The following is a 288,358-nucleotide window of genomic DNA, read 5'->3' as shown; positions in this document are numbered from 1 at the left end:
AACAGTCATGTGACATCAACCGCCATTGAACTAGTCTCCACACCCTTGTGTGATGTCAGGGTGATGTGTTTAAATCTTTATTTGTGTGTGATGTAAGCGTTTCTAACCCTTTTTCCTCAAGGCATGCCCTTAGGTTAGAGCAACTCATCAGCACTGCTACTTAATGGCATTTGTTATTCCTCAGTCATAGTGGCATAAGACAAGACATGCACAGGAGGAGAGCCCGAGGTATGTCCTCATCTCAGCCATAGCAATGTTTGTATCATTAGATGGTGGTGAATACTTCAAGTCTTCTCTCACATTGCTCTCATTCCTCAGTAAACTCGCAGTTCCCAGAATATGGACCAAAGGTCATAGCCTGATGATTAGGTCAGAAGACACAAGTGTGAATGCAGAACTCTGCGAGTGATTGGACATCCCCTGAGATGAAAGGGAATGGCATTGGTGGCTAGGAGAGATGTGGTGAAATGACCTCACTCAACTTTACTCTTCCTGGAACTTGTCAGCAATTAAAGTATCATGGGCATCTTTTCCTCTCATCACACTCATCCTGACCGTCAACAGCCTCCTGAGTTTCCTGAGGCTCTGAATCTTCACCCTCCATCCTCCTTCCAGGGTGACCTCTTTGCATTGCCAGATTGTGCAGAGTGCAACACACTGAGATAATGTGGGAAACCCTATCGGGAATGTGTTGTAGTGAGACACATGAGCAGTCCAAGCATCTGAACTGCATTTTCAGCATCCCTATGGTCTCCTCTGTACGAGAGATTGTAGTGCTGTAAGCAGCATTGTACTTCTCCTCGAAAGGACTCCTCGGATGAAGAGTTATCAGCCAGTGTTTCAGCGGGTACCCCTTATCCCCAAGCAGCCATTCCTGAAGGCATACTGGCCCCTCTAAGGAGTGAGAGGGACCAGAGGGCCCACTCCCTCTGGTAGTGAATTAGGATGCAGGAGTCAAAGCAAACTGCAGACTATCATGCACAAAAAATGTGATATGTGCTTTAATGATCACAAACTAGTTGCATGATGATGGAATAGTCACCCTTATAGCTTATGAACATTATGGGGCTGCTGCCATGGACCACATGTAGCCACAGCAGTCTATTACAGCCTGTATTCTTGGGAAGCTCCTGAGATGGCGGAAAAATCTGGCTACCTTGATCCAGAAAAGACCCGACAGAACGAAAACCAGAAAGGGCACCTGTGGCCTCCTTTAAGCACTGTGAAACAATCACTTATTCTCAACTAATGTAACCATTCCAGGATTCTATTCCATAATTACGATCAAAATCATCCTGCCTTCCACAATCAATATCTTGACATCACCTGACCATTACGTAAGAACATAAGAAATAGGAGCAGGAGTAGGCCATCTAGCCCTTCGAGCCTGCCCCGCCATTCAATAAGATCATGGCTGATCTGTCTTGGCTCAGTTCCACATTCCCGCCCTCTCCCCATAACCCTTAATCCCCTCTCTTATCAAAAACCCATCAACCCGCGTCTTAAAAATATTTAGCGAGGTAGCCTCCACCACTTCAACGGGCAGAGAATTCCAGAGATTCACCACCCTTTGAGTGAAGAAGTTCCTCCTCAACTCCGTTCTAAACCACCCCCTCTTTATCTTGAGGCTGTGCCCCCTAGTCCTACTATCCTTTCTGAGCGGGAAGAGTCTCTCCACCTCTATCCTATCCATCCCATTCATCATCTTATATGTCTCAATGAGATCTCCCCTCATTCTTCTAAACTCTAACAAGTACAAGCCTAGTTTATTCAGCCTCTCCTCATAGCTCAACCCCCTCAACTCCGGTATCAGCCTAGTAAACCTCCTCTGCACTCCCTCCAAGGCCAAAATATCCTTGCATAAGTACAGCGCCCAAAACTGCACACAGTACTCCAGCTGCGGCCTCACCAATGCCCTATACAGCCGCAGCAAGACCTCCCTACTTTTATATTCAATCCCCCTCGCTATGAAGGCCAGCATCCCATTCGCCTTCCTGACCACCTGCTGCACCTGCAAGCTGGGTTTTTGCGACTCATGCACAAGGACCCCAAGGTCCCTCTGCACCGTCGCCTGCTGCAGTTTTTCGCCATGTAAGTAATAATCCTTCCTACCATTATTCCTACCAAAGTGGACCACCTCACACTTGCCAACATTAAATTCCATTTGCCATTTCCTGGCCATTCACCCAGCCTATCTAGATTCTTCTGCAGACTCTCCACACCCTCCGCACAATTTGCCGTTCCACCAATCTTGGTGTCATCAGCAAATTTCGACACCCTACGCTCGGTTCCCTCCTCCAGATCATCCATATAGTACATATGGACTTGCTTCAGTTTTTCTCTGACATTTTTGAATTGCATTAGTTTACGACATAAAGGAGCTTAAATCTTCACTTAGGATTCTCTCACTCAATGTGCAGTAAAAGCACACGTTTTTTTCCTAGTACAGTGAGGGATCCTATGTTTGCTTAGCTTTGTTTGCTTCAGTCCGTGCAAAGACTTAATTTATGCAAAGACTTAATTTTAAGATATTTCTGCCTATGCAATAACTCAGCTAAGCTGAAAAAAAAGACTACATTTTAAAACTCAGAAAGCATGCTGGGTTAGCTGAAAATTGACCATATTACTGAAAAGTACACAGCCAGCAAAACAAGTTTCGAGAACAACAGCTGAAAAACCTGTTTTCTCTAGAGAAAGACAGACTGCAAGGACACACAATAACAAGGTAAGAATTAAAATATAGTTTGGAACTGTATGTTCAGCTTGCTGTTTGTTTTTGAGTTCTGTGTGATCAGTACAGGGGCTGACAGGGACTGACAGAAAAAGCGTATCTCTCCATGTCCCAAGTTTGCTTTACTTTTACTTTTTCTGTTTCTGGAATAACTTAATTTGCTTAAAATTCTGTTTGATAAAAGCAATTCATCATACCAGTGCTGTCTGAGGAATGAATGCACCCTACACAGTCCATCTAGATCAAACCCGCTGTAACTTTCTTCAACATGTTCTTTTGTGATTGTTAAACATTATATTCAACTGCTCTATTCATATTACTATGAGCAGCACTATACCCAGTGAGCATTGAGAAAAGTAATAGTAAATAAAAACATCATGAAAATAATAAGTAGCCACATGATATCCCCCTATTGCCAGTCTTTCCCTGAGTTATGCACTCCATTACTACAATGTGACAATTCTGCTGATGTTCTACAGATGGATGTCATGCTGTGTAGAATGCCACAGGCAGCAAAGAGTTGTTGACCATTGTTAGCACAAATCTGTGATCATTCTCCGATGACACCTAAGCAATGAAAATGTATATTTAATGTGCTAAAAATGAACTTTATTATTGCTCAAATAGCTTGGTGAACATTGTGAACTTGAGGGGAATTAAGTAAGGAACTAGAGCTAAGGCTAGGGCAGGGGTTTTCTGAAAGGAAGTTTGGTCCAGAAGGCTACTAGAAGGGAGAGAAGTAGCTTCAGCAGCTGCTGAATGGATAGTCTCAGCCCCAGTGACAAAGAGGTTCGAGAACAAATTCAGCACGTGTGAAGTCAGTGGTGGTAAAACATTGGATAAGCCAGTAACCTCACAAAAATGATCTGATTTTAAATACGCAATGCAAAATACTCAAACCTGTATCAGATACCAAACTGTGCAGAACGGTAGGTTGAGGAGGTAGGGTGGGGTGGGTGGGATAGGGGGTGGGGGTTTGGTGGGGGGGGTCACTCAGAAATTACACATTGCATTGAATGTAAATGGCCTGATCAATGGCAGAATGTGAAGTCCTACACATTGGAAGAAAAGAATAAATGATACACGTGCTCCATCTAAACATCAATCCAAGGGTATTCCTGAAGAGTTGTTTTTCTCACCTGTGACTATCTTGTGAACTCTTTTTTACTTTGAGTCAGGCTGCAGAGTAAGCCAAAAACACAAATAGTCAGTACTCTAAGAATCTGGGGGATTAAAGTTATCCATGATTATTGTAGTACCATTCTTATACGTCCCATGCATTCCTTCCTGTAACTCTGTCCTACAATGTAACAACTGTTAAGAAGTCTATAAACTATACCTGCCAGTGAACTCTTAACTTTCCTATTTTTTAACTTTACTCAAACTAATTCGACATCTTGCTTTTTCAAGCTAAGGTCATCCATCACTATTGCACTGATCTCATCTTTCATTGACAAAGCTACCAACTTTTCTGAGCCACTTGCCATTCCAAAATGTCGAATATCTTTCAATATTCATGTCCCAACCTTGATTACCTTGCAATCGAGTCTCTGTAACGACGATCACATCCTAGATTTATTTCTATCCATGCTAACAATTCATCAGTTTTGTTATGAATGTTGTATGCATTTAGATATGGACACTTTATCTTTGTCTTTTTACCATTTTTGCAATTTCTGGCCTTTTATGCTGGTGGGTTCTTAAATTTCTACACTCTGTCCCTGCCTGTCATGCTTTGGTAATCATTACAGAAATTGCTACCCTATTCTATTTGTTCCTCCCTTTAATTATCACCTCCCATGATCCACACCACCACCATTTAGATTCAAGCCCCCTCTATTGCCCTGGTTATATTATTTTCCAGGACACTGATCCTGGCAAAGTTCAGGTAAAGATAATCATAATGGCACTGCTATTACTTTATCCAGTATTGGTACTATTGTTCCATGATTTAAAACCCATTTCTTCCATACCAGTCTTTAAGTCAGATTCATCTCTCTAATATTATTTAAACTATGCCAGTTTACTTGTAGCTCTGATAATAATTCAGAGATTATTATGTTTAAGGCTCTTCTTTCTAATTTACATAAGAACATAAGAACATAAGAAATAGGAGCAGGAGTAGGCTATCTGGCCCCTCGAGCCTGCCCCGCCATTCAATAAGATCATGGCTGATCTGTCGTGGCTCAGTTCCACATTCCCGCCCTCTCCCCATAACCCTTAATCCTCTCTCTTATCAAAAACCCATCAACCCGCGTCTTAAAAATATTTAGCGAGGTAGCCTCCACCACTTCAACAGGCAGAGAATTCCAGAGATTCACCACCCTTTGAGTGAAGAAGTTCTTCCTCAACTCTGTTCTAAACCGCCCCCCCTTTATCTTGAGGCTGTGCCCCCTAGTCCTACTGTCCTTTCTGAGTGGGAAGAGTCTCTCCACCTCTATCCTATCCATCCCATTCAGCATCTTATACGTCTCAATGAGATCTCCCCTCATTCTTCTAAACTCTAACGAGTACAAGCCTAGTTTATTCAGCCTCTCCTCATAGCTCAACCCCCTCAACTCCGGCATCAGCCTAGTAAACCTCCTCTGCACTCCCTCCAAGGCCAAAATATCCTTGCGTAAGTACGGCGCCCAAAACTGCACACAGTACTCCAGCTGCGGCCTCACCAATGCCCTATATAGCCGCAGGAAGACTTCCCTACTTTAATATTCAATCCCCCTCGCTATGAAGGCCAGCATCCCATTCGCCTTCCTGACCACCTGCTGCACCTGCAAACTGGGTTTTTGCGACTCATGCACAAGGACCCCGAGGTCCCTCTGCACTGTCGCCTGCTGCAGTTTTTCTCCACGTAAGTAATAATCCTTCCTACCAATGTGGACCACCTCGCACTTGCCAACATTAAATTCCATTTGCCAGTTCCTGGCCCATTCGCCCAGCCTATCTAGATCCTTCTGCAGGCTCTCCACACCCTCCGCACAATTTGCCGTTCCACCAATCTTGGTGTCATCAGCAAATTTTGACACCATACACTCGGTTCCGTCCTCCAGATCATCTATATAAATGGTAAATAGCTGAGGCCCCAGCACCGACCCCTGCGGCACTCCACTAGTCACCAACCACCAATCCGAATAGCACCCATTGACCCCCACTCTCTGCCTCCTATTTGACAACCAGTCCTCTATCCACACTAACACCCTATCCCCAACTCCATGTCCCCTGACCTTCTGCAATAACCTCTTGTGAGGTACCTTGTCAAACGCCTTCTGAAAATCAAGAAAGACCACATCCACCGGCTCTCCTCTATCCACCGCCCTAGACACATCCTCATAGAACTCCAGTAAATTTGTCAGATACGACTTCCCCTTAACGAAACCGTGCTGCGTCTGCTCTATCAAGCAATTCCCTTCAAGATGCCTCGCTATTTCCTCCTTGATGACGGATTCTAACATTTTACCTACAACAGACGTTAAACTAACCGGCCTATAATTCCCCGCCTTTTGCCTGGCACCCTTCTTAAACAATGGCGTAACATTAGCTGCTTTCCAATCTTCCGGCACTTCCCCGGAATCCAGCGACGTCTGGAAAATAACCACCAAGGCATCCACTATCACCTCCGCCATTTCTTTCAGAACCCTCGGATGCATTCCATCCGGTCCTGGGGACTTGTCCACAATCAGCCCCTCCAGTCTGTCGAGCACCACCTCTCTAGTAACAATAATGTCATTGAGACCCTCCAGTCCTACCACCTTTCCATAATTTAGCCCCTCAGCAGCTCATATTCCTGAAGCAAAACATCTTTCCTAGTCCTATCAATGTTGTTGATACCAACATGGAGCATAAATCTCTTCATATGGTTATTTGAATGTGTTGCACATATATGCATCTGAATGGTCCCTTATTATGAGGGTGACCCAAGCTCTAACTCCATGATCCCTTTGTGACCCTCACATTCATATGGACTCTGGCTGATTCATTTTTGTTACTCACCTCTTGTCTAATGTTAGGGAAATATGTCAAACTCTTTATTGAACTTAACTGCAAGTTGCAAGAGGCAGTGATATTAATTAAATGACACCATGGAGTTATACATGCTAGATTACATTGCAAGGTTACCACCAATGTTGTCTCATCATCTAATAGCTATCTTCATTGTTTGTGTCAAAACACAAGACCTGCAAACACAATGGTCTCCCCAGCTGTGTCCCCATCGCTGTGACAGCACGTATCACATTCAGGAGGCCACAACTGCTTCAAGGCTACTGTAGAGATAGCTGAAAGCCCCAGAAATCTCGCAGCCTGGCTAGCTTCATCCAATGTGAATTTACTGTAGATACCATCCATCACCTCCTTGACACATTCATATATTGAAGATTGAGAGATTCCATGTAGGTCCCCTGTGGATCCTTGGAATGCCCTGTAATCAAAAATATTGAGTGTGGTGATAGCCTTCAGAGGCACAGGCGAGGGATTTTATCCCAGTCCATTTTCATTATTCCTGTAGAATGTGACAATCATAGACATAAATGGCAATGTTTCTCACTCATCTGCATGTTGGAAATGCCATTTTTAGTAGACACTTGATTGTGCGAGTTGCTTCTGTGGTGTGGATCTGACTTCCTCAACCTTTGGGTCTTGCTGGGGTCCCCTTGACAGCAGTCCTCAGGCCAGATGTCTCTATGAAGCTGTGATAGGCAGAATTGGACTCTTCTTCCTCAATCAGATTGAGAGCAAGCTCCATTATTCAATCGTCCTTCTCAATGTAGACAGCTATATCCAACGGACTAAAATATAATAGGTCACGATAGTAGAACTCCCAATTATTACCAGGAAGCCAGTACCATGTCCTCAAGCTGCGCCTGCACCAATGGTCTTTCCCTGATCCAGCATTCCAGCTGAGGCACTACCTCACAGATCTGGGTGTCAAAGATGACATCCAAGCTACTCAAAATTTTCTTACCAGAGAGGTTGGAAGAGACTTGGTTGCATCCAGGATATTTTCAACCTTACCTAATGCACTCCTGTTATGTTTGATCTGGTATACCATTTAAGCCTAGCCTGTTCTTTTGGAATGACTGGAAGCCCTTTGGCCCATTAGCCAATGGGCCCATTAGCACTTTAGAGGCTTTCATTGATCATCTTACAGATATCCAGCAGCTGCACTGTTTGGCTGTATCTCCATTCTCACATTGCTCCCTGTTAATGTGCAAATTGATCAATTTCATTGTGTGCCCTATAACACCTACAGTCTCACTTTAAAACAATACAAATGCCAATGGCTCCAATTGCACCTTGTCAATAAACTTCCTGGGTTCTGTCAGCTCAGACTTCATTTCCATGTTGTTGCTTTAAGCAGTGTGAGGGTGCCCCCGTCAGGGCCATTGAGTCCTCAGCCCTCTCCCACACAGATTCCTTTCCAATTTCGATTTTAAACCGTGTCATAACTTTGGATTTTCAAGATGGTGGTGCTGCATTTTTACTTTGAAACCTTTTTGTAAAGAATTACGATATACCCTCAACTACTGTATTCACTTGTATTCTATTCCAGCATTTAATATCTTGACATATTTGATAGCGCATTTGCCTCTTAGTCAGGTGGTTATAAGCTTTAACCCTATTCCAGGATTTAAGCATATCGACCCTTCAACCCAGTCCTATTCCTTGCATTGGTCGTGGAGCTGTCTCTTCAGTTGGGGCCTGAAAGCCAGGCCGTTTCTAAGTTACTGTGAACTGTTCTATAACACATCCTGAAAATCAGCAGTGAGTTTTCCTGGCTTCCCAGGCAAAATTCCTCTGAAAACTAGTATCATTTTCAAAAGAAAAATACTATGGATGCTGTAAATCTCAAATAAGTATAGAAAATGTTGAAAGTATTCAGCAGGTACAAAGAATAAATAACAAAGAATAAAGGAAATTACAGCACAGGAACAGACCCTTCAGCCCTCCAAGCCTGCACCGACCATGCTGCCTGACTGAATTAAAACCTCCTACCTTTCCGGGGACCATATCCCTCTATGCCCATTCAATTCATGTACTTGTCCCGACACCCCTTAAAAATTACTATCATATCTGCTTCCACTATCTCCCCCAGCAGTGAGGTAAAGCAGCATCTGTGAAGATAGATGACCTTTTATCACTTGGTCATTCATTCCTCTGTTGTTTGCAGGACCTGGCTGTGTACAAGTTAGCTCATGTATTTATCTGAATAACAACAGTGACTGTTGAAGGGCATATGACACATTGTAAGGAACTGACACAGTGCCGTAGATAATTCACACCTTCCAATCATCACAAATAACGTCCTACCCACAGAGATTTTCTGGTCCTTACAGCCTGTGGGATTATCCAGTCACGCTGAAGTTGACCCCTGTGGCAAGATGGGTTAACATACAAAATACCATAGATCTCTGCAGAACCTTTGGCCAATGGTGAGCCACCTCCATCACCAGAAAACACACCATGGTGGGGTCTGGAAAATCCTGGCCAGTGCAGTCTTGAATTGCCTGCCACATGTCTGCAGTGCAGTACATTTGGCAGGGATGATAGGCTGAATTTTGTGTTCTAATCATTATATGATTCTATATCTGCTATTTATTCAGACCATTCGCTAAACAGATCTCTAATCAGCCTGAAATCTATTCACTTCCCCCTGTTGCCAACCTTTGTGCACATTTTCTATCACTTGCAAATTTAATAATAGAAATTTTAGTGCCCTCCACAGGTCTATTAATAAAAATAATGAGCAGCAAAGGTCCTAGTACAGAGCACCTGGGGAACTCTATTTAATCCTGTTATAATTATCTCAGTTTCTAACTCCCAATAGTTTCCTGTTTTATGAATCATGCCAAAACTTCTGCGAGATGAGTGCGATGATTAACATTTATCACTTAATCATAATTCTTTCATAGAACCTCAGATTGATAGCAGCACAGAAGGTGGCCATTTGGCCCATCATTGTCTGTGCTGGCTTTCTGAAGGAGCAATTTATCTAGTGCCACTCCTCATCCCTTTGCCCATGACACTGCACATTATTCCTTTACAGATAACAATCCAATTCCCTCCTAATTGCCACAATTGAACTCTGTCTCAGACAGGCCACTCTATGTCCTTACCATTCCTTTTAGTTCATGAGTTATCACTTTATGCACTGCCTGCCGGCTGATTGAGAGGTACCTCGGATCAGTCCCTCATTCTGTTTGTACCACTTGACTATTTATCTTTTTATTATTCATTCATGGGCATGTTACTGGCCAAGCCAGCATTTATTACCCATCTCTAACTGCGCCTGAGATGGGTGGTGAGCTGCCTTTTTGAATCGCTGCAGTCTACATGGTGTAGGTACACCCGCATTGCTGTTGAGTGCATATACACCATATACACAACACAACCGGAATTAAAAGTCTACTGATGACCATTGCTGATTGTCGTAAAAACCCATCTTGTTCACTAATATCTTTTAGGGAAGGACATCTGCTATTCTTACCCTATGTGTGGCCTACACGTCACTCCAGAACCATAGCCATGTGGTTGACTCTTAAATGTGCTCAGAGATGGGCAATAAATGCTGGCCTAGCCAGCGAGGCCCACACTACATGAACAAATAATTTTTAAAAATTAACCGCATTGTGCTCAGCAACCTTCTCTGTTGCCTCATCAAAAATCTCCAGCAAGTTAGTTAAACATGATTTTCCCTTAACAAATCCATGCTGACTCTCCCTAATTAATCCACATTTACCCATGTGACTATTAATGTTGCCCTGAATTGTTTCTAGAAGCTTTCCACCATTGAAGTCCAACTGACTGCTCTTTAGTTGCTGGGCTTATCTTTACACCTTTTTTGAACATTCGCAGTAACATTTGCAGCAATGTTCTGCCAATCTATGAGCAATCATCTGAAAGTAAAATTGACTGAAAGGGTAGAGTTAAAGCTCTCCCCTATGATTGCAGTCCTGACTGTAAGATTAAGCTTTGAAGATAAAAACAATTTTGCTCATTTAACTGGTGTGTTCTAGGGCTGCACATGAATATGTAAATGGAATAGGCCAATATTTGCATGTTTTAGCACATAGCCAAGCCATTCTCATTCCAATTAGTTTGGGATTAAATACTACTCATTACAAACTTTTTCAACATAAAGGGCGGGATTTTACAGCCTCCCTGGTTCCGAAACCATAAAATCCTGCCCGAGGTCAACAGACCTTCCCATGCTCAGCCCTTGTCCAATCTGATTCCTGTGGCGGGCTAATTCTGGCTAATGCTTCTGAAAGCTGCTCTGGTGCCTATAAATGATTACAAGATTACAACTAACAATATCAGGGATCACTTGAAGAGGTTGTTTTTTTTTCTCCAAAATCTCATCTCAGTACTTAGTTCTAGACTTACCTTAATGACATTATTGATCTAGATCCAAAGAAAATGTAATTTTCTTTCTGTTCCAGTGTCATTGTCATTGATCTTTGTTCACAGGCTGGCCTCTTGCCCTCTGCAACTCTAATCTAATTTCCCCTACTTGCTGCTTCCAATAACAGTGAGCAAATTGATACAGTTTAGGAAAATGATAAGTTTTAAAATGGAATATTGTTAGGGTCTTCAGGCAGTTTTATATTAACATCTATGTGTTAAAATTACGTTCCTCTTAAAATTCTGTAATTACTTTTTTTTTGTAAACATTATCTGCATTTCATTAAATTAATTTCCTTGCTGCTTGTTTTCTCCTGAAAATTTATGAGGTAATTTTGAATGACTTTGAGTTTGGTCGAAAATGAATACAACTGCAGGCAGTCCTGTTTTATTGTACACGATATGTTTACCTGCAAAGATAATTTGAATGCCAGACCTTTTTTTGAAATAATGAGTAACACAGGGAAAGCTCGACCTAATGAGGTGCGCTGAAAATGCTGATCTGTGTAAAAAAGAGCAATGCCATGAAGAAAAGAGCAGAACAGATATTCTAATCCAATACAAGAACATATTGTAAAGATATATATCTGATATTAATTTCACACTGTCATGGCTAAGTACAATAGTTGATGCTTGCAGCCTTAAGAGACAATTACATTCATGGGATTTGTAAATCCAGTCTGTAAAATCCAGATAACAAAAGCTACGTTGAGATGAGGACTTCTCATCAAATTTGGATCAAATTGTTTTATGTTGCCTCACTCCCTATGTTGTGAAAAAATGATTGAATGAATTCCATCAGTAGCTACGTACGTAATGATACATTATTAAAAAAAGAAATGCACACTTCACATGGAATTATAAGCTTCATTTTTTCATTTTCATAAGATCAGTAAATAAATATATTTTAAAGATGGAAATTGAATTGCAAAATCTGAAAATAAAATTGATATGAGAATCATTCTTTCGTGTGAGCAGGCCCATGGGTAATAACAAAACTTTTGTTCTTTTAAAAAAAAGACTGCAAACATCTGCTAACAGGTACCATTATAGATTGATAAGTGTGATATCAGGATCATGCAATTGGCATGATTCTTTGCATGAATGGAAAATTATTTATGGTTAGAAACAAGTTGGTTTATGACCTATAACATCAAATCATACTGTGGTAGTGCAAGATTTCACTAAGCAATGAAATAGAAACATGTGAGTTCCCATTCTCCAACTTCATGATCTCTGGTCAGTCACAAGGAAAAGGCAATTGGCAGAAGTTGGTCACATCCTCGCAGAAGAAGGAGAAACTGAAGATGATAAAAATAAGCCATTCTAAAACAACTTGTATATTATAGAGTGCCAGAGGACTGGAGTCAGTTTATCTGTCCATTATTTAATGCAGGATGGGTTAAATAGGAAAGTGGATAAAAAGCTGATGTGTTAGAATTAAGCTGCCTGGTTTCATTTTTTTGGAATGCATTTTATAGACGCTGTGCATTAGCAATGGACCTTGATCACATATGTGTTTGTAACATAGAAACTTGAAGCAGGAGGAGGCCATTTGGCCCTTTGAGCCTACTCTGCCATTCATTTAGATCAGAGTTGGATTGTCTAGTCTCTTACCTTGAAATCTGACCATTCCTTTCTCACCCAAGCTTCTGACTCAGGCTGCTGAGAACTGTGCAGGGCAGTTGGTTCCTAGGGCCTGGTATTGGGAGCCGGAGAACTAGATGTAAGGAAGCCACTCCCCCTTTATTAAGGCACTAACTCCTGTAAAGCAAATAAATTTAAAGGGCCAACCACTTTGAGAAGACAGGCAGAAGGTAGGCTTTAAAGGTGGTCACTTGGGGGGGAAAGGTGTCAGTAGTATTGTTACCAGGGATTAGAAGTGGTTTAATTCACCTAACCTTTCCTGGGTAACTATTACTGTAAGATAGTTGGAACCACCCAAAGTTAGCAATCTAAATTGCATTTCTGGTTGGTTCCCATTGCAGGGTAGTTATCCAATGGGAGCCCTACTGGTTTGATATTATTGATTTGGACTTGAGGATACAGGGCAGAATTTCAAAGAATTGCAGATGACATAAAACTTTGAGTCATAGTAAACAGCAACACAGATAGTAACAGACGTCAAAAAAAAATCAACAGGTTGGAGGAGTGGGAGGACACATGACTGAAGTAATTCAATGCAAAAAGTGTGAGGTAATACATTTTGGTATGAAGAATGAGGCGAGACAGTACAAGAGAAATGGTATAACTTTAAAAGAGGGTGTAAGAATGGAGAGACCTGGAGGTGTTTGTTCATAGATCTTTGCAGGTGGCAGCACAGGCTAACAAACAATAAGGGCTCCTGGGTTATATAAAAATGGACTTTGAGCCTTCAGATGCTAAACCTATATGGCCCCAATTGGTGTATCATGTCCTGTTCTTGGTATCTCACTTTAGGAAGGATGTTAAGACTGTGCAGAGAGGAAGTAGAGACTTACCAGAGATGAGGGATCACAGCTATGTGGATAGACTGGGGAAGCTAGGAGAATTAGAAGGGAACATGTTACAATAAGATATGTTAGAGATATTTAAAATCATGAAGAGTTTAAAGAAAGTAGGCAAAGGTAAGCTGAGGCGTTGATTAGTAGGAGTTATTGATGTAAAGTGATTGATAAAATATCATTTTAAATTAATAACCACTACTAATCAAGCCTTCAGCTTATCTTTGTCTATTTTCTTTAAACTCTTCATGATTTTAAATATCTCTAACATTTCTCTTTGTAACATGAGGGAAGGCCCTTTTTTATGCAGTGAGTGGTACGATTTGTAATGCGGTACCTGACAAGAGTGTGGAAACAGATTTAATAGCAGCCTTCAAAAGGAAGCTGGGTGACTACATGAAGGAGAAAAAAATTGCTGACGTATGGGGAACCAGCCAGGGTGGGACTATAAATGAATTGTTCTTTGAAAATCTGAACCAATTAGCCCACTTATAAGAACTTTCAATGATTTCATGACATACAGACCATTAGAATGATTATTGCATCTTATGTAGCATTTATCTAATGGAGATGATTTGAAGGAACAGATTTTAAGATGTTTAATTACATTGTTTCCTCCTGACTGACTCAGAGACAAACTATGATTGGTTGTCATAACATTGTACTTCATTCCCCTTTCAAAATGCTTCTTGTAGCTGGTCATTACCTCTCACTTTGCAGCATTTCCATGTTGATTGTAAATAATAGAGCGCAATAACCCACAAAACCAAAGAACATAAGAACATAAGAAATAGAAGCAGGAGTAGGCCATCTAGCCCTTCGAGCCTGCCCCGCCATTCAATAAGATCATGGCTGATCTGTTGTGTCTCAGTTCCACATTCCCGCCCTCTCCCCATAACCCTTAATCCCCTCGCTTATCAAAAACCCATCAACCCGCGTCTTAAAATTATTTAGCGAGGCAGCCTCCACCACCTCAACGGGCAGAGAATTCCAGAGATTCACCACCCTTTGAGTGAAGAAGTTCCTCCTCAACTCCGTTCTAAACCGCCTCCCCTTTATCTACTGTCCTTTCTGAGCAGCAAGAGTCCCTCCACCTCTATCCTATCCATCCCATTCAGCATCTTATACGTCTCAATGAGATCTCCCCTCATTCTTCTAAACTCTAACGAGTACAAGCCTAGTTTATTCAGCCTCTCCTCATAGCTCAACCCCCTCAACTCCGGTATCAGCCTAGTAAACCTCCTCTGCACTCCCTCCAAGGCCAAAATATCTTTGCTCAGGTGCGGCGCCCAAAACTGCACACAGTACTCCAGCTGCGGCCTCACCAATGCCCTATACAGCCGCAGCAAGACCTCCCTACTTTTATATTCAATCCCCCTCGCTATGAAGGCCAGCATCCCATTCGCCTTCCTGACCACCTGCTACACATGCAGGCTGGGTTTTTGCAACTCATGCACAAGGACCCCGAGGTCCCTCTGCACCGTCGCCTGCTGCAGTTTTTCGCCACGTAAGTAATAGTCCTTCCTACCATTATTCCTACCAAAGTGGACCACCTCGCACTTGCCAGCATTAAATTCCATTTGCCATTTCCTGGCCCATTCGCCCAGCCTATCTAGATCCTTCTGCAGACTCTCCACACCCTCCGCGCAATTTGCCGTTCCACCAATCTTGGTGTCATCAGCAAATTTCGACACCATTCACTCGGTTCCCTCCTCCAGATCATCTATATAAATGGTAAATAGCTGAGGCCCCAGCACCGACCCCTGGGGCACTTCACTAGTCACCAACTGCCAATCCGAATAGCACCCATTAACCCCCACTCTCTGCCCCCTATTTGACAACCAATCTTCTATCCATGCTAACACCCTACCCCCAACTCCATGCCCCCTTACCTTCTGCAATAACCTCTTGTGAGGTACCTTGTCAAACGCCTTCTGAAAATCAAGAAAGACCACATCCACCGGCTCTCCTCTATCCACCGCCCTAGACACATCCTCATAGAACTCCAATAAATTTGTCAGACACGACTTCCCCTTAACGAAACCATGCTGCGTCTGCTCTAACAAGCAATTCCCCTCAAGATGCCTCGCTATTTCCTCCTTGATGACGGATTCTAACATTTTACCTACAACAGACGTTAAACTAACTGGCCTATAATTCCCTGCCTTTTGCCTGGCACCCTTCTTAAACAACGGCATAACATTAGCCGCTTTCCAATCTTCCGGCACTTCCCCGGAATCTAGCGACGTTTGGAAAATAACCACCAAGGCATCCACTATCACCTCCGCCATTTCTTTCAGAACCCTCGGATGCATTCCATCCGGTCCTGGGGACTTGTCCACAATCAGTCCCTCCAGTCTGTCGAGCACCGCCTCTCTAGTAACAATAATGTCACTGAGACCCTCCAGTCCTACCACCTTTCCATCGCTAACACCCAGCAAATTATTCATGTCCTCCTCCGTGAAGACAGAAACAAAAAAGTTATTCAATACCTCAGCCATTTCCCCATCCCCTACCACTAAGTCCCCCCTCTCATCCTCTAAGGGTCCAACGTTCACCCTAGCCAGCCTCTTCCTTTTTATATATTTATAAAAACTCTTGCTATCCTTTTTTATATTAAGCGCTAGCCCAGCTTCATAGTTTCTCCTACCCTTCTTTATCAACTCCTTTGTCAATCTTTGTTGACATTTAAACCTCTCCCAATCCTCTTCTCACCCACTACTTTTAGCAACTCTAAACGCCTCCGCTTTTAATTTAACATTTTCCTTCACCTCCTTCGTTATCCACAGCTTATTACCTCTCCTCCTACAGTCCTTTATAACCATCGGAATAAATTTCTGCTGAGCACCAAGAAAGATCTCCTTAAAGATCCTCCACTGCTCCTCAGCAGACCTACCTTCCAACGCGCTCCCCCAGTCAACATTCGAACGAAAGACAATTTCCTCATATCATGCTGCCACTTCCTTTTAACATAATTCCTCTTATATTGATGCCTTGATATAATGACAAACACAATGGATTGTGTACCCCAATGCCACTCCATCCATTGACTCTGTCTACACTTCCCACTGCTTTGGAAAAGCAGCCAGCATAATGAAGGTCACACCCGGGACATACTCTCTTCTACCTTCTTCCATTGGGAAAAAGATGAACATGTCTGAGGTCACGTATCAACCGACTCAAGAATAGCTTCTTCCCTGCTGCCAACAGACTTTTGAATGGACCAACCTTGCATTAAGTTGATCTTTCTCTGCACCCTAGCTATGACTGTAACACTACATTTTGTATTGAACAAAAAACAAAGAGCAAAAAAAATACAGTACAGGAACAGGCCCTTCAGCCCTCCAAGCCTGCGCCGCTCATAAGCCCAACTAGACATTCGTTTGTATCCTTCTATTCCCAGTCTGTTCATGTGGCTATCTAGATAAGTCTTAAACAATCCCAGCGTGTCCGCCTCAACCACCCCGCTTGGCAGCGCATTCCAGGCCCCCACCACCCTCTGCGTAAAATATGTTCCCCTGACATCTGTGTTGAACCTTACCCCCCTCACCTTAAAACTGGTGACCCCTTGTGTTCATCACCTCTGACCTGGGGAAAAAGCTTCCCACTGTTCACCCTATCCATGCCCGTCATAATCTTATACACCTCTATAAGGTCGCTCCTCATCCTCCTCCTTTCTAGGGAGAAAAACCACAGTTTACCCAATCTCTCCTCATAGCTAAGACTATCCATACCAGGCAACATCCTGGTAAACCTTTTCTGTACTCTCTCCAAAGCCTCCACGTCCTTCTGGTAGTGTGGCAAAGCCTCCACGTCCATTGTCTTGTTTTCTTCTCTATGAACGGTTTGTTTTGTCCGTACAGTGTGCAAGAAACAATACTTTTCACCGTATAATACACGTGACAATAATAAATCAAATCAAAGTTAAATTCCGGCTTTGAATGTCTGTCTGTGTAGAGTTTGCACACACTCCTGTATCTGCAAGGATTTCCTCTGGGTGCTGTGGTTTTCTCCGACAGTCCGAAGATGTGCAGGTTTGGTGGACTGTCCATGCTAAATTGCCTCTTAGTGTCCCAAGATGTATTGGTTAGATGGATTAGCCATGGTGAATGTCGCAGGGCTATGGGGATATGATGGGGAGAGAGAACCTGGGTAAGACACTGTCACAGAGTAGATGCAGACTCGATGGGCCAAATGGCCTCCTTCTGCACTGTAGGGATTATATGATCTGTTATACCCCAGAGATTATTTGAATGATGAATTTCAATACAAAGTAAGTTAATGGTCCCTTCCAATGGAACTATGTCAGAAATCCAAATCCAAACCAAGAGGCAAGGTAGTGCTGAGCTTGTGAGTTGAATTACACAGTTTGGTAACTATCCAGTCATTTCAGAAGTATGGCCATTTTGTGCTTTCCCTACGGTTTTTTAAAGCTGATGAATGGGACGTAAGCATCGCTGGCTGGGCCAGTGTTTATTGCCCATCACTAATTGTCCTTGAACTTGTGGCTTGCTAGGTCGCTTCAGAGGACATTTTAGAGACAACCACAGTATGTGGATCTGGCGTTACATAGTAGGCTAGATAGGGTAATGATAGCAGATTTCCTTCTTGCAGTGTAGAAAGATAAGGCTCAAACTCAGATCAGTGAACTAACACAGGTTTATGAGCTGAATGATGATCCTCAGCCCCTCAGTTCCAAGGAGAACAAATCCAGCCTATCCAATCTCTCCCATAGGTCCAATTTTCCAGACCTGGCAACATCCTCGTAAATCTCCTTGTAGCCTCTCTACTGCAATTATATCCTTTCTGTAATGAGGTGACCAGAACTTCACACCGTGTTCACATTGTGGGCCTAATTAATGTTTTATATGGTTTCATCATATCCTCCCTGTTTTTAATATTCATTATCTCAGCTAATAAATGAAAAAATCCCATATGCCTTCGTAACCAATTTATTATCTTCAGGGATTGTGGACATTCAGTCCAAGTCACTTCTTCTACACCTCTTATTATATTCCTGCTTATTGTTTATTCCCTTGCCTTGTTTGATTTCCCAAATGCATTATCTCACAATTCTCTGGATTGAATTTCATTTGCTACTTTTCTGTCCATCTGACCAATCCATTGATATCTTCCTGCAATCCACAACTATTCTCCTCAGTATCAGCCACACAGGCAAACATCTTGATCCTTCCCTCTTTATTTACAAACAAATCATTAATATATACCACAAGAAGTATGGGAACTAGTACTGAACCTTAAAGAATCCCATAGGAAACAGCCTTCCATTCACAAAAACACCCATCATAAATGACCTTTTATTTCTTGCCACTAAACTAATATTCAGCTTGTTACTTTCCCCTGAGTCCCACAGGCTTTTATTATTTTTAACCAGTCTGCCATGTCGGACTTTGTCAAAAGCTTGCTATACCATCAACTGTACTACCTTCCTTAACTTCCTAAATAAAAATCTGTCAAGTTAGTCAGGCATGGATTTCCCTTAACAATTCCACGCTGATTAATCCATGCCTTTTAAAATGATAGTTTACCCTGTTCCTCATAACTAATTCCAATAATTTGCCCACCACTGTGGTCAAACTGATTGGCCTGTCTGACTGACAATTATTTGGTTGGATGCACATGTTACCCGACCTCCAATTCTCCAGCACCATATCTGAATCTAGTGAAGCTTGGAAAATGATGGTCAATCCCTCTTCTATTTCCCTGGCTTCTTCTAACAGCCTGGGGTACATTTTATCCAACCCTGGTGATTTATCCACTTTCAAGGATGCTAACCCCATTAATACTTCCTTGGTCCCTATGTTAATGCATCCAATATTTCACACTCCTCCTCCTTAACTAAAATGTTTGTATTATTGTCCCGTCTTTTCTGAAGACCAATGCACAGCATTCATTCAGAACCATACCCACATACTCCACCTCCATACACAGGTTACCTTTTTGATCTTTCATGACCCTACTCTTTCCATAGTTATCTTTTTACTCTTATTTCATTGGTAAAACACTTTTGAGTCCTCCTTGATTTTGATTGTCCATATTCTTAAATATCCTCTCTTGCTTTCCTAATTTTCTATTTGATTTCACTCTTCCACTTTCTATACACCTCTCAGCTTTCTATAATATTGAGTTCTTGCTGTCTGACATCAGACTTCCTTTTATGCCTTATCTCACCCTGAAAGCTCCTTGACAATCGAGGCTCTAGATTTGGCCACCCTGCCCCACCCCATTTCTTTGCGGAAATATATTTACTCTGAATCTCCCTTTTAATTGTCTTTGCTTGACACTAATTTACCATCAAGTAGCTGCTTCCAGTCCACTTTTGCTAAATCACTCCTCAGCTTGGTAGAATTGGCCTTGTCACAGATTTAGAACTTTTAATTCTATACTGTACTGCACCATATTCTGGACACTAGACTTTAGGATGGGTGTCAAGGCCATGGAAATGGTGCAGGGGGGATTCACTATAAAATGCTACCAAGAATGAACGACTGCAGTTGTAAAGGGAAACTAGAAAAACTGGGGTGTTCTCTTTCGTGTAAGTAATGTTTACAGGAGATTTATTAGAGGTGGTCTGATAAAGTAAATATGGAGCAACTACTTCCAATGGTGGTAGGGTCAGTAACCAAACCAGGTGGCATGGTGGCACAGTGGTTAGCACTATAGCCTCACAGCACAGGGACCCAGGTTCGATTCTCAGCTTGGGCCACTGCCTGACGTTCTTCCCATGTCTGTGTGGGTTCTGCCCACAGTCTGAAAGAGATGTTGGGAAGGTTCATTAGCCAGGCTAAATTCTCCTTCAGTGTACCTGAACCGGTGCCAGGATGTGGCAACTAGGGGATTTTCACAGTAACTTAATTGTGGTGTTAATGTAAGCCTACTTGTGACTAATAAATAAACTTTACTTTACAGAAGTGATTGGCAAAAGAACCAGAGGTGAAATGTGGAAACATTTTTTATACAACAGATTGCAGTGATATGAAGTGCACAGTGGTTGTGGAAGAAGATTCAATAGTAACATTCTGAGGAGAATTGGATAACTTGTTGAAAGGAAAACAAATGAAAAGCTATGAGGAAAGAGCAAGAGGGAGTATTGAATTGCTCTTTCAAGGAATCAATGATTATCACAGAACCCTTACAGTGCAGAAAAGGCCATTCAGCCCATCGAGTCTATACTGACTCTCTGACGAAGTAGCTAAGCTGAACCCGCTACCTCTCCCTATCCCTGTAGCCCCACGCATTTACCATGGCTAATTCATCTAACCTACACATCTTGGGACACTAAGGGGCAATTTATCATGGCCAATCCACCCAACCTACACATTGTTGGACTATGGGAAGAAACCAGAATACTTGAAGAGAACACACACAGACATGGGGAGAATGTGCAAACTTCATTCTAGGCTGGAATTGAATCCAGGTTCCTGGCGCTGTAAAACAGCATTGTTAACCATTGCGCCATCTTGTCACCCTCAATTACCTTGATCAGATCAACCTGAGCATTGATGCTAGCTGGGGACACCAGCCTGCAATTGCAGATTTGAATGAGGCACAAATTCTAACATCAGGGGTGCATTGGTCCTGGTTAATTTGGGTTCAAACCAATTTCTAGGCCTATGTCCTCACGTCCTGAATGGAGCTCGGCCTAACATCTTCTGTCTTGGAAACAAAAGAGAGCCAAGGTTGACACCTTTCTTGAGATAGAACAAAATATATTGTTAATATTATCAATTAGAAACCAGGAAACTGATTCATAAAATCCTTGTCAATTATTTGATTAGACTGTCAACAGCAATAAGCAACACACTTATGATTTACAGTATGATAACTTACAAATGTGGGTGCAGTTCATCTTTGACAAGTACATTGTTTAATGAGATACTCAATACAATGTCACATGATAAATTTATATGGACAGCACTTCCCAAGGGCAGCTTTAACAGCATGCTTCTCACCTGCATCAGACCAAAAGATTTTAAAATCAGTCCGCTGTGACTATACTGATGTGTATAATTTATCTTTTGCAGAAGTTACAGGAAAAGAATCAAAATTCTGTTCGCAGTTACAAGACTAACAGTCAATTCCTACAAATATCAGTTTTCTTCTTTGACCGTGTAAGTAGCTGGAAGATCCAGAGCTCTGTGACAACCTAGATCCATCATGCAAAGTCATTTATAAATTGAACTGCAGTGATTGTAACGGCCTAACCTGTGGATCAGTTTGTTGCATTCGGAAATATAACAAAGCTATTAGGTTGGGCATTAATCACAATATCCAAGATTAAAGAAAGCAAATATCTGACCCTGCACTGCAGCATTACCCTTTTTTCTAAATTAATTCGTTGTTCATTAAACCACATTTTTTTTTAAGAAAATGCTCCATGAAGCAGGTCTGGTGGGAAGTCTGCAATCACTGGTTTGCTTGATTAAAGGAATTTCTCCAGGCCAGCAGTCGCTAAGATAAAGATTACTTTTTTCAAGCACAGATTAAAATGAATGTAAAAATCAACAATCAGACCAAATGGAAATCGAAAGAGCATGTCAGTCAACGCAATAGATTAAATAACACCATCCCCCATCCCCATATCTGCAACAACACAAAAGCACACAATTTCATTGTGCACATGTCCTCACTTTATGGACGTACATACATGTTATTGCACTTGTTATTCCATTTATGTTACAGTATTGCTGCTGATGACAGTCTAGCCTTTAGCAGCAGCAATGGAACAACAATATCTTTGGTAGCACATAGTAATCCCTCAAGAGGAGTGTTTTCCCCAACTTTTGGAGATGCAATGCCACCATTTGCAATTTAAATGGCTAAAACAGCATTGCAGGTCTCAATTTCTCTGGCCACTGATACCCTGAGTACCCAGTCTACACAAAAAGGCCAACAAGTTGATTTTCATATTGGTAGCCATCAGAGGTACATAAGAACACGAGAAGGCCATTCAGCCCCTTAAACCTGTTCTTCCATTCAGTGAGGTCATGGCAGATCTGAGCAGGGGCCACAACTTTTATAAATGACTGGGATGAAATGACAAGAAATATGGTTGCTAAATTTGTTGATGACATAAAACTGACACAGAGGAAAGTAAGTTGTGAAGAGTATGTTAGAGGGTTGGAGGAGATGTATAGGTACATTAAGTGAGTGGGCGATCTGGCAAATGGAGTATAATGTGGGAAAATGTGATATTGTCCATTTTGACAGGAAAAATAAAAAAGTAGCTCCTTATCTAAATCGTGAGAGATTGCGGAGCTCTGAGATGCAGAGGGATCTGGGTGTACTAGAACATGAATTGCAAAGCCATGATGGGGGGATGCTGGCGTTGGACTGGGGTGGGCTTAGTAAGAAGTCTCACAACACCAGGTTGAAGTCCAACAGGTTTATTTGGTAGCATGAGCTTTCGGAGCACTGCCTCTTCATCAGGTGAATGGAGAGTTGGGTTTACAAACAGGACAAATATAGACACAGGCTCAATTGCAAAATAATGGTTGGAATGCAAGCCTTTATAAGTAATCAAGTTTTTACAGGTGTAGACAATGTGAGTGGAGAGAGGGATAATCACAGGTTAAAGAGATGTGAATTGTCTCAAGCCAAGACAGTTGGTAGGATTTTGCAATCTCAGGCCAAATGGTGGGGACTATATGTAGGGCCTGCAATTCAGATCCGACCTGGAAACCTGCTTTCAGGTGCCCCCATACACACTCAGCCTGAAAAAAAAATTGTGGGTCTGAATCGCGCTGTAGGTGGGGCTTAGCACACCTGAAACAATTGGAGCTTTGAATTGACCATACTCAGTGAGGAAAAAAATTTGAAAATCACGCTGCTATCACATTGCTCCTGGCCCAGAAAAAGCAGGAGCGATGGTCTCCACAGACACCATCACTAGCCCTACAACATAACTCTCCCCCTTATCCACTCACCCCCCCATTACCCAGACTGACTGCAACCCTCTGCCCCCTTTGCCCCTCACCGATCGCCCGCAGAGTGGCAGCGGACACCTGTCTGCCCCTGCCCCACCACACCCACCTCCCAACCAGGCATCGATCTGGCCTCCCCCTCCCCACCAGAGGTACATCTGACCCACCTCCTCCCCTCCCCCACCCCCGCTTCCCTCCCCCCGCCCCCTCATCAGAGAATGATCTGGCCTGCCTCCCCCCACCCCCTCATCAGAGAATGATCTGGCCTGCCTCCCTCCACCCCCACTGCTCCCCCATCCAGAGAATGATCTGGCCCGCATCTCCACCCCCCTCCCTCCCATCCACCCCCAATTTAGAGAGCAGCTGGAGTGCTCGAAAAAGACTTTTGCTGAGCATGTTTGTTTCACTCCGAATGCATTTAAATCACTGTTAACAAAGAACAAAGAACAACAGGGAAACAGGCCTTACGGCCCAACGAGCCCGTGCCGCCATTTTAACATTGTGAGTGCCCTCCTCTACCTATGACCTTTGTCTACGCCTATTGGGGAAGATTGAGGGAAGACTAATTTAGGGATAATTTGTTACACCAATCAGCCTAAGAGCACGATTTTGGGGTGTGGGAGGAAACCGGAGCACCCAGAGAAAACCCACGCAAGCACGGGGAGAATGTGCAAACTCCCACAGACACTGGCCCAAATCCTTGTATCTGCACAGCAAACAGTGATAGTCACTGAGCTGTCATGTTTTCCGTCAGCTGGTCCAGTTTAAGCGTACACTAATGACATGAAGCACTAGGTAACTCTCGAAGCAACATCCAAGAGCAGGCCTCGTGCGACCCACCGCGTGTATGCCCCTTGTTGGACAACAAGGTGGACCGAATCACCGGTGGATTAAAAGAAAAGACATCAATAAACATGCAAATCTTTGACAGACATTTACAGAATCCCCAGAAGCTCAGAAGTAAGACGAGTGAGCCATACAATATGTTGGAAGGTCCATAGGAATCAATTGATTCCCAGGAACATCCCAAGGCTCTTGATCCTTATTTAGAAAAGTCTCCTATATCCCTCCATCTCTAGTCCGCTCATGTGCCTATCTAAGTAAACCTTAAACAACTCTAGCGTGCCTGCCTCCACCACCATACTTGGCAGTGCATTCCAGGCGCCCCAACCCTCAGTGTGAAAAACCTCCCTCTAACATCAGAATTATACCTCGCCCCCCTCATCCTAAGCCCCTGGCCCCTCGTAATTTTTGTATCCAACCTAGGAAAAAGCTTACCACTGTTCACTCTATCCATACCCTTCATAATCTTATACACCTCTATTAGATCTCCCCTCATTCTCTGTCTTTCTAAGGAGAACAGCCCCAATTTGCCCAGTCTCTCCTCAGAGCTCAGTCCTTCCATACCAGGCAGCATCCTGGTAAACTTCCTCTGCACCCTCTCCAGGATCTCCACGTCCTTCCAGTAGTAAGGTGACCAGAACTAGACACAGTACTCCAAATGCAGGCGAACCAACGTTCTATATAACTGCAACATTAGACGCCAGCTTTTATATTCTATACCCCTCCCTATAAAGGCAAGCATACCATAAGCCTTCTTCGCCACCTTCTCCACCTGTACTGCCACCTTCAAGGACTTGTGTACTTGCACCCCTAGGTCCCTCTGCATTTCTATACTCTTAATAGGCCTACCATTTATCGTGTAACCCTCCCCTACATTATTTCTTCCAAAATACATCACCTCACATTTATCTGGATTAAATTGCATCTGCCATTTCTCTGCCCAATATACCAGCCTATCTATGTCCTGCTGTATTGCTTGACACTGTTCCTCACTATTAGCAAATCCAGCCATCTTCATGTCATCTGCAAACTTGCCGATCACGCCACGTACTCCCTCTTCCAAGTCATTTATGTATATTACAAATAGCAAAGGTCCCACTACTGAGCCCTGCGGCACACCACTAGTTACAGACCTCCAGCTAGAAAAGGACCCCTCTACTACTACTGTCTGTCTCCTGTTACCAAGCCAGTTCTCAATCCATCTAGACACCTGTTCTTGTATCCCATGAGTCTTAACCTTTTCCACCAACCTACCATGAGGGACTTAGTCAAACGCTTTACTGAAATCCATGTAGACATTCACAGCTCATCCTTCGTCAACCGTTTTTGTCACCTCCTCAAAAAATTCTATCAGATTCGTAAGGCATGACCTCCCCTTAACAAAGCCATGTTGCCTATCACTAATAAAATTGCCACACTCTAAATGTGTATACATCCTATCTCTAAGAATCCTTTCCAACAACTTTCCTACCACTGACGTCAAACTCACCAGCCTATAATTACCCGGGTTATCTCTCCTACCCTTTTTAAATAACGGTACCAAGTTCGCTATCCTCCAGTCCTCTGGGGCCTCACCTGTGTCCAAAGAAGAGACAAAGATTTGCGTCAGAGGTCCAGCAATTTCATCTCTCGTCTCCCTAAGCAGCCTAGGATAAATGCCATCAGGCCCCAGAGATTTATCAGTTTTAATATTACCTAACAACCCTAACACTTCCTCCCTCGTAATAGATATTTCCTCCAACAGGTCTACAACTCCCTCCAAGACAGTACCGGACAACATCCCTCTCCTTCATGAATACTGACGCAAAGTATTCATTCAGGATCTCCCCCATTCCCTCAGACTCTAAGCATAGTTCCCCTCCTCTGTCCCTAAGAGGACCAATTTTCCCTCTAATCACCCTTTTGTTCCCAACATAGGAGTAAAACGCCTTTGGATTTTCCTTAATCCTGTCTGCCAAGACCATTTCATGCCCCCTTTTCGCCCTTCTAATTCCCCGTTTGAGATCCCTCCTACTCTCTCTGTATTCCTCCAATGCTCTCTCCATTCCCAGTTGCTTAGACCTAACATACGCCTCTCTTTTCCTCCTGACCAAGTCCTCTATCTCCCTAATTATCCACGGCTCTCTAATCCTACCTTTCCCATCCTTCCTCTTAACCGGCACATGTCTTTCCTGCAAACTTTTCAGTTTTCCCTTGAAAGGCTCCCACATGCCAAACATGAACTTACCCTCAAACAACCTCTCCCAATCAGTATCTATAAGTTCCTGCCCAATCCGGCTGTATCTAGCCTTCCCCCAGTTTAGCACCCTCCCCTTCGGACAGCACTCATCTTTTTCCATTAGTATCCTGAAGTAGACAGAATTGTGGTCACTGTTTGTCACATGTTCACCTACTGCAACCTCAGCCACCTGACCAGGCTCATTTCCCAGAACTAAATCCCGAATAGCCCCCTCTCTAGTTGGGCTAGCTACATACTGCTCCAAAGAGCCTTCCAGTACACACTTCACAAATTCCTCCCCGTCTGGACCCCCAGCCCTAGGCACCTTCCAATCCACCTCAGGGAGATTAAAGTCTCCCACTACAACAACCCTATTTTTTCTACACCTATCCAGGATTTCCTTACATATATTTTCTTCTACTTCCCGCGGGCTATTGGATGGCCTATAGTATATCCCTAGCATAGTGATTGCTCCCTTCCTATTCCTGAACTCCACCCACAGCAACTCAATTCCCGGCTCCTCTAAATTATCCTCCCTCTGCACCGCTGTAACGCGCTTCCTAACTAACAACACCACTCCCCCTCCTCTTTTTGACCCTCCTGTGTCATGCCTGAAACACTTATACCCAGGAATATTTAGCTGTCAGTCCTGGCCTTCTTTTAACCACGTCTCAGTCACTGCAACCACATCTAAATTTCTTGCAAACATTAAGGCCTTAAGTTCATCCGTTTTACCCGTTACGCTCCTCGCGTTAAAACAGACGCACTCCAGACCTCCAGGCCCTCTCGGGTCCACCTTCTCCCAGATGATTTTCCTTTCATCTAATCCTACCCTGTCACCCAACTCGCTCCCAATCCCAGTGCCTACTGAGCTATCGGTTTCATCCCCACCTCCCCCCCACCCCTTCACATTAGTTTAAACCCTGTTTCGGGCGCAAATCAGATAATTTCGAGCCTTGGTAGAGTGGGCATCTGCATGGATGCGGGCGCGGATCACGTTAATGGCCTCACATCTGACTTTACCACATTTTTGCACCCAAAAACGGGTGCAGCGCAATGGTAAAATTGGGCCGGTAGTGTGACATGAACCCAAGATCCCAGTTGAGGCCGTCCTCACGTATGCGGAACTTGGCTATCGGTCTCTGCTCAGCGACTCTGCGCTGTCGTGTGCCTTGAAGGTTGCCTTGGTGAATGCTTACCCAAAGATCAGAGGTTGAATGCCTTTGATTGCTGAAGTGTTTCCCAACAGGAAGGGAGCAGTCTTGCCTGGTGATGGTCGAGCGATGTTCATTCATCCGTTGTCATAGGGTCTGCATAGTCTCGCCGATGTACCATGCCTCGGGACATCCTTTCCTGCAGCGCATCAGGTAGACAATATTGGTTGGGTCACATGAGTATGTACTGTATACCTGGTAGATGATGTTCTCACATGTGATGATGTCATCCGTGTCAATGGTCCGGCATGTCTTGGAGAGGTTGCTGTGGCAGGGTTGTGTGGTGTTGTGGTCACTGCTGTCCTGAAGGCTAGGTAGTTTACTGCGAACAATGGTCTGTTTGAGGTTGTGCGGTTGTCATAGAGTCATAGAAACCCTACAGTGCAGAAAGAGGCCATTTGGCCCATCAAGTCTGCACCAACCACAAACCCACCCAGGCCCTACCCCCTTATCCCTACATATTTACCCACTAATCCCTCTAACCTACGCATCTCAGGACACTAAGGGGCAACTTTAGCATGGCCAATCAACCTGACTCACACATCTTTGAACTGTGGGGGGAAACCAGAGCACCTGGAGGAAACCCACGTAGACACGGGGAGAACGTGCAAACTCCACACAGACAGTGACTCAAGCCTGGAATCAAACCCCGGTCCCTGGAGCTGTGAAGCAGCAGTGCTAAGCACTGTGCTACCATGCTGCTCACACCATTGTGCTACCATGCTGCTCAGATGTTTGAAGGTAAATAGTGGGGGTGTGGGGATGGCCTAGGCGGGACGTTCGTCCTCATCGATGACATGTTGAAGACTCCGAAGAAGTTGTCATAGCTTCTCTGCTCTGGGGAAGTACTGGACAACGAAGGGTACTCTGTCCGCAGTCTCCCATGTTTGGTTTGTGAGGAGGTTGATGCGATTTTTCACTGTGGCGGTTTGGAACTGTGAATCGATGAGTTGATCCTGTTCGTACAAGGGCATCTTTCAGTGTCTGTAGGTATCTGTTGTATTCCTCCTCATCTGAGCAGATCCTGTGCCATACTACTCACAGCAACCTCTGCAAGATATACCGGACCCCCTCAACACGAATGCCATCATCACACATGAGAACCCCATCAATTAGGTACAAGGTACATCCTCATGTGACTTAGCCAAAGTTGTCTACCTGATACTCTGTAGGAAAAGATGTCCTGAGGTATGGTACATCAGCGAGACCATGCAGACGCTACGATAACAGATGAACAGACACAGCTCGACAATCACCAGGCAGGAGTATTCCCTTCCGGTCAGGGAACACTTCAGCTGTCAAGGGCATTCAGCCACCGATCTTTGGATAAGTGTGCTCCAAGGTGGTCTTCAAGACACACAACAACACAAAATTGCTGAGCAGAAACTGATAGCTAAGTTCCACATACATGAGGACAGCCTCAACCGGCATCTCGGGTTCATGTCACATTACCATTTGTCCTAGGCTTGCAAAATCCTAGGATCTGTCCTGACTTGAGACAAGCCACGCCTTTTTAACCTGTGATTATCCCTCTCTCTATTGTCTGTACCTGTAAAAACTTGATTACTGCAAAGATTTGCATTCCAACCATTATTGTGCAATTGAATCTGTGTCTATATATGCCCCTTTTTGTGAACACAACTCTCCAGTCACTTGATGAAGGAGCTCCAAATGCTCATGCTACCAAATAAACCTGTTGGACTTTAACCTGGTGTTGAGAGACTATTTACTCTGAATTGCCAAGGGTTATTATGCAGGTACAACAAGTAATTAGGAAAGTGAATAGAATGTTACTGTTTAACATGAGGGGAGTTGATAGGGCATATATACATATCAGGAACAGTATGTACAGTATTGGGTCTCTTTATTTAAAGTAGGATGTAAATATGTTGGAAGCAGTTCTAATATCTGGAATGGGCAGATTATTGATTGGTTGAACAGGCTAGGCTTGTATCCAGTGAAGTTTAGAAAAGAGATAGCTCGATTGAAATTCATAGAGCAGAATTGTGCCCCAAAAAAGTTGTGTCATAAGGCTAAGAAAACTAATTGGTGCAGTTTGGATCACAATCGTCCCACGCTTAGTATACTGAAAGAACATGCAAGTGAAACACGCCATTATGGCATCTCCAGGCATGTGACTCACCCAACCGGCTGCAGTTGTGTATCATTAATAAGGAGTTGTTTGTCCTCTCAGGGGAACAAGAATGGCCTCCTCTCCTCCATGATGTCCAGCAGGCATCCTAACTCTCCCTCTGTAAAACATGAGGCTGCTCTACATGGTGCCATCTTCCCTATGTGGCTGTAAGTGCCTCATTAGTGTTTAAATGGTGCTTCCCCTTCTTAATGGTGCACAGCTGTGGCCACTTGGAGTGAGTCATGTGCCTAGAGTCTCCATGAAGGCCTGTTCCACTTGGCTGTTCTTCTAATGCACTAAGGCTGGAATTTTACCAGTACGTCCACCCCAACTCCGGGGGTGGGTGAGGCTCAGAGAACGGCATTCTCCATTGGTCTCGGGGGATCATACGAACTTCATGCCGGTAAAATTTTGTCCTAAGTGTTGAAAGATCGCAATGCCCAGCACACTTGAAAAACTGACGGAGAACACTGCATCATTCTTGCAATTTTGACATTTAGGGTGGGATTTTATGGCCTCCCTCGAGCAAGACCGGAAATTCCGGCCTGAGGTCAATGGATAATTCTGTCGTCTGCTCCTCGCCCACTCTGATTCCGTGGCGCGAGAGGTGGTTGAATTCTGGCGTTCAAAATTTTTTGGAAAATTCCACCCTTAATAAAATCACCCCGAATTTTATATCTTCCAGAGAACACAAGCCCAGTGCATGTAATCTCTTTTCATCATTTAAATCTTTGAACCCTGATAATATTCTGGTGAATCTTCATTGAATGTTAGTGTCGTTTTCAGAATTGAAAATCCAGATCTGTGCTATATAGAGCTTTTATAGCTGTTGCAAAGCATCCTGTCTTTTATATTCTATATCCTTCTCATTTTCATTAACCTTTTTGAGTAACTTTCCCTCTAGCCAATACATTTTAGTGACTGTCCCAGTCAGCAGCAAACGTGTGTGATCCAAAGACTCAAGTTATCATTTTGTATTTCTCATGTACAATGTTGCTGCTAGTTTTCGATAATCCAACTCACATTTCCAGTGGATGCTTTTTAATTCATTCACAGGATGTGAATGTCTCTGGCAAGGCCAGCATTTATTGACCATCCCTAATTACCCTTGAAAAGGTGGCATGTTCGTTGAAATGCTGCAGTCATGTTGTGTTTGTAAAGCCACAGTTCTGTTCGGAGCTCTATATTTTTGCTCCAGCAACTGTGAAGAAACAGTGACATGGTTCCAAGTTGGAGTGATGTGTAGCTTGGAGGGGAACTTGCAAATTGATTGGAAAAGAACGCTGTTAAACACATTCTGGGGGAAGATTCTCCGGCTGCGCTCGTTCTCAAAACTGGAGAATCTTGCTCGAGTTCAGTGGGCCTTTGCATGCACCCATTCCCACCCGCTCCGATTCTCATGGTGGGGGAGAATGGGAAAACTCCCCCCCAGAACTTTCTTTTGCCAGCATATGAAATGGTCATGAAATGTGGAGCCTTGTCTTTGATCACTTAACAAAAGAAGGGATTAATCAACATTTGCTGGCTTTCAGTCTTTACTATATCATTCTGATCTCTTTTGTTCCCCCAAAAGTGCAAAAAAATTGAAACAGTAAATTTACAAAGACAGGCATTGGTGTAAAATCAACCCTGAGTAGATCACAATTACGTAACTTTGTACCAGAATTCAGGCTCATGTAGCACTCTGGCAAGAAATACATTCAGACTACTGAGCAATCCTTCTCCAGTCCTCCAATTTGTCACTCTGTTTTGCACGAACCTCCTGAAGATCATGATGACAAATGAAGCAAATAAATAATAGGTATTTAGAATTGGCCCTGTTCAGTGTTGCTCAGTATAGATACCAAATGCACTTCTGCCTTTCTTCATTTCAGATGATCATATCCTTGCTACATATCCACACAGGCATCATCTTCCAGCAAAATCTTTGGAGATTAATGGGCAGCAAAGACCCACTCCATTTTTTTGGTGGTTAGGAAAACTGTAGGGGTGGATAATCCAAGAGGTGTTGGCAAACAGTTTCTAAGCCAGCTGCATTTCCCATTAACACTGTCCCCACTCCTGCCAATGATATAATGAGGCTCCCACCATGAAAAATCAGATACCCACTTTGCCATACATTTAAATATCATTAGTGGGTGTCCCCATTGTATTATCCTCCATGTAAGGATTCCCTCCCATCCCCACTAACATGATCACAGGCAGGGATTGTGACAGACCTGCAAAGGGTGCAGTGCCAGAGTGCAGGACCAGGGGCAGTGTTGAGGGCAAGCCTTCCGCTGGGGAGGTTTGGGTTTAGTGGAGCGTTCCCAGGGGAGATTACCGTGTCCATTGGGCAGGTGGTTCCATTTCCATTTTGGTGAATCCTTTTCTAAACTTTCTCTTCGGTCTGGACAGGCTGAGGTTGCTCATTCAGAGCTTGACATCTTGGGTTCTGCCCCTTCCATTTCTTTTCCAAAATGCTTGAAAATTTGGTTGGAAAAGCCAGCGAGATAACTGGTGCACTGCTCTCCACTTTCCCCACCTGAGAGAGCACTTTAAGGAAAATAATAAAATTCCATCAACTGTCTAAATTCTTTACCTCTCCCAAGGATAATGCCCTACCTTAAAATAACTAATTAACTACAGTCCAGGAATCAAATCTTGAACATTTCTGATCTGTATCCATTAAATTATCGAATAAACAATGCTAATCACTGTACCACAGTGCCACCCACAACAGAGTCACATTACTCTCAGGACTCTATTTCATGAAGGTTTCAGGCTGCTTTTTAGAGGTAAAATGACCATCTTCCTACTAGGTTTTACAGGCTGATGACCTGACCATGCCAGGAAATTCTACAAACTCAGATTCCGTGAAGGAATAAAGACCTGCAAGATGTCTAGTGATGTTCAGTGTACAACAGTGTTGTTGTACATGGCGGCCTGGTGGAAGACTATCATTACATGAATGAAAAAAATAGTCCACCTCAGATCTTGTGAATGATTATAGAGGTACGCATGGTCAAGATATGGTCTGAATATTACAAAACTACAAGTCATTTTTATTGTTTTGGTGTGAAGTGTTAGCCTGGATTTCTGGCCCTCCCACCGTGGGTTTTTCAGCACCAGGGGCAGCTTGTCACTGGCCACCAGCTGGATCTTCCTGTCCCTCCATTTGTGTTGCTCAATGGCCATGTCATCAGGGTATCCGACATGGTGGGTTGCCTTTGGCAGGACTGGAGGATCCTCCCAGTGCGAAGGGCTGGAAAATCCCACCTTTACTGCTGTCTGAGAGGAAAGCTGCAATTGGTGTAGAATTAACCAATCAGCTGATTTTGCTGGTTGAGGGTGCGCATTGATTCCTCAATGCTTTAATTTAATATTAGAGAGTAAGGAAGTATAATTCATAAACCATTTCAATATTCTTTATCTTTGTTGGAAGGATTGCCTGGGTGGGTTTGGGCAGACTATTAATAATGATACTGACAAGCCTAACAGTTGTAAAGTCGTCAGTGAGAAATCACCATATCTATTTCCCATAAGAGAAGCCACAGGACTGAAAGAGGTAAACCTGGTTGCCGTAACCTCCCTTTTAGTACCATGCCAGGCTGTTCTGTTTCAATCTGATTAAAGGTTGATGTCAACTTCCAGTGTCATGTCAATCTACTAAAACAGGTCCATTATCACAGCAGTTAGAAGTACTTTACTATCAGGTAAATAGTCATTCAAAAGTACCTATGTACTCTGTGCTGCATGAAATTACCCAGTGCTGTCTTTGAGGAGAACATCATAAATGTGATATAGCATCTCAACTGTGCACTCTAGACAAACACTTTGATAAGTAAGTTAAGAAAATTGCACCACAATCTATCTTTTATATTTTGGTAACCCTTATCAATTTTATGAGGAAAAGCAGTGAGTTTTCTTTCAATGTTAAAATAGCACATTTCATTTTAATGTATTTGCAATCATTGCCTTTTTCCCTTATGAACGCATCCTGTTGACAATGGTCTGACCTTCATATGTGCACAGAAATAAAACTGCCCATCAAAATAAACTTGCTGAAACAGTTACGACAGTTACATCAGCCGTAATACTGAAAATAGAAGCTATAAAAACCATTCCCTACCATTCCAAGGAAATAAAGGTCACCAGAATGTCTGCCTTCATTTCAAGGATGAAATCCCTCTTTGGTTCAACACTAAAGTAGTTCAAGTTTTGCAACTTGATTCAATGAATTTTAAAGTGGTTTTTGTTTCGAGATGGGTGCAATTCTCATTCATTTCTACTACTTATCCAATTCACTGAAAAATGTATTCATTTTTTGTTGCTACAAATGTAATTGTGAATAGCTCTTGGGTAAGTTGTAGAAATTTCCCTGAAAGTACTGGACCCAGCAGCAGTGGCATGCTGGTTCACTCCTCTGTTATTGGGGTTACTGCGGTGCATGTAACAGGGAAACTGTCCATCATGTGTGTTGTTAGTAAATCCCAATGCTCCACAAATAAAATGCTTTCTGACTTCTCTTCTCCGTCTTTTCTTATTGTATTAAAATAGACCTTTCTAGAATACAATTCTCTGCTGCACCTCAAAACTGCAGAACCCTTCTTTATCCTCCCGCACCTACAGTTCTTTCATCATCCAACCACCGGTTACAAATGAATTCTGACTTCCATTTTAATTCTTTGAACTTTGGCATTGCCCTGTCCTTCACCCAGGTTTCTCAATATATAAAAAAACATTGCTGATATATGAAAGGAAACCCTGGAAACCTCAGATTCTGTGAAGGAATAAAACGTCTTGACTGATGTTCCATATGGATCAATGTTGTAGAGCGAGATAGAAATGTAATTACCATATGGGATGGATTGCTGCGTCACGAGAAAGCAGTGACTAAATGGAGAAAGGTCAACCGAAAGCCAGTGTCATTCATAATAAAATTACTGGGTAAAAACCTAACAGGATTCAATTATCAGGGTAACAAGGTGCTTTCTAATTGTCAGCCAGGTCAGATTTTCTTTTCAAACAGTATCCAGGGATTTGAGGAGCAATGTATTTTATATAGTATCAGTCTAATGAATACATGTCAATGGTATTAATTTAACAAGCACTTCCATGCGTTCCTTGACTATCTATTGTGTTCCCTGAATTATAGCAACAGTGGACCCCTAATTTAATAACATTGCCCAAAGCACTGAATATCCATACCATCACAAAGCAAAATAGTCTATTGTACTACATATTATCGAACATGGTTTAGATTCTGTTCCAATGCTCAAATTGGAGTTCACTAGCATGTCTGATGTAGTTTAAGCTCAGATAGAAGTATGCTTGAGGAATCAGATTCAGCTGCCACACACTTTGAAGAGAAATATCTTTGCAGTTTTTTGGACCTTCTGAGTGAATAATTTCCTTTACAATTAAATGAGAATCAAGAAGATAACAGGAAACACATGAACGGGCAATAATTTGAGAACAAATTTGTAAAAGATAACAAGAAAAATATCCAGGCCAAACTGATAGCCTTAAAGTACACAATTATATTCTCATGCTTTATTGCTTTACATATGTGAAATCCATTTTTGGCTTTTAATCGTAATATATAAACAGCCTTTCTGCAATATATTCATGGCTGTATAGATACATGTCACATTTTAATTGCTTATTGATTTTTACAAAATAGACATTAACAAAATAAGTTATAGTCCTCAACTTAATTAAAAATGTGAATATCTAGATATCTGCAATGTGAATAGACAGCTTTGTTAAACCCTCAAGTAAGAATGGAGAATTGATGCATACTTGACGAAAATTAATCATGGATAATTTATGGTAGGAGTAATACTTCCCATATTTTATATTAATTGCTTAAGTTACTTTGCAGTGATGGATGGCATTTTAAAATGCAGCTACCTCCCCACTTAGAAAGACTAAGTTAATGTCCTGTTGACTTTATAACTACATGAAGTGAACTGAGTGATGTAGATGGAATCTAGTCAATTCTAATATAACTTCACAGCTCATTCCACAGACCAGGTTGGATCTTTCAATATTCTAAGAGCAATAAAGAAGCTAGCACTCAAAAATTCTAACCCAAAACCTGAGAATGTTTGGAATATACTTTAAAATCTGGAGATTGTGTATTTGGCACAATGGGGAAATGATTATATGTAGCTTTATACGGTTGTCTCCTATGCAATTTACAAGCATATCACATTATGATAAGTACTCTAAGTATTAATACTCTAAAAATTATTCAAAGTCACCATTCTAACATTTGATGGCCAGTCTTCTGTAAGTGTCAGCTTCCTTCATTATACGTATTTCCAATATTGAAGCTTAAGTCCACTGCCAACAGATTACCGTTCTGCTAAACCATTTAGAAACCCTTGAGGTGGAGTTAGTCTGTATAGTTCTATGAATCATACTCAGAGCAAATCAACAGCCCATTTTAAGGAAGCATGGCCTAGACCAATTTCAACCCCTCACCACGCAACCAGTGTAGCTCCTCCTACAACCATACCCCCAAACTAGATTGTCAGGCAAAGTTAACACACAGCATAACAAATCTCTTACATATATGAAAATGCTTGAAAAATACTTACCTTGGTGTGGGATCCTCTGTATGGCTTGCCCCAGTTAAAGGGCTTCATTTTACTGTATTTCTGCCTAATGTAATTCATTGTGCTATGCTTTGAGGCTAACTTAAGCTAATTTGACCATTTCAGCTTGGAATTCTACGTTAGTTTAGAAACTTTGCTACATTTGAAAATGCAATGCTAAGCAGGAATGATAGGCTTTCTAATAAAGTAAACAAGCCTTCACGGTCACAGCTGTGAATTGCTTTTTGAAAGTTACAGACATTGGTTTGTACTGTTTGTACCTGGTAATTTCATAAGTTATAACGCTCTTCATAGCTATGTGTTTTCAGTTCAGTTGGTGTTAAGTTGCTTTTTGAATGCTGTACAAGCTTTTGAGTCAAGATCTCTCTCTCTTTTTCTTGCCAGCAAATTAATCTCTTTAGCTTTCTGTAAAATACTCATTCTAAAGGGTGCTTAATAAAGAAGCTTCTACTTCGAACCAGTTGCTTCTTTATTAAGCATCCTGAATTCAGGATATCAAACCTACATTGTGACCCAGAGGTAAGGACTCCTCTTGCTTAAAAGTCCTCGGCTGAACGTCTAAGTTGTCCTCCCCTTTATGCGGTCAATGATCCGGCGCACTGGTACCCGTGATGCCCCACCTAGAGATATCTCATTTTGGCAGTGCCTGTGACTCTGACCCAGCTAGAAAGCCCACGGTTCGAGACCTGATGTTAACCCCTTAATAGCCATCATCATGACAGAAATGAAAAGTCAGACCAAAACTCCACCGAAACAGTTACCAACCACAGTTAAAGGAGGACAGGCCCCACCTGATGTGTCAGAGATTGAGATTCTGCAGCAATTAAGAGAGTACATAGAACAGCATTTTGACTGGCCCAAAACCTGTACTGAGATTGAACTGAAGTATGTTCTCCAAAGGACAATGGTCCTTGGACGAGATAAAGAGGGTCTTGGGAAAAGCTACTCGCATGAAAAATAAGGAACATGTAGGATGGTCCTTGGCCTAGATCTGACAATGGAATTAAATCATTAAGAATTCTCAACATGACTGAGACCTGACCAATGTAAAGAACCAACTAAAAGCGGTATTCGAATTTGGAAAATAAAAAGCAACAGTTAGAAAAGTTACACGCAGAACTTAAGGGATTTAAGACTAAAAACAAAACCCTTAAGGCTGAGAACCAAGATTTAAAGAACCCATCTAATAGAGAACCAACCCCATCTAAAGGAGTATGTATGGGGTGCAGACCAGGTTACCTGAGGATACAGCAGAGGGGAAAAAAACAGCAAAATATACAGGGGCACAAACCTTCCTCAGAATCAGACTCAGGGTCCTCAAGCGACTCTAGTGAGGACAGCGACACTGCAGAAGGAACTTTTGATCTAAGACTTGCACCTTTAAGGAGAGGCTAGGTCAAGATCAAGTCTGAGACAGCTACAATGGCAAGTGGAAAAACCATTAAAGAGGGCCAGTACGTCTATCACCACTTACACAAGCCGGCAAACAGGGAGAAAATTGATAAGTGGTTTGAAGAATTGCCAAAACCTAAGAAAGGGGGCATGGAGACCTGAGATCAATTAATCCATCTCAAAGCTATCTACCAACTCGGGGTAAATTCAGATTATAACCATAATGGTGCCTGAACAAGTGGCAAGGAGTCTACAATGGGAGGAGGAAACAGCTCTAAGTGAAGACAAACAAAAACTAGATTCAGGATGGGCTGCCATCAAATGATATCTACAGATATTCGGCCCCTCCAAAACGGACTGGGGAAGAATAGTGGCCTGTCAACAGAGAGGTACCAAAGAGGTCTGGGAATATGACAAAGGGTTTAGGGCTGTGTGGAATATTCAGAAATAGACAACGATGGACCCGAACAAATAGATGGCAGTATTTTCGCAGCTATGAAAGCTGCATTTGTCGCTGGCCTAAAGTCAGACTTGGCGAAGATGGTAAGACTACACTTGCCAGAATGGGACAAAGTTGGAACAACTTGGGTCGAGATAACCAAATAGATCAGGACATGGGAGCTGAAGTCTGCACCCTGCAAGCAAGAGAGAGACCCGAGGATAGGTGCGGGCCCTGCAAAGGGAGGTTACCAGGAAAATGCCACCACTGTGGAAAAGAAGGTCGCTGGGCAAAAACATGCCATGCCAAGCAACGGGCTAAAGGACGTCAGGGACACCATCAGTCTCAGCCTTGATCTGAAGAAGTAGAACGTTTGGAGAAGTTTAGCCGTTCACCGCAGAGCAACAAGATGTGTTGCTAGCCACAGCAGCAGGTACACCAATCCATAACAGGGAGAAATCTGAGACTTATTGGAAGCCATACAGTTGCCCCGAGAGGTACCCATTTTGAAATTCAAGGCCCATACGAAGGAAGACATCAAGAAAGCAAATGGAAATGCCCTAGCCGGTCAAGGAAATCAGAGAGGCTGCCTCACAATCCACCTGATTGGATGAATCAATCCCGATGTATAAACTGAGAGCACTTAGTCTGACACAAGATCTGTAGAAGATGCAAGAAGAGTGTACATGACTGAACATGGATCGAGTTTGGAATGAAGTTATGGGAAGACAATATATGGAGGTAAAGAGACACCAAGAAGCCGGTCGCACCTCAGGCACTGATGCCCTTTCCAGCACAGCAGATACATTTGTAGGGACACCTGGCCCCACAACAGATGACAGCACGGTTCCAGAAAAGCTGGTGGGGACAAGGATTCAAGAAACACTCCCGGCTGGTAGCAGACCATTGTGTGGTCTGTCAGAAAAACAATCTGGAACCCAACACGGTAATGTCCCTGCTAAGGTACTCTGCACTGGTGGGACTATTCCCTGGATTCACAAATCGACTATATATCTCTCCCTTCATGTCAAGGATACAATGATGTATTGGTCATTGTGGACAGATTCTCTAGATGGATAGAGGCTGTCCCGGCAAGACGATCCACCGCCAAAGACACAGCTGAGGTTTTATGTTAGGCCTACTTCCAGATGGGAAGTCCCAAACAGTACTGAGTCCGATCAGGGAACCCACTTCACAAGTGTAGATGTTTAATCATCTACAGATCTCTATAAGGAGATCTGTAGATGATTAAACACCACTGGAATTTACACTGTCCTTCTCACCCACAATCACCTGGACAAATGGAATGAATGAACCGAACTCTGAAAGATCGGCTTGCTAAATACCACCAAGAAGGAATGCCATAGCCCCAGGCAATACCAATAATCCTATGCAGCATCAGAACAACCCCCTGTAGGCTCACAGCCTGAGTCCATTTGAAGTAATAAACTGGAAGACCAATATCCTTGCCTGGAACTATTGACTTGCAAGAAGCTGATTGCCATTTGATGAGTGACACTTTGTTGGACTATTGTAAAAACCTGACAAATGTTATCAGTTCTGTTCCCCAACAGGTGTCTGCAGCATAAGGTGACCCTCCTGAAGGCATTCTTAACATAGTCCCAGGAAATTGGGTCTATGTGAAGAAACTACAGTGGGAACCTCTGGGAGACAAGTGGGAGGGTCCATTTCCAGTGTTGCTGATGATTCCAGTGGCTGTGAAAGTCCAAGGGAAGAAGATCTGAATTCATACATCACATGTGAAGAGAGCTCCCAGTGGCTCCAAGTAAAAGACATTTGTTCTTTTTAATTGTTAAATGTTTAAACTCAGTATGATGTTGTTTTGTATGTTAAGCATTTATCTATTCCCAGCCTGCCAGTCCTTTGCACCTGAGGAACTAAAACAAGTGACCAAAGAGTTACAGGCAAACACTTTCGCGTACATGGCCTACACCTACGTCAAGAGAGTAAATGTTTCCAGCTGTTGGGTATGTGCGCATATAGAAAAGGGCAGTATTCCACTGAGATCTTTTCCCTTTAATGAGACTGAAACAGCAGAATGGCTAATCAGAAGTAAAAGGACTAATGCATCTTCCGTAGCAACCTTAGGTGGGGGAGCAGGGAGAAAAGCTTGAGATGGGGCAGGCTACATCCTGAATTCATTAGTTGGATGGTACCAGCCCAATTACAATACAACCTGTGAACTACCATCTGTAGTCCTCACCAATACCTCTGGAATAGGGAGGCCACAGGATCAGTCTATCTAGTTAGGAACCAAATTGGAGGACAAGGGTTGGGGTATAGTAATTTCAACAGTATCTGTAATCTGTCCATGGTAGCAACTCTCACATCCAGCCAGTAGGAGTGTGGAAATTGTCAGGCATTCTCAATAAAACCAGTGGGAGCCCTTGGCAACCTGAGAATGATTTGATCTTCACTCAGAAACTCAGGAACTTTACAGCCTATAACGTTACCCACTTTATTTGCGGCTACAAGGCCTATCCCTGGCTAAACAGATCCTGTAAGAAGTCTCATAACACCAGGTTAAAGTCCAACTGAATAAACCTGTTGGACTTTAACCCTGGTGTTGTGAGACTTCTTACTGTGTTTACCCCAGTCCAACACTGGCATCTCCACATCCCGATCCTGGACAGGTTCTTGTTATCTGGGGTACGTTCTACTCTATATTCGCTTCTGAGCAATTACAGAAATGGAGCGATTTCTTCGCTATCCTGTTTTCTTGATATGGAACTGCAAAACTGGCAAGGGAGTCCATCAATGTAGTATCTGTCCTGAAAAAGGTGACCAATGACAGTGCTAAAGCCCTAGGTGAAATGAATGCTGAAATTTGTACCATAGCCTTGCAAAACAGGGATGGCACTCAACTACGTCCTGGCTGAACAAGGAAGCACCTGTGCCTTAATTGGGATTGAGTGAGACAAATGCATAGCTGTCAGTTCAGAAAATATCACCAATTTGGCTGGACACATTAAAAACAAAGTCGAAGAACAGAAACAGCCCCCACCCTCCACCTTATGAAGCTGGGCGACTGGTTGACTTAATTCAATTGGAAACTCCATGGTGCAAGGACTTGTATTACTTTTTGTTATTCTTGTAATGATTTACCCCATGATCTTATTTCTTAAATGCACGTATAACCGTTTAATGACAATGGAGAAGGGTAAATCAGTGATGATGATGACTGTGAAGGGAATGGGTAGCAAACCATTCCCGCAGCTGAAGTAAGTTTCATATATTTGATTCAAAATGGTTACGTCGAATCAAAGGAGGAAATTGTAGGATCCTCTGTTTGGTTTGCCCCCATTAAAATACTTCATTTTACTGTATATCTGCCTAATATAACTCATTGTGCTATGTTTTGAAGCTAACTTAAGCTAATTTGGTTATATCAGCTTGGAATTCTGGGTTTAGCTTAGAAACTTGGCTACATTTGAAAATGCAATGTTAAGCAGGAATGATAGGCTTTCCAATGAGGTAAACAAGCAATATGGTCACAGCTGTGAATTGCTTTTTGAAAGTTACAGACATTGGTTTGTACTGTTTGTACCCAGTAATTTCATTAAATAACGTAAGAAGTTATAACGCTCTGTATAACTGTATGTTTTCAGTTCAGTTGCTGTTTGAATGCTGTACGAGCTTTTGAGTCAAGATCTCTCTCTCTTCGCTCTCTCTCTCTTCACTCTCTCTCTCTCTTACCAATAAATTAATCTCTTTTGCTTTCTGTAAAATGCTTATTCTAAAGATGCTTAACAAAGTTTCTACTTTGAACCAGTCATGCTCAAGTTTATTCTGAAGAAGAAAAGGTACCCTACATTTGGTAACAGCCAGGCCAGGACTTTCAGTCGTCCAGCTATCGACTGTCATGGAGGTCATAAATTCTGCAACAGACGTTAGATTTAGAATACTTTGTTCCTGTGTTTATGCTCATCATTTTTCAAAGGTCAAGAAACTGCACATTTTTGTAAATTAACTGAAACTGGTCCAAATCTGGCATTCTTCGTAATGGTTTATTTGAACTGATGTTGATTTTTCTCCTTACTCTCTCATTGCCTCTGAGAAATACAAATACCAAAGAGGCACGTAGTACAATGCTTTGGATCTCAAAAACTGCAGTGCTATCTAGCTAGAAGTTAGATAGTTCCTACGTTATACTGACACCTCCTCCATTCACATAATCTGCTGGGAAAGGTGAAAGAAACCCAAGGTCAATAGCGGAAAACAAACTCTGGGAGACACCTCTCTGTCTTCCTCAGGCGATTGTAGTCAGTCCAAACGTCAGCAGGGATTGGAGGCTGGGGTATGGGGGCAGGGGTTGGACCTTGTAGAGGTTTACTGGAGGGAGCTGGTGGGTCAGGAGAGCAGGGGTTGGGCCTATCGAGACGGTGGGATCTGATCAGATTTGCAGGGGGTAAAAGCAGTGGGGGGAGCCAGCATGCAAATGGGGAGTTCTGTCAGGTCAGGTCTGTGGGGGAGGGTTCGTGGAGTGTTAGTGGGGTGTGGGGAGGAGATGGGGAAACCATGGGGATGTGGTTAGTAGGGGTGGGGTAGTTGGGGGCTGGATGGAGCCCTTGGGGAGGGGTTTGGAGATGTGGGGATGTTGGTTGCGGGGGTGAAGTTCCATGGCTGGCAGAGGGACTGGGGTTCAATCTGTATCTTTACAATAGTTAGCCAGAAATTAAGAGAGGTTTTAATTCATCTAAGTTTTTCAGAGCAACTGTTGTTGTAACACAGTCGGAACCATCGAAGGTTTACGGTTTAAACCACTTTGCAGCACAATAGCCCAGAGGAAGCTTATGCTTCTGCGCAATTACCATGCAAACCCTTACCTGGAATATTCCAAGAGGGATTCCCCAGTGCATCTTGAGGTTCCCTTAATCCAAGGCTGGGGAGCTTAGAAGCTACAGCCCATTGTATCAGCTCTCTGCTCCAGTAATACTGCCCAGGAATTCCTGGAGTATGCACAGGCTCATTGAGACAGAAGATAGATTCCTTGTGTTCTGCTCCAGTTTCCTCATCATCTCAATATTAAGCACCTAAGCAGAGAAAATCTGAAAAGACTTAGTGTTAGGGCTTGACTCCCAGTCCTCCACAAAGTGCAGAATCTCCACAGATCTTAGAAACAACCTGAAGAGTCAGTGAGGTGGCTCGGCAAACAATGATGAGAGAACATTTCGGAAGTGGGAGATAACTATGGAAACGGATTACTTCAACAAATTCCATATAGCATAACATAACTGCTTCCAGTCTGGAATTTACACCATAACTCTAACTCAGCAATCTCTGTCTCCAGGCCTCTGAGCAGATTAGTCTTAGTAGATACTGTCTCAGCTAAAAGAAGATGACAAAAAATACTTTGAAGAAGACCCCAGTCTGGAAATCCAATTCAAGTGCTTCTGCTGAAGGCAGATTAGGTTGACTTTTAATTCTCTTAAACTCCAAGAGTTCCCTCCAGCATCTAAGCTTTCAGATGCTTCATTCAAAGGCTTGGTTTCAGACATGCATGAAGTCTGCAGACTCTGTCATTGATCTCTATTGGATCTGTCACATTGTCGCCTGCAGGAGTGTTAACAGCTGGAACTCGGCATGCACTTGCCACTGTACCTAATTGGTATGCGAGTAAACCACACATTTTGTCCTCGTGTTGATAATTGCATTGCTTCACCCAGAGGAGGGAAAATTCAACCTTCTGGAAGAGGCAGACATTAGCCTTTTCTCAGATGGCTTCTTAAAAAACTATCACGGGCAGGGAGGGAAGTTGAGACTTTTCCATCTGTTCTGCTTCTCAAGTTGGTGATAATACACTAACTGCTTTAATTTTTAATTCAAACCTAATTTGGTTTCAACTACAGCAACATACCAATCACAAAGCTAAATGTCGGCATAAATAAGTGAAACCACAGAAAGAAGCTTTCCTCCAGTCAAACTTTACATGCCATGCAGTTAGTAACATACTGAGAAATTGTTTGATGTGTAATGACAATCAATGAAAATAAAGGCAACTTAATTTTCTCTGAACCACTGGTACTTCTGCTCTTCCATAAGTAACTGTTACTGCATTAATTAAATTGTAAATCTAGTCAGTACATAGAATATAAAAGAGTTTACATTGATTCAAGGTCAAACCGACCTACATTGGTAATTAAGATGAAAATATTTATTTTAGTTTGAAATTATACACATATTTTTCATCAGATCAAATCGGTGACAATATTTTACTCTAAACATTGGGTGGTTACTCACTTTTAGATTTTTCAGTCACTGTTCTTCAATGAAAACTAAACCTCATATTCTATAGTATGGTAAAATAAACAGTTTGAAAAACCACTGATCTTAAAAAAAGACACAGGCAGGAGCCACAGAATCATATACAAGACATTGCCAAATCGGGGTCATATTTAGTCCTTCTAACCAGAGAAGGCATTTTACACTCATGATGTGTCAAAGACCTCATAAAACTACACTATTATGGATTAGTCTGGGTTAATGTTGCAATTACATTATAGAATCATAGAAGCCCTACAATAGAGCAGGAGGCCATTCAGCCTATCGAGCCTGTACCAACAACAATCCCACTAAGAACTTATCCCCATAAACCCATCTATTTACCCTGCTAATCATTCTGACACTACATTGGCCAACCCACCTACCCTACACATTTTTGTCTTATTATTATATATTAATAATTGGCTTGATAGAAATGTGATTGTTTGCCTGTGAATCATAATCTTGTGGATTGCGTGGTGCAGTGGATTAAACACTGGCCTTTTCGCCTCTGGGTTCTGGAATCAAGTTTAGCTCAGATTGATGAGATGACGTAATGGCCCAATGTGATACGAATTTATACAATTTCATTCTAGTTCTGAGGTGCAAGTCCAACTCCACTGGCTATTAGATTTCTGTAAATAAAGACCAAGATAGGAAAGAATAAAGGAATATAAAAGCAGACAATGCTGGAGCCAGAAAAGTTAATTGTTTCTCCCTCCTCAGGTGCCAGATCTTCTGAGTATTTCCAGTAGGTTGTATTTTCATTTCAGATTTCCATCATCTGTGTTATTTTACTTCTGAATAAAGAATAAATGTGGAGATGTAAAGAATAAAGACGGGGAGAAAGGAAGCAAAAGGAGAGAGTAACTGAGCAACTCAATGGACAGGATTTTACAGCCTCACTCGTCCTGAAACTGTAAAATCTTGCCTAAAGTCAATGGATCTTTCTACGGTCCATCCCTCACCAACTCCCATCGCGGGCAGGGCAGTAATACTCCGACCAGTGGCTGTAGAAACATCATGACAACAATAGAGGAAAGGCCCAGGTAATTGGGACGTTGAAAGAGTAATTGTAAGTTACTTGACCTTTTGCAGGGCAGATGTAAAAGAATGAGGTTGGAAGAGGGTAGGTGGAGAGAATTCAAGGCAGCACAATGGCAGTGGTTAGCACTGCTACCTCAGGTCACTGTCTGTGTAGAGTCTGTATGTTCTCTCTGTGTCTGCATGGGTTTCCTCTGGGTGCTCCGGTTTCCTCCCACAGTCTGAAAGACGTGTTGATTAGGTGCATTGGCCATGCTAAATTGTCCCTCAGGTGCTGGCGTGTGACAATTAGGGGATTTTGAAAGTAACTTCATTGCAATGTTAATGTAAGTCTACTTGTGACACTAATAACCTTAAATGAACAGAGATGGCCTTGTCATTGATTGAAACTATGTGAGCAGAGACTACAAGGCCAGCAATATGGGTAGAAAATGTTACATGAAGATAGGAAAGTAGCGAATTCAACAGAGAGCATTGAGATTGAGATTTAAGTCATAGGGAACAAGGAGTCACTCAGTGCTCAGATGAGAAAGGAGGGAAGATATCTCAGGGAAAAAAAATCATAGTGTAGTTTGAGGATGCAGATTGCAGGAAGTGTATCAGGTTCAAGGTGTTGACAGTCAGGAATTAAGTTTCAGTGAAAACTACATACAAATGCATTCATTTGCAACTGAACCTTATTTGTAAATGAATAGACAGTCTGGAGGAAAGTGTGGATAAATATATAGTGAATGAATAACTTTAAGATGTCCAATTCAATTAAAAATATATTCATAGTCTAATCTTATTTCTGTAACAAAACTCAATTCTTCTGACTTGGTAGTGAGTACTGACTTAACAACAAAATATATAGCAATCTCCTGATGCAGAAGCCAATTACAAGTGCAGTTAGAATCACAGAATTGTTACAATGCAGAAGGAGACCATTTCACTGGTTGAGTCCATATAAGTCTGCATTGATGTCTTTGACCAGAAATCTTCGTCCAAAGATGTTTGCGCTCCATGTTCTTACTACCCATTTCTGAGCTCAAGATGCTGGTCCACCTCATAAGCCATGGTCAGGTTGTGACAATGCAAAAGCCTCCCACACCGGTGAGTACTGGAGGGCTCCTCAAAAGCAGTTGAGACAGCAGAAGTGTTCAGCATCCCAATTTGTTCGATAGTAATCCTCATAGCAGCTGTCACCTGGGCAAGGTCCCCAATTTATTACCTTCTATCCTCTCTGTGAGAACTATCTCAGCAAGAACCACGGTGGCACAGTGGTTAGCATTGCTATCTCACAGCGCCAGGGCTCAATTCCCAGCTTGGATTACTGTCTGCAGACTCTGCATGTTCTCCCCGTGTCTGTGTAGTTTTCTCTGGGTGCTCCAGCTTCCTCCCACGGTCTGAAAATTGTGCTGGTTAGGTGCATTGGCCATGTTAAATTCTCCCTCAGTGTACCCAAACAGGTGTTGGAGTGTGGCAACTAGATTTTCACAGTAACTTCATTGCAATGTTAATGTAAGCCTATTCGTGACTTGTTGAATTCTGGAGTGGTAATCCCAAATTGTTATATCCCCTGGGTGATGAGGGATTAACTGGCTCCCTTTCCTTATTCAACCCCCGCACAAGATTAATTTAAAAAGGATTCCTCCTTTTGAGAGTACCTTTTCCCAGTCCCAATATATTTATATCTAAAAAGAATTAATTTAACCATGCTCCTTGAGTTGAAGAGTAAGCTGATGAGCTACTAAAATATGAATAAATAGTAAAATGCATGCACACATATTATATATATACACACAGATTAGCAATGAAAAGTGAGTCCAAATATAAGTTCACAAAAGAGTCTTTGGATGAGATTTTCCAGCCATGCTCGCCCCGAAACTGGAAAATCCCATCCAAGGTCAATGGGCCTTTCCATAGTCCGCCCCTCGCCCGCTCCGATTCCCACATTGAGCGGAACAGGAGAATTTAGCCCTCTGACTTGTCCATGAGGAGTAAATAGTGAAATGTTGTGGTTGTTTTGGTTCACGATTCCAGTAGCACTGGCTTCAACAGTTGAGTAGTTGGTTTGGAGATTCCAGCGTTCTGCATTTTAACTGAGGAGTTATCCTGCTTTTTTTTTTCTCAATTGTGGCTTTGCTGACTTGATCTGCTTCCAACAATCAGAGACAGCAAGAGTTTTATTTTACCAGTCAGAGCATGGGGGAGCTCTCGCTTTTTCATTTCTGTACCATACATTTTGACACACCAGCACCGGTCCCCTCAGATCAGGTTTTCAGTTGTCATTTTACCTCAGTCTTCAGTGTATTCCTGGAAAGGGAAGATCTCCAAACAAGTCTGGGTCATAACTTACAGGATATCATTCCTGTGGGGGTGATAAGCAGCTTCCATTATCTCCACAGGCTTCAAAAGAGCTACAACTATTTGTAAGTGTTCCAGCAGGAATACAAGACTTTCACTACTAAGGAGTATTGAGCAAAAAGGCAATGCTTGAAACCATAAGTGATGACAAAAAACAATGTTTAATGAAATAATTAATTTGAAGCTTTTTTTTTGGCAACGTTAAAGCTCGTTTTTAATAAAAGTAGAGCACAAAATGAACCAAGGAAAATACTAGTTAAAATACTCAATTCAAAAGCTTGAGGTGATTTACAGCTTATTAACAAAGAAAAATAAGCAGTAAAACATTCCTGAAATACGCATTTGCATAGGTCCTGCCTAACTTTGCATATCTTTTATTTAAACAACAAAATTTATTTTCTTCAATGTACAAGGCATTAATTAGTAATTGCACAGAATGATTGAAAAAAGAACAGACTGTTAGTTCATAAAAATATATTTATTTTCTTTTAAATTTACAAGAAATTCTGCAACTTTATTCCCTTTGATGAGCAACCTGATGATAAAAAATGTATTCTATATGAAATTAGTGCAGTTCCACTGGGCTACACTGAATGGAGGAACTGGTGCCCTGGTTCTTAGTCTTATGTTAAAAATTTATGGTAAAAGTGAGTTTTTTTTACATGTTCTCTAGAAGTTACAGAAAAGCAGAGGCAATTACTCCATTAACGGAAGAATTTTTGTGGCATGTAAGCAGCAAAAGAAATAGAATAATTCAGCACTACATTTAAAAAATAACGCAGGCAAATTTAAGTTTTACATGCAGATTAAATTTGGTTTTTGCCTGGTATGCATCAGGATGTTAAGAAGGATAGCTCTGAATGTAACATTACTGTTCGAACAATATATCATATAATTATTATGTAAATGCAGATGCTTGTACTTGTCCTCCTCACCTACAACTTTTAACCACGGCATTTTAAAGAATTCTTCTTGTGGTGCAAGGATCACTGGTAAGACCAAGCACTTTTTGCCCATCTCCAACTTTCCTACAACAGGAGGTGGTGAGCCACTCAAAATTGAATGGCCTGCTAGGTCTGGAGTCACAATGTGTGACTCCAGACAATGTGTAAACTGTGTGTGCTGTTATACGTTCTGTCTGAGGCCAGAACTCTCCATTCACCTGATGAAGGGGCAAACCCTGAAAGCTTGTGAGTTTACTATCAAATAAATTGGTTGGACTTTAACCTGGTGTTGTGAGACTTCTTTCTGGAGTCACACACAGGCTCATTAGTGAGCCTGGTGGGTTTTAATGACAACCCAATAGTTTCATGATCATTATTAACTGAACTAGCATTTTATTCCAGATTGAATTGAAATTAAATTCCCCCAGCTGCTGAGGTGGAATTTAAATTCATGTCTCTATAGCATTAGCCCAGGCTTCCAGATGAATAATCCAGTAACATTACCCCAGTACTACTATACACTACTTAATTCTTTTATAATATATTTTTCATAGTTATTACTTTTGACCTAGTTTTCTTGAAAGGGGGCTTAACTAACTAGAAAAGCTTTACAGTCAAGGAGCAACAGGACTCCAAGTAGCACAATGCCAGACTATGTACAGTTATCAAAAAAGTACCAGACAAGTAAAATCTTTCCCAGCAAGACAGATTTGCTACAGTGTTCAAAAACAGAACCAGACCTAATTAAGGAAACAACTAGAAGAATCCTCAAAACTTAGGGGCAGATTGAATATTTGCTTTGGGACCAAGGGCAACACAGAGCATTTCTACTTCTCATTGCTACAGTTAAAAAAAACACAATGCTGATTTTCATCCCATGATGCTAAATAAAAATGTAATACATTTATTTATGAGTGTATTGTGTATTTTGGAGTGCCTGCACTGAAACTACAGTAGGTAATCTCTCAATTATGGCTGGACCAGGCTCATGGTATTGAGGTAGCTGCTTAATTCCAGAATCCGTGCTAATTGCTTCTTCTCCCTTCTTCAAAAGCTTCAACATTTCCTGAACGCTAAGCTTGAAGACCAATCGTGGATCTACAGATGGTAAGGAAGGGCAACTACAATCTTCTCGTAGCTTGACAGCCTGAAAGAAAATCAGAAAGCAGAATATAATTTATACAATGTTTAAAGTTGGCCACTTAGATTCAGCATCCATGAATAGTTATATCCTGAGTACTGAAAGCAGTGTCTGTAAGGGTTTCTGCTTTGATGACAGAATTTTTCACTTTTTTTTATAATTTTCACACCCTTCTACCTTATTCGCCTTTTCTTTCCCAGCAGTGTTAAGTACATGTACATTTTAATAAGCACCCTAATTGGGCAACATCAAGTGATCAACTTTCACACAAAGTTGCTACTTTAAATTGCATGGAAATCATCAGAAAAACAAAAAGTAATCTATCACAAATAAACAAAGGTTGGAAATCAATTCTTTTAGAAGACAAATCGTCAGATGACTTTGATTTGTTTTGTCACGTATTAGTATACAGTGAAAACTATTGTTTCTTGCACTTATAGGGAAGGAAAGGGGAGAGTGCAGTATATAGTGTTACAGTCATAGTTGGGGTGTAGGGAAGAGCAACTTAATGCAAGGTAGGTCCATTCAAGTCTGATGACAGTAGGGAAAAAGCTGTTTTTGAGTTGGTACATGACCTCAAACTTTTGTAATTTTTCCCAATGGAAGAAGGTGGAAGAGAATATATCTGGGGTACCTGGGGTGCTTGATTATGCTGGCTGCTTTTCTGAAGCAGTGGGAAGTGTAGGAAGTGTCAATGGATGGGAGACTGGTTTGTGTAATGGACAGGGCTTTATTCACGACTCTTTGTAGTTTTTATGCGGTCTTGGACAGAGCAGGAACCATGCCAAGTTGTGAAACAAGTAAAAATAATGTTTTCTATGGTGCTTCTGAAGAAGTTGGTGAGAGTTATAATGGAGATGCCAAATTTCTTCAGTCTCCTGAGAAAGTCGAGGCTTTGGTGGGCTTTAACTATAGCATCCGCATGAAGGGACCAGTACAGGTTGTTGGTATCCGGACAAGTAAAAACCTGAAGCTCTAGACCACTTCTACTTCGCCCCTGATGTACATGGGGGTACGCTCTCCATTACGCTTTCTGAAGATGATGACTATCTCTTTTGTTTTGTTGCTATTGAAGGAGATTATATTGTTGTTGCATCAGTTCACCAGATTCTCAATCTCTATGGAGAATAGACGAGTAGACAAGTGCGATTGGCAAGACCAGAAGCGGACGTGACATTCGCTCCTGCCTAGGACTGACTTCTGACAGCAATTTCACACGCTGACTGGTCAATTAACTGATGGCCAGCACAAAATGTGCATTGAGAGAGGCTCAGCGCTGCTGGGGGGTGGTTCAGGAAGAAGATCGGCGCAGAACGAATGAGGGTGTGGGCAGGAGGTTTAAAATGAGCTCCCTGAAAGATGACAATTGTTGTGGAACTGCCTCAGGGAAGTGCTCTGATTTTTCAAGGGTCATATGACTTTTTGGATATATTGAGTGGAATTTTCCCATCCCACACACCATGGAACTTGTAACACGCAAGGGGAGGAACATGTAAAGGTCGTTGACCTCAGGTGGGATTTTCCGATCTTATGGCAAGTGCCGTCTGAAAAACCTGCCCATTGTGTCTGCAATACGTCACCCGCATCTGGAGCCACTGCCTGTGTGAGATGGGAATGGCTGGAGCCAGGCAGCACCTCCTGATTTTCTGACAATGCCAGTAGGTATTGCTAGAAGCAGTCAGTGCACAATGGGAGATATTGCTGTTTCGAGATAGCAAGCGGAGGACATCACACTTAACAAAGAAGGCATGGAACGGAAGTGGCAACTCTAGTCAGTGGATAAGATGTAGTGCAAAGGACCTGGATCCAGTGCAGGAAGAGGTTCTGTGCTTTGCCAGGGTGAATACTGATTACAGATGTAACCATGGAGAGATGTGTTTGTATGTGACATTTGTTGAGGCACGCATGTGTGAAATGCCCAGCTTAAATTGACACATATTCCTCTGCCATCAAAGATGATATGTGATCATACTGAGTGGTTGGAATGAATGTAAAAGTTATTTGTCACAATTTGATGGGCAACTGAACCTTCATCTTTGGTGGCGGGGAGGCTGGTATGTTCTGGTATGTAGATGGAGGCTCATGAGCACACTTACGTTGTGACAGAAGGAAAGGAGTCACAATGTAGGAAAGCAAGGATGAATGGGGAGATGTCATGTCCCCAGCCTGCTGATATCAAGTCAGGTGGAGGAACAGATCCTCAAAATGGCATGCAAACGTGGAATCAGGTCCACTGGTCACTAAGAAGAGGTCTTGGAGGAGGGTAGGAGTCCAGTGGATGCTGGTAAGATGTAAATGTAAATAGGAAGAAATTAGGAAATAGGAAGACAGTAAATGTGGTCCATTTGAGGTAGAGACAGGTGAAGGGTATGATTTATTTGAATCACTACGCTGCCAAATAATTTACCAATTCTTGTTCCATGCTATTATACAACCTCAAATCCCATGAGTCCCAATTTTATGTAATAACCTATTGTGTGGCATCTTATCAAATGCTTTGTGCAAATTCAAATACACTACACCTGCTGGCTTACATTTACTTGTGACAACTTCAAGCAAATTTCACTTTTATATATCTGCTTAGTCATATTATGACTTCCTAAGTGCGCTGTTATCATATCTAATAATGGATTCTAACATTTTTCTATCACCTATATTCAGCTAACTGACCTATTCTTGCCCATTTTCTCTCACCCTCCTTTCTTAAATAGTAGGGTTACATTTGCTATCCTCTAATCCTGGAAACTATTCTAGAATCTAAAGGAATTCTATAAAATCAAAGCCAATGTATCCACTATAACTGCAGCTACCTCTATAGATTGCCAGATGCAGGGAATTTATTACTGTTTAGTCCCATTAATTTCTCCAGTACTATTTATTTTCTTATACTAATTTATACTTGCTTGATCCTTGGTTTCCCCATTATTTGTTTTTTTTAATCTTTTACTCTGAAGACAGAATAAAAATATTTGTTTAATGACATTATTATTTCCTTATTACCTCATTATAATTTCACCTGTCTCTACCTCAAATGGACCACATTTACTTTCTTCCTATTTCCTAGTTTCTTCCTATTTACATTTACATAGAAATATACACAATCTCTTTTCTCCTTCCACATCAATTCTTTGCTCCTTCAATGAATTATAAAATCTTCCCAATTCTCAGGCTTATGACTCTTTTTGGCACTGTTATAAGCCTCTTCCTTTAATGCACAGTAAATCCCTGTTTGACATTTCCCTCTTTTGAGTCGTTCTGCTTTAAAGTCGCACAGTTTTTGGGGCTGGCATTTCCAATTTATGTCTTCACTTGTGATTTTACATTGTTTCACACCACGACAAGTGACCTAATCAGTGCCATTCTGAAGCAAGTGCGAGGAGAGGCGTTGGGACCGCACGTGAAGAAATTTGATTTGTTTTAAAACTTTGCAATAAACTTCTCCATGAAGAATATCCAAAGAGTTTTTTTTAACAAGGAAGAAGTTAAGCCTGGGTTGCTTGCTTCACTGCAGAAGAGATCAATATCTTGGCTCTGCAAACAGATTTTAATTTTGAAGCCCCATAAATGTCCCTGTGAAGATTTACATTGTTTAAAGTTTATTTATCAGTGTCACAAATAGGCTTACATTAACACTGCAATGAAGTTACTGTGAAAATCCCCCAGCCATCACACTCTGGTGCCTGTTCGTGTAAACTGAGGGAGAATTTAGCATGGCCAGTGCATCTAACCAGCATGTCTTTCAGACTGTGGGCGGAAACCACAGCACCTGGACGAAACCCAGGCAGACATGGGAAGAATGTGCAGACCCAACACAGACAGTGACCCAAGCCAGGAATCAAACCCAGGTCCTTAGCGCTGTGAGGCAGCAGTGCTAACTGCCGTGCTGTCCTAGTGGTGAGGCAGACCGGCCTGTTGAAAGTCTGTGAGAGAGAGATATTTTTATACAGGTAAAATTGCTTTCCGTGTCACACAGCTTGTTTGGATTGAAAAGGCAGGATGCAGTACTTACCCTTCAGGAACCTGACTGCAATGTTCCAATTAACTCTGGGACCCTGCATCTAGCTCTTGATAAACAAAAATCAGCTAGATAGGCATTAAGCTGAAAGTGCAGAAGGGAAACATTATAGGCTGAATTTTACACAGGACCTCCATCATCGCTGCCCGTAGGTAGCTTGCCCTCCCTTTCCCACCCACCCATGGACCTGTCACACATATTATGATGGTTGGGCAAGGCAGCAGGCAGCTTGCACGCTCCTGGGCTGATTGAGGTCCTTAAGCAGCCAAGTCGTGGTCACTTTGAGGCCTTGTTCTGCCTTGCCAATAATTTTATGAGGTGATGGGGAAGGCACAATGAATATTCTGGCAGTTGTCTGGGATGGGACTTCCTCCTGGAGTCAAAGGAAAAGACTTTCCCTGTTCACCATTAAAACCCGTAATTTATTTGAAGTAGAATGTTGTTGGGGTTTTTGTTCAGAGAAGAGGAATTCAAACTAACCTAATTTGATTGTCCTCTTGCCTAACAACTATTTATTTTCATCAAGACCAAACAAGTGGATTTTTCAGTGAAATCAGACAAACCATTAAATGTGCTGGCTACGAACCAACTAAACAAATGCAAATTAGATACACACCAAAAAAATCTTTTCTATGGGTGTCAATCAATCAACAAGATACCATATTATTATGGAAATCAGTAGAAATAATTGTGTTCTAATTATGCTGACAGTGATTTACGGTGCCTGGAACATGATTACAGCAGTGTGGTTAAATCATACTGTCAGCACACTTCGAACTTCCAAGAGTCTTTTTCTTGTTCAGTTCAGTGTAGAAAAGAAAGTGTCTAAACCGAAATGTTGCTGTTGTCAAATGCTATTTTTCACACGTTGGTAATGATGCCACTCAGACAGCAGGATGCTATAACTGGCTGTTAAGGCTCTCAAAAGTGCATGGTGCCTCTTCAGTTGTTGCCAGATAACCACATTAACTCTGCAGATCAAGAAGCACTGTTACATCTCTCCCTGCCTTATCATTTTTGTGGCAAGAATTTTGGAAAGATCTATATTTAAATAGATTTTGAAGAAGTCCAATATCTTGTTATTTTCCCCAAATCTCTCTCAAGTGAGAAATGAAACCCCGGCTAGTATTTAAGTAAATCTTTCAAAGGGTTGTTAGTTGTATGACCTCTGTTTGTAAGGATACTTAGCAACTTGTGCAGGCAAGCTAATATCGGCAGTAACTAATCTGCGAGGGTGGGGCAGGGGGTCATGCATTGTGGGAGAGCTATTTTGTTGCACAAACATTAAAAATGAATTAGAAAACTTGCCAGCCAATTTTAATTTGATCAACAGTTTCGACCAATTCTGAATGATATTTCTTGATCTTTGTGTCAGCTTAGTCAATCATGGGAAATGAAGAAGAAATACTGCAGGGTGGTAACGTTAACTTTCTAGTTCCTTTCTCACTGTACCATTACATGGGCAAAAGCTAACAGCATGATGTGGGATTCACTTTTTTCAGCTATGGTTTGTCATTGGTAAAACTTGAGCTTTGCTGTTAGGAAAAGAGGTGGCTGAAACATGATAAAAAAAATTAAACTGCTTCAAAATATAATCAAACCTAACCTGGAATATTATCTGCCAATGCAGCAAAAGAATGTGTGCATAGTTTAAACTAGTAATGGCTTCTTTTAGGGCTTAGGTTAGGAAATTCTTCATGCAAAGAGTGATAAATGTGTGAATTAAACTTAAAGTAATAGAGAAGGTACAAAATGAAAACAGAAATGTTGGAAATACTGAGGAGATCTGGCAGCCTCTGCAGACAGAAAAAGTCCATAACTGTACTGGCTGATCCTGATAATTGGAGCATTTCAGATCTCCAGCATCAGCGGTTTTCTGCTTTTCCAGGAGGTACAAATCCTTGAATCATTTAATGAACAACGGATACTGTAAGTGGATGAACCTTAGGGTCTCTCTTGACAGATGAATTAAAATGGGCCAAATGACCTTTTCAATCCATGATAATTTTGGGATTAGCAATGTGGAGTCTAAATTGTTTGAAGGAGTAGAGAGAACTCTGAAAAGCTTTCATAACTTTTATTGCTTTCAAAGAGAAACGAGTTAAATTAACTTATTTAATCTAACTAAACTCGTTTTTAATTTTGCTGCTTATTTATACAGTTTTCAACTGTCATTGTGATATTTACTATTAGTCAGAGAGACTATAATGTATATCTTAATGGTTAAAAAGATGAATTATTTACCTTGCAGCTTGTTTACGCAGGTTATTTTGCACATAAAGTTGAGGCTGGTTGGCAAGTTTGACAGTTTGTCGATAGAAATGAAATTTTGTGTTGAGCATGAGAAAACTTTTTAACTCTTTCACACGATGGGCCCGGTTTTACCATTTTGATTTTAAGTGCTGAATCTGGGCGCAATTCAGATCCGACTTGGAAATCTGCTTCCAGGCACCCCCATACGTACTCAGCCTAAAATAAAATTGCGGGTTTGAATTGCGCTCTGGACAGGGCTTAGTGTGCCTGAAACGATCGGAGCTCTGAACTGTGCATGCGCGGTTAGAAAAAAATTTCAAAATGGCACCGCTGTCACATTGCTCCTGGGCTGCAAAACACAGGTAAAACGGCTCTGAGGCGATGTCCCCACAAACAACACCCCCACCCCTACCCCTACAACATAACTTTCCCCCTTATCCACCACCCCCCACTACCCACAGACCGATCACAAACCCTTGCCCTCTTTCCCCCACCAATCGCCCACAGGGTGCCAACAGTACCCCTTCCCCTCCCCTCCCACCAGAGATCCATCTGGCCTCGCCCCCACCCCCAATACCCCAGAGAAAGTTCGGACCTTCCCCCGCCTCCTGTCACCAGACAACGATCGGGCCTCCCTCCTCCCTCCCCTCCACCGGAGATATAACTGACCTGCCTCCACCTCCCTTCCCCCCACCAGAGAATGTTCGGGCCTCCCTACTCCTGTCTCCCCCTCACCAGACAACAATCTGCTCTCCATACCCGTCGCCAGACAATGATCGGGTCTTCCTTTCACACCCTCCTCCCGAAACCCCAACCCCACGATATGAATCAGAGAGCATTTGGAAGCTCTGAACTTACCTCTTCAGCAGCTGAAGCACCCGCAACAGACCTGTGCCGAGCAGGGTCTGTTTTGCACCAAATTTGAACGCGCGATTGCAATGGTAAAGGGGGAAAAGCTGATAAAGTTGGGCAGGCAATTCATTAATTGTAAATGCATTTAAATCGCTGTTGCGCACGTTTTGGGTGCTAATCGGATCACAGCCATTTCCGGGCCTTGGTAAAGTGGGCATCTGCGCAGATGTGGATCGCGTTAATGGCCTCATGCCTGACTTTACTATGTTTTCGAGCCCATACAATGGTAAATTTGGGCCCGATGTGCATTTATTGCTCATCCCCAATTGCCCTCGAGAAGGTGGTGTTGAGCTGCCTTCTTGAATCACTGCAGCCCACAAAGTGTGGGTACACCAACAGTGCTGTTAGGAAAGGAATTCTAGGATTTTGACCAGGTGACTGTGAAGAAGTGATGATATAGTTCCAAGTCAGGATGATGCATGGCTTGGAGGGGAATTTGCAGGTATGCATATATTCTTCCTTTCTTTCTAGGTGGTAGAGGTCGTGGATTTGGAAGATGCTGTCAGGGGAGCTTTGGTGAGTTGCTGTAATGCAGCTTGTAAATAGCACACAGCTGTCACTGTGCATCGGTGATGGAGGGAGTGAATGTTTAATATGATGGATGGGGTGCCAATCAAACAGGCTGCTTTGTTCTGGATGGTGTCAATCTTCTTAAGTGCTGTTGGAGCTGCATTCATCCAGGCAAGTGGAAAGTGCTCCATCACACTCCTATCTTGTGCCTTGTAGATTGTGAACCAGCTTTGGGGAGTCTGGCTTGAGATATTTGCCACAAAGTTTAGACTTTGACCTGTTCTTGTACCCACAATATTTATATGGCTAGTCCAGTTGAGTTTCTGGTCAATGATAACTCTTGGGATGTTGATAGTGGTTGATTCAGTGACGGTAAAACTATTGAATGTCAAGGAGCAATGGTTAGATTCTCTCTTGTTGGAGATGGTCATTGCCTGGCACTTATGTGGTCTGATTGTTACTTGCCACTATTAGCCCAAATCTGAATATTTTCCAGGTCTTTCTGGACATGGGCATGAGCTGCTTCAGCATTTCAGTCGTCGCCAATGGTGAACATTCTTCATTAATCAGTAACCACCCACCTTTTGATCTTAAGATGGAGGAAAGATCATTGATAAAGCAGTTGAAGATGGTTGGGCCTTGGACACTACCCTGAGGAACGCCTGCATTGATGTTCTGAGATTGAGATGACTACCCTCCAAACACTACAACCATCCTCCTTTGTGTCAGGTATGACTCCAACCAGCTATTTCCATTGACTCGGGTTTTGCTAGGGCTCCTAGCAGTTGGTCAAATTCTGTCTTGATGTTAAGGGCAGTCACACTCAACTCACCACTTGAATTCAGCTCTTTGTCCATGTTTGGACGAAGGCTGCAATGAGGTTACAAGCTGAGTGGTTCTAGCAAAACCCAAACTGAGAATCTATGATGAGTGAATGCCAATTGTTAGCACTGTCAATGATACCTTCAAGAAAATGTATCTTGAACAAGTTTGAAAGCTATTTCCTAACATTGCTGGACTCTGTATCCAAACTCTGAAAATGAGAGTTGAAAACATTTCATGTCTACAATTGTAAAGATATGGGGCTGACCACTGCAATAAAATAAATTGAGGGATGTTTAATGTTAATTCATTGATTTCAATTAATCTCAAACTATAGAGCTGAACCAAGTGTCTCTCACAATGGTCTCTTGGTTTCTATCTTCTGTGGCCTTACCTGTGTATTTCTGTTCATCTTTTATTTCTGTTGCATATTCTTTCTTGGCATCAGTCGACCTGTGTTTGTCTCCAATTGTTGTATTACATATTTGTCCTTTAGTCTCTGCAGCATAGGAGGCCATTCTGACCATTGTACCTACTCTAGCTCAATGAGCCATTCACTTTAAAGAACAACTTTTGAGGTGAAAGGTTGCAATATAAATAAATGTGCCAGGCAACTGACATCTAACAAGACTCTACAAACAATAATACAATGATGACCAGATAATCCGTTTAACTTGAGGAACAAATGTTGGCCAGGGCACCAACTTCATTTTCCTAGTTTAAAATTGGAGTGCAGAGTCGACATTTTGCATCAGGATCTGCTAGCTCAAATTGCAACCAAGTGCAGCAGATGCCACATGGGTGCCTGTCCAAACAGTTGTTAGGCTCTGTAAATTTGTAAGTCTAACACTAGACCCAATCTGTCAGCTGGCTCAGCACAGCAGATGGCTCATTTTCAGGGCTCTCTGACTGGTGTGTTAAAGTGAACCATGTTTGGCACCAGCAGCTAATGATACTGAGGCCAACTTTGACTTTGGTTCAGTCTGGTCTAGATCAATGCAGGAGGAATGGTGTAACCAATTACATGCCCAAGTCAACTTCTGACACAAGAAGTAATTTTTCCCCTAATGTCTGCAATAAAGCAGACTGGCTGAAATCTTGCCCAGCTTGAGATTTTGTCCAGTCACTGAGATCTCGCCCATTGACTGAGGAAACCCCCATCAGTTCCTGGTGGAGACACAACAAAAATCAAGTGCTGTTTAGGCACTTAAGTGACCAAGTCAGACCTTGCCCATGATTGAGGTCCCTGGTGATTTAAATCCATTTGCTGAGAGCTGCCAGCTAATCAAAGGAAGACAGCTCATCATTGCTACTGACACCAGTCGGAATGGAAGCTTCTGGCAGCACCGCACTTATCAGAGCCCTGGGACAAAGGTGAGTGAGGGCTGGATTGCAGGTTTTGGGTGAGGAGGGAAAGAGTGGACTCGTTGGCAAGGGCATGCGGGTAGTTTTCAGCAGCCACCCGCCTGCCTGGTTCCTTATCGGGTACAGTGTAGATAACTAATAGGAACCTCCTGGGAGGCTGTTGGCAAACCCACCAGGGTGCTAGGCAGCCTTCCAAGGGTATGCGAAAAGCTGTGTAACCCCTGTTTAATCCCTGAGGCACCACTAAATTGCGGGGAGTTTAGGGATAATAAGTTCCAGTTGATTCATTGATAAGCCTAACTGACAACCTGCCACCAGCAGCGGGAAATCAAATGTCAGGCCTCCTATTTAATTGGGGAGGAACTGACGCTGCTGGGAGACTGATGTATCATAATTAAATGGGTCCAGCCTCCAAGTCTCCAGTCACGATGGATTGCATTAAATCCAACCCATTACTTCCTTTATTGGAAATAATCGTTTTCAGAATCAAAAGGTTTGTGTACCACTACTTTTGTACACATCTGCTATAGAGGCTTACTTATCTACATGTGGATGTGGAATAAGCATTTACTTTTTAACTTACAGAGGACATGTAATGTGCCACTTTTGTGTGTTATTTTTAGCTCTACTCCACTTTATCTTATATTTAACAACAGCCTCAAGAGTCTGATAATAAGGCCATTTAAATTTACCTCACTACACTTGAAGATTTATAATCATCACCTCTTCTTCATAACCTCTACAACATATTTTACTAAATTTTGGTCGGCCTTAGGTATTCATTTGGATTCAACAATACTGGTCACTTCACAAGCAATATTCACATCCTGTGTTCAGCATTGTGCTTGCATTGTCTGTTATCATATTATATATCATACCCTGAGGATATAACGATAAAAACCCTTGTAAACTGAGAAATGTACATAATGCTTTTCACATATTTCAGTCACAATTCTGTAGTCTTTTGGTGGGCGGTCTGATGACATGATTATTAAAATGAGAATCATTGAGCTGCTACAATTTTACAGAAAATAAGCAAATTAATATAATCAAATCTTACCATAATCCAACTATTTATATTACCCCCTCATGAATAAAAAATGTATCACACTATTAGTTTAGCAGGCTAGGTGAAAAAAAATCACTTATTTTTTGCTGAAACCTGATCTATAATCTAAACCAAAACAGGGTCTCTTCTTGAAAGAAGCATTTCTTGAATTTTCTGACCTCCTTTTCAGCAGTTCTCACCATCTGACCAATCTTAAACAGGTGTTTTTATATCTTTGTTCCTTCTCACTGCAAAAAGGAGAATTGGGGGATGTCTGTCAGAGCTGAAATTGTTTCAGCAATTCCATAGAATCATTATAAAATCCGTACAGTGCAGAAGGAAACCATTTGGCCCACTGAGTCTGCACCAACCACAATCCCACTCAGGCCATATCCCCTTAATCCCTCCTATTTATCCTGCTTGTCCCCCTGACACAAAGGGGCAATTTAGCTTGGCTAACCAACCTAACCCCCACATCTTTGGACTATGGAGGAAACCAGTGCACCTGAAGGAAACCCATGCAGACATGGGGAGAATGTGTAAGCTCCACATAGACAGTCACCCAAGGCCAGGACTGAACCCAGGTCCCTAGCACTGTGAGGCAGCAATGTGCCACCATGCCACCCCAAATTTCCTTCAACTACATACTGGGAAGACTGAATCTCTCTGATCCCCACCACAAATTCCATTGACTCCTTCTCTGGGAACTGTCTGATGCTGAACTAAATCGTTCACAATCTTGGCGTCATACTTAACCCAAACGTGAGCTTTAAATCACATAGCTATGCCATAACCTAGATCACTTATTTCCACATATGTAGCATCACCCATGTCTGTTCTTGCCTCAGCTCTTCTGCTGCTGAAACTCTTATCCATGCCTTTCTTACCTCCAGACTTAACTATTCTAACACACTCATAACTGGTCTCCACCTTTTAGCCTCTGTAAACTTGGAAGTTGTCCAAACTTCTGCTGCCCATCTGCTAACTCACACCGAATACTGTTTATTCATCACCCTTGAGCTTACTGATCATCTTGATTTTAAAATTCTCTCCATGGCCTGGGTTCACCCTCTCTCTGTAATCCCCTCCGTCCCTATAGCCAGCCAAGATAGCTGCTCTTTAAATCTGACCTCTTGAGCGTCCCCGACTTTATATAGAGTAGCATTTCGTCAGACTAAAGGTTAACTCTATTTTCTCTTGTCACAGCTACTGCCAGAACCTATGTTTTTCCAGCATTTCCTGTTTTTGTTTCATATTTCCAGCATCTGTAGAATTTTGCTTTTAGTTTAGAGTAGTGATTGAAATTACCCTGTGAAACTAAAAGCTTTATGTTTTGAGGTGATGTCATCTGAACTTCAACAACCTTAATAGCGAAATAAAGCAACTGCACAATATGGATATCCATCAAAACACTTCGTCAAGAGACATCACTGCTGCATCAATAAAATAAAAACTTCACATTTAAATATTTAACTATTCAGTTCTCTGGAATGCAGGTTCCTATTTACCTCAGGTATTAGTTTATCCAGGTGTTGAACACGACGATCATTTGAGGGATGTGTGGAAAACCATTCAGGGATTTGAAATGTTCCTGAAACAATCTTCATCAATTCCAGTTGTTGCCAATATACACTGCTTGCTCTCACATCCATGCATGCCTAGATTAATGAGAATGATTTGTGAAATGATGATGATTATCATTAATACATATCTTTGTTTAATCACAAAAGAAATTTGGCTTGTGAGCTTTATGATAAAAGGAAGCACATATTCTTTAGAAAATGAGAACTGGGTTGATTTGTAGTGTTTTATGGAGCAAAATTTAATGGCCACAATAGTGGTCATCGGCCAGAAAACCAGGGACAATCCCACTGCAGTCATTTCAAAAGACCTAAAGCAATTGTGTGCCCATCAGGCAGCTAACTACCTGGCATCTGGACTTCTGTCCATTAAAGACAAAGATTCCATCTCAGAAAGCTGTCACATGGCACACAGTCTTCCCCACCACTGGAAGAATATCAGTGGTGACAGAAAGAGACTCTTATGCAGCAATAAATTGGCCATTTACAAGCATCAATTTGCCTTTGCACATGCCATCCTCGACCTTCCTGTCCTTGACTGATTTGGACAGGGGCAGGAAAGTGAGGTGCTCTCCAACCCCACCTTCTCTCCCCAATCCACAATGCCCCCTGCTGCCCTGCCCACTCTTGACTGCAGAATTTAATTTGTGTTAATTTTACACAGATTGGGGGTTAATTGCAAATTCAGACAGTGGTACTAGTTGGGAACTCCCTTGTGGTCATAAATAAGGAAGCAGGCTGAAAGAAGGGCAGTTGGATGGAAGTGCATGAATACAATGTGGGCTTCTAAATAAAAGCAGGCTTCAGTTTTCTAGTTTTCATTGCAATCTCAGTCGTAACATTTGGTCCTTTTTGAATCAAACCTGAAAATGCATTGCCATTAGGTCATATGACATGAAGTGATAGTAGCTGCAACTTCTCCAGCATAAAGTAACATTTAGCAAAATGCTACAAGTAATAAAGAGTGGCAAAGAATGTTACAGCCCCTGAGCTGTAATGTGGACTTGTATCATGGTATAGATTTATATATTAAAAGAAAATGGAAATGATACTTGGTGCTAACAGTACATTTAAACCTTTGGTTTTGAACTTAATATAAATAGTCGAAATTAAAGCCTTACAAAGATCCTATTCTCAGTATTTCTAGAAAGAGAATATTATTTGCAATTAAAATATTTTATGCCCACGCAATGGCAAAGTTAGCAAAGGTAGTAAAAGATCTGAAGTTCAACCTGTACTAAATTAGCTGATCTCAGCAAGTTGGTAGCAAGTCAGCAATTGTAGGGGTAGGGTATAGTGTTGAAATCCATCACAGCTATTAATTCTGATTGTTATCCATTGACTGTGGCTGAAAATATCATCTGTCTGCTGGATGATGACAAGATCAGATTCAGGAGTATGAACTACCTGGTAATATTAGCCTGTTAAGGTCATCCATGAAGGATGGATAATTGGGTGAGGTACCAGTCTGACATGATGCATCTCTGCACTAGGCAGTGTCATTGGTGGTATTTTAAGATAAAGAATTTAATATATATGTATTAGTCAGCAGGCTCCTCATGCTTAATGGAACCATATTCCATACGAAATGTTAATCTATCTTTCTTACTTTATATATTTCTAACATTTGCTTTTTCATCTTTCATTCCTCTTATATCTATGAATTTGAACATGAATAAACATCATGAACATCAATAAAAAAAATGAAATTTATAGCCAAAGGCCAGGATTCTCTGCTCCTGTTCACGCTGAGTGGGTTCTGCAATGGGAGTGGAAAATATCGCGAGAAGGGAAAAGTCATATTTTACGCCAGCGTCAATGCACAATGCGTTTGTAAGATTAAGAAAATTCAGAACAGTATTTTTCGTTATGCAGTTAAAGTATATTTTTCACCAGTTTTTTTGTAAAGAATGATGAGCAAAATACTTGATGATTACCTATAATTAGTCACAAATGAAGCTTTGTATTGTTCAACACATGACTACAAACCAAAGATCAGAACTCTTTAGAAGGCACAAACTACCTTAGCAGCAAGGCGTAGTCCAACTTCATCAGCCTCAATCTCTAGTTTTCGGCTGTATGGTCTATCAAACATGTACTGTCGAAAATAAATTTATTACTGTTAATCGCAATTGCCAAACACTAACTGATTCTTCAAGTCTGATCTATGTTAACAATGTGGGTAAATCAATACAACGAATTATTTTGTCTCTCTTTGATCTCACTATGTTACAGTTTTAAAAGATACTTTCTGTTGTGTCAATGTTGTGATTTCAGAGCCGAGTTAATATTTCACAACTACATTAGCTAAAAATTGGAAATACCATTTGGAAAGGAACATGTGGTGTTCCAGATTTCATTTAAGGAGCTGCTTTGATTTTATAAGGAGTTCGGTGCATGTAAAATAAAAACATGTGGGCTCCACAGCAATGCAAGAAATAGGAATGTGCTACTTTTACACAACTCTTCATTCAATCGAAATTTGGTTTTGTTCATGTAACCAGTTATCACAGGTGGACAGACTGGTGAAGAAGGCATTTGGCATGTTTGGTTTCATCGATCAGAACATTGAATACAGGAGTTGGGACATCTTGTTGAAGTTGTACAAGACATTGGTAAGGCCACACTTGGAATACTGTGTGCAATTCTGGTCGCCCTATTACAGAGAGGATATTATTAAACTAGAAAGACTGCAGAAGAGATTTACTAGGATGCTATCGGGATTTGATGGATTGAGTTATAAGGAAAGGCTGAATAGACTGGGAATTTTTCTCTAGAGCATAGAAGGCTGAGGGGTGACCTTATAGAGGTCTATAAAATGATGAGGGGCACAGGCAAGGTAGATAGTCAATATCTTTTCCCAAAGGTAGGGGAGTCTAAAACTAGAGGGCGTAGATTTAAGGTGAGAGGGGAGAGATACAAAAGTGTCCAGGGGGCAATTTTTTCACAAAGGGTGGTGTCTGAAACAAGCTGCCAGAGGTAGTAGTAGAGGCGGGTACAATTTTATCTTTTAAAAAACATTTAGACAGTTACATAGGTACGATGGATATAAAGGGATATGGGGCAAATGCAGGCAATTGGGATTAGTTTAGGGGTTTAAAAAAAAGGATGGCATGGACAAGTTGGGCCGAAGGGCCTATTGACATGCTGGAAACCTTTATGATTCTATGATTCACTGCTGCTACCACTCTAATTTAGGGTCAAGTTCCAGATAAAACAGGGAGTAAAACATCACGTTGCAAAAATGTGATCCAGCATTTTAGGTAAAAATCAGGAATCACAATAACTGGTGCATTTGAATTTTCCACACCCCATCAAGGACTGACTCTGAGAACCAATGTACCAAGAAAATCACCACACAATGTGATAGCTAGTATAGAGCGGAGATCATTCAATCATCCATATCAAAGTTCTTTAAAATTTAACTGACTTTGTTTTCTACTGTTTGAACAGAATATCACAGTGTGGCAGATCACAAGAATCTTCACGTATCAGCAGTGCATTGCCTATGGGGCAGATCTCAATATATCAGATGGTGCCATGTCTCCTCTGTGTGTATAGTATTTGTCTGGATATTTCTTTTGTCTCCTTTTGGCTTCTGTTATAATATCACCTCCAGTCATGGAGGCACACAGCGCAGAAAAGGCCCTTTGGTCCACTGAGTTTGCACTGACAATATCTAGCACTAAAAGCATGCTAATCCCATTTTCCTGCACTTATCCCATATCCTTGAAGGTTATGATATTTCAAGTGTTCATCCAAGTAATTTTTAAAGGTTGTAAAGGTTTCCAGCCTCCACACCTTCCCTGGCAGTACACTCCAGATTCCACCAGCCTCCGAGTGAAAAAGCTTTTTTCTCAAATCCCCTTTGAATCTCCTGCCCTTTACTTAAAACTTTGCCCCCTCATGATTAACCTCCCAACCAAGGGGAACATCTGCTCCCAACTCCTGTGTTTCTTTTCTTTTTGGTTTCAGTCTCTGGATTGTTTAACTTCTTTTTCTATTTCTGTTGTTTCCACATTTCCTTTCAGGTGAGAAATGATTAGGCACATAGAAAGAGTCTCCAAGTTTCATTTTATAGTGGTAGTTTAGGAAAAATGCACTTTATAGTGCTGAGTGGCTAATTTTCTATCTGACCCCAAGTCATTGTGCCATTTTTCATTCACTTCTATGCCACTGTTACCATTGGTTCGGGTGCCACTTCACGCTTCCTAAGACAGTTCCTATCTCTACTGCATCTCCATCTGCTTTGCATTCATCCAATCAGTTTTCAGTCCCTACCAGCTAAGCAAAGGCATGAGTAACATTCTCTGAGACTGTGGCCATGGTGCGTCTCTCCTCATCTTCTCTGCAGTGTTTGGCATGGTTAATCACATTATCCCCATCCAGTGCCTCTCCTCCATTATTCTGCTTGTGTCTTAGTGGTGGCACTGCATGAAGCTGTCTCCTTTTGCGCTGTCAGAGCAGCCTCAATGCGCACATCATCCCTTTCTCTCTGAGTACAGGACTTTCCAACATGATCCTCTATTTAATACTGGCATGGAGAAATAATTAAAGTTACAGAGGCCATTTAAAATGTTGGTATTTCCAAACAAGTTCCATCTTGAATCTAAAAGTAGGAAGGACATTATAAGTAAAATTTACCTCAAAATAATTTAAAGTTTAAATGTTAGCACTTGGGCATGGAATTATTTTTAAAGGGCCAGAGGCAGAAGTAAGATGCAGGCTAGGTTGACCCAACAGGGCAGAAATGGAATTCATCCCCAACAATGAATGAGGTTGTGTTGAAGCGGCAGCAGGAGCAAGACAAGGCAGAGGTAGAACCAACAGGCACCATCAGAGAATGGTGTTAAGGATGCACGAAAATTACATTACTAAACTGTTAAGAGGTCATATTATGTTCCTTACCACACAAAAATTACAAAAACTTACATAATAGTGAAAAATATGCTCTTAAACAAGACAGTATGTCCTATCCTAAAAAACATTATAGTGTGTCTCTGAGTAATTTTATACTGGCACGTTAGTCAGAGGATATCAGCTGAAAGTTAATTTTATTAAGCCATTCAACCCTTAGTACTTTTTCGAAAGACACAATGTTCCCCGAACAACAGTGAGAAAATACAGAAGCCAGCAGACTCTTCAAGCATGTAGAACTGGAAGGGTCCAACTTGATTCCCCATTTTGTGCTGAATAAGCTTGTGTCAACCCATATAATAGCAGAGATATTACAATTGTACCCATGCACCAATAAAGAAGAAAGAAAGTCAGCAATGTTTCTGGTTATTAAAGCTCTGCTCATTCAACTTTTACATAAGGCAAATAGATGTTGGCAAACTATTGGAATCAGAGGCTTAAAGTCATGCTGGTCTGAATGCCTTGGAGAGACAGGGGAAGCAAAAAAAAAAGACATGCCAAGTTTTAATCAAACTATCATTTTCAACAGTACAATGTCATTGCTACTCTCTTGCAGATTACTACTGCTTACTACCATTTGCTGACTTCAAAACTGATCTAGAAAACTAAATTCACAAAAGACACGGAAATGTTCTCACCTGAATCAATTTGCCTTGGATCCACTGTCCCAGAGCAGCAAGACTATCCCGTGGGAATACAGCCCAGATCAGAGTCAAGAAAACAAGTGACACAAAATCTAGGAGCTGAATTATACTCGCATGTTCTGCCTGTAACTCAACAACATCACATGACCAGCATCTTGACAAGTTAGTGGTTATTCATTTCACTGAAAACAAATTGTACTCATATAAATATCATTATAACCGTCAGTTCTATGCATGTGTAATACCTCATTATCCACACTCCAATTATCCAGATTTTCCACTGCCTCATTATACTGTCTACTAACACCGACCTGCTCCTATCTGATGTAAATGAATCTCACTACTCATCAAAGATTAAATTAAATCTATTAATTGTATTATACTTGTGTTGATTCCAGGACCTAAAATAGTGCTGTAGCAAGGTCTTCCTGGTCATTAACTAAACCAAACCACAAAACCTTGAGTACACAACTGATATTGCAACCAACTTCTTCAAAAATAGTCTTTATACTTCAACATCTTACACAGTAAAATAGATTTCCCTTTTATTTCAGTAAATGAACTGAAATGTTACTCTTTTTAACATGACAGAAAAACAGGCAATAACATAGAGTGGTTTGAACTATTCTGAGATATACTGGAATAAAGGAATGCTTTTTTTAGAATGCAACCAAGACCAATATGGATTGTATGTTCCCACTGCACTGCAACAAGAAGCATTGCTCGAAGCACTACTGAGAAACTATATGAGAGTAGGAGGACAACTGCAAAACACTAACCAGAATATATTTAGATTCAATGCAAAGGTAGAATAAGGTAATAAACAGCCAAAGGCAAAAGTGGATTGAAACAAGATTTAGGAGGGGATGCAGTTTTTAAAATTAACATAGGCAGAAAAATTAGTAATTGTGACAAGAGTAATCAAAGACAGATCTTTAAAAATGGAAACAGTACACTAGAAAGGTGAAAGGGACATTTATCAAAACAGTGGCTTCTGTGGGTAGAAATTAGCAGTTAATTTGAAGCTAAAATAGAGATGGTTCCAATGTGCTTTATAGGCAACAAAGTATCTTTAAATTGTAAGTGGTGAACAAACTTGGCAGGTTTGGCAGCACCCGTGGACAGAGAAAAGGAGATAATGCTTTGTGTCAAATGTGAATCAAAATATGAACCAAGATGCTTGTGACTCAGGAACAAGGCTACCAGCTTAGCCTCAGATGACAATGTTACACAACATGACAGGTTCCACCTGAACTGCAGTGTGATCAGTGTCATTCCAAAAATGATAAATAGGGGAAATATTTTAAACTAGTAAGGAGAAGGAAGGGTCTTCAAGAAATGAAGCAAGCTTAAATATAAATGAAACAGAAAGGAGAGCATGGGACAGACTGCTAAAGGAGCACATAAATAGCCAAGGTATAAATTTTAATAAAACAGGAGTGTAAAAATATAATTAAAAGAAACAGAAAGGAATTAATACTAAAATGATTTAAACTGTATGCAAATCAACAGATGCAGTGTTTGTAACAAGCAGGCAAACTGGAGACAATAACTGGGAGGAACCAGGCAGAGTTGGGATTGCTGTGATAAGACTACAGAAAAAATGGGCCTTAGAATTAAACATTGCAGGCTATAACGTATTTAGAAAAGATAGAGAGGGGCAAAAGGTAAGCTGGATTAGTTGTATTTATTACAGATAAGATATTGGTTATGGAAAAAGTGACAGACATTAGTAAGACAGAAATCGAATCCATATGAAGAGAGATAAAAGATAAAAAAAATTAATCATACGATGGTAGTCTACAAAACAGCAAGTACTGAAAATAGAGGTGAACAAAGAAATAGGCAAACAAATGAAAAAGCATATAATAATATTGATAGAAAATTTCAACTACATTAAAATAAGTTGGCTAGAACATGTGCAATATGGGACTCCTTTCTAAGCTAGTCTGCAAAAAGTCTAACAGGACAGGATTCACTGCTGGATCTGGTAAAGGGGGATGAACTAGAACAGACCAGTAAAAGTAGAGAGCATCTACGCAATACTGACCATAATACATGGTTTAAAATAATAACTGAGAATTAACATGACAAACCTCAGGTTAATAGACTGCAGAAAGGTTGATTTTAAGGGGTTGAGATTAGAACTTGAAGAATTACAGTTTGAGTCTGTATCTATTGGAATTTAGAAAAATGAGATATTAAACCATGTAAGTTGCTGAGGGGAATTCATGAGGTGAATATTGAAAGGGAGTTTCTCCTTCTGAGAGTTTAAAATCTACGGAGTCTCCCATTTAAGACAAAGATGAAATTTTTTTTCTCTCAAAGGGTCACGAATCTGTAGATCACTTCCACAAAGAATGGTGGAGGCAGGATCATTGAATATTTTTGAGACTGAGTTAGATAGATTCCTAATTGACAAGGGAGTCAAAGGATGTATGAAGTAGGAAGGAGAGTGGAATTGAGGCCACAATCAGATGCATTTTCCCCATATTGTTTCTACTCAAATAATAATCTAAAGCCCTCGTTGAGTGCCTCAATCGAACCTGCCTCTACCACACTTCCAGGCAGTGCATTCCAGATTTGAACCACTCATTGTGTGAAAAGGTTTTTTTTCACATCACATTTGCTTCTTCTGCAAATCACTTTAAATCTTTGCCCTCTTGTTTTTGATGTAGAACAGCAATGGAAATATTATAAAGTGTTTAACAAAGCACAGGAGAATACATTCTGCTAAAAACAAAAACTTAAAAACCAATGAGACTCCAGGGATAAATAAAGAGATTTGGCAAAAACAGACAGTAAGCAAAGAGATATAAATTATATGCATGGACAGCAGGGGAAGAGCATGACAAGGAAGAATAGGAGGGGATGGAATGAAGTAAAAAATAAACTAGGAAGCAAAACAGGAATTATAAAACTAAATTAAAGAATATAAGACAAGATAGTAAAACATTCCAAAGGCACAAATAAAAATATGAAGATCGAGATGGAAATAGGACTGTGGGATAGTGAGTCAGGTGGGGAGCTAACATTATACTTTAATTTGAGAAGGGAGATAGAACTTGTCCAGCTAACTATGGACTAGTCACTTAACATTGCTAGTACGGAAAATAATAAAATTCCTGCAAAAGAAGAAAATAGAAGACCACTTAGAAACCATAGAACACTCAACATGGATATCAAAAGGGAAAACCATGCTTGACCAACCTCACTGATTTCTTTGTGGAGGTAACTGACTTACTGCAGCTGGTGTAATGTATCCAACTTTCCAAAAGGCCCTTAATAAGGTACCACATAATAGACTAACGAATAAGGTCAGAACATGCAGGGGGCAATTAACAGAATGGATAGCTGACTAGCTACAAGATAGAAAGCAAAGAAGGTAGGGGGTAAATGATAGCAATTAACAGCGCAAAGGTAGAAAGTGGGGTCTCTTTTGGATCAATAAGGGGACCATTATTGTTTACAAGTTATATCAATGGTTTAGAAATTGGAATCAAAAACACAATTTCTAAATTTATAGACAACACTAAATTGGGAGGGATAGTTGACACCAAGATGGGCCAAAATACATTACAAGATATTAATAAATAATACAAACATTAACAAAATGGGCATGTAATTGGAACGTTCTTTTCAATCTAACTAAGCATGAGATATTATATTTTATTAAGAAAAATAAGGATTACACATTACTTAGAAAATAGGAATCCAAACGCGATAGAGGAACAAATGGATCTGGAAGCGCAAATACACAAATCACTAAAAGCTGTGATGCAAGTCAATAAGGCCATAAAGAAAATGCAAACCAAACACTAGAGGAACTAGTGTTTGGTTTGGATTTTCTTTACGGCCTTATTGAGCCCTGGAAGGTAGAGAAATTATATTAAATTTGTATTGAACCTTAGTTTAACCTTGGAGTAGTGTGTGCAGTTTTGGTTGCAATATTATAAAAAGGATATAGTAATACTGGAAAGGGTGCAAAAAGACTTACAAGGATGAAACCTAACTGTAAGGTTATACTTACCAGGAAAGTTTGAGTAGACTGGGTACCTTCTTCTCTTGAAAAGAGAAGATGAAGTGGTGATCAGAGGTCTCTATAATTATGAAAGGTTTTCATAAAGTGGTCACAGAATATTTCCACTTGTGGGGAAGAACAAAACTAGGTAATCAATAAAAGTTGACTGGTATGCCATTAAAAAACCTCAACTGAAAGTCTGCAGGAGTCCAGTTTCTGGTTGTTATAAGAATTAGCCTTCACCAAAATTTTGATCAGTGTGGCAACTTTAATACACAGAATTTTGTGGAAGCTACAACAGGCAATGTAAATTTTAATAAATTTGCTTCATTTTTAAGCTTACCGCCTAACAAGTTGCATTTGTATAGTATAAAAATAGAAAATGCTTGTAATGCAGGTCAGGCAGTATCTGTAGGACAGAATTAATATTTCATGTGAATAAGCTTTCATCACAGCTGGGTAAAGTGAGAGTTATAAGAAGTTTTGAGCAAGGGGTGGATGGGACAAGGACACGGCAGGATGGAGGGCTGCACAGGTTTAATGATAGAAGTGATAGCCCTACGGGGCCAAACAGAATGGTAATCCGGCAAGATAAGAAACAAAAGATAATCCTGAAGCAGCTGTGATACTATCTGAAACAAAGAGGAGAAAAACTGAAACATGTGAAGAAACTGAAACAAAATGGGAGACAAGAGTTTACAGTCTGAAATTGATGAACTCAATGTTGAGTCCGGAAGGCCGCAAAGTGCGCAAACAAAAGGTGAGGTGCTTTTCCTGAAGTTTGCATCGAGCTTCATTGGAACACTGCAGCAGGCATTTATATAGGTCAGAATTTTCCAGCCATTCATGCCCCTCATCACTACCAGCAAGGACGGCGAATTTGGCACTCCATTCACTGAAGCAAGACCAGAGAATCCCGCAGGTGTGAACGGTCAGAAAATCTCACCCGTAGTGTCTTTAACATTGTAATATATCCCAAAGCCCTTCACAGGAACGTGAATCAAGCAAGACTTAACACCAAGCCAGAGTTGTGATATTTAGACAGGTAACTAAAAGCTTGGTTGAAGATGTAGGTTTAAAAGTTTCTTAAAGTAGAGGTAGAGGCAGAGAGTTTTAAGGAGGGTAGTTCAGAACTTAGGGCCAAAGCAGCTGATGATAAGGTGGTGAGGTGAAAATCAACTCGGACATCAGATCTCTGAGGGTTTGGGGATAGGGAGGGGTGAGTTTGAAAACAAGCATCAGCATTTTCAAATCGAGGCATTTGCAGGCCAGCAGCCAACGTAGATCAACCTGCTTGAGGGCTGGTAAATTGGTATGAATAAGGATACAGGCTGCAGAGTTTTAGATAAGCTCAAGTATACCGTGTATGCAAGGTGGGAAGCCAGCCAGGAGGGGAGCATTGGAATAGTCTAGTTTAGAGGCTGCAAATGTTTTGGCCGCAGAGAAACTGAGCTGAATAGCAGATTGATACAAATAGTATTAAAGAAGTGAAAGTAGATAGCCCTGGTGATGTAGAAATTATGGGATCAGAAATGCAGCTCAGGGTCAAATTGGACAGTTTGACAAAAAGCTGAAAATAGATGCTACTTATCACAATATGCAAGGCTATCTTTAGTTTGTTTAAAATTGATCAAGAACTACAGAAATACTTTCCTAGTTAGATTTTGTTCTTCTCTTATTATAAGTACCATTACTGAGGTGATACTGCTTGGTGCACCGTTATGTGTATAAGTAATGTAAACCAGTAACTCAAATGTTGATTATAATACTGCTGTGAGCCAAACCCTCTTACTACAGCAACGCCAAATGTTTTTCCAGATGCTACTAGATTTGAATATTGAATGAAGCCCAAATCATGTCTGACCAATAATTTTTCCAGGTGTTAAGTTTATTTCACTAGAATATATAAGATGCCCCATTCTAATGGTAAAATTGATGTTTCCTTTGGCTAAGGTCTTAGTTAATTTGTGAATACACTACGATTCAAACAATTGACAGCAGTAAGTTGCACTCACCCCATGTGCAAGGAGACAATGAGCCATCTCATGACCTAGAATGCATGCCAGTTGATTAGTGTCTGCTACTGCTTTGAACAGCCCAGTCAAAACAAATACCTGTCCATTCTATGAGAAAAGGAAAATAATTCAATTAGAAAGGCATACAACATCAATTAGTGATGGAAGGCACTAACAACTGACAATTTAAATTAATGTTAAATGAGCCTCTCAATATTTTAACTAACAATAATCCACTAAATTTTAGCTATGTTCAAGCTGTTTCGAAGATTAGAAGTTATATGGTGTATCATCATAATCTAGAGGGTTTGAAATTTCCTTGTTACTGGAGATGAAATAAACTAGCCATCAGTTTGGTTCAAATTCTTTCATGATAAATTGTTGCTCATCTCTGCACAATGCCCAGGACTGACTCATCTTATGGAACACAATCAGTGGTTGGGAGTGTGGGAAAGGAAATGGGGAAAATTAACCAGCCCACAAGGTAACAAATGGTGGAGTGAATTTCAAAAAAAAGGCACACTTTAAGGTACACAGTAGAAATTCTACAGTTGTGATATCATCCTAAAACCAAGGGGTGCAAAATTAATTTCCATAGCAACATCTGAAGTGGTAATTCAGAGTCCCAGTGCCACTTTGGTGTGGTGCATAGCACTGCTGGTCACTGCCAACTCAATTTCTTCAAAGCAAGACCCACATAGGCATCGTCAGCCTGTGAAGCAGCACTATCCTGATGTCACACATCAACCCGGCTACCTTATCTGGACCACTGCAAACAACAGGTTCAGAGATCCAAGGTGAGTCCAGTCCTAGCATTCCATAAAGGGCTAGTCACTCAAATTGCAGGCAAGGTACTTTTTCAGAATTTTGGTTATCGCAAGGTGTCCAAAAGTACTCGAGCGTTTTTGGTGGTGCTGTGGTGAGTTCCTGGATTTGCCAGATAATGTTACTGCATCCTGACAGGGAGGACAGTGGATGTGGTGATCTGTCCACATAAAAGCTGTATAAGTAAAGGGCAGTGGGTGCAGGGCAGCCGTGTCATTGGCTCTGGGTCTACAGGACAATGGGCAAGATGGAGCAGAGGCTGTGGAGGTGAAACCCTGGGACACACCCTCTGCCAACTTGGAGCTGCACTCCTACATGCTCTTTGATCATGACAGGATGCTTTTCAGCAGGCCAGCCAGTGCATCCATTCATGCTCTCCTGTATATCACCCTGATGAAGTCCTCAACTGAGTTCTTTGCAGCCTGCAAGCTTGCCCTTTAGGAAACTGGCAAATGAATCGTTCTTTACCCAAGGCCTGGTTGGTGTCCAGTCATGCCTGTATGACTCACCACATGCTGATGTCAACTCTACAGCAGCCACTAAAGTAAATGCAATGGCATTTTTGGAGCTGGTGGGCATGAGAGTAAGTTCAAGGATCAGGACCTCTTCATTGGTGTTCTTCCTCCATGGGTAGGCAGTGGTTCTTGGGGGTCTCAAATCAGAAGGGATGATTATTCTTAGGAAATGGGGTTGGGTGGGTGACACCACCTGCAGCTTGTTTGTCATGTCAATTAGCAGGATGAGATGTAATTGGAGGACAAATATAAGGCAGCAAATTGCAACCATTCTTCATGTTCACTGAGACATGGTGGACACAGGCTCTATCACCACTGGAACCACGACGGGAGACAATGGCCTAATGACATTATTGTGAGACTATTAATTCAGAAACTCAGCTAATGAACCCGGGTTCAAATCCTGCCATGGCAGATACTGGGATTTGAATTCAATAAAAAACATTTGGAATTAAGGATCTACTAACGATCATGAAACTATTGTTGATCGTCAGAAAAACCCATCTGGTTTATTAATGTCCCTTAGGGAAGGAAATCTGTTGTCCTTACCTAGTCTGGCCTAGATGTGGTTCCAGAGCCACTGCACTGCCCTTTGAAATGGCCTAGCATGCCACTCAGTTCAAGGACAACTATAGATGGGCAATAAATGCTGGCCAGCAAGTGATGCCCACTTCCCATGAATGAATGATTTTTTTTAAATGATGCTGAAAAATACTCCCTCCATAGAAGATGAAGGAGTACTCGTCTCCCCATCAATTCTACTCTGTTCCCTTTTATTATGTGTCTCCTTGTCCTTGGCAGAGATTGTGTGGCAATTCCCTGTATTTGGGTGATGTTCCTGCCTTAACTGAATGGCTGAAAGTAACTGCAGGAGGTGAGAGGTGCTAGTGAGTTCAGTAACATTGTTAGATGTCTGAGATGAGATGGAGTTTCTGGTTATTAGATATGTGCCCTTGTGCCAGGGCCTACTGGTGGACAAGTGAAGGTGATATGGTGTATTGAGCAGAGTGGGAAACTGGTGGGGTGGTGGGTAGGAGATGTTATGTGAAGCTGAATTAACTGACCTTGACCACCCATGCAATGCTGTAAGATCCTGGGGCACAGATGGTGGGAATTTATTTCCCTAACAACCACTCATCTTCTGAAAGTCATCTATGGGGCCTCCTGGTCCTCAACAGAACAAAGGTATCACTTCTCCTGCCCAGGTCACCACTAATGCTTCCAACCTTGCATCCATCACAATTGAGAACTCTCTGGTGTTGATAGTCAATTTTCCAGCATTCACATTCCACCATTATTATTCTGTACAGTTCTCTTTCAAAAGTGACAGCCTGCCTTTCAGAAGAAGAAATTGGCTGCTCTATGTGGCAGCTGCAAAATGCTGATTGGCCTCCTACTGAGCACAGAGATGGGGGGGTAGCATGGTGCCACAGTGGTTAGAACTGCTGCCTCACAGTGCCAGGGACCTGGAATTGATTCCCGACTTGGGTCACTGTCTGTGCGAAGTCTGCATGTTCTCCCTATGTCTGCATGGGTTTCCTCTGGGTGCTCCAGTTTCTTCCCACAGTCCAACAGATGGGCTGGTTAGGTGCATTGCTAAATTCTTGGACCCAATTGGTTACATGCTATAATCATGCAGATGAGGTGGGCACACCAAATTTGCATGCTGCCCACTTCAATCAAAATCAGCAATCACAGGTCAGAATGCCAACCTCACACCTAAGAACTGGGCCAAAGGTATGTTTCTGATTGGAGCACAGTCATGCGCTATGCAATATCACTTAAGAACATAAGAAATAGGAGCCCTTCGAGCCTGCCCCGCCATTCAATAAGATCATGGCTGATCTGTCGTGGCTCAGTTCCACATTCCCGCCCTCTCCCCATAACCCTTAATCCCCTCGCTTATCAAAAACCCATCAACCCGCGTCTTAAAAATATTTAGCGAGGCAGCCTCCACCACCTCAAAGGGCGGAGAATTCCAGAAATTCACCGCCCTTTGAGTGAAGAAGTTCCTCCTCAACTCCGTTCTAAACTGCCCCCCCTTTATCTTGAGGCCGTGCCCCCTAGTCCTACTGTCCTTTCTGAGCAGGAAGAGTCTCTCCACCTCTATCCTATCCATCCCATTCATCATCTTATACGTCTCAATGAGATCTCCCCCTATTCTTCTAAACTCTAACGAGTACAAGCCTAGTTTATTCAGCCTGTCCTCATAGCTCAACCCCTTCAACTCCAGTATCAGCCTAGTAAACCTCCTCTGCACTCCCTCCAAGGCCAAAATATCCTTGCGCAAGTACGGCGCCCAAAACTGCACACAGTACTCCAGCTGCGGCCTCACCAATGCCCTATACAGCTGCAGCAAGACCTCCCTACTTTTATATTCAATCCCCCTCGCTATGAAGGCCAGCATCCCATTAGCCTTCCTGATCACCTGCTGCACCTGCCGGCTGGGTTTTTACGACTCATGCACAAGGACCCCGAGGTCCATCTGCACCGTCGCCTGCTGCAGTTTTTCACCACGTAAGTAATAGTCCTTCCTACCATTATTCCTACCAAAGTGGACCACCTAGCACTTGCCAACATTAAATTCCATTTGCCAGTTCCTGGCCCATTCGCCCAGCCTATCTAGATCCTTCTGCAGACTCTCCACACCCTCCATGCAATTTGCCGTTCCACCAATCTTGGTGTCATCAGCAAATTTCGACACCATACACTCGGTTCCCTCCTCCAGATCATCTATATAAATGGTAAATAGCTGAGGCCCCAGCACCAACCCCTGGGGCACTCCACTAGTCACCAACCGCCAATCCGAATAGCACCCATTAACCCCCACTCTCTGCCTCCTATTTGACAACCAATCCTCTATCCACGCTAACACCCTACCCCCAACTCCATGCCCCCTTACCTTCTGCAATAACCTCTTGTGAGGTACCTTGTCAAACGCCTTCTGAAAATCCAGAAAGACCACATCCACCGGCTCTCCTCTATCCACCGCCCTAGACACATCCTCATAGAACTCCAATAAATTCGTCAGACACGACTTCCCCTTAACAAAACCGTGCTGCGTCTGCTCTATCAAGCAATTCCCCTCAAGGTGCCTTATATTTCATGACGTTATTTGGTAGGTTTGAAGGAAAGAAAGGATAGAAACTATTGGCCTGAATTTCCTAATGATGCACATCAACTGCAAAATAGGACCTCTGCTTGTCACAGAGATATCCTCCTGCTCAGTCTGAATTTAATTGGAAGTGATGATCTTCTAGCTTTATGCAAGGAAGTTGAGCTGCAGTGGGAGAAAAAAGACAGCTGCCAAATTTGCAGAAAAAATATTTTTTTGTAAAGTATTGTTCTTTGTGTTCATCAGACTTATGCACAACCATGTGCAATGAACACCTGCACAGGCTTCCTTCCTTCAATCCTCCTAGGATTCCTCTGCTGGCTGTACAAACTAGCATTTAAATTCTGTAAAATTAACATACATCAGGTGTATAGACAAGACATGTCAACTGAAGACCAGAAAACCTGTCCCAACCAGTTAACAATGCAACCACGTGCATCAGGTACAGATTAATTTATTTTTAATGGTGAATAATTTTCTTCATTTAATTTTTAAAATAATCTTTTTTCAGGATCAAAATATTTTTAGGGCAGTGAATTCTCAATTCCACCAATAGTGAGTCAGTTTGAAATCAGTGCGTGTCACACAGAATCTGTCCATCCCATCTAGTAAATGTGGTCAGGCTATGGTAGCAATCAATAGTCAAGAAACACAACCGTAAGCACAAAGAAAAACAGCCAAAGCAAGTGTTTTGCCACCGGCGCACATGACTGAAATGAAATGGTGCAGATCAATCCTTTTGAGTACTGAATGTCAATTGGAGCTTGCACAGTTGTTAAATGATTTTGGCAGCATAATCATTAGTTGTTCTATTTTTAGCTATCATATATATTAATTCCCAATTCTCCCAGCCAATCATGTCCTACAAACACAGGAAATGGGTCACTGACCTGTATCCAGTGAGCAATCAATTTCATATTTAGGTTAGTTTTACAGATTGGAAATATACTTCGGATGTTGAGGTTTATTTTCTTTGTGTAACAAGATTTTGATTGTTGTAATACTATAATTACATTTAACTTGAGATAGAACTTTGCAATCTTGTACATTTGATCCAAATAACATCCTGAATTCCTAAATTTTATATACTGTTTTCGAGAGTAAATTAGGTTCTAGTTCAAGGAAACTCTCTTTCCTTCACCTATGTTAATCTTCACCTATGTTAAGTGATGCACATGCTGCAAGAAAAGGCCCAACAAGCTGGGATTGGGAACATGCCAATACAGGAGAGACTGATAATGAAACTCTACCCCCTTCTTAATGATGTGGACCTGTCCACTGGGGCATTGTACTCCCTGCATTTATAGATAATTAATGGTAACTGTTAAAATTTACAATTACTGTCACCAGAAGGAGTTGATTAAATATATTTTTCAGCAATATTTTAGTACAAAATTCTAATTGGCACTTATTATTGTCTTGATTGAGTGTATAAATCAGCATAGAGCATAGCTTTGTAGGGATTCCAAATTAAGTGGAATATGGAACTGATTAAGTTGAACACTTAACAAAAGCTGAAATGTTGGAGACATTTCACTGATTAAACATTGTAATGACCTAATAACTGCAGAGTAATACTATCAAGTAAACCACAGGAGGATATAATAAGGAAATTATTTTTCAATTGTAATGCAGAATTCATAACTGAATTACATAATATAACTCTGATACAGTCAAAGTCCCCAGTAAAACTGCTAATGTGGTATATTAAATGTTTACATTTTTAGCCTGAAGCTTTTTCAGGATTTCTTTCTTACCGGCATGACAAAAGCATTTATCTCTGGATCTTCAACAACGTTAATACTCCACTTTGTTTCAGAAACTCCTGGGATATCTTTGTTTTTTTCAACCAGCTGATTGAAAACAAACTGAGTGGTCTCATACATTGGGTCAGTCACAGGCAGAAATTTATCCTTATAGTTCTCTAGCACCTAAACGCAGGGAGGAATGAATGAGAAACAAACACAATTTCAGTTCAATTCTTCAAGATAAAGTACACTCAACAATTCATTTAAAAGAGTTAGATAATAATTAAACAGTATCGTTAAGTGTTTTTCTCCCCGAATCCGTTTGATCACCATGCCTTGCTATGACTAAGCCTGCCTTCTGCCTAGACTTCAACAATAAGCCATCATAAGCCAGGTATTGGAAGATGTAAACAAATAGCGAAGGCATGCTTTCCTCTCTTATTTCCTTCCAAAGTGCCACAGTTAGTTCAGAAATTAAGTTCAGTGGAGATTATAAAAGCTGAAATATTCTATTCCAAAAATCTGGTGCTCCAGTAGGAAATCTAATCTCGGCAATACCATTCGTCAAATGACCACTCAAGCAATGGTAATCCTGCCCACAGTGACTGCCTCCATCAACATTTCTGACTTATCCTCCTTCCTTTCAAAAGCTCCTTCCCAACAACTGTGTGACTGACAGCCCCTTTTTTTTGCTTCCCCCACCTTTGAGCACTCCGAGACATCTCTAGGAACAGAATGAACACTGCAATCTTTAAGTTTTCCTGAAAAAATAATTAATTATGTGAAGTGCTTTGGAGGAGGTCTTGTGGCGCAATGGGTAGCATCCCTACCTCTGAGCCAGAAGCTCTGGGTTTGAGTCCTACGCCTGGATTTGATGGCCAGGGAAGGAGCGTTCATAATGCTGCCAAACAGGTTGAATATTAACCCGCAAAATCATTTCAACATGCCAACGGCAGATGGTAAGAGCAGGTGAGACTCCTGGTCAGCCACTCTTGATGTGGAGCGGTGCATCTCAAGCCATAAGACTCCAGCAGCAGACTAGCAACCTATTCCAGGAATAACTAGCTTTGGAAACAGATGAAAGTCTGCCTTAGTGCACCACTAGGTGTGGGAAGAGAATTGGATTGAAAGTGCTTTGGGACTCTCTGAGGCATTAAAAGCACTGCAGAATCCTTAAGTTCTGTCTTTCAGTATTGTTCTTAGTGCACTGCATGCAACAAAACACAGTGCAATGTTAAGATGACTCTTGCAAGACATATATCCAACTACACTCACTCACAGCAGACTATGATAAACCCTATACTGATAGATAGCGACTGTGCTACTGCCAATTGCAAGGTGGCTTTATGAAAAATGTCTAATCTATAATTTGTTGTTAAGTGAGTAATAATAAGTAGAGCCTGATACTTCAGAATTGACCTACATTTCTTCAAATTCTCATAATTAATAATTATAGTGGGTACATAGCTTTCTTTGTGAACACAGTTCGCAAAAAAATTACTTTGTGAAAGAAGAGTATTGACATCAGTTGGTTTAATTGTAACCAACCAAATCCCCCTATGTTAAAAATAATTACTTCACACTTTTCTTTTACCTTCATCATCTGTCCAACATCAATTACTATAACGAGAAAAGGAAATTTCCTAATTATTGGATGTTTCTAAGCATGTTTTGAAGATCATTCCAGTTATTAAATGGTTTTATTGTCACAGTTTCCTTTTTGTTAAATTTCTTTCAAATTTCTATTGAATGAACTTTTAAAAAAAATCAGCTGCTATACTTTAGTGGTACTTTGCACTGAGGTAAATGTATTTGTGTTCCAATCACTTGACAGTCTGACAAGCTATTATTTGGTGATCTTGGGGGTCTTCGCTCCATTATGTGGCAAATTATTTCTGATGTATAATATATAATCATAAGTGCATTGCTGCTAAGCGCCCTGGTTGTACCTACAGTATACAGGGAAGAAATTCTTGTATTCAAACAATGCCCTAAATAGAAATACCGTCTGAATTTATGGCTTTTCATTAAAGAAATGGATGATAGATTTAAAACTGTATTTAATCCTTTTACAGTTTTCAGAATTGCAAAGAATAATCACCGCCATTTGATGATCTTGAAAAAATTGATGCATTTTTGCTGACATTTATTTCCAAATGGAAAGGCCAGAGACAGTGCATCTGGCTGCTGTCTTCTCGATTTGTTCCAGGAGTTTGAAGACATACTCCATCCCAACAATAAAAAAATTTGAAAAATCCCTTTTAGAACCTTAACCCCATTTCCGTTGTCTGTATTATATAACTGGCTTACTTGAAACTGCACCTGACAACCATCCTTTATTCTAAATCCGTTTTTGCATAATTATTAGCTCGTTTCGTTCCAACAATGAAATGACAAATAACAACAATGTCGTATTGAAGGTATCCTTTATTTGCAATGCTGTGAATGATAAAGGTGCTAACCTTAACCTATTTCCATAGTGTCAAGTGCACAACTTGATCAATTTTTAATACCTCTAAAATATATGTTTTCAGTTTATTTGTTTCAGCAAATATCTATATTCCATACATATTTAGAAAACAAGTGACAGTGGCACACCACTAAATCATGGATTTGTCAATTCGCAAATATTTTTTCAAGAAGGGAGCAGGTGCAGCAGGTGGTCAGGAAGGCGAATGGATGCTGGCCTTCATAGCGAGGGGGATTGAATATAAAAGTAGGGAGGTCTTGCTGCAGCTGTATAGGGCCCTGGTGAGGCCGCAGCTGGAGTACTGTGTGCAGTTTTGGGCGCCGCACTTACGCAAGGATATTTTGGCCTTGGAGGGAGTGCAGAGGAGGTTTACTAGGCTAGAGTTGAAGGGGTTGAGCTATGAGGAGAGGCTGAAATAAACTAGGCTTGTACTCGTTAGAGTTTAGAAGAATGAGGGGAGATCTCATTGAGACGTATAAGATGTTGAATGGGATGGATAGGATAGAGGTGGAGAGACTCTTCCCGCTCAGAAAGGACAGTAGGACTAGGGGGCACAGCCTCAAGATAAAGGGGGGGCGGTTGTTGAGGAGGAACTTCTTCACTCAAAGGGTGGTGAATCTCCGGAATTCTCTGCCCGTTGAAGTGGTGGAGGCTGCCTCTCTCAATATTTTTAAGACGCGGGTTGATGGGTTTTTGATAGGCAAGGGGATTAAGGGTTATGGGGAGAGGGCGGGAATGTGGAACTGAGCCACGACAGATCAGCCATGATCTTATTGAATGGCGGGGCAGGCTCGAGGGGCTAGATGGCCTACTCCTGCTCCTATTTCTTATGTTCTTATGTTCTTATGTTCTTAAGTGACGTTGTATAATACATTGGATTATTGAATTACTAATCTCAGCCTTGTTGCCAACCAACATTCAGGTGACATAGAGAAAACAGTCAGCGAAAGGGGCATTGTCCCCACCCAGTCACAATGGAAGGAAGGCTAAAATCAAAGTAAAATATTGCCAAATCTGTGAGGCATTGAAATTTGATATTTCAATGCTTAGCTAATAATGAAATATCTTTAAAAATCAAGAGTTGGGTAATGCAAGCTGATTGTGCATCAGATTTTAGAAATATTAAAAGCAGAATACTGAGATTTCTAGAAATCTAAAATGAGGATAAACATGTTGGACTCATTGATAGTAAGGGAAAGAGAATAATGATTCAGTTTGACGACCTTTGTTTCTCCCTCCACAGATGCTGCCTGGCCTGCTGAGTAATTCCAACATTTTCTGTCATTAATATACAATTCTATAACTGATGTACGTATGCCTTTTTTTGACTATAATAATATCAAATGTCATTTAGTTAATTGAAAAGCAATTACGCTTTTCTTTGTCCCCATCACAAATTTTCCAGCCTTCTCTCTGTTACAATATGTTCCTTTATGGTTATTGCAGCCACTGAGATTCCTCCCTTCCATTTCTATTATTTGCATAATCTCCTACTTGAACTCATTCCTTTAATATAAGCTTAAAATTGCAAAACTCCTTACCTCCCTCAGTCTTCAAATTCTCCTATAGACTTTTAAAAGCCAAGTTTGGCAGCACCTAACCACTATTTCGTCATTTATACCATTTCTCCTTTAGCAACCTTGATGTTCTCCTTGGCTTTGAGCCTTGTATCTGCAGCATATCTAATTAAAATATAGATAAAATATACCCTGAAATGAAATATGGGAATAATTACTATATTAATGTTAATGCATGTTTTTTTTCTCTATTTGCTATCTTTGGTACGAAGTAGAATATTAGAAAAAGTGAAATGGTTTTAACAGAGTACTACAGTTCCTCTTTGTTGAGAGTGGTTGCAGAGGGGGCTTGATCCAGCAAACTTAATGGCGAATTGACTATTAATATTTAGGATCTCCACCTTCTAGGGGTCAGGAAGGCCTGCCTCAGATGCTGTCGATGGGGAGGGAAGTTGAGAATATCTCATTCCACTTTGGGGAACCCTCCTTTGAACACATTGGGTCCATGAAGGAGGCCCCCCCACCATCAACCGATGTATGGAAACCCGGAAAGCTTCTGGGCTGGTTGCTTGATGCAGGCCTCTCCCACCACCAGATAAAGCTCTGTGGCAATGGGAATTGCCCACTTAAGGGCCTCAAATGGTCAATGTCACCCTGCAAATGATACAATTGCAGTGAGAGCACAGATAGGCAGGCAGATAGTGGGCAGATCATCAGCTGGATTTAACGTGCCCCTTCTTGCCATTGGGGAACCATTAAATTCAGCTCGCTATTTATGATTGCATCTATTTTCTCAGTAAATTGAAACAGAGGAAACTACAGCCTTTTACTGTTGGATAACAAAAGAAAACCTTTCTAATAGTTTTAAAATGAATTTTAAAATACATTTTTAAAACAGCGCTCAAATAAGGAAGCATTTTTATGATTGCAGATTGTGCTGCAGGAATAGTAAAATAATCTGATTACGATTATGTTTAGTAGAATGCAAATTAAGAAGCAATTGATCCAACTGTAAAAACAGCACATAAATCAATTTGCTTATGTTTATTGGAAACCTGAATTTCTGGAGGGTGTAGCTCTTGTCAGTATTTGGTTATTTTTGATTTAATTATGACAGAAGGCAGCTTCAATTTTATGCATATACATGCACAAAGTTTTCTGAATACAAATGGTACAAGTGGTAATGTGGGATATGATATAATAGCATTAGCAGAGATGTGTTATAGTCTCGAACAGAACTGTGAGCTAAAAATTCCTCCATTTAAATATTAAGAAGGGCTAGTGTAGGGAAAAAAGGTGTAAAATAAGGATAATATAGAGTTGATGAAAAAGGTGAGACCATTTAAAGTTTTTGAATGGATGTCAAAATGAAGGGCAAGATTAATTAGGGATTAAGAAATCTTCTCAAAAAGTATGAAGAACTAGTGGACATACTAAATTAGTCAATTTCATAGAACAATTTCATAGTGACGATGGAATTGCAAAGGCACAACCGTTTTAGTCTTGGAAAGGGTCTAGAAGAGGTTCACAAGAATGATCCCTGGGATGAACAGCTTGTTGTATGAGGAACGGTTGACTCTGGGTTTGTACTCGTTGGAGTTTAGAAGGATGAGGGAGGGATCTTATTGAAACTTACAGGATACTGCGAGGCCTGGATAGAGTGAATGTGGAGAGGATATTTCTACTAGTAGGAAAAACTGGAACCAGAAGGCACAACCTCAGGGTAAAAGGGTGATCCTTTAAAACAGAGATGAGGAGGAATTTTTTCAGCCAGAGAGTGGTGCTTCTGTGGAACTCTTTGCTGCAGAAGGCTGTGCAGGCCAGGTCATTGTGTGTCTTTAAGACAGAGATAAATAGGCTCTTGATTAATAAGGGGATTACGGGTTCTGGGGAAAAAGCAGAAGAATGGGGATAAGAAAAATATCAGCCATGACTGAATGGCGGAGCAGACTCGATGGGCCAAGTAGCCTAATTCTGCTCCTATGTCTTGTGACCCAGATAGTGCATTTAGATAGGAGAAGAATACATAAAGAAGTTGTAGTACTAAAAGGTTGGTGGAGCTGAAAGTGGAAAGGCAACATGGCATGCGTCCTAGAATATTGAGGGAATTCAGAGAGGAAATAGCAGATGCTCTTACTTATAGTTTTCAAACATCATTAAATATGAGACTGAAAGAGGAAAGGAAAAAAGTAACAATTGACCAGTCATGCTAACATCAGTAGAAGCAAAGCAATGAATGGTCACAATACAGGGTAATGCTCAGTAAAACACAGTTTAATTTAAAGGAGCCAACACGGATTTGTGAAATGAATGCCATGTGCAGCAAATCTGAAAGAAATACTTGAGGAAAGAATGCAATAAATTGATAAAGGAAATACAACAAGTGATGCTTATGAATTTTCAAAGTCAGCTGATAAGGTGCAACACAGACAAATCAGAAAATAATGATCAATGAATGGATTTTGGACTTGAGGGAAATAAGTTGTGATGTTCAAGGGCAGTGTAGGATCATGACTGCTCGCAATAAGGTGAGATCTGGATAGAGATATTGGAAGCACAACATCAAATATTTGCACTTGATCCAAAATAGCAAGCATGCCTTACTGTGAAAAGATCAGGGATATATGGATGCATATGCCTAAAATTCAAGAAGACAAAAAAAAGTTTTCAAGGAAGATTTGACAGTGATTATGAGAATTGGCCGAACCATATCTTGCAAGATGTACTGATGAATAGTGCATTAGTTTATTCAGATAGATTGAGGTAATTTTTCACACAAAGTGATGTGGCAACCAGAAACACAAAGAATAGTTTATATCTGCACTGTAGAAGGAAAAAAATGATGGAGGTTGCCAAGCAGGAACCATTAGGAATCACCAAGGCTCCTTCAACAGCACCTTCCAAACTCCCAAAACTACCTAGAAAGGCAAAGGCAGGAAAAGCATGGGAACACCACTACATTCAAGTTACCCTACAAGTTGGACACCATCCTGACTTGGAACGTTTTTTTGCTATTGCGAGGTCAAAATCCTGTAATTCCCTCCCTAATAGCACTGTGCATGTATGCATGCCTAATGGACTGCAGCAGTTCAAGAAGGAGGCCCATCAATACCTTCTCAAGGGCAATTAGGGATGAGCAATAAATACTGACCTTGCCAGCTATACTACATCCCAAGTACTGATTTAAAAAAAATGGCAGCGGGGCCTGAAATGGCTCCAACAATTCTGTAACTCTCTGAACTCAAGGAAGATACAAATATAGCAGAATAACACACCATATAGCGGCTACCTGAAAACACTGGAAGAATCCTGTCGCATATACATTCAACCAAGTGTAAAACAGCCACAAGTATCCTAAGTTGTAGGATACAAAACAGCAGAGGATATGAAGGAGGCTAGATTTCTATCGGTCACAGGAAGCCAGGAACAGCAGAATTTGAAGAGGTGGAGAAAATATATTAAGGATGCAAAAAAATTAAGAGAGATCAAAATAATCAAGTAAAAAAGCTTAATGTTCAAATGAAAGGGAGCTAGAAATTAAATTGTGGAAAGGTTAGATCCCTTGCGCCATGCTGCTGCCAGCAATAGGTGCATTGATATTTCTATATTTACATTCAGTATTGGATTAACACTTTAAAATCCTATTAGGTTGCCATCTACTGACTCATAGAGAAATAGCAGGAGTAAAGCTGCCTTCTGAAAATTTTTACATTAGAATTTCAACAGAAGTGTTTATGCAGAATATTTCAATATATATATATTTTAGTTGGATCCAGTAGTGTTAGATCATAGAATTAACATAGGTTTGGAAAGTATCACAAAATATTAGTGTAATTTAAAGCTCTTTTTCAATGGAAAATACGTTTACAAGTCACTCCAACCTCAGATAAATCTATATTGTGAGCCACAAGGGCTAGGTTTATAACTTAGACATTGCATACCAAATTCATGCTTACCGATTGGTACTCAAATTCAACTAATTGAAGAAACTGTCGTTTGCTGAACATTAGTAGGCGAGTACGTCCTGTGATAGGACTCTTGTCCAAGTGGGTCCAGAAATATATTGCAATCAAACCTGACAGACTACATATGCCGAATAGAATTCTCCACCTGTTCCTTTTCACAGAGTCCTTAAGCAGCTCCTGTTTGTCGGGAGGAAGACCTTGCCACCATTTCCGTATACTCCTGAAAACACACAAAGTAAGTCCCCATTACAATGGAAGGAACATTATGGAACTTTCCACACAATGGATACTGTAGATTGTTTGAATTCTGAAGTTCTTTTCAGATTTATGCAGTCATCTCAAAATCTACTTTCTACTTGACCTTCCATTCACTTTTGTCTCTGCTCTGCAATTTTATCTTTAAACACATAGGACAAAGGTTTTCCACAACCCAGCAACAGCTGAAAACAAGAATATAAATAACTAACAAACTGACAATTGGCCATTCAATGCTCTGTAAAATACCAACGTAAAGCTAATTGGACTGGATGGGAGTTATATACTTCAATAATCAAAAGGTTAAAATTTAGAAAAATAAAAACAAAAACAATTAAAACATACCCAAGATTAGTAGTTATCAATACTTGTGCAAGTGTATACCAAGCATGCAAACAAAGTATCTCTTAAAAATTAAAACAAAAACATTGCTTAACTCTTGCCTAAATCACAATAAAATTACAACCTAAATTGCTAATGGTAAACCATTAAAATATGTAGTTTGTGTTTTTGCCCCTTTCAAGAAACTCCTAATATCTCAGCGTTTTATTTTATTACAAAAGTTCGAAATAGTGTTGTATCAAAGGAAGAGTGTGAGTTAGGAAGAGCGAAAGAGATCAATATGTAGTACTATCCACCAAGGTGACTTTTAAAAAGACATTCCTACTAATTGACTTCTTGTGGAAGCCTTCCATATTGTAAGACAATGATTTGTGCTGCAGTGGTCAACTCTTTGTTACACATCACCTGGTGTAGGTTAGAAGTCCCACTCTGACATGGCAGTCTCCACCACTTTTGCTGCAGAGAAAAGCAGTGGGTTGAGAAGGTGCACGATTCACTGGTCTGTTTTCACTGGGCTTTCTTCTCAGCCAGCTGAGCCGAGCTTTTCATTTCTACTCACTTCTCCCAATGCCCCTTTAAAACAGTCAGCCTCCAGAAGTCATATTTCATTGACTATTTTTCTAAAATTTTAGCTTCTATTATTTCGAGGAATGTCAGCCAGATATTCCATTGGGAATTCTATAGATTTGGAGGTGCTTTTTTTTTGGTCCTAGATCTGATGGGGACAGAATATTTACCAAAATTCAGAACTAATTGGGTGCATAGAAATGCATAACAGGAAGCTAAAATAATTATTACTTCTCGTCCAGGACCAGAAAGAATGTTGATGTTGGGGATTTCACACGGGGTGGCTGTAGCTAACTTCGGCTGAGTGGTTCCATCAAAGGAACGGACAACTGAACTGACGAGTCTCCAGAAAGATGGAATTGAGTAACTTTTTTTTAAATGATTATCATTATCTAACTTTGGGAAGAAAGGGTTTATACTGAAATTGTCCCCAACTAGCTCCTGCAAAACATTTCTAATCTTACAGTGCATGAGGATACAGTGGCACAGTGGTTAGCACTGCTGCCCCACAGTGCCAGGGGCCCTGATTCGATTCCCGGCTTCAGTCGCTGTCTGCATGGGTTTATTCTGGGCGCTCTGGTTTTCTCCCACAGTCTGAAAGGCACGCTGGTTAGATGCATTGACCAGAACAAGCGCTGTAGTGTGATGACTTGGGGAATTTCACAGTAGCTTCACTGCAGTGTTAATGTAAGTCTTACTTGTGATTAATAAATAAACTTTAAACTTTACTTTTCTCCAACGTGAGGAACAGATTCCTGGGATGGCGGGACTGATAGATAAGAGATTGGGTCAGCTAGAATTATATCCACCCTTATTCAGAAGAATGAGGGAGTATTTCATAGAAACCTATAAAATTCTAATAGGATCAGACAGGATATTCCCCATGGTGGGTGGTGTCCAGAACCAGCGGTCATTGTTTAAGGAGTTGGGGTAAACCTTTTAGAAGATGAGGAGCAATCTCTTCACCCAGAGAGTGGTGATCCTGTGGAATTTACCACCATAGGAAGCAGTTGAGGCCAAAACATTGTAGGTTTTCAAGAAGTTTGATATATAGCCTTTCGGTGAAGAGGATCAAAGGATATGGGGGGGGGAGGAAAGAAGAGATGGGATCAGGCTATTGAGTTGGATGGCGAGCCATGTTCATAATGAGTGTGGAGCTGGTTTCAAGGGCTGTATGGCCTACTCATGCTCCTATTTTCTATGTTTATTTTTTGTGCATATAAAATGATTTCTCGAGCAACTAGTTTGGAAGAACAGTTTACTCTGTCCCTGTACAAATTTTGCACCAACTCATACATCATCTTGTACTCACACTCACTTCTGCCAAGACCACACAACTATGGAATTCCTGAAACTCCAGCAGATTGGGAAAGCTATATTAAAAAAAATAGATACAAAGAAAGTAAAAGAGATGCAAAAAGAGATCAGTAAAATAAGGGATATACAAAGCTAACAGCAAAAGTTTATTTTATAAATATATTGAGAAAAAAGTGGCAAAATGAAACGCTGGTTCATGAAAGATTATAATAGACGATAATGAAATGTCAGGCTTGTTAAGTTTCCCAATGCAGGAACCAGGCAGCTTTAAAATAAAACATGAAAGGAATTTATCTATGGAACCACTCAGCTGAAGTTAGCTGAAGTTAGTTTCCTTTTTCCCCTTTTGACTCTCATAACCTAAGAAGTATGTGGCTTTCTAATTTATCTTAGTCAAATATCTACTGTGCAGTGTTTTATCAAAGGTCTTTTAAAATTCCAAATATATTACATTTACTGTATTACCCTTATCTACACCTCCCATTACTTCTTCAAAGTATTCAAAAAGGTTGATTAGCATTACCTTCCCTTTTTAAATCCAACTGATTACTTACTATATTTTCCATTTTTACATATTTTTCTATTATATTTTTGAGAAAAGATTTCATTCCACTTCCTACCACTGATATTAAGCTAATGGTCTAGTTGCCTGGACTTATTCCATTTTTTAATGAATTGTTTCAAATGGATGTAATTGTATCTCTGCTATCTCTTCCCCAGCTTCATTTTATGGTTGGATACAATTCACCCAGACCAGAAGTTCCACTCTTTTTCAGTTTGAATAGTTTATCAAATATCTCCCCATTCCAGTTTAAACGTCCTTACTTTTTTAATCTCTGCCTTGAGTGCCATGCCCATATTAGTCTCCCTGACAAATACTGTGGCAAAGTTCGCTGTCATTATCTGCGGAGTTTACCTACAGCATCCCTATCCCATCTTTTCTTTTATATTTACAGTACATCTGTAGAATAGTATTTCTTTATGTTTTCCTTGATAGTTTAATTTTGTGGTCTTAATTTGCTTTTTTTTTACTTTATTCCTAATGACTTTCTATTCTCATTTGTCACCATCTCCTTTATTGTCTATGAACTTAAGAGTATGCTTTTTTTTACATTTCAATTTTCATCCTACCTCTTTATTCATTCATGGTGTTTCATTATTGGGTAGTTAGTTTTGTTTTCTAAAGGAATATATTTCTCCTGAACTGTATTGATAATCACGTTAAATATTCACAACTGCTGTTATATTTCTGTCATTTTTTTCCAGCCCATCTTCCCTAGTTCCATTCTTTCAAAAGTAGCTTTTTCTGACCTATTATTTTGCTCATAACAGAAAATGCTGGAAAATTTCAGCAGGTTTGACACCATCTGTGGAGAGAGGATACTGCCAATGTTTTGAGTCAGGATGACCCTTTGTCAGAGCTTTAATTTTGTTCTTTGGCTCATTTATGTCTTTTCCATCTTTATTTTAAACTTTATTATACCATGATCATTGTTGCCTAGATATTCTGCTACACTTGCTGTGCTTTTCCGCATTGATTATTTCATATTATTAAATTTAGCAACGTTTCCTCTCGTTACTCAAGAAATGAGCCTTGGACACCATAAAAATTCCTTTCATTTTCCCAGTTCCCTACCTCTTGTGCCAATTTATTGGGGGAAGCTGAAATCTCCCATGTTCATTTTTTTTTAAATAATTCTATAGATTTGCCTACATATTTCTTCCTCTACTTCCCTTCACTATGAGGTGGTCTGCAGAATACTACAGGAAATCACGTTGGAACTTTGGTGTGACCACAGCAGGATTACTGTGTGCAGTTCTGGTCACCACATTACAGGAAGGATGTGATTGCACTGGAGGAGCTGCAGAGGAGATTCATCAGGATGTTGCCTGGAATGGTACATTTAAGTTATGAAGAGAGGTTGGGTATGCTTGAGTTGTGGTCATTGGAGAAGAGAACATAAGAAATAGGAGCAGGAGTAGGCCATCCAGCCCTTCGAGCCTGCCCCGCCATTCAACAAGATCATGGCTGATCTGTCGCTGCTCAGTTCCACTTTCCCGCCCTCTCCCCATAACCCTTAATCCCCTCTCCTATCAAAAACCCATCAACCCGCGTCTTAAAAATATTTAGCGAGGCAGCCTCCACCACTTCAACGGGCAGAGAATTCCAGAGATTCACCACCCTTTGAGTGAAGAAGTTCCTCCTCAACTCCGTTCTAAACCGCCCCCCTTTTATCTTGAGGCTGTGCCCCCTAGTCCTATTGTCTTTTTTGAGCTGGAAGAGTCTTTCCACCTCTATCCTATCCATCCCATTCATCATCTTATACGTCTCAATGAGATCTCCTCTCATTCTTCTAAACTCTAACGAGTACAAGCCAGTTTATTCAGCCTCTCCTCATAGCTCAACCACCTCAACTCCGGTATCAGCCTAGTAAACCTCCTCTGCACTCCCTCCAAGGCCAAAATATCTTTACGCAGGTGCGGCGCCCAAAAATGCACACAGTACTCCAGTTGCGGCCTCACCAATGCCCTATACAGCTGCAGCAAGACCTCCCTACTTTTATATTCAATCCCCCTCGCTATGAAGGCAAGCATCCCATTCGCCTTCCTGACCACCTGCTGCACCTGCAAGCTGGGTTTTTGCGACTCATGCACAAGGACCCCGAGGTCCCTCTGCACCGTCGCCTGCTGCAGTTTTTCGCCTCGTAAGTAATAGTCCTTCCTACCATTTTTCCTACCAAAGTGGACCACCTCACACTTGCCAACATTAAATTCCATTTGCCATTTCCTGGCCCATTCGCCCAGCCTATCTAGATCCTTCTGCAGACTCTCCACACCCTCCGCACAATTTGCCGTTCCCCCAATCTTGGTGTCATCAGCAAATTTCGACACTCTACACTCGGTTCCCTCCTCCAGATCATCTATATAAATGGTAAAAGGCTGAGGCCCCAGCACCGACCCCTGGGGCACTCCACTAGTCACCATCCACCAATCCGAATAGCACCCGTTGACCCCCACTCTCTGCCTCCTATTTGACAACCAATCCTCTATCCACGCTAACACCCTACCCCCAACTCCATGTCCCTCGACCTTCTGCAATAACCTCTTGTGAGGCACTTTGTCAAACGCCTTCTGAAAATCTAGAAAGACCACATCCACCGGCTCTCCTCTATCCACCGCCCTAGACACATCCTCATAGAACTCCAGTAAATTTGTCAGACACGACTTCCCTTTAATGAAACCGTGCTGCGTCTGCTCTATCAAGCAATTCCCTTCAAGATGCCTCGCAATTTCCTCCTTAATGACAGATTCTAACATTTTACCTACCACAGACGTTAAACTAACCGGCCTTTTGCCTGGCACCCTTCTTAAACAACGGCGTAACATTAGCCGTTTTCCAATCATCCGGCACTTCCCCGGAATCCAGCGACGTTTGGAAAATAACCACCAAGGCATCCACTATCACCTCCGCCATTTCTTTCAGAACCCTCGGATGCATTCCATCCGGTCCTGGGGACTTGTCCACAATCAGCCCCTCCAGTCTGTCGAGCACCGCCTTTCTAGTAACAGTAATGTCATTAAGACCCTCCAGTCCTACCACCTTTCTATCGCTAACACCCGGCAAATTATTCACGTCCTCCTCCGTGAAGACAGACACAAAAAAGTTATTCAATACCTTAGCCATATCCCCATCCCCTACCACTAGGTCCCCTTTCTCATCCTCTAAAGGACCAACATTCACCCTAGCCAGCTTCTTCCTTTTTATATATTTATAAAAACTCTTGCTATCCTTTTTTATATTAAGCGCTAGCCCAGCTTCATAGTTTCTCCTACCCTTCCTTATCAACTTCTTTGTCAATCTTTGTTGACATTTAAACCTCTCCCAATCCTCTTCTCGCCCACTACTCTTAGCTACTCTAAATTCCTCCGCTTTTAGTTTAACACTTTCCTTCACCTCCTTTGTTATCCACGGCTTATTACCTCTCCTCCTACTATCCTTTTTGACCATCGGAATAAATTTCCGTTGAGCACCAAGAAAGATCTCCTTAAAGATCCTCCACTGCTCCTCAACAGACCCTCCCTCCAACGCGCTCTCCCAGTCCACATTCGCCAATTCTTCTCTCATCCTACCGTATTTCCCTCTATTCAAACAAAGGACGCGTGTCCGGGAACCCACTTTCTCCTCCTCCATCTGCACCAGAAACTCCACCATACAATGATCACTCTCCCCAAGAGGATCCTTCACCACAAGGTCCCTAATTCTACCTGCTTCATTACATAGCACCAGATCCAAGATAGCTCGCTCCCTCGTCGGCTCCAACACACACTGTTCGAGGAAACTATCCCGGCAGCATTCCAAGAACTCTTCCTCGAGCCCCCCACGTCCAACATGAGTCAACCAATCAATATGCAGATTGAAATCCCCCATAACTACGGCCGTCCCATTCCTGCACGCCGCACTTATTTGCGCGTTAACAGCCCGCCCCATCTCCAGATCATTATTCGGGGGCCTATAGACGACACCCACCAGCGTCTTCCTCCCTTTGCTGTTCCTAATCTCCACCCACAACGATTCCACCCTCTGCTCCTTGGCTCCAATATCATCCCTTGCTACCACCGTGATGCTATCCTTAATCAGTAGAGCTACGCCCCCCCCTTTTCCCTCCTGCCTATCCTTCCTAAACACTTGATAGCCCTGGACATTCAGCTCCCAGTCCCTGTCACCCTGCAGCCACGTCTCTGTAATGGCCACCAGATCGTATCCATTTGTGTCGATCTGTGCCATCAGCTCATCCACTTTATTCCGAATGCTTCGTGCATTCAGATAAAGTGCTTTCATCCCAGCCTTCACCTGGACCCTATTTGCTGCAATGCCACCAACTATACTCACGCCCCCTACTCCCTCTATTATTGGGACATCCTCGGCCTCTTCCCTTACATGTACACTCTCCTTAACTTTAGACCTCGTAAGGTCACCTACCCTCACACCCTCCCCCCCCCAATTAGTTTAAAGCCCTGTCTACAGTCCTCTTTACTCGATTCGCCAGCACTCTGGTCCCAGCACGGTTCAGACCAACCCCATCCCTCCCGAACAGGTCCCACCTACCCCAATACTGGTGCCAATGCCCCATAAATTCAAACCCATTCCTCCCACATCAATCCCTGAGCCACCCATTCACTTCCTTAATCCTGTCAACCCTACGCCCATCTGCACACGGTTCAGGCAGTAGCCCAGAGATAACCACCTTGTCGGTTCTACTTTTTAATTCCATTCCAAGCTTTTCATACTCCCTCCCCAGATCCTCAGTCTGCATTTTGCTTACGTCGCCGGCACCCACATGTACCACAACGACCGGATTCTCACCCTCCCACTCCAGGTTCCTCTGCAGCCCAGCTGCGACATCCCGTACCCGAGCACCAGGCAGACAACACACCCTTCTGTGCACTTTGTCATTGTGACAAAGGACAGTGTCAATACCCTTCACCCCACTATCCCCAATAACTACTACGTTTCTTTTCCTTTTCTCTTTGCCTATGTCCTGCTGCAGCACTGTACCGTGTGCAGCTTGCTCACCAACCTCACCTGCCTCGTTCTCGTCCAGCCTGGAAGCAAGAACCTCAAACCTGTTATGCAGATTAAGAGGCTGAGGCCTCCGCTCCTCACCCCCCTTCCTCTTCCCAGTAGCCCCCTCTTGTCCCTGACCCTTAGAGTTAGCCAGTCTAGGGGGGGTGGATGTCACTTGCACCCCATTGACAATGGCACCCTCTCTCCCCTTGATGAGCTTCAGTGTCTGTAGCTCAGAGGCCAGCTCATTTACCCTGAGCTGGAGCTCCTCCAGCAACCTGCACTTACTGCAGACATGGTCACTGGGATGAACCCTAGGGTCCACCAGTTCCCACAGAAACCACACATCACATGCCCCTCCATTATTTACTGTAGTAGTTTTGAAAAAATTTTTTTTTTTTTTGTTTTTTTTGTTTTTCAAACGAACTCACCTGGCCTTTTTCCTTCCAGCCCTTTTTGATATTAAGCCCTAGTAGCTCACTCTGCTTCCCTCTCACTCCGCTGCCCGCTCAGACGCTGCCCGCTGTCTACACCAGGCCTCCTTTTAAACCTGGCGCTGATTTAAATCTGATGGCCCACAACTGCCTGCTAACCACTCCCTCAGAATTCTTAAAGCAGTAAATACAATAAATAAATGCTTTAAACAGTTCTACAAAGAACAAAGTGCTTTAAACTTATTTTAAACTGGTTTTTAACAGGTAAAATCTTAGCTCTCTCTCTGCTCCTTCACTCGTCTGCTCCAGCAAACAATGGAAGGCTTCACCTTGTGGTCAGTTGATATTTAAATCTGATGGACCACAACTGCCTGCTAACCACTCCCTCAGAATTCTTAAAGCAGTAAATACAATAAATAAATGCTTTAAACAGTTCTACAAAGAACAAAGTTCTTCTACAAAGAAGATGGGGGGGTGGGGGGGGTGCCTAATTGAGATGTACAAGATTGTGAGGAACATGGATTGAGCAGATGAGGAACAGCTGTTCCCTTGGTTGAAGAGTCAGTCACAAGGGGACATAAGTTCAAGGTGAAGGGCAGGAGATTTAGAGGGGATGTGAGGAAAAACTTTTTTACCCAGAGGGCGGTGGTAGTCTGGCATGTGTTGCCTGGGAGGGCGGTAGAGGTGGGTTGCCTCTCATCCTTTAAAAAGTACCTGGATGAGCTCTTGGCACGTCATAACATTCAGGGCTATGAACCAAGTGCTGGCAGATGGAATTAGGTGGGAGCTTGTCGGTGCAGACTCAATGGGCCGAATGACCTCTTCTGCACTCTATGATTCTGTGATTCTAACGTATTTGACTCCTTTTCATTCTTTGTCACAATCCATATAGCCTATTTCTACTTCAAAGTTATGATCCATTTTCTCGTGCCAAGTTGGGCAAAATTTAACCAAAAAATGGCAAAGCGTCAGGCAGGGTCTGACTGAAAACCAGCATTTTACACTATCATTTTGAAGGATGTGGCCTAAACACACAAGCCTGGCTACACTCAGGTCAGGGCGCCACCAAGAAGGGGCTCTTCCTCTGAACACCTCGATCGACCCTGCCCCCCTCACCCCCCATGTCTGGCATCTCTCATCACTGCATCCCCAACCCCCCAAACATCAATGGTGGCACCCTCTGCATTCCTCCACCACACTGCCCCCCCCCATCAACACTGGTGTCTCTCAACAGCACCCCCCAAGCTGTCATCATCACCCCCACATTCCAACAATGCATTCCCCCCACCCCCCCGCAACATTCCATCAATGCTGGCATCACCCCTCCCCCCCACATTCCATCAATGCTGGCATTCTACCCACCCACCTCCCCCCCACCAAACCCTACCTTCCCAGCAGTAAGCACTGCCCTTTCCTCCCTCCTTAATGAACGCCCTCTCATTCCCCACTACACATGCATGCTCCACCACACCCCAACCCCAAGACTCCCATTAGGGTCCACTCCTGCCACTACTGTGGCAAAGGTTGGCACTGCCAGAGATGTGCGATTTCCGGATTTTGCCGGATCTTGAGCCCCTGCCGTCAATCCCATGAGTGGAAAATGCAGGCATGAGGTCACCTCCGTTGCACCTTATTAGTACAATTACCTAAACATAAGACTGATAATTTTCTTTCAAGAGTTTTAAAAGAAATAGGTGTTTTTGTCTTAATTTTCCAAACTTCATGAATTTTACCTTTGGATTGAGAAATTACAAACACTAGTTAAGAGCAGACTGAGGGCAAAACTAAATAACTACAGGTTACAAAAACAGAAAATGCTGGAAAATCTCAGCATCTGTGAAACGAGAATAGGGCTAATGTTTTGAGTTTGGGTGACCCTTTGTCAGAGCAGTTCTTTGAGGTTAACTACAGATTAATCAGTTTAACATCTTTATACAAAGACTACCTGGCATCTATCATCAGAAACGGAAAGTGACCAAAAGATCAATAGGATTTGTGATAACTGATTAACATGTCTGACAAAAGTTGTTTGAGTATGTCACTAATATGGTAGATAGCAGAGTGTCAATGGATATATTCATCAATTTCTGTAAGTTTCAGATGTGATTCAATAGCAAAATTGAAAACACAAGGAATTGGAGGTAACTTCTGATACGGAGTAAATTATTGGAGAGTGAGATACAGCATGTGACAAATGACATTCTAAAAAGTCTGACACCACCAGGTTTCAGTCCAATCAATTTATTTGATAGTAAATTCACTAGCTTTCGGGTTAGCCCCTTCGTCAGGTGAACGGAGAGTTCCCCCAGTGGTCTATACAGAGGTCTCAATTTTTCACCATCTATATTAATCACTTGAACGAAGGTACACTGTCATCTTTCCTGCCCAGGAATTATTGTTTAGAAACACCAATTGTACAGAAACATTTTGAGCAGAGCTAATTCATTCTTTTTACAACATTGGCATCATTTTAGTCCAGTATTTTGGGAGCAAAAACACTGAAGATACAATATTTGTACAAGTAAAAGTATTTTTGTTACAGCATTATAACGTTTTCACACTGTTTTACATTTCAGGTAAATATTCATATCTGATGTTTTCCAGTTCACACACTTGTGGTTCGGCATTCTAACATCACTCTATAATTCAGAAAATTCCAAAGTCCAAAAAAGACTTGGTCTGAAGCATTCCTGACTACAGAGCTCACAGTGTGTACAGTTTTATATTCAAGTTTAAAGATAGCATTAAGTTGGCATTACAGTAAGCTCTGTAGATGAAAACAGAAAGCTATAAAAGATCAAACTAAGTGGGTGGGGGAAAACTATGGCAAAGTTCAGCATGGCAAAGTGTGAGGTCATCCAATTTGGATTCATGAAAGGCAAATGATCGTGATTTCTTAATGGTGAAAGACTCGGAGCTATAGTGTGCAAAGAGATTTTGTCCATGTGTGTCCATGCGCACAAACAATTAAAAACTAGCACCTAGGTACAGTAAGAAATCAAACAGGGTAATACAATGTTGCCTTTATCTCAAAGGGATTGGAATTCAGAAGTGAGGACTGGTGTTTTAGTTCTACAGGCTACATAGAGTTTTGTACAGATTCAGCAGAATACTACGAGGGCTTAAAGGGCTAAATTGGAGGGACCAAATGTGTAAAATATATATCCCGTGGGGGGCCATTAAAATGAAGAAATGATCTAGTTCAGTAGTATTAGAGACCTTGGATGGAACTGAATGCCCACCCAAAGGCATGTTTGGTGGCAGGTGGCATTTAGTTGTGTCTGTGGTTGGCTGATTGAGACCCCACTGCCTTCCTGCCTCAGTCCCTGACCATGTCCAGGCCACAAAGCTTGTGGATAGCCCTTTTGCACCATCAATAGGGGCCCTGAAATGGGCAGTTAATGCTTAAGTGCCTCATTCCACTGGTCTGTATTCACCCAGCGGTGCACAGGGGACACACCATGTGGGAAGCTCAAAAAGCAAATCACAACAGGGAATTCCAGGGGAATCCCGTGTTTAAATGCATTCACTGCTTGATTGAGGGACCCAGCATCGGGAAGGGGATGCCCACTGACAGCCTTGCATAGCAAAAAACCTGACCAACACCTTGTATAGCAAAAAATACAACTTCCAGATTTGCTCTCTAACATTCTCTTTCTTTATTTGCCTTCATCACTGCAGCTAAACCCTGTGTTCACACATTCGTATTCCGCAAATAACCCCACTTCTTAGTCTACAATTGGAACTTGTTGAAAATAACCTTGACATTTCCAATGTGAGTTACAGCAAGAATCTCAAATTATATCATTGTAAAAGCTATATTATAAAAATTACAATTTAATATTCACCTTTTGAATCTTAATTAGTCATTTGACGAAACAGAGGAAACCCTTTAGATGATATTATCAGGGTAAAGGCAAATATATCCAACAATTGAATAGTACTCCTTAAAATTTGGAAAGCAAATTCCAAGTCACCAATACGGAAATGTGGTATTAAAATTTTTAAAGCTGCACTATTCTCCACTATTGCTAGGAATGCACAATAGCTAATCAAACATGTACACGGCCAACGCTTTACCTGCCGAGAAGCATTGCTGTCAGCTTTTTCAGTGGTTTCAGGAGAATCCAGAGGAGAGGGATTGGCAAGGCTAAGACCCGAGAAGTTGTGTGAAAATCTCTAGATAGGTCAGCAATTTCTTCAGCAATAAACTGTTTCTTTGACAGAACACAAGCAGGCATATATCTGATGTAAGAAACGCCTCTGTTTGACAGGCTGGAGAACATGTTTGCTTTGATATCTGGCACTCTTTTTGATGCAAGTCCTGCTTTGTGTACAACAGTTCCGATTGTTGAATGATATCTGGCGCACGGCACCAATTCCATATTGCGTTGAACAGAGGTTCGCCAAACTTGAGAAGATCTACTTGAACTGCCATGTCTGCTGCATGTTGTGAACCTTTGGGTTTTTATTTTATAATTTCTCCATGTCTGAGTGCCTTCTGAGAGTGCTGAGATGTTTTGCAGCGAAATGCAGTTTCGCCAGGTAAATAGATGTTTTCTTGCATCCCGAAGCCAAAATCCTGTCTTCATTTCTGCTGATCAAAAATAAAACTGATAAAGTAAACCTTTTAAGAAATTAAGAACTAAAAAGAGGAAAGTATGTTTATTTCCCCCTATCGAATGTAAAAATAATAAAACAATAAACAGGAGCTAATAGCTGTGAAACAATCTCATAGCTATAACTGTCAAGATTCTGTTACATGAATGCTAGGGCTCCCAAGATAATGTGCTGTTAGATGCTGGAGGCGATCTGCTCACTGCATACTGCCAACATCACACAATCAATATAAAGGTACCCGAGTATTTAGGACTTTTGTAGTATTGAAATGCTAGCAAGATCTCGGCAGTGTTTTAGATTTGTCAAGTTCTGGAGGCTTTGTCTCCAATCCAATATACTTATAACAGATGCCAGTAGTTTTCAAATGTTTCCAAAACGCATTTTTCCATACAATGCAGACTAGTAGCAGGATCTCGCCTTACTAACTTTCAGAAGACATCAGCTAGCATTGAAAGCAGTACTGAAGTTTCAGAAAACAGTTCTACAGGAATTACATAGTCATGTCATTAGTTTGTTAAGAGCACAGCTAATGTTAAATGTTGGGGTATTCCAAAATCCAGGAAGGAACTTTGGAATGCCTGCTCGTAATTGTATTTTGCAATTTGGTATAATCCAAAGAAAGATAATGAAAGCCAGTGAAGGATATCCCTGACTCTTCTGTCATGATTTTAAACAAAATACAATTTATTACATGATAAAACACACAATAAGAAATCAACTCAATACAGTTAACAATATTAGCGGCCAGCTACAAGATGATTATTAAATGTATCCAGTTCCAAACCCTCTATATTTCTAACCTCAGAGCAAAACCTCCCCAAACAACATCCCAAAGGTTTTAAACTATAAGCAAAATTGAGCAATAGTTATCAAACTGTGAAAAACATGGTGCTGGAGCGAGGCAACTTCTTGCAAGCTGTGTCCAACATTTCTTCCAATTTTATCTTTTACTCTCTTTCTATGCTTCTAAAAGTTTATCGCGAGGGGGATAGAATATAAAAACAGGGAGGTCTTGCTACAACTGTACAAGGCACTGGTGAGGCCACAACTGGAGTACTGTGTGCAGTTTTGGTCCCCTTATTTGCGAAAGGATATACTGGCCTTGGAGGGAGTACAGAGATGGTTCACCAGGCTGATACCGGAGATGAGGGGGTTAGCTTACGGGGAGAGATTAAATAGACTGGACCTGTACCCGTTGGAGTTTAGAAGGCTGAGGGGGGATCTCATAGAGACTTACAAGATAATGAAGGGGCTAGATAGGGTAGAGGTAGAGAGAGATTCTTTCCGTTTAGAAAGGAAACCAGAACTAGAAGGCACAGCCTCAAAATAAGGTGGGGGGGTGGCTGCAGTTTAGAACAGAGTTGAGGAGGAACTTCTTCATTCAGAGGGTGATGAATCTCTGGAATTCTCTGCCCACTGAATTGGCGGAGGCTACCTCGTTGAATATGTTTATGTCACGGGTAGATAGATTTCTGATAGATAAGGGAATTAAGGGTTATGGGGAGCAGGTGGGTAAGTGGAACTGATCCACTTCAGATAGGCTGGGCGAATGGGCCAGGAAATAGCAAATGGAATTTAATGTTGGCAAGTGTGAGGTGGTCCACTTTGGTAGGAATAATGGTAGGAAGGATTAATACTTACGTGGCGAAAAACTGCAGCAGGCAACGGTGCAGAGGGACCTCGGGGTCCTTGTGCATGAGTTGCAAAAACCCAGTTTGCAGGTGCAGCAGGTGGTCAGGAAGGTGAATGGGATGCTGGCCTTCATAGCGAGGGGGATTGAATATAAAAGTAGGGAGGTCTTGCTGCAGCTGTATAGGGCATTGGTGAGGCCGCAGCTGGAGTACTGTGTGCAGTTTTGGGCGCCGTACTTACGCAAGGATATTTTGGCCTTGGAGGGAGTGCAGAGGAAGTTTACTAGGCTGATGCCGGAATTGAGGGGGTTGAGCTATGAGAAGAGGCTAAATAAATTAGACTTGTACTCGTTAGAGTTTAGAAGAATGAGGGGAGATCTCATTGAGATGTATAAGATGATGAATGGGATGGATAGGATAGAGGTGGAGAGACTCTTCCCGCTCAGAAAGGATAGTAGGACTAGGGGGCACAGCCTCAAGATAAAGGGGGGGCAGTTTAGAACGGAGTTGAGGAGGAACTTCTTCACTCAAAGGGTGGTGAATCTCTGGAATTCTCTGCCCGTTGAAGTGGTGGAGGCTACCTCGCTAAATATTTTTAAGACGCGGGTTGATGGGTTTTTGATAAGAGAGAGGATTAAGGGTTATGGGGAGAGGGCGGGAATGTGGAACTGAGCCATGACAGATCAGCCATGATCTTATTGAATGGTGGGGCAGGCTAGAAGGGCTAGATGGCCTACTCCTGCTCCTATTTCTTATGTTCTTATGTAGATCAGCCACGATCTTATTGAATGGCGGGGCAGGCACAAAGTGCTAGATGGCATACTCCTGCTCCTATTTCTTATGTAACTCTTTTAAACTCTCTAACAATGCTTTAATTCAATTTCTTACACCCTAGCTATGACTGTAACTCTACATTCTGCACTCTCTCATTTCCTTCTCTATGAACGGTATGCTTTGTCTGTATAGCGCACAAGAAACTATACTTCTCACTGTATGTTAATACATGTGACAATAAATCAAATCCAAATCAAATCACATCAGGTACCTATATCTGTTGGGTTCCTTCTAATTTAAAGTAGAGATAACTGACTTCTTGAGACAGAACTTGTTGGGAGTGAACACAGCATCTATTGTGTTTCAGAATTATAGAATACAAAAGTAAAAACTGCGGTGAATTTCTGTTCAGGAGGAACTCAAATCATTTGAGTTTGAAAGACCAAATTGTTCTCAAAACATAAGATAAGGCTAAAGTCCAGCAGCAATCCAATTTGAACTTTTCAAAACAAGCTATCGAGCTAAAAAAAATAATGAACTGTTGAGATTCCTTTCAAACTTGGTTAAGTAGCAAAGATCAGAAATTGGAAAATGGTGTAAAGAAGGATAGACAAGAGATTAAATTTGAGCAAAACTGAAGAATAATAGATCAAGAGATATCTTTTAAAATTACGTGGCAGGTTTTCTCTGTCCATTCTCCAACCCTTTAGGTTCTGTAGAAAAGTAATCGCCTGGAAACCTATGTGTCTATGGTGATATATGATATAAGATTTAATGGTGGATTTGTAGGAACTCAACAATACCAGTCAAATGTGGAAATTTTAATCATAATCTGGAAGAGTTTGGAATAAATGTAAGAATTTTGTGTTGCCACTTCAACGCAACCCACCCCCCCCCGATTTAAAAAAAAATTTTGCAGGCGGTAATGTGTTTGGGTGAGAATGCGTTTGAGATTTTGAATCAACAAAGAATAGGTGATGTCTATAAAATCAGGCATTGAGATAAATTAAGTTATAATGAAGGAGAATGGAGATCTTGTTTAATTTTAATCAAAGGATTGAGAGATTGGAGTGCTCTCTCTCTTCAAAACAGTATAACTGCGAGAGGAAGCTGAAAATTAATAGTTTGAAGTTTATGAGCTGAGAATCTGTGTGTTTCGTTTGTTTTATGTGGATGTTCACAGAGTTCTGTTACTGCTGTTTATCTTTCTGGGGAATTGACCTTACCTTGAGTTTTAATTTCCGGCATGTTGAAAGCTTAAAAAAAGAACCACAAGAAGCACTGACATAATTCATTTTGACTATCAGGTTCAAATAGTTATTCCTAACACAACTGGCAGAACAACAAAGGAAAACTTTGAGATTAGGATACAGAGGAAAATGTTCAAAAGGGAAGATGGTTAAATAACAATAGTCCTGGGCTGTGTTCCTGTTAGATTAAAACAAAAAGGGTGGTGATGTGACGACATTCATTGAGAACTCTTACTCCATCCCTTTTCAAACTAGCAAAGAATTAACTCTTGTACCTGAGTGTGGAAGGGGTTGTTGAAGGTGACAGGGTAGGTTAAAAAGTAATTAGAAAGGCATTTAGGATCCTGGGCTTCATAAACAGTGACAAAGGAGTACAAAAGCAAGGGAGTCTTGAAGAACCTTTACAATCTACTGGTTCGGCCTCAACTTGGATATTGCATCTAATTCTGGACACCGGATTTAGGAAGGACGTGAAGACTTTAGAGAGCGTGAAGAAAAGATTTATGAGAATGGCTGTACGGATGAGGGACTTCATCGTTCTCATTCAATAAGAGAATGTTGACAGGAGATTGGATAAACTATCAAAACCATGAAGGTTCTTGACAGAGTATATATAGAAACTGTCCCCATTGGGGAAGAGTGAAGAACCAGAGTACATTAATTTTAAGTCGATTAGCAAAATAACCTACTGCAATAAAAGGAAAATCATTTTTATGTTGCACTGGCTAGGATCTGTAAATGAAAGGATGGAGACAGATACAATTGGAGCTTTCAGATGGGAATTGGATAACCACCAGGTGAGAAAAGCTACAGGACTACAGGTAAAGGGCAGGGAGTGGGACTAGTTAAGTTGCTGTTCTAGAGAGCTAGCATGGACACAATAGGCCAACTGGCCTCCTTCTGTGCTGTAAACAATGCGACTCTATTCCAAATGTAAAAATGTAAGACAAAATAGAAAACAAAATTAGGAGGAAGGAACATAATTTACAAATGTTAAAGAGAACTGAAATTGATAACCTGGTCATCACCTGACATATTGGAACTGTAGGAGGAATAAGCTAAGATCTAGAGTCAGAAACCCCTTTTGACATGAAATGGCTAATATGGCCTAAATTATAAGAAAAAGCTCTTTTAGAAAAATCAAGATAATAGAGAAATTAATCTTAAGAGAATCTTAATATGATCATGAAAGAATTTAAAAGAGGCACTGCTGGTTGAAACAATTTGAAAGTCAAGGAGAACAAGGATACTTAATAAGAATTATCATAAGATGGATTCAGGTAAGGAAGAATGAAAAAAAAAGGGTAGAAGCTTTTCCTACACAAGACTACTCAGCCAACACTGTGGTACAAAGTTGGAGGAAGTGATTTCCTGTTAGGCGTATCTTGCAGATGGATTCAGATTAGGGTACACATTTCTCTGGACAAGTGCCCAAGGAAATATGTAAATGGTTAGAGATAAAACAAAATTTCCATGTTCCCTGCACCCGCAAAGTTCAGGTCTGGTCGAAAAAATGAATTGAACATTGAAGAAAGCACTAGCTAAGTCCATTTAGAACAGGGCAGCGTTGGACAGATTTACTACCCAATATTTTAATGGGACTTAGGGCAACACCTAGCAGGATGATGGGATGAGCTGATGACCAGGACAGCTATGATATGGTGAGGAAATGCATTAATAGGTGGAGAAGAGACAGGACCATTTAGAGAGAGAGTGAGGCAATTTGCAAGGGACTGCCTGCACTAACCAATATTGTACAATGAAGCAGTCACTGCATATGAAACTATATCGTTGCACTAACTACTGATGAGAATACACAGGAAATAGGAAAGACAAATAAGTTTGTGTCTGAAATTACATATCTGCTTGATTTGTGTTTTAAAAATACAATAATCATATCTAGAAATTAACTACACACTAAATTATGGAACTGATGATCAACTGCAACTGAACATTGAGTTTGAATGATCATTTTATGTCACCGCAGCCTGTCATACACAAGTATGAATTTGAGTGCCTTATCATTCAATACACTCACATTCTAGCCATTCCATCTTTGATATCTCATATTTTTTCCAATGGGATATCATATCATATGATATCATATGATATGATATAGTATCATATCTTCCTCTTTGGCACCTTTCTTATCTCTCTCTGAGCTGAACATTCAAGAACAAAATTAGAAGTATAAGATAGTCACCGAGATATCAAATTGGGAATTCAGCAGAAACCTCTTTACCCATACAGCCGAGAATGTGCAATACGCTACCACAAGGGATAGTTGGGAAAATAATTTATACATATTTAAGGCAAAACTGTACAGGAATATGCATGAGAAAGGAACAGAAGTTTATGCCAAGAGAAGCAACTGAGAAAGGATAGAAAGAGGTTTGAGAGGATCATCAGTGCCTGAAAGAACGTGCTAGTTAGGTGCATTGGTCGTGCTAAATTCCCCCTCAGTGTACCCAAACAGGTCCTGGAGTGTGGAGACTAGGGGATTTTCACAGTGTTCATGTAAGCTTACTTGTGACACTAAAAACGAAACTTAAAAAAATCCTTTCATTTCCCAGTTGAGGTTGAGCGAAAGGACCTGTTTCTGTGTTGTATATTCCATACAATTTTGAAACTTTGACCATTGTTCTCCCCCTCTCTATTTTGGTCTATCAGCATCTAAGGGTAGGTGAGTGACAGAATTTGGGATAGAATGGTCCCAAGTGCTTGTTTATCTTTTAACTGTGGGGTGGATTGACTGTGCGATTCTGATATTTATCTGTATTCCTTTTTTCAGTCTGTTGATGAGATGGAGCTTTTCATAGATACAGTATCCTGAATGTCATGGCTTCACTAAAGAGTTTAGTTTCACTTTCAAGCGGCATGATGGCACAGTGGTTAGCATTGCTGCCTCTGGGTTCAATTTCCGGCTTGGATCATCGTCTGTGCAGAGTTTGCAAGTTCTCTGCATGCGTTTCCTCCGGGTGCTCTGGTTTACCCCCCACAGTCCGAAAGATGTGCTGGTTAGGTGCACTGGCTATGCTAAATTTGTCATCGGTGTACCCCAACAGGTGCCAGAGTGTGGAGACTAGGGGATTTTCACAGTGTTCATGTAAGCTTCCTTGTGACTAATAAATATACTTTACATTAGGCGTGAATTTGCTGATAAACATTTGGCAAAAGATTCAAAGTAATAACCTTCTCTATGATTGCTTTCTCTGGTATCTTTCTTCTTTAAATGTACTCAACAGCATTGAGAGACTTTACCTTTCAAACGTCAGTTCAGGAATGGGGAAAAAACCGTGGACCCCTTTGGGACAGTTTATTGTGTCAGGCTCGCTGTAAATACCAGTTTGTTTTAAAAAGACAGGTTTATTCCTGAAGGTCAACGTGCCTTTCCTCTTTCGAGGTACTGATAGGCAGCCCGTGCATTCACAGCGTTGGCCCCTTTGGGTTTTTTTTGTTGTAGTTGTTGCTCTGTGTCCCACTCTTGCGGGGGTTGGAGCCCAAACACAACTTTAAATATCATCAACGCAATTTGGCGGCAGCTGCTGGGCCCTCCATTACCTTTGTCCTTTACTCTGGCTGTGGTTCCCGGCCCAAAGCTCTCCGACAGAGGGGTGTGTGAGATAACCAGCAGCTCTGTCCCCTCCGCTCAACGACAAGGAGCCCAGTCCCAAGCCGCTGTCCCACTTCCAACTCCACACAGGTTCACTCTGCTCCACCCGGATGACAGGAAGTGAGGGACCCGCCAAAGCCCCGGTGTCTCACTAATTGGCCCCGGCCGCCCGCAATCTCCAGACCAACCGGCCCAGGCTCGCAGCATAGAAACTCCAGCTGTGCGCTAAAGTCTAATTTTAATTCAGTATTTCTTAAATTTTACTTTCCGGTTGAGGATGTCAGGATATTTTGGCAACTCAATGGGGAAATGAAAGGTTTTTTTACGTTTATTTCTTATTGTCACATATAGGCTTACATTAACACTGTGATGAAGTTACTGTGAAAATCCCCCGGTGACCACACTCCAGCACCTGTTCGGCTACACTCCATGAGAATTTAGCACCTAACTAGGACGACTTTCAGACTGTGGGAGGAAACCCATGTAAATATGGAGAGACAACATACTGACAGCCAAACCAGGAATTGAACCCAGGTTCTGATGCTGTGAGGCAGCAGTACTAACCCTTTGAAGAGATAGTATTGATGCAGTAGGCCGAATGGTCTCCTTTGCCATTTTCATTGTGTTTTTTTTCAGTGTAAAATCAGTTGGCTTTTAGAACTAAACAAATGTTGAGAGTTGGAGCCATATTAAAGCTTTATTTAATCATGAAGCTATATTTTCTTTTGTGGATGAGCAACATTTAAACAAATTGCATTTTAAACCCAAAATGAGTGACCGCCATTCCTAAATAAGGAACATTAGCACACCTGATAATAGTTGTGAATACTTCAGAGGTTATTTTAAAAATGTTCTTGCTTAAAATAATACCCAAGTTCTATTTTATCCCTTGGCAATTACTCATACATGAATGGGGCATGGTACCTTATTTCTTTATCATAGCTTTAAATTCTACAATCTAAAAGATGCTCTGAAAATCTCAAAGGAATGGCATGTTTTGCCTTAATTTATTTTGAAAGTAGGGGTGGCACACTGGCAAGTGGCTCGCACTGCTGCCTCTCAGCGCCAGGGACCCGGGGTCAACTCTCGACTTGGAGTCTGTCTGGAGTTTGCACATTCTCCCCGTGTCTGCATGTCCCCCTCTCAGTCCAAAGATGTGCGGGTTGGGTGAATTGGCCATGCTAAATTACCCCTTCATGTCAGGGGGACTAGCTAGGATAAATGCATGGGATTATGAAGATAAGGCCTGGTGGGATTGTGGTTGATGCAGACTCAATAGGCCAAATAGCCTCCTTCTGCACTGTAGGATTCTATGAGTACCCATTCCAGATAGAAAATGGATGAAAAGACTGATGTCAACCATTTCCTCATTCTTTTTCCTTTATATTGTATTTCCTTCACCTACATTGTGTAATTAAAAAAAACTGCATTTATATATGCCTAGCTTTCATGACCCCAGGATAAATCCTAAAGTGCTTCACAGCCAATTTGCACACCTCAAGATCCCACATGCAGCGATAAGTAAATCACCAAAGGATTTTGAGATCTTGCTTGAGTTTTTCCTTGGCTTTGGCATTGTAGAACAACGTTACTTTCTGAAGAGAAAAAATTCAAAAAATACCAGAAGAAGTCCTGATATTGCTGAAAAATTAATCTCAGCACAGAGTAAACAATGGAGTGGTGCAAATCGTCCAGTAAACTTGGAATATATACCCCAAGAATTGCAAATAGCCACAATTTGTTGGGTGATTTGCACCACTCAGCTGTTAAGTTGTGGAAGCAGTATCTCATATTTCACCTGTGATTTTCCTGATGTTGTTGCATTTGCACATTAATTGCCCTTTAAACTCACCACAGAATGTTATCTTGTTATTAAGTACCTTTTTAATTTTGTAATAATGAATTATTGTTAATGACTTACAATCACCCTCTTTGGCCCTGAGAGTGAACAGTTACAGATTACAGTCTCATTCCTTGATACTGTAATTGTCAGTAAAGATCAAAACATTTTGGGCTTAAGGGTGTTAGGAAAAGGTTTAAGTCGCTAAACATGCTACAAAATACCTGGCTCCAACATCTTCCAAACCATCAAGATTCCTAATTGTACTGTAAACAAAACTTAATATCAACAGTATAAAAATGATCAAACTTTTTTAATTCACTCATCTTATTTTTTGAGTTTACAGATCACCGTACAGGAAGGACAATATATACAGACAATAAACATTGTCCATTGGCAGTTATTGTGGCCTGATAAAAATATGAACCATATTGGAGGAACTACATTATTACTGTACAAAAATGATCATTTATTAATCTTATATTTTAAAACTGCAACTCTTAAAACTTGTACTTACAACATGGAGACATTAACAAGCTGGACTAAACTACGTTTTTGAAGTCAAAAAGCAGCATGTATCAGTGTGACCACATATATTGTGCATACTTTTGACTTTCTTTAACCTCACAAATAGACATACAAATAACTTCAATGAAAAATAATGTAGATATTGTTCCAGGAAAATATTATTTACAGTGTGTTACCATGCAGCCAATGTTATCAACACATTCATTATATCTTAACTTTGAACTAAAACTGACTTAAACATTGCACTGTGACCTCCCTAACCAAAAACCTACTGACAAGCTGACAAGATGCAGGGCAATGTTCATGAAACATGTAACTGAGCAATAATTCAGTAGTTTGAGGGACAAAAAACATATGATTAGATAAACGGCTGTTTGATCTATCAACATTACTTATATCTAGTTCTTCTGACCTCTAATAAATTGCTGCCTAGATCAAACAGTAGTCAAGAATATTTGATTCCTTTGTGATTTTTGGATTTAAATCTGGATAGGCTCATGCTATGACCAAGCTCATTGGGGCAACTAACTCATTTATTGTAGTTTGGAAGGATTGTTTTTGAAAGTGGGTTTCTTGAGTCTTGTTCATTTTTCCATTCTGAACCTTTACTAAATAAACTTAGAGATACTGTTGCCTTTATTGCTGAAAAGAGAGACATGTTGCCAAAGATTTTCATTTTGCATTCATCAGGACAAGTGCAAGAAAACTAAATTTCAAATGATCACAATACATTAATTGTGAAAAGGCAAGCTGACTCTGACCAATCAAGGCATTGCCATGAAGAAAGCATTGAGGATCTAAGGGCTCCCTATGTTTCTGGATAATTCAAAAGAGGTGCAGGACTTGATACGATTTATTTTGTTGCAGAGAACAGCTTAAATATGAATGTATGTCTTTTCAGCAAGTGTAAATGAGCCACGCGATCAGCTCAGTTGATTATCTTAAATGTACAGATGATACGTTTGCGATCTTTGAATCTGCAGCTGTTTCCATAGATTTCCTTACACACAATGTGCTCCCTCCTGCACACCAAACACTTGTGATTTGGAGCAGTTTAACATGCTACCTTTTTTCAACATGCTAGCTGAGAAATCTGCTAATGGTTTCTCCACTGCTGTCTATCACAAGCCTACATTAATTGCTCAATATATACATTGGGATTCATACTGCTCCACACGTTTTAAGATTGGCCTTAATTACGATCTTTCTTATAGGACCTGAGCTATTTGCTCATTTTGCAAGCTTCATGCAGAAATAAAGCACATAAAAGGTAGCTTGCAGCACAATGGCAATCGTGATTGAGTCACTGTTAACTGTATTGCACAAACTCGTAAATGGGCCAAAGGTCACCACATTTGGCACCGAAAAGTGCCCAATCTACCTTAAATTATCCCAGTAAGGCAAAATATCTCAAATTTGAACAGAAGCAAGATCTTTCACACTGCTAGTGTGCAGTGGTAGATCATGCGTCCCAAAAATTTGTTGATTAAATCAAATAGCATGTTCCTAAAGCTGTTTGTAATAAGCAGAGTACAGCTTATACTCAACAGTCTACGCTTGTAAAACCCAAAAAATGTCCACTATTAGATGTGATTCTCTGATTGCACAGCATTCGCTGAACAATCCTGAGTTTGCTAATACTTACATTAACAACCAATTTAAAATAATCAGTTGAGCTCATAAAATGGCTCTTTTAAGTTAGCTATAAAGAACATTCACAGGGACCTATTTTCTGCAAATAAAAGGAATACATTAAAGCTTCGTATCTTTTTGGAATTAACCAGTAGCATTGTTCCCTGCTGTTTTTGCCATGGCCATAACTCACCCGGAGTGGCTTGCCTTTTCTCCTCTGCTATAAACTGTTGCAATCATTTGAAATTTGGCACTGTTGTATGTGTTTTGATTAGTACAAGATACAAAGCTTCAGTAACTTTTCAACAATTTTCAAGTTATGTGCTACAGGGTGAATGTTCTGTCTCTCCTAGATTTGAGCTTACTATTACTACTGCATAATTTCAAGAAAGGTGGCAAATAGCTGTGACTGAGGGTTTAACTAACTGATTGTGAATTTCCATTCATCAGCAGTAGCCTTTTAAGGTTGTTGAATCATCTCATGGTAGTATTTTGGATCAAACTCAAATGTCTTCAATTAAGTTCGAGTCTACAGCATTCAACTAATCTGAAGTCTGTAATTTAAAATACTGAAAAAAGTTGATTAATTCCAACTTGTTCTAACACAATTGTGTAACTAATGTCATAAATCATAAGAGTGAAGCTTTACTTGCTTCTCAAGTTTCTGAACTGTGATTGTGTCACAGACTACTTCATGCAAAACAGCCCATCAATCAATATAAAGAAGCTTTTGTTCTATTGATTATTTCATCAGATGGACTAAATGGAGTCTTGCCATTGTTAGCTGTAAGTCACTGTGAATCAAATGCATATGTAAATGAAACTATTTCCTATTTCACTAGAAAAAATTAAAATAATTGCTCCAAATACTTGGAGTGTTTCTTATAAGATGTGTTCAACATGAAAGAATTCAGTTCCATATCTGCCATAATGTTTAAATAGCACAATTTAAATCATGTCGGGAATAGGGAATATAAATAAGTCACTTTTTAAATCAATAAAAAGTATTATGCTAAAGTTTTATTCTCTTAAAGTTGGTCCTTTGATTGCTTTAAGCAGCCTAATTTCATCAGCTAGTTATAAATAACCATTATGCAGTTGGGTATCGATGTGCTAAAATTCTTCAGACCTTCTGGCACAATCCAATGCTAGGTCCAGTGGAACGGCTGGAAAACAAGACAGATCCAGATGCCTGGTTCCCAACTACTACTGGGCATTTCTATTGGGCTTTGTAAAAAACGCAGCTTCTGCCCTCTCCTTATCAGACTAGTAACATGAAGAGAGCAGAATGAAGGACTACCAATGTTGGAAATCCCTGCGACCTGAAACTCAGGGTTCAGCACATCTTGAGGCCAGTGTACCCAATATGAAGAGGCATACTGACTTCGTCAATGAGGAAAAAGTCTGGTGTCATTGTATGGGATCAATGCCTGTCTGGACCATGGAAACATATCAGTAACTTTTCTTTTGTTGAACCAGACCTCTTAGAAAATCTTACTTTGAAAGTAATACAGATCTATATCGCAAGTATAATATACTAAAATACTTTGGAATCAACAGACAGAAGACACAGATATATAGAACATAGAACGTTACAGCGCAGAACAGGCCCTTCGGCCCTCGATGTTGCGCCAACCAATTAAGAAAAAAGCAATGACCCTCTAACCTAAACCATTCCCTTTCCATCCATAAACCTATCCACGGACCAAATCAAATTCATATTATAAATAAAAAAGTTTTCTCTTTTGCATACTTGTATTTCTTTGGATTTCAGAATTTAATTTTAGAAAAAAACTTGGAGCAAACCATCTCAACAGTTGCCAGTACATATATAAGATATTGCTACGGTTCATACAATGGGTACATTCAATGTCTTGAAATACTACTTTTATAATATGCAATCAAATTGTTTTTTAGAGCAATATCCCACACTCTTCCAGTTCAAAAGCAATCATCACCATGGTTCTCCTGCCAGAATAGAACCACACAGATGATGAATTTGAAGAATCTCTCTTCATTTGGCTGCCACTGAAGTAAACCTACTTTCCGCTACCAAGGCCCAGTGCTGGAATGCAAATTAAAACTGTTGGTCAACATGTGGAACCCAGAGAGATTCCAAACAAAGAGATAATTAAACTCCAGAATCTAAAACTATAGTCTTTAAGTCACTTGTTTTATATTCCATTTTCAGTAAGGCTGTTTGTGGGAGGGCATTAGATGTGTGTGTCAATAACTGGACTTAGTTATAACCAAACAACTTGATTAATAAAATTACTGTAGGTTTACCAAGAAATTAAGCAGCCAGTGGTATCCTATAATAAATAATAATCTAGTCTAGTAGAGTAATAAACCCCACCAGATATTTAATAGTACAGATATCTGAACAACTAATGCAGATGTTTAGAATCTAAAACACATCCTGAGATTTCAGAGAAAGCTCTCACTCAGAATAATACGATCACAATATTATTCACTACACTGGATACTTTTACATAGTGGAAAATGTTATTTTCACATCATGCAATAAATTGCTTTAACTCCAGGACTTATCCATAATGCTGCCCCAGATACTGTCAGACCTGCTGAGTTTTTCCCAGCGTGTTCTGTTTTTATTTCAGATTTCTAGCATCTGCAGTATTTTGCATCTACTTATTTATAAATTGTCAAGTGCCACCTTCATCTACCACGCCACCTAACTTTTGTATTAAACATTATATATACTCTGCAAAATCTACTATTTCAATGTGTTTATCTACCTAGAACACTTATCTTTCTTTTGACATTATCTCAAACGTTATTATTCCTCCCTTCTCAAGCAGAGACATGGTGAAGGAAGGAAAAAGTAAAGTAACATCGTGACAGCTTGCGTTTGTCTATCAGGAGAGCAGGAATAATGATCAGCCTGGAATAAGCAGATAGCTGCCCCTTCAATACATTTGGAATTGAAATGAAACCTGTTCCTCTGCTAACACTCCAGATTTCAACAGCAGAATCCACATGCTACAATAAAGCTGAAGCCTAAGGCTTATAAATCCAAATGTCACACATGATGTCTCAAAACAGTACTTTCTGTCTTGCACTGAAAGTAGCAATGCAATCAAAGTATAACAGGGCAATTCTTAGTGCAACATTGTTTTGTATATTTTTGTTTAATGTAGTTACTATCTAACTAAAAGGAAGAAAACACGAAATAATCTTTGTTTAAGATACCTTTTTCAAAGCAGAATTAATAATTTTACCATGAATGAATCCATTGTTGTTTTGAAAAACCAATAATCTCCTTGAAGCTTTAGAGAGCCGAGTTGTGGAACTTTCACCCTATGATGCTTCAGTTAATAACTGGGAACATCACAGAGCAGTGTGCTCAACAAGTGTAAAAGTTGGCTAACATCGAGGAGTCATACGACAGATTTAGATGTAGATTTCCCTGCTGACATCCGAAGGTTAAGCAATTTCAGAGAGCCACCAGTTTGAAATCACAGTGTCTGCTGTTTCCAATTATGCCACTCCTCAATAATCCCCATAACTGACTGAATGGAAATGACCCCACTCAATTGGCTCCATTATGGCAAGAAAATTGCACACTTTATATAAAAAGTCAAAGGAAATTGCTAGGAAAGATCGTCGGTTTATTCTATAAATGGGAAGAACGCAATCCCCTAGACTTTCTTTTTAACTAGCCCAGTAATTTCATTTCCTTAAAACAAAACTAGCCAATTTGTATTGAAAATTCCCCTTGCTTCTCCACTGCACAAGTTCTGATGATTCTTCTGACGGTTTCATCAGATTTTTCTGGACAAAGTTCACTTTTCGAAGCAGGACGTCAGACGCTTGGATCTTGGAAATACACGTTGAGGAAATTAATCGCCTGCTTCTACCGGAAGCTTAGAAATAGTTTCCAATGCATTGTTCCTGTCTTCAGTGTTATAACTTGCAAGGAACAAATCTTCAATCTGGGTCAGAAACTCTTCAGTGACTGCAGCATTCCATTGATTTTCCAATGTTTTCCTCATGGATTCAAGCAGCTATAGTACAACAACAAAAAAGGTTGGAAGTGTTACTGAAACATTTTGAATGTTGCTCAGATAACACAGATGATCTGTGTATGTTAAGTAATGACTTAATCCTACAAAGTAAACCTCGCCATGCATTTCAAGAGATCATACTATTTGTGTTATGTTTGCATGCTAAAACAGGAAGCGAGCAAAAACTAAAAGCTTTAAAATAATATAGCTGACAAAGCCCCCAATAAACTGACAACTGATTCTAAGCTTATGACATACGAATAAAAGTCATTACACTGGTTTTGTAACTTATTAGTACACACACCATTCCTTCACAATATTTGGGGGTGGAAAACAAAACAATTATTTTAAAGCCCAAAACAGAAAATTAAATACTAAAGATAAAAAATATTGAATTTTTATTTTTCAAATGATAGGTTCAGGCTAACTTTAGGCATTTTGTATTTCAATATGGATAGATTTGCAGTATTTTTGTTTTTCAGGGAACAAACAACAAGTTACACTCATTTTAGTAAAACATCCCAAGGTGCTTCACAGAAGCATCATCAAAATAAGATTCGAGTCTTAAACTAAGGTACCAGGACTGGTGAGCAGAAACTTGGTCAAAGAGGCAGGATTTTAAGGAGTGTCTTAAAGAAGGGAAGTGAGGAAGATGGTATTCCAGAGCTTGTGGCCCCAACAGTCAAAGGCACAGTTTCTAATGATGGAATAATTAAAATCAGGGTTGCGCATGAGAAGAGCAGAGAGATTTTAAAAGGTTTAGAAGGAGCTGGAGGAGATTACAGAGATAGGAAATGGACAAAGCCATAGAGGAATTTGAAATCAAGGGGCAGAATCTTAAAATTCAGGCATTGTCAGATCAGAAACCACAGTAGGTCAGCATGCAAGTTTTATGCAACATAATTGGTGTTACCATTTGTTTTGCCATTCTACTTCTGAAAGTATGAAATTACTTTACATCACATTTATTAAAATTCTAACATTGTAAAGTGTCATGGAAATCTTATCAAATGCCTGTATAATTTTTGCACCTTTGGATTTACTAATTAATCTTCCAGCCATTGTCATTTGTATTACTTTCCAGCAGATCAATAAAGTTATAAGATCAGAAGTGGTATTGTTTACTGATGATTGAAATGTTCAGTTGGATTCACAACTCCTCAGATATCTAAACACGTTCACATGTAACAAGACCTGGACAACATTCAAGCTTGGGTTGATAAATGGCAAGTAACACTTATGCGACACAAGTGCCAGGGAATGACCACCTTTCAACAAGAGAAAGTCTAATCACCTCTCTGATACACAATGGTATTATCATCACTAATTACTCCATCATCAACATCAGGGAGGTCAACAATGAGCAAAAACTTAATTGAACCAACCATATTAATACTGCAGGTAAAATAGCAGGTCGGAGATCAAGTATTTTCTGGTGAGTAACACACCTAGAGTCCCCATAGCCTCTTCACAGTCCACAAGGCACTAATCAGGAATACTCACCAATTGCCCAGATGAGTGCAGCTCTGTCAACTTTCAAGAAATTTGACAACATCCAGCACAAAGCAGGTCAGTTGATTACTAGCCCATCCACAGAGTTAAAACATTCAATCCACCACCACCACCAGCACGTACCATGTATAATTCACCAAAGCATCAACAAAAATTTCTAAATCCATAACTTGAGCATAAGGCTCATGGGGACAAACCACCATGTGCAATATCCCCTCCATGTCACATGTCATCCTGACTTTGAACTATAATGCCTTTACTTCATTGTTGCTGGATCAAGACCCTGGAACTCCCTACTTAACAACACTATGAATGGATCTCTTTCACATGGACAGCAGTGGTTCAAGAAGGCAGATGACAAACATCTTCTCATGGAAGGGATTAGAGCAGAACAACGAAGGCTGGCCTTGTCAATGAGACCCACATCCCATGAATGAATAACAATCCATGAATCTGGATTAAAATAAATCCCAGTTTAATAAATAACTGATGAATGTGCTAAGACTGATCTCACAACTATATGGCAGGGGATTATATTCCGAGTATTTATTCTCAGAAATTGGTTCAGTTCACATCTGCCTGGGTTTGTATGTCTGGATTGGAATGTTAAATCAGTGATTTCTAACCTGCGAGGACTGTAACACCCTATGGAGAAGCAGAGAATCACTAACAGCAACTATTGTATTTGCATTTAATTACACGTTGGCAGTTATTGTCAGTTTCACAAGAGAACACTGACAGTTTTACTGTCATTACAAGCATAAAATCTGAGTCATAAATTTTTAATGTGTCTCGGGGAACCTCTTTAGCCTTGCTGGGGGTAACATATATACCACCTTTTCATCCTGCCTTTAGAGAGCCACAGATGTTTAAAGCAATGGAGTCTTCTGTGCCCTTTTTATTATTCACAGAATCCCTATACTGTAGAAGTGGCCATTGGTCTAACGAATCTGCACCAACTGTCTGACAGAGTATCTTACCCAGACCCTCTCTCTCATTCTATCCCAGTAACTCCACACATTCACGATGGCTAATCCATCTAACCTACAATCTTGGGATACAAAGGGGCAATTTAGCATGGCTAATCCACCTAAACTGCACATCTTTGGACTGTGGGAAAAAATTGGAGCACTCACAGGAAATCCACGCAGACATGGGGAGAATGTTGAAACTCTACACAGACAGCGACCCAAGCCAGGAATTAAACCCAAGTCCCTGATACTATGAGGCAGTAATGCTGACAACTGTGCTGCCCCAACTAGCAAGACTAATCTTCTGAAAAACATCATTCTATCCATTGTCATAGTTGGTAACCAATGTAAGAGTAAATACCTAACAGAAACACCTGACTAGCAAAAGAAGCAGCTGCTAAACACTGTCCCGAAATGCACATTCAAATGCATGAATACAGAAATTTGAGCTACTTTCTGATTTCAGATACTGGCATTATCTTCATATACATTATATAAATAAAAACTTGCACGTATAAGAGGATAACACAACAGTGTTTCTCATAAACTTACCTTCTGTAAACATGTTAAATTGGAATCTCTGTGAAACATGCGGAGCATTGGGACACTACTGTTAACAGAAGAGAACAAAATAGTAAATAATGCTATTGGTTGTAACTGTAGCAGTTCTAAGGTTATAATATTCTACTGAGTATATTATGTAGGACTCTGATATTAATACACAGAGATTTAACTTCAAAAGTTAAACATATATTAATAAATGATTATAGCTGGAACATTACCATAACTTTCTTTGATTAAATACTTTTTAATCAAGCATTGTCATTTGCAGCATTTTATTTTTGTTTTTAAGTAAAACTTCATAGGATTTTACCTCTCACTAATTTGCTTTCACTTCTCAGTTTTTCAAAGTAATTTCATTGCAGTGTTAATGTAAGCCTACTTGTGATTAATAAACAAACTTTACGTTTTTTACTGGCATTAACTCCTTGTCGGTACAGCTCCAGGTTGTCCACATCCAGAATTTTCTCACCCATCTGTGAACCTTGACTAAGAATCCTGAGCAAAATATCTGACTACAGAGTCACTATCTAGCAATCAAGAGCAGGAACCCTGGCTGACTTTGTTGTCCAAAATTGAGGGATATGTAAGTTAATTGTTCCAACCCCATCATTTTCTCCAAGGCAAGCTAACTCAGCAAAGACTAGGGGTGAAGCTTTCCAGTTTCTTCTTGGGTAAAATCACTGAGCCAGCAGATACATTACTTACCATGCAGAACTACATAAATAGCAGAAAACAAAAGCCACTTGAACAAAGGGCTTCAAGTTCCAAGAAAAGGCCACATTTCAATGAAAACAGAAGTGCAGATAGAGTGCTTTGCTTGTTCCTTGTGCTTTGATGCATTCAACAGTTCCAGGATTACTACAGAATATACATTATCATTCATTATTTATCAGATATGTCAAGAAATATAAAAGGTTGTTGGAAAAGCAGACTTAGCTATATTTTTGCTGGTATAGCACTTGTGGGGGGGAAAAAAATATCGATGTTAAACTGGTCTACAAAGTGAAAACTGAAAGGTCACAGAATTTCTAAGATTACTGAAAATATAAAAAAAACCCAGAAGTTCCAAGGTTAGTTACTAATTTTCCTAGAAAGCCAAAAGATTGATTATTAGCCTGTGAGAGAAACTGATCTTTGGATGGGGTCAGGTGGCTAGCAGACTAAATGAAAAGTTGTGGAAAGATCGCAAAACCAGGGATAAGATGATATTATTTATATAACAACAACTGGTATTCACATAGTATCTTTAACATAATGGCCTGAACCTCCATGGAGTCATGATGTGGGTATGCCGGCGTTGGACTGGCGTAAACACAGTAAAAAGTCTGACAACACCAGGTTTTAGTCCAACCTATTTATTTGATAATATACTCACTAGCTTTCGGGGTTACCCCCTTCGTCAGGTGAATGGAGAGTTCTGGCCTCAGACAGAGCATATAAAGCACAGACAGTTTAGAGATTACTGATTAAAATGCGAATCCTTACACCTAACCTGCTGTTCAAGACCTGAAGTGGCTGATAATGTGAGTGGAAGGAGCACTGATCACAGTTTAAAGAGATGTGTATTGTCTCCAGACAGTACAGTAAGTGAGATTTTGCAAACCCAGGCAAGTCATGGGGGTTACAGATAGTGTGACATGAACCCAAGATCCCTGTTGAGACCGTCCTCATGTGTGGAACTTGGCTATCAGTCTCTGCTCAGCGACTCTGCGCTGTCGTGTGTCGTGAAGGCCGCCTTGGAGAATGCTTACCCGAAGGTCAGAGGCTGAATGCCCGTGACCACTGAAGTGTTCGCCAGATGATATCAACAAATTCCACCCCACCATCAGACTCACCATGGACTATTCCCCAGAATCAGTTGCATTCTTGGACACACGCATCTCCATTAAGGACGGTCACCTCAGCACCTCACTGTACCGCAAGCCCACAGACAATCTCACAATGCTCCACTTCTCCAGTTTCCACCCTAAACATGTTAAAGAAGCCATTCCCTATGGACAAGCCCTCCGTATACACAGGATTTGCTCAGATGAGGAGGATCGTGACAGACACCTCCAGACCCTGAAAGATGCCCTCATAAGAACAGGATATGGTGCTCGACTCATAGATCGGCAGTTCCGATGCGCCACAGCGAAAAACCGCACCGATCTCCTCAGAAGGCAAACACAGGACACAGTGGACAGAGTACCCTTCGTCGTCCAGTACTTCCCCGGAGCGGAGAAGCTACGACATCTTCTTCGGAGTCTTCAACATATCATTGATGAAGACGAACATCTCGCCAGGGCTATCCCCACACCCCCACTTCTTGCTTTCAGACAACCACACAACCTCAAACAGACCATTGTTCGCAGCAAACTACCCAGCCTTCAGGAGAACAGTGACCACAATACCACACAACCCTGTCACAGCAACCTCTGCAAGACATGCCGGATCATCGACATGGATACCATCATCACACGTGAGAATACCATCCACCAGGTACATGGTAAATACTCTTGCAACTCGGCCAACATTGTCTACCTGATACGTTGCAAGAAAGGATGTCCCGAAGCATGGTACATTGGGGAGACCATGCAGACGCTACGACAACGGATGAATGAACATCGCTCGACAGTCACCAGGCAAGACTGTTCCCTTCCTGTTGGCGAACACTTCAGTGGTCACGGGCATTCAGCCTCTGACCTTCGGGTAAGCATTCTCCAAGGCGGCCTTCACGACACACGACAGCGCAGAGTCGCTGAGCAGAGACTGATAGCCAAGTTCCGCACACGAGGACGGTCTCAACAGGGATCTTGGGTTCATGTCACACTATCTGTAACCCCCATGACTTGCCTGGGTTTGCAAAACCTCACTTACTGTACTGTCTGGAGACAATACACATCTCTTTAAACTGTGATCAGTGCTCCTTCCACTCACATTATCAGCCACTTCAGGTCTTGAACAGCAGGTTAGGTGTAAGGATTCGCATTTTAATCAGTAATCTCTAAACTGTCTGTGCTTTATATGCTCTGTCTGAGGCCAGAACTCTCCATGGAGTGACAGAGTTGGATTGCCACTTCGCTACTTCATTACCTTGAAGTATTTTTGCCACTGTCTCGCCTGATCTGCTAACTTAGGCCGGTTCAGAACTGCGTAGTGCAGCCTTCAGTGGACAAAGGGAGGCAGTCATACCCATTTTTAAGGCACCAGCTGGTGCAACTCAGGTGTGTTTACCTTCAAACCATAGAGAAGGCAGGTTTACCAGGTAAGTGGTTAGGATTTTGGCCACCTGAGGGTGGTGGTGGTTTGTCCATTTGGATTTGGCAGGGCTGGTGTGCGGCCTTAGCCAGTCCAGGGGGTAGATTCAGTCTGCGGCAGTGGTGGTGGTGGAGGGCGGGGAGGCGGGGTGCATGTCAGGTTGCCAATTCTGAGGTTTTTAAGGGTTTTTGGCAACTTAAAAGGGAGATGCATTCATCTGTTTCCAAAAGAGTCAAATGTAGCAGTGCAGTTACAGAAAAAGGACTGGAGTAAGAATCTTGGCAGTGTTTTGCAATTTTCAATCATTCCCTAATCAAATGCAGTTTAAGCTGAAGTTCGATACTTTCACTCTTCCAACAGAAGTTGGCCCACAAGGCAGAAATCAATGACAAAGTGTCCATTTCTTCATCGCAAAGGTTTTCTTCCAACAGTATAGCACTGCGAAGGTTGACCCTTAATCTGCTGTTTTGCCCTTAAAAGGACAATAAAGGCAACACAAGCAGAACACAATTTTATTGGCAGGAAGTCATCAGATTTGATCCAGTGTTTGAATGGCCATGTCCAGCAAAGGCACGTCAGCTTCATCATTTTAAATATGGGCTTATTCGGTATAGAATTTTCTTGAACTTCCTTTTTTTTAGAAAAGGCTGCTAAGATGGTTGCTGAAAGTCAAGTAACCTTTGCAATTCTGCACAGACCCAGTATCTCAAGTTTCTAGAAACTTCCTATTGAAACGACCACTGGGGGGTGGCCCTCTTGAATGCGTTTTGTGGAATTCACACTTTCCATTACGTGTGGACTTATCTGAAACTCCAAATGAATAGATTCCAGACCGTTTTCAAACTTGATAACAAAGAAAGGTGCAGAAACCAGTGAAATCACGTATAGGTATGAATGTCCACCATCCATCCCCCATTATGTAGCAATGGCTTTGAATCATTCTGGGTGGAAAATAAGAGGTATTGATCATCTAGTCACCTGATCAAAGCCGTTTTCAGACAACCAATCTTTTTCACTCCAAGCACCAAGGAGAAACAAATAAATCTGCAAATAACACTGAAAGAAACAGCAGCAAAGGCAACAACACCTATGCTTTAAGACTGGATATAATATCAGGGCTCCAAGCCTGTTTCTTTTCAAGTGCACCAGTACAGAAAATTGACCTCCTAGTAATAACTCTACATGCAACTAATTTCATGATTTGTTGAAAATCCAGCTCTTCAAGGAAATCCTGCAATGACTTTGAATATGACTTTGGTTACTGAATTCTCTTAATTAAACTGCCAAAAGTGGAAATGAATATTTTCTTCACTGGGCCTGCATCAAGACAAGCCAAATCACGATTACAAATTATTCCTTTATAACTTGTAAAAGTGCAATATCCTCTTTAGCTGTATTTTCCTCAAGTGTGTGTGAGAGTGGTGATTTTGATTTGATTTGATTTATTATTGTCACATGAATTAGCATACTGTGAAAAGTGTTGCTTCTTACGCACCATACAGACAAAGCATACCATTTACAGAGAAGGAAACAATAACGTGCAGAATGTAGTGTTACAGTTATAGCTAGGGTGTAGAGAAAGATCTACTTAGTGCAAAGTAGGTAAACTCAAAAGTCTGATGGCAGCACAGAAAAAACTGTTCTTGAGTTGGTTGGTACTTGACCTCAGACTTTTGTATATTTTTCCCAAAGGAAGAAGTTAGAAGGCAGAATATCTCGGGTGCATGGGGTCCTTAATTATGCTGGCTACTTTGCCGAGGCAGCAGGAAGTGTAGACAGAGTCAATGGATGAGAGGCTGGTTTGCATGATGGATTGGGCTACATTCACGACCTTTTGTAGTTTCTTGCAGTCTTGGGCAGAGCAGGAGCCATACCAAGCTGTGATACAACCAGACAGGTAATATATTTCCAAGTCAGGATGGTGAGTGGCTTGAATTTCCATGCGTCAAGAAAAGCTAAAAACTCCATAAACCGTGAATAAATGTGCAACATTCTTATGAGAACTGCTTATGACCATGAAGTACCATCTTCCCAGTCGGAAGCTGTGTTCATGTGGGTGGCAAGATCTGTGTTTCCATTTTCTCTTTATTGCATTGATCGATAGTTTCAGCAGCTAGAAGGCTAGAGTTTCAGTTCTCTTTGCAACTCAATTCAGGTAGGCATCAATATCTGGATACATAAGCATCCGTTTACAAATCCAGCAGTTATAATTACAAGCCTCAAAATTTTGTTAGCTAGCTGATAGATATATGCTTCAACCTGGTAGGAGGAAAAGTGTTGAACAGTTCATAATATCTTAGCCTTTTAGACCTGCACAAAGTCAAAGTCCAATGCCATTCCTCAGACGTATCAATCTTTGGTTGTTTAATCAAGACCTTATGTAATAAAGCATGGCAAATAAACATAGAGAAGATTATCTCCCCTCCCTCGGATGGTGAATGAACAGTTAATGCAGGCTAAGGTCTTCCTTACATTCTTTCATACAACACTTTTATCGCAGTTAGGCCCTAAATTTTATACAGTGCATAAATTAACGTTTTAGTGCATGCCTTGAAGCTCTGAACCAAGAATTGTGTCATTAGACAGAAATACAGAAGGTCAGTGACCTTAAAGTTCTGAAGAAATGTGTCAATTATTGGTATCCTCCAGGGCCTCACCAAGACTGGCACAAAATGGCCTGTTTCCCTATTGTAAATTTTTTGTTAGAATTTAAATCAACAATTCAGAGATTCATTGTAAAAAAAAGACTACAAACCTGCCTAGGAAGACACGCTGAAACTGCCTTTACAGTGCCACTAACACACCAAAAAAGATGGATATTAGGAGCACTTTCACTTGAATTCTGAGACAGAGGTGCTCACAGAATCTTCCATTTAACCTCTAAGGATCTTAACAGCAGGAGTACACATCAAGATTTCCTAGCTGCTAGTTTCTTCGTGAGGGCTACAAAGCACACAATTGAAAGCCTTACAAAAAGCAAATGAAAGTGTGAGATATCCCCAACCCTTGCTAGATTCAATTATCTTACATAAAACTATGAATCCCCCCTTAAAGTTCACACCGTAAATTTCAACAGCTGAGGAATTCAACACAAATGATTGCCCACACTTGCAGTTCTGCTAGTCTGGTAAACAGTGCAGAGTTTACATCTATCTAGTGAACTGGTTTACTAAAGCGTACTTGTACAGAGCAACTTCCATAGAGATGGATCTCTACTATAGTCCACTGGATGTCAACTCAGTAGTGCACCTTCCATAGAAATGTTTTGAACCATGAGTAGTAGCAGACTATAGCTACAGGAAAAGTGACTTAAGTATTGTTTTGGGTAATTATATGTCCTTCCCAATGAACATGGTCTACTTATTTAATTTTCTCTCTCTAAAAGCTCTTTAGTTATACAATATTCAATTCAATAATTTATCACCTGGATTGCTCCAATGATGATTAATCACTGATAAAGACCTTCTGCTTTTCCCAAACAGTTTTCTTTTCACAGTTACTGCAGTAGGATCCTGCTAATTAGATGAGTGGGTAATAAAATTGCAACATCACTGCACTACACCGAAGTGGATTGGAATCAGTATTCAGTTTGAAATGCAGAGCACAGATGACATATTTTGTGATTTGTGTTGTTAGAAACAAGTAACATTCTATTTTGTTGAAAATTAATAAGATATTTCAAAAAGATGTTTCTGTCAAATTTGTATTTAAGTGATAATATTGGTTAGTTACATTATTTTGTTATTTATGTGAATTTTATATAAGTTATGAAGTAATTATGTTGCCTTGACTTCACATGGTTAATATGAGACTCATGCTGCTGTTCCTTTGTACCCAGCAGCATCTGTGGAGTAGAAAGATATGGCGGAATGGTTGCTCTGCTTGCTTCTATCATTGTAGAGTGGGATTGTCACACTCCTCTTGCATATACTCAAGCATATATGTGGCTCACAAAGCTTCAAACTCTGGTTAGCTTCCATTGATTTATGAAGAAGCTATAAAATATTAAAAGGCTGTAATTTCAATTTTTGGGACAAAAAATAAAATTTCTGGCTTCAGACCAGCAGCAGTTATTACATTGGAGATTGTGCCATTTATGTTGGCAGATCCATGACGGTTTTACTGTGCACACCAAAAATCATTAACACACTGAAGATCTCAAAATGGCACCAGTTTGACAGATGCAGTCTAAGAATTAGGTAATAAAGGTGGTAGCTTTGCTTTAAGACACCTTCATCTGACATTTTTACTACAAGATAGCTAAGAAAATATTACTGTGCCAATGATTGATTTTTTTAAAGGTGTACAGCATATACTGTTTGCACTTCTGAGCATTTTGATAAATTTTTAGGCACGTGCTGATAATAATAATCATAATTATTTTTATGATTCAGGCTTTGGGGCTTCATAAAAAAGCATAATATTGCCATCCCAATAAAGCTTTTTCTGCCCATCTAAACTGTGCTGTTATACTACACACCATGGTTAGTCAATCCAAGATAACATTTGAAAACTTATAGACAGGGCTATTAAACTGAAAATGTTCTATAACATAGATTAATATTAACTAATGAACTGAAGAGGGAAGGGATGTAGGGATACAGATGACCTGAACCCCAGGTCAGCAGAATAATTAGAAATGGGATTTATCTCAAATAGTGAAGCTATGTTAAATCCTGATCAGATTGTAGCAAACTGTGCACAGTTTTGGTCTCCAATCTATAAAAACGATAGAGAAGCAATGGAGAATATGAAAAGCAAAAGATTTATAAGAACGGTCCCAGGATTGAGGGGGGTACAATTATTGGGAAAGACTGAACAGGTTGAGGCTCCTACAGGGCAGATATGAGAATTTGTTGCCTTTAAGTACACTGTGTGGGTGGCTTGGCTGATTATTTCAATTGATCGTAGACACTGCAGGTATCTTGACTACATGTCTTGTACACTTGGCTTAATCATTTATTTAAAAGTGCTCCTGTGGTTAAAATGAACTACTTTGCTTGCCACACTGGTGCTATAAAAATAGGATACTCAGTAGGGAACTGTGGAATACAGATTTTGCCACAAAGAAGAGAGAGCTAATAATTCATGATTTGAAGACGCTGAGTGTTATTAAGACTTTCCTCTAAATTCTGAACTCCACAATTCCCAAGTGCACAATTTATTTGATCCTGATTAAGATCATAGCTGTTGCAACAGGGCACTTTACTCCCCAGCTAATTTTCAGTAATCAGAATCAAGGAGGGTCAAAAATACTCAGGACATCTTCAAAAAGGGCAAGATACAGAGAAATAAAGGACTTAAGACATAAAAAAACAAAAGCTTGCATTATATGGTAACCTAATATAATAAGATTTTCCCAGGTGTTTCACATAAGAATTACAAACCAAAACTGGATCCCCAGCCACAAATGGAGATATTAAGGGAGCTGGCCAAAAGCTTGGCCAAAGAGGTAGGTTTTAAGCAGTGTATTATAGCAGGCAAGAGAGATTACGAGAAGGTTAGGGAATTAATTCCAAAGCTTAGGGGCAAAGGCAGCTAAAAGCACAGCCAACACTGATGGAGCAATTAAAATCTGGGATGCAAAAGATGTCGGAATTAGAAGAGTGCAGATATTTCAGAGGGTTGTGGGTCTGGAGACAATTACAGAGATAGGGAGGGAGTGAGGCACTGGAGGGTTTAAAAACAAGAATTAGAATTTAAAAATCATATCATTGCTGGACTGAGAGCCAATGTAGGTCAGGAAACACAGAGATCATTAAGACTTGAGCAGCAGAGTTTTGAATGACTCCCAATTTTCCAAGTGTAGAATAGGGGAGGCTGGTCAGGAGTATGTTGGAAAGTCAATTCTAGGGATAACAAAGGCACGGATAAAGGTTTTAGCAGCAAATTAGCATTATTATGAGGTAGAAATAGGTAGTCTGAGTGATATTGCGATGTTGTGGTCAGAAGCTCATTTTGGGATTAAATATGATAACAAGCTTGTGAACACTTTGGTTGCTGGGTGTCGTGAGTACATGTGAAAAATAAAGCTGTATTTTCAGATGATGTCACCAACAGGCAGCATATAATGAAAAATAGGAGGGCATCAAGTATAGATTTTGGGGGAACACCAGAGGCAAGAGTCTTGAAATTGGAAGAAAAGGCATTGCAAATAACGTTCTAGCTATAATTAGATTGGAATCAGCAAATTGCAACGTTACACAAATGATTAGCAGCAGAGAAATATTGGAGTCAACCATGTCAAAGGCTGGAGATGTATCAGGTAGATGGGAAGGAATAGTTTATCTTTGTCACAGTCACAAAGGGTATCATTTTAGTATTTCGACAGGGGTGGAAACCTGTTAGGAGGTATTCAACCTGGAATTCCGGGAAAGATGGGCATGGATTTTAGAGGTGTTAATACAATGATTTGAGACAGGAAGGGAAAATAATTAGAACGGGTTGATCAATGATAATTTAGCAGAGAACACCTTTAAAAGGAATAATTTTGGACAATCTTAACTATATATAGAAAAATAACAAGTTCAAATTATGGATTATCAAATTAAAAAGTAAATGAAGATGAAAGCAGTCAATGAGATGACAATAAGAAAATGTTGAAAATCTGACGGAAATCAAAAGAGCAAAGAGGCGTCTCGGAATAAAACATGCAATGTAAACTAATAATAGTGAAAAAAAATTCCAGTACATCAGCAACAAGGGGTGACAACCCTAAAAAATGCAAGTGGACTTGAAACTGAAGACAACATAAGATTGTGAAGGATTACCTCCTCCACCCCCTAACCAAATGGAGAGAAGTTTGGTAGACATTTATAATCATTATGATGGAGAGGTACCAACAAATTGAAAACAGGCTAATGAGTGTTCATTCAAAGAGGAAGATCCAGCCCAAGTGGATTGAACTTAGGAAGAAAAAAAACAGCAAAGATCCTCCAAGAATAACAGCAAAATAGCCAAGAATTAAGTCAAAAAAAGCCCATGGATACTGATAGGCTCAATGTTGAACACATCCAATCTATTACCAGCAGCAATTAACAAAGTCAATAAAACATAGAATTACATGCCAAATAGTAGAATACAAGTTAAATAAAACAATGACTGTATCATAAGTGTCTTGGTCTTCTTCTTAGGCAGCCCCTCAGAGTCAAGGATGACTTGCTTCCACATTAAAAATTAGTTCTCGGGTGACTAAGGAGTTCAATACATGACCTATAGTGTCATGGAGGGTAGACAGCGGTTGGAGGAATGGGTCTGAATTGAAAGGTACACCTTTCGTTGTCAATGATTGGCTTCAGCTTGCTCTCGGCTAAGAGACTCTGAATGTTCAGCTCTTTCCCGAATACTGTTCATGCATTTTGGGTGGTCTTGGACCAGGGAGTTCCAGGCGTCAGTGGGGATGTTGTGCTTTTCCAAAGAGGCTTTGAGGGTGTCCTTGAAGCATTTCCTCAGCTGTCACGGGGCTTGCATGCCGTGTTGAAGCTCCAAGTAGAGTGCTTGTTTTGGGAGTCTCACGTCTGGCATATGGCCGATGTGGCCTAACCTGCAGAGATGGAGCATGGTCAATGCTCTAATGCTGGGGAACATTAGCCTGAGCAAGAACACTGATGTTGGTTCACCTATCTTGCCAATCGATTTGCTAGATCTTGCTCTACAGACCATGAGCTTGATGCTGGGTCTGAGGTCCTGGTCTTCAAACACTCTGCTTAAAGCTGCATTGGCATACTAAGGATGGCTTTAAACCTCATCAACAATGTTTGCCCTTGTTGACAGTAGGCTCCCAGCATAAGGAAATTGGTTCACGTTGTCCAAAGCCTTATTGTGGATTTTGATAATGCAGCGGGAGACATGGTAGAGGATTTTTGTTTACGGATGTTTAGTATAAGGCCCATGCTCCCATACCATGTCGAATGAAAATCCTGGAACACTTTAAGAAGCCATTCATTGCTGAAATGGAGAGATTGTAGGGTTCCTTGGATAAATGGATCAAAATGGATCAAATGGCCTTCTATAATTAACTGGCAGTCACTGTACTTCCCTGACTCTGTGAAGGATTTTGTTATTTTGATCTAAGAGTTCAGCATCAATCTGTGATTGCAGTTGGCATACAATATTATATGCACTGAATAGGTAGTGTAAGTTTATTCCCGTTTTTATTGACACGTGGCACGCAATCAACTTCATTTTAACCAAGTAAAGTCCTAAATTTAGGTCTCTGCTACCATCAGAACTAAACAACAATAATGAAAGAAAACACCATTAAGGGGCTCTGCATTTTGAAAGTAGATAAATTGCCAGGCCTGGACGAAATATATTTCAGTCTAAGAGAAACAGGGGAAGAAAGAGCGGAAACTCTGACTAGCCTTTATCAAACTTCTCTGACTACAGGCATGATGCCAGAGGACTGGAAGATTGCTTATGTTATACAATTGTTCCAAGAGGAAAAAAGGATAAATAAAGTAATGATAGGCTGTGCAGCCTAACCTTGATGATTGGCAGATTATTGAAAAATATTCTAATGGACAATATAAATCATCATTTCGAAAGGCATAGATTAAGGATAATTAACATGGAAATTCTTTTCATGAAAACGTCGTTCCTGACTAACACGACTGAATTTTTGAAGGGGGAACAGGAAGGCTTGATGATGGTTGCATGTTGATGTAGTTTACATGGACTACAGCAAGGCTTTTGATAAGGTCACACATGGCTGACTTGCCCAAAGTACAAGGGAAAGTGACAAGTTGAACCCCAAACTGGCTCAGTGGCAGAATGCAGAGTAATGGTCAATGGATATTTTTGTGACTAGACGTTTGTTCCAGTAGGATTCCACTGTGTCCCTTACATTTTGTGATATTTTTATCAATCACTTAAATTGAAATGTAAGAGTGATTAAGAAGTTTGCAGATAATACAAAAGTTGGTTGCATAGTTGATAATGAGAAAGATACTGCAGGAAAACATTAATTGGCTGGACAGAAGGGCGGGAGAAAGGCAAGTGAAGTTCAATCTGGAGATGTGTAAGGTAACATAATAGGGGCGGCATGGTGGGCACAGTGGTTAGCACTGCTGCTTCACAGTGCCAGGGACCTGGGTTCAATTACAGCCTTGGGTCACTGTGTACATGGAGTTTACAGATTCTTCCCATATCTGCATGGGCTTCCTGTGGATGCTGCGATTTGCTCCCACAGTCCAAAGATGTGCGGGTTAGGCAGATTGGCTATACTAAATTACCCCTTCATGTCAGGGGGTGCTGCCAGGTAAATACGTGGGGTTATGGGGATAGAGACCGGGTGGGATTGTAGTCGGTACAGATTAGATGGGCTGAATGGTCTCCTTCTGCACTATATGGATTCTATGAATGTATTTGGGGAGGGCAAACAAGGTAGGGGAATGCACAATAAGTAATCGGATACTGAAGGGAACAAAGGGAACATTGAGTGCTTGTCCACTGATTCCTGAAGGAATGGAGCATGTACATAAGCTAGTTAAGAAGGCATAAGAGATATTCTTCTTTATTAACAGAGCAGCGAGATTATGCAAGAACAAATTACACCATAAACCACTGTTTAGGACACAACTAAAGTACTGTGCATAACTCTGGTTACCACATTATAGAAAGAATATGAGCACACTAGATAGGTTACAGAGAAGCTATTACAAGGAAGTTGCGGGAATGAAGACTGTTAGTTATGAGGAAATATTGGATAAGCTAGGGTGTTTTCATTGGATCGGAGGCAGCTCTGGAAAGATTTAAGTGTATAATATTATGAAGGGACTAGAATGAACAGGATAGACCACAGCAGAGAGGTTAATAAGCAGGATCAGAGATTTAGAACAGAGGGATTAAAGGGGAGTTGAGAAGAATTTGTTTTCATGCAGAGGGTAGTAGAGGTCTCAAATTCAGTGCCCAAAAGGATGGTAGAAGCATCTAAAGCGTCGCAGCCAGAACTTGCTTTCTTTCTGCCGGGAGAGACACATTGAACCCAATAGCTTCTTTCTGTGCTGAAACTTTACTATGTTTTCTACAGGTGCAAACCTGGTATCTAAGTGCTCATTGGAAAGATATACCAATGTCCACTAATATCCTTTAGGGTAAGAAATCTGCTGTTCTTACCTGATCTGGCCTACTTGTGACTCCAGAGCCACAGCAATATGGTTGACTCTCAACTGCCCTCCAAGGGATGGGCAATAAATGCTGGCCAGCCAGTGACACCTATGTCCCATGAATGAATAAAACGATATGCAAATAAAGCTTCTAACAAAGTCTGAATATGAGAAGATATGCAGGATAGACATTCATACGGTTAACCCAGTGGAGGGGGCAATCTCACAATATAATATCCGGATATAGGCATCGGTGAGTTCAGAGTGAAACAGATAGCTTGAATTAAGCATGTTGCTGAATTTCAGAGGTGCACAAAGAACAGTAATATGTAATCAAACGGAATATCCCAATTTTAAATCATTCTGCTGCACAAAATAAGGGAGTGGTCATTTTCAATTAAGGTAGAGATGCCGGCGTTGGACGCAGTAAGAAGTCTCAAAACACCAGGTTAAAATCCAACAGGTTTATTTTGAATCACGAGCTTTCGGAGCACTGCTCCTTCATCATATGACCTCATCAGGTGACTCCTGATGAAGGAGGAGCACTCTGAAAGCTTGTAATTCCAAATAAACCTGCTGGACTTTAACCTGGTGTTGTGGGACTTCTTACATAGCCAGCCACTAGAAGCAGGACAAAAAATAGAGTTAGCACTTTTACAAGTGGATGATGAAATTCATTCCCTAAATCAAATATCTGTATTTTATTACTTGCCTAAGGGATAGCTTGTATTTCTCCAATATCCAACGTGCTTTGTCTATCATTTGCACCCAAAGAGGCTCTTCATTCAATTGCTTCAACTCACATTTATATGGAAGTCCTATGTTAAAAGAAAACACAGGTTCAACAGTGGCTCAACATTCAACATTATCTGCAAACTTTATTGGGAATCTTCTATCAAAGGAGATTCCTTAAATTAAACAGAGACAATGTTTGAGAGAGAATGTTAGCTTGACTAAACTATAGATCTTTCAACAAGATCAAAGTAAACTAATATTAAATCAGATATGGGAACTTACCAAAATTATTGCAAGCAAGTAATAGCAATAAAGTTCTCTCAATTCGGGAATCACATCTTCAGATTGGAAAACGGCGCCTGCCACTCAGCTATTTAAACAAACCAAAAGAAGGCAACCAAACAACTACAGACCATCCTAACATCAGTTGTCAGGAAATTAGGATCGATGATGAAGGAGAAAGTGATTGAAAGCGTTGAAAATTTTTCATTGATTGGTAAAAGCCAGCATGGATTTGCAATGAGATTGTGCCTGTCAGACTTGATAGAACATTTTGAAAGATAATTATAGCTGTGGACAGGAAATGTCTCTGGATGTTATTACGGACTACCAGAAGGCACTTGATAGAATTCCTCATTAGAGACTATTAGCTAAAGCTGAAGTCTGTGGAACTGAAGACAAATTATTGACAAAGCTAGAAAATTAACTAAGCAGCAGCCGACATAGAGTGGGAATAATGTAATTTAATTGGCAGGATGTGACAAATGGTTTACTGCAACTTAACACACTTGGAATAGTGCAAGGAGTTCTGGCTACCACATCCAAGGCAAATATATAGTGTTGAAAGGAGTATGGCATAGGTTGACCAATATTTTGCTTGGACTCTAAGGGTTTAAGTTTGATATTACACAAACTAAGATTGTATGCCCTGGAATTTAGAAGTTTAAGGAGTAATTTGACTGAAGTTTTCAAGGGGAATAGACATGGTAGAGAGAAATTATTTCCATTTGTTGGGAGTTTAGCACTAGAGGCATAGTGTGAGAATTAGAGACAGACCTTCCAGGAATGAAATTAGAAAACAATGCCATGTGCAATGGATGGTAGAAGACTGAAACCGTTTACTTCTTTATTAGTGTCACAAGCAGGCTTACATTAACACTGCAATGAAGTTACTGTGAAAATTCCCTAGTCACCACATTCCAGTATCTGTTAGGATACACCGAGGGAGAATTTGGCATGGCTCGTGCCCCTAACCTAACAGTGGAATGCTTTTTTGCCAATGGGAACTGATGCTAGATCAATCGTTAATTTTAAATTTGAAATCAATAAATTTTAGTTGACTATAGGCCTTAAAGGATATGGGGCAGACCAGACTAGCCTTGTTCCTAAAAGCAAGTCAATATGCATGTTTGTGGACAAATGGAAATCCCAGAAGTCTAGATCTGAAACATTTCAGTGGAGGAAGAGGATGAAGAAAATTGGAAATGGGGGCAGTAGCAAACACTGAATTGCCTGCCTGAAAAACATTAAGTAGAAAGCTTTCAATTACCCATACTTACGGAAGCGGCCATCTGCATTGAGTTCTTCACTAACTATAAGACATGTGACCTGGGAATAAGGCAAGGAGTTACTTCTATTGTACGGACTGATGATCATCCCAACGAACTGAGCTCCTCCACGTGAAAAATAATTCTGAAAAGCATTGGAACCAGTAATCAGACTTGAACATTGTAATAAAGTGGGAGTAAGTTTGTATTTCACACATTCTTTGACATACAATATAGGATGTTATATAAAAGCCCAATGCGTAACAATAATTGTAGAAGCCACCATCACAAGTTTTTCTGTGTAGGGCAATCAATGGTAACTGGTGCACAAGCAAGAAACATAAGCTTGAATATTCATCTTGTTGCACATTTACATCCAAAGCGACGTCAAGATGGAAAATGACCTATTATAGAAGGCTTATCAGACACAATACCTAACAGACAAAAGGAGTGAGAGTTGAAATGCAGCTGAGCGTGAGTTATGCTTATTGAAATGATGTTTCTGTGAGCATGGTCAATTTTCTGGAATGAGGGTCATTTCAATATTTTTGGCAAGCTTTGGGTCCTGTGCCTAAGACAATGGCTCAAGAAGATACAGAAAATGCTCTGGTGGACACAACAAGCCTGGTGCAGTTTTAAGAAATAAAACATTAAAAGACAAATATGGCAGTGCCATTGGCTATGCAACTATAGCAGTGCCCACTGGCTGTGCAACTAACTAGCCACTGATCAATTGCTCAAGCTCGCCATTCTAGTGGAAGTTAAATGGCCCCTTCAATGCCCACAGCAACGTGGCACTAAAGATTAACTTGACATAACGAAGCCTGTAACTTGGTCTTCCTTTCCTTGTGCATTTCTTCCTGTGAACTGAAACATAATTCCTATGTAAACTGGGTGCCTTATTGTGTTCCATTTACTATATTTTACTGATGTGAAATACTAAGTACTCCTGCACAAACTTTCAAACAATGCGTAAAGCAAGTTTCGAATTGCGATGTCTTCTGTGAAGAATGCTTTGATTTTCGATTCACCAAAGATTCTAACAGCCTAATGCTGCTAAGGTGAAAATATATCAACATAGTACCATCATTCATGTAAAATAATACACTCATTCATATCTGGCAGGAAATACCAGAATGGCGCAGGTGATCCTCTGGAGCAATACCAGCTCCCCAAGTTACACTTCATTAAAAAATCTAGCATGACCTATTTTCCCAATGGAGCAGGAGAAGGAAAGATCAACATTGATTCCGACTTTGCTCACATTTCAGAATACCTTTTTAGCTCATTGTATAGTAACATTGGTGAATATTGCGATTCTCTATTATACGGAACAGAATCCCTGAAAAGCTAATCTATAATTTGTAAAAATACTTTGGTGTAGAAATTTGTTTCAGGCAGTGGCAAAAATCGAGCAACATGAGGTGAGCTGCCCAGTATTCACTGTACCTGATCAGATATTGCCTGTTCTACACCAGCGCCTGAAAATAGTTTCTACCCCATCCCCCCCATATCATTAAGCTATGGAATGGGGAAAAATACTCAGATTTTTGCAATTTAATGAACTCAGTGCATCCTAATTATTGCTGTTTCGTCTCCTTTTTGAGTACAGAATTATTGAATTACTAAAGCTGGGAAACATAGATGACATTATGATACCCACTAAAGATTAATGAAAAATTGTTGCATATTATTTCTTCACAACCAGCGTCTCTGAATGCAATATACCTAAGTAGTTTCTTTTTAAACCTTTGACGCATAATTGGTATATTTTTAATTTCTGGACCTTCACTGAGTTTGTACCTGGTATTTAGCCTGGGTGTCAATATCCCTTAAGGATGGATTCGGATCAAATGCAGGATGTGAGTGGTACCATCCAACAATGTTGTATCCTCTTCCAGCTAGGGCTTCTGATGCCTGCGTTTGTGACACTGGGTCCATCTCGCACTGTAATCCTGTGCTTAAGCTATTACATGGCTCTGCAACACAGATCTGAAAATAGGAAATAATCTTTTATTTAGACATTATTTCACTAGGATGTCAAAAGAAGTTTCTCGTCATCAGAACACAGTTTTCCGAATGTTAACAATCTCTGTTAATTTAACATCCCTATTTCAGCCATTGAGTGGATATGTTTTTCATTCATTTACCATACAACAATTGATCCCTTAAATTTTAATTGGAAGTATTAGCTTTTCTGCCAATTTTAGTGGGTTTTAAAGTGGATCCAAACACTCTAACCTATTTCCTTGGCAAATGAAATGTAAGGGAGGTTAAAAGGGGAACTAATCCAAAATCCTACTTACCTCCAATACCCTCTTTCCTGAGGAATACCGTCCACCTAACAGACCAATCACTTCTGCCATTGACACATGTGCATGCTGAACATGAAAGAGATAGGATTATTACTTCTAACAGTCAGAAAACTCGTGCATTCAACAAATTACTATGCACATATAATATTGTGGTTACGGCAAGTTGCTTAAGTATGCAACAGGATTTTCTGCTCCCTACCAGTAGGTGGCTTTCTTGACATCTTGTCCTTCTACTCCGAGCTGACTGAAATCTTTTAAGGGGCTGGTGAGAGGCATTGGTCTGAATCCCATGCGTGGAACTATAGAGGTCCTGTGACCAATTAATGGCCATTTATGGGCCTCATGCTACCGCCAGTTCTAGTTACTAGCTGCAGGAGAAGGTCCATGTTGCACAGGTAGCCCAATAGCTTTAATGACATGGGTTCATGCTGGTGGGAGACTTTTTCTGAGGCCCTCCTGGGCCTATAGGGTGCAGTCCCCCAAGGCCATTCTCTATCCTAACCCCCAAGTGTTGCTAGTCATCTGATTGACTGGGGTGGCGCATCCCCCGAGAAAGGGGCAGAAGTCTTGCTTAATTTTTTTTGTTGCGAGAGGGGGCATGCACCCCATAAAATCCAGCCCATGTGCTAGCAATGAATAATGGATATAATTATTTAGTAAAACCAGTAGGACTACTTTGTTTCTTTAACATGCACTTATTTTTCCATTAACAGGCACTTCTGGAGCAGTTATGCTGAATATTTGTAGTCTAATAAATGCAGGTTTATGTATGCAACTCCTCACATTACAAATTCATAGACAAAGCACTGGTCACATCTCTGAGGAGGCAGAGGAAGGGAACAATGTGAGAATTAATTACTTGTTGTTAATCACAGGATTGTCTTAAGCTCCATAGTGTTTTAAAGGGAGAAAGAAACAAACCTTCAAGAAAACAAAACCTGCTTGGGTGGTTTGCTTCAAATTTGCAACAAAATTAATTTTTAAAACCCAGTAGAATATCCAATATGAAAAGTGCAATGCAACATGGGGGAAATTCTCCCAGAAAAATTCTAAGTGCTGAATTCGTGGAAATCCCACTGCTTTGTTCAGTCTGGCTTTCAAAATGAATCTCTCACTGAGCACTGCAGAGTGTCCTAATGTAAATCTCATTAAATAGCTGTGGGCGGGGTCTATTCCCACAGGAGAGGGCAGCAGCCACTGTGCATGCAAAGATCTGTCAGTGCCAAGCCAGCCCGGCTGCTGACCAGCACTGTGGCCCCGCATCGCTGGCCGTGCAATCCCCCCCAACCCCCGATCGCTGGCCTCCAGGACATGTCTGGGCCAGCCTGACAGCCCCCGCCAACCACCCCCCACCCCACTGATCTCGCCCCCTAGGCCCACCCCACTGGCACTACCTAATGCCCAGCAGACAGTGCCAAGATGCCTCTGGGCATTGGCATTTTGTCCCTTGGACAGTGCCGGTGAGGGGTGGGGGGAGAGTGGGGAAGAAAGAGAGAGAGCGAGCAGCTAGTGGGCCCAGAGATTTCAGTCCTGGCCCACTGATTTACATAATTTACAGAAATCAGCATGGAGCTGACGACGCCGGAAATCTGGCAGCCAGCGACACGCTGAGGCTGTGACGCCCAGTGGGAAGCTCGCTGCACGTCCTCTGCTTGTATCTCCCAGACCAAGCAAGCTGAGAGAATCGACTCCTTATGTTTGAAGGTTCACATAATATATTTTGCATGGAACCAGTCAACCTGGATTTGATTTCGAGATATATTTCCAGAAGAGGCTGTCTGTTTGCATCATTATCTGAATAATTCTGTGACTCAAAGTGCATCTAGCGAATCCATCACCAAACCAATCAACTTGAAAGAGCCTACTGCACATGAATAAGCTGTTCAGCCCAACTGGAATATGCCAGTGTTTATGCTCCATATTTGCAGTTTCATTTTACTGAAATTGATGTAATTTGCAGGTATAAATGGACCTTGATATTGTCATAGACATTGCAGATCGACATATACACAAACTTCGGTGTAATTGAAATATCTAGAACCTATTAAGGACTGAGTAAACTTTTCAAGCCACAGCGAAAAAGAATTTGTTTCCATCACTGTTTTTTCCCCTCAAAAGTGAATTTGTTCCACTAGCCTTGGTAAACAACAGGTAGATTTTCATCTCAAATGTCCGCCTGGAGAGAATGCAGGAAGGAAAAGGTGATGGGGAGAATTGCAATGATTATTCAGTGCAAATCAAATGGTTCTGGTACAGACTACAATTTTAAAGTAGTTTATGTAATTTAAAGCACTTTGAATGTATATTTGTTCCATATTACCCTCCCATCTTTATGGAACAATTGCATGCTGGCCCAATGCTCCTTGATTTTAACTAGCTAAATGTGCACATATTTTACGTCTGTGTCATTGAAATTAACTTGCCATTTTGAACTTTAACAAAGGTGACGGATCATATGAGCTTTAGTCGGAATTAGTTTAATGTGTACTGTCTCTGTTAGGTCTTTTGTAAGACAACTTTCTATACTGAAGTCTTGCTGATTATCTTCTGTTAAGAATAGAGTCACCAGCTGCTGTTACATTCAACAACACAATCTACTGATAATTACCCATCAACATTTGGCACAAATGTTTGACGTGTTGCTGAGAGGACCATGCTACTTAATGTACATTGGACAACTTGAGCTTTGAGCTCATGAACTTTACATACACACAATTTTTCTTTTAAGAGTTTCACATTTTAGTTTTGTTCACAAAATGTATTGCCTAATGAAACATTGCATTTGATGTATCAAGATGATAAAAAATGAAAGCCAAAGTTCAAAGTGTAAGTTTTCTTTCTCTATTATTAAACAATTTACAGACCAAACATTCACTGATTAAATAGACGGGTTGACATTTAATACATTAAAAGTATTTCTACAAATATTGCTGCTTAAAGAAGTTGAAGATTTTAGGAACTTGCTCTGCATTATATATCGAATTTAAAGATACTAACACCTTTTTGTTTTACATTTTTAACATATCTGTCATATTTATTAAGCACTTGTGGCAATAATAATTTCTACCATTATCCTGGGAAGTATAATCACCATTTCAATGTTACATGAATTCACAAGTAGCCATGTATACATGTGCTTCAAGGTGAAAAAGAAATACCTTCTCTCTTGGCTTACCATATCCATCACCAGCAATGCCTCTGAAGCTACCTTCACTTCAAATGGTTCCTGAAATTAAAATGCCATTTACCAACAGGTATTCAGGAATTTTAAAAATTAAGCACAGCAAATTAGAAGGAACAACTTTATTTGAATAAGACAGAAAGGACTCATACCGGTTTCTCTTCACTGAAGCACTGACATGGGATCAGCTGGAAAGGGTCAAGAGAGCTATGGAGAGAAAATGAAGTAAAATAACCAATTCACCGAAGGCATGAGCATGAACAACAGTGGGGGGGGGGGAGGGGGAGGAGAAGAGAGGAGGAAACTGGGGCAAATGTTGCCTTGCTACACAACATCACAGCTCGCATTACTCTTATGCAACCCAGAATGACAGCCCTGCTTCTCTCTCCCCATTAAAATAAAAGTCACATTTAACTTTTTTGGCCATCTATTGTGACACTGTCAGGAATCTCTGTGGATGCTTCACTTTGTAGGCTATTGAAATTATATTAGTTATTTATGGGCAGCAGAGTGGTTAATACTGCCTCACAGCGCCAAAGACCCACGTTCAATTCCAGCCTTGGGTCACTGTCTGTGTAGAGTTTGCACATTCTCCCCATGTCTGCACCGGTTTCCTCCAGGTGCTCCAGCTTCTTTCCACAGTCCAAAGATGTGTGGGTTAGGTTGATTAGCCATGCTTAATTAACCTTAGTGTCGGGGGGTTAGTAGGTTAAATACATTGGGGTTACGGGGATAGGGCCTGGGTGGGAATGGTGTCAGTGCAGGCTCGATGGGCCAAATGGCCTCCTCCTGCACTGGAGAATTCTATGATTCTAGGTACTTCATGAATTCACTAGAATTCCATGAGTTAACTTAGCTCCCCATGAAAACACCAGGGAAAAACATGGCTGTGGATGGGAAGTAAGCTCGCAAATTCACTGCTAAAATTTTAACTCTGCTGCTGTTCCCTTTCCACCAGGTGGATGGAGTTAAAATGGGTCCTGTTAGTTAACTTTTACTGCTTCAAGAGTTCTAAGAGAAACAGCAGCAATTTGCTTCATAAACAAAAACAGTACATGCTATAATTGTATGTAGTTTTGCTTTGGATCCAGGGTGAGGTATCTAAATGGATAAAAAAATTGGCTTCTTGACAGAAGCCAGAGGGTGGTTTATAGAGGGTTGTTTTTCAAACTGGAGTCTGTGACCAGCAGTATGCCTCAGGGATCAGTTCTGGGTCCACTGTTATTTGTCTTTTATATTAATGATTTGGATGAGAATATAGGCAGCATGGTTAGTAAGTTTGCAGATGACAAGAAGATTGGTGGCATAGTGGACAGTGAAGCAAGTTATCTCTGACTGCAGCAGGATTTTGATCAATTGGAGTAGTGGACTGACGAATGGCAGATGGAGTTTAATTTAGACAAATGCGAAGTGATGCATTTTGGTAGACTGAACCAGGGCAGGACTTACTCAGTTAATGGTGGGGGCGTTGGGGGGAGAATTACAGAACAAAGAGATCTAGGGGTCACATGTTCATAGCCCCTTGAAAGTGGAGTCACAGGTGGACAGAGTGGTGAAAAAGGCATTCGGCATGTTTGGTTTCATCGGTCAGAACACTGAATACAGGAGTTGGGACATCTTGTTGAAGTTGTACAAGACATTGATAAGGCCACACCCGGAGTACTGTATGCAGTTCGGGTCACCCTGTTATAGAAAGGATATTATTAAACTAGAAAGAGTGCAGAAAAGATTTACTAGGATGCTACCAGGACTTGATGGTTTGAGTTATAAGGAGAGGCTGGATAGATTGGGACTTTTCCCTCTGGAGTGTAGGAGGCTGAGGGGTCATCTTATAGAGGTCTGTAAAATAATGAGGGGCACAGATCAGCTAGATAGTCAATATCTTTTCCCAAAGCTAGTAAAGTCTAAAACTAGAGGGCATAGGTTTAGGGTGAGAGGGGAGAGATACAAAAGTGTCCAGAGGGGCAATATTTTCACACAGAGGATGGTGAGTGTCTGGAACAAGCTGCCAGAAGTAGTAGTAGAGGCAGGTACAATTTTGTCTTTTAAAAAGCATTTAGATAGTTACATGGATAAGATGGGTATAGAGGGATATGGGCCAAATGCAGACAATTGGGTTTAGCTTAGGTTTAAAAAAAAGGGCAGCATGGACAAGTTGGGCTGACGGGCCTATTTCCATGCTGCAAATCTCTACGACTCAATGACCCGAGGAAAGGTAGTTGCATGCCATGGTAAAAAATGGAAAATCCTTCCAATTTTTAATCATCTCCATCACACCTACGAAACTGCAAAAAGACTTTTAAACATTTCTTAATTGACTGCAGGAATTGGATCCCAGCCACAAAGGTACTTGCAACCCTAGAAAACTTCACAAATTACAAGTACCAAAAATAATTTTGAGCGTTTTGATTAATGTTTTTCCACAAGCCTTCAAGATGTTAATGCACCAAAAAATTCCTAGAAAAAACATGAAAGAACTGTTATCCTTAATACCTGACAACACAAATAGTTAATTAAGATGAACTTTAGGATGTACCACATTCCTGCCCATTGACACAGATCAAACACAAAGCCAAACGTAACATGTAAATAGCAAATACCATGATCAGCTTTCCTCAAATCAATACCCCAGTGTTGTGGTTTCAAAGTTAATAGGCCACAATAGTTCTTGGATGAGTTCATACCTCTTTGACTGCCGAGGACCTCTTGCTGCTTTTGGAGGTTTGTTCAACTCTTCCTCGTGCCTCCTTGCCATTTCTTCTGCAGTGAGATGCTAAGAATTCACAAAAGGTTTTCAAATTATGCAGGGATATTTGCTGAGATTCAAAGTTAGTAGTTTGACAGGTAGCCTAGCAAGGAACTGCAACATCGGCAACATGAAGAAGACAATGAATTCTCAAACCTTTTCATTCACGAACCACTCAGGCAGGGTAAAGAGCTTGAAAACCACCTAGTAGTCCTACCCCATCTACTTTTACTTGCCACCCCTAAAATATTTATCATAATTACTGGAAACTCTAAATATTTTACTTTTTTTGCTACTGTGTAATAACTGTGTGCATTAACTTTTTAAATTAAATATCACAAGTACATTAATTCATGCCAGAAACATTTTCATATTATAACATAAGAACATAAGAAATAGGAGCAGGAGTAGGCCATCTAGCCCTTCGAGCCTGCCCCGCCATTCGATAAGATCATGGCTGATCTGAAGTGGTTCAGCTCCACTTTCCCACTTTCTCCCCATAACCCTTAATTCCCCTGTCTATCAGAAACCTATCTGTGACTTAAATATATTCAGCGAGGTAGCCTCCACCACTTCAACGGGCAGAGAATTCCAGAGATTCACCACCCTTTGAATGAAGAAGTTCCTCCTCAACTCCAGTCTACATCCGTTCCCCCCCCTATCTTGATGCTGTTCCCTCTAGTCCTGCCATCCTTTCTAAGCGGGAAGAATCTTTCTACCTCTACCCTATCTATCCCCTTCATTATCTTATATGTCTCTATAAGATCCCCCCCTCAGCCTTCTAAACTCCAACGAGTACAGACCCAGTCTATTCAGTCTCTCTTCATAGGCTAGCCCCCTCATCTCCGGTATCAGCCTAGTGAACCTTCTCTGCACTCCCCCCAAGGCCAATATATCCTTCCGCAAGTGCGGCGACCAAAACTGCACACAGTACTTCAGCTGCTGCCTCACCAGTACCCTGTACAGTTGCAGCAAGACCTCCCTGCTTTTATATTCTATCCCCCTCGCTATAAAGGCCAACATTCCATTCGCCTTCTTGATCACCTGCTGCACCTGCGGACTGGGTTTTTGTGATTCGTGCACAAGGACCCCCAGGTCCCTCTGCACCAAAGCACGCTGCAGCTTTTTGCCTTTTAAATAATAATCCCTCCTACTATTATTTCTACCAAAGTGGATAACCTCACACTTGCTAACATTATACTCCATCTGCCAGGTCCTCGCCCACTCACTCAGCCTATTCAGATTTCTCTGCAATAAACATTAATACAAGCAGAGAACAGGTTTATTTGAAATGTTTTAACAGGGAAGGTTGAGCTGTTGTATGGAAATTAAACTAGGATATTAGGTCAACCGAGGAAATTTCATGTACTATCACACCTGAGGTTGCATAAAGTCTAAAACACACAGCAAATAAATCAAATAAGAAGTCTCAGCCAGCTGAGGAAGGAGCAGTGCTCCGAAAGCTTGTGATTCCAAATATACCTGGTATTGTGAGACTTCTTACTCTGCCCACCCCAGTCCAACACTGGCATTGCCATATCATCACAAATAAATGAACTGCAATTTCCATTTCCCAGCCCAAGACTATCTGTCGCCTCAGTTTTGCTGAAGGCAGGTATAGGCAACCACATTACATTATAAATGTGGCATTATAAATGGATTTCAACGCTGTACAGTTGTCACCAAACAGCTTTATTCCTAACCTGTACCAAGAAAGTCCACTTGTAAAGCAACAAAAACATATGAGTTAATGTTTGGTTGTGACCTTTTAACAGTCAGTTTCTCTCTCAACAGATGCTGCCAGATCAGCTGAGTATTTCCAGCAGTTCTGTTTTTTTTTAAATTAATCTTACTCTTTGTTTGTTCAAAGCACCTTTCAAGAGATTGAAGCAGCACATGTGAAAAATACATGTAAATCTGTTACTGGTCACACCTCCCAAGTGAAGCTGGAACAGGGTAGTTTAAGTCAACTTTGATAAAATTAAGATGTCTTATGAGGAAAGGCTGGACAGGCTAGGCTTGCATCCACTGGAGTTTAGAAGTGTAAGAGGCAACTTGATTGAAACATGTGAGATCTTGAAGGGTCTTGCTGTGGAGAGGATGTTTCCTCTTGTGGAACTATCTAGAACTAGGGATCACTGTTTAAAATAAGGGGTCACCAATTTAAATCACAGATGACGCAAAAACAAATTCTCTCAGGCTCATCGCCTCATCTAAATTGCAGTTATAAAAAATAAACTTATTTTCCATTTTGTGTATTTACAGAGCGTTGTAAGTAACTAATAAGCCAAACCAACTGTGCACCACAGGCCCTGGTGGATGGATTTTTTTTAAAAACATCAAACCGGTTGCATCTTTTTAAAACTAAGTACCTCAAATGTTTGCCCCTCCAAATCCTTTGCATCACGCCAGTTTCCCCAAGGGTCTCGCACACGCCGTCTTCTGGTACGCTATCATAAATAAAAGTTGGCAGAGGATAAAATTCTATCCAAAGCATTATCAATGTATATAATCATTTGCAAAATAAGTGCTGGTGGTTTAAGGCTAAATATGTATTTTTGATGAATTATGATTTTAATCTCCATAGTAGTTTTTCTTCTTTATCTAAAGTTAACTGTATATTAATTGTGTTTAGTTGAACGCAAAAGGTGGGCATTAATTGGAAATTCACTTTACTCCAATAAATAGACAGAGTGAAACTGTTCTTGTTGTAATTAAATACTTGTAAAAATGTGTAAAGATTGGCTCTAGTTTTATCTTTCACCAACTGGTTTGCTGGAATTAGCAAAGGATGGTGAATTAAAGGTTGAAAACAAAGGAAAAAAATTAGCCAAAAAAAAAGCTCCAACCCTACTGACCAATGTGGAAAATATCAGACAGCAAAAGTAAATTGCGAAGATATGATAACCCTCTGGCACAGTCAAATTCTGACAAATCTTGGAAAATATGTGGTAATTCTACGGAGGAATATATCATGGGCTTTACTTGATTACGTACAAGATTGACAAAATTCAATTTGGGAACCTTGGATCAATACTAGCACTTAGATTTCTGAACTGTGTTTCATGTGAACTGGCTACTGGTTCTAATTGTTGTTCCATTCTCTGAGAGAGAGAGAGACCCTGCTGGATCAGATGTCTTCTGCCTTGACAAAATGCGGAAAACAGTCATTTCCTTCAACCCTCATGGAATAAATGGAACATTCCATGGAGGCACAAAGTATAGAGGTTGCCATGATTTCCAGATTTTGAAATAGTCTAGATACTGGATGCAGGTATTAATATAAATAAATGGACAACAAATACTGGTCTTACGAATAATGCTTACATCCTTTGAAAGAATAGAGAAATTCTCTTGTGAATCTAATCGGTACAGACTTAAATTGGCTGTTATTTTAGAAAATGCATGTTGGTTATGGGGTATGTTAGAATAATTAACTTTCATGGAGAATGTTTTGAGAATATGGAATATTTGACGACATTTGAATATTGAGGCAAATATTAATTGAATAACTATTCAAAAAGGAAGAACGTAAATGACATGAGGGAAATGCCATGGGAGTGGAATTAATGTAAGTCGCTTCAATTGATGAGATTGTCAAGACGCAATGGGCCACATCTGTGATTTTCTACAACTCTAGTTTTCACAGGAAAGGTCAGGTCAGAAAAGGCCTAAATAATGACAAATATGTTAAAAACACAACAGAAGTGGAAACTCATAACACTTGCTGGCCATACTTAACTAGTCAAGAATTACATTTCTGCACTTTACTTTTTCTGGGTTAATACATCCAACTTACTGTGGAATTATCAAGCACTAAGTGGACAATGAGGGAGGCAGGATGGGCGCAATAAATTAAATGACTTCCATGTGGTAAAATTCAATGGCTTCATGAAAGAATATTTCAGAACTTTATAACATTTTAACAACTGCAGTGGAAAAGGCTGCTGTTGTGCAGATATTATATATATTCTACTTACCATGGACTGTAACCTTTGAGCGAGCAAATATGTCTGTACGCTATCCTTTCCTTCCTCTTTATTACGTGTTCGGTCCACAGGTCGTGGCCGATGATATACTGCCTGTTCTGTGGAAGCAAAAGAGTAAACTTTATCAAAAAAATCCATTAACCATATACTAAAATGCTATAATTCTCTTTTCCAATTTTGATCTGTCTGAAAACTTCAACCAAAAATTAATATTTAAGTTTACCACTTCAGATCTACGGTCCAGTTTATGGATTCAGTGGAGAAGGCGATCTGGTCAGCTTACAATGCTGCATAATTTTTCAAGTGTTTTCTCCCCTCACCCCCTGACCACACCAAATTAGGCTCAGTAGCAATGAATGAAGTCAGGGATTTACGCCTGCCAGGATTTCAATTCCTGATTCTTATCTAATGGTTATTAAGTGAAAATGTCAGCAATGATGCTTGCCGGAGGTGAAACAGCATATGGTCAATGTCAAGTACCACGTAGGAATAATAGTTAAATAGGCATAGCATTAATCTACTACTGAAACTTACCCCAGCAAGGATACAATGCTTTCAGGTGAGAAGGATGGGGAGAACAGGTGGTAAATAAAATTGTTGAAAAAAAAAGCTAATATTTATGGAAGTAATCACTGAGCAACTAGCTGGATTCCAGTCAGCTATGAAGACTGTATTTCTGATGGCACTTTGATGACTTGAGTTTTACTGACCGTACGGTACAACATTCTGATTTATTAACCATTAAAAAAGTACAGTATTTCATCAATATAACTCATCACAATATTCTGTACCAGCTGAGGTTCACTGCCATCAGAAGCAAGTCTCAAACTGCTGATATCTTGGGGTGGTGAGAGGGATAGATATTAAGAACAAATAGATTTAACTTGAACAATTATGGGACAACAGTACAAAATTATCAAATCACCAGTTTAAACATTACTCCTCCAATCCACACAATAAGAATATGGTAGACAGGGGAAATTCAACCTTTATTCAGACTCTTCAAATAAAATTTGCAATAACAGGGTGGAGGATGAGTTCATGGAACGCATTCAAAATAGATTTCAAGATCACTATGCCATGCAACCAACTACGGAAACGGTTATTTTTGATATGTATTGTGCAAATGAGGCAGGGTTAATTAATAAAATTACAGTAAAGGAGCCTCTAGGGATGACTGATCAAAATATGGTAGAATTTTATTTGGAGTTTGAGGGTGATTTAGTTCAATGCAAAATTACAGTCTTAAATCATGTAGGTGAGAGATAAGGGTTGGTTAAATGTGTTTAAATTATTTGAAAAACTAGAATAAAAGGTACGAGGGCACATATGTAACAGCAAACATTAACTCAAAGTATACATTCCCTGAAAAGTAGAAGACCATTGGAAAAGTAAAAGACCATTGGAAAAGTAAAAGACCATTGGAAAAGTAAAAGACCATTGGAAAAGTAAAAGACCATTGGAAAAGTAAAAGACCATTGGAAAAGTAAAAGACCATTGGAAAAGTAAAAGACCATTGGAAAAGTAAAAGACCATTGGAAAAGTAAAAGACCATTGGAAAAGTGGTCCGACTGTGCCAACAGCAGAAAGTAAAGCAAGCAGAAAATTAAATGTTACCACAAAGAGCAGTAAGTCTGGGGACTGGGAGGAATTCAAAACTAGGCAAAGGATGACCATTAATCAAGAGGAGTAGGAAGTCTCGCAACAGCAGGTTAAAGTCTAACAGGTTAATTTGGTAGCAAAATCCAGTAGCTTTCGGAGTGCTGCTCTTTTGTCTGGTAAGTGGAAGTTCTGTTTTTTGAAACAGGGCACATAGACACAAACTCAACCCAACTAGCTAGTCCCCCTGACACTCAGGCGCAATTTAGCATGGCTAATCCACCTAACCTGCACATCTTTCAACTTGGGAAGAAATCAGAGCACCCAGAGGAAACACATGCACGCACGGGGAGAATGTGCAAACTCCACACAGACAGTGACCCAAGCCGGGAATCGAACCTGGGTCTCTAGTGCTATGAGACAGCAGTGCTAACCACTGTGCCAACGTGCCACTCCCACACAGAGGTGACGACAATAATTTCTCCCTCAAAGTCAACAAAACGAAGGACATAGTCATCAACTTCAGAAAGCATAATGGAGAACATGCCCCTGTTTACATCAATGGAGACGAAATAGAAATGGTCGAGAGTTTCAAGTTTTTAAGGTATCCGGATCACCAACCACCTGTCCCGGTTCCTCCATGCCGATGCTATAGTTAAAGAAAACTCACCAATGCCTCTACTTTCTCAGAAGACTAAGGGAATTTGGCATGTCTGCTATTACTCTCATTAACTTTTACAGGTGCACCATAGAAAGCATTCTTTCTGATTGTATCACGGCTTGGTTCCGGCTCCTGCTCTGTCCAAGGCCGCAAGAAGCTACAAAGAGTCACGAACAAAGCCCTGTCCACCACTCAAACCAGCTTCCCATTCATTGATTCTACACTTCTCGCTGCCAATGTAATTAAGGACTCCACACACCCCAGTTTTTTCTGTCGGGAAAAAGATACGAAAGTTTGAGGACATGTAGCAAACAGCTTCTTCCCTGCTTCACACTTTTGAATGGACCTATCTCGCATTAAGTTGATTTTTCTCTACACCCTAGCTATGACTGTGACACTACATTCTGCACTCTCTCTTTTCCTACTCTATGAATGATATGTTTTGTCTGTATAGCGCACAAGAAACAATACTTAACACTGTCCAAATACATGTGACAATAACATATCAAATTGAGTCATGACAACAGGGTACTGAAAAATCACAACCTGAATGAGCAGAGGTAATGTGGATTTCTGGAAAGGAAATAGTCTTTGAGGCTATAACTGGGTGGAGTGGAGCTAATGAATCTAGTTAGTTTGGACTTTCAAAAAGCAATCAATAATGTGCACAAATGATTACTGCATAAAGTAAGGACTCACTGGATTGTGAGGTAATATGTTGGCATAGATTGAGGTTTGGTCAATAGGCAAAAAGTAGACTAGGAATAGAATGGCAATTTTTGGGTTGTCTTGCTGAAACTAGTGGATAAATCTAGCTGGTTACAATCAGTATCAATGATTTAGATGAGAGGGCAGATGTAATGTATCCAAATTTATTGACAACGCAAAGTTAGATAGGATAGTAAGATGTGAAGACGATACAGATGCTTCAAGCTGATTTATACAGGTTAAATGAGGGCAGAACATGCAGATGTAATATGAAAAAATGTAAATATACTGACTTTGGCAGGAAAAACAGAAAAGCAGATTTTTTTACAAAACAGTGAAGGACAGGGAAAGGCTTCTATTCAGGAGGAAATGAGTTTCTGACTATCCAAGCTTTGACAAAGGGTCATTTGGACTTGAAACTTCAGCTTTTTTCTCCACTTACAGATGCCACCAGGCCTGCTGAAATTTTCCAGCATTTTCTCTTTTGATTTTCGATTTTTGCTTGACGAACATTTAAGTGCAGAGAAAACTCTGTGAATATTGAATTAATGTGATAAAGCAAGGCTTTGGAATTCAATTAACTAACAGCTCCATTGCTGGCAGTTATGGTTTTACATTTGTCAACTCACCAGGCAGTCTGAAGCCTTAAAGATATAGCTAATTTGACATGGTTGTATTTTTTTGTGGCTGTAAAAAACAAGTTATGTGTTTTAGGGACCATCTCTACATTGAGGGCTAGAACAGGAGAAGAATCCTTATTTTCTGACATTAAAGATAGAATTAATGATAATATTCTTAGAATGATTACTTGTCATAGCTCAGTTATACACTTCAGCATTTCTACTTTTCATTTCTGTATTTGTTGTTTTTAATCTTCTTTACTCCTTTTTGTAAGCACTAAAGCAGATACCAGTTCCTGACACTTGGTGCGCAGTGCAGAACTGCACTTCATCATTGCCACACAGATTGACCCAGTTACTGGAACATGTCTAAAAAGGAGTTACAGCACCACCCAAAGGAAGTATAAAATGCAATAGCAACAACACTCAGGCAGAAGGATTTTCTGCATCAGAGACTAATAGAAAAAGGTTTAAACAAGAAATGGAATTAATGGTGGGAAAAAAAAACAAAATTAAGAAGAGGATAAGAGGACCAAATCAGTCATTCAGACTGCCAGGAACACTCAGTCTGACAATTTGAAATTATTTTAACTATCAAAATGATGCCATATGGTTATTATAAAGGAAACCAAGACCAGCTCTCAATGTTCATTTTACATATGGGATTTTCTCCATGGAATCCACAGCCCATTACTGTAATAAAACTGGACTATGAATACACTGAAATTTAGAATTTGAAAAAAAGCTTTATCTTCCAAGTAAAACTGATGATAAGCTCACCACAGCCAAAATTTATAGCTCCAATTAGTTCTAGGTATGTGTGTATCCGTCCAATGCAATTCACATCTCCACAATTTTTCAGTCCTGGGCGCACTGATGTTTTATTCAGGTATTTGGGTTTAGACTTCTCCCTGCAGGAACAAAGCATAAGCCATCACACTGCAATTTATGACTGTCAGGCATTTTTGTTACTGAGACACTAGAGACAGAGTTTTTTTCAAAAATAAAAGTCAGATGTGTCAAATATGATAAATTATTAGCTGCTGCATGTTGCACATTTGAGTATTGCAACCTTCTCTTTCATATGGAAACAAATGAACAAGAAAGGGCACGTTCCATTTTATATTACTCCAGAAAATAGGTATATATACTACTCCAGAAAATAGGTCTGCAAGTACAAATCTGGTAGCAAACTAATTGGGGTGCAGGGGAATGAGCATGGCCCAGGTCAAAACATACCCCAAGTCAAAACATACCCACATAATAGCATAGCAAGGGTTTCCCCACCTACTATGTAGACCCATTCTTGGGCCAGCCTGTCTGGGAAGCACAAGGAACCACTTATTTGAAGATGGAAAACTAAAAATAAACCTATCTGCACTGTGGATACATAGCATCTGGGCAAAGATCTATTTGAAGTGGATAGAACAGTTACTATTTGAACACTTTGTGCATCAAATTACCTTTCTAAGGAGAAGGTAAATATCACCAGTAAAAGTAAGTGGCATGTGCCAAGACTAACTGAATGGAAAATGAGCAAAGCATGTCGCAACAGTGGCACAGTGCTGAATATCATACAGTAGGAGGTGGCGGTACAGTGGCGCAGTGGTTAGCACTGCTGCCTCAGTGCCAGGGACACGGGTTCAATTCCAACCGTGGGTGACCATCTGTTTGGAGTTTGTATGTCCTCTGCTGTCTGCATGGATTTCTTCTGGTGCTCTGGTTTTGTCCGATAGTCCAAATGTGTACAGGTTAGGTGGATTGGCAATGCTGAACACTCTCTTAGTGTCCCAAGATGAGTAGGTTAGGAATATGAGGGGTAAGGGTCTGGAATAGATGGAGACTCTAGGAGAGTCGGTATGGTCTTGATGAACCAAATGGCCTTCTTCTACACTGCAGTGATTCTATGACAGGCACATGTGTGCTCTCTCTCCACCCCTCCCCACCAATCCCTTTGTCCCCACAATGTTTGCAGGTAGATCCATAATCCAGGCAAATCCAAATAAGAGACGCTCAAAAAATAAAATCTCCATTGGGAATACAGTTCTGCAGAGTGTATTTCACCAGCTGACAGTACTTTGGTTGTTCAGAGATATTAGCTAAGTTGGAAACTACATGAAAGAGTCCCCTCTCCCAATTCTTTTTATCAAATTGATGTGAAGAGTATGATTACTCATCTAAGGCAAACCCAATTACAATGTTACATTTTAAAAATTATTTCATAACATGCACAATTTTTCAGAAAAATCTGGAAAGCATTTCTATTCAAGAAACAACATTATTTAAATACATTTATTGGTCACAAAATTTGGCTCTACAGCCTGGTACTTTCAGCACCTCAGGTGCTGATTAAGGAGAAAATGTTTCCACCCACATCTGCACAGCCCATGGCAAACAGCTCATTGTTCAGGATGTTAGGGTGGGCATCACATGTGTGCTTGAATATTCCTGATAGGTACACCACACACCATGTTTAATGTTGACTGCTTGCTGCAACCATTATAATCAGCAGACAACATCTACTTTGTGTGCTTCCTGTTTCACTCTGAATGCACACAAGAATATTGTACACTGCAAATCCTCACACCTGATTTAAGGGCCTCTCCAATTTTATCCCTCTAGAATCTCAGCTCACTCTGGAATAATTAAAAACCAAATTCCTTTTGATTTGGTGCAGAACTGTCAAAGAGACAGCAAAATAATTAATTATCTTAAAATGTGAATACTTTATCAGATATGTTGTCAACCATTTTGTAAACAGGCTTAGAACACTGCCTTTTCTTACCACTGATCCAAAATGTAGTTGCGAATTTTCAGAAAGCGTTCTGGTGTTTTTGATGATCGCCCTTCAAAGAACTCAGGGATAGCTTGTTTTTCATCTTCTGTGATCATGTTCTTGTCCAAAATTACTTCTTGTGCAGGTGGTTTCAGAATTTCCCCTTCTTCGCTATCACAGTTTTCTTCATCCACTTCCATTTCACAAATTGGTAAACCATATGCACAGATATCATTAGGGATTTTCTCTTTTTCTTCCATTTGACTGAACTGCAGAAAATCTGGTACTTGCACTATTAATCCTTTATTAGTTGTCTCCAAAGGACGTCCACATTTACCATAGCCTACAAAGTCTACACTGGCTTTGACCGATGTTTCATTGCCTTGGTGGTCATCCATCATGGACTTCAAATTATCGATGTTACTATTAGTCGTCTCATCATGCTTGGACACTTCCTTCATGTCTGACATCTGTAAACACTTTTGCAAGGCCACAGCAGAAGTGGGAGAAATAACCAACGACTGATCTACTTCTGAAACGTTGTTACCATAAGTAGTCACCTCAGATTCATCTATCTTTAAATCAGATTGAGTTTCTGTTCTTTTCTGCCCCTGACGGCCATCGCTGTCACTATCGGTTTCATCCATGACATCCACATCTTCATCATCAGACATATGCTCAATCTTAACAGCATTGACGGTAGAGTAAGCCTGACCTTGTGATGATATAGAGCTGTAATGCCCTGATCCTATCTTCAAAAGGTTAGCTCCATTTCCAGACACAAGTGTTGTTTCAGCAGTCCAGATATTTGTCTCTTCCACAGATTTTTCAATTTTTGCCTATGGGATCAAAACAAATATATATACTTCACACCAACGATAGAGAGATCTTTTACACAGATACCCCCTGTTTCCCAACAGCCTGCACTATAATCACTTGCAACTACAATCCACATAAACTCTTATTTTCTCAAAGTCATGGTAACTAATAGACTGCAACAATCATCTTTTTTTTTGCTTCTTCAACCTCCAACTTTTTGTCTTGTGCAAATGGAAGCCTCTTGCTTTTTCTGGAAATTATGTATGTGATTTGCCCTAGAAGTACTACAGTTGAGGCAATTTCAGTCTAAGCCATCAACTTGGCAGGCTTGGGCTCGGAAACTAAAATGCAAGTCTCGGCACCACAGTACTCCATAATGTTTAGTTTACAATGTGATTGAGATCTTCAATTATAGCATGATGACTTTTTTCAGTTTGAACTTTATTTTGGATTTAACAGTAAAAACAGAGGTATCAGTAATGATTCTGAAGACCATCACTGACATTCCTTAACTTAGCTGACTCAGTTTCTCTTAGATCTTTGGGCCCCCAATAGGTTCCTCACCTGAGAATCAGTCTGACGGAAAAGGTTGTTTTCCCTTTTCCTGTTCAGCAGACAGCGCTCTCGAGGAGACTACATGCCTTAACAGGAGTAATGAAACCTGGTGCTTCTTTCATGGGAGCATGAGGGAGGAAGGGGTTTGGATTGTGAGAGGGGATCTGGAAATGGCAGTGGTAGTGGGTATCAATCCCCCATTCCCAGCAATGAAGTTATAAGGTTATATCCCCAATTCAGGAGAGTCTTTAGATGGGATGTGGGAGGGGATCCAATACCAAGGGTGGGGTAAGCAGGGACTGGGGATAGCAAGGGTGAGGTTGTTAGCGACAAATGACAAGGATGCAGACAATTTTATAGTTTCAAAGGGAAGCACTCTCTCGAATCTTCTCCATAAATGGTGCTTTAAAGATATTTAACTGAAACTGCCCTTATTTCCCGAGACCCAGGAAATCCAGATGTCCAGGCTTGAACCTGCACAACAGATTAAATATAGGTTTACAGCATCATTATTCTTAAATGGCCAAACACGTCTCCTGGAAGCTAGTTGACTACCTGTCCTCACTATACTACCTGCATTTAATCCAGAGATGGAGAAGTGGATTGGGGTAGGTAGTATACAACTTTTACATCTCACCCTACCCCAATCCTCCAGGCCACTGAGTTCGAACATCATTGTCATCTGTCATAGTTTGACAAAAACTGTGCAGAAATTTGTGATATCCAGGAACATAAACAAGCCACCTTCATTGTCTGACAGAACAACCAAGGTTGCAGGTCAAGGAGGCAACATTCCAACAGCCCAAGGCTGATGCCCAAAGGCAAATCTGGAAGATAAAGGAAGCTTGAAGGAAAAGCTATAGAGATCCAACAGCCATACTGAGCATCATGATATGTGAAGGTTTTTGAAATAACCATAGCCATCTATAGATCAAAGTCAAATGAATAAAAAACCTTCAGTCACAGGATGGTATCTCTCTGATTAATGATGACAATGCCATCCATCACTGCTGGAAAGAACATTTTCAACAACCCACCCCAACCATGACTCTACAATGGTACCTGACCCTATCTGAGCCATCCCCCAGTACCTTCTGTTAGTAACCATGGGAAAACCACTATTGATGGGAGAACTACAGCAAGCAATATAAATGAAAGAAAAATAACAAAGCCTGAGGCCCCCTTGTTATTCCAGCTGAGGTCTTCAAAATTGTTGGGCTTTTGCTCACATCAATGCACCCAAAGAACAAAAAAAATTACAGCAAAGGAACAGGCTCTTTGGCCCTCCAAGCTTGCACCGTCCACGCTGCCCACCTGAACTAAAATCCCCGATTCTTCTGGGGGCTGTATCCCTCTATTCCCATCCTATTTATGTATTTGTCCAGATGCCCCTTAAAAGTCACTATCATATCTGTCTTACGGAATTTTGAGGATGATAAACTTTTCCTCAACTTCAGAAATATGACAATTGTAACTATCTTCAAGAGAGATAAATCATGCTGTGGGAACTATCAAGGTACTTCCCTCAAATGCATACTAGGGAAAGTCCTGATACACATTCTCCTGAATTGCTTACTTCCTGTGGCTGAGGAAATCCTCCCAGATACAGTGTGGTTTTGGACCTTCCAGGTGAAACTGACATTGTTTTTGTTGCCAGGCAAATCCAAATAAAATTCTGAAAATAAGGCCAGGAACTCTTCATTGCATTCATCGACCTGATCAAAATATTGACTCAGTAAATTGAGAAGCTCGGTCAATTGTGCTCCAGAGATTTGGATGTTGAAGAAACGCCATCACAATCCTTTGTGATGGAATGACTACAACTGTCTTGAGTGGGAGACCTGAAATAGTTTCCAGCAAGGCTCTGTGTTAGCCCTAACACTATATACAATCTGCCTGACATTCACTGTTCACCTTATCAAAGATCAGCTGCCCTCTTGTGTGAGCATTAAATATTGATTAGATGGAGAACTCTTTAACCTCAGCTGACTCAACTGTCCATCTTTAACCTCAGTTGATTCAACTGTCCATCAAGGTGCACCCTGTTTCGAATCCAAACATCTTAATGATGAGGGATAGTGGCAGCAGAGAATGCAAGAAATCAAATCCAACATTCCAGATTCCACTATCTCATTACATGAAGGCCTATGGCAGAAATCCACCACTCTGTAAACATTATCCTCAAATCAAAGGACTGCAGAGGACAAAACACCAATCCACCCATGCTGGGAGTTAACATTTCCCAATACATTTGTTCGACAGTTCTAATGTTTTTAATGGTATATCTGTGAAATATTAATTTCATAAATAATATGTGATTAAGTAAGCCAGAAATGAAAACACTACAGCTGTTATAAATTATCAGATTAATAGTTTTGAATAAGGATAATATCATGCTGATAAGGTATTTAAATAGCATTTAATCCAGTTTCAATTTTTTTATGAAACATGGGTTAAATAATGTATGATTCATGTTGATTTTCATACTAAAAACATTTGAATTATATAATAAAATGAATTAACTTAAATAAGACAGGATGAATTTAGTACAACAATTGTGAATTACCTGATGACTTGAATGACTTCACTTTGAATTAAGAAATGAGATTCTTCATGTTTTAAACATGCTTCAAAGGTAAGATTTACAAAATAATCTAATGCCATAAGTGATGTTCTCCAAGTGGGTGATATCTAAATTATTAATTGAAACCATCATGCTTGATTTTCATGACACAATGGAGCTTCGGTAACAACTTAACTGGCAAATGTTCTGATTACTGTGGGAACAATTCATACAGAACACTAATCACAGGTGCCAGATCAATTTGTAGCAAGCTAATCACATTCAGCCATGTCAACAGTTGAGACTGCTACAGTTGGCTGCTGTGGATCCATCGGAAAGCATTCAATTAGGTTTTGACCATTTAAAATCATTTTTCCATTGTACAGGTCCTTTCTTTTTTTTTGTGCGGATATACCCACATATTATTATTTATCTAAGAATAAGGCTTATAGCAGATTGCATGGCCATGCATCATGCAGATTAACAGAACATTGATTCTGACAATCCCACATTCAATTGTTATTAGACAAGACAAATACTGACTAATTTGATGTCTCTATGCTTTATGTGCCTGCCCACACATTGTCTATACACAATAGATGAAGAATGCTTGCAAATGCGTGATATCTAAACACTGCTGCAATCATGGGATAATACCCCAGCCAAACCTGATACCTTTATGAGAAGAGGGCCTATAAATAACAATAAAGAAATGCAGAATTATCTTTGCTCAAGTTCACCTTGCTCTTAAAGTATTGTCTGGCATAACTTTTCACTTGTAACACAGTCCGTGATTCAATTAGCTTTGCAATCTTCGTCCATCTTCGACCAAATTGGGCCTGAAAGTAAAACAAATTAGATTTTATAGTTCATGCTTAATGCACCATTGAAAGCCCATCCAACAAAAATTGTGGTGCAGAGCTTAAGCTGCAGTTTTCATCAGACTTAATAAGAAAGGACAGGATGGCACAAAAGGTTAGCATATTGCCCTTTCATTCTTGGATGTCATATCCAGGCAGGACTGATGGAATAAAGTGTTCTTTCTGTGTCATCCATAAAGGTATTATTCCGACCAGACAGAACAGAGATCCTCAGTATACAGATGCCTATAATTTGATATGATGAGCACAAACTTGACAACCTAATTTAGTGCCAGTCATGTCAACTTACATTAAGACAGCTATACGGGAAATGGAAGAAAAACACACAAACAAAACATAGCTGTCATGAGAAGAATGATACGCTCCGGAGGATGGGGTGAACTATATTGTAATAAAGGTGAAGTATGCTTTGGCTGATGCTTTTGTGTTGTACCATGCCCAGTCCAAAAGATTTTGACAGTTAGAAATTGTGACGTTCAAGGATACAGCCTGCTATTCACTCTGTGATATGACAGCAACACAGCACTCAGCACTTTATTTCCCTGATGCCTGTACCTTGAAGTAGTTTTCACAGTATATGTGACTTGGCAGATAAAAACACTTAAAATTGATATTAAAGAAATCTGAAATCAATTTGACCGAAACATACCTCAACTCTCATTTAAGCACAACTCAGATATTTTCTGGATTTGGAAATTGTTTTGGGAACAAACTACTGATTTTCTGAGTAATACAAGAAAAACGGTCAGATTTAATGTAGGCACCAAGTTTACAGGAGAAATTTACATTTTCCATTACTGTGACCAAACCCTTGAACATTAACAAGTTTGTTATAAAAATGAAATAAAAATTTGACATTGTTATTAATTCAAAAATGGGTAAATTGTATTAACATAATGGATTCATCTATTTTGTTCTCATGCAGATACCATTAAAAAAACATTTAAAATACTGTCAAACTAGACAACATACCAAATAGATTGTTGGCTTGCATACTCAATAAACCTGTTACATCTAGCAATGACTGCTCTAATATTTATTCATTATAACAGAATCTACACTTCGGGGTTAGATTTGAGGATTGCCGTATATCCCTCTGCCAATACTTTAGTAAAATATGCCTGCAGGGCCTTCAGGAAAATATCTTCCTAGATTTATTTATTGCGTATTAAGATTAGCATTGGCATTGGAAATGAGATATAATTCTGAATAAAATCCTGGTAGGATTAGCACATATTAACATCTATAGGGCAATCTATTTTTGAAAACCACATTTAATCACAGCATTTTGCTTTTTATTGAAACTTACTTGCTATTAAAGTAATACAGTTACTGACAGATTTGGATCTCCAGTTGATTTATGAAACTAATCTGAAATTGACAAAGCAATAATTGCTAAAATATGCTGACTACATCGAGATTCAATATATTTTGTATTCATCCTATTATATTGATTAAATTGTAATAGATTATGTTCAAAGTTTTAGATGGTAGCACAAAAACTGACAATTAAAATGCTTTCTGGTACAATCAAGAAAGACATGGTGGTTGTGTTACGATGGAATGAGGCATGAACGCCTGAGGCAGTTTCACAAGTAACATGATTATCTCACCACATCTACTGAGTGCAGACTTCAATTTGAAAACTTAACTAAAGTCATATGCACATTTCTTTCTTGCACTTCTGAGAATATGCATCTACAGGATCTGGATGCCCTAACGTATAAATCTCAAAAGGTTAGTATGCTGGTACAGCAGGTGATCAGGGAAGCAAATGGAATGCTGTTGTTTATTGCAAGGCTGATGGAATACAAAAAAGGAAGTTTTGCTACAGTTGTACAGGGTGTTGGTGAGAACACATCTTGAGTACTGTGTACTGTTTTGGTCTCCTAACTTAACAAAGGATATAATTGCATCAGAAACCGTTCAAAGGTAGCTCACTCAATTGCTTCCTCAGATAAAAGGGTTGTCTTACGAGGAAAGGTTGGACATGATGACCTGAATTCATTGATTTTAGAAAAACGAGAAGTGAGCTTTCTGAAACATGTAAGATCTTGAGGTGACTTGACAGTGTTAAGGAGATGTTTCCTCTTATGGAAGACACTAGAATTAGGGCACACAGCTTAAAAATAACAAATCTCCCATTTAAGTTGGAGTTGAGGAGAATTAATTTCTCTCAGAGGGTAGTTTTGTGGAATTCTCTTCCCAGACAGCTGTGGAGGCAGGGTCACTGAGTTACACGGATTCTTAATAATAAACTACCGCAAATGTTTGAAATCTGAAATAAAAACAGAAAATGCTGGATAAATTCAGCAGATCTGGCAGCATCTGTGGAAAGAGAGACACACAGTTCATGTTTCAAATCCGTATGACTGTTAAGTTTATCCAGCATTTTCTGTTTTTATTTTAGATGGATTTTTGATTGACAAGGGAGTCAAAGGCTACAGACAGCAGACAGGAAAGCTGAGGCTACAATCAACCAGCTGTGATATTATCAAATGACAGAGCAGGCTTGAGAGCTGAACAGCCCTACGCCAATTCCTAATTCATATGTTCACACGTACGTGCTGTTATATTAGTAAACTATTAAAAATCAATACTTCATGCTGCTGCCCAGATCACCAAGAACCCAACAGTACTAATATTTTCTGGCTTACGTGACAGTGGCCATCAAGGTAACGTTAATTCAGTGATTATAATTGTTAGAGATAATATGATCATTAACATCTTGCACTTTTCATCAAGGTCAGCTGCAGAGCAATCAAATAGACTTAATATATCAATGTGTTGATTCCAGTTAATATTTTATCTGATTGCCCAGTCTTAGGCTGAAAAAAAATCCAGCCATTTCACCTGTTCTCTGCATTACTTTTCAAATTTTCAGACAAAAGTCTTCATTATCCAAAATGACTAAAATAGGTCTTTATTCTGATCTAACAAATGTTTAAAATAAATGCAAACTGTACTATACAAATCCACGTTCTTGCATAATTCCTACTATAGTTAATTCTGCAGTCTCTCCCTTTGACATGAGAAAGAACACACCATTCATGCTTCCCAAAGTCAAACTCATGCATTGTGATTTATTTATTGAGACAGTACTGTTGGGAGTTAAGTGCAGCAGGGGTTAAATTAAAATTTCCTTCTACAACTATGCCTTAACTTCAGTTTCTGAAGATGATTCGCTGCTTCACAAGCAATAAGAACATAAGAAATAGGAGCAGGAGTAGGCCATCTAGTCCTTCGAGCCTGCCCCACCATTCAATAAGATCATGGCTGATCTGAAGTGGATCAGTTCCGCTTCCCCGCTTTCTCCCCATAACCCTCAATTCCCCTGTCTATCAGAAACCTATCAATCCGTGACTTAAATATATTCAGCAAGGTAGCCTCCACCACTTCAATGGGCAGAGAATTCCAGAGATCCACCACCCTTTGAGTGAAGAAGTTCCTCCTCAACTCTGATCTAAACTGCCTGCCCCCTTATCTTGATGCTGTGCCCTCTAGTCTTGCTATCCTTTCTAAGCGGGAAGAATCTTTCTACCTCTACCCTATCTATCCCCTTCATTATCTTATACGTCTCTATAAGATTCCCCCCTCAGCCTTCTAAACTCCAACGAGTACAGACCCAGTCTATTCAGTCTCTCTTCATAGGCCAACCCCCTCATCTCCAGTATCAGCCTAGTGAACCTTCTCTGCACTCCCTCCAAGGCCAATATATCCTTCCGCAAGTGCGGCGACCAAAACTGCACACAGTACTCCAGCTGCGGCCTCACCAGTACCCTGTACAGTTGCAGCAAGACCTCCCTGCTTTTATATTCTAACCCCCTCGCTATAAAGGCCAACACTCCATTCGCCTTCTTGATCACCTGCTGCAACTGCACACTGGGTTTTTGCGATTCGTGCACAAAGACCCCCAGGTCCCTCTGCACCGTAGCACGCTGCAGCTTTTCGCCTTTTAAATAATAATCCCTCCTACTATTATTTCTACCAAAGTGGATAACCTCACACTTGCTAACATTATACTCCATTTGCCAGGTCCTCGCCCACTCGCTCAATATTTATGACCTCTCTGTGCAACAAATTCATGTCAATTTGAGAATTGCTTTCTGCTATGCGTTTACAGCCATTATGAACTGACTGGAGATGCCTCAGTAATTTCATGCAGGAACTTTTATCTGACAAACAGGAGACTTCCATTCAGTTTCAGTGGATTGAACTCCGAGGACAGAGGGCTAACCTACTGTTGCATTTTCAGTTATTCAAAAAAACCTGATTTTTGTGTCAATAATAACATGGTAATGCAACCTATTACCATTCTTTCTTTCTCAACGTAAGCAAAATATAGATGTTACACATGACAAGCTGGTCAACAAAAACATCCCGTCCTACAACTATTGGAAAATGAACTGTCTTGGCCAATTTTCTCCATTCTCCTAAAATCACTGGTGCTGCTGGCATGGTTTCACCGGTACCAACAGCCCTTCAAAAGATTGCCAAATTTTAACTTATCAGATCATGAGTGTTAGGCTATTAAACCATGGAGAACATCATCAAAGCCAAGGTAACTATAATCACCCAGAGTCTGTACACATGCACTTGTCATCAAGATAGTGATCAAGACCAAGAACCTCAATTGAATCTTCAGTTCCTAATTTAGTTTTCATAGATTTCCATAGTAGGGCCTGGTCCAGCTGTTGCTCTGGAAGTCAGCTAACTCAAAACAGACCAGAATCAAGCCTGAGTAAAAGCCGTCATTTTGATTAATTGTTACTGTAATCTCTTACCAGTCCTTGCTCAAAAAGATCTTTCTCCTTAGGTGTCCATCGTGCTGGCCAAGAATTGCTTGCTGTTCCTGGAGTCCTAAGGTGAAAATTAAAGTCATGTCATTAACTAAATTCATGCAATTTTAGATTTTAATATTACACATAGAAAATAAGATAACTTTCTTTAAAAATTGGGGGTGAGATTGTCCACAACCACCACAGTGGGAGATTGTCCACGATTGGCTGGCAGCAGGATGTTCTGATTTCACTGCTGTCAATGGGATTTTTCATTGAATTCACCCCCTACCACTACCAGGAAACCCAAGGCAGGGATTCGCCATTGGCGGGACCAGAAGATCACACCAGCAAGGATGACCAGAAAATTTTGGCCTTCATTTCCAAACTCTCAGATTCTCATCTGGTTTTCAATTCTGATTTTTTAAAATATTCTGTTTTGAAAACATTTTTGTTTTTATGTTGTGAGTTTACAGATGTTCTACTATTTCCATATTGTTAAAAAAAAGCACTAAAACCTACTTTAAATAAGTATTATTGCATTTACAATAATAAATTAAATTAAAAAGCTTAGAAGTATGCAGTTATACTAACTATATGCTAGCAAAGTCCAATTAGGTACAAACAATTTAACAAGAGACCATAAAAGTAATTTTATAAATCTAGATACCATATATATTAACGAAATCTTATACACGTGTAAATTTCCTCGTCTCAACTATTTGACTTCTTGGTGTCAATTTATTACGTCAATTTTTCTCCAATATAGTTTCCTACATCCATATGAAGTACAGAATTTATCCATGTAAACTTGCCACAGTGTACTTATATGATTTGGCCACCAATCAGGCAAATTTGTAAAATCTCCATTCATATTTCAGTTTGAGTGATTGTTCTGCTCAGACAAATTAACGTTTAACTTAATTAAAAGCTTTAAATTCTATGTTTATTTGATGTAGAAATTAAAGGCATTTCTTCTCCCATACTCCTTTATGGGAAAAGTATGTCCCCTTGTCAGTGCACTGTTCTGTGTCTCTTCCAACTGCCTATTAAGCTCCAATTGAATCTGAGTCTGCTTCATTTATCCTTTAAGATTTCAGGCCTGTTTGCAGCTGTTAACCACCCAGGCCCATTCTCAGTTTTGACTTGTTGCCTCCTTTACGACTGCTTTATGCTTGTACTGCACAGCATTAGAATTCCCTGTCCCTACTGGCCAGCACCCAAATATCTTAAGTCTACTGCTTTCGTCCCTGTCAGCTGGCTGCTCTGCAGCCGTTAAAAGTATTTTTATGCAGCTATATTTTTATAGCAATATATAAATAACAAACCATTTGTAAAATAAAATTATATTTTAATGCTGTACACCTGAACCATGTTATCATGGAGAATTAATTCCAATGTTTATGAGAATGCTAGATAAATTCTCTCCCAAATTACTCTAATTCATAATTGCGAAAAGAGGAAAGTGAATAATTCCTGCAAATTTAATCAAGCACTTGATTTTTAGTTTCACCCACTGAATACTACATTATAAATTAGAAAACATTTCATAACATGGTTAAGTGTTTGAATTTTATTGAGGAAACTGCAAATTGTCACATCCTTTGCTGATTAGTATAACCTTTTGTATCTTTCAAATAATAATTACTTGGCAATTTATTGATGCAAAGTACAATTATACTTTTAAAACCGTAAGACGGTATTTAAAGGGCTTGGCTTTCCACAAACAGTACAGTTGCATTATACTCAGGTCAGCTGTTTCTCATATACAATTAACACATTGAGTATGACGTTTGTATTTTCCTGTAATGTGTTTCAAAGATATGAACAATTTAGGTTTAACCTACTGATCCCAGCTCACTTTTCTACAAAAAGCAACGTATGTCATTAAATTTACCCAGAAGAGCTGGGTGCCATTTAATTTAATAGACATTTAATGTTGCCTCTTTTCTACCCTTATGTTCATTTTTAAAAAAAAACAATGCCATGAAGATCTAAAGGGCAAATTAAAAATTGGTGGCTTCTCTAATTTTACTTTTCAGGATCCAATCAAATAAAAGAAGCTAGTGTTTGAAATTGAAGCAATTCAGGGATCATGTTTTGTTTAGAGATGAATCAACATTAATCAACATCATAGGGGGCTTATTTTTCTGATTTCCTTGTTGCTAAAGTATATGAACAGAATCATATCTGGTTTTGCTGCATTTGTGTTTGGCACAAATCTGATAACATACAGCTTCAGTGACAATTATAATATGGGAATTGGGTCAGTTAAGGTCAATGAACATGAAGTTGTCAAGTGTCCAACGTTGAATATGCTAGATCAGATATCCTAAATTGGCTAACACCCTGAAGCAGTGGGGAATGGGCCATCCTGAAAGCTCTACTGAAAGTTTGCCAAATTGATCACTAATGGTAACTGTGCACAGCAGCAGATGTTTATCTAGTCTGTTTGGAATTGCTGTAACACTTCATTGTTTCTAAAGAATGTTAATTCAGTGGCACAGAAGCAATCAGTGAAAGAGGCACCAATACACCATGGATTGCTTTTCCGTGTTCTGCCAAGTGATGTGCAGAGAATGTTTGATTTTTACTGGAAAATAGTATTGCTATTTTAAGCGCAGATTAAAAGTTAGCTGATGAGAAAAGGAAATCAAGTTTGCATTTACATTGCAACTATCATGACCTCAGGACATCCCAAAACACTTAGTCAAAAAAAAAACCTTTGAACTGTTGTCATTATTGGAATGTACGAAACGCTGCAGCCAATTTGACACAGGAAACTGTCACAAACATAAGTGTGATTGTAACCAGATAATATGCGTTCATGGGCTTGACTGAGAGACAAATATCAGCCAGAATATTGGGGATAATTCCTCTACTCTCTTTTCAAATAGTGCCATGGTTGTTTATGTCCAGCTCAGAGCCCAGTCTCATCTAACTGTGCAGCACTCCTTCAATACCGTAAATGCAATGTCAGTCTGGATTACATGCGCAAAAGCTCAAGTCTTTAACGTGGGGTTAATAGCAGTAAAGTTAAACCAATGCAAATAATGTCCATTATATGCACTATAGTTAAAAGTATGAGTATCATATCCATGCTCATGGATAAACTTGAACAAACGAGTATCTTCAGTTCAACAAAGGAATCGATCCTCACATCATTTGCAGGATTAATTCAATTGCAAGTAGTTCCTGCCTACGAATAACTTCAAGGCAAATGATCACATAGGAAGTTAATTTTTAACAAGGAAGAATGGATAACAAAAGGTCCATCATTAATAAGAAAGATGCTTGAGGGAATCATTAGGTGTGCAACATATGACCATTTAGACAAAGACCAGAGATACCCAACTCAGCTTTCAGGAAAGAATATTGCATCTTAACAACTTGATTGAGTTTCCTGAAGTCACCAGGATAGTAGATGAACAGCATTATTCATCTAGGCTTTTAGAAAGCTTTTTATAAGAGGCTCCTTTCCAAATGGGATCTTGTGAAATTAATAATAAGCTGTTGTAGTGGATTGCAAAATGGCTGAACATCTGTAGTAAGAAGTCTCATTACACCAGGTTAAAGTCCAACAGGTTTATTTGGTAGCAAAAGCCACTAGCTTTCGGAGCGCTGGCTGCCCCTTCGTCAGGGGTGTTGTGTGGCTTCTTACTGTGTTTACCCCAGTCCAATGCCGCCATCTCCACATCATGAAAGCCTGCACCCAAGAGAGTGGTGGCAAATGGATATGCTTGGAGATTAGTTAGAATGACGTCCCACAAGGATTGATCTTAGAAGTATATACTATTTTGTTTAATAATTTAGGTATAGGTGTTTAGGGAATATAAGTTTGCAGACAACATCATGATACATGCAAGAGTTAGTAGTATAGATGATGCTCATCTTCTATAAGCAGATTTAGTTCTGTTGGGGGATTGGGTCAGTATTAACAAAGAAATGTACATCCTACAAGGAAAAGGGTGACATGTAAGGGGAAGGGAGAGGAGGAAGGATCAGAGGTTCCACAGGTGACAGGGAAAACCATGAAAGAAAAGGGGAGACAGTAGGGATAAGGGGAAGAGTTGTAAGAGGAGAAATAAAATATGGAGAGAGGAGAAAATTGAGAGATGAAAATTAAAATGACTCCACCTTTAATTTTTCCCTAATGAACTTTAAGTCCAACTGCTCCTTTTCCCTCATCAACTCTAACCCTTTCACTTCCCCTCTCTCTAACTCACCCCTCCCACTTAAAGCATCCTCACTGGCAGGAAGTTATAATGACAGTTTGGTAAATTTACATTACAAATGTGGGTATGGAAAATGATAATCAAACTATAACGACACGTAACTTTAAAATTGAAAATGGATTACACCTATGCCCTCCAATTCTAACTCCACTTCCCTAATATCTATATTTGGCCTCAACTTCAGGCATGCAATGCCATAGGTGATTGATTATTCATTCACAGAATCCCAACAATGCAGAAGGAGGCCTTTCAGCCCATTGAGCCTAACCCAACAACAATCCAATCCAGGCCCTATCCCTGTTAGCCCATAAATTACCCTGCTAGTCCCCGACACTAAGCTGCAATTTTAGCATGGTCGATCAACCTAACCCGCACATTTTTGGACTGTGGGAAGAAACCGGTGCACCCAGAGGAAACCCACGCTGACACAAGAAGAACACGCAAACACCACACAGACAGTAACCCGAGGCCAGAATTGAACCCAAGACCCTGGCACTATGGGGCAGCAGTGCTAACTGCTATGCCACTGTGCTGCCCTTAAATACTAATACATTAAAAATTCTAAAATAAATGTAAAATACTGTGAATGCCAGATATCAGAAATCAAAATAAACAGCTGGAAAAACTCAGCAGGTCAGGCAGCATCTGTGGAGAGGAAAACAGAGTAAACATTTCCGGTCCAATATATCTCTTCCTTGGACTTTGCAAGTTTCTCCTCTGAGTCAAAACATTGAGTGTATTCCCTCAGTATAGATATTGCCTGACCTACTGACCTTTTCCTGCAATTTTTTAGTAAAAATTCTACATCTGCTTGCATTTCCTGTCAATTGTGGAATTCATACATCCATAGGAAGAATGATTTTTTTTAATTGATGGCTGAGTTATATCGGTGTCCCCCATTTACCCCCAGATATGGGCCTGGTATCTCCATTGAACAACAATGCTGCAGGAGATCAAGCTATAGTGCCATAATATCCCTTTTAAATGAGGTAAAATATTTTGGGGAAATACCTGAACTCATCCGTAAACATTTACAATGGTGTTTGCTTAAGAATTACTAGTTTAGAATAATAAAAGAGGCCACTTGGCCCACTGAGTTTGCAATGGGTCTTTGAAAGATCAGTCCAGTTAGCCTGCTCTTTCCCTATATCAATGTAATTTGTTTCCCCTTCAAGCAGTTGTTCAGTTTTCTACCACTGAATCTGTATCCAACTTCTGTCAGACAAGTGCACTCCAAATCCTAACTGCATAAAAAAACTTTTTCTTCATGATGTCTCTGCGTTGTTTTTGTCTATCACCTTGGATATGTACCCTCTGAGTATCAACTTATTCAGCTATTAAGAAGTGTTTCTTAATTTGCTTTATCTAAAATCATTCATGGCTTTCAACATCTCTATCAAATCCTTAACCTTTTCTGCTCTAGGATGAACCACCATAGCATCTCAGGTCTATGCACATAACTGTAATCCCTCATCCTGGAATAATTCTAGTAAATCTCTTCTGTGCTCTCTTTGTCCTTCTCAACATGTGGTGTTCAGAACTGGACACAAATAGAAGAAAATTTCCTATTAAATGTACAGATTTATAAATGAATAAATTTAACAGTAAGTAGAAAGATACAAGAAAATCAATATATTACAAATCAATCAGCTTGGAAAGAACAGAGCTTCGAAATATACACATTAAGTAGAATAAATCATACATACTTGCTTTTCACAGCTTTCCTTTGGCGAATACTGTACAAAACAGGAATAAAAGTCAATGAGTACAGACAAGAAAACAAAGTGCATTTGCAGTGAGAAAAGTATTAACTTCACAATTAAATCTTTCAGTTGCAATTAGTGTTACTTGTATAATAAAATGTTAACATGATTTTACATCAAAATCTTGAATTGAATTGCAGACAATTTAATACGCCTTCGCCTCCCTTCTTGTGAAGTCTGAAACCAGTTAAATGAGATGGGTAATTGCAGCACAAAGTGTCTTGCTCTTAGTCTGCAGAACTGGGTGGTCTCCAGTCAGTACCTTTCAAGGGTTATGTAGGTGAAATCAGGAACTCAAAGTATCTACATCACCCAGTGACGTAAACTTTGACAATCTGTAATTGTGCAGCCCAAATAAATGCTTCTCCTAAACTATAACCTGAAATATTTCACCTCACAGAAATAAACTACAAAATATTGATGGCTGCTGCAATTTCTCGTGTTTAAATTTCACAACATATATTTTTTGTACCTATGTTAATCTCAGTTGTATGAGTTCTAAAGTTTCCAGTAAAGTGGTTTTGTTTGAGTCTATTTGATGTGGATATAAAGCAGAATACTACTTTTGCATAGGTAAACAAACATTTTTGCAGTATTCTAAAATGAAGAAACACATGGAGGAGGTAAGAAAAAATGCCTAAGTAGCTCACTAATCTGCCTGGTGAAATTGTTGTTTTCTTCCTCTGGCTGGCAGTATGTCAGACAGATTGCAGTTAAAAAAGAGACATCAGAGTTTATTTATGTGGCTGTTCTGTGAGTAAGCAGTTTCCATTCAGCTACTGAATTTTTAACTGGTCACAGTTCCTTGATTGCAATGTTGTCAGCAAGTGTTCAATTTTTGCCACTCACTGATATGAATCAGTTGAGCTTATAAGATTTTTTCTCTTTAATTACACATTGACCTTTGCTGAACATATTGCCCATACAAAGAGTTGTTGCTTGCATCCAAAGATTAATTTCTTAATAAAGATTCCAGCGTACAGTGGACCTAACATCCTGCTGCTCACGCTCGTAACAGAACAATTTAAACTGAGGAGAAAATGTTCAATTACAGGAAGCAACAGTGAGTACTAATTAACTAATTTACAGGCACATAAAAGGACATAATCCTTTCCATATTTGTGTTAGAAATGCTTAACATTTGGCACAAAGTCCACTTTTGATTTTGTGTAAAGTCTTACATTAATTAGGTTTTTAATTCTCACTCCCTTTATTCCTTTAATAAAGGAAATAACTTCAACAAAATATTAAATGCCTTTTTGACACATTAATTACCAGACAGTGAATAAAGTAGAGAATAGCATAAAACCACATTAACTACAGAAAGAAAGCACAGATTAAAGTTTAAGCAAAAGGAGTAGAATGGATGGATACATTTGTGCTACTTGCACAATCAAAGCCAAAAAGTGCCTTATCCCAAATTTGTTAATCAATAGATTTTTTTCAATACTAGTTAATGTCTGTGAGCAATAGGCCAAAATCGGAAGACAGTTCCACACAATAACTTTATAGAAAAGAAACAACTGACTCAAAGAAACTGGGACATATGGATGGAACGGGGAGAATACATATCATCTTTTCTACAGTAAGTTGGCATAATGACACCTGAGAATAAACGTACTAAGCATTCTAACATGAACCACTGCACTGCAAAGTTTCTGACCTCAAGTTATTTCTCTTTGAGGAAACATCAAAGGTACTAGGGTAATTCATGAACCTGGTTTTACATTGCTCTTCTACAGCCAAGTTCTGACAGCTGCAAATCCAAAGCAAAATGTTTACTTTTATCTGGATCACCCTGACTTACTGACGTGCTCCATATATACTTTGGTGCAGTCATTGTCAGCATTAAGACTCATCCCTCAGATGATGGTGGCACAAGCATGATACAAAGTGTAATATCAAAGTAGTTTGTACACAGAGAATGTCAAGAAGACAGTCAAACACTGGACGTCTTGTGAAATGTTAAATTTTAGCATCCAGATTTAAAGCAAAACTAGTGAACATCCAGTAGAATTTGCAGGGCAAGAGAATTAAAACAAAAAAGGACAAAAATGCAGATTATGCCAACTTAAATAAATACCTTTTAGCTTGAAGAATGTAGGAACATTAAATAAAAGGTACAATTCAAAAGGAAATGCAAGAGCACATAAATCTGAGAGTATATGTGCTCAAATTATTAAAGATGACAGTTTGAGAAAGCAGTAACACAGCATACATGATCCTGGGCTTTATAAGTAGAGGTATAAAGTACAAAAGCAAGGAAGTTACAATAAACCTGCATTAAACACTATTTCACTCTCAACTGGAATATCATATCCATTTGTGGGAACTGTACTTTAGGATGTGAACACATTACAGAAGGTGCTGAAGATATTCAGAATAAGGGCTGCAGGAATGAGTTACATGGATATATAGGAAAGCTGAAATTGCTCTCCTTGCAAAAGAGATTAAAAGGCGCTTTAATCAGTGGGGTTAAGGGTATTGACACTGTCCTTTGTCACAATGACAAAGTGCACAGAAGGGTGTGTTGTCTGCCTGGTGCTCGGGTCCGGGATGTCGCATCTGTGCTGCAGAGGAACCTGGAATGGGAGGGTGAGAATCCGGTCGTTGTGGTACGTGGTTGCCAACGACGTAGGCAAAATGCAAACTGAGGATCTGGGGAGGGAGTATGAAAAGCTGGGAATGGAATTAAAAAGTAGAACCGACAAGGTGGTTATCTCTGGGCTACTGCCTGAACTGAGTGCAGACGGGCGTAGGGTTGATAGGATTAAGGAAGTGAATGGGTGGCTCAGGGATTGGTGTGAGAGGAATGGGTTTGAATTTATGGGGCATTGGCATCAGTATTGGCGTAGGTGGGACCTGTTCAGGTGGAATGGGGTTGGTCTGAACCATGCTGGGACCAGAGTCCTGGCGAATCGTGTAAATGGGAAGAGGCCGAGGATGTCCCAATAATAAAGGGAGTAGGGGGTGTGAATATGGTTGGTGGTGTTCTGGCAAATAGGGTACAGGTGAAGGCTGGGATGAAGGCATTTTATCTGAATGCACGAAGCATTCGGAATAAAGTGAATGAGCTGGTGGCGCAAATCAGTACAAATGGATACGATCTGGTGGCCATTACAGAGACGTGGCTGCAAGGTGACAGGGACTGGGACCTGAATGTCCAGGGGTATCAAGTGCTTAGGAAGGATAGGCGGGAGGAAAAAGGGGGGGGGCATAGCTCTGCTGATTAAGGGTAACATCAGGGTGGTAGCAAGGGATGATATAGGAACCAAAGAGCAGAACATGGAATCGTTGTGGGTGGAGATTAGGAACAGCAAAGGGAGGAAGACGCTGGTGGGTGTCGTCTATAGGCCCCCAAATAATGATCTGGAGGTGGGGCAGGCTGTTAACGCGCAAATAAGTGCGGCGTGCAGGAATGGAACGGCGATAATTATGGGGGATTTCAATCTACATATTGATTGGTCAACCCATGTTGGACGCGGTGGGCTCGAGGAGTTGTTCTTGGAATGCTGCCGGGATAATTTCCTTGAACAGTGTGTGTTGGAGCCGACGAGGGAGCGAGCTAGCTTGGATCTGGTGTTATGTAATGAGGCGGGTAGAATTAGGGACCTTGTGGTGAAGGATCCTCTTGGAGAGAGTGATCATTGTATGGTGGAGTTTCTGATGCAGATGGAGGAGGAGAAAGTGGGTTCCCGGACACGCGTCCTTTGTTTGAACAAAGGGGAGTACGGTAGGATGAGAGAAGAATTGGCGAATGTTAACTGGGGGAGCGCGTTGGAAGATAGGTCTGTTGAGGAGCAGTGGAGGATCTTTAAGGAGATCTTTCTTGGTGCTCAGCAGAAATTTATTCCGATGGTTAAAAAGGACCGTAGGAGGAGAGGTAATAAGCTGTGGATAACGAAGGAGGTGAAGGAAAGTGTTAAATTAAAAGCGGAGGCGTTTAGAGTAGCTAAGAGTAGTGGGCGAGAAGAGGATTGGGAGAGGTTTAAATGTCAACAAAGATTGACAAAGAAGTTGATAAAGAAGGGTAGGAGAAACTATGAAGCTGGGCTAGCGCTTAATATAAAAAAGGATAGCTAGAGTTTTTATAAATATATAAAAAGGAAGAGGCTGGCTAGGGTGAACGTTGGACCCTTAGAGGATGAGGGGGGGACTTAGTGGTAGGGGATGGGGAAATGGCTGAGGTCTTGAATAACTTTTTTGTTTCAGTCTTCATGGAGGAGGACGTGAATAATTTGCCGGGTGTTAGCGATGGAAAGGTGGTAGGACTGGAGGGTCTCAATGACATTATTGTTACTAGAGAGGCGGTGCTCGACAGACTGGAGGGACTGATTGTGGACAAGTCCCCAAGACCGGATGGAATGCATCCGAGGGTTCTGAAAGAAATGGCGGAGGTGATAGTGGATGCCTCGGTGGTTATTTTCCAAACGTCGCTGGATTCCGGGGAAGTGCCGGAAGATTGGAAAACGGCTAATGTTACGCCGTTGTTTAAGAAGGGTGGCAGGCAAAAGGCAGGGAATTATAGGCCAGTTAGTTTAACGTCTGTTGTAGGTAAAATGTTAGAATCCGTCATCAAGGAGGAAATAGCGAGGCATCTTGAGGGGAATTGCTTGATAGAACAGACGCAGCACGGTTCGTTAAGGGGAAGTCGTGTCTGACAAATTTATTGGAGTTCTATGAGGATGTGTCTAGGGCGGTGGATAGAGGAGAGCCGGTGGATGTGGTCTTTCTTGATTTTCAGAAGGCGTTTGACAAGGTACCTCACAAGAGGTTATTGCAGAAGGTAAGGGGGCATGGAGTTGGGGGTAGGGTGTTAGCGTGGATAGAGGATTGGTTGTCAAATAGGAGGCAGAGAGTGGGGGTTAATGGGTGCTATTCGGATTGGCGGTTGGTGACTAGTGGAGTGCCCCAGGTGTCGGTGCTGGGGCCTCAGCTATTTACCATTTATATAGATGATCTGGAGGAGGGAACCAAGTGTATGGTGTCGAAATTTGCTGATGACACCAAGATTGGTGGAACGGCAAATTGCGTGGAGGGTGTGGAGAGTCTGCAGAAGGATCTAGATAGGCTGGGCGAATGGGCCAGGAACTGGCAAATGGAATTTAATGTTGGCAAGTTCGAGGTGGTCCACTTTGGTAGGAATAACGGTAGGAAGGACTATTACTTACGTGGCAAAAAACTGCAGCAGGCGACGGTGCAGAAGGACCTCACAGGTGCAGCAGGTGGTCAGGAAGGCGAATGGGATGCTGGCCTTCATAGCGAGGGGGATTGAATATAAAAGTAGGGAGGTCTTGCTGCAACTGTATAGGGCATTGGTGAGACCGCAGCTGGAGTAGTGTGCAGTTTTGGTCGCCGTACTTACGCAAGGATATTTTGGCCTTGGAGGGAGTGCAGAGGAGGTTTACTAGGCTGATACCGGAGTTGAGGGGGTTGAGCTATGAAGAGAGGCTGAAATAAACTAGGCTTGTACTCGTTAGAGTTTAGAAGAATGAGGGGAGATCTCATTGAGACGTATAAGATGATGAATGGGATGGATAGGATAGAGGTGGAGAGACTCTTCCCGCTCAGAAAGGACAGTAGGACTAGAGGGCACAGCCTCAAGATTAAGGGGGGGCGGTTTAGAACGGAGTTGAGGAGGAACTTCTTCACTCAAAGGGTGGTGAATCTCTGGAATTCTCTGCCCGTTGAAGTGGTGGAGGCTGCCTCACTAAATATTTTTAAGATGCGGGTTGATGGGTTTTTGATAAGCGAGGGGATTAAGGGTTATGGGGAGAGGGCGGGAATGTGGAGCTGAGCCACGACAGATCAGCCATGATCTTATTGAATGGCGGGGCAGGCTCGAAGGGCTAGATGGCCTACTCCTGCTCCTATTTCTTATGTTCTTATCAAGGGGTTCAAAATCATGAGGGATCAGGACAAAAAGATAGGGCGAAACTACTTCCATTGGCCTAAAGGTCAAGAAAGCAACTTAAAGTGATTGGTAAAAGGAACAATGCCAGCATGACAAATAACTTCCTTATGCTGCAAGTGGTTAGGCCTAGGATGTACTGCCTGATAGTGTGGTGGAGGCAGATTCAATCGAGGCCTTCTAGAGAATTGGAATAGCATCTGAGGAAAAAGCATACGCAGAACTACAGCGAAGAGCTGGGGAGTGGATGTAGATGATTTGGCCTTGCAGAGAGCTGATACAGACACAGGCTAAATGGCCTCTTGTATCGTACATGGTTTTGATCCTATATCTTAGAACCATAGAATTCATACAGTGTGGGAGACCATTTGGCCCATCATGTCTGCACCAACTCGTACCCAGTCTTAGCCCATAACCTCCCATATTTACTAACCTATAGATCTTGGGATACTAAGGGCCAATTTTGCACAGCTATGTATGTATGGTAGGAAACCTGAGCACCAGGAAGAAACCCACACAGATACGGGAAGAATACACAAACTCCACATAGACAGTCACCCAAGGCTGAATTGAACCCTGCTCCCTGGCGCTGTGAGGCAGCAGTGGTAACCACTGTACCACCCTTAATCTCATTTCACTTAATATATAAAGAAATCAAAGAACAAAGAAAATTACAGTGCAGGAACAAGCCCTTTGGCCCTCCAAGCCTGCACCGACCATGCTACCCAACTCAACTAAAATCCCCTAGCCTTCATGGGACCATATCCCTCCATTCCCATCCTATTCATGTATTTGTCAAGATGTCCCTTAAAAGTTACTATCGTATCTGCTTCCACTACCTCCCTGACAGCGAGCTGCAGGCATCCACCATCCTCTGTGTAAAAAACTGGGTAAAAAGTCTGACAACACCAGGTTTTATTCCAACCGATTTATTTGATAATAGACTCACAAGCTTTCGGGGTTAGTCCCTTCGTCAGGTGAATGGAGAGTTCTGGCCTCAGACAGAGCATATAAAGCACAGACAGTTTAGAGATTACTGATTAGAATGCGAATCCTTACACCTAACCTGCTGTGATTCGCATTCTAATCAGTAATCTCTAAACTGTCTGTGCTTTATATGCTCTGTCTGAGGCCAGAACTCTCCATTCACCTGATGAAGGGACTAACCCCGAAAGCTTGTGAGTCTATTATCAAATAAATCAGTTGGACTAAAACCTGGTGTTGTCAGACTTTTTACTGTGTTTACGCCAGTCCAACGCCGGCATACCCACATCATAAAAAACTGGGCTCATACATCTCCTTTAAATCTTGCCATCTGCGTCTTAAACCTACGCCCTAAAATCTTGAATGCTTTCTCATACTCTACAAAGCAAGGATTTAACTGGTGCCATGCAAACTTGTACAAAGTACAAGTGTAGTTGTACTATTGCAGATCCTGCAATAGTGATTCCCAACATTTAAATATGTGGAAAATCATACAACAAATTCTGGAGTTCATGTTTTAAAGACTTCAACTCAACTTTCTTCTCTTTCTATCTTGCTTGAAGGCACTGATTAAAGAGCACTAGGTACCTTCCTTTACCTCACCCTAATGTGCATTATTTAAATAGAAACCATAACATTGAACATAAGGATGTACCATTTGACTGCAGAAGCTTCATATAAAAACTCAATGCTGTCTCACTACCTGATATCCGCACGTGCACGCCCCTAAGCAAGAAAAATGAGATGTTCCCCTCTGTAATATGGGGCACTGCAGCAATGCTATAACATCCTCTATCAGAGGGCAGCTAACTTATCATTGAGCAGAGTATGAACTTGGAACATTCTAGGCAGCATGCCTTAAATTTTCACTGATATTTTCATTCCCTATGTGCATTAATTGAAATATCTTTTCTGGTGTTATTGTGCTTTGATAAGCAGCTTAAAAAAGACAGGTTTGGGTTAGAGTTTATCTAAAATGTAGTATATTATGTGCCTTAAATATTAATAAATAAATCTCCATTTGCTATACATGCCAAGTCACCTTTTCACAGATATTTTCTCTCTCTCTTGGTGATCAGACCAACTGCCTTGTGGATGTTTTTTCCCTGTTAGGTAATATCTATTAAATGGTTAAGGAACACACATAAGCAAAAAAGGATGAATTACATTGTTCCAGGATATGAGAGATTACAACTTGAAGGCAAATAAACTGCATTTGGGAACCACTATATTATTAGTATGCATTTAGCTTGCTTCATTTTTGAAAAGTTTCGTGAATTGTTCACAGATCCACCTGAATAAGGAGACAGAAGAGGGTAACCACATAGATCTGGAAGATCCTAGGTTTAATTCCCAGTCTGTACTGATCCCCACCAGAACTAGCAGGAGGGGATGGGTTAGGGATGATAAAGTTAACTAGGTGCTCCCCCATAGACTTATAGGATCCCTACAATGAGGCCATTCAGCTCATCAAGTCTGCACTGACTGTCCAAAAGAACACCTTATCGAGACACATGGGATTGGACCTGGTTACAATGTCATTAGCTGTGAAATTGCTTGAGAAAATTCACTGCCCAGACTTACACATCTGGAACAGTGACTTGGAAGAGAATGTCCAGGAAACCATACTGTGAGCAAAGAGTCAATCTCTTCAGAAAAAATAGGAAGAAAACTAACAAAGATAAGGAGAAACAGAAAATTAAAAACTGCTAAATTGTCCTCTCAAAGATGTGATGGACAGGAAACCTATTCTAACCAACCAAAACAAAATACTGCTGGAAATGTGAAAACAGGAAATGCGAAAATATACAGCAGATCAGGTAGCACCTGTGTACAGAGGAACAGACAAAACGCATCAGGCCATCGAAATGACAGGTCCAGATCTTCTGGCCTCCAGACTGTTGAAGGCTAGAGGAAAGGCAATCTGACATTGGATGCTGCTTCACGGAAGATTTGGGCTATTAACTGTTTTTAAATATACTGTAGGCATGTGTCTTAGAAATGAATTCCACTTGCCTCATTTTATTACCTTACCATTTCACAACACGGCCAATTTATGGAACAACTTGTAGGAGTTAATCCTGTGGGGACTTTGGAAGTTTGGAAAAGATAATGCAGGAATAGAGTATGGAATTACTCTTGCTCATAAAAATAATTTAGTGTAAGCTTAATGATTTGGCTGCAGAGGACAAGACAATTTTTTTCATGTTAAAGTCCAGATCTCCTAATGCATAATTGGACCATTAATACACCACCTACATTGAAGCTTGTGATTCTCAGACTAAAATCTTGTACAGGGCAACAACTTAGGTGAGAGACAGTGACAGTGTTAGCAGTGGCAGCTACTGAGGTGGTCAACAGGGGTGAAACACCTTGGTAGATGGAGGGCCAAAGGGGAAGGAGTTGAAAACTGGAAAAGGGTGAGCAGATAGTTTTGCCCAACAGAGCAGGTGATGGTAACAGGGAAGGGCAAAAAAAGGACTTTGAATAGCAAAGAGAAATGCTCAGAAGTTCAATAGCATACACCTTTGAAGTACCAAGATCTCATTTAATAGTTAAGTCAGGAGGGTGGTCATGAAAATGCAGAGTTGACATGCAGGATGAAATTAAATGAGAATAGAAGAAATAAAAACCAGGGGAAGAGGGAATTTAAATGGTGGCTGAAATACTTAGGATCAGGAATCACAAGGTACAAAGGCAAAATAGAGAATGACAAAGTTTTAAATTGGAGAGACAGAGAGGCTGTGTTGTGTTGAGCGAGAAAAATTATCTGCAAATATAATTATATCTAACTCCAGTAGTAAGGATCTGTACAACAACATCACCAATGAAAAGGATACTCTTCTTCCTGCAACATCTTCTCAATAGCTGCTCTATTCTCTTCACTGAGAGAGCTATCCAAAGTCCAGGACTGTGAAAAGAAAGAACAATGAAAACACAGCAAACTTAGAAAATTTGACAAAAGCTACTTCATTGGCAGTTTGAGATATCCTGAGATCATAAAATGCACCCATAAGTGAGAGTTGTTACAAAAATTATCACATTCAAAATCCATTCACCACTTTCCCACAGCTTAATGAGCTAAACTATGAGAACAATTAGATAAATTGGGCTTACGATCCCCTAACATTCAGACTGCAAACATATTTCAAATTGAAATATTTAAAATGATGACAAATTCAAGAGGGCAGATTAAAACAACTTCTCTTCAAGGCAGGAATGGGGAGAAATCCAGAACAAGGGAGTATAATCTCAAAATTAGAGCCAAGCTATTTCAGAGTGAAACACAAAGGATAGTGTAAACCTGGAATTCATTATTCATAAGCCAGTGTGAGTGCTGTGGGTCAAATGAAATTTTCAAGAGATCATCAAATCTTCACAAGGCAAAAGGCAGTACAATGTCAGGGACTTGGGTTCAATTTTTGTCTTGGGGATGTCTGTGTGGAGTTTGCGCGTTCGCCCCATGTCTGCTTGAGTTTCCTCCGGGTGCTCAGTTTCCTCCCACAGTCCTAAGATGGGCAGGTTAGGTGGGTTAGTCATCCTAAGTTGTTCCTTAGTGTCCAAAGGTGTCTAGGTTAGGTGGATTAGCTATGGTAAATTCACGGGTTATGGTGATTGGGTGAGATGCTCCTTTGAACAGTTAGAACTGAATCAATGTCTGAGAACCTTCTTCTGCACTATAGGGATTCGATGGTAAGAACTCCAGGAACACGGATTAAATGCAGGTAAGTGTTTTGAATGTACAGAGCAACTATATTCAAGTCAATGACACAATAGGCTTCAGAAGATAAAGGGCCTACAGTTCAACACAAACGTTCCACAGTAAGAAATTGGACAAAAAGGGTTTGCTTTTAAAGTTGTTTAAAAGCATAGTGTATTTAGATAGTTAATAAAAAGGTCTTTGAGATGAACAAAAGCATCAGAATTGCTGTAGTTTTCTCATAGACTGTAAATGAGTGATTTGTTAGACTGTTTCAGCAATCAATAAACACCTCCCACCCATTGTGCCAAAATCTTTGATTAGCAAGTAATATAAATTCAACAGGCAACAGGTGAATTGCCAGGGACATTTGTGAGCATTTCCAGAGTCAAAAAGCTTGCAGATGTTGGGCAATAGGTAGGAGTCACTTCATTTAAATTAAAACTGCCCATTAAAATGTGGTACATTGTTAATTTTGCACTATTACATAGGTATTGTACAGATTGTATTAAGTCAGTCCGATATCAGCTGACCTTGCCTCATCAAGTATTTACTTGGTTTATTTTGTAAGAACTTTTAAAAATTCTAATGTCTGAGGAAGCAGGTATAGTTTTGTGTCAAGACTAACATTCTCCCTGGAAAGACGGAGGTTGAGGGGCAACCTAATAGAAGTTTATAACATTATGAAGGGCATAGATAGGGTGAACAGTTGGAAGCTTTTGCCCAGGTCAGGAATGACAGTCACAAGTTCAAGGTAAGGGGGGGGCAAGGTTTAATACAGATATGTAGGGGATTTTTTTTTACACAAAGGGTGGTGAGGGCCTAGAATGCACTACCAAGCAAGGTGGTTGAGGCAGACACGCTAGGATCATTTAAGACTTATCTAGATAGCCACATGAACAGACTGGGAATAGAGGGTTACAAACGGATGGTCTGGTTAGGAACGCATGATCAGTGCAGGCTTGGAGGGTCGAAGGGCCTGTTCCTGTGCTATATTGTTCTCTGATTTATATACAATCGTTTTGGTTGACAGACTGTGAATGGTTGTTATGCTACAAGGAATGGTTCACTCAAGGCCAAAAATTCACTATATGGGCAAAGGTCTGACTTGGAAAGCCACAGTCACAATTTCAATTGTTCCCCGTGATTCATTTGCGGAGCAAGTGGCCACATCTTCTCTGACCTGCCTTCAAAGCTGCGGTTGGGTGTCCAGATTTTCTGCAGAAGGTGGAAATCTGGGACTTCACCACTCAGGTCTGTTACCAGTATCTGTTGATGATATCTGCAGTCAACCAAGAGGTTCGCAAGTGAACGTTTTTTTTTGGATGTGGATTGTGTTCCAGTTGGGACTATAGGATTTCACTGAATCCATGGGTTTTATTTTGAGGTTCTATTCAATGGAAGTGCTTTGTTAACTGTCAGCTGGTGGCATTATTTGAGGAGGATGTTTTCCCTGCAGACATCAGGAATTTCTGCTGGCTCAGGAAGCCACTTGAAGATTAACGATGTGCACACAAAAAATACGTCAGTTATCAGTCAAAAACATGAGACATCTTTGCATAACCTTATTAAACAAATAGATATGGCACTACAGACAACTCACACAAAAGTAAGACACTGTGGTCTGTTTTCAGGAGCGACTGGTACCACTGAACCTGAAAGGATGACCCAAATTTATAATATAATTCATAAACTAGGTGTATGAACTCAGTTGCAGAATTTGAAAACTTGGATTGTCAAATGCAGCACTGCATCCCATTGTTGAAATATTTCACATGAAATTATACTTTTATTATTTAATAAATTTGACTAATTTAAAATTATCTGCCACAATGCTGGCTTTTAGGACTTACCAAAAATCCATTGTTACTCCTCCAGGAAGAATCGAGGTAATGGTCTTGCAAAAAACCAGGTACTGTACCACAATCCTCACTTCAAATACAAATTAACAATTTTTGGTAAGATTCAGAACCACAAACAATATTGTTAATCTTAAAATCAAAACTTTACTGGGACAAGATTTTTAGCTTGTGGTAGTGGTGGTTGGGTTGAGGGGCGAGGGTGCGCAGGGATGGAGGGCACAGCTCTGGTCAGAAGTCTAGGTTTCCCTAAATGCTGTGGAATGTGGATGGCTAGTTATTTCAAATGGGATCCCAATCTGGAAGCCAGCAGGTTGATATTCTGCTGCTTGGGTAGAGTGCAAGGTAGATGGGTATAGCGTAACTGATGTTGGTGGTTTTTGTGTTATAGCAAAAACAAATTGGGGGCAGAGTTTTTTTATTCATTTTTGGGATTTATTACCCATCCCTAAAACTATACCATTCAAAGGGTATTTAAGGGTCATCACATGTAGGCCAGACAAGGTGGGGATGGCGAATTTCTTTCTCTGAAGGAAATGAGTGAGCCAGATGTTTTTTTTTAAACAATTGACAATGGTTCTATTGTCAATTAATTTCGGATTTTTTTTTTAATTCAAATTTCACCATCCGCCTTCCTGTCACAATACCACTTACCATCACCTCCTCATGGGTTCCCAGGGATTCTGAGGGGGTCTGGTCATGAGAAGGGATGGTGCTTGCTGGGAGGGAAGCATTCCTACTTGCCTACAAACAATGCTTGAAAAGTATTTACCTCTTCTACACAACAATCCATTTCTTATTTTAGCTGCCAGGTTTCCCAAGCCCCATAAAACCTGGCTAGCCAGTGTTAAAGCTAGAAGGGGATTACATTTTGAGGCATGTAATTTCATTAAAATATCCTTAACTCCACATGTTCCCATTCCATCGTGCTGCCATTAAAACGAGAAGTGGCCATATTGAAGTCTGAAATTTTAAACATTCTTATCTGCCCATCTGGTGGGTTTAAAATTTCCCTCATATTTATTATACTGTTAATTATTACAGCTTGTGGGCGCCATACGCCATCTCTTCTAAATTTGACATGCTAACCTTCAGATCAACAGTTTGACACTATTTTACAAGTGAGCAGAGATAGTTAAACCAAATTTATAGGGTGAAATACAATTTCCAATAAAGCTTGATAACCACTAATCAAAATCTTCAAAGTGAATTATGTCACCCAAGTTCAACTGCACATCAAAATAAACTGTAACAAAATTTTTCCATAAACAAAAATGCTACTTTATTCTTCTTTGAGTTACTTCCTGAATTGTGTAGTTGAAGGGAATTGTGCAGGATATGGAATCAATCATAGCTACAGGGCAGCAGAAAAAGGGGTGACCGAAGAATAGCTAGGTAATGGATGTCAGAGTGGTTGCATTCAATCAAGTGGTGGAGGACAGACAAACATGCCATACCATCACAGCAGATCTATTGTTAGGAATAGCTACTAGCAGCAGAGGCATAAAGCATCAGAGGATGCAGGAAAGATTCATGAACATGATGCCAGCGAAGCAGAACTTCAGTTTTGCCGACAGATTGGAGATAGTTTTCTCTGACATGTTTTGATAAACGTATTCAAATCACAAGATGTCTGGATAGTAGTTGGGGAGAAACTATTCCCATTGATAGAAGGAGCCACAGATGAAGGTAAAAAGAACCACCGATTAAGGTAAAAGAAGCAACAACAAAACTTGTCACACATTGAGTTGTTAGGGTCTGGAATGAGCTGCCTGAGTGTGTGGTAGAGGTAGATCAATTAAGGTGTTCAAAAGGAAATTGGATCACTATCTGAAATAGAAATATTTTCAGGGCTAGAGGGAAAATGACAGGGAATGACACTAGATAAATTGGGGCTAGCACTGACATGATGGGCAAAATACGCTAATTCTGTGTTATAAGCATTCCATGATTCTGGATGTAATCATTTTGTTTGAGCCTCACGATCTTATTTCGTTCCCTTGTCTACCTCTGAGGGTGCCGTGTCACTTTTTAAAAGGTTGTCAGTGGAGATCTCCCTCTACCCTGACCAACATTTACCCTGCAGCCAGCTGAATATCTTCGACATTGAAGTGGGAACTCGCAGTGCGCTGGCTGGCTGCCGCGATCCCTATACAAAGCCAATCCTCGGATGTACTCATTTCATTCATTAGCTTTGGGAAAAACCAAACCTTTCTCTGTAAGTTTGACCACTGAAAATATTAAATACACATTAATTTTAATAAGATTGCAGAGTACGTCGCTCTGTTGTGAAAAGGAGAAGGCAGCAGCTTACATTGGTGGGTAACCAGTGCAGACACTCTGCATGTTTTACAGTAAATACTCTGACAGGTCAGAAATAAACAAACCCAGGCGGATCCCTCTCTCTCCCCCAAGCCGGCTTCAGCGGTGACAGGCTACCCTCGCCTCCCCACTCTGGAACCAGCAGAGCGGGGAACAGCCCCTCTCTCTCCCTCCAGGCCCGGTCCCCTTACCCCAGACTCAGCTCTGCTCCGTCTCCTTCAATATCCACATCCACCTCCTCCGCCATATTGCACCAGCAGCCTCATTTCCGCCCTCAAACAGGCACTTCCGGTCGCCTCTCTGCCTCCCCCTACAGGACGACCATAGTATCTCCCGGGTTCAGTCCCTGATTTGATTTGATTTGATGTGAGGTTTACTCGTCGGTGTCACAAGCAGACTTAGATTAACGCTGCAGTGAAGTTACTGTGAAAAACCCCAAACTCCGGCGCCTGTTCGGGCACACTGAGGGAGAATTTAACCAGCACATCTTTGGGCCTGTGGGAGGAAACCAGAGCACCCAGAGGAAACCTACGCAGACACGTGGAGAACATGCAGACTACACACAGACAGTGACCCAAGCTAGGAACCAGATCCCTGGTACTGTGAGACAGCAGTGCTAACCATTGTGCCCATATATTGTCACAGGTATTGGGATACAGTTTAAAGTATTGTTTCCTTGCGAGCTAGCCAGACAAAACGTATCATTCACAAAGTACATCAGGAAAAAGGAAGGTATTGGGTGCAGAATATAGTATTGAAGTTACTGATTGGGTGAGAAGAAAGATCAGCTTAACGTGTGAAAGGATCATTCAAAAGTCTGACGGCAGAGCTGGTTGGTACGTGTTTTAAGACTCTTGTATCTTTTCCCTGATGGAAGGTGTTCAGTGTGCATGGGGTCCTTGATTGTGCTGGCTGCTTTCCCAATGCAGTGAGAACTGTAGATGGAGTCAATGCATAGAAGGCTGGTTTGCATGATGGACTGGGCTACGGTCACAACTCTTTGTAGTTTCTTGCAGTCTTAGTCAGAGCAAGAGACAGACCAAGCTGTGATGCATCCAGAAAGAATGTTTTCTATGGTGATAGCACATACATACAATTTGGTTGCACTAAAATAAACACATGCTCAGATTTTCCATTGAGTAAAAGGATTTTTTTTTAAATTGGGAGTTTTACCCTAGAATCCATTCAAACCGTTGCTCAACTTATTTTGATGGTACCTGTGACAAAGTGTCCCTCTCTGGATTAAACCTGGAAGAACTTGTAAGTCAACAGTTGTATCACTACCTCAAAGACCAAATGTAACAACTTGCAAACTTCAATGAATGATCAGCCACGAGTAACACAAATCAAAATAAATGTAAGAATCCTCAATCCTCATGATAAGTGCAATGTGGAATTAGACCAATATGGGCAAAGGGACAAGAAATGCAACTTCTTAAAAATAACGGGGAGTCCAAAAAGACGTATACCTATGTTTTATAGATTATCCTAAGGTTTTTGAAAGTGAGGCAGGAACAGATGTTTGGAATATTAAATGAACTTTTCCCTTCAATGTTAAAATTAAGGCTGCTTAAAAACTTAGGCTGAGACCAAACAGCAGTTAGAATAGACAATGAATAACGTGAGCGGATAGCTACAAAAACAGTGCAACATGGGGTTGTCTTCTGTCACCGAATCCTTTCAATCTTTAAACTTAAGTGATTAAAATATGGCCATAAACTTACAAGTTTCAGTGGCTGACAAAATATATAATCTGAGATATGCAGATGACAGTAATTATAACAAATTGTAACATATAGATCATTAAACTGCAGCAAAACAGTATGCATGGTAATATCAAAGGAGTATATCTGGATGCAAAATAATAGTGGCATTGAAAGAAATAAACCAAGTTGAATCATTTTCTTATCTGGGTTAGCCTCATAACATCTGATAGGAGAAGCGATTAAGGCATTAGGGCATGCACTAAACTTTCAAAGAAAACCTTCACAAAAATGTCAGACCTCTTGAGAAATAACATCTTTATGGAAAGCAGAATGAGTTTATTAAAATTCTATTTTTGGCAAACTTTACTAAATGGATGCAAAAATTCGACTGCAAGCTTGGGGAAGAATAAATTGAAAGCAACAGAATGTGTCTTCTGAGATACATCATGCAGATTCGTTGGATAACACACAAAACTAATGAGAAAATTTTGAGGAAAGTGGGTACAAAAGATCTTTTGCAGACAATAACCAAGTAGCAACCACAATTCTTTGGGCAAGAATTTAAGAGGGAGAAACTAGAACAATATATCTGATGGCAACTGAAAATTGAGGGTAGCAAGGCAAGAGGGAGACAAAAGGAGGGAATACACTGACAGTTTAAGGTGGAAATTTGGAGAACACTACCAAGATGTTGGCTGTTATCAAAGACCATGAAACTTGTCAAGAGCTATGATTGCTAACATAAAGAATGGAATCTGGAGATAAAAAAAGACAGTATGTGTTCATTTGTTTTGCACAAATATTTGGGTCAGGATGTTGGCGAGACTGACTAATCAATCAACAAAACTATAGACCTGCCAGAATCAAATATCAGATTACCAAGAAGGTTCCCCAAATACCAATCTTTCAATGTCAGATCGGTCAGTGATTTTATCTCAAGTCTTTGCTTTTGAAGCAAGGTGTGAACTGATTCAGAAGAGTAAACTACAATAATAAAAAGCCATTTCCTCAACTTGGATATTGTAGAGGCATGGGTACAAGCAGTTTGGCTGCAGAGTGTAAAAACATTTTTAGAATACAGCTTCACCAGTGTCTAGATACCAATGGTTTTCATACATGCAAAACACACTAATGACAGAAAAATAAACTATATCCAACAAGTATTTGAAATGAAGGGCATTTTTATTTCTAATGATTTAAATTCGTGTCAACTATGAGAGTCGAAAGTGTCAGTATTTGAATATGTTTGGCACCATATTGCTCAGTATGGAAGTGAAATTCAATAACCATATTTACACAAATATCACAAAGCTGTACAAGATCTTAAGTTTTGAAAATATAGCATCTATATACATCTAGCAAATACAGAACTGGAGACAAAATGAGTTATAAATCAGTTGCTACTTGTCACTTATGTGTCTTCATCTGAAGAATAGCAAGACAATCCCAGGATTCCACAGCTTTTATTCTGCAAAATAGTTTCCTGAGAATCTTCTGTCATCTTAAAGGCTTGTATTTCTTCTTTCTCTCCGTTCAAACCTGCTTCGGTTCCGCAGCAAGATGAGGTTTGTAAATTTGGTAGCTGTGATAAAAGAATTTTGGTCATGTGATGTGAGCCTTCTCCTGATGTATTTTTTGGGGTTGAGTGCATAGAAAATCTCAGTGGAACTCTAGCAGGATTAAAAGTGAGAGGCTGGTCCTGAAACTTTGAATTAACCACTGAACAGTCATAGATTATACCATCTGCTATCTGTGGGCTGAGACAGCTCCTTTCCCTTACTTCACCAGATTTCCTATCAAAGTCATACTCATGAGTTTCATCTTCAGTTTCATGTGAAGGAGGTATACGTAGTCCTTTCAAATTGTGCAACGTATCTGTAAATAACAAAACCATAATTTACTAAAAGAGAAACAAGTGCATCTGAATATGAATCTAATTACTGGATGGAAATATTTGGGAGGTAAAATTGGCAAACATTGCTTAAGAAAGTGGAAGGTATGGAGATAAAACTACATTGTGGCATCATTAAAATAATCAACATTCCAATTTTTTCATTAAAAAGAAATATCCAGTGGTGTCTATATCACTTTTCCAACACTTCACAGAAAATCTGCAAGATAAGTTTTGGTATTAAAAAGTCAATTGGAATTTATATAAATTAACAATGTGTAAAGATCATTTTCAAAAAATATTTTGAGGAAATCTAAATGAAGGGCTAAGGCTCAATGGTGGAGACTTTGTACAGATGCTGATAAAGGTGAGAGAAATTAATATTTCTAGACATAATATATTAAAAGAATGATTTTAAAAAGGTGTCTTGTCATTAAATGGAAACTGAAGTGCACTATCTGGCATTGGCCTGGCAGTTTTATAACAACTGCATTACACAGTACAGCACCAATTAGAGGTTGGCATTTAAGTTACACTAACTTAGATAAACCTTCAAGTGCCAGAAAATGTATTTCCAAAGATCAGCTGGCTCTCCCATGAGTGGATTCATGTTCCCACCCAGTTCATTCAAGAAAAAAATTTTGGCAATGAGTTTCCAGTTATCCCTCTTTTGTTAATAATCTCTTCAAAACTTCTCCCACCAATGACTGACAAATCACCAAATAATATATTAATTTTTTTTTATAAATCCAATGACTCTAGCGGGCAAGGAAAAATGAACACAAGTAGGCAATGGAAGGAAGTACTCAGCGAATTTGGCAGCATCTGTGGAGAGATAAGCAGAGTCAAAGGCTGAGGACCTTTCTTCAGAGGATCTGAAGGGATGCTGCCACACCCGCTGAGTACTTCCTGATTTTCCTGCTTTTGATTTAGATTCCAGCATCCACAGTAGTTTGCTTCTGCTTTAAATAACGGAAAGAATTGACACCAAGTTGTATAAATGTAGGCCAGAAGAGATGAAGAGGAGTTAATGAAAGATTAGTTGTCGAAATGGGCTTCAAATAGGTTCAAAACATGAGTTAACAAGAGACAGAAAGACATAATTTAAATGAAGGGAATTGCAAAGAGTACTGAAAGCTATACTAATATTTGAGAGCCCCGAGGAATATGTTTCATGCATGAAATAAGAATTATTTACAGGCCAGAATGGAGGACTAAAGGGTAATGAAGAGATAAGACTGGAGTAAGTTGCAGAGATAGAATGGCCAAAACTAAAACCATGAAGAATTGGAAGTTGACGAACAGGATTTTACATCGAGTGTCCCAAGATGATATTTACATCATTATGCTGCAAGGCATCGAGGCCTAATTGCTGCTTAGCTACAAATTGACCTCAAATATAATTTTGAATACCTAGTTCACTGGTGGTCTGTGCTGCAGAGTTAGGTGGCCTTTTCCGCGTATAAGCACGGGGTTTCCAAGGGTGGTCCTTGTGGGAAGGATCTAACCGGCGTAGCTTCCACAAGTAGCGCTGATACTCCTTCTTAAGTTCCTCAATATGATCCTGAAATTCCTTTATCTTCTTTTCTGAGTAATGGGATAATTGTGATTGCTGTGAAGCAGAGAAAACATTTCCTCTTTATCCTATCATTATAATGTGATTCATAGAATGGTTACAGCAAAAAGGAAGCCATTCAGCCTGCCATGTTTGTGCTTGCTCTCTGAAAGCACAAGTCACCAAGTGTCAATCCCCCACGTTCTCCCTGTAACCCTGCACATTCTTCCCTTTCAGAAAATAGTCCAATTCCCTGTCGAATGCTTTGATTGAACCTGCCTCCATCACACTCTCAGGCAATGCATTTCCAGAACCCAACTATACACTGAAAGATATTTTCTCAATGCCTCCATTGCTCTATAGTCAATTTAAATTGGAGTCCTCTGATTATTGATTCTTCCACCAATGTAGTATTAAATACATAAAGCAGGAAGAGCAGGGTCCCAACATCAACACATGGAGAAGTCCATGATAAACATTCCTCCAGTCCAAAAAACAACCATTCGGCACTGCCCTCAGTATCCTGTCACAAGGCCAATTTTGTATTTATGTTGCAAATGTGACTTTCATTCCATAAACTCTAACTTTGCTCACAAGCCTATTGTGTAGCACTTTATCAAATCTCCTTTGGCAGTCCATGCACATCACAGCAACAGACTTACCCTCAAAAAACTCAAGCATTATTTTATCATTTTGATTCTGTTAGACCACCCACCTAGACACACATGAAATAAATGTGCACACTATGTTACATCTGTAACAAACCCTGAAAATATACTTTTAATAAAAGCAATTTGGTTAACAAATAGCCCTGGTAAATATAAAAACAACTTACTGAACCAAACATTTAGCAACTATATTTCTTTCATGTATCTACTTTCTTTAAATTGGACTAATTAGAGCTATTAAAGATTGCATTGTATAAAGAATGAGTATGGCAATTTAGTAGAACGATAACCCTTGATCTTTCGGGTCTCATTTCAGACTTTCATTTTGAATCCAGTCGTGAGGAGATAAATGCCTCACCTTGGTGCAAGTTCTTCAGATAAATCTGAGCAACATCAACTCATAGCAAGTAGTAGTTAGGCAGCACAAATTTGCCATTATATTATGTTTTTACAGCAGAATCCATTACAAAGAAACTCCCTTGATACAACTCAAGAAAATATTTTTGACTGAAAAACTTGAATTTTCATTGCAAAAAATGAATTGATATTGTGGAGCACCAGGAATTTTTTTCTCCTCAGAAGTGAAACATTGCTAATATCCCTTTCATAAACTGAATTACTCACCTGAAGATAATATTCAATCTCAGTTTTGATGCTTGGAATCCATTTTTTTACTTCAACAGCTGAAGTCAAGGATGACTAGAAATAAGACAAAAGAAATTCAAATCATCATTAATGTGACATGGTCACTAAACAGAAGCTCCATGCACTACATTGCTTGGTTTTAGGACAAAAAGTCTATTATATTTTGTTGGCATTGAAAATGTACCTCTCAGTAAATTCAAAGGTATGAATTAAATCATCTGGAAACACTTTGATTTAATCAATTTAACTTTTAAACAATGCTTGTTGCTCAGTCATTAATATTAATAAACTGCAACTGTAAACTAACAGCAAGATTATAACACTGCTAGTCAAATTTAAAATATATCATTTTGGGTGCTGCTGCTACAGATAGAGGTGAATTTTGCAGCAGATCCATGCTCTAAAACAGGAACCATCAACAGTCAACTCTGGAGTACAGCTACCACCCATTTCTGAAGACTTTCTGCAAGTGCTCACTTGACATGCCAAGTGACTATTTCAAAATTTGTTGTGCAAATTCAGAAAAAGAACCATTACAGTGACCACACTCCAAAAATAAATTGACTGTGGAACATACTGAAGTTGTGGTACCATATAAATGCAAGTTTCTTCCTCTTTATTTGAAGTAGGAGAGCAAGAAAGAAACATGCATCTCAGCCTTCGACCACAAATGGAGCTTGCATGGAGGGAAAACGATCATTGGTACAGAATTAACATACACATTTAATTTCTAAAGTTTTCAGTATGGTGCACCAGGAGGTGCAAATGCAATCACAAACATCTCCCTGTGCCTAACCTTCTGTAAAGCATTCTACACTCTTAATAAATTTACTGTTTATGGCACCGTCAGATGGTAGGGATGCAAGCTTGGAACAATGGAGGATGAATTTTATTTTTCTTTACTGCATCGTGGCACATAAATACACCATCAAGAAGAGTCTGACTTCCATGGAGATTAAAGATCATATTTTAAAACATCAGACAAAAGCTGTGAACGCAATTTTCAACTTCCTTCTGCTCCCACTACCAGTTAGATGCTCAGATATGAAGAAAAGCTGAATTAAGGTTAAAATTTAGAAACCTAAATGCCAAAACTGAAAAAGCAACCAGCATTTGAGTTTTGTTGTTAAGTAGGTGATGGCAACATTCAGCACTTGTACAAAGTTGTTGCATGAGCAGGACCACAGGAATCTTGCTTCACTCTCCCAGCCAAACATGTTGTTGCTCCATCGTAAAACTGCAATTTCAGGCTCAAGAAAAAAATAGTTTGGTTACTCACCAGTTTGGGACGGTTTTGATGTATCTCTCTCAGGTGACCCTCTATTGAACAAAAACAAAGTGATTAAAAATTGCAGCACATGCCTAATGCCCTTTAATATACTTAAATGTACTAAGATTAATATAATCTTTGTGCAAGAGATGGGGAAAAATGTGATTTGGCAAGTAAATTTCAGAGCTCAGGGCATAGGTAGCTGAAAATTGCAGAACACAGAAAACTGAGAATCTACATGAGGCCAGAGTCAGAGGAGTGCAAAGTTCCGAGGGTTTTGGGACTGGAGGGGATTATAGACATAGGGCAGGGCACTTGAAAGCGAAGGTGAAAATAATAAAAACTTAGTTTCAACTAAACTAGAAGCCATTGAAGATCCGTGAGTACAACAATCAATCAGTAAATGGTACCATATCTCCCAATTTCAATAATACACATAAATTACAAATATCTAGGGCTGATAACTGTTAGCAGAACTGAAGTTTAGATAATGTTAGGTGATGTCAGAGTGGGTAGTCACCACTTCTTTCAAAAATTACATTTCCAATTTTACAATCATGTTTTTTGTGGGACTTAATGTTATGTTGTTAGTTGTTATTTTGCTAGTAGTGACTCGTCATTGGAGCCTTCTTGCAGAGTATACTGACAGCCAGATTAAAAGTTATTTATTTTAAAAGGTCATTTCATTCTTAATCAAAGATTAAGATGCAGAAATATAACTTCATAACTCAAAGTAACATCATAAATCAGTCAAGAGCTTTTCCCTGATGGTTTATACTACTTGGCTTTTGCTATTTCACATTCCCAAACATCAAAAACATCTCAGCAGAAAATAAAATGCCATTTGAAGCTACATCCTGTAGCATTCTTTGGCATAGTATCCTTTGTGTGTGAGATAAGATTATTTCACATGTGCACAAACGGCTCTTTTTAATTTTATTTAAACATATGCCGCATGCTGGCTAGTCAGATCAGTACTGTTACATTCCTGTCATTTACAGACCTGCGAGCCCAAAATCATGGACATAATCCCTCCTTGGTGCTTATTGTTTGTAATAAAGCACTGAAAGATTAGGACATGCAACAGTAATCGCAAACAAAAGGGCATACGCTGCTGCCTAGTATCCCATAAAATATGCATAGTGGAAGGAGAATGAATTTCTTAAGCATATTAGTTGATGGGACGAATGCTGAGCCAAAGCATTCAAATGCAGTCAACTAACAGAGCTGTCGCTAAATCTATAAATTATATATACCCTGAAAGGGGTCACCAGTCACGCAAATCAAACCAGATTATGCAGTTAAAAGATATCAATGAGAACACTTCATGAATTTTGGCTCAATTATAATGCCACCCATGTCAAATGGCCTTGAAGTAACTTCGTGGCAGTGTTAATGTAAGTCTACTTGTGACACAAATAATCTTTAAGCTTTAACTATCCTTCCTTCTGGCTGGATCCTCAAAGTGGCCCAAGGAGGCCGGGGGGGTGGGGGGGCTGGGGGTTGTAAATAGTTCTAGCATTAACGAACCAGCACTAAATCTCAGCACAACAGAGCAAATAAAACCCAACGATGCCTTGTGAGGTGCTATGTAAACTTCATAGACAACTGCTCTCAGACAAACCCAGCTCGTCAACCAGTCACATTACATGGACATCTATTGATAGACGTTGATAGAGCAACATGAAGCAGCTTCTTTTACCCTCCTTCTCCCTCTGCAGCCACAGTCGGTTCAGTTTCCCCAGCTGTTTTTCTTCATTGCGGGCCATCAGCTCACCACTGTTCCTATCATCACAGAAAGTTAGTCCTCCACGTTCCCAGCATCCGCCGCTCTGGTCCAGTCCTCCTCTATCCCGTCACCCTCCCCTCTCAGCAAGTCTTCCGCATTCCCGGCATGCTCATCTCCCACTCAGTCCTCCGCTTTCCCGGCATACTCATCTCCCACCCTAGTCCCCCGCCTTCCCGGCATGCTCACCTCCCACTCAGTCCTCCGCCTTTCCGGCATGCTCATCTCCCACTCAGTCCTCCGCCTTCCCGGCACCCTCAAGAAAGCGTTGGTTCTGTCACGTGAGGGGGATGAGGGTGGGGGGCTGGGATTAGTTGCGGCTTCAAGTGTTTAATTTGAGTTTTCTCACGCGTAGGTGCATATATCGATCTAAGAGACTGGCAAACGCGTCCCAGGAGATTGATACAACAAACTAGACAACACTAAATAGTTCAAAGTATTACCACTGCTGTTGGCTGCAGCATTAACCGTTTCAGAATGGAGCCACGGATCACCCAGAGACAGTGCTCATCTGCTCCCTCAGTGCTGATGTCTTTATGTATGGGAGATCTTTATGCTTAAAATTGTTTACTGCTCCACAACAACACCAGTGGCTGCTACTGAGAAGATGCCAGCTTGGTGATATTATCTGTGCCCACCCACTGCTTAAATCTGTACTGGTGGGAGGTTTGAGGAAAGTGGGGTTTGAGCAGCAAGGGGTACAGACTGTGCAGGTGTGTCCTCATCGCAGACTAATATCTGTATTCCACCACAGTAAAGCAAAATGTTGTGCCTGTTGGAAATCTGAAATAAAAACAGAAAATGCTGGATAAATTCAGCAGGTCCAGCAGCATAAGAACATAAGAAATAGGAGCAGGAGTAGGCCATCAAGCCCTTCGAGCCTGCCCCGCCATTCAATAAGATCATGGCTGATCTGTCGTGGCTCAGTTCCACATTCCCGCCCTCTCCCCATAACCCTTAATCCCCTCGCTTATCAAAAACCCATCAACCCGCGTCTTAAAAATATTTAGCAAGGCAGCCTCCACCACTTGAACGGGCAGAGAATTCCAGAGATTCACCACCCTTTGAGTGAAGAAGTTCTTCCTCAACTCCGTTCTAAACCGCCCCCCTTTATCTTGAGGCTGTGCCCTCTAGTCCTACTGTCCTTTCTGAGCGGGAAGAGTCTCTCCACCTCTATCCTATCCATCCCATTCATCATCTTATATGTCTCAATGAGGTCTCCCCTCGTTCTTCTAAACTCTTAACGAGTACAAGCCTAGTTTATTCAGCCTCTCCTCATAGCTCAACCCCCTCAACTCCGGTATCAGCCTAGTAAACCTCCTCTGCACTCCCTCCAAGGCCAAAATATCCTTGCGTAAGTACGGCGACCAAAACTGCACACTACTCCAGCTGCGGTCTCACCAATGCCCTATACAGTTGCAGCAAGACCTCCCTACTTTTATATTCAATCCCCCTCGCTATGAAGGCCAGCATCCCATTAGCCTTCCTGACCACCTGCTGCACCTGCAGGCTGGGTTTTTGTGACTCATGCACAAGGACCCCGAGGTCCTTCTGCACCGTCGCCTGCTGCAGTTTTTCGCCACGTAAGTAATAGTCCTTCCTACCATTATTCCTACCAAAGTGGACCACCTTGCACTTGCCAACATTAAATTCCATTTGCCAGTTCCTGGCCCATTCGCCCAGCCTATCTAGATCCTTCTGCAGACTCTCCACACCCTCCGCACAATTTGCCGTTCCACCAATCTTGGTGTCATCAGCAAATTTCGACACCATACATTCGGTTCCCTCCTCCAGATCATCTATATAAATGGTAAATAGCTGAGGCCCCAGCACCGACCCCTGGGGCACTCCACTAGTCACCAACCGCCAATCCGAATAGCACCCATTAACCCCCACTCTCTGCCTCCTATTTGACAACCAATCCTCTATCCACGCTAACACCCTACCCCCAATTCCATGCCCCCTTACCTCCTGCAATAACCTCTTGTGAGGTACCTTGTCAAACATCATCAGCATCAGAGAAGAGAAACAAAATTAATGTTTTGAGTCTATATGACCCTTCTGTGTGGACTTGAAATGTTAACTCTGTTTCGTTAGCTGCTGCCGGTTTCTGTGTTTACTTCTTTATTCCACCAATATTTATATGGTGTGAGCTAAACCAGGCATGACCCATTGATGTGGTAGTCCTGATAATGAAAACTTCTAAATTGAAGCCATTTAAAGATGCATCTTGAAGATTTCAAGTGATAGAGCTAAGGCTATTTCCTTTGACAGATTGTTCCATTGTGGGATTGTCCTTGGGAAGCAATACTGTTGATACATTGTTGTGGAAGCACATGACCTTTGTAGTTTATGTGGATGACTACCTCATGTTTTGTCATTGCTGAAAGGCACTAGGTATTTCTGTCAATTCCTACCAGTCCATTCCCTAGTTTATAAAACATGATCTATCTATTTTTCCCCTCATTTGCTGCAATGATTCCACCTCCAAATCTTTAATCAAGGTTATGCTTGATGCCTTGACTATTAAATGAAAATATCTCATAAGCTTTCTTGACCACCTGATCTCCCTGTCCAGCTACCTTCAGGAATCTGTGGAAAGACACACTAAGATCCCAGTTTCCTCTGCACTTCTCAATATTCTGCCATTTATTGTGTATTCTCTTTCTGCCTTTGCACTCCCAAAACGCATTACCTCACACTTCTTCAATTGAATTTGCCAGTTCTCTGCCCAAACGACCAGTTTGTTGCTTTCTTCTTGCAATCTACAGCTTTCTTTCAAGCACATAGCCATTGTTTGCACAATTTCCAAACCTCTTAATTATGTCCCTTACATGTAAGTCCAAATCATTGATATATACCATCAAAAGCATAGGAGCAACCATAGTTCTCTGAAGAACTCCATTGGAATCAATCTACTAGTCAACCCATCAACTAGTATCCTTGTTTCCTGCCCGTGAGCCTTTTCTGGATCCAATTTTGACAGTTGAGCTTGGATATGGATTCTTAATTGTCTAACCAGTCTGCTATATGGGACCTTGTTGAAAGCCTTGCAAAAATCCATGAAGACTTCACCAAATGTGCTACCTTCAACACTGCAACACATGCCATTAGGCAAGGGATTCCACCAAATTTGCCAGTAAAGAGAACTGCTTTCATTTACAATAAATACGTTCATGATTCCTTGTTGTAGTCATTGTCAAACATTCATCCAACATATTTAAATCTCTCATGTCCTCTGAGAGAACAATCACAAACAATCATCATGTTAAAAGTTTAACAGGAAATTTCCATGGAAAAAATACACAAATATATTGAATTGCAAGAAATTTACAAGTGCACCACCATTTTGTCCATTTATTTGTGCTTTTGCTACTTGATGTTACTGAATCTATCCTTTGTGTCTAAAACTCATTTCACTTGTGATACTGAACTACCTCAGTGCCAGTTTGTGAGGTTTCTGACTGGGGCTATACTGATAGAGCCATTGATAAATGAAGTTGTATTCACCTCAGCAATGCCAATGCTCTAGTGGACTTGCTCTAGTGCCACATCAGTCGTGTATCCAATGCCTTCCTGGCACAGGCCACAAGCTCCCTTCTCAATATCCTGCCATTTATTTTGTATTCTGTTTCTGCCTTTGCTCTTGCAAAATGCATCATCTCACACTTCTTTGATTGAATTTAGTTTGTCACTTTTCTGCCCATATAACCAGTTCATTGCTCTGTTCTTGCAATCCACAGTGTTCTACAATGTGCTGTCACTGCCTTGAGAAGCAGTGACATTTGAACCTATTCCTTATAGCTCATTAGTGTTGGGGAATGGTTTGCACCAGATAAGACCATAAGACATAGGAGTAGAATTAGGCCACTCGGCCCATCGAGTCTGCTCCACCATTCAATCATGGCTAATATTTTTCTCATCCCCATTCCCCTGCCTTTTCCCCATAACCCCTGATCCCCTTATTAATCAAAAACTCTATCTATCTCTGTCTTAAATTCACTCAATGACCAGGCCTCCACCTGCGGCAAAGAGTTCCGCAGATTCACCACTCTCTGGCTGAAGAAATTCCTCCTCATCTCTGTTTTAAAGGATTGTACCTTTCGTCTGAGGTTGTGCCCTTCAATTCTAGTATATTCTACTACTGGAAACATCCTCTCCACATCCACCCTATCCAGGCTTTTCAGTATCCTGTAAGTTTCAATAAGATGTCCCCTCATCCTTCTAAACTCCAACGAGTACAGACCCAGAGTCCTCAACCATTCTTCATACGACAAGCATTATAGATAGGCACTATAGTTAAAAAATAAGTTGTGAAGACCTGGGCAAAGCTGTCCTTCAGGACATTTATGGAAGCAGTCATTGTTACCTCCGTCCAAATAACAAATGTCCTTTGAAACTTTTTCTGGCATCTTCAGATTGCAATGATTTGGATTGCATGATCGCACCAGGCTTCTGCAGCACTTCCATCAAAGATATAATGGACAAGAAGTTGAAAACATGTAAATTCATATCCTCCATGAACATAATAAATAACAACCCATTGCATTCAAAAAAGATAAACACTTTTAAATAAAACGTATCCTTTTTATTCATATTTTCTGAATCCACAGTCATCTTCAGAATTATTCAAGAAAAATGATAATATTCATTCTGCAAACTTTCACAGGCATAAATGTAAAACAAGGGCAAAACTGATATAAATGTAAGGACAATATCTATTCTGGTACCTTGATACTGAAGTGATTAGTAAGTACAGGTTCTTTAGTAATACTTTATCAACTATACTAAACTTACATTTTTCTGACTAATCATTCAAATAAGATGGCACGGTTATTTTGTAAAAATACTTAGGGGCTGAATTTTCATGGGCATTCTCTGAATTATCCATCATAACTCAAGTAGGAAACGCGTGTAAATCGCCATTAAATGGGGCAAATGCTATTTTCCAAGGTTTCAGAGGCTCTTTTGCTGAACTGCTTTGGAAGTAATATGATATGCTGGCTTATAATAATTTGATCTGTAAATATGACCACAACAAGTCTGACTTAAATGTTCCTTTCCATGAACTCTACAAGACTGGCATTTTCTATTTATTGATGTAATTTATTTGATTACTGAGTTTTATGATAAACTGTCTTGACTTTTCCCATCTTGCTCATCTCTGTGAGAATTACATTAAAATTTAATAAAACCATTGTCACAACCTATGTAATTTCCCCCAAAACAATACAGCTCTCTATAAATGCCCATAAATGCTGTACTTTTTAGACAATAGTTTCATTATAGGTTAATTAAACCATGGTATTTAACCACTTCTACCACACTACACAATCCATAAACTAAGAAGGTTCCATTAGAAAAACAAATTATATTGCTAAAAATGAACATATTGTGCATATTGCCTATAATTTGTGGTCATAAAACCTATCTGTCTGGTCTCTTGTAACTTGCTTTTTCATCATGCACTCCAGTGCATGATCATATGCAGGTAGTGATCAATGGCACAAGGCATTGGGCAAGGATAAAGCAGTCTACTTTGAAACAAGGAGGAAACAGTCTTTGGTCTGTGACTTAACATATTTGGAAGCATTCATGCCAATAATTTTAAGCATTAGGTTGTTAGTACTAGGAAAATTAGAATGGGGAATTACAGAAGACGTTTTTGGTAAACAGCTAGTTTTCTTCGGGCAACCCTGTAACTGCCACATGCAGAATCCAACTGGAGACTGAGACATTAGCTTGATGTCCAAAGTTTTGTTTGCTATCCTTCAGGATACCTTTAGGAGATTTTTAAAAGTCTTTTTAGAATTTATGTCTTGCTGAGGAATTTAAATAAATTGCCTTTGATCTGTTGCAAGAAGCAGGTTTGATTTGGCAGATTTTTTTTCCCCCTCATTCCATACTTTAATGTGTTCTTACCAATACTTCAAAAGATCTTTAGTTGTGTAACTTAAAACAGATGTGCTTCTGTGATTCAAAGGTGCTGTGAGGATAGGTTTAATGCTATTAAGTTCTAAAGGTGAACCTCAGTGGGTTTCAGGATGAAATGAAGCAAACCCAACATTCTCCATGCTACCCTTGCACCTTAATATAATTGCATTACTGTGTATGGTTTGGGGTAAGTATGACGCAAAAATATATTTTATGTCCATCAAAACAACAACATGAACTAAGATTCACTAAAACGAATGACCAATAGGATATTTTTGTATACACAGTAATTATACCCTAAATTTTACATATCTTACCATCAAATTACAAATGTTACAATCTGATGCATGCTCACTGTATAGTATTGCCACATTTTGTAAGATTTTAAAATTCCAAGGTCACAATGGCACAGTGGTTAGCACTGCTGCCTCACAGCGCCAGGGACCCAGATTCGATTCCCAGCTTGGGTGACTGTCTGTGTGGAGTTTGCACGTTCTTGCCATGTCTGCATGGGTTTCCTGTGGGTGCTCTGGTCTCCTCGCACAGTCCAAAGACATGCTGGTTAGGTGCATTGGCCATGCTAAATTCTCCCTCATTGTATCCAAACAGGGGCCGGAGCGTGGTGACTCAGGGATTTTCACAGTATCTTCATTGCACTGTTAATCTTACTTGTGACTAATAAATAAACTTTTTATCTGTATTTACTGTCTAATTTATACACATTTACAAATTTTCTAAAGTTCCTTAAATATAGTTTTTTGTGTTTTTTTTCATAAAACAAAGAATGAAAGCTAAACGTTGTCTAGATAATGATCATGGTGCCACAACAGTGGAGGCTCACAAACAAGTTACAAAACATGATCTAAGAACCACAATACATTCATTACAAATGCAAAAAATACAATAAAGTTTACTTCAGAATGGAAATAATACTTATCAAAGAGCAGTGTTAATCAATGAAACTGGATAGCAGAACTGCATTAACAATTGAGAGCATGCGTCAACTACTTCAATACTATTGTTGGAGACACTGAATTTACGAGGAGAAAAATGCTCAAAGTATCTGTTCACACGATTTGTAAATTACTTGATTATGCACTCTAATTGTAAGAAGCTTTTTAAAAAGGTAATGTTCTCATCAAGTAGTTTTGTCAGATATCCTGACAATTAATTTTATTGATTTATTTGAGAATCACAAAGCAGTAAGTTGAACCTCTGTCAAATGGTACCAGTTTCACAATGATTGTCCAAATCTGATGCACGCTCACTGGTGTAGTATTGCCAAGTTTTGTACAGATTTTAAAATTCCAAAGACACAAAAAGTAAACATAAAATTGAAATTTAAAAATGAAATATGGATTCCTGCCGTGAAAAGGTAAACAAAGGGAAACTGCAATAATTAATTCTAATCAAACAACACTGATTTAATTTGCTTACTGCATCACTGCATTCACAAAAGGAGGTAGCGGTGACCAGAGTAAAGAGTTCTGTGTACTTTTACAACTGACAATTTGCATTTTTTTTCGACTAAGCATGTGTCTTTTTTTCTTTGTTTTGTCCTTGGGGGTCACAATAAATTGCACAGATTTAGAATGAACTTTGTTTCTTTTTCAACGACTTTTGAATGAATCTACCTCACATTGAGTTGATCTTTCTCAACACCCTAGCTATGACTGTAATACTACATTCTGCACTCTCTCATTTCCTTCTCTGTGAAGAGTATGCTTTGTATAGCACACAAGAAACAATACTTTTCACTGTATACTAATACATATGACAATAATAAATCAAATCAAATCAAATCAAAATTTTCCCCATTCCTCTAAAACCACCATCATGCTAAGTTTGAAACGTGCCAGCAGCCCTTTGATACCTCATTGAAGTCATAATTTTTCAAATGTGGATCCTGACAGTGAGCACTGGTTGACTAGATAAATTTGAGGTAGGTACCAGTAACTTGAGTCTCATCTTGTCCTCACTCAATGTTCGCACCACGCATTTTTGAATAAAGGGTCACTGGATAGCAAATAGAAGCAGGAACGCCAATTCCCTCCATTGCACCCTCCCCAAACTTGCGCACATCCCGCGAGCTCCAGCATACTGTACCTTGTTAACTCCACACAGCACAAAGGTGAAACTTGGATGATAGTGGTCCATGAATCTGGGGTTCACACTAGATAATGCATTGCCCAATTAAACCATCAAGCGTGTTAAGGTTTTGTTTCTTACCTAGTTAATAACATTTTCTTTTTCAATAATGTTGCTATTTGATGGTGGTTATCTGTTTCTCCACTTTCTGCAACTTGAAGAGGTGTCTTTTTTAAACTATTTGTCAACTGAAGCTTGGGTTTCTCACCTTCAGACCAGTTGATTAGTTTTTGAGCAGTGCTAAGGTTGCCAGATCTGCAAGCACAATGCAGAGGTGTGTCTTTAGCATTATCTAAGGCATTAATGGCAGCTCCACTGATCAACAGCAGCTCTATCAGGTCCTTGTCACTATGTTCTGCTGCTAGATGTAATGGCGTTTTCCGCCAAACATTTTTAACATCTATGTTTTTATTTTTTCCAGCCAATAAAAGAGCTTTAACAACAATGCTATGGCTATTGATGGCTGCATAGTGCATTGGAGTATTCCCATCCATATCCTTTGCAGTAAACTTGGCCCTTTTGGTTAACATCAAAGATACAAAGTCCAAATGGCCTTCATTAGCAGCCAAATGGAGTGGGGTCTTCTTCTCCATATTTACTGCATTAGGATCTGCCCGGTTTGACAGAAGTAGCTCTGCAATCGAGGCATCTCCAACTACGGCAGCCATGTGCAAGGGTGTTTTCATACATCTATCTTTGGCATTTACATCTGCTTTGTTCTGGATGAGACACTCAGCTGTATCTCTGTTACCTTTTTGTGAAGCAATATGTAGAGGTGTAATTGCTTCTTTAGTGACAGCATTGACTTTTGAACCTGCTACTATCAAAGTTTCTACCATTGGTCGTTGGTTATGAAAGGACGCAACATGTAAGGGTGTTTGGTTGCCAGAGCCAATTATGTTTGCATCCATGCCCATGTCAATCAACAGCTTTGCAACAGAAAGAGACCCAGTTTGGACTGCAAGGTGTAATGCACTGTCCATATTCGGTGTCCTTTCATCTAAACGTGCACCTTTATTTATCAGGATATTGACAGATTCAACATGGCCAAGTTCTGCTGCTAACAGCAAAGGGGTGTATTGCAATTCATTTCTGGTGTTGATGTCGATGCCCTGTTCAATGATAATGCCCACAGTTCTGTATAGATTTTTCTGAACTGCTTTAAAGAGTGCATTGACTAAGATGGTAGAGTTAATTTCACTGGCCTGCTCCAAGATCAGCTTCATCAGGAATTGGTCATTACTATCAAATGCTGCATGAATCAAATCAATATTCACCTTGGCTCCAGCCTCCAGCAGTACTTTCACAGTATTGAGATGTCCTTGGGAAATAGCATGAAACAATGGGGTCCTGTTCTTCTCATCCTTAGCATCAACTGGAGCTCCATATTGGAGAATGATTTGCGCTAATTTACTCTCATCTCTGAGTGCAGCCAGGTGCAAGAAAGATTTCTTCTTTTTATGGTTTCTGGCTTCTTCTTTCAACATCAACTTCACCATGGAGAAATGACTGTTCTCTGCAGCTAATTGCAATGGACTTTTGGATTCTTTATCCAAAGCATAAATGTGTGCTCCAGCTTGGAGAAGCATTTTAGCTGCAGCCAAATGTCCCTCCACTGCAGCCCGGTGGAGGGGTGACTGCCGTTTATTATCCCTCACCTCTACCTTTGCTCCTTTATTTAACAAATATTCAATAATTGCTACATGCCCATGAGCAGCAGCAACGTGCAACAGGGTTTCATTAGAAGCATTTGTGCCATTTACATCATTGTCTCCAAAAGCTCTATCCAGACTGGAAAGATCTCCTAATGCTGCAGCTTGGTAGAGCTCAGTTATTTCGATCCGGATGGGTTGAGGTCTAGCAACTCTTTTTAATATTTGATGTGGGTTATTTTTATGTGTCATGTTCTGTACGAATTCCTCTGACATTTTTTGGCTGTTCTTGGGGATTTCATCCTTATCTCTTTCCAAAAGGTAACCCACCAGCTGTCTCTTGGCTTTCCCAAAGCTGCCAGAAACATTACTGACATAGCATCTGATGTGATCATACAGAGTTGGTTCCACATACTTGAGGCAAGGATAGAAAAACAGCCTGCAGGCTCTCTCTCCACAAGAAACCAACATATCTAGAATTCTTGAGTTCTTCTCCTCTCGTGTCTTATAGCTTAACACAGCCATTTTCTTGTCCAGTGAAATGATATGATTCTCAACCAGCCAGTCCAGAAGATAATCAGTGTTGATAATCCCTGCTACAAGTTCCTTCTTCTTGCTCTGTAGAACCTCAATTGCATATGGATTTGTAAAAATACCTGTATTGTTTATAGCCATTGTAGCAGATCGACATGTATGCTGATTAAGGTGTAGGTCGATTGGCAGCAAAAAAACTTCGTCCCTCCATCAATTGTCAATTCTCGAAGGAGAGTTTCTGTGTTTCATTAAATATGCAGACAACTCCTACTGCTGAAAGTCAATGACCTTTACACTGATATAACCTCACATCAAAATCGAGTCCTTGGGGACTTGTAAGATTGCAACGGGCATTAAATGAGTCCTAATTCCGAATGAATCGTAAGCTATCCCACCAAACCGTAACAACAAAGCTGGTCTGCTTTATTCCGATACAATAATGACATCACAAACATTTTGGCAAACATGTAAAGTTTGGTCTGAACAATAAACTTTTGAGAGATTCCATCAGGTCTTGAGCATTAAACTATCAAAAAAAATCACCTTTCTCTCCCGCGAGCCAAACCTTTGTGATTGCCATCCACTAACCTGGTTAATCAGTCTATCAGATGACGTGGAAATCTACACCTTAACTACTGTTGCTTAGAGTCTGTTAGGTCTTTGTGTGAAAAAGCAAAGGCAAAACAACAACACACAACTAATGCTATGAGAAAACCATAAGCTGTGGACTATGCATTTTAATCTATTGATGTGCACCTTTCTCAACTAATATTTACAATTGTACAGCTTAGTTTGTTCACTTCGGGAGCAGCTAGTGGTCAATTTTTTCCCTATGTTGATAAAAATAACCTACCACAACATACCTATGTATTAAGCTCTGCATATTTGTAGGGACAGACAAAATTAATTGACAGATTGTTGCTGGAAATGACTTATTTGTTTATTGGGCTGCAATCACTGATTGAGTTTTAAAAGACTGAAAAACAACATTTCAGTTGACTTAAACCACAGCTTCCAAGATGGTCACATATTGGCATGAATGTACCTTACAAATTCCAAAACTTAACAACGGAGTCAGGCTTTATTGAAGTCAATCACTTCAGAGAATTGTGAATGGCCAAATCCCTTTTCTGAATGGAAGGCTGTGACTATCAGTGTTTCACAAGGATCAGTTATGGGACCTTTGTTGTTCATAATATATATAAATGATTTGGAGGAAAATGTAGCTGGTCTGAGTAAATTTGCAGATGACATAAAAACTGGTGGAGTTGCGGATAGTGAAGAGTATCAGATGGTACAGCAAGAGACAGACTGGTTGGAGACTTGGGCGGAGAAATGGCAGAGGAGTTTGATCGGAGAAGTGTGAGAAAATGCATTTTAGAAGGTCCAATGCATGTAGGGATTATACAGTAAATGGTAGAACCCTTAGGAGTATTGACAGGCAGAGAGATCTGGGAGTACGTAACCACCAATCCCTGAAAATGGCAACGCAGGTGGATAAGGTAGCCAAGACGGCATATGGCATGCTTCCTTCATTGCTCGGGGCATTGAGTATAAAAATTGGCAGATCATGCTGCAGCTCTACAGGCCTCATTTAGAATATTGTGTACAATTTTGGTCATCACACTAACAGAAGGATGTGGAGGCTTTGGAGAGGGTACAGAAGAGGTTTACCATGATGTTGCCTGGTCTGGAGGGTATTAACTATGAGGAAAGGTTGAATAAACTCGGTTTGTTCTCACTGGAACAATGAGGTTGAGGGGTTATCTGGTAGAGGTTTACAAGATCATGATTGGTATGGAGAGAGTGGATAATCAGATGCTCTTTCCGAGGGTAGAAAAGTCAAGTACTAGGAACATAGGTTTAAGCTGCTTGGGGAAAAGTTTAGAGGAGATGTGCAGGCAAGTTTTTTATACAGTGGGTGATAAATGTCTGGAATGCGCTGCCCGGAGAGGTGGTGAGAGCAGATACGATAGCAGAATTCATGACTAGGATGGGAGTAGACAAATTCATGACTAGGATGGGAGTAGACAAATTCATGACTAGGATGGGAGTAGAAAGATACAGACTCTGTAAGTGCATACAGTTTTAGTTTAGGCAGGCATCATGATCAGCGCAGACTTAGAGGGCCAAAGGGCCTCCTGTTCCTGTGTTGTACTTTTCTTTGTTCTACCCCCTGAGCCATTCACAAAACATCCAACCTGTGCATTCAACTGAGCGCGGATCAAGGCATTTGATATAATCGCTTTGGACAATGGACTGTGGTTGGGAAGGGAACTTGTCTAGCCATAAACTAAACATGCCCAAACTATGGACCTGGAATTAACTTGCTATGACCATGTTTGGTTAACTGGCCAATTGGTGAGGATAGGATCATGATATGAACCAACTAACTCTCTTTTGTGCTTTTAAGAAACTATTTTTCTTCCAGACTGGAAAACAGGAAAAGAAGGTGCCTGAGAGGACACTCTCTCTCTCTATCTTTCCACCCATTCTCCAAGTTTGAGTCTGTCTGTTTTTGATCAACCACATGCTACCAACAGTGTTTTAAGAAGGCCAGTCAGCCCATTACATTCATTTTGGAAAATCAGGCCGTATTCCCACTTCTGACTGTTTCTCAGTGATTCATGTAGAAAGTTCACTTGTGTAACTACTAGATAAAACTGGGAAGATATTCTGCTGCTTCCCAGTCTATGCTCACAAATGAAGCATGGTCAGAGTGGGTGGCTGCATGCCAGAACCAGAACTCAGATCTAATCAATCCTTTCAGGAGACAGAGGGTGAAAACTAGTTGAGATAGGTTACAAAAAATTTCTGGAGATGGCGATGTCACGGGAAAGTGGGATTTCACAAAGCTACATTCATTGTAATCCAACAATGGGATTTTTACTGAAAAATAAGTAAGAGCAGCCTGCCAGAGAACTCTCACGTACGTAGGCACATGGGATGGGAAGTAGGCGGGCAGGGATAATGTTGACCAAGTGCAGTGGTTGAGAAAAAGAGGAGCGTGCAGCGTTTGGGTTTTCTGCTCCTGAGCAGGATCATGGGTTCTTTAGGGATTACTAAGTGAGGCTGAGAGGGAAGATGAGGATTTAATCAATGAGTCAAAAGTGATAGGTTGGGATTGGGATGGGAGAGACAAAACACCCAAGAAGAAATCAATGACATGGGATCAGTGGAACTATGTGACAGGCAAGGGAACAAACAGAAGAGATAAAAAAAGACATAAACCATCAATAATCCCTCAGTAGAATGAAATCAAGTGTTAGAAAATGTGTTGATTTTGAACCTGCCCTCTCCATCTGTGGGAATGGCGGCATGGGGCAAAATCCAGACAGTGCAATTCGCACTGATGAGTTCCGAGTTTCAATCTTACTGGTTGGCCCATCGAGTCTGCACCGACCACAATCCCATCCAGGCCCTATCCCCACAAGCCCATGCATTTGCCCTAGCTAATCCCCCAACACTAAGGGGCAATTTAGCATGGCCAGTCCTAACCTGCACATCTTTGGACAGTAGGAGGAAACCGGAGTGTGGAAGAAATCCACACTGACATGGGAAGAACATGCAAACTCCACACAGACAGTGACCCGAGCCAGGAATTGAACTTGGGTCCCTGGTGCTGTAGGGCAGCAATGCTAACCACCGTGCCAACCTAGTTGACAAGCATTCTGTCCAGGACTTCTCCCCTCACCAGATATTCAGAAGGTGACAGAGTGGCAACCTGCCAGCACACGCCTTCACCTCCAAGGAGGAGCGGGGGGGGGTGCAGTGCGTCAGAGCTAAGTGCTCAGGCAGTTATCACGAGCCTCAGTGTGCACCGCTCAGGGTGCACCAGAGAGCATTCGGGCAGGGTGGGGTCCCAGAATCATCATTTCAGGGAGCAGAATTGGGAGGGGTCACTTGCAAACTTTACCTTCCATTCATGTCAGGTTGCTCCTTGCTTTAAAGGAGTTGTAAAGGCTGCTGTGCAGGCAGTGGTTCCCATGTCCTCCTTCCTGAGTTCCTGTCCATATAGTAAGAAGTCTCACAACACCAGGTTAAAGCCCAACCAGTTTATTTGATAGTAAACCCACAAGCTTTCGGAAATGCTGTTCCTTCGTCAAGTGTGTGGAAGTTTCTGATCAGAGAAGGGCATATTAAGGCACACACAGTTTACAGAATACTGATTAGAATGCAAGTCTTTACAGCTAACCTGCTATTCAAGTCTTAAAGATGCAGACAATGTGAGTGGAGATAGCATTAGGCACAGTTAAGGCACAGTCCAGACAGGACAGTAAGTGAGATTTTGCAAACCCAGGCAAAAGTCATCAGGGTTACAGATAGTGCAACATGAACCCAAGATCCCGGTTGAGGCCTTGCTCACATGTGCGGAACTTGGTTATCAGTCTGTGCTCAGCGACTGCGCTGTTGTGTGTCGTGAAGGCCGCCTTGGAGAACGCTTATCCGAAGATCAGAGGCCGAATGCCCGTGAGTGCTGAAGTGTTCGCTAACAGGAAGGGAACAGTCTTGCCTGGTGATTGTTGAACGATGTTCATTCATCCGTTGTTGTAGCGTCTGCATGGTCTCCCCAATGTACCATGCTTCGGGACATCCTTCCCTGAAGCGTATTAGGTAGACAACGTTGGCCGAGTTGCAAGAGTATGTGCCGTGTATCTGGTGGATGGTGTTCTCATGTGTGATGATGTCATCCATGTCAATGATCCGGCATGTCTTGCAGAGGTTGCTGTGGCAGGATTGTATGGTGTTGTGGTCACTGTTCTCCTGAAGGCTGGGTAGCTTGCCGCGAACAATGGTCTGTTTGAGGTTGTGCGGTTGTTTGAAGGCAAGAAGTGGGGGTGTGGGGATGACTCTGGCGAGATGTCCATCTTCATCAATGATATGTTGAAGACTCCAGAGAAGATGTCATAGCTTCTCCGCTCCGGGGAAGTACTGGATGACGAAGGGTACTCTGTCCACCGTGTCCCATGTTTGTCTTCTGAGGAGGTCGGTGCGGTTTTTCGCTGTGGCACGTCGTATTGGGCAATGGGACCCTGTGCGAGAACCTCTCCGGTTACATCGAGGGCATTCTGAAACCCATTGTATAAAGAACCCCCAGCTTTTGTCGCGACACTACGGACTTCCTACGGAAACTCAGCACACATGGAGCAGTTGAACCAGGTGCACTCCTCGTCACAATGGATGTCTCGGCACTCTATACCAACATCCCCTATGATGATGGCATTGCTGCAACTGCCTCAGTACTCAACGCCGACAACTGCCAATTTCCAGATGCAATTTTACAACTCATCTGCTTCATCCTGGACCACAATGTCTTCACCTTCAACAACCAGTTCTTTGTCCAGACACACGGAACAGCCACGGGGACCAAATTCGTACCTCAATATGCCAACATCTTCATGCACAGGTCCGAACAAGACTTCTTCACTGCACAGGACCTTCAACTGATGCTATACACTAGGTACATTGATGACATTTTCTTCCTTTGGACTCATGGTGAACAATCACTGAAACAACTATGTGATGACACCAACAAGTTCCATCCCACCATCAGACTGACCATGGACTATTCTCTGGAATCGGTTGCATTCTTGGACACATGCATCTCCATCAAGGATGGTCACCTCAGCACCTCACTGTACCGCAAGCTCATAGATAACCTCACGATGCTCCACTTCTCCTGCTTCCACCCTAAACGCATTAAAGAAGCCATCCCCTATGGACAAGATTTACAGCTGAAAACTAAATATCATTGATGATAATGTCATTCCAGAGTACTGTTGATGGTTAAGTGGTCAAGTTCATCAATTTAAATTTCCATGGTTAAAAAAAGTTTTCATATTTAATGTTGGAAATTCTTTAGCAATTAAAGTGATTTCAGAGATATGAAAGTTAGCAATTTTGGACTGTTACAGTAACTGCATCTGCCATGTAGCATGTAATAATGTTGCATTACCACTCGGGGTCAGTAGTACTTCAGGAATAGTGTCACCGGATGCCTGACAAATTCACAGTATAAATTGATGGTAGGTTGGGATATAATTAGATATTGACAGATGGTATCCTTATTATACAACACCAAATGACACTGCAAATTTCTGTGACTGGAGCTGCCAAGCAATTAACTTCTTTTCTTCAAAAAATTAATTTGTAGATTGAACCATGCTACTTGTAATGAAAAAAATCATAATTCACTTTGTCATAGACATCAAATTTACTACAAATATATAAAATTTGCAGCGAGAATACTTTCAGGGTTTGAAGGAAGAAGAGCACAAATCAACATGAACAGTTCAGGTTAGAAAGATATCAAAAGAGAAAATGCTGGAAAATCTCAGCAAGAAAAGAGCTGATGTTTCGAATCCAGATGAACCTTTGTCAAAGCCCATTTGCTTTTATCCAAACTAGAAAGATTTTTGACTTCTTGCGAGGACAATGCAGCGAATATTCAATAAAATTAATCAACCACAGACAACAATATCAGTTCAAGATCTGGTCTACGTCCACCAAAGAAAGAAGGCTAAAGGCGAATCTCTGCCGCATTGGTAAAATGTGCTAGGGCCATGGAAGTCTACGTGTCTCGCACTCTTGGTATCCTAAAATAGTACTGAAGGAAGTGGAAAGCTGAAAGTGCTGGTCTCTTAGAGTCTAAAAATACCGCACAAAATCGGGATTCATTTTTCTCTCGTTTTGCATGGGGGAAGAGAGAGAGAGAGAGTGAGAGAGAATATGCAAGTACTGTGTACAGAAGGTACTTCCCTCAAATTTCCTTTCTTTCTCCTTCAGGCATTTTACTGAGGCGATCTGTGCCGAACTCTTACAGGTCCCCCAAACTGATCACCAAACAAGTTCTATTTTCAGAAACAACACTTGTGGGAACGTGGAGCAAATTGCACAAGGATACGTTAGGTTTCCAATGTCAACCTCCCAGGGTGCAACATAGTATTAAAGGGACCGTAAGCGTTCCCCGTGTACATTTGGATATTGCCTCAGATCCAAATGGCTGTGATAATAAGTAAACTGACGTTTGTTTACATGGATCATAAGCATATCACATTTCACAAACATCCGCTTTGAGTCCACCCGTCGTCATTCACTGCCACCAGTCCTGACAAGTCAGGTGAATCCAAAAGTCGGCACAGAAATCGGGCAGTAAATCTTAATACACCTCTCCAAGTTGGATTTTTGTCTTTCACGGGTAGTCACGATCAATACTCAAAATAATCCACGCTTGTTGAGCCAGAATGATTGCAGTCAGTGTCGAGCTATGGGATGCATTGGCAACCCAAACAGGATTCTGTTTGCCTTCAGAGAGACATCATTTCCTTTTAGATCCATTTTAGATATGCCACCTAATATTTAAAGGAAACATTAAACACCTGAATAAATTAAATTGAAAGGTCAACCAGACTTCAATGACGAGATGATTTTACAGGATAACATTTTTTTTATCAAATAATGAATGTTCTAGTCATAGTTTACAACACTTCATTAATTACTCAATACCACAGAATTATAGCTTTGCAAGATAAAGATAAGGTTGGAGCGTAAAAATCACTGCTGGTCCGAAGACATTCATGTGATATTCCTCAGCCCTAGTTTATTGCATGTGTTAAACCAGTTGTTTCAAATGGGGTTAATCTCTAATTATAAAGGACTGAAGACTGTCAAGAAAGCCATATTAAATAGAAATTCACTGATATCATCAACAGGAATTTCAATTTAGATTTCCATGAAGAAACTACTTGCACTTTTACATGGCATACGTGCCATCCCAGTGATTCAGTAGGTAAAGACATTGCCTGCTGTTGTGTTGGACAACGCAGGCCATATCTGTCCCAGGTTTGATTTGGGGTTAGTTCTGTGGTAGCACAATAGGATTGCATGGTGGCACAGTGGTTAGCACTGCTGCCTCACAGCACCAGGGACCCAAGTTTGATTCCCAGCTTGGGTCACTGTTTGTGTGGAGTTTGCACGTTCTCTCCATGTCTGCATGGGTTTCCTCTGGCTACTCTGGTTTCCTCCCACAGTCTAAAAGACATGCTGGTTAAAGTTTAAACTTTATTTATCAATGTCACAGAAAGGCTTACATTAACTGCAATGAAGTTACTGTGAATATTGCCTAGTCATCATACTCCTCCACCTGTTTTCGGTACACTGAGGGAGAATTTAGCATGGCCAATGCACCAACCAACATATCTTTCAGACCATGAGAGGAAACTGGAGCACTCAGAGGAAACCCACGCAGACATGGGGAGAACATGCAGACTCTGCACAGACAGTGACCCAAGCTGGGTACCTGGCACTGTGAGGCAGCAGCGCTAACCATTGTGCCACCATACTGCCCTAAGTGCACTGGTCGTGTTAAATTTTCCCTCAGTGTACCTGGACAGGCGCCAGAGTGTGGCAACTAGGGGATTTTCACAGTAACTTCATTGCAGTGTTAATGTAAGCCTATTTCTGACACTAATAAATAAACTTTATAATTTTCTCAGCTGTTCTGAGCCACAACAGCTTTTAGTTTCAGTGTCCATCAGTTGAGAGGAAGGGTAAACGGCCAGGATTTCTTCACCTGATCGTTTCTCACTCCAGAAAGAGATGCGCAGGTCTCAATTCCGTGAGGCAGTGTGAAAAGGGCGATAGCAAAGCAACAACAGCCAGGTTTACAGCTCTCCTCATTGTTGACCTACTGAGTTGGAGTAAAAATCGGGAGAGATTTGTAGCTGGCAGCTGACTTCCCATCACCCGTTTCACAATGTTTATGGAATTGAGATTTATTCCTCTGGTGTGTGGGTGTCTGGTAAGGGCAGAATCAAGCTGTTCTTCTTCGTAAAGAATGACCACTTGGGCAAAGGACATGAGGGTGGCTACGAAAATGTAAACTAGCATTTGAGTGTGCCTTCAGGAAAGAGAAGTGTAATCCAAAATGTGCAAGTGCCTTCAGGAGAGACAAATAAAAAAATGCAGAGAAATAGAGGGGAAGATGGAGTCTTGTTCTCAAAAAAGCGGCACACTTTTATTTAGTTCTTATTTTCACCACTCTTTTGGGGGAGGGGAAACACACCAATTCTTCTAAGGAGGAAGCATGTATTGAAAAGCAGTTTGCACTTTACTTCCTCATCCACGTAAATTGGTAAAATGTGAGACGGGGGGGGGGGGGGTGGTGGCAGTTCATTTTCATCGTAATGTAAAAGGTTTCCTACAGGAGAGTTTGTCAACCACTCTCTTTTTGGAACAAACCAGGCATTATTTGCATACATTTCAGTCATGGGATAAATTAAATAATGTGGATTATTTATCTGCATTCTTAAACTGTACCGCTAGAAATAACAAGACATCTTCAATCGGTTAAGGTATTCTGCTTTATTCAATCGTCATGGTAAAAGCTAAGAACAGTGATAATAGGTGGGCAAGGTTGAATCCACAACGGCAGACGATACCAGCCACCGACTCTCTCAGACTGATTACTCTGTCTTCAATGGTTTGACCTTCTGTGGCCCTGCAGTAATAAACCCAGCTCTTAAACTCAATTGATAGCAACATGCTGTGAGAGCCTTGGAGGTACATTTTGTCAAAATATACCCTTGTAGCCTTGAGAGAGTTTCAGTAAATAAACCATTCGCATCAAACAAGTGGGTTTTTTTCTGTTGCAGTTGCTATGGTGATATTCCTGACATGTTTTGTGTCATTTAAAATGATAAATAGAGTTTAAAAACATTAATTTGCAAGCACAAGTTAATGGTACACTCAAGTATCAGTGCTCGTGCACGACCTCTGGCAGTTACTGTCACCGCGTCTTAGAGGAGGAAGGCTCTCCCAGATTGCTCAGTGGGTGAGTGTAGTTCATTGACGTGTTGCTGAACCGCACCAGCCAGGAAACCAAGGTAGAATCCCAATTCGGGACTTTCCACTGCTGCACTGTGGTTTCTGTGTACAACAGAAAGTATTGTCACAATTCATAATAGTTTCTTCGACAGCACCTCCCTTCCCGATGCCTCATGCCACTGGGAATCAATTGTGTTTACTTTGACACTATCCTAACTCGGACACCTAAAACAAACTTCCGTCAAGACGGGGTGTGAGTTATATTGGTAAATGCAGCCTACTGGCCCTTACATTCTAATGTCTCAGCCTCATTGGAAATCAGGCAGTGAGCTTCAGATTTTGAGAACTGAAAATCCGACCGCCCTCCCCCTCACCAAATCGAGCCACCAGGGGAGAGTAAATGGAGCGAGGAGGTTCACAGGGTTTGGGGGAATGTGTGGCCTACCCAAAGGACAAGAGTATTATTATGGAACCATTGACGTAATTCCTGCTCCTCCTGGCCTTCAAATGATTCCTCCCCCAAAAACATGCCCTGGCCACGTTTTAAGCTCTGGTTGGGGGGGTTGGTGTTGGGGGGCAGGGAGGTGTCATCAAAATAATGGAACATGTACTTGAGCACTTGCAGAGGAATTGCAATCGGTGTCCTTACCGTTGTGTGCCCCGGATTTGTGAGCTGTTTCCCATCTGTTTAATGTTCTCTGGAGAGAAAGTCAATTCTCAAACTTCTTCTGTAATGTTCTGAGAGAAAATCCTCTGGTAACATCCTGAAATCATGAATCTGACCATTTCTCTGAGTTAGCTCGTTGATATAGGGTGCAATTATTCTGCAACCTCTGTTATAGGCAACCACGTTTCCTCACCTGATAACTCATGAAATGCTCACAACAAGAAACAAGTTTCCACAATATGAAGGGGAAGTATCCTCGTGAAGACTAGTCAATGAACGATGTGCTTCCGACATATTTTTAGAGACAAGTGATTGCTACAATTTGCCAGCAACCTCACTGTAACAAAAGCAACGCAAAATGTTCTTCCTCCCTCCCCGAAAGCTGTTTGTCTTGGGATCAGTTAAGTGGTAACTGCAGCTCTGTCCAAGTGGTTTGCAGTGCAGCGGGGACACATGATTGTGAATTAGAAAATGTGAAACTGCTGAGCTGACAATCTCTCAGAGTCTGGAGGAGCCGCTCCGGTGTCAGAGGCAGCCGAGGGCCTCCATGGCTGAGAGTGCCGTGTGTGAGTGTTTGTGGGGGCGGGGGGGGGATATGGTTCAATCTATGTGTGTGTGTTTGTTGGGGAGTCCATTGTGTATGTGTGCAAGAGGGGTGAGGTTTCAGTGTGCATGTTTGTGCGGTGTGGAAATCCAGTGTGTGTGTTTGGGGGAGGGCGGGGGGGTGGAATTCAGTCTGTGTGTGTGTGATGTGAGGGTTCCCTGTGTGTGTGTGTGTTGGGGGAGTACAAAACCAGTTAAAGTGATTCATGACTTACAAAAGTTGAACACAATTGGCGTCTGTCTCAATTCTATGGCGAACAATCGGTGTTTTTAGTCATGACAGTGAATGATAACGTTAGTTGTTAAATGTTGACACTCTGTGTCTACTCATTTGGAAATGTGCAGCTGAGGAGAGTGGGTCAGAGGAGTGAAATTTACTGAATTCGAGAGAGTTCGTGAAAAACGTTCAGCCTCTCCAACACCCCGCCCACACCATGTACTGACGCCAAAGCAACGCCTCCCAGAGCCAGTCCTCTCTCCACCTCCAGCCCCAACCCCCAGCTCATCCCCAAACTCCAGCTCATCCCCAAACCCCAGCCCAGTCCGAAACCCCAGCTCAGTCCCAACCCCCAGCTCATCCCCAACCCCCAGCTCATCCCCAACCCCCAGCTCATCCCCAACCCCCAGCTCATCCCCAAACTCCAGCTCACCCCAATCCCCAGCTCAGTCCCAATCCCCAGCTCACCCCAATCCCCAGCTCAGTCCCAAACCCCAGCTCACCCCAATCCCCAGCTCAGTCCCAATCCCCAGCTCACCCCCAATCCCCAGCTCGTCCCCAATCCCCAGCTCAGTCCCAATCCCCAGCTCGTCCCCAATCCCCAGCTCGTCCCCAAAACCCAGCTCATCCCCAATCCCCAGCTCGTCCCCAATCCCCAGCTCGTCCCCAATCCCCAGCTCGTCCCCAAACCCCAGCTCGTCCCCAATCCCCAGCTCGTCCCCAAACCCCAGCTCGTCCCCAAACCCCAGCTCGTCCCCAACCCCCAGCTCGTCCCCAACCCCCAGCTCGTCCCCAATCCCCAGCTCGTCCCCAATCCCCAGCTCGTCCCCAATCCCCAGCTCGTCCCCAATCCCCAGCTCGTCCCCAACCCCCAGCTCGTCCCCAACCCCCAGCTCGTCCCCAACCCCCAGCTCGTCCCCAACCCCCAGCTTGTCCCCAAAGCCCAGCTCGTCCCCAATCCCCAACTCAGTCCCAATCCCCAGCTCATCCCCAATCCCCAGCTCATCCCCAATCCCCAGCTCATCCCCAACCCCCAGCTCATCCGCAAACTCCAGCTCATCCCCAACCCCCAGCTCATCCCCAAACTCCACCTCCAGCCCCAAACCCCAGCTCATCCCCAATCCCCAGCTCAGTCCCAATCCCCAGCTCATCCCCAATCCCCAGCTCATCCCCAATCCCCAGCTCATCCCCAATCCCCAGCTCATCCCCAATCCCCAGCTCATCCCCAAAGCCCAGCTCATCCCCAATCCCCAACTCAGTCCCAAACCCCAGCTCAGTCCCAACCCCCAGCTCATCCCCAACCCCCAGCTCATCCCCAATCCCCAGCTCATCCCCAATCCCCAGCTCAGTCCCAATCCCCAGCTCAGTCCCAATCCCCAGCTCAGTCCCAATCCCCAGCTCATCCCCAAACCCCAGCTCATCCCCAAACCCCAGCTCATCCCCAAACCCCAGCTCATCCCCAAACCCCAGCTCATCCCCAATCCCCAGCTCAGTCCCAATCCCCAGCTCATCCGCAAACTCCAGCTCATCCCCAACCCCCAGCTCAGTCCCAATCCCCAGCTCAGTCCCAATCCCCAGCTCATCCCCAATCCCCAGCTCATCCCCAATCCCCAGCTCATCCGCAAACTCCAGCTCATCCCCAACCCCCAGCTCAGTCCCAACCCCCAGCTCATCCCCAAACTCCACCTCCAGCCCCAAACCCCAGCTCATCCCCAAAACCCAGCTCATCCCCAATCCCCAGCTCAGTCCCAATCCCCAGCTCATCCCCAAACTCCAGCTCATCCCCAACCCCCAGCTCATCCGCAAACTCCAGCTCATCCCCAACCCCCAGCTCAGTCCCAACCCCCAGCTCATCCCCATTCCCAGCTCATCCCCATTCCCAGCTCATCCCCATTCCCAGCTCAGTCCCAACCGCCAGCTCATCCCCATTCCCAGCTCAGTCCCAATCCCCAGCTCATCCCAACCCCCAGCTCAGTCCCAACCCCCAGCTCATCCCCAAACTCCCTATCCAGCCCAACCCCCAGCTCAGTCCCAACCCCCAGCTCATCCCCAAACTTACCCTCAGCCCCAAACCCCAGCTCAGCCCCATCCTCAGCTCATCCCCATTCCCAGCTCGGTCCCAACCCCCAGCTCAGTCCCAACCCCCAGCTCATCCCCAAAGCCCAGCTCAGTCCCAACCCCCAGCTCATCCCCATTCCCAGCTCAGTCCCAACCGCCAGCTCAGTCCCAACCCCCAGCTCATCCCCATTCCCAGCTCAGTCCCAACCGCCAGCTCAGTCCCAACCCCCAGCTCATCTCCATTCCCAGCTCAGTCCCAACCCCCAGCTCATCCCCATTCCCAGCTCATCCCCATTCCCAGCTCAGTCCCAATCCCCAGCTCATCCCAACCCCCAGCTCAGTCCCAACCCCCAGCTCATCCCCAAACCCAGCTGATCCCCAAACTCCCCATCCAGCCCAACCCCCAGCTCAGTCCCAACCCCCAGCTCATCCCCAAACTCCAGCTCATCCCCATTCCCAGCTCAGTCCCAACCCCCAGCTCAGCCCCAAACTCCAGCTCAACCCCATCCCCAGCTCAGTCTCATCCCCAGCTCAGCCCCAAACCCCAACTCAACCCCATCCCCAGCTCATTCCCAAACCCCAGCTCAACCCCATCCCCAGCTCAGCCCTATCCCTAGCTCAGCACTATCCCTAGTTCAGCCCCATCCCCAGCTCAGCCCCAAACCCCAGCTCACATCCCCAACTCAGCCCCATCCCGAGCTCAGTCCCAAACTCCAGCTCAACCCCATCCCCAGCTCAGCCCCAAACTCCAGCTCAGTCTCATCCCCAGCTCATTCTCAAACCCCAGCTCAGCCCCATCCCCAGCTCAGCCCTATCCCTAGCTCAGCCCCAAACCCCAGCTCTATCCCTAGCTCAGCCCCAAACCCCAGCTCAGCCCTATCTCCAGTTCCTGTCCCATTCTCCTCACCCCCTTGCTCTGCCCCACCCTGCTGCCTCCAGGCCCATTCACCAGCTCATTCCCAATGCCAGCCACGGCTCGTTCCCAGTCTCACCTTGGCCTAAATGCCAATAAATCCCAGTTCCAGTGCTATCCCAGTTCCAGCTCATTCACAATCTAAGTCTTTGATGCCAGACAAGGTGCAGACTAAAATGTCATCAATGGCAGAACAGACAAAGGAAGACTGCACATCTCACCAACTACAAAGATGGAAGAAGGCTGTGGCGGTATGGTGGTTCAACATGTCACTGAAATCTGATCGCCAAACCATCACAATAATGTGGAGTGAACAGTGGTGTTGCCCCTAGGATCACACATGCAAGGTGAAATAACAATTTGTCAGCAAGCTCTCACAAGCTGATGAAGCAAAGTGGCAGAGAGAAAACAAGAAAGAAAAGGAAACATTCCTGCATTCTGGATCCCATTACCTCATGGGACATGCTTCCCACATGCCCAAAAATCGATGGGTCGGGATTCAGCTTGAAGACCCACGGCAGAAACACGTGACTTTGAGTAGATATCATCCTTGAATCGGGGGGCAGCCTAGAACAGTGTCCTAGACCCAACCCTCTTCAGCTGCTTGATCAACAATCTCCCTTCCATCATAAGGTCAAATGTGGAGATGTTCATTGATGATTGCACATTAGTGACTCCTCAGATACAGAAGCTGTCCATGTCCAATGACCTGGACAATATCCAGGCTTGGGTTGACAACTGACAAGTAACATTTGTGCCACACCAATGCCAGGTAATAACCATCTCCAACAAGAGAGAATCCAACCATCACTCCATATCATTCAATGGCCTTACCATTGCTGAATCCCCCATCATCAACAGCCGAGTGGTTAACACTGACCAGAAACTGAATTGAACTAGTCATATAAATATTGTGGCTAACAATAGGCTAGGAATCCTGTGGCAAATAACTTGCCTCCTGACTCCTCAAGGCTACAAGGCACAAGTCTTAGGGGTGGCACAGTGGTTAGCACTGCTGTCTTACAGCGTCAAGGAGCCAGGTTCAGTTCCAGCCTCGGGTCATTGTCCATGCGGAGTTTGCACATTCTCCATGTGTGTGCATGGGTTCCCTCTGGCTGTTCCGGCTTCCTCCCACTGTCCAAAGATTTGCTGGTTAGGTGGATTGGCCATGCTAATTTGACCTTAGTGTCAGGAGTGCTAGCAGGGTAAATGTGTGGGGTTACAGGAATAGGACCTAGGTGGGATGTGGTCAGTATAGCCTTGATGGGCTGAATGGTTTCCTTCTGTACTATAGGCATTCTATGATTCCATGATACAAGGCACCAAGTTAGGAATGTGGTGGAATACTCTCCACCTGCCTGGACGGGTGCAACTCCAACAACACTTAAGAAGCTTGACACCATCTCGAATAAATCAGCCCACTTAATTGGCAGCCCATGCACAAACATTTATTCTTCCCACTACCAACACAAAGTGGCAGCAGTCTGTCCCATCTACAAGATCCACTGCAGGAACTCCTGCAGGCTCCTTAGACAGCACTTTCCAAACCCACAACCACTGCCACCTGAAAGAACAAGGACAGCAGACACATGAGAACAGCATCACACGGAAGTTCTCTTCCAACCGACTCATCATTCTGACTTGAAAATACGTCACTGTTCCTTCAGTGGCACTGGATCAAACTCTGAAACTCCCATCTCTAACAGCACTGTGGGTATACCTACACAATGTGGAGATGCTGGCGTTGGACTGTGGTAAACACAGTAAGAAGTCTCACAATACCAAGTTAAGGTCCAACAAGTTTATATGATAGTGAACCCACAAGCTTTCACAACTGCTGTTCCTTCGTCAGGTGTCATCTGATGAAGGAACAGTGTTCCGAAAGCTTGTGGGTTTACTATCAGATAAACTTGTTGGACTTTAACCTGGTGTTGTGAGGCTTCTTACTGGGTATACCTACATCACATGGACTGCAGTCATTCAAAAAGGCAGCTCTTCACTGCCTTCTCTCAGGCAATTAGGGATGAGAAATAAATGCCGGCTTAGTCAGAGACACCCACATCCCATGTTTGAATTAAAAAGCTGAGTCCCAGTTCTAGCTCAAGCAAGCTTCGCCCACCTGTAAATATGACCAACTACCAGACCCTTGTATATTCAGGCAGAAGAACAAAAAGGATTGGGCAGCGGGTGGCAGGACTGTTGTATTTCGTTGTTGACACATTCAGCTATTGGTCTTCAACATTTACCCACCGTTGTAACTTTCTTTTGAGAAATAAAATTGCTTCAAAAAAAGTCTGAGAATTCATCTCTAACAGATCTACATGTCAGTAACATTTGCAATTTTAGAAATTATACCAGGAAAATGCAACAACAGCCACCTGTTTTTCCAGCATAACAATGGTATTCGATCACTGAGTTTTCTGTTGTGATCTGCCATGTCCCATTTCTCCAGAAATGTACTGGACAACATGATGGCTCCATGGCATTTCATTGCAGGAACTCAAGTGTGAATTTCAGGTATAAATGGGCAAGCTTAGTTGTGTCAAATATTAAATGCCCAAATCAACAGCACTTAGGAACTTCTCCGTTTTTACTTTTGTGTATATTTGCCACCTTTGATTGGAGATATTCCTGGAGGTTTGCTTGCATGACATTTCACCAAGTGACACTTAATCATTTGACATCAATCCCATGACATCTGGTCACATGAACTTGATCAAATGGCACTTGCAAATGTTATTGTGCTTATCGTACAAAGGTTGCGTCCCTGTATTTGAACATCTTTGCTCAACCGTACACCAGAAGCTATTATACAGAAAGCTCCAAGAACTAGGAGAAATAACGTTATGTTTACAACATTTTAAAATTATTTCATGGGATGTATGCAAGGCTAACTAGACCAGCATTTATTGCCTGTTTGTCCTTCAGAAGGTGGTGGTGAGCGACCTTCCTGAACAGCTGCAGACTATGTGGTGTAGGTACACCCACAGTGCTTTTAGGGAGAGAGTTTTGGAAACTTGACCCTTAATGTATAAAATGTAATAATGTAGGAAATGCAGCAGATGATTTGCACTCACTGATCTCCTACAAACTGCAATTAAATAAATGATACAAGTATGTGCTTTAGATATTGGTTGAGGGTAAGTGTTGCCTAGGACACCGGGGAACTGCCCAGCTCTGAATCATGCTTTTTAATGTTATTCTATGGGATCTGTTATGTTTATCTGAGAGATAGGAAGGAGCTTAGCTTCATGTCTCATCCAAAAAATTCCATTTGCTTTTTACCTTCTGCATCTGCATGCCAGTTTTCTGTGACTCGTGCACGAGGACACCTAGATCCCACAACACCGAAGCACCCCAAAGTCTCTTTCCATTTGGATAATTAGTTGCCTTTCCATTTTCCGACCAAATTGGATAACCTCACATTTTTCCGTGTTAAACTCCACCTGCCACATTCTGATCGCTGGCCTCCCTAATCAATCACTGCCCCAATATCTCTTCCTTAGCCAATGGCCGAAAGCCCCCCAGGCTGATTGCCACCCCGATACCCACCCCCCCCCATCCGATTGCCATCCTGACCAATCCCGAATGGAGAATACCCCTTGCCTCCCCGTCATTTTCCCGCTCCATTGTGGCCCTGTCCCATCATGGTCCCACCCTTCCAATTGGTACCTCCCCTTGACACTGCCCAGTGCCTGGTAGATACTATGAGGGTACCAGTGCCAAGGCACCCAGTAGTCAGTGCTAGGATGCCAGGCTGTCAGAGTCAGGTTGGTACTTCAAGTTAGCAATTACTTACCAATCAACAAGTGGACAAGTAACTGCCCTGATCCATGCAATTGAGTAAGCCATGCCTCTTTTACCTGCTAAACTGCTAAAAAATTCCTTTATATATTCAGTGTTATGTATGGTAATTGGGTTAACTTAACTACTGTAATTTAATTTGTGTTAGGCACCATATTTCAATTTGAATAAGGTGCTGTAAAACATTGATGCAGTATCTGTTTCCTCATTACCTGATCAAACCATCAATAGCAAGAGAGATTCAGGTTCTGATAATTGATAATATGACCGATAATTAGTACAGCAGCAGTGAAATGTTACGACTCAGTATATCAATGCTATAGCTTTCTGAATGCTTGCATTGCTTCAAGATGCAGTGAGGGGGTTATAAAACCGAATGACCTCAAACAGCTGGTCTCATATTTATAAAGAATTTATTGCACACTTTAATACCAAAAGCTTTTGTATGTTTTCACATGTGTTCATTCTTTTAACGTTGAAAATGTGCAGCAAATTACTTGTAGATTTTGTACCAGATGCTCGAAGTGTCTTCAAGTACACATAATTTACATGAGCCTGACTCCACAAACTTAGTGGCATGAAACTGCCAACTCCAAACTGAGTTCAAAAAAGAAATCAGCCCAAAGCCACTTGCCAAGGAATCACCGGCGCCCTGCTTACACATACCAAACTGAACACAACTTTCACACCTACAACCTCTCCTTTTCTTTCTTCAATTTACTGACTCCTGCTAGGTAATATGGACAGGTTAACTTATATTACCTTGCCTTTATGTGTGAGTGCAGACAACGTTGATAAGATATTCAGACTGTATTGTCCTCACCCAGAGTCCATGCTGTAGCAGAAGCCATTAGATAGCTTTCAGGAAGGGAACTCTAGAAGACTTTCCCCTAACTGGCCAAAGAATGCTAAAACCTATTGTAGCTGCTACCTCAGCAGGGATCAGTTGACTTGACAAGCCAGGGCTTAATAGATTGATTATGACGGTAAGTTGCATAAAAACAGCAGTATCCCCCTTGGGTTGAGAAGATAGAGGGGTGAACTAAATGAGGCATTTAAAATTAGAAAAAAAGGATTTGGTAAAGTAGGTCCTCCAAAAGGCTTTGGCTAGTAAGACAATTGAAATTGTCAAAACTGGGGATTGATAGATTTTTGTTGGGTCAAAGGATATGAAGCAAAGCTAGATAAATATGGTTGAGGGTTAGATCAGCCATAGTCTAGCCAACTGGTGGAATAAGCTTGAGAGACTGTTTCAGTGTTTCATCATAGTTGGTGTTAAGCTGCATCACATAGGCGAAGTGATAATTTTACACATGCGAACAGGAAGATGTTTCTGTACATATTATACCTTTTCTGTATACCTTTGTTAAAATTGAAATAAGGTATTCAGTGGAACAGTGATGTATTGTGCTAGAATACTACTATACAACCATAGAACATAAGAAATACAAGCAAGTGTAGGCCAAATAGTCCATTGAGCCTGTCCACCATTCAATCTTTGGTTTCAACTTTCTGTTGCTTTCCATAGCCTTGATTCTTTGAGAGATCAAATATCTGTCCATCACTGCACCACAGAATTGAGGTTATTTGATCAGTTTCTCTACATTGCTCCATTCTAGATTCAGTCATGATACCAAGGGGTTGGTGCAAGTTGAGGCAAGAGCTCTTTTCTAAGAAGAAAGGAAAGTTGTTAAATTTTTATCAAGACCTCCCCAGTCAATAACTGACCTTTCTGGCTGATCGCTGACCTCTCTGGCTGATCGCTGGCCTCCCTAGTCGATCACCACCACAATACCTACCACCCCTGCCCCCCCACAGCCAATTGCCAACCCTATAACCTCTCAGGCCGATTGCCAGTCTAATAAGCTCACCATCCCCACCTCCAACTGATTGCTGCCCCAGCTAATCCCCGATCTGTCATTTTCCTGCTCCATCATGGCCCCACCCTGTCACAGCCGCACCCCTCCCAGTGCCTGGTGGGCACCACCGGAGTGCCAGTCTGGCAGTGCCAAGGTGCCCAAGGGGCACTGCCCAACCTTGCCCCCGACCACTCAGGAGGTCTCAACAACCTCTGGCCCCACCAGCAAGGCCATCATGTTTGGTCCTCATTGCTAGGCCGCTAAGGTAAGCGAGCTTGAATAATTGCAGCTTGAGCTCACTAATAATATTTAAATTATCAAATAAATATTAAAATCAGCCTTGCGTCTCTCCTGGATGTGAGGCTATTTATGCCAGCAAACCGTGGCCAGTAAGATCACGAGAAGTGATGCTGGTTTTGCACCTCTTGCACAATTTTACTAGTTTGTAAAGTTGCCACTTGTATCTAGATGGCAGAAAAGAGTCTACTCTGCCAACTCTTGTCTTCTCAACACTCAGACAGAAAATGTTCCGGCACAGGAGATAGAAAATGCTTCAAGAACACTCGGAAGTTCTCGTTTGAAGTATGGCAGCATTAAGATTAATGACTGAGCAAACATTGCTATCAATCATTCAAAATGGTGACAACTTCTTCATCAAGCTGCATCATGCTTCGACTCCCAACATCTTAATGATAATGCAGAACAAAGACAGAGAAGGAAAGAAAATTAAGCAAATCCTGCATTCTGGATCCCACTATTCCATGGAACATCCTGCTCAATGTGCCCAAAGATCTCTGGGTCAAAAATCACCCCATTCAGTCACATGAAGGCCCATGGCAGAAACTCATGATCCGAGAGACTGTCGACAACAGGTTTCCTAAAGGCAATTGATCAAAGCGCAACAGCAAAATTGCAGTTAGTTTTTCAGAAAAGATAGCCCATCAACAACCTGGAGCTGCCTGCATTCCCACACAGACAATATTGGAAGTCACTCCCACCCACCTCTCCCCCCAGCCCACCTCTACCCCACCCCCTCCGCTCCTCAGGAGTTAACATGGATGGATAACATTCATTCCAGTCTCTTCATAGAAATGATCATGATCTAGGTTTTGGGAGAGGGTAAATGCTGGAGCATGCTAACGATCAGAATGTTATCCTGCTGCAGTTCTGCAGCCAGAGCAGAATTTCTGGTCCAGTGTTTTTAACGGATTTTGTTAATACTAGCAGATTGCCGATGCTATTGCTTGTCAGTGTTGTTCTATTTTGGGAGGAATGTCATAAAAATGGATAAAACTTGTATTGCATCTTATTACATACTCAGGATACTCCAAAATATTTCCCAATCAATGAATTTTCTTTTGAAATCCAGTTAGTTTTATATAGGCAAATGCATGTGGTATTATGACATAATATTTCAACATAATGAGGTGTAAATGCAGGATATTTTACAAATCAAAATAAAGGGAAGAGTGTTCAAGCAGATCTAAATTTGGAAAGAATATTAATGAGAGATTTGCTGTAGGGAGTGATTCTTAAGATGTTTGAGCAATCGATAGATTGTTTACTAATGTTACAAATTCACATTATCTGTGACAGAAAGGTGTGTTCATATTAATGCTTAATATATTACCAAGGGGTCTAACGAACATTCTCACAGCATGTCAAAGTCTATTTTGTTTATAAAGAACTGGAGCTATATATCATGAAATAGACAACAAATTATTGTACTGCTATAGAGAACTCTACTTAATTTGTACTATCCATTTAAAGTCCAAATGTAAATAACCAAATACTAAGGTCCATTACAGTTTGATATTTTCCTTTTCAATTATTATTTTATGATGATGTTTGATCAATAGGACATTTTTATTGGTATTTATTAATATGATATTTGAGACAACAGCATACAATTTTGACAGACATGTATGACACTTTCAAATGTAACATTTTGAGGTATGATGAGTGTGTTTGTACCTATTAGCCATTAGACTTTGAACATATACAGCAATAATTTCATTTATGTGGAATATATAACGTCCTCCTGGTTTTTTTTGAATATTACAGTAAATCCCCTCACATCAATCGAATGTTTGGAAAGGAAATACGTAACTATACTATGATAGGTATGCTGAACTAAAGGTATTTTATTTATTTGGTTATTAATGATGAATGTGATGTTATTATCAGGGACAGCACTATTTTACAGGCTATATTAATCAGGAGTTTCTATGTTGAAAGTCTACTAGACACAACTTGTTACAGATTAATTTCTTGGGTCTTATCATTATGATTTACAAATGGATGAAAGGATGTCATGGTGACCAATGAACATTGAATGATCTTTGGCTTCTGTCTGTCTCAATTTGCCAAGGAATGCCAAACCTTGCAGCTTACACTGATTACTTCACAGAAGGTTAGCAATAGATACCATTGATCTCCACTTTCTTTTCAAAGTTACCTTTTGAATGCAGGATGTTAAAACAAAATCTAAATGAAGCATTAAGTTTGGTGCCACTAAAGATTAGGAGTGATATGGTAAATCAAGAAGTAGTGGGCTGCAGACATTAATCTTCGATTTTAAAAGCCTGGAGATGGTAGGAAATATGGAAAATGGGATCATCCTTCACAGTTTTGAAGAAAACAATTAGAACAGGAGATAGTTTTTAGTCTTGATTCCAACCTATCTTAAATAATACTTGCTGAAAGTGTAGCCAGTGAGAAATCTCTTATCCATATTTCTCGCAAGAGTTTACATTCCCAGTAGTGGCCAGGATAAATGTTGTGAAACGTCTGTTTTATTTTCACTGTTGTCTTCCAGATGTATTCTTGATTTGCATTTAGTTATATAAAAAGGGAAAATTATGGAATAGAAATTTAATCAAGGTCTGTACAATAGTTGAATGTGTCATATATTGTCCATTCATTCATGTGTACTCTGTCTGACGGCAGGTCCTTACCTGCTGATATTTCACAAGAACTGTTTTCTTGACAACTTTTGTCAGTGGTGGTTTTCCATTGTCCTCCATAATTAGGGCCAGGGCAAGAACGCGGGTCCCAAATCTACCTCTGTCAGGATGGGAATTGAACCCCTGCTTTTGGCATTGTTCTGACCCACGTACAAGCAATCTCGCCCACAGCTAACTGCATCCTCAAATTGGCTCTAAAAGCTTCATTAATAGTCCAACACAATATAACACCAGCTATACAACACACCTCTTTCACAAGTTCCGACTCAGCTAATCTATTGAGCTAGATTAGCGACAACAAATGCACATTATAATGAAAGGCATAGGTCATGAATGATTTTGCAAACAAGATCGTAAACTATCCAGGTGTGAGAAACGGCGGGTTTACTCTGCATTGCATTGCAACACCCTATTTATAACATGTGCAAACATATTCTAAGCTATATACAATTGGAATCCAAATGCATCAAAGTTTTACACTTTTTAAAGCTGGCTGATATTGCTGGAAATGCATGTTGATAGCTGCAATATATGGTGACAGTGCTAATTTTATTCCGGTACTCCCAGTAATTCAAAGAACAAAGAACAACACAGCACGGGAAACAGACCCTTCGGCCCAATGAGCCTGCACCACCATTTTAACATTGAGTCCCCTCTCCACCCATGACCCTTGTCTATGCTAATGGCATTCCACATTGAGGGAAGGCTAATTTAGGGACAATTTGTTACACCAATCAGCCTAAGAGCACATCTTTGGAGTGTGGGAGGAAACCGGAGCACCCGGAGAAAACCCATGCAAGCACGGGGAGCATGCGCAAACTCCCGCAGACACTGGCCCAAATCCATGTATCTGCACAGCGAACAGTAATAGTCACTGAACTGTCATGATGCCAGTATCTGGACCAGTTTAAGCGTACACTAACGACGTGAAGTACTAGGCTACTCTCGAAACATCCAAGAGCAGCCTTCGTACGACCCATCGTGTGTATGCCTCTTGTTGGACACCAAGGTGGACTGAAGCATCTGGGGATTAAAAGAGAAAAACATCAATACCATGCACATCCTTATACAAACATTCAAGGGAATCCCCAGAAGCTCGAAAGTAAAACAAGTGAGCCAGAAAATATGTTGGAAGGTCCATAGGAATCAATTGATTCCCAGGGTTGTCCCAAGGCTCCTGAACCTTATTTAAAACAGTCTCCTATATCCTTCCATCTCCATCCCACTCATGTGCCTATCTAAGTTACTCTTAAACAACTCCAGTGTGCCTGCCTCCACCACCTTGCTTGGCAGAGCATTCCATACCCCAACTACCCTCTGTGTGAAAAACCTCCCTCAAACATCCGAATTATACCTCGCCCCCCTCAGCCTAAGCCCATGGCCCCTCGTAACGTGCGTTTCCAATCTAGGAAAAAGCTTACCACTGTTTATCTATACCCTTCATAATCTTATATACGTCTATTAGATCTCCCCTCAGTCTCCATCTTTCTAGGGAAAACAGCCCCAATTTGCCCAATCTTTCCTCATAACCCTGTCCTTTCATACCAGGCAGCATCCTGGTAAACCTCCTCTGCACTCTCTCCAGGGTCTCCACGTCTTTCCGGTAGTAAGGTGACCAGAACTGGACGCAGTACTCCAAATACGGCCTAACCAACGTTCTATACAACTGCAACATTAGATCCCAGCCCGATTTCACAATTTCTTTTTACATGAAATATGAAATGAGTTTTCCTAGCCCAACATCTTTGCATTGTCCTCAGCCCAAATTCTTCACCACCATACCAGAATCATAAAATCCCTACAGTGCAGCAGGAGGCCATTAGACCCATCAAGCCTGCACTGACAACAATCCCACCCAGACCCAATCTTCATAACTCCACATATTTACCCTGCTAGAACATCTGACCCTCAGAGGCAATTTTGCATAGTCAGTCAACCTAACCTGCACATTTTTGGAGTGTGGGAGGAAACCGGAGCACACGGAGGAAATGTACGCAGACACGGGGATAACGTGCAAACTCCACACAGACAGTGACCTGAGTCTGGAATTGAACCAGGTTCCAGGCACAGTGAGGCAGCAGTGCTAACCCTTGTGCCACCATGCCGCTGAAGACCACAGGAAAACCTTGGCTGTCTCCCAGCAGGTTCTGGGATGTGGGACTCATCTTGATGGGCACTCCATTGCGGCAACAATGACCGCCCCACAGTAATGGCACTGCTGATACATCACAATCCACCTCCACCATCCCGCCATCCCACCCCCCCCCCCCCCCCCCACCCCGCCCCCCAACTCACCCAACCCAGCCCCCTCATCCCATCTTGATTGTTGGGTCTGCCTGCCAGTCTCCTGCTTTCCCCAATCAATCTCACTTCAATTCAAGAGCATCCCGCCATTGAACTGCCTTCTCCCTGGTGATGCAGCCTCACTAATGGCCATTATTAGCCATGGTTTGCTTAGACTGATGAACTGCCAGCCACCTGCGATGGACTGGATGCTTTTGGGAGTGGATAACCATCTTTAATTGGATGACGGCCCCAGTGGCAACCCCTTAACTGGCTGCCACCAGTAGAATGCTGTCCCATGGTCCCATTGCCTGCTAGAGCAGTGTTGGTTCCCACTTCCAGTCCCAGAGACAGGAGTTGACCATCAACAAGAAAAGTCAGCAAAAGGAAGACTTTTTGGTAGATTTTGTTTGAAAAAATATTAAATTGCCTGAATTTTCTATTTTTTTGAATACTTGTGTATAATAAAGGAACTTGCATAGAAGTAAAATATAAGCTTTTTATCTGTAAATTGAAAAAGCTGATCCTTCCTAAAACAGTTTAATGGTAGCCTCATAGCTCTAGCGACGTGTCCTTAATTAAAATTCTCTTCTCCTTTCATATATTAATTAACACATTATATCCCATTATATTTTCATCTAAAAATAAACTGGTTTTGTATTAAATATCTGTAGCCTTATATTCCATCACACAGGTTCTAGCAAACTAGGCAGAAATCAGATTTACATGATACCATAATGTGTTTTAATCTGTAGTGTCTTTTTACCCAGGTCACACACTTCACTTCAAACACTTTGGGTTGGGAAGCTCTGTTGCAAGATGTGATTTTGCTTACAAGAAGAGGATCATGCATTTATACAGCATGTTTGATGACCTCAGGACATCACAAAGCAGGAAGTGTGGGATGGGGTGGTAGGGGAGGAGGATATAGGGGATGGCACTGGCAGTGGTGCAGTGATATTTGTCACTGGACTAGTAATCCAGAGACCCAGGGTAATGCTCTGGGATCCCAGGTTCGAATCCCATCACAACAGATTGTCAAATTTGAATCCAACAAAAATCTGGAATTAAAAATCTAAAGATGACCAGGAAACTATTGTCAGCAAAAAAAAATCTGTTTCACTGATATCCTTTTCTTATGTGCCAGGTCTGGCCCATGGCCCAGCTTGTCAGCCCTGCAAAGTTGTCCTTACTAACATCTGGGTTTGCCCCGAAATAGTCATACTCATAGAATCATGAGTGTTACACAATGTCCTAGACACCACCATCACCATTCCTGGGTATATCCTGTCCCACTAAGCTTGAGCTGACAAGCAGTGTGTGACGTTCATGCCACACAAATGGCCATCTTCAATAAGCGAGAATCTAACCATCGCCCCTTGACATTCAATGACATTACCATCACTGAATCCCCCACTATCAACATCCTGGGTGTTACCATTGACTAAAAACTAAACTGAAGTAGCCATACAAATAATTTAGCTACAAGAGCAGGATAGAGGCTAGGAAACTTGCAGTGAGTAAGTCACCTCCTGATTTCCCAAACACTGTCCAACATCCACAAGCCACAAGTTAGAAATGTAATGGAATACTCTTCACTTGCCTAGATGCATGCAAATCCAACAATACGCAAGAAGCTTGATACCATCTAGGACAAAGCGGGCCAATCCACAAACACTCACTCCCTTCACAATCACATACAGTGGCATCAGCGCATACCATCTACAAGATGCACTGCAGAATTCACCAAGGCTCAATTGATAGCACCTTCTAAGTCCAAGATCTCTACCATCTGAAAGGACAACAGCAGCAGATATATGGGAACACCACCACCAGAAAGTTCCCATCCAAGCCACTCACCACCCTGACTTGGAAATATATCACTGTTCCTTTAGTTTCGCTGGGTCAAATTGCTGGAACTCCCTCTCTAACAGCACTGACTCCATACGAACTGTGGTGGTTCAAAAAGGCTGCTCAGCATTAACTTCTCAAAAGCAATTAGGGATGGGCAATAAATGCTTCCCTAGCCAGTGACACCCACATCAGTATGGTCACTGTTATAATACAGAAAATGAAGCAGGCAACTTGCAAGCAGCAAAATATCACAAATAGCAAGGAGATAATGACTATATTATCTGTTATGATGTTTTAAGATGAACATTGGTCAGAACTACTGGAAGAATTACTTTCTGAACATTGCTGTGGGTTATTTTACATCCAATTGGAGATTAGATGGGCCCTCAATATAATATCTCATTCAAAAGATGACACCTGCAACAGCAGTCACAGAATACTGCACTACGGTCAATTTAGGGTATGTGGCCACAGTATCCCTATCCCTGCATACTGACTAACCAATCGCTCACAACATCCATTTGTTCTTGCACTGACTAATCCATCTTCAAAAAAGTCTTTCCCCCTCACACTGACTCACTGGCCCTCTCATCATTCCTTCTTCCTTTCGCTGATTAGCTTCTCCGTCACAGGGAGTCTTCCTTCAGATATCAATTGACTCATCCTTCAAAGTATTTTTTCCCCATAAACTGACTAATCTGTCCTTTGCCATATCCCTTCCTTCTCACACTTACTAAACTGACCTTCACCACACTGTACCTTTTGCATTGACTAACAATATTGCTTAACATTACAAAACTGTATTTTTAAAACTTGAAGGAAACCATACATTTCTGAGAAAATAATTGAACACAGTAGAGAATTTTAAATAGTTGGGTTATGTTTTGTATAAGCTCCCCCCACAACACACTGTCTCTATTAATACTTTACATACTTGTGGGTAACTGAATCTAAAATAACATTATTATTAAACAACTTTATCCCCAGTGAACTGTGCAAAAATCCCCCAGTGTATTTCTGATTAGTTAGTAGCACAGTAACAGTCACTAACAGTCAAACATAAAGCGGGAGTATCCCTCTGTAGGTGGATCCTTTTATCAGTTTCAGGTAGTGTAAGCCAAGTACATCGAGTTTCATGGCTGTTTAGCACATTCTTCTCTCACCTCTGGGACCTGGGCTTGAATCCAATTTAGACTGCTGAAATGAAACTATGCTTTCACTGTTAACTTTAAAGGATACTTTGTGAAATGAGTTTGGGCATGTTGCAACTGGGGCCTAATAAATGCTTGTCAACGGTGAAACTTCTCACAAATTGACAAAATAAGAAATAAGGCTCACTCGGAAAGTGTTAAGGATGATTCAAAGTTATAAATGTAAAAATAAGACTGGAGTGTAGTGTTCAAATTAGGATTAATATGTGTTGTTGGTGTGATGCTGAATAAAGGGAACTTTGTGGCCTATTTTGTACCTGATGTTGATAGTGAAAGTCAAGAAGTGAGAAATCTCTCATGCCAATTCAATAATAATCATATTCAATAGCTTATAATTAAGCCTCCAATAAAAGCTCATAAATTGCTCCAGAGATCACTGATGAAAATTGAAATGGTTTAAAAATTAATTATTTTAAAACATCAGTATTCTCTCAGTGGGTCTGAATCATTGCTTTCAAGTGTTTAAGCCTGAAGTTAAATATAAGATATTACCTATTCCTTGAATATTTAGATATGAGGTTTCTTTCTCAGAGGGATTGAATCACATGTACTAATGTATATCATAAATTAACATGTAGGGATTTTACTTGCCCTGAAACCGTAAAGTCCCACCCGAGTTCAACAGACCTTTCCATGCTCTGCTCCTTGCCCACTTTGATTCCCATGGCAGGCAGGTCGGTAGAATTCTAGCTGTAACAATTCCATTCTGATATGCTGAAGTTTTTGTATATAGGCATAAAGCTTGATGTGGAGGTTTGAGGGGTACATTTGTGACTCTTAATTGAATATAAGCAAAGTCCTATTGTACTCTTTACAGTAGGTCAATGCTGCCCTCGAAGCAGCTGTGGGGTGATGAGATGGTCGCACACTTCCTTGTGGAATGTGCCTTTGCAAAGAAGGTCTGGAGTGCGATGCAATGGTATTTGTCGAGGTTCGTCCCACGCAGCTCAGTGATGCAGGACTCTATGGTCTATGGGATGTTTCCAGGGACACATACCAAGACAAATAGCAACTGCTGCTGGAGGGTCATCAACTTGGTGAAAGACACACTTTCGTCCGCCAGAAACTTGCTGATCTTCCAGGTGAAAGATTTGTCCTCAACTGAGTGTTGCAGATTGACACATTCCAAGGTCTAGGACTGTGTGCTGAGGGACGCATTTAAGCTTGGGTCAATCACCGCAAAGGCATAATGGGGAAAGGCCGCCGTGTAAAGCCTTTCAGCTGAGGCAGACCGAGGACCTGGTAACTGTAGAATACCCTCGGCCTGCGTAACTGTGTGCTAATCTGAAAAACAACAGCACACAGTAAAACCTGATGTATCTAAATAGTTTCAAGTACTGAAATGTAATGTCGTGTAAATAAGCATTGTGTAGTAATGTAAAAATGACTGGGTTTTTTTGTAATAATTGGATTTGTTGTTCTGCAATGGCTTGTTTGAGAGTTTTTTTATAAATAAAGTATATTTTTGAAAAAAAAAATTGGATTTCTGGAAATGGAGTAACCATACACCATAATCCAATTATTTTGGTATGGAGTCATAATATAAATGTGATACCAAGTAATCAAGGTGTACATTGGCATAGTGATCCTGGCTTAAGTTATAAATTTATACTGCTTTCATAGTTTACCTTATAAACTTGTTCATACGTCAAGCTTCAAAATGAGTTGATGCTGACTAACAACAACTTGTATTTAAATAGCTCCATATAACAGAGTAAAATTTCCCAAAGCTCTTTACAGGAATGATAATGAAACAACATTTGAAACTGAGCCCCTAAAAAGGTAATAGTAGATAACCAAAAGGTTGGCCAAGTTTTTTAAGTTTATTAACTAGTCACAAGTAGGCTTACATTAACACTGTAATGAAGTTACTATGAAAATCCCCTAGTCGCCACACTCTGGTGCCTGTTCAGGTACATTGAGGGGGAATTTAGCACGGTCAATGCACCTAATCAGCCCATCTCTCGGACTGTGAGAGGAGACCGGGACACCCAGAGGAAACCCACGCAGGCACGTGGAAGACATGCAGACTCACACAGATAGTGACCCAAGCCAGAAATCAAAGCCGAGTCCCTGGCACTGTGAGGCAGTAGTGCTAACCACTGTGCCATTGTGTTGCCCAAAGTGGTAGGTTTTATGGGTTGTCTTGAAGGAAGAGATAGAAGTAAAGAAGCAAACAGGTTTATAGGAAAAATTCCAGCACTTCAGACATAGGCAGCTGAAAAAACATATCTCAAAAAGCTGATACTCCATTAGATGTCCTGAATACAGATTTATGAGAGGTGAGGCACGGTATTCATAGAATCCTATAGTGCAGAAGGAGGCCATTTGACCCATTGAATCTGCACCAATTACAATCCTACAAGCATTATCCCCATAACCCCATGCATTTACCCAAGCTAGTCCCCCTGACATTAAGGGGCAATTTACCATGGCCAATCCACCTAACCTGCTCATCTTTGGCCAATCCACCTAACCCACACATCTTTGGACTATGGAAGGAAATTGGAGTACCCAGAGGAAACCCACACAGACATAGGGAGAATGTGCAAACTCCACACGGACAGTGACCCAAGCTGGGAATCAAACCTGGGTCCCTGGTGCTGTGAGGAAGCAATGCTAACCACTGTGCCACCCACCTGTTATTGTCATTATAGAAGAACAGTCATGTCCATCATTTGCTAGTTCTATAGCAAAGTTTTGTGGCAAAATTTGTGGTGATTTCTTCTTTGTTTCTTGCAGAGAGATAGAGGGATATCATAAAAGTGTACAGAAAAGAGCTGTGAGACTGTTGCTGATAGTTTTAGTGGTTTGAATTATGAGGAAAGACTGAGGTCTCTTTTCATTCTTGAAAGGAGATTCCTGTGAAGCAGTTTTATAGAATTATGTGGGAGATTAAACAGAATGCAAAGGTAAAGCAAGCAAAGTGTTTTAAATGAATTTTGAATAAGGCAATCGGGACGTAGGTTCAGTGCAATAAAAGACAAAATTAGGTCTGATATATAGATTTTTTTCCTCCAGAAAGAGTGATCAATTTATAGAAAAAACTCCTATGTTGATGAAGTGGACATTTATATGGACTTTCAAAAGGAATTCAATAAAGTGCAACATACAAGACTGAATCAGAACTGAATTAAATGGATGGTGGTAACTTGACATGTAATTAGCTAAAGGATAGGAGGCAGATGATTTCAGTGAACTGATTTATTTTGACTGGAGAGAAGCATGGTACGCGATCATACTACCCCCTCCCCGCAACTCCCCCCCTCCAGTATTGATAAGCAGTATACTATTGTACTATTGGAAGGAGAGTGCAGGGGTGGAGACACCTGAAGGTACAGAATCTTCTTGAAGGTGACTGGGTAAGTTGGTAAGGTAACTAAGGAGGTGCATGCAATACTTTTCCTTACAAGTAGGGGCATTGATTTCATAGAATCACAGTACAGAAGAGGTCATTCAGCCCATCATGTCTGTCCCGACTCTCTGACAGATCTTAGCTAGGCCCTCTCCCCCGCCCTATTCCTGTAACCCCACATACTTCCCATGGCTAATTCATCTAACCTACACATCTTGGGACACTAAGGGGCAACTTAGCAAAGCCAGTCTGCCTAACCTGCATGTCTTTGGAGTGTGGAAGGAAACTGGAGCAAATGTTATTTAATGTGGCACTGTGTGAAGTGAAACACTTTGGGAGAAACAAAATAGAGAAGCAATGTAATCTAAATTTTACTATTTGAAGAGGAGTGCAAGATGGTGAGACCTGAGTGTATACAATCTTAAAGGTGACTGAGTAATTTGTTAAGCTAATTAAGGAGGTGCATACAATACTTTTCCTTATAAATAGGGGCATTGATTTCATACAATCCCAGCAGTGCAAAAGACTACACATCTTGGTACACTAAGGGGCAATTTACCATGGCCTGCACATCTGTGGACTGTGGAAGGAAGCCACAGCATCCAGAGGAAATCCATGCAGAGAGTGTGTAAACTCCACCTCAGTGACACCACAATCAGAGACTCAGTTACATGTAAGGATTGAAATAGCTGGGACTGCTCTCCTTTAGAGCAGAGAAGGTTGTGGGAAGACCTAAGAGATTCAAGATTCCATAGAGAAAATAGTGAGAAACTATTTCATCTTGCAAGGTGTTAGTAACTAGAGGTCATAGATTGAAAATAATTAGAAGAAGACTGTTAAGTTCTGGAGCATATTACCTAAAAAGATGGTAGGAACAAGTTCCACTGGAACTATCAAAAGGCAATTTACACACACTTGAAGAGGATTAATTTGTAGAGTTATGGGGAAATGGCTAGGGTGTGGGACTACAGTTTTTAGTTCTTTCAAAGAGCTGACAGAGGCATGACAAAATGGCTATCTTCTGTGTTTTAAGATTCTATGGACTGGATTTCCAAAGGGCTGTGGGAACAGAATCTGATGTGGAAAAATTTAAAAGTTGCAGTGCTGGAGGTTCTTTTGAGATTCTGATGTCTCTGGGACAGATTTGAATTTTCAAACCACCAGTGGTGGGGAGAGAATGGACAACCTGCTCACTGCCAATTACCAGCTAAATGAGCTTTTAAGGGACCTGTGTATATGCAATTGCAAGTTTGAATCCTTAATTTGATGAACCTGACCAGTCTATCTTGTTCTCTGTGGGGCCATCAGAAACATTCTCTCCATTTACTTAAAGCTGACTTTTCATGGACTTTCTTGTGCCAGTTGCAGCGGTCTACCATAATCTAACCTGTACAGCTTCTTTCATTGTGGTAGATGCTAATGGTTTTCTAATCACTCTCTTCCATTAAGGCAGTGACAGCCCCCAACCTGACTACTTCTGCTGCCGGTACCAGGCAGCTCCAACTTCCTAGCAGAGCTTGATGACTCGAATTGGGTATCAATTGAGCACTTCCTTGCCAATTAGCCCATTTGGTTTCCAAAATAGTGTTGTGAGAGTGAGGCAGCTCGGGTGTGGGCTTGGGATGTTTGATTTCTGATCCAATATTGAAAATTCAGACCTATAATCCTGTAACACAAAAATCCTGGTTATATTTAAGCACCAACTAGATACTGGAACCAAGGGAGACCTGAACGCACAAAACATGTACAAAGTGACTTTTTCCCCATAATTATGTTGCAGGATCTTCTTTGTGGCACTCTCCTGTTGTCAGGTTCTTCATTATTTTTACAGTTGTCACAATGACATGGAGACACTCTTTATTCCCTACTCCCTACTTTACATTAATATCTGTGTTCACCTTTCATCTCTCCCCACCTTTACTGTTGGCACAGTTCACCCCCTCCCTTTGTTCTGGCAGCCATTGGCTTCACATGGCTCATGCTGGCACTATTCTCCCCTCCTCTCTCCCAGTACATCCTTCTTGCAGCTGCATCTGGGGGAAGGAAGCAACTCTGTTTCTTGCTCAAGAACTGAATTCCTGATCCAGCAAAACAATTTGGAGAATTTCTACCCTCAGCATTTATTTCCAGAAACAAAGACAGAGCTGGAGTGGCGAGTGGCAGAAGGAGGACAAGGAACCCTGATGAGAGAAAGAAGCAGGAGAGCAAAGAGATTCAATGATGGAAGTGGTGCTGGATTTTCATCTGGGAATGCAAACAATTGGATGTTGTTCTGAATTGCTGATGCCTTTATGAAGCACAGTTGGAATGTATTAATTTATCTTTGGAGTTAATCCATTTAGAATAGAATTGTTGATGTGCAGTTAAACTGTCCTTTGGAACCCATCCAAAGCAATTCCGGGTGCGCATCAACACAGAAGTGACTATACAGTAGATGAAAGCCCATGGATATGGGACCCCCCCCCTCCCCGAAAACAGGTGATTTTAATCTTGCATAGCACAATCTTAGACTTTTAAAAGGATCCTTTTGGGCAGCAACAAAGCAGAAGACAGCATATGAAATCTCTATTTCATGGGATAAACAAATACAACATGGCCAGACTTCCTCATGACAAATGACAGTAGGAGAAATCATGGCCAAGATTTTCCCAAAAGTTTCATGATTGTGAGAATATCGGAGCGATTGTTGTGGCCTGGACCACAGTCGTCCCACATTCAATCATATTTTTGGAGAGTGGTAAGTTGCGTGCTGGTTCTGGGGGTGAGGAGATGGGAGCAGGTGGTTGGGAGGGGGGGATGCTGAAAGTGATTTGGATGGATACCCTGATCTCACAGTGCACTGGGAGATCCTTGAATTCCACCCAACCCTCCTCAGGATTTTAGAATCCTCATCGGTGGCATGTTTTCTCAACCCCAACTTACGCAGATTGCCAGTGTCAGGGCACAGGGGCCCTCCCAATGCCCCCCCCCCCCCCCCCCCCACTTCATGACACCAACATGTCCTCCCTGCTTGCTCTATCCTGCATAACCCTCCTCCCCCATCATAGCCCCCACTCAGACCCCATACCCACAGGCCCCACCCCTTCTGCACTGCCTCTGACACAACTGCCAGGGTGCCATGTGGACACTGCCAAATGGGCACTGTTCAGCATGGTGCCCAATCACCCAAGGGCTTCCATGACCTCCAAGCTCCACCAGCCTGGCCATCGTGCCTGGTGATTCTTGTTGCGCTTGTGCCACGTCCGAAGGTCAAAAAGTCCTGGGAAAATCTGGCATTGAACGGGCTATGCATATTTAAATGCTACTTTAAATATTCTAACCAGCCTCTTGCTCTTTCTGGGCATGATCTGGTTCACGCCATTAGAAAGGGACTGGGGCGAATGTACACTGTTTGGTGCCAGGCACAAAACTGAATCTGAGGCTGCAAATTAATTTCCTGGATCAGTGCGATCTGTGCCAGATGTGATGAGGTCAGGAAATTGCCCCCTCCCGCCACATTCATTTGTGTAAATAGTAGATTTGTTCAAGATGAAAAATGTCACAGTAGAACATTCTGGGGATGTATGAAATAAGGAATCAAGTGAAAGTATAAGTGAATTTAAAACCAAAACATAACAATATAAGCATGTCACCTACATGATAGCGGTGGTTACATTTCAAAAGCATGTTACTGACTGTAAAATGCTTTGGGACATCCTGTGGTTATGCAAGGTGCTACAGAAATGTAAATCTAGTTTTCTTCTTTTAATAAAACAATGTAATGCACATTCAAACATCATACAATTTAGCAATTAGATCAATCTTCCAGGAAGGCTGGATTACCTGTGCATGTGGGTTCCAAAGAAGTCACAGCATAATTAGGTCTCCAAGGAATTAGCATAATTCTTGCTCACAATAACACAGAATATATATTATTAAATGGCCTTTCCATACAGTATAGTTAGCAAGGAGGTGTACATATATTTGCAGGCAATGGATTGAAAATTTGGTATTAGACAATGAATCCTATTCTGCAACCTTGGGCTGGATTTTATTTGTCTTTGCCAGCTGTCTTTTTGGCAGCAAGGCATATAAAATAGGGTGAGTACACAGCCCAACCATCCCAAGCTCAACCCCGTAACTCGGTAGGTGATGGGTAAGTAAGAAGTAATTAAGGATCAGTTGAGCTGATTAACAAGCCAATTGACCTAAATGATACATTATCCACTTCGTGTGTGTGGGAGTGGGCAGTCCATTTTTAAAAAAAAGACTTTTGAAAAGGCGGGAAGGTGGAACACGATATATGGGGAGGTGGGGTAGGTGTCCTTTACATATTGGGTGCAGCCCCCGAAGATAGTATTTCTCTTTCTTCCTACCCCACTTGTGCCTACCCCACTTGTGCCTCCTCCCTAAGTTGACCAAACCCTCCCCACCCAGATATACCTCACTGTAGATCCATTGGGCTCTCTCATCAGTCACTTGTGAGTAGTAATAAATGATTGCTTTTCAGATTGGAGGACCTCTGTTTATATGCATTAATGTACCTTTAACAAGTGTTTTTTTTAATTGTGTACTCTGCAGTTGTAAGCAAACTTTTTCAGTTTGTTTTTCTCATTGTCGCCGGGCTGTCTATCAGAGTCTTTTTATTGCTGCTTAAACAGGGTTTGTTTATTTATGCTGAGATGTTTATGGCACTGCATTGTTAGGAGAGATAGGAGTTTTTATTTTCAGTTTGGAGCTGCAAGTTTTAGTTTTAGTTTTAGATGGGGCATCAAGCTGAAAAATCTTTCTCTCTTTCGCTTTCCCTGGTTTTGGAAATTCTGCAGGTTAGCTGAAAGCCTTTATGAAGGAGGGAATCTGATGTTGGTGTCTTGCCTAGAGTCCCTGGTATTTTGGGGAACAGTCCTGACTTCAAACTTGTTCTGAATCTATCCAAAGAACTGTAGACTTCCTCCAAAGGTCTCAAGTCCAGTATCACATGAGCAGTGATACTTTGCTGTGTTAAGCCTATGAAAAGGGTCTTTTGTCCATGGGGTTAGTTTGATTGGAACATATTAAATATATTTGTTAAGGGTTATACATTATAGTGGTGTTTTGTTTCTTTTCTTACTATACATATTAACTATTTTCTTAAACAAGTTTTGTTTGAGAAAAGCTCCCAAGTGGGTCATTTGAATTATACCTGAAGTGAAACCTGTCATGCTTATCCTAGCCAATTTCAAGATGCAAAACTTATGATCCAGGTGGGCTCCACAAAACACTTTAGAGGTTCTGACGTGAACCATAACAATTGGCAGCTCTCACTTGCAGGATTAAAATCTATATCTCTTGATTGATTTGGGATTATTGAACTCAAAGACAGTGAATGGTGAGCATATTGGTGTTCTCTTTTCAGGTGTTGTATTCAGGTTTAAATAGGGAGTACCTTGTGCAATAATGGCTCTTTCAGAGGCTAAGAAGTTCTTGGGGGTGAAGGAAGTCATGCAAGGTGGTTTGCAAAAGGGGACTAGACAAAGTTTTTGGAATTAACAAAAATGTTGCAGTTGACATTGCCCGACAGCATAAGGGAAAGGTAGATAATTGTGGCGATTACCAGAAACATGGTCAAAATTGTTGGAAATGGCTAGAATTCAATTACAAATGAAACAGCTTGAACGTGAAAAGGAATTAAAGTAGCTTGAATTCAAAATAAAGGAAAGAGAAAGAATAGTGAAAGCCAAAGATAGGGATGCAATTGCAGCAAAAAAAGCCAGAGAAAGGGAGGAACATAAAGAAAAAGAAATGAAACTGCTGAATTACGGATCAGGGAAAAAAGAAAAAGAAAGGATAGCCCTAGCAGAACAAAAAGAAAAACAGAATTAGAACATCAGAAATTAGAAAGACAATTTGAACCTGAAATGTTAGAAGTGCAAATGTATAAAACTGTGAGACTAGCTGCAGAAATGGCAGATGATTATGAATTACTTCATAAATTAAAGTTTGGTTTCTGAATCAATTTCAGCCTGCGAGGGATAGACACTGAGGAAAAGAGGAATATACGGGTGATAAAGGCAAAGGAGTTCTTGTGGGACATAATAAAGAGTGTACCTCCAGTTAAAAAGAAAATACAGGAGGGTGGAAAAGAAATAAAAAGCCTCAGATGTTTTCACTGTAATAAATTAGGCCGTGCAAAGTTGCAGTGTTGGTGGTTTAAGAAAAGTACTGTCAAGACTGATGTGGTAAAACAGGATAAACCAGTGTGGGTTGTTAAAGTGGTAGAGGAAAGCCCAGTTGAAGTGAAAGGGGTGCAAAAGAATGTACAGCCTAGTCAGGGGTTGATTTACAAGAAGTTGCCAGATCTCTTTCAAGAATTTACTTGTGTGGGTAAAATTTACTCGAGTGTACCAGGAGGAGTAGGTAAAGAAGTTAAAATTTTTAAGAGATACGGGAGAAAGTTAATCTTTGATGGTAAGAGATGAAGAGTTATGTACTTTGAAAAGAGTATTGCCATTGGAATCCAGGGTGAGAAGAGTAGTGTTCCATTATATAAGGTGAGGTTCAAAAGTCTAGTGAAGAGTGAGGAAGTGGTAGTAGGAGTAATAAAGAAATTATCTTGTCCAGGAATATAATTCACCTTGGGTGGGAGTGATACCTATTGTGACTGAAAAGCCAGTGGAGAATCAAACAACTGAATTGTTGAAGGACGCATACCCTGGGATTTTTCCTAATTGTGTAGTAACAAGGTCACAAAGTCCAGAGGCAAAATCAAAGAGTGAAGATGAGGAAGTTGAAGTTCAATTACCAGAAACAATTTTTGATCAGATGGTTGGAAAAGAATAAGATTAAATGGAAGATGAGGTGGATATTTTTAGTTTGGGAAAGTTGGCAGAATTACAACAGAAAGATATAGAAATAAAACAGTTGTATCAGAAAGCATATACAGAAGAGGAATCTGAGTGTATGCCAGAATGTTATTACCTTAAAAATGATGTCTTAATGAGGAAATGGAGATGTTTACATATTCAGACAGATGAAAAGTGGGCAGAAGTTCATCAAATGGTATTGTTGGTAGGGTAGAGAGTGGAGGTGTTGTGAACAGCACGTGAGGTACCAGTAGGGGGTCATTTGGGAATAAGAAACACTCAAGCTAAAATACAAAAACATTGTTATTGGCCTTGACTGCATAAAGATGTGGTCACATTTTGCCAGTCATGTCACACATGTCAAATGATAGGGAAACCTCAAGCAGTGATAAAACCAGCACTCTTAATACCCATTCCAGCATTTGAGGAACCGTTTACAAGGATCTTAATCGATTGCGTCGGACCCCTCCCTAAAACAAAAAGTGGGAATCAATATCTATTGGCTATGATGGATGTGTCTACCAGGTTTCCAGAGGCCATTCCATTCAGAAAGTGGTGGAGATAGGTTTGATTGAAGAAATCACAAACGGAATGAGATTGCTATCTGAAAATAAATAATGTGCAAGGTTATGGGGCTAAGGCAGAACAGTGGGATTAGATAAAATGTTCTTTCAGTGAGCCCATGCAAACTTGATGGGTCAAATGGTCTCCTTCTGCACTGTAAATACTCTGTGATTCTTTTTGAACTTGTTTGAGTCTCAAGCAGTATCCACTGCTGGGCTCGTGGGACTTCCTTCCCAATGATGAGTGGAAATCCCACCATTAGACAATTTAGCTCACTTACGGTGTGTTATGGTTTCAGGATGGGTTTACATGGAGTGTTTTGGTTTCCAGCCAATTTTACTTTGTGGATGGATGGGGAGACAAACACTTGTCCCCAAACTCCACAGCGCCCATAAAATGCAGCCCATCATTATTTGAAGATGAGTTGAGTTTGATATTGAAATGCAGTATGGTCCACTTCAAAGGAAGCCTTGGGCGCAGTGCTTTATTTATTTACACGTATGTCTGAGATGTTTAGGAGCCTTAAATTTTGGGCTCTTGTCATTGCATCTTCCAAATGCAAAATGACTCACAAGAATAAACTTAAAAGCAGTATTTAATTACCAACGGGAGGAAAGGTGGAACAAGAAGGGACAACAATGGCCAGTCTATTAAAAGGATGTGTCTAAATTTCTCACTGTCACTTTCCCATCATTCTAGTCTCAATAATCTCCATTAGTTCACCCCCCCACTTCCCCACTTCAAAATCATCATCCTTTCGTTATACAAACCTCTCCAAAGTCTCATCCCACTCTGCCTCTGTAATTTCTTCCAGCCTTACGTACTGGACTGTCCCCTTTAGTCCTCTCAATTTGGCCTTCTGCCATTTCCATCCTCCCCACTGCACCATGGTGGATGCAGTCCAGAGATGTGCAGATTGGGTTGATTGGTCATGCTAGGTTGACCCTGGTGTCAGGGGGATTAGCTGGGGTAAATATGTGGGGTTAAAGGAACGTGGCCTCGGTGCAGACTTGATGGATCACTTCTTGGCCTTTTGGCTAAGATCAAGTGTAGTATTGACATGCTGCACTTCGTTGAAGTCATTAGGTTACATTTTAGCTTCATTTAAAGCAATTTTTAAAACCAGCGTCCCGGTCTTTTGGCTAAGATGCAAATGAGATCAAGCCTTGGAGGCGGTGCAATGCCTACTCCAGTCAGCTTGGATCATGTAGATCAAGCCCAAGATAGGAGGTTAGAGTCCTATCTTGTCAGCTTGGATCAGGAATGTCTCACTTGTTGAGACTCTGAATTGGACTTGATTGGATTGAATCGGATAAATAAAATTTTTTAAAAATGGCTTCCTTCAGGATTCTATGAATATTTTAAAAAAACAGGTGGCACAGTGGCACAACGGGCAGCACGGTGGCACAGTGGTTAGCACTGCTGCCTCACAGCAGCAGGGACCCGGTTCAGTTCCGGCCTTGGGTCAGTCTGTGTGGAGTTTGCACATTCTCTCTGCATCTGCATGTGTTTCCTCCTGGTGCTTCAGTTTCCTCCCACAATCCAAAGATGTGCAGGTTAGGTTGATTGGCCATGCTAAATTAACCTGAGTGTCAGGGGGATAGTAGGGTAAATGTGAGGAGTGCGGGAATAGAGCCTGGGTGGGATTGTGGTTGGTGCAGATTCAATTGGTCAAATGACCTCCTTCTGCACTGTAGGGATTCTATGATTCTATAACAACTTTAAGTGTGTTTGGGCCTATTTCTGTACCCCTTTAACTTATTTCTCTGTGCATCATTTAAAGCCTCAATACATCCTGTTTCTCTGAATATGCTTCCTGCAGTGCTTCTACTTGGTTCATTTCACCTCTACAGGGATGATTACTATAAAGAAGACACTTACTTTTGTTATTTTACATATCTCTGTGTTGAACAATTTGATTGTGACAACGATATTGTTTTTATTTAATTATGAAAATATTTTTATATGATTTTAAAAGGGTTTCATTGAAATTATTATCTAATAAAATATTGCTATTAAAATTTTCAATTTAATTTTTAGATAAAGCATAATTATTGACACAACACCAAATATTTCAATGAAAAAGCAATAATTTTCCTCAATTCTGAAAGTAGAGTGAGATAAAAATTGAGAACCAAGTAATACAGCTGTTAATTCATCTCCATTCCAAGGGGAATACCACAGCCACCTTGTTTATCATATGAGAGTGAAAGATATCCTGAAATGCATAGGCCACCCTGAATGATCAGGAACTACGTTTAGCAGAAAGCACAATGAATATTAAAGCAAAATGAAAGCAGCATTGGCAGTTCATGTTATAATGCAGTTGAGCAATATTGTACACATTTTAAATGGTTCGGTCAATAGTTTTGCTCGCACGCATTATTCGCCCTGTAAGAACAGAATACGTGCTTCGGAACCTATCTGATTTGTTTCCAGTGTAAACGAGATTATTTTATTACAGTCACAAAATGTTATCATCATCGGTCGTAAATAGGTAAATTGTGATGCGAACTTTGCATTTTTAAAAAAGACACAGTTTAGGGTAAAACTTTAAATATAGCAGCGTCTAAGTAGAAATTGCAGTCTTCAAAATATACTTGATTCATATTAAATTTATGGTTGTTCAATGCTATATTTCGGTACGGACTGTTGATTGTTCTTTTCGGGCTGAAAATTCAACCTAATAAAAATGCAATACATTGGGGCATTGTCAGCACTACCGTTGGTAAGATTGTACACGGTACTATTCAAATGTTTTCTGGTGACATTTTAGTCAGTATCCTTTCCAAGGTGATAACGAGGTCTGCTGGCACAAATATTTAAAATCTGCTAAAAAACATTGGCGTGGTCGGTATGTAAGTGGAAGTAGGTGGATGAAGATTGCACAGGTGTGGCTTTTGCTTCACCTGGCTCTGCCCTCCCCGCCCCGTGCAGGTGTGCTGTTTTGCCTGTTGCTTCCTGGCAGCCCAGTTGGCCAGGAGCTGTCAATCAGAGCACAGCGCACGGGGGTCTGTTCTTCCTGTCAAAATGTGGGTATGCTGGGGTTGGACTGGCGTAAACACCTGACAAAGGGGCTAACCCCGAAAGCTTGTGAGTCTATTATCAAATAAATCGGTTGGACGAAAACCTGGTGTTGTCAGACTTTTTAACTGTCTTCCTGTCAAACCCCGCCCAGCTGACACCTCCACTTTCCCGAGCTGTCAATCAGAGCACAGCGCAGGGGGGGGGGGTCTACGCTTCTCGTCAAACCCCGCCCAGCTGACGCCCACCCCCTTCCTTTCCCAAACTGTCAATCAGAGCACAGCACGCGGTGGCGGGGGCGATCCTTCTCGTCAAACCCCGCCCAGCTGACACCTTTCCTTTCCCGCCGAGCTGTCAATCAGATCACAGCGCGCGGGGAGAGGCGGCGTACTCATCCCGCCGAACCCCGCCTAGCTGACGCCTCTCCTTTCCAGAGCTGTCAATCAGGGCAGAGCGCGGTGAGGGGGCTATCCTTCTCGTCAAATCTCGCCCAGCTGACTCCACCCCTTCCCCGAGCTGTCAATTAGAGCAGAGCGCGGGGAGGCAGTCCTGCCCGTCAAACCCCGCCCAGCTGTTACCTCGGCTCCACCGTCCCACACCCATTGTGACATCACCCTTCCGCCAGCTCAGACGCTGAGGTCACCGCGTTTTCCATATTTGGTAACAGAACGCCCACGTTCCCGGGCGGGGTTCCCAGGCCAGGCGCCCACGTCAGCACGTCCCGTCACACAAAGTCCGCGTGGCTGCAAAAGACGCAAGTTTACGAGCGCGCAAAGACCTTACAAGGGAATAAGTGCCTGAAAGTGCAACGTGTTTTCCCGGCCTTTTTTTTCGCTTTTCTGATTTTTTAAAATAAAGAAACACTGCTATATTTCCAGCATTTTTTTTTATTTCGCTACTTCACTCACTTTTTGCACTTTAAGCATTTGCATGTTGAGATTTGCAAGAGTAAACTCATCCCAAACTGGAGGGAGATCTGCTTTACAACCAAGTTTTCGTGTGTATCACAGAAACCCGATTGGCCATCCTCACAATCGTGAAATTAACCTGAAACTTATAGGTGGATATCTGGAAATAACTTCAGCAATTTAGAGGAACCAAATGTCTTTGTATTTACTAAGAAATCGGAGTCGTTATACTCAATCCTGATCAAGTATTTCAGTTGTTTACATAATTTATTTTCGAGAGTTTAGATTCTTAGATCTTTAGCTTTGGCATTCTTTTAAGTTTTCCTTGTCGATGTGAGCTGTTGAATACAATTGTATCTACTATCTCAAAAAAGACCCCCCACCCCCCAAAAAAAACTGCTGCTTCAGCAGTCAAGATTCAACTACTGTTTAATGTATGAAGTTAATTATATCTGTTCCATTGTTTCTAAACAATGGAACAGCGGGACGTTTATTATTTTACCTATGCTGTATAATGCGAGTTGTGTATAGCTTTATATAGTTCTACGAATTTAGAGTCAAACTTTTTACCTTTTGCATCCAAAGTTGTGCGGGTTAGGTGGACTGACCATGTTAATTTGCCATAGTGTCAGGAGGACTAGTAGGATAAATACGTGCGATTGCGGGGAAGGGGCCTGGGTGGGATTGTGGTTGGTGCAGATTCGATGGGCCGAATGGTCTCTTCTACGCTGTAGTGATTCTATGATCTGTCAATTTTGTACAAGGTAATGGTAACGTGTTACAAATTGAATGGTAATAACAATTCAGAGATCTAAACCATGATTTACAATATAATTTTTTAAAAATCGTATCAGTAACGGCTAATGAATCTTATTTCACAGCAAGTTTTCCGATGAAATTTAGCATTTCAATTAGCTCCTTTTCTCCCCTTTTTTAACTTAAATATCACGCAGCACTAAGGACCACTCGAATTTTTGGCTGCGTGAATTAAGACAATCAGTTGAAAATATAACTCAATTACAGAAAATATAGGTTTTGCGAAGAAGATATGAATCGCTGAGACTAATTCTCTGCGTTTTAAAATAAGCCACCTTAAGTTATATAATTTAACATAGTTGTGAAAGCACGGGTATCCATTACAACCCACAATAAAACTTATAATTCTCCAGCAGGGTACTTGATGTGACCTTTCAGCCTTCACTGAGGATTATATTTGTGATGTTTTGTGTAACCATTTAGAGCTCAAAATTATAATTCTTAATAATCATTCCCTCTCCACTAAAGTGTGACTCTTACATTGGATTGTGCTCAGTCTAACCGTTCAGTTAGGATGGATTGCAACAGTCGAAAACAGTAACTGATAAGCAAAATGATTATGAACACAGATTATAATTCTCCAGGAAGGGAAAACATCTAGTTAATTTGTACTTTAAAAAGGTATTTTCTCCAAATAAAGAAGTTCTTCAAACTTCATGTCATTGAAATCTGATTTGTACATAATTCTTAATATATTAAGCAGTTCTTCAGTTCAAAGTAAAAGGCGTCTTATTTGGGTTTCTGACTTGGCCTATTTATTAACACCTCAAATATTTATAGGTAATGTTAGTAGCAGCACTAGAAACTAAAAGTAAGTTTCTTGGAGTTGAATAGTAAAAACATATTGATAGTAAGAATTTGGCATCGTCATACTGTACGTTTAGATCCTCTGAAAAATAAAAAGGTGAAACTGAAACGCCTTCGTTGTTATGAACTTTGTTAGAGTATGCTTTCATTCTGAATGTTCCACATAACAAGTTTATAATACACACGTGTTTGTCCTGTCTCAAGTATAGTACAGAAAGAGAAACATGACCACAAAGGACAGTTCTGTACATCTCTACCACTGTATGTACTTTCAATATTCAGATTAAAGAGTGCTGCAATAATACTGTGAACACTATATGCCAAGAAAAGAATACAAAATAAATGTCTTTTCCAATACTTTATTCATACATTCTTAAATATAATTGAACTTTTTCCAGAAGTTCTCAGAAACCAACATAAAAAATTATATATTTTATTACAAATGGTAAACTTAGAGTCCTCCAAATCTCTTATTTACAAGAATATATTGGGTTTTATCCCAATAAGCAACATAAAAATAACTTACAAAGGCTATCGCTTGAAGCGGTTATGTTTTGTTGACAGAATTTTTTTCATGAAACAAAACATAGTCTGTACAATTTTTCAAGGCAAAACGACCTCAAAGCTTTAACCTCCCTTAACTCCCTCCCACGCCCTCCCCCACGTTATACTACAACAGAAGCGATCTACTCTATCGCAGTTTTTAATTCTGTAATACTGGATGATCTCGAACTGTTTCGGTCCATGCAAAACTTGGTCAAAGTAAAACAATGACTCGTATGTTTTTTTTCCGCAAACAGTATTTAGTGATACTGTTTTTTTTGAAACATCAAGCACAGTCCTCCACGTTTTCCTCCGTACATGCGCGCTCAGGGCGCAATCAGGACTTTTCTGCCGTCTTGATCTATTTAATTCAGTCCTCTCTCCTCTGCATTTGTTTCACCAATAGTTCTCCCCTTCCAAGTCCCTTGGATCAAAACGTTTGCAGCTGCTGTGTTAGCATGAGTTGGCAGCCACTGTTTACGTGATTCATAACTTTCTGCTTCAGCTGGGCAACCTGTTCTCGCAGCAGGTTGGCCGTGGACGCCAGTTCAGAGTTCTGCGCCTTTAAGGTCTTCACTTTATCCTCCAGCCGGGCGATTCTCTCCAGTTTCCTTTTCCGGCACTTTGAGGCGGCGATGCGGTTTCTCATTCGCTTCCTCTCCGCCTTGATACGCTCCTGGGACTCCATGTCAATGGGGGAGAGCGGCGGGGTCTCTCCGGGCATCTCGGGCACCGTCTGGGGCTCTTCCTTCAGGGCCTGGAGTCTGGGATGCTGCACGGGCATCTGGTGGCTGGTCATCGGGTGGTGCTGGGGCGCTGCATAGTTCATGCTGCCGGCGTTGTAGCCCGGCTGTGCTGCGGCGATGGTGTTGGGGTTAAAGTTGTTGAGGTTGGCGTAGACGGGAGGCTCTTGGTGCAAATTGGAATTGTAAACAGTACTGGCACTGGGCAGGGAGGCGGAGACCGCGATCGCCGTGTTCACAGACGGAGTTGAACATGTCACGCTGGGCAGGATATTCTGTTTGTGAAGTTCTTCCAGAGCTTTGACGAAGCCTTCGGCGAACCCCTCCTGCTCGTCCGTGACATTTCTTGGGCACAGGAACTGGGTCGGCGTCGGGGTGGTGGTGATCAGCCCGTTGCTGGACTGAATGATCAGTCGTTCAAGTTCAGGTGATGCGAGTTTGAGAAGTCCCACGTCCGGCGACGTTAAGATCCCCTCGCTGTTCTTGTTCCTCAGATGGGGTTTCAAGTTGCTGGCTGGATCGGACAGGTTGAGAGTCATATTCTGTTTCAACATTTTCGGGCTGTATCCATAACCACTATTCTCGGGCTGTGCAAAAGCGGCGTTGAGTGCATCGTCGTGGTAGAATGGCTGTTCCATCTTCGTAGACATAGAATACCGATGGACGGGAGGGGTGAGGAAAGAAAAACTCTGGATACAAAAGTGTTTCAAAATAGCAAATGTAGCAGAGTTCTTAAAAGAGTTCGGATGAGGCTACAAGGTAACTCAGAACTTCAAGAAAACAATAAAAACACTTCTGGAAATCGGTGAATATTTTGTTTTTTCCCGCCCCCTCCCAGTCCAAAATCTCCTGTTTTACAGTAAGAAAGCTCCCAAAAAAAAGTGTGCAAACTACCAAGTTCCTCCGGCTTGTTTCACACTCGGCTCTGAGCACTTTGCAGCGTGAGTCCCAAGCTTATCTGCAACTGGTAATACCCCCGAAATAGCCATGAGGTCATCTGGGCTGCCTCCCATTGGCTGCTCATTACGTACGGGCGTTCTAAAATTTGCATGTCGGCTCCCATCACCATGACAACGCCCCAGAAGATTCTAACCATCGCGTTGCATGCCGGGCTGAGGTAATGCCGGAGCGGGGCATCATGGGATGACGTCTTTATTTTGACGATCCACTTACCCCCGCTCAGGTGGGACGTCAGCGGAGTGGCGGCAAGTGTTGTTGTTGGCGGCTTCTGGCAGGGCAATTAACGTAATTCGCAATAATTCTGCTCCTTTTATTTTAATCCTATCCCTAACACCTCACCCCCACCTTCATCGTCTTTATTTACCGATTTGGGGGCCTGTGGGTGGTGTTAGTTGATTGATAGATGGATAGTTTGGCCAGTAGGGAGCTGCCGCTGGGTCAATGGGAATGTGGAGATGCCGGCGTTGGACTGGGGTAAATGCAGTAAGAAGCCTCACAACACCAGGTTAAAGTCGCCACAGGTTTATTTGATAGCAAACGCCACTAGCTTTCGGAGCGCTTACTGCTCCTTGGTCAAGTGAGTGGGGGAGTCCGGTAAGAAGGGGCAGAGCCCCAAAAACTAATGGCATTTGCTACCAAATAAACTTGTTGGTTTCTTTAACTTGGTGTTGTGAGACTTCACACTGTGTATATCCCGGTCCAACAGTGGCATCTCCACATCGATGGGAAGGCCCCCGGAAGGGGGGAGCGGCGGGGGGTGTTTTTGAAAGTGCCAGCGTTCGAAACGCCAACCGTCAGGGGGCGGGGCGCGAGGGATGGTGCATTTTGACGTATCCCCCTGATGGACCGCCAGGTTGACCAATGACAACGCGCCGGTGGTAAGCCCCTCCCCCGCCAATTGCAGCGGAGGGGGGGGGCGGAGTCTCCGGTCAAAGTTCGGTTGACCTGCAGTTGACCGTCTGCGCTTGTGAAATGGATCCGATGGCGCGCTGCTGGTGCCGGCCTTTCGCCCGTGGCGATGTAACCGAACGCTCAGTCATCCTCCCCGGGGAAGGGGCGGTGGGCGTTCCAGCACTGTCCACTTGTTGCAAATGCCGCTTAAAAACCCTCGCCCCCCCCCCCCCTTGAAGGAAATGATGAAACAGGCTGGGCTGTGCCCTGCTGTGGAGTGGTTGCAATTCCTATAAGCAGCACATTGATTTATCTTTCAGGAAAATGCCGTGGTTATCGATAGCTAACGCTCTGTCCTTGAGTTCGCCATACGCATGTTAATGTAGCGAAGTGCTTATCGCAACAGCCTGTCCCGAAAGAATCGTGTTTAATGCGGGTTTTCTGGAACTTTGAGTTTGTTGGCGTGAGTGGGGGAAAGCACTTTTTTAATTATAATCTCGGGTTTGTCTATAGGGCACTTTTTTTTTCTCTCGTGCCGAGACTGTGCACCCATCTTTCAGCAACAACTCATGTTGTTAAATAACCCACCCAGCCAGTGAAACTTGAGCTCTCTGATCCGGGAGGAATAAGACAACAGACTATCTGCTCTGTTTCAGAGCAGAAGTGCGACGGATTAAAAACTGCCTTTTCTCTCATGTGTTGAAAGTTCGCGATTCGTACGCAGTGATCGCAAACCAGCTTGTGTATTTCAGAAAGTGACTTGCTTTTAGATTTAGTAATTCGCATTTTACAGTGGGGATATTCTTGTGCAACATATAAGGACTGCTTGTACCGTTAAGATCGAAATATATCTCAATTATAAGATCGCCGCAATTTAACTTTTATTCTTTCTGTGAGTAGTTGCAATATATTGTTGCAACTTGCATTTATATGACGCCTTCACCATGGAAACTTGATATGGTCTACAGGGACAATAAGCAATTTTGCTATAAGGCATTGCGTTCATGTCTAAACCTATCTTCACTGGATGCTAATGCACTTTTAGCATTGGGTGATAAGTCCAGACATGATGAAGCCTGTCGTAGTGAATATGTTGCTCTGGTATAGACCAAATGGCTCAAATTTTTAACACTGTCATGTATTACAGTAATTACAGTATTTTTTTAAAACTGTAGATTACAAGTACATCACAAAGAATGGGCGTCGTAATGTGTTACTCAGCATCCCCCGATTTAAATTTGGTTGTAATAAATCCAGTTTCCAGGGGACTGTTGGGTTTAGATTACATTTGTAACATAATTTAAAACAAATTTCCAATACTTGATCAATTGATGCCAGTATTTACATACAAGAAGACAAATTTTAAGACAATTTTTAATGTTTTGGCCTACATTTATTGATTTCTGAAAGGTTATTAATGGCCATCTTTTATAGTCATAGAGAATTACAGCACAGAAAGAGGCCCTTCGGCATCGGTCATGAGGCACGTATCCTAATCCAATTTTCCAGCACTTGGTCCATAGCCTTGTATGCGATGGCATTTCAAGTGCTCATTTAAGTACTTCTTAAATGTTGTGAAGGTTCCTGCCTCTACCACCCTTTCAGCCAATGAGTTCCAAATTCCCACCATCCACTAGATGAAAATGTTTTTCTCACCATCACCTATAAACCTCCTAACCCTTAACTAAATCAATGTCCCCTGGTTATTAGGCCCTCCATTAAGGGGAAAAGTTCTCCTTGTCAAGTTCCCCACTATCAATGTTATTGCACTGCTGTTTAAAATATGAAACTAGTATAAATGTTAAATAGTTGTATGTTATTTAACAGTTCTAAAAAATCCTTTATAGCAGAAATTTCGGGCTTGATTTTTATCAACCATCTGCTGAACAGCTTGGAAATGGAGAGATGCCCATGAAATGGTGTGAGAAAGTGGTGGTTTGCCTGTTGCCTTCCTGCCATCATGCAAGGTAGTGGATGATTCTCCTACTCAGAGGCCAGTTGAGCCACATTAGTGACATTCTACCAGCACCACAAGGGTGAGTCATACTGCTGAGTTAAGAGACCACATTTGATACCTATCAGCCTTCCAGGGGACTTGGGAAGAAGGGGCTGGAGCGGGGCTGTAGTGGAGAGGTGTATGTGCAGACAGTGTGGGGAGGTCAGGTCTTTTCACAACATCAGGGATTGAGTGGTCCCTGTATCGTTAAGTGGTATAATGAACTTTTTTCCTTGGAGGGATATGAGGGCACTGTTTCCTGAACTCGGGGAGCTGTTGGGAATTTTGTCAGGTTCTACCACACATAGGACAGTCCTATTAGAGAGGCTAATTTCTGGCTTAAATGCCTCTGCCTGATCTATTGCGTCACTTACTGGGACATGCTCCATGGAACTAATCATGTGGAGTTCAAGAAGGCCCACAGGCTTCCCATTGTGCTTCTAGCATTCAGGTCTGGAGTGTCTTGGCTTATTGTTGTGCAACACATGGGCCAGTGTGTGTCAATTTGGCTTGCTGTGTTCCTGTTTTGGGTTTGGAAAGAACTTCAGATACCTTTGCTTTTACATCCTTTCACTTCTGATCAAATTCCCCCTTCTTAACTTCCTCAAATTTCTGGCAGTGATTTAGGAAGGGTCTGCCTAAATTCCTAGAGTTATGGGTCATATTCCTATGAGTTATGGGTCATAATCATTAGCCATCATTGCTGCAGATCTAACTGTAGAAATCCTTTATCTGAGTTTTGAGGCAGTGGAGGAAGCAGCTCTTAAACTCCTCTAACATCACCAGTTCCTTTAACTGCTAGCACTTCTTAAAGTGCAGAACCACTGGTCAAAAGCTATTTGTTTTAGCCTTGAATTCCCAATTGTTGATTTTTTTAAAAAAATCGGAGTTAGAGTTTCTGGCAATATGCCTTTGGTGCTGGTTCATAGGCACTGAGAATTGCAGCCTTTGTTCGCTGGTAATTGAGTGGTCCTTGTATCGTTGAATGGTACAATTAACTTGCTTTTTTCCTTGGAGGGATATGCGGGCACTGTTTCCTGAAGGACAAAACTCTGGTAGCTGTGGGGAATTTTGTCAGATTCTGCCGCACGTAGGGCAGTACTATTAGAGGGGTTAACAGGCACTGCAGATATTTCAGCAGATGATATTGACTAAACCTTAAACTTCTCCTACCAGCTGTCCTGCACTGTATCAAGAATGTTCACAATTCTGGTAGCCTGTGTAACTGAATTGCTAGCTTACCAAGAGCTCTCACATCTTCCTCTTCAAATTTTGGGACAAATCTGGAGAGCTTTAGCACATCAAAGTTTGACCCTGGGCTAAAAGGAAGTTTGGATTACTGTGAGGTAAAGTTACGTTTTCTGTAGCTACTAAAATCAGATTCAATTCTCTCTCTTTTTGTGCCTGCAATTCCATCTCTAGTTTTAGGACTGACAAGATTGCCTTTCAAATTCCAACTTCTGCTCTTCCAGATTAATTTTGGTTAAGGCAACCTGATCAGTTCAGATTTTGCTGCTACTTGTACTTGTTCTGATTCTGTAGTGTGTTCCAAATGTTCGGCCAGGATCTTTAGGACCTCAGATCTCTTTGCTTTATTGCATGTTTTAAACTATATCTGCTGAGACACAGCTTTTAGATGTTCTGTGTTTGGAGACTTTAATTCTTTCCCAGTGAAGTCCTGTTTCACCAACGTTTGGACCAAAAATAGGCAGGTTGTTTTCTAATTTTAGTACACAAAAATTTGCTGCAGTGTTAATGTGCCATTTTAAATTTAAAATGATGTGCACATCAGTTTATTGTGTAATTTGTATTCCTACCTCAGACTTTCTTACCTTACATTTTCGATTGTTGGAGCTGCAGACCCTATGGAGATGTTCTTTTGTGTATAGTTATGATGATCACTTTCTACAAGCTGATATTAAAGTCACCTAGACCAGGCATTCTTCTGCTGTTGGGATTTGGCAGCACTGGCTAAAATAAATGCTTTAAAACATTTGTGATAAGGTGAAGAAAACTTCATTATAAATGTATGCATTTTAGCGATGGGCTGCTTTTGTCTTTGACAGTGGCAACTTTATTTTTGTAGATGCCTCAGACTGTTGAATTAATTTACAAAATAAATTTATTTTTGGTACATAAAAGTAGAAATTTGGCTCACTTCATTCCATGGAACCAAATGGAGCACTACTCCCTTCCTTGTTAGGCTGTACAAAACATAACCAATCAACTCGTTTGTCCATATTTTAGAATTCTTTCCCCCTCTTAGTCCTTTACACTGCTGAATACAAAAATCAAGGTTGGCACTCAATGCAATACAGACAGAGTGGGGAGCTGCACTGTTGGAAGTGCCATCTTTTGGATGGAATGTTAAACCGAGGCCCTACCCGCCTGTTGGAATGAATATGAAAAGTCCCATGACACTATTTTGAAGAACAGCAAGAGAGTTATTCCTGGTGCTGACTGACGTCCTCCAACAGCATCACAATAAATACACTAACTGGTTATCACATTGCTGTTTGAGGAAGTTTGCTCTGCTCAAATTGGTTGTTGGGTTTTCACTCACATCTGCAAACACACACTCCTCCTGACTGTCTTTTCTTTTGTAATATCGCTTAGAATATTAATGTGACACATGCTGACTTGTCCTCTGGTTTGAAATACACCTGCCTGAAGTATTATATAATTTACATTAAGTTTCTTTTTGATTAGATAAAGTCTAGTGAACCTCCGTTTTAATGGTTCACCAGAATACAGGTAACAATACTAACACCTTGTCTCCATCAAGAAAATTTCATGTTTTGGCATTTTTGTCCGCTCTTGTTGTTGATTTATTTCCGAATGCTGTTTGGCTAATGCGTACGCTTTGGTTAATCTTTCCTGGAAATTTGACACGTGGGTCAAAGGTGTCATTTCTGAGCTTTGGTTTATAAATTTTTCTTTAATTTAAAGGGGTCTCTCACTTCATACCTCTATGTAATTTCAAAATGACTTAACTTCATTGATTCATTTGGGGCATCAACAATGGCAAACAGTAAAAATGAAATTTCTTTATCCCAATCGTTACGACATTCCTGGCAATAGACGTTAATCATGATCTTTAAAGTTCCATACCATCTTTCTAATGCTGCTCAACTGCAGATGATAAGCTGAAAACTTAAAATTGTTTTATTCTCAAACTATTCATTTTTTCTTTGAAAGTTTGTGACATAAAATTTGAACCTTGATTTAGTTGTACTTCCTTTAATCGATATCTTGTGAAGAATTGAACCATTACCACCACCATTTTTGCCTCAAAGCCACTGCCTTAGGAAATCTTGTTAAATCATCTACAATGGTTAAAAGATCCTGATTCCCACTTTTGGTTTGAAGTAGGGATCCTGCACGATCTATTAAGACCCTTCTAAACAGGTCTTGAAAAGTTGGTATCGGAATTAAGGGTACAAGTTTTTCCACTACTTGCCATGTATGACATGCCTGGCAGAATTTAAACATGGGCATAATTATCCCAACAAACAACTAGTGTCACAATGGCAAGTAAATGAGCGATCCACGCTATTTTCTAAGGCTTGCAATCCCACTTCAGTCACTGTTTTGGAGAGTGGTGAGTTGCATGTTGGTGATTGGCGCCAGGTTCTAAAGACACCAGTGAGCCCAATTTCAGAGCATTCGGGCACCGTTTCACAAGAGTGCCCTGATCTCTCAGTGCAAAGGGAGATTCCCTCCCACCACCACCACCCCCCACAGATGCTGGAACCGCATCATCGATGGCATGTTCATCTACCTCCCCTACACATATTGTTGGCATTGAGGCCCCCTGTTATGACCCTTGACATGCCCCCCCAATCATAGCCCCAACCCAAGTCTCACCCCCTTGGCAACACTGCAACACCCTGATGATGCCCAACTGGAAATGTTGGAGTGCTTAACTGCCACTACCAAAGTGCCTGGTGGACACTGCCATTTGGGTGTTGCCCAGTGGGCATCACCTGGCCATGCCCATGGCCACCTGGGGAATTCCATGGCATTCTGGCATGGCCATCATGCCAAGTCTCCAGACCAGTAGTGATTCATGTGCTATGACCTCATGAGAGGTGAGAGCACTTCAGGAGCTGGGAAGATTGTGTGCCAAATTCGCTAATGAGATTGAAATGCAGTCACACTATTGGGGACCAGGTCGGGATAATGGCACACTGTTTGGTGCTGGGCCTGAAACCAATTTTTAGGCCTGTACGCTATTCTCTGGGAATGGCATGAATCAGAGAATCATTCCCTCGCCCGCATGTCTTTATGAAATCCTGGCCAGTAAAGATCTTTCACTATGTTAGCCTGTATTTTCTTAATACTTAGATGACCTGCCATTGGAATTTTGTGAGCCACTCATAAAATTTCATTACGATACCCAGATGGAACTACCATCTGACGAATTAATGTCCACTCCTTACCCACTGGTTTTTGAAGTGGTTTCCATTTCCTATTAGCACTTTACCTTTGAAGTAATAACATCAGGTATTGGTTTTGATTCTGAATAGGATCAGCCTATTGCTTTTGCACTAAAGGAGGTGGGCTAAACATAGCTTCATTCTCTTTACCTTCCTCCTGTGACACTACCGTGCCTTTAAGAAAGGTATTTTAAGCATATTTTCTGCAGTTATAAGCAGGCCTTTTTTTTTCAATTTTTGGCATTGAGTTCCTGAGCAGATGTCTTTTTAGTGCTGCTAAAGTCATGGAATGGGCCTTTTGTTTTTTTTTATCAGGGCCCATTGCAATGAACCTTTGAATTGTTAAGGGAAGGTTAATTGACAGATCAGGTTGTACCTTCATAGGAGAAAAAATCCAAGGTATTTCAGTTTGGCAGAAGCTGTTAGGAGTCCAAGCTGCAAGCAATGTGTTTCTATCTCCCTGGTATTGTAAATTCAGCACTTAGTGGCTGGCTAGCAAGTAGTTAGAAGAGGCAAGGAGTGCCTCTGTCTCTAGTAGTAAGCTAGAAGTTCCAGGGCTAGAAGACTTGAGCATTTTCAACTCAACAGCCAAAGGAGTAATCCACGGTAAGGGTTGGAAAGCTGCAAAATGTAATCACATGACCATACTTATTTCTTGTGCTAAACCTAGGATGGTGTGTGTGTTTGCAGGGGATTGTTTATGTTGGAACAATATTTGTAGTTGTTTTATCTATAATTGGTAAACATTATTGCTAATTGTCTTATATGTTAACTATTTTTAAATAAACTTCATTTGATAAAAGCTCCCTCATGAGTCATTTGAATCATACCTGGAGTGAAACATCTTGTACTTACCCATGCCAGAGTTCAAAGTGCAAGACATATGGTCTAGTCTGACTTCATAAAAATTTTTGGATTATAGCATTCCTTTTTTACTTAAGTTTTCTTGAAATAGTGTCAGATAAGTGAATCTACTTCATTTCTCTCTTGTATAACTTTATCCTGTTCCTGTCTGGTCAGGGGTCTGGTGATGACACTGCAAGGAAACAATTCAGATGTTCCTCCTGTTGCATCTCAGTCTCTTTCTCTTCTGCTAGTTGTTTCGTTACCCTTGGTTAGGCTAATATTTCTGAGCCAGCGAAATCATTTCCCAATATAAAAATCAGTTCCATAGGGATTTACATAAGAACATAAATAGGAGCAGGAGTAGGCCATCTAGCCCTTCAAGCCTGCCCCGCCATTCAATAAGATCATGGCTGATCTGTCGTGGCTCAGTTCCACATTCCCGCCCTCTCCCCATAACCCTTAATCCCCTCTCTTATCAAAAACCCATCAACCCGCGTCTTGATGCTACTACTCCAACTGCAACCCCTCCACTAGCTTATTCATTCTTGAATCCACCTCTATATAATGGAACCAGTTTATACCCTCTGTGTATACCTCCAATTATTACTTTTTCTTTGTTAGCCCCTGTGGAAGACCCATTGTATAATCAGTCAGCATCAGTAATTCACCTGCTCCAGTATATCTCAATATTTTTATTAGTTTCACTCCTTGATTAGAAAAATGAAATACCTCTCTATAAATAAAATTATTAAACGTTTCCATATGTTGTTTACATATTTTGTTGGAGGAGTAAGGGAACACATCTTCCTTCCAGACAAACATCCAGAACCTCAGTAGCCTGACTCTTTTTAGCAATAATCAAATAACCCTCTTGACTATCCTGAACCATATCCACTTCCTAGTAGGTTCTGACGGAACACCTGTGCCATCGTTTCAGATTTAATGCACGTTTCCTTTCCTGTTACAACCTTTTCTGAGGATTCCTTAAGCTGTTCTATTATTGTAATAGGTCCCCATTTAATTTGCAGCAATTAGTTTTAGTATGACCAGTCTTATTACAATGGAAGAATATTATTTTCTTTACATTGCTGATAGGTTCTAGCCCCATTTACTTTACCAATTTGACATTCCCTAGAATTGTGTGTGTAAGATATCATAGGTATCTGCCAAAACTGCTGCCTATTGGATCTTTGATACCTGATTCATCTAAATAAGTTTTAATGGTTATTGGAACACTAGGAGTTCGGCCAAAATCATGATTCCCTCACGTTCTAAAAAATTGTCTGTAACTTTGGTGACTGAAACGACTGATCCCACAGTGTTTCTTTTTTTCTTGCAGATTCTACAGATGTATGATTAGGTTTCTTTATAATGGTTCTACACTAATTGATTAGCTTCAGGGACAAGCTCATAAGCTTGGAGTATTGCCTCTTTAACCACATCATAGTCTGCAGATTGCTCCTCTGACAGAACAGTGTACACATTCATAGCTGCCTCCGTCAGGATGCTGCATAACATTAAGGTCCAAACATTTTTAGGCCACTTCAACTTTACAGCTATTTTTTAATTGAGTTGAAATATATTTCAATTCCATCTCCTTTAAAGTTAGGCACTAAACGATGATTTTTAATTAAATCCAATTCCCCAGTGGAATCAGAATCATCTGAACTACCTCCCCATTCTTAGCTTTTCTCAAGCCAAGTCTTGTGTCTGATTTCTTTCCCTATCGAAACTCAAGCTTAATTCTCCATATTTTCATTTCTTTTGCTCTTTCTTTCTCCTTTCTATTTCATTTTTTCCATTTCTCTTTTTCCTCCAATTCAAGCTTCTCCACATCTTTTCCTTTTCAAGTTCAAGCTTCTGCTTTTCTCTCGTTCCTTCTATCTCGAGTTGTAGGTTAGCTGGTTAGGTGCATTGACCTGAACAGGTGCCGAAGTGTGGCGACGAGGGGTATTTCACAGTAACTTCATTGCAATGTTAATGTAATCCTTACTTGTGACTAATAAAATTAACTTTGTTTCATTTGAAACTGAAGTTTTGCTAGTTCCAGCTGTGATACTAATGTCAGGTTTCTCTTTTTAACTCTCAAAACTAGATAATTACTCATAATTCTTTCAAAATCCCGCTTCAGTTTGTACCTTCAATTTATCTGCTAACTTGGTCAGTTTAGCTTTAGTCATGGATTTCATATACGTCATTACATCTTCTACTCCCAAAAAATCTTTAGCAATAGTCAAAGGCATTTTTGAGTTCCAACCTGTGTAATATACTTCACAGCAGATCCCGTTCTGTACCCCAGTAACCCAATAAACTAATTTCTTTAAGGATTTACAGATCACACTTAAATTCATTACATTCAGGACTTTTAACACCAAAAAGCCCCAAGTTTGTTACCATCCCATCTGATACTATTACTGGACAAGTTAGATCCCAGATTGAAACTTGGCTTGATAGATCCTAACTTTTTAATAACAGTGGAGGTCAGTTACTGAACATATACACAAGCACCTGCCAGTGTACTTTCAATACAAAAAAAAATCAAAAAGATAAAAAATAACTATATTAGATTAGTCAAAGGGTGGAAAGATTTGCTACAAGCACCAGAAAATGATTGAAACTCTCAGTATTCCCTTTATCCCAGCAAACACATACAGACACAAAACCACAGTGAAGATTTACCACTTTCTCAACACCAAGGTCCTTGGCTAGGACTGCCTCCACTGCAAATGTTTTTCTTCTCATGGATTTCTGAGCATTCACTTGATTTTTTCCCCCAGCTGATAACCGCCTGTGACAACTAGAAACCACAATCTAAGCTCACTATTACTTCAATTTCAGAGCAAACGCATGAGTTCCCCAGCAGTTTTGCAGGATTTCTTACTGAAGAGTTTAGAACTCCTGCCTCCACTCTGTCATATGCATACTGACTAATCCACCCCTCTGTTTTTCAATGTGACCCTGCAGGTGCCTGGACCCCTGTAGTTAAGCAGCAGCACTGTTATTTTCCACTTTTTTCTTAAATCCATGAAGCCATTAACCCCTTTAAAACCCATCTGTTTTTCTAGGGTTGTAAAACCTCAATAAAAAGGCATACATACAAATAGAGCCCCCAGACTTCCTGGCACTGAAAAGCTTCAAATGAAACCAGAACTATGTTCCACCTTTGCTAAGAGATAAATATAAATTAAATTTAAAGTTATTCATTGCCCCTACCAATTATACCTCCTGCCAGGAGATGGAGAGCAGCATAACAATGTAACTGCACAAACTAAGAGCTCTCAGTAATAGTGCTGATATATTATCATGGATAGAGGATTGTCTAACTATCAGGAAATGGAGAATGAAGATAAATGGATCATTTTAAAATTGGCAAACTTGTAGGCCAGGATTCTCCCAAGAAAATTCTATGTCCCCAATTTGTGTGAAAAAGGGAGTAACTTGTTGAATTTTTTCTAGTGTGATTTTTCAGATTGATTCTCCCGCACTCTGTGCATCACAGCTATTCTAACCTGAGAGGCTGGCAGCATAGTTGAGCAGGCCACTGTGCATGTACATAAGTTCATTTATTAGTGTCACAAACAGGCTTACATTAACACTGCAATGAAGTTACTGTGAAAATCCCCTGTTTGCCACACTCCAGCACCTGTTTGGGTGCACTGAGGGAGAATTTAGCATAGCCAATGCATCTAACCAGTACATCTTTTGGACTGTGGGAGGAAACCGGAGAACTCAGAGGATACCTATGCAGACATGAGGAGAACATGCATACTCTGCACAGACAGTGAATCAAGGCGAGTATTGAACCTGGATCCCTGGCGCCGGGAGGCAATGCTAACCACTGTGCCATCGTGCCGCAAATCTGTCAGAGCAGAGTTTGGCGCATGTGTAGTGGCCCCGCATTGCTAGCCTTGTGACCGCTGGCCAGCCCGATTTGCTGACCAGTCTGCAACCCCCGATTGCTGGCCTTTTGACCTCCCACCCCTCGATCGTTGGCCTCCAGGGCTCCCTGGACCAGCCCTGATCTCCTTGACCCACCCTCTCCCACCTGGCCAGCCCCAATCTCCAAACTCCCCCCACTGGCAACCTCGACACCCCCACCTGGCAGTCTTGACTCCCCCACTTGGATGGCTAGCCCCGATTACTGTCCCCCCTTCTGTCCATGGTCCCAAATGCAGGGTAGCAGTGGGACTCCCACCCCCACCAATTCCCTCCCCCCCCCCCCCCCACCAATAGGCCCAGCGACCCCCCCCGCCATGCCACTGTGCAATGGCCACTGGGCAGTCCCATGGTGCCCCTTAGGCATTGCAACCTGGAGGGGGCTTCATTGGACTCTCCTCACTTTAGCAGGGTCGGCCACCTGCTCCCCATTAGTGGGGAGCAGTTGTAAACCCTGCTGGAATGAACCACTTCTGGCACTAGGGGAGACGCTAGTGGGCCTGGCGACTTCAGTCTTGGGCCTGCTAATGAAATGGAAATCCAATTACCATATTGTAATAAGCTCTGTGCCAATTTCTGGCTTGTAGCTAATTATGCTGAAAATCTTCGGCTGGGAGATAAGAACTCTGCTGATGTCTCCTGGTATGCCGTGCTGCAAGAACAGCACAGCGGGCTGGAAGAATTAGCCACTTAGATTGCCACAGATCAACTATTTACAATCTATATTGGTGACGTGGAGGGATTGATATTACGATAGCCAAATTTACTGAAGATATAAAGACAAGTCAAAGCATGTAGAGAAGATACAAAGCATCTGCAAAGGGAGATAGGTTAAGTGATTAGGCAAAAGATTGACATATGGAATATGATGTGGACAAATGTGAGGTTATTCACTTTGGCTGGAAGAACAGAAAAGCAGAATATTAGTTAATTGGAATGTTACAGTGCAGGGGACTATAGGTATCCTTGAACATGAGTCACAAAAGGTTAGTGTGCAGATACAAGTTATTAGGAAGACAAACAAAATGTTGGCCTTTATTAAGAACATAACATAATTCTTTATTGGAAAGGGGTTGGAGCATAAAAGTAGGGATGTCTGCATTGCATACAGTTTTAAATTTTGGTTACTACCTAAGGAGGATTATATATGCTTTGAAAGTAGTTCAAGGAAGGTTCCTGGCTTATTCCTTGGATGAAGGTATTGGCATATGAAGGAAGGTTGAGAAAGTTAGCCTATACTCATTGGAGTTGAGAAGAATGAGAGATAATCAGACTTCAACATGGGTTTCTGAGGGGGCTTGACTAGATAAATGCTGAGGGGATGTTTCTCCTCATGGAGGAATGTAGCATTCAGGGTCACAGTTCCAAGGTAAGGAGTTTCCCATATTAATATGGAGATGAAGATGAGTTTTCAAATAGTCTTTAGAATTTTCTTCCCCAGGGATGTATGGAGGCTGGATCATCAAATATATTTAAGGGTGCGCTGGACACATTTTTGATTTACAAGGAACAAGCAGGAATGTGGGCCACAGTCAGATCAGCCATAATCTTACTGAATGACAAAGCAGGTTAGATGGGCCAAATGGCCAATTTGTTTCCTTTGAACTCACACTCAGTTGAGTACTAATGTAACATAATATATTTATAAATGTGTTATGGTGTCACTATTGTAATATTAGGAATTTACCTATCTTTTGTGTTAATAATAATTAGGTGAAAATCTGCCAACCTATTTTCATAATATCCAAACTTTTATTGCCCCTGAGTCTATATGAATGCAAGGGAAATGTTTACATTTTTGCCTCAACAATGGAATGCAAGTCAGATATTAGCCGTTGTGTCAAAACTAAATGGGTATCTTTTTTTAGTCATCCTAGCAGTTGCCTTATTTCACTGGCCAATGGGTAGCAGTGCTTGGCATTCTGTACTTGTGTTTTTGTAAAATACAGTGGAAGAAATTAAACCTGTCACTCATTTGCTGTTTGGGAAAGTGTAGCAAGTAGAATTTATGATCTCAATTTTCTTTCTAGTTGACTTCAGAACAGTTCTTAAATTTTGCAGTTGTGAGATGATGGCTAAATATGCATAGTATTTTCTGAAGACAGAGCTGTGGCCTGGAAAAATAAAATCCGTTAGCATTGGCATTCCTTGCTGAATAAGGATACCAGATCAAAGTATTCCAGTATATAATATTGTGAACTCAATTATGATTTACTGCATAAAAAAATTGCTGTCCAAGACTCACTGCTAATATGACATGAACAGCTGGCTGTCCATGCACCAGATGCTTGTTGCAGATCAATAGCAGACCTTCTGTGCCTTGCATTCTTTTGACATTTTTTTTCAATATGTGTATGTTACAATTTATATTTTATTTGAAAGCTTTGATTCAAAAACATTTCCCTGCAAATAGCAAAGACAATTTCCTTATGAGGTCTGTAAAACCACTTGTATTTGACCAGCAGTAGGCCACTCAGCCTCTCAAGCATGCTCCATTATTTTATAAGCTTATGGGTGATCAAATTGTGGTCTCAATGCCACATTCCTATCTACGGCAGATAACCTTTCACCTTTCTACTTATCAAGAATTTATCTAGCTCTGCCTTAAATATAATACATCACCCATTTAAGACAAAGATTAGAAGAATTTATTTCCTCTTGGAGGGCTGAGAATTTTTGAAACTTTCTTCCTCAAAAGGCAATGGGAGAACATAAGAAATAGGAGCAGGAGTAGGCCATCTAGCCCTTCGAGCCTGTCCCGCCATTCAATAAGATCATGGCTGATCTGTCGCTGCTCAGTTCCACTTTCCCGCTTTCTCCCCATAACCCTTAATCCCCTCTCTTATCAAAAACCCATCAACCCGCGTCTTAAAAATATTTAGCGAGGCAGCCTCCACCACTTCAACGGGCAGAGAATTCCAGAGATTCACCACCCTTTGAGTGAAGAAGTTCCTCCTCAACTCCGTTCTAAACCACCCCCCTTTTATCTTGAGGCTGTGCCCCCTAGTCCTACTGCCTTTTTTGAGCGGGAAGAGTCTCTCCACCTCTATCCTATCCATCCCATTCATCATCTTATAAGTCTCAATGAGATCTCCCCTCATTCTTCTAAACTCTAACGAGTACAAGCCCAGTTTATTCAGCCTCTCCTCATAGCTCAGAGAGTCAAAGACTCTACTGCCTATTAGGAAAGAGAGTTTGAAAGACTCTCAGCCCTCTGAGAGAACAAAAGAATTCTTGTCATCTCTGTTTTAAATGGGTGATCTCTTATTTTTAAACAGTGCCCCTAGTTCTAGATTCTCCCACGAGGGGAAACATCCTTTCTGCATCCACGCTGTCAAGACCCTTCAGGATCTTAAGTTTTAAGTAAGTCACCTCTTGTTCTTCTAAACTCCAGTTGATGCAAGTCTCATCTGTCCAGTTTTTATTCATAAGGCAGCCCTCAAACTTTAGGTATTAATCTAGTAAACCCTCTCTGAAATGCTTCCAATGCATTTACATCCTTACTTAAATAAGGAGACCAATAGTATGCATTGTAGTCCAGATATGCTCCGGAATTCTGCTGCCTTGCCTGTCCCTGGAATCCATTGACTTTGGGCCGGACTTTCCACTCTCAGGTTGAACGAGACTGTAAAATCCTGCCACGGTTTCACCAATTCCCTGTATAAATGAATTATAACCTCTTTACTCGTGTATTTAATTCCTTTCAGAATAAACGTTTTTAGCTTTCCTAATTCTTTACTGTATCCGCAGACTTAAAATTGACTATCATGATTTGGAGCCAAATACTTGTGGGGAGGAAGGAAGAAACTTGAGATGCTAACGTTCAGTGACATTTTTTGTCTTGCTGTGGATTTAATTTAGCTTAACATATTTCCCCCTCAATAACTGTCTCTATTCACCCTGCAGCATGATAGCAATAAGCTTTGCGCAGTGGCAGTATCGTAGCTGATGAGGTTTAATTGAGGCATGATTATTGCTTATTGAAACATCCTGGGTTCAGATCCCAACAGAGCCTTGATTTCTTTCCAGTTAAGTTTGCAACTGCGCCAATCATAATATCCATGACAGCAATAAGTGACCCACTCTCACTTCACCAATGGGTTTAACCACATCCTAAGATGACTACTTAATGCTTCCCCACTTTTCTGTGGCCTATCCCCAAACCTATGGATTTTTCTGCATGCCTTGACATACCAACTCGCTGCACCATTTTAGACATGTGCGAATAATAATGACAACAGGGGTTATTGCAATGTGAATGAAAATACAGTCCATCTAGTGGTTGGATTATTTGCTGAGGTAATAGTGGGCAGATGCACATGTCCATTGGGATAGAAACCTGTGGAAGGTTTGTCTAGTACAGTGAAGGGAGTGTATTCTTGATTAGCTTCTGAAAAATAAATGGCATTTAGCTTAGCTATCATATGCATGTTGTTTTGTCTGCTCACATTTCACTTTTGCATAAATATTCCCATGTAATATGGGCTTGCAGCTCTTTACCATTCACCTTTTTATGTTGTAGTTTTTATACTAAAGGCCCATAAATATCCTTATTTTAAAAATAATTTCTTCTAAGTCAATATATTGGTAATTAGTATGATTAAAGGCTTTGCTTAAATGCTCAGAACTTTAGTTTAGATTATAAGTAATGGTACAGTACTTTCCAGAGCTTACCTCTCTTTTTATGTATCTTTACTCTTCCTAATTGTTTTGAATTCTGAGATAAAATTGAAGAAATGCAACTGCTGTAATTATTTAAAATATGCTACTAAGAGTTCACAGATGCTTAGCTTGGTTGCTGCAATTACCACTTGAAAACCTTACCCTGTACATGAACATGAGCTGGATTTTAATGTTGAGATAATAGTGTCTGCACTTGCCATCAAGGAGGGATTTGACCAGAGCAGCCCTAAGCAGTCTGGTAAAACTAAGGTCAATGGAGATTGGAGAAAAACTCTGCAGTGGCTGGCACATAATAAGATGTTTCTGGTTGTTAGCAACAACCATCTCAGCCACAGAAGATCACTACAGGAGTGTCTGCTGGGTCCATCTTGCTTCAACAGTTTCTTCAGTGACTGGAGGGTCAGAAATGTGACTGATGAAAATTGCAAAGTATTCATTTACAATCTCAGTTCTAGGAATGAGGGTGGAGAGAGAATATAATCTACAGTCACTGCCTCTGAGATACCTTTTGGTCTGTCCACATGTTCTTTCTCTTTCGGTTACTGTTTTTACTTTGGTAGTTCTTACAACACCATGTTGTAGATCATAGTAAACCAGTATTTATCTTGGCAAGAAAATGGCAATAAACTGTAGATACTGAAAGTATGAAATAAAATAGAAAATTCTGGAAGTACAGAAGAGTCCAGGCAGGATCTGTGAAGAGAGAGAAAGGGTGACACCCAAACATTGATGCCTTTGTCAAGAGGGATGACCATCTGAGCTGTTCACATTAAACCAAGAGAACATAATAAAGAGGGTAGGTTTGGTTTCATAATTGCATTTAATACATCTTCATGACCAAAAAGTTATAAAATTTATAATAATGAAAGTTTTATGTTGACTTCTATCAAACTTCCAATTGAAAGGATTTGCTGTACTGCTTTATCACTCCATGGTACTTCAATCATTTCAATTCGTATGTTTGGAGTGTCCTTTTATATATTGGAGTTGAGATTGCATCAAGCAGGTTGTTGTCATGCTCCTGATGCAAATTGGATGGGAATCTCAAAAGTAAAATGATAATGAGGTAGCTGAGTTTGAGACACTTAATTTCAGGTTTCCCATGATCTAACATCCCACCTCCCTTTGCCATATATCCGGAAATTATATTCCAGTCCAAAGATGACTGCAAGTGTTCCAATTCTGACATTAAAAAATGGAAATATGCTGAGCATATGAAACTTTTCTCAGAAGACAGACGAAGCAACTTTGTGCTGGTAAATTGATAAAATAAATCTGGTTAATAGTCATGTTTGTTTTTGCCTATTGCTGTAAGGTGTTAATATGCTCTTTAGGAAAGTTGTCATGCATTGAGTACCTGGGATGAGTACACAGCTAACTAATTCTCAGCCCCATGAAGTGGGGAAAGTAAAAAGGAAATTTGTTATCATTTAATGGAAGGTATGGGCTCAAGGTTGCAATCTAACTAGGGCCCGGATAATGCTTATAAAACTTTATTTTTGATTTGTAACCGTCTATTTTTTTCACTAACCAATTTGAAGCAGGGAATTGAATTTGAGGATAAGTGGGGTCTTATGATCTTCTCCATAAATACTACCATTTGGTATTTGGAAATGAAACTATAATGTGTCACTGAGGTTAAATAGTTTTTATTGTGAACAATGATGTATTCTGCTATTTTTTTCTTTGGTAATACAAACATATGAATTAGGAGTAAGAGCTGTTACTCAGCTCATCGAGCCTGCTCCACCATTCAGTAACATTTTGGCTAATCTAATTGTACCTCCTGCCTACCTCCAATAATGTTTTACCCACTTGTTTATCAAGAACCTATCTAGCTCTGCCTTAAAAAAATTAAAGGACCCTGCTTCCATTGTCTTGAGGAAGGGAGTTCCAAAGACCCACTACCATATGAAAAAAAACTTCTCATTTCTGTCCTAAAATTTCTCATTTCTGCCCTTATTTTTAGACGATGACCCCTAGTTCCAGATTATCCCATAACAGGAGACATCCTCTCAACATCCATCCTATCAAGACCCCTCAGTATATAAGAGGTTTCAATCTAAAGTCTAGCAATACAAGTATGGCCTCTGCCATTCTTTCTAAGACAACCCACACATTCCTGGCATTAGCCTAGTAAATCTTCTCTGAATTGCTTCTAATGCATTTACATCCTTCCTTAAGTAAGGAGACCAATATTGTACACATTCCTCCAGATGTGGTCTCACCAGTACCCTTTATAACTAAAGCATAACATCCCTACTTTTATATTAAATTCCCTTTGCAGTAAATGTTAACGTTCTATTAGCTATTCTAATTACTTGCTGTACCTGCTTACCAGCCTTTTGCGATTCATGTACTACAATTGCAGATCACTCTGCACCTCAGAACTCCACAATACTGACCATTTAGATGATAAACTTATTTTTTATTCCTCCTGCCATAATGGAGAATTTCACATTTTTCGAAATTATACTCCATTTGTCCGATATTTGTCTAGTCACTTAATCTCCACATGTCCCCTTCACAACTTATTTCCTTATCTTTATGTCAACAGCAAATTTAGCAAATATACATTTGGTCTCTTTATCCAAGCTATTCATAAAAACTGTAAAAAGCTGAGGGCCCGCCACTGATCCCTGTGACATATCACTCATTGCATCCTGCAAACCAGATAAAATACCCAATCGTGGATACTCCCTGTTTCCTGTTAGCTAACCAATCTTCTATCCATGCCAATATGTTAACTCCAACACCATGAGCATTTATTTTCTGCAATAGTCTTTGATATGGCATCTTATCAAACACCTTCTTGAAATCTAAGTATGGGGTACACCCATTGGTTCTCCTTTATCCACAGCACGTGTCTTTTTAAAAGAACTTAAATAACTTGTTTAAACATGATTTCTCTTGCACAAAACCACATAGCTTGAGTCAAGGAATATGGAGATAGTGCAGGAAAGTGGCGTTGAGGTAGATATGGGAAAGTGACATTGAGGTTGATGCTCTGCAGCAATGTTCTGATTGAATGGTTTACACTGATTACAATGTTCTTGTGTTCCTAGACATTGGGTGATATTTTCCAGCTGCACTTATCCCCAGAACCGGAAAATCCCATCTGAGGCCAACGGACCTTGCATGGATCCCCCATCGCTATGATTCCCATGGGGGGGCAGGATGGGAAAATTCCCCCATTTTGCCTTTAAACATGCATCACCATAATATTCCATGAACTACAATACAGTACTTACAAGTTTAACAAAAATGCATTTAAATGTCATGACAATTAATCAATTGCATTAAATTAATTCTGTAAAATTAAAATAACAAATTATCTGGCCATATCCATTTATTTTTCTTTTGAATATTTCCTTGGGGATGTCAGAAGCTATTGGGACCTAAATTCAATAGAGTCTGATATAATTGGCATTTTGAATTCATGCACTCAAAGAAGGGGAAGACAAATTTAGGATTGTTCTCACTTTGCATTTGAGATGCAAATTAGGCTTCTAAATGCAGCTTACTTGTCGGATCAGGTCATCCTCACTCCATGTTAACGTAAGTTAAGAAAACTCATTTGCTGCTTCATTTGTAGCTTATGCAGTAAAAAGTCTGACAACACCAGGTTTAAGTCCAACCGATTTATTTGATAGTAAACTCACAAGCTTATGTAGCTTATGGCAGTCCTCAGGACAATTGCTGTGACTACTTCAGAGCCAGCGCATGCTCTGAATTGTCTTAATAGATTCCTTGTAAATGGGCGTAGTGTCCTTTCTTTAATATGGAAATGGGTGGCAAAAAAATGCCCTGTTAAGTATAGCCACGTTTCAAATGTTGTGAAAATCAGGACCATCACTCTGTTAAATCAGATATCATTGCTTTGATTTAACGCCCACAGAACTGGTGCAATTATGTTGAATTTAGGCCTCATTGTTATAATTAACAAGCTATTGTAGGTATTCTCTAATCCTGCAAGCAGCTTCTGTGTTTCTAAGATTAGGAATGCAGCACATTGCACAAACTAGTAAAGTGGTTAACTTTATACAAAAAATGGAATGAATCAAACAAATACACAGATTTAATTGCATCAGTTCTGTGGGCATTAAATCAAAGTAATGATACCTGATTTAACAGAGTGATGGTCCCGATTTTCACAACATTTGAAGCGTGGCTATACTTATCAGGGCATTTTTTTGCCACCCATTTCCATACTAAAGAAAGGACACTACGCCTATTTACAAGGAATCTATTAAGACAATTCAGAGCATGCGCTGGCTCTGAAGTAGTCTTTTAATGCTCCTTGTATCATACAAAGTAAAATATGCAGCCCCATCGTTGTTCTTGGTAAAACTAATTTACAAGTTAGCTATTCATTCCAAAAGTAGAATATGAATGCTGGAAATCTGAAATGAAAAACAGAAAATGCTGGAAGTACTCAACAGGTCAGACAGCGTTTGTTGAGGGAGAAACAGAGTTAAGAGCCCAGAACTTCCAAATTCAAACATACCACAGAGGAAACCCAAGATATGCCACAGGACATGTCAGAAGTCCCAATGCACTGACTACGTGGGAATTGCCAGGGACATTTGGACTTCCGATGGGCAATTCTTCTGCATTTGGAAATCTCCAAAACTCTGAGTTGGAGTTGGCGACTTTGGATGATTCCAACTTACTAGCCAGAATAATTACTCAAGGAAGTTAGAAGGATTTAATCTAGATCTAACTTTTGAATAACCATACTCCTGACACATACATCCCACTCCTTGACAACCTCCGTCCCAACTACCTGACAACCCATGATCTGACTGTCCCCTAAACTCCCACACCAACTACCTCCTTGACTTCCTAACTACACCCTAACTCACTTGACTACCCCTCATAACCCTTGTCTACTCCCCAACAACCTGAATAATCCCCAGCCTGACTACCCCCTGACCACATGGCTAGCCAGTCAGAACCCTGGTCCACCCTACTCCTTCACACATTTGCTTGCTGCCTTACACTGTCACCCATCATCTACCTGCCTCTCTACTTCACCCTAAATGGACCCTTTATTGGAAGACAGGTCTAAGATGTCATCGGAACGTAAATAAGTAATCTTTTCTCTGATTTGGATTGGAAATTGGGATTTCAGGTCAATCACCTTTCTTTTGAACCTAAAACATTAACTCTGTTTCTCTATACATGGTTGCTGCCAAACCTGCTGAGTGTTTCCAGTATTCCTCGTTTTTATCCCAATTTGTACTTTAGTTGATTTACAAGCAATAAACATTTACTCTTCTTTCTGGAGCCTGTATGCATCTCTGACAGTATCACAGGTGCTCTGAAAGAAGAGAAAAGACTGTTAAAGGTTGGCTTGTTGAGCTGCAAGTCAAAATCACCAATTTAAATTAAATGCTATCCTCTCCACTGGGGCTTGTCTTATGGTTAGACAATACTGCAGCTGAGTGTATTCATTGAAAACCATGTTGATGGAAGTCAAACTTGCAACAGATGGACCCTGGAGTTTTTCCCATTGGGTCAAATATCCGCACATAAACCAGACTGTTAGAAAAAATATGTAGACGATTCTATTATGATTCTCTTAGTATATAAAAATATTCCAACTTAAAATTACACTCAGGTAATGCTAGTAATATTCAAAATGTCATGGCTATTTTGTATAGTTTTTATTGTCAGTAACAAGGCTTAGCCGAATAATGGCACATGTTTTGGATAGTATTATAACCTACAAATTGTGAATTACATGTCAACAGCCATTCTTATAAATTCATCCATTACCAACGCACTCCCAAAAAAAGAGGACATTTTGCAATTCCATATGCATTTCTGATTGCATTAATAATGCCTCAGAGTAATACATATACAGAAAGGTGTGATGCCATTGAATTTATGATCTGACTGCCCTTTATGAGGAGCCACAGGGCAGAATCAGAAAAGGATTATGGGTTGAGTTTAAAAGCATTGTGGAGCTCTTGGAGAAGGTCACTATTGGCTGCTCTTGTCATTTGAAAACAAGGGGAGAATTGTGGTGGTAAACAGATGTAAATGCCTCTGATCTCAAAACGGCAGCCCCCATCAAGTATTGTGTAAATAATAAATGGATGAGGAGACAAGTATCTGGTCAATTCAGATATTTATGTTATCTTTTAGAAGAATGAGGGGAGATCTCATTGAGACGTATAAGATGATGAATGGGATGGATAGGATAGAGGTGGAGAGACTCTTCCCGCTCAAAAAAGACAGTAGGACTAGGGGGCACAGCCTCAAGATAAAGGGGGGGGGGGTGTGGTTTAGAACGGAGTTGAGGAGGAACTTCTTCACTCAAAGGGTGGTGAATCTCTGGAATTCTCTGCCCGTTGAAGTGGTGGAGGCTGCCTTGCTAAATATTTTTAAGACGCGGGTTGATGGGTTTTTGATAAGCGAGGGGATTAAGGGTTATGGGGAGAGGGCGGGAATGTGGAACTGAGCCACGACAGATCAGCCATGATCTTATTGAATGGCGGGGCAGGCTCGAAGGGCTAGATGGCCTACTCCTGCTCCTATTTCTTATGTTCTTATGTTCTTAAAGAGTATCATCAGCAACAACCTAACCATTTATTGTTTGATAAAGGTTATTGCAAGTACTAATATATCTGTTATGATTTCAGCTTTGTTGAACCTTGTTTGACTCAAATCAGACTAAACTGGGACATCTGGAAGACACATGACCCAAAATAAAAGCATGTTAAACCTATTATAGTCTGATTGCTATTTAATATTTCTGCTCAATTCCCTCAAAATCCAATCTTTACCTACTCATCCCCATTTTTGCTGTCTAATGATTGAGCTCTGGGAAACACCTGTTTCCTCATCCCTCAGGCCATGCATTCTCATTGAAGTTAGTTCAAACTCTTAAAATATCCTGAAAAGAATGCTTGTATTTTTTTGATTCATGTGAAGCAGGATCATATTGGACTTTGAGAAGGTGCCTGCCAGATCAGGCAAGCGTTCTGGCAGCAATTAGGAATATCTGACGTTGACGGGGAGAATTAATGACAGTACCTGAGTATTGTGATTATTAGGATCAGCTCTGATTGCATATGGCTGTCTGACAGCTCATGATGTGGAGATGCTGGCATTGGACTGGGGTAAACACTAAGAAGTCTGACAACACCAGGTTGAAGTCCAACCGATTTATTTGATAGTAAACTCACAAGCTTTGGAGGTTAACCTCTTCGTCAGGTGAATAGAGAGTCCTGGCCTCAGACAGAGCATATAAAGCACAGACAGTTTACAGATTACTGATTAGAATGTGAATCTTTACACCTAACCTGCTATTCAAGTCTTAAAGTGGCCGACAATGTGAGTGGAAGGAACACTGATCACAGGTTAAAGAGATGTGTATTGTCTCCAGATAGTACAGTAAGTGAGGTTTTGCAGACCCAGGCAAGTCACGGGGATTACAGATAGCGCGACATGAACCCAAGATCCCTGTTGAGATTGTCCTCATGTGCAGAACTTGGCTATCAGTCTCTGCTCAGCGACTCTGCGCTGTCTTGTGTCGTTAAGGCTGCCTTGGAGAATGCTTACCCGAAGGTCAGAGGCCGAATGCCCATGACCACTGAAGTGTTCGCCAACAGGAAGGGAACAGTCTTGCCTGGTGATTGTCGAGTGATGTTCATTCATCCGTTGTCGTAGCGTCTGCATGGTCTCCCCAATGTACCATGCTTCAGGACATCCTTTCTTGCAATGTATCAGGTAGACAATGTTGGCCGAGTTGCAAGAGTATGTACCGTGTACCTGGTGGATGATATTCTCACGTGTGATGATGTCATCCATGTTGATGATCCAGCATGTCTTGCAGAGGTTGCTGTGGCAGGATTGTATGGTACATTGTACATTGCATGGTACATCGGGGAGACCATGCAGATGCTACGACAACGGATGAATGAACATCACTCGACAATCACCAGGCAAGACTGTTCCCTCCCTGTTGGCGAACACTTCAGTGGTCACGGGCATTCGGCCTCTGACCTTCGGGTAAGCATTCTCCAAGGCGGCCTTCAGGACACACGATAGCGCAGAGTCGCTGAGCAGAGACTGATATCCAAGTTCCGCACACATGAGGACGGTCTCAACAGGGATCTTGGGTACATGTCGCACTATCTGTAACCCCTATGACTTGCCTGGGTTTGCAAAACCTCACTTACTGTACTGTCTGGAGACAATACACATCTCTTTAACCTGTGATCAGCACTCCTTCTGCTCACATTGTCGGCCACTTTCAGACTTGAATAGCAGGTTAGGTGTAAAGATTCACATTCTAATCAGTAATCTGTAAACTGCCTGTGCTTTATGTGCTCTGTGTGAGGCCAGGACTCTCCATTCACTTGACGAAGAGGTTAACCTCCAAAGCTTGTGAGTTTACTATCAAATAAATCGGTTGGACTTAAACCTGGTGTTGTCAGACTTCTTACTGTGTCTGACAGCTGCCATTGCAAAAATATATGAATGTTTTTTCTGAAAAAATTATAATCATCAGCGCCTGTATCAGTCTCTGTGGTGCAATTGGTCAGTGTGTTCGGCTGTTAAACGAATGGTTGGTGTTTCAATCCCATTCAGGGGTGAAGGTTTCATTTTCAGACAGCACAATGGTACAGCAGTTAGTGCTGCTGCCTCACAGCGCCAGGGACCTGGGTTTGATTCCTGGCTTGGGTCACTGTCTGTGCACAATCTGCACATTCTCCCCATGTGTGCGTAGGTTTCCTCCAGGTGCTCCAGTTTCCTCTAAAAGTCTGAAAGACATGCTGAATAAGTACATTGTCCATGCTAAATTCTCCCTCAGCGTACCTGAACAGGTGCTGGAGTGTAGCAACTAAGGGATTTTCATAGTAACTTCACTGCAGTGTAAGCCTACTTGTTACACTAATAAATAAGATTAAGTGTATATGTTATGATTTATAATAACTAATTGGAAATGACCCATCAATAGAATAAGTACTTTTGTAGTAAAATTGCACTGATATTGGAACAAATATTGGATGTCTATCTTCTAATGTTAATATTCTTGTTTTATGCCTTAAATCTCCACTGAAAAAGGAAATGTGCAGGTTCAATCCCTGCTCTGTGCTTAGTTGGCTGATCTCTTGTCAGGGCAGCCATGAAACATAACAATTGATCTCAGCAAGCCTTTATTTTGTCCTCCAGCATTCTTGGTGGCAAGTCAGTGAACTTGCTGGAAAGCATCCACCTATAAATATTTGCGGGAGACAAAATTGGATTCAATCTGCAAACATTTTACACTCAAGGTCACTCATGCAGTTTGGCCATTTGATTTAGGAAATGGAAAGCAACTGCCACCCGGTTTATTCCTCTCAAGTCATTTTGATTTTGATTTGATTTATTTTTGTCACATATATTAGCATATAGTGAAAAGTATTGTTTCATGTGCGCTATATAGACAAAGCATACCGTTCTTACAGGAGGAAAGGAGAGTGCAGAATGTAGTGTTCAGTCATAGCTAGGGTGTAGAAAAAGGTCAACTTAATGCAAGGTAAATCTATTCAAAAGTCTACCAGCAGCCGGGGAGAAACTGTTCTTGAGTTGGTTGATACGTGACCTCAGACTTTTGTATCTTTTTCCCGATGGAAGAAGGTAGAAGAGAGAATGTTTGAGGTGCGTGATGTCCTTAATTATGTTGGCTGCTTTGCCATTAGTCAATGGATGGGAGGCAGGTTTGCATGATGGATTGGGCTACATTCATGACGTTTGTAGTTTCTTGCAGTCTTGGGCAGAACAGGAGTCAAACCAGATATGGGCAGAACAGGAGTCAAACCAGATACAGCCAGAAACAATGCTTTCTGTGATGCATCTGTTGGTGAGAGTCTTAGCTCACATGTCGAATGTCATTAGTCTTCTGGTGTTAGTGTGCTTTCTTGACTACAATATCGGCAGGGGAAGACCAGGACAGGTTGTTGGTGATCTAGACACCTAAAAACCTGAAAGCTTTCAATCATTTCTACTTTGTCCCTGTCGATGTAGATAGAGGCATGTTCTCCACAATGCTTCCTGAAGTCAATGCCAATCTCTTTCATTTTGCTGACATTGAGGGAGAGATTATTATCGCTGTACCAGTTCACCAGATTCTCTATCTCGTTCCTGTACTCTATCTCATTGTTTGAGATCCAGCCCACTATGGTGGTATTGTCAACAAATTTGAAAATCGAGTTGAAGGGGAATTTGGCCACACAGTCACAGATGTATAAGGAGTGTAGTACGGGTCTGAGAACACAGCTTTGTGAGGCACCGGTGTTGAGGATTATCGTGAGGGAGATGTTGTTGCCTATCCTTAAGAACGTAAGAAATAGGAGCAGGAGTAGGCCATCTAGCCCTTCAAGCCTGCCCCACCACTCAATAAGATCATGGCTGATCTGAAGTGGATCAGTTCCACTTTCCCGCTTTCTCCCCATCATCCTTAATTCCCTTGTCTATCAGAAACCTATCTACCCGTAACTTAAATATATTTAGCGAGGTAGCCTCCACCACTTCAACGGGCAGAGAACGCCAGAGATTCACCACCCTTTGAGTGAAGAAGTTCCTCCTCAACTCCGATCTAAACTGCCCCCCCCCCACCTTATCTTGAGGCTGTGCCCTTGAGTCCTGCTATCCTTTCTAAGCAGGAAGAATCTCTCTACCTCTACCCTGTCTATCCCCCTCATTATCTTATACATCTCTATAAGATCCCACCTCATCCTTCTAAACTCCAATGAGTGCAGACCCCGTCTACTTAGTCTCTCTTCATAGTCCAACCCTCTCATCCCCGGTATCAGCCTAGTGGACCTCCTCTTCACTCCCTCCAAGGCCAATATATCCTTCTGCAAGTGCGGCGACCAAAACTGCACACACCACTCCAGCTGTGGCCTCACCAGTACCCTGTACAGTTGCAGCAAGACTTCCTTACTTTTATATTCTAACCCCCTCGCTATAAAGGCCAACATTCATTCGCCTTCTTGATCACCTGCTGCACCTGCAGACTGGGTTTTTGCGACTCGTGCACAAGGACCCCCAGGTCCCTCTGCATCGTAGCATGCTGCAGCTTTTCGCCTTTTAAATAATAATCCGTCCTACTATTATTTCTGCCAAAGTGGATAACCTCACACTTGCAATCCTTACTGATTGTAATGTGTGGGCTAGGAAGTTCAGAACCCAGTCACAGAGGGAGGAGCCGAGGCCCAGGCACAGAGTTTGGAGATGAGTTTCACAGGAATAATCACATTGAAGGCTGAGCTGTTGCCAATAAAAGAAGTCTGACATAGGTGTCTTTGTTATCTAGGTGTTCCAGGGTTGAGTGCAGGGCCAGGGAGATAGTGTCTGCTGTGGATCTGTTGTGGTGGTAGGCGAACTGTAATGGATCCAGCATTTGTGCCATGACTAATCTTTCAAAACATTTCATAATGATGAATGTCAGAGCTCCCAGATGAGAGTCATTAAGACACGCTGCTTGGCTTTTCTGTTTGTGGTCTTCTTGAAGCAAATCGGGACCTCAGATTGATGTAAAGAGAGATTGAAGATGTCTGCAAATACCCCCACCATCTGATCCACGCAGGATCTGAGTGCACATCCGGGTACCCCATTCGGGCTGGTCGCTTTCTGTGGGTTGACCTTCGAGAAAGCTGCTCTGACATCTGCAATGGTGACCTCAGATGTAGGCTCATCCGAGGTTTCCAGGCTGGAGGGTGTGCTCTTGCTGATCCCTTGGTCAAAACAGGCATAGAATGCACTGAGTTCATCAGGGAGAGGTGCATTGGAACTGGCGATCTTACATGCCTTCTTGTCAGGTCTTGTAGCCTGTTACGTCTTGCAGACCTTACCACAGTCGGCAGGGATCCATGTGGCTAGCCAGGGACTCTAGCTTGGTTTGGTACTGTCTTTTGGCATCTTTGATGGATCTCCTTAGATAGTATCTGGCATTTTTGGTCAGTGTTGCATGACTTGAATTCTTCAGACCTAGATTTCAGCAAGTAGTGGATATCCCTGTTCATCCATGGTTTCTGGTTGGGAAACACGTGGATTACTTCTTTGGCACACACTTACTAATGAAGTCAGTTACTGTAGTGGCATTTTTAAATACGAACCAGTCCACTGACTCCAAGCAGTCCTGTAGGAGATCATCCCATTCCTCAGACCAACATTGCACAACTTCCTTTAGCAGAATCTTCTGCTTCATCTTTTGCTTGTAAGCTGGGAGCAGGAGCACAGCCTTGTGGTCTGATTTGCCAAAGTGTGGGCGATTGGCATGTTTGATATTTGTGTAGCAGCGGTCTAGGATGTTTGGGCCTCTGGTGGAGCAGGAGACATGTTAGTGGTAACTTGGTAATACGCTTTTGATCTTGGCCTTATTTAAGCTCCGGCCACGATGAACAAGGCCTCAGGATGTTTCATCTCAAGGCGATTTGTAGTGGTGTATATTTCGTCCAGCATGATCCTCATGTCTGCATGGGGTGAAACATAGAAACATAGAAAAGTGCAGCATAGTACAGCCCCTTCGGCCCTCAATGTTGTGACGAGCTATGTACAAACCCGAGATTAAGCTATCCCACTCCCTATCATTCTGGTGTGCTCCATGTGCCTATCCAATAACCACTTGAAAGTTCCTAAAGTATCTGACTCCACTATCACAGCAGGCAGTGCATTCCACACCCCAACCACTCTCTGAGTAAAGAATCTACCTCAGACATCCCTCCTATATCTCCCACCATGTAAACTGCCGTCAGGATAACGGAGGTGAACTTCCATGGAAAGTAGTAGGAGCGACATTTTAATATCAGGTCTTCAAGGGCCGGGGAGCAGAAACTCGCCTGTGTTGCTATGTCTAGGCATCATGAAGTGCTGATTAGGAAGCACACCCCATTTCCCCTTGCCGGTTCATTTGATGGATTGAGAAGCCCTCTGGTTGTAGGGCACAGTTCAGTGAAGCAGGAGTGAGCCATGTCTCCATGAAACAGAGCACACAGTTCTCTTTGGAAAGTGAGTCTGACTTAAGTTCATCTAGCTTGTTTTCCAGAGATTGGACATTTGCCAGGGGAAAGCTGGGGAGTCGGCGGGGGGGGGGCCTTGGGGCCACATTGTTTCACTCTCACCTGCAGGCCTGCACGTTTTCCATGCTTCCTGGAGTGAGTGCTTCATTTCGAGCCTGGGAGACGGAGAGAGAAGTATGAGGTGTGAAGAGTATAATTGTATCTAAGGTGGCTCTTTGCTTTGGTCAGTGTGTGGATGGAGGATTTGTTGCTTTGCTTGTGGTTCAGTAGATGGATCTGTGCAGTTGGGTGTTCTGGGTTGCTGTCAGGTCAGTGGATATCTAGACCACACTCCAGCGTGGATGGGTCAAAGGCGAGTAAGTGGGTGTTGTGTCTGAGGTCATGGACACAGATGAGTTGGTGGCCAGGTCTGTGTGTTGGGGTCCACTGGGCCACTGCCAGGTTGGAGTCTTCCTTCGGAAGTCGGAAGATCTCTAGACCTGCAAGTAAATTTAAAAGAGCAGTGTTAGTAATTGTTAGGCAGTGGGAGTTGAAGGTTAGGAGTGTGGGGAATTGTAAAAGGGTGGAGTGGATGGAGTTCTTGGGGCCTGCAGTATGTCGCAGCTCTTATTGTTTTGTTTTTAGGAGAGGAAACAGAAGCATCTTTGTAATAAAAGCAAAAAATTCTGTAATTACTCAGTGAGTCAAGCAGCAGCTATTGGAGAGCTGAACAGAGTTCATGTTTTGGATCAATTACCTTCCAACAGATCCCCAAGATCTCCTTCCACTCCACCCTTTTACAAGAGTTCATGTTTTGGATCAATTACCTTCCAACAGAACTGACATAATTAGGGGTTTTGAACTGGATGCATTTGTTAACCTAATAATTTTTCTTTGTTTCCAGTTGCTTATATATCCCTGGAACTACCCATGCTATAAATAGAGATTTGAAAAGAATTAAATTGATTAGCCAATGGGTAAGTAGTTACTTTTATAGGTTATTGCTGTAATCATAAAAAGTAAACACAATTTAGAGCTGTGTAGTGCAATATTGGACAGCAAGTTCAACACACACTCTGTCAGGTACCTTTTGTTCAGATTGTCATACTTCAGTATATTAGGAACCTTCAGCCAATACATTTTTAACAACTGCACAAAAGGCTGTAAAAGATGGCAGCTCAGGATCACCTGACCTCTTTTATGGATTGAAATTACTTCCCTGTCTCAAGAGGAAACAAAAGGGATCTTCCAGACTGATATTGTATTAATGTCTTTCCAGGAGTTAATTGAAAGTTGTCATTTCAAATTGAATGGGTCATTCAAACGCAAAGGAGGAAAATGATCAAAAAATGGTCGTGTTGTTGTCAGTGTAGTGTTTCTCTCCAGATATTATGACACTTTGCCTAAAAAGTCAAGGGGACTTGTGTCACACCATGTTGTGGGGGCGGTGGGTTGGGGGGCACGGGGTGCAGTGGAGGGAGCAGGGGTGTGCTCAACATGCCAGCAAAACCCAGCTGCAGTGAGATCAGGGTGCCATCTTTAAGGGCATCCCAATCGGAACAATAAATCTTATCTCCAGCCCATTACGGAGGTCTCTGGCTCCCCTTCTCACCCCTAATTGGAGTTGGCAATTCATTCCACTGCCCCTCCCATAAGAACATAAGAAATAGCAGGAGTAGGCCATTTAGCCCTTCGAACCTGCCCCGCCATTCAATAAGATCATGGCTGATCTGAAGTGGATCAGTTCCACTTTCCCGCTTTCTCCCCATGATCCTTAATTCCCTTGTCTATCAGAAATCTATCGACCCATGACTTAAATATATTTAATGAGGTAGCCTCCACCACTTCAATAGGCAGAGAATTCCAGAGATTCACCACCCTTTGAGTGAAGAAGTTCCTCCTCAACTCCGTTCTAAACTGTACCCCCCCCCCCACCCCCAGCTTATTTTGAGGCTGTGCCCTCTAGTTCTGTTTTCCTTTCTAAGTGGAAAGAATCTTTCTACCTCTACCCTATCTAGCCCCTTCATTATCTTGTAAGTCTCTATAAGAACCCCCTCAACCTTTTAAACTCTAACGAGTACAGGTCCAGTCTATTCAATCTCTCCTCACAAGCTAACCCCCTCATCTCCGGTATCAGCCTGGCGAACCTTCTCTGTACCAGTATATCCTTTTGCAAATAAGGGGGCCAAAACTGCACACAGTACTCCAGTTGCAGCCTCACCCGTGCCTTGTACAGTTGCAGCAAGACCTCCCTGCTTTTATATTCTATTCCCCTCACGAGAAAGGCCAACATTCCATTCGCCTTCTTGATCACCTGCTGCACCTGCGGACTGCGTTTTTGTGATTCGTGCATAAGGACCCCCAGGTGCCTCTGCACTGTAGCATGCTGCAGCTTTCCACCCTTTAAATAATAATCCCTCCTACTATTATTTCTACCAAAGTGGATAACCTCACATTTGCTAATGTTATACTCCATCTGCTAGGTCCTCGCCCACTCACTCAGCCTATCCAGATCTCTGCAGACTTTCCGCGCCCTCCACACAATCCACTTTTCATCTTCATGTCATCAGCAAATTTTGTTACCCTACACTCAGCCCCCTCCTCCAGATCATCTATGTAAATGGTAAACAGTTGAGGCCCCAGCACCAATCCCTGCGGCACTCCACTAGTCAACAACTGCCATCCAGAAAAGCATCCTTTGATTCCAACTCTCTGCTTCCTGTTTGATAACCAATCCTCAATCCACGCTAACACTTTACCCCCAACTCCGTGTACCCTAACCTTCTGCAGCAACCTTTTGTGAGGCACCTTATCAAACGCCTTCTGGAAATCCAAAAACACCACATCCACTGGTTCTCCTCTGTCTACCACGCTAGTCACATCTTCATAGAAATCCAGTAAATTTGTTAAACACGACTTCCCCTTCATGAATCCGTGCTGTATCCGCTTGATCAAACTGTTCTTTTCCAGGTGTCCTGCTATTTCTTCTTTGATGATGAATTCTAACATTTTTCCAACTACGGGCATTAAGCTCACTGCCCTATAATTCCCTGCCTTTTGTCTGCTACATTTTTTAAACAGCGGCGTAACATTAGCTGTTTTCCAAACCTCCAGCACTTCCCCAGAGTCCAGCAAATTTTGATAAATAATTACTAAGGCATCTGCTATTACTTCTGCCATTTCTTTCAGAACCCTGTGATGCATTCCATCCAGTCCTGGGGACTTGTCTACCTTCAGTCCTGTTAGTCTACCAAGCACTCCCTCTCTAGTAACCGTAATTGCATTAAGGACCTTATCTCCTACCATTCCTCTATCTTTAATATTTGCCCATCATCAGTTCCTCCCCCCCCGCCCCCATGATTGGCCCCTGACCCCCCACACCTCCCCTTCACTTTTGGAGACAGCACCCACCTCCCCCCTCTCACCCCATCACTGATATCCCCTGCTCCTCTGTCTGCTCCCAATCCACAACCAAATCTAAATGAACCTCCCCCACCCCACCCCCCCCACCCCACCCCACCCCACCCCCCAACTTCACTATGTGGGTCCCACTGGGGTCTACCCCTTGGCCCAGGTTGACACTGCCAATTTGGCATGGACAATTTGCTAAGGGGCAGTGCCAGGGGGAATTTCCAGGCCATTGCTTGGTCATGTCCTTGTCCCCGAGTGGCTATACTCACCTTTACACTCCCAGGAAGACCCTGACAGGTTCACATTTATGTGAACCTGTTATGAACCACACCAATCTGATATCATGTTGGCACAACATCAATATACGGTGGGGATCAAGGTCTAACAAGGGGACAGGTTAATAATATTGGCATGGTTTCAATTTCACATAAAGTAGATTCAGGCCCATTTTAGCAATGAACCTGATGATGTGGCCAGCAAAGGGTGGAGAAAATCTGAGACCACAATCTCACCGGTGATCTGTGACCCCTTTCTTGAGACCTTGAGCCCCTGGTGGCCATTTCTGCCTGCAGTATTTTCTAGTTCCTCCAATGGCAATGCTCTGCATGACTTGCCTAGTGGTAGTGGATATGAACAATGGGAAATCCCATGGACAGCGGTGGACTATTGTGTCACAAAACATGCAGCAGGGGAAATTCTCACCTAATGACACTGACACAAATAAACTGTCAATATGTCAAATAATAACTCAGGATGTATAATTGCCAGTCTTTTTTTGGAAAAAGGGCTTTGAACTTCAGCAAGTTACGTGAGAAGCAATTTTATCTACTTTAAAAAAAATCAAAATGCTGCTTGCAGACGCAGTTTCATTAAAAGCCATTAAACCTGCTCAAGTTATCCAAATAGCCAAAGTGATAACCAGCAATACCTTGAAAGTGGGAGAAGGACTCTTTCAAAAATGTTCCAATTCTGAGTTCACCTGAGAACCAGTATCCTGAACGTTCAACAGCAAGAAGACTTTCATTCTTGAGAATCTTCTGCAATACAAAACCTTCACTTCAGCTCAAGCATCAACTCATCTTAGAAACTACAGGCCTGTCATAAAAGAAACCAAGATAATTATAAGCTGTTTTACCTTCACCGGTATCTAATCTTTGTAAGGCATCATATTTTAAACATCTGGGGTAAGTTTATGATCATAAATAGCCTTTTTACTTTAAAGCTCTCAAAAAAAGCTTGCTACTAGATTTAATTAATTTGGAAAATTACTCTGAGGGCAAGAAAGAACAAATCCCTTGCAATCATATTGATCATGGAACGTATACATGGGAATTCTACCACCCCGCCCCTCCCACCATGGGAATTGGAGCCAGTGAGGGGTGAACAATTATAAGGTTCGTTGATCTCAGGCGGGATTTTGCTGCTCCTGGGTCCACAGAGGTCATAAAATCCTACCCATAAACTCTGTCAGGATTAAAACACATGTAAAATCTCTTCACAAAGGACAATGTTTCATTAGCTGGTCCCTTAAATTAATTTTAATTTCTTCTGTGAAATTTCTTGCTCAGAAGGAAATTTTTGGCCCTTCCCTTCAGCAGGATCTCTGGTTCCATCGATGGCAACCTCTTCATGGTGGATTCCCCAGCACCGAGGGTGAAAGCCGAGCAATATCCCATAAACATCGGTGGGATTGGAAGATCCCACCACTGATCAATGCCAGGCAACCTCTGCTGACAGAAAACAAGCACAGGTGGGCCAGAAATCCACTCCCAATGGGTAGGATTTTGTATTCTGTGCATAGAATACTGGGTGGGATGAGAAAACCAGTCTGTAGCTCTCCACCCTCACAGCTGAGTTTTGTCTTTACACTCTGCACAAAAAATCTAGGGATTTGGTTTTTGCCATCATGCTGGTGAGGTCTCTCTCTCTCTCTCTCTCTCTCCCCCCCACTTTCCCCAGGCTCTCTCCCCCATTTCCCAGACTCTCTTCCCCCTTCCCTGGCTCTCTCCCCACCTTCCCTCCCTCTCTAGTCCACAGTTTTCACTCTATCCTTCCACTCTACGCCAACTGTTCTATGGAATAGTTTAGGTTAGAGGGTCATTAGATTGGTTCCACTGGTTGGTGCAACATCGAGGGCTGAAGGGCCTGTACTGCGCTATAATGTTCTATGTTCTAACTATCTAACTTTCAGCTGCTGCATGCCTGCATTGTCCAGCCTTGGTGCAGTGTTTGTTAATGGCACACAATATTAGGTCCCCAAGAAGGAAAAAGCACCATTATTGGACCTCAAGGTCATGGAAGAGGTGAAGCTCATCACTTCACAAAACTGAACATTCCAAATTCTTCTGTCAAGAAAAAACTTTTTGGCCTATAGTCAAATTAAGTGCACTGGCCCACTATGATTCCGCTGCTGGGGAGAGTGGAAAATGCAACCCATACAGCCAACTAAGAAATGGTAGACTATCTTCCCTCCCTTTCCATCCTTTGGTTGACTGCAAAAGGTGATTTCATAAAGAATTTTCTTGCCAATTTAATGAGTGTTTAACTATTTATGTATTGGGGCCATAAAAGACACAAACAGAGAGGTTTTCTTGTATGTTTTAAAATAAAAGGAAATAGGATTAATTATATTTAATACCCAGTTTAGAAAAAAATAAAATGCCCCAACTCTCACTCATACACGCATTTGAAAATTCACACAGAGGTGAGTTACAAAGCAGAAGGATAGGTTAAATCGTTTAAGAGTCCAGCAAAAGTCAAATGTATACAGATCCTGTAGAATGATGATTTGGATAATTCTAGTTTGGGTTTGATGATTTTTCTGGATTCTGCTACAAGACAATTTAAAGATATTGATGAATAACTTCTGTTGCGTTCATTTATATGATGTTGCCAACAGTGTGGCTGGTCAAACAACAAGCAGGGCACAAGCTTGAAGCATGGCTGGAAAGAGAGAGACAGAGAAAGAGCATCTCCTTGGACTTACATTCAGACAATCTATCTTCTTTAGACTAGTCTGAAGAAAAGTAATTAATTAAACTGAAAGCAGATTAGTTTGCTCATTGCATGACCTTATCTCACAAAACTGACTAAATACCCAAACATGGTCATAGCAATTTGATTCCAGTTCCGTTAAAAATGATTAGATTATGCCTGGATCACGATCCATTGACCAAATTGATTGAGTGTAATGGCTTGTTCTGCACCCATTTGTGCCCACAGGTGATGCCTGGAAGTCTTGTGAATTGTTCAGGAGGTTCACACTCATCTAAGTTGATTGTCTCTGGTGTGCTATTTTCAGACACTTGACTCCACTCTACTGGCTTTAGAATTTGTAGGGTACAGTTATGCAAATGCTTGTTCACTTGAGAAGTTACTGTTCAAATAATTAAAACTGCTGTTATTCCATCATTTTATGACTGAATCCTGGTTTTTCCAGAAATGAAGAGTATGGCTTCCATTACAGTGTTGCAGCATTGGTGTAAAGACCAGATACTTCCCCTTTTTATAGCCCTAGCTGCTGTGTGGTAAGTTTAAAAGTCTGGTGTGAATGTTAGTGAATGAATGATCACAAATGGATAAATGAGTAAATGGGAGGATGGTAGGGTTTGTGGGTGGGTGACGTATGTATGTAGGGTAAGTAAGGTAAGTGGCTTGGGTGGCAGAGGGTGAAGTGGTAGGTGGGTTAGTGCATGATGAGTTGGAAGTAGTTGGGTCAGGAGGGGGCAGTTGTGGGGGACCATGAGGTCAGTGAGTGTGACTGGGGGGGTCAGTTCTGTAGTTACGCTACAGTTAGACTAGGACCTGAATAGTCCCACTGACCCCGGCAGGCTTGCTGCGATTTTTCACTTCATTGAGCATTCCATTTGCCCTTGGAAAGAAGTCCCACATTGAAGAGCCGTTGACCAATGAGATAAATGGCTATTTGCAGGGGTCTGTGAGTGGGTTTGCTGGCTTTTACTTCAGTGTCAAACCTCCAGCACCTCTTGTCACAGAGCACTGTTGTACCTGTTAATTCTCAAATACTTTCGACCAGTTTGTTTACTCCAAGGTTTTACCCCGGTGTTCTTATTTGCAAGTTGGACAAAGGACAAACACAAGTAAAGGTTCAACAAGTTTATTA

General features: G+C 41.2%; 5 protein-coding genes, 1 long non-coding RNA gene, 1 other non-coding gene and 1 pseudogene across 10 annotated transcripts; 3 read left to right on the top strand and 5 right to left on the bottom strand.

Annotated features, from left to right (window-relative positions):
- Positions 1-48,271: 48,271 nt before the first annotated feature.
- On the bottom strand, positions 48,272-108,883 carry oma1 (OMA1 zinc metallopeptidase). 3 transcript variants are annotated; one of them, XM_080195544.1, is made up of 9 exons: positions 108,732-108,883; positions 100,976-101,492; positions 88,406-88,634; positions 80,472-80,645; positions 74,260-74,367; positions 68,218-68,346; positions 64,686-64,760; positions 62,591-62,740; positions 48,272-50,163 (listed from the first exon to the last, which is right to left on the bottom strand). In XM_080195544.1, exons 2-9 carry the CDS (start codon positions 101,485-101,487, stop codon positions 49,921-49,923), a joined length of 1,620 nt encoding a protein of 539 aa, XP_080051670.1. In that variant the 5' UTR covers positions 101,488-101,492; positions 108,732-108,883; the 3' UTR covers positions 48,272-49,920. The 3 variants fall into 3 exon arrangements, with proteins under 3 accessions (XP_080051670.1, XP_080051669.1, XP_080051671.1); XM_080195543.1 differs by having other exon boundaries at positions 100,976-101,489; XM_080195545.1 differs by lacking the exon at positions 108,732-108,883 and adding an exon at positions 108,432-108,495 and having other exon boundaries at positions 100,976-101,489.
- Positions 108,884-110,921: 2,038 nt separating this feature from the next.
- On the bottom strand, positions 110,922-184,718 carry mysm1 (Myb-like, SWIRM and MPN domains 1). Of its 2 annotated transcripts, XM_080195542.1 has the most exons (20): positions 184,637-184,718; positions 182,118-182,196; positions 179,405-179,475; positions 177,607-177,684; positions 169,613-169,642; positions 163,678-163,753; positions 158,753-158,851; positions 154,085-154,914; positions 152,080-152,210; positions 147,703-147,809; positions 146,095-146,172; positions 143,661-143,749; positions 141,129-141,183; positions 140,971-141,021; positions 137,787-137,861; positions 137,284-137,472; positions 135,493-135,625; positions 133,911-134,016; positions 119,844-119,901; positions 110,922-116,808 (listed from the first exon to the last, which is right to left on the bottom strand). In XM_080195542.1, exons 1-20 carry the CDS (start codon positions 184,690-184,692, stop codon positions 116,644-116,646), a joined length of 2,556 nt encoding a protein of 851 aa, XP_080051668.1. In that variant the 5' UTR covers positions 184,693-184,718; the 3' UTR covers positions 110,922-116,643. The 2 variants fall into 2 exon arrangements, 1 of the variants encoding a protein (XP_080051668.1); XR_013887855.1 differs by lacking the exon at positions 110,922-116,808 and having other exon boundaries at positions 135,483-135,625.
- Positions 184,719-187,312: 2,594 nt separating this feature from the next.
- LOC145348361 (uncharacterized) lies at positions 187,313-194,027 on the bottom strand. Its single transcript, XM_080196567.1, has 5 exons — positions 193,883-194,027; positions 192,190-192,230; positions 190,890-190,964; positions 189,456-189,654; positions 187,313-188,026 (listed from the first exon to the last, which is right to left on the bottom strand). Exons 1-5 carry the CDS (start codon positions 193,947-193,949, stop codon positions 187,563-187,565), a joined length of 846 nt encoding a protein of 281 aa, XP_080052693.1. The 5' UTR covers positions 193,950-194,027; the 3' UTR covers positions 187,313-187,562.
- Positions 194,028-202,060: 8,033 nt separating this feature from the next.
- Positions 202,061-208,157, bottom strand: LOC145348271 (CARD- and ANK-domain containing inflammasome adapter protein-like). Its single transcript, XM_080196469.1, is given in 3 exon segments — positions 202,061-204,429; positions 204,431-204,507; positions 208,151-208,157. Coding segments are annotated over 3 exon segments (2,388 nt in total). The 3' UTR covers positions 202,061-202,125.
- Positions 208,158-244,251: 36,094 nt separating this feature from the next.
- LOC145348706 (U2 spliceosomal RNA) lies at positions 244,252-244,450 on the top strand. The gene has a single exon (XR_013887960.1). It is a non-coding gene; the product is annotated as a U2 spliceosomal RNA (small nuclear RNA).
- Positions 244,451-249,132: 4,682 nt separating this feature from the next.
- Positions 249,133-251,019, bottom strand: jun (Jun proto-oncogene, AP-1 transcription factor subunit). The gene has a single exon (XM_080195541.1). It carries the CDS (start codon positions 250,723-250,725, stop codon positions 249,763-249,765), a length of 963 nt encoding a protein of 320 aa, XP_080051667.1. The 5' UTR covers positions 250,726-251,019; the 3' UTR covers positions 249,133-249,762.
- Positions 251,020-252,167: 1,148 nt separating this feature from the next.
- On the top strand, positions 252,168-287,752 carry LOC145347754 (uncharacterized). The gene is made up of 3 exons (XR_013887854.1): positions 252,168-253,962; positions 281,729-281,801; positions 287,675-287,752. It is a non-coding gene; the product is annotated as an uncharacterized LOC145347754 (long non-coding RNA).
- On the top strand, positions 267,063-267,135 carry LOC145348740 (U4 spliceosomal RNA; annotated as a pseudogene).
- Positions 287,753-288,358: the final 606 nt, after the last annotated feature.

Source organism: Carcharhinus amblyrhynchos, chromosome 9 (genome assembly GCF_965287045.1).
Source record: "Carcharhinus amblyrhynchos chromosome 9, sCarAmb.v2.hapA, whole genome shotgun sequence".
Taxonomy (NCBI): domain Eukaryota; kingdom Metazoa; phylum Chordata; class Chondrichthyes; order Carcharhiniformes; family Carcharhinidae; genus Carcharhinus; species Carcharhinus amblyrhynchos.
This window is presented reverse-complemented; position numbering and strand designations above follow the sequence as displayed.

Excerpts from the sequence above, each read along its gene's own strand:
- oma1 (XM_080195544.1), bottom strand. The coding sequence starts at position 101,487 with ATGAAGACAGGATTTTGGCTTCGGGATGCAAGAAAACATCTATTTACC. Across the intron at positions 74,368-80,471 it reads TAAATGCTTTTGTCATGCCG|AATGGACAGGTATTTGTTTT; the intron begins GTAAGAAAGAAA and ends CTTTTCTCATAG. Across the intron at positions 68,347-74,259 it reads ATTGTCTCCTTGCACATGGG|GCAGAACATGCGAGTATAAT; the intron begins GTGAGTGCAACT and ends GTTGAGTTACAG.
- mysm1 (XM_080195542.1), bottom strand. The coding sequence starts at position 184,692 with ATGGCGGAGGAGGTGGATGTGGATATTGAAGGAGACGGAGCAGAGCTG. Across the intron at positions 177,685-179,404 it reads AAGATGTTGCAGGAAGAAGA|ATATTACCTAACAGGGAAAA; the intron begins GTATCCTTTTCA and ends ACCATTTAATAG. Across the intron at positions 146,173-147,702 it reads CTCAAAGGTTACAGTCCATG|CGTACCAGAAGACGGCGTGT; the intron begins GTAAGTAGAATA and ends TATTTATGATAG.
- LOC145348361 (XM_080196567.1), bottom strand. The coding sequence starts at position 193,949 with ATGGCCCGCAATGAAGAAAAACAGCTGGGGAAACTGAACCGACTGTGG. Across the intron at positions 192,231-193,882 it reads GCTGCAGAGGGAGAAGGAGG|AGGGTCACCTGAGAGAGATA; the intron begins GTAAAAGAAGCT and ends TTTGTTCAATAG. Across the intron at positions 188,027-189,455 it reads ACAGACCACCAGTGAACTAG|ATACGTTGCACAATTTGAAA; the intron begins GTATTCAAAATT and ends TGTTATTTACAG.
- jun (XM_080195541.1), bottom strand. The coding sequence starts at position 250,725 with ATGTCTACGAAGATGGAACAGCCATTCTACCACGACGATGCACTCAAC.